Genomic DNA, 288,358 nt, shown 5'->3' on the forward strand with positions numbered 1-288,358 from the left:
GGAACCGAAAACTCAGAGTTTCCTATCTCAGAGTAGATCAACTCAGAGTTCGGGGTAAGACTCGGAGTTTGTTGAACCTGCTTCGTGAAACGGACCCCAGCTTGCTAACATAATCGGCCAACTTTTGGCCGATTACCAATTATTCTCTAATGGCTATAATCGGCCGATTAAATTGGCCGGCCGATAAATCGGTCGGGCCCTACTCTGTACCGTTTCTCCTACTAAGCTACAATACTCATTCATTGATAGCTATTATATATACATACTGTATGTATTACGGTTAGGATTAGATTAAAGTTAGGGTTAGGTTTAATGTTAGGAACAATACACTCAATATCTCATACCGACCCCATCTCAAATTTTGATAGTATGGGCGGCATGCAAGGTGAGTTTTTGAGAGAAAAGGCAATGGCCCACATCCGTGTCTTATCTGCCACGACCCTGAAGAGCAACCTGCCTCGACACCGGTAGAAGAGTAGAAGTAAAAGGTTAGGGTAAGGGTTAGGTATGTAGGTGTTATGGTGACATAAGTAAACGTGTGTATTAGTATAGAATTACCAGTGGTTTAATAATAATCATCTCTGTACCAGCCTATTTTTATACAATTGGGACAAGTGGTTTCCAATGTGTAGTCTGCGGATGTCCAGGGGGGCCCATGCAAAATGGGCAGTGGTTTAAATGTTTGTCAGCTGTAGAAGCAGAACATTATAAGGTGTTTAAACCAAAAATTCATATAGAGATTTTGATTATATGCTGTGAAAACTTAAGTACCCCTGTATGATTTGCAAAATGGTTTGATGACATGTAAAATGTGGGTAAATTACAGAAAGTGGGCCAAATATTAAAAATTACTGGCATGGTTCTTGAATCATGGTCTTTACAAATCTTGTGTGATAATCCCAGACGTGGCTTTCATCATCATTCAGTGAAAAACTTTAGCACTCTGGTGGCAGACAACCAAATACTGCACATCCCATATGCAGCTTTCAAACACTTCCAAAATACTTTCAGTTTTAAATTTTTACAGTAATGAAATGAGAAACACCAGCTATGAAGAAATAAGTTTGCATTTATTAGACAAACCAAACATGGGCAAACCCACAGTGTGAAGATGGAAAATGTCATGGGGTGAAAATAAATGAAGGGTTTTATTCCAAAATACAATACATCCATCTGAAAGAAACGTTACCTTAAGCTCATGATCAATATTTCCAAAGTGCATATTAGATACAGTCATAGTTAGTATTAGTAAAGTAGATTATTTATTTATCTGACCAGTAATTTCTTTAATTAATCTGTCATTTTTTTTTCCCACATGGAGTCATTTTGGAACAAAGCTCTTCACACACACACACACACACACACACACACACACACACACACACACACACACACACACACGTATATACACATGTATATACACATACATTCTTTTCTTAGTATACATGTAAGTCTCATGCTTGACTTTGAAACTGTGCTTTGAGCATTTATCCTTATCACATGACACAAGACAAAACAGGAGGTACAGTATTCAGGATTAATGCTGCATAGTTTCAACTTTGGAATAATAAATATAATTTCTTTGTAAATCAATAGAATGTAAATGTAAAGTAGATGGGAATACAAACTTGCCAAAACATAAATTTGGACATTTTGGAGATAAAATTTATTAAAAAGACACATTTTTGATCTCTTGCTGGGGTTGAATAGGTGCTTTGTGCATTTGAACACAGACTGATCTTGCTTGCTTTCATTAATAATGAAGAATTCACAAATTTAATAAATTTGAGTGATGCAACTTAAGGAAGCCTCTGCACAGTTTGGTAAATCTGTCTTTCTTGATTAGGCAATTCGATGTATCTGACAAAATAGCAAGTTCATATGAAGGTATTATCATTTATCATATTTGCATCACCAAATAAATTCCCTAAAAAAGCAGTATAGTTAAACAGTGGAGGATGAGTGAGTAGAAAACATCAAGAAATATGAACAGCCAAAGCCCACAAAAAGCTGCATGAAGGTTCTGCAGAAAACAATTCAGCTGTTTGTATGCACAATTTCATCAAAAATCACAGAAACATGAACCACACATTTTTGAGCATAAAGCAATAAATAATAAAGTAAAGAAATTCTTGGGAAAAGTTGCACTTGCAGAGAACACCTTAACATTATTAAATAATACTCTGTTCATAATGGTAGAGTGCTTTGATGTCAAATAAGAATCAAACAAAAACAAAAGACAAACAAAAACAAATGTAATGTTTCACTGCAACCTAATAATAGGCTTCGTGAACGATGTAGCCTGTGTTTGAAAAGAAATTCACCAATAAAATGCCACATCATCATTCTGGATCCATGTGAAACTGCTTTCTGCTTTATAGTAAGAACACTTAAAACTGCTTCATGAGGATAGCGGTGCATCATTCCCTTGTAATCACCTTGTTTAAGGCATCTTAAGAAAACATTATGATAATATGTAGCCTATGCTGTAAATCTGGGAGAAAAGCCAGGAGTCAATTGTCAGTTTTGTCCACAGGGCAGGAAAATAATAATAATGATATCATAAAGTCGTCAGCCTACTTGATTTTTCCAATAGCAGAATACAAATGATGAATACACCCAAATGATGACTACTGTTGTTCCCTGTCAAACGGGGGGTGAATGTTAAGATGGCAGCGTCAAGCAGAAGGAGATGAGCTGTATCAGAGATTTTGAAACTTCTTCATTTTCTGGAGTTTCAATATGCCATGGAACTCCATTTGAAGTGATTTTGCCTGAAAAAAAAAAATCAAGCTTTTTTTTAAGACAAGAAATCTGATGTCATCATTGAGCTGATGTTTACATAAATAATTTTAATTATGAATTACAATTTATATAATTATAAATGCAGGTTTGTTGTATTTTTTAAAGTATTTTTGCTAATTTTCCATTTTCTTTTTTTTTTCTTTTTTTCTTTCTTTTTTTTTTTATTTAGCAAGAAATTAGGAAAAAATTAGAAGAAATTATCCGGAAAATTAACATCAAAATGTTTTAAGAAATGACCAGATATCTACATTTGTAATTATTGAAATGATAATGAGCCTTCAGTGGGGCAGAGGGAGGATGGGAGCAGAGAGGGAGATGACAAAGCTGTATAGTGCAAGGCATTATGACTATTTGAGTGTTCACAAGTCTGTGATCCTAAGACCTTGAAGTACTACCAAAATCTTACAAACTGAATTTTTTTTTTTTTTTTTTCATTTTGTAATGTGTGTTTTGTTATATAGTTGAATCTCTGTTCTGTCAAAGTTCAAACAGCAGCAGCAGAGGTATAGGGGTTTATAGTCATTCAATATTAGTGGAAGCAAAGACTGGTACTAGTGCAAATTAGTGTCGTATTTATTCTTTATATGTTGCTTACTGCATCTCAGTAAAGTAAGATGATGTCTGCAGGCAAGGTTTTCTGGAAACAGAGGGAGTGCTGCTGGTGGAAAAGGGTCATCTATCTCTAGGGCTGACCATGTTTATCTCCTGAGACAGTAACATGGGAAGATGAAGAAGATTCAGGGTGGAAAGGTAAAAAGAGGGGTGCTCTTCCAAAAGGACAATGCTCCAGTCCACATGTCCACCGTGGCCAAAGCTCCAGTCCAGAGATGTGGATTAAAACTGGTTGCACACCTGTTATATTCTCCTAATTTGGTATGTTCTAATACTACAGTGTCTGTGGAGATTCTCAGTCATCCAGGCCTGGTTCTCTACATAGAGTTGGATGGAGGTCAGCTGGACTTGTCTGTAGATTCTTGAAGATGTTTCACTTCTCATTCAAGAAGATGCTGTTGTGACCACCATTTTGAGTGTCAGTGGAGTCACTCCAGTGACTCCAGGAGTGGAGGTACTTGGATGAGAAGTGAAACGTCTTTGAGAATCTACAAAAAGTCCAGTTGGCCTTGCTTCAATTCTATGTGGATATGGTGACTACTACCTCTTCCTGTAAATGAAAAAGGAGCTTGGTGGTCACCATTTTGCCTCAGATGTCACTAATGCTGCTGAGCATTTCCAGATAGGGGATTGTGCACAGATCCATGATCACAGGACTACGTATGTTAATGTACAAGGGGACTATGTTGAAAAATAAATGTTTGATTTTCTAAAACTGATTACCTCTAACATAGATGATGAACTTAACAATCACCCCTCGTAGGCCACAGAAAATATTGAGCAATATTTCCCACCTGGTGAAAAGACAGATCTGGGGCTGGGAAGAAATACTGATTTTCCATTTAATTGCAATCTTCATTTCAACAATCTGGAAACAATTTGTCAAATCAGCACCACTAAGCCCAAGGAAAGAGCTATTTATGCATTTTGAATTTAAAAACCATGATGGTAATGAAGAGCTGGACACAAGCAAAGCACTATGTACGCCGCAAAACTGGTACAGTATCTGAAATATCCCTAAGTGAGCTGAAATGGAACTGAATCGAGATCAGAACAGAATCAAAGAACCATATGAATCAGAATTGAATCAAATAAGAAAAACAGTGCCAGTACCTAGCCCATGTCAGATCCTTTCCTTGTAGTGAGCAAAATTCTTCAATCATCTCCCTCTGAATTCCAACATAGTGTTTGAAAGTACACATGCAAAACTAGAGCTGCACAAAATTCTGCCACAAACCATTTGTATCACAGAGTAGGAAATTAAAAGAAAGAAAATAAATATGAACACTTAAAGCTGACCATGAAGTCAGTTGTCACTTTGAGCATGCTCTCCGTCATTACAGCAAACACACAGACATTCACACACAATGGGAACCCTATATTTACATCAGCTGATTCTTAGAGGTCCACTTGAATAACTATATTATTTAAATGAAAACAAGTTTTAGTCTTAGTGTACAAAGGATCATTCCCTTGAGGCTCTGCTCCCTGTCAACCATCACATCACTACAGCAGATGTCAGTCAGATTTTGTTTTATTGGTCAGAATGAGAGTGACAGCAGTAGTAGCGCAGATGGGGAAATCAACCAATCAGAAGCAACAAACAGATTCAGAGTAGGTACTGTTTTACCTGGGTGTCGTCGGTAACCTTGCCTATGGCTTGCAGATGCTGCCTATGAACAAACAAGTTAAGGAACCCAGAGGTTTTAAAGCAACCATGTGGCTCACTGCTGTTCTGCGGCTTCACTTCCAAGTAAAAGTGTGTTTTTCAGAGTTCTTCATAATCTCCACCCTCTCTTTTGGATGATCCTGATCCTCCACCTAGAAAGTCCTCCAGCTCATCCACTTCTGATTTCTTGGACCGGGATTTTTTTTTCTTTTTTTCTTTGTCATCTCCTGCTCCCGTTTCATCTTTCTCCTTTTTCTTGTGTTTGTGTTTCTTCTTGCTCTTTTCATCCTCCTGAGGAGGAAAAGCATTATTAAACTGATATCACTGCTTTTACAAATTATAACTTTTGTCCCAACACATATCTTTTGTAGTAGAACTCCTCATACACTATAGAAATGCTTTTACTTCAAAAATATGACCAACTAAATTACCTCTTTGCTTTTCTTTTTCTTTTTCTTCTTCTCTTTCGAGGAGTGTTTGCTTTCTTTCTCTGAAACAGGATAAGACATGCTCTTTAACAGCTGCACTTGTGTTGCTGGAAAGGATTTATGACCAGACATGGTTGGACCAAAGGGTTTTTACAGCACAGTACAAGTATTTTTGGATTAAAACTGCCAGTAAAAGATAGCTGATGCCAATATTTATCATTGTTAAAAAAGACAACTTTCATGGAAAAAATAAGATAAAATAAATAAATTAATAATTAAATAAATAAAAATGACATGCATATTTTTCTTATCTTTTCTTTGCTCTTTTCTTGAAAGAGCATTTAAAAACATGGGACACTGAAACTCTTGATTGAAAATATTGTTATCAATCAATCCCAACAGAAACTTCTGCACTCCCTGAGAGAAACAAAATATTTTGCTATTTACCTAATTTACGTGTACTTGTTTAATTTCAGCTCTGTGTGAGAGTCTCTACTGCATGATAGGCATCATTTACGGCCTCGCTAGTTTCTCTCCAATCTTCTGAATAAACACAGTAGGCCCACAGCGCACTGGGACACTTGGGAGATGACAACAAGCACGCCACAACACTGACATGAAAGTGTTCATTATCAACCATGCTGGAGGGGTGCATGTCTTTTGAAGCTGAATATGGACACAGTTATGTTCTTCACCAGTTCAGAATTGTCTAGCCATACTGTGCACTGCACTGTGACTGCACTGTGTGCTCACAAGAACACAGAGCTAGCTATGAGAAAACTGAAACCATAACATGACTGAAAAAAATTAATGAACTGATTTTTGGAATTTGTGCATCCATTCAGAATCATAGTAGGTAAGAATCGTGATTCTTTCATAAATTAATTTTTCGCCACTGCTACTATAAGTTCTACATGCCTACACACAAATACTGACTCAGAGAGAAAGAGGTAGCAACAGAAGCAGTGTGACTTGCCTTCTTGTTCCTCACTGCTCTCCTTGCCGGCAGGAGTCTCCTCCTGGATGCCAAGGCCAAACAGGTCAGTGTCGTTCTTGTGTTTGAAGGAGATGACGGTGGGTTTCAGAGGCTCTGGTGCTTTGGCTAACTCGATATCATCATCAGAAAGGTCAGACAGGAGCTCATCCCTGACTGGAAATCCATCCTGGGTTGAAAAAAAAATGACAAGAAGTGATCACATGAGTAAAGGCTAGTCTTTCCAGAAAAAGGCTGATAAAATAATGCCTCAGGTTGAGGTTCAGTCATGCGTGTATGATCAAAATTTTTCATTCATCAAAGTAAAATCTTCAAGATTCTGTTGGTTAGTGTAATATGCCCAGTCTCTTTATCATCTCACTGATTCTTGGGAATTTGGATAAAACAGGTTTTAATTTTGAAAAAAAAAAAAAAAAAAAAAAGTGAGTTAAATTATAAAATCTAAAGGTATATCATTATAGGCCAAGGTCTTGGCTGTTCAACAATGTACCTGTGCAACCTCCTCATTTTGCATTTTTTTCATAAAATAGGCGTTTTCCCAGTTATTAGGCTACTTTGTTTTTGTCAACACCGTCACCGTAATGTTTTTTTTAATTTGAAAAACATATTTTTGTATTAAAAGACACTATTACTTCAATAATTCAACAGCACCAAAGAAACATATTGTAAGCATATTCATTTAAAACCAATATAACTGCCTCTGACGGTGGTGACACTAATCTGATGGTGGTGACAGTCGCCTCATTACAACATACAGTTCCAAAATTTATACCACTCAAGTCAATGGCTTCTTGCTTAACAACTTTATTTAACTATCTGGTACAAAAAAATAACAATCCTGAGCACTGTTATAAGCATTTTTCAGACTTCAGTCATCACCGTCAGACAGAAAACCTGACGGTGGTGACGTCTGACGGTGGTGACAGAAACCTACTTTTTCACATAATGAGCATGAGTTGTTCACATTAGCCAGCTTGTTTCCTCCCTGTTGCTACCTGCATCAGACCTCTTCTTAAAAAGTATACATTTATTCCATAATCTAATCTGATATTTTTTATACAGAAGTGACGGTGTTGACAATTTATGGTTGTGACAGTAGCAGTGTCCCAAAATATGAAGAGATTTAAGAGAAAATAGCAAACTTCCAGGAGCCTGAGTGGTCTTGAAGCATGCAGTAGAGCTGAAGGTTTGAAAAGGGCTCCTCAGAAATGTAATTGACCTTGTATTTGTAGAGTTTGGACAGTGGTGACGAATATGTGGGACACATATTCGTCCGCAAAATAATAGTAAAATAATATCCGCAAAATAATAGTAAATATTGTTCAGAACTCATCGTTTGTAGTTTTTAATACATATTATGATGTACTCTTTCATGTGGTAAATATATTATTCAATGAAATTATTACTTTTTGTTGTTTTAATCAAGTTGAAATGATTATCTCCTATCCGAGGACAACTGGTTTTGTAGGCCATGGGCCAACATATAATCATTAAATTAATAAAAATTAAAACTAAACCTATGAAAAAACCTTACAAATGTGAAAGGACCCCCTGATTATGCCCTTGATTCTTTTTATTCATTAAAATGTTATAAATCTCCAACAGAAATAGCATTTTTCTTAGTGGGACATGATTTATCCAAATTCCCTAGAATCAGTGATCTGTTAAGATTTTAAAAGTTGTGTAGTGTGACCTCAGCCTAACTCAGTGCCGACAGGCACAATATTAATTGTCTGAGCTGATTTCACTTCAGGCCTATGTGCAAAGTCTCTTCTGCTTTACCTTGGCTATTTTTGGTGTGTCTGACGCTTCAGAGTCAAAGTCAGGGTCGTCCATGACAAAAGAAAGCATCTGCTGGGCCACAGGGGCCTCTGGGTCTGTATCAGAGTCGTCAGCCCTGGGAGTGCTCCCCTTCTTCTTGCCTGGGTGTTGGGCTGGCTGCTCTGCTGCCAGGCCGGGGGTTAATGTCAGGGTAATGGGTCCTGAGCTCTGGAGATGCTCCGGACCTTTAATCTCTGGACCTTTAGATGCCACCTTTGGTTTGGTTATGATATTGGTCGGGGGCCTGAAATAGAGTGATAAAGCAAGTCCGTCGTCTTTCTGTTATATACCACATACATCTTGATGTTCGTATAATTTTACTTTACTTTAGAACTGTTTAGGCTTGTGCCAATATTTGTGGCGATATATGATCGTTTCTATGAAACTGACATCTGGTAATAGGAAAACTGTTATTTCTCTACTCTTTGTAGAAATAAATAAATAAGTGGATTATAAATGGATAAATATTTTTTTTTCTTCAAATGTTGGGGTGGATGAATTCTCTCTGTTCAAATGTTACAATATTGATGTGATAACTAACTTTTTTTTTTTTAAACTTTTTTATACATTTGTTTTTAGTTTTTCTTAGTGTGTTGATATTACAGTTTACATTATGTTTAATAATCCCTCCATTTGCTGTATTTTAATTTATATTCAATTTTTGCTGACATATTATGCTGCTTCAGTGGGATAATTTAAGTTTCACCTTATCTCATTTTGTGAAATCTCATCAGCTGTGTCAGTGATCACAAGGTAGTGCTAGGACACATTCACTGCCAGGTCTGTATAATTCCCAAATCAGACTATGCATCTGTGTTTTAATCCACTAAGCCAGGTCAACTTGAACTGTTTTGAGTGGATTAATGTGCTTATTTTAAGAATGCTACGGGGGTGGGGGGTGGGGGGCGGTCCACCCAAATGACACGAGGCTAATGGTTAACATTTGGAGCATCCAGCCAGTATCCAGCACTCTGGGTGAATAATGATAAGAGGAAGATAGCACCACCACTGTCCTACATAACAGCTAGTTAGCAAGTGAAATAATATCAAAATTTCCAAAACTATGCCTTGAGGGGTGTGGTGAACATTTTCAGAAATATGGTTTTATGAAATCAGATCTTAGAGATTAGTCCTTTTGAGTGTAGTAGAACACAGCTACATAAGATGTCATGTACAGCTAAACACTCAGTTGTTCTAAGATGAGACTCACTTCAGCTCAGGCTCACTGTCCAGGTCTTGGTCCCGTGTGATGGCAGGGGCAACTGGCTCTGCCTCCTCATCACTAGTCAGAGTAATATCTTTACTAAGAGGCAGGCTCTTAGGTTGGGGGAGTGGGGGCTCAGTGTCATCTGGGTCCAGCTCATCCTGGAATCCAGCCACCATGGGGTTTCCTCTGCCTTCACCATCACTGGGACAGATAGAGAACCAAGGTCATGGGAGAATCATGCTGCTTTAAATTCATATTTTCTACAGATTCCCATGATGTTCTACTGCTGGCCACTGAGCACCTTCAGTAGAACGGCTGAGGTGTGGGTTAAAGGGAAATACCACCAAAAGATGATATTGCACTGAACAGGGTTCCCACAAATGGGGCAATAAGGCTCTTAAACTATTTAGACCTATAGGTTTGGCTCATTGAGAGCTGTTATTTTTAGAGTTTAGAGTTGATGTTCAACAGTTGAGTTTAAACTGTTTTTGAAAACATTGTCACGTTTCCCAAAGCAGGTTTAGTGAAAACTCTAAGTCTGTTAAACCTGAAATGAGGGAAACTTTTAGTTTTCCGTTTCACAAAGGGAGGTAACTCAAAGCAGAGAAAGAGGGGTAACTCTAGCCTGTTTCCCAGAGGGAGGTAACTTAAGCTCTCGGTCAGTTACTGCAGTAACAGACTCCATGAAACTAACCTGGTCGGGACCAGGTTTTTCTCATGAAACCTCGAGTGTCTCTCTGTGTCCGCCCTCTTTCAGCCACACACGGTATTTAACTTCCTCATTCATTCAGTCAGCAGGCGAGATTTGGCGTGGCGTATTAGTTCTGCCGTCTCTTATTTTAAAAAAATAATAATTAAAAAACAGTCATTAGGCCTTTATTAGAAGTCCATTAGCTGTTAGGTGGCGACATTTTTCCACAAACATTGCATGTCCTTTCGACAACGATCCCGTGGATGAAGGTGCAGTGTTACTGCACAGAGAATTAAATATTCGTCGGGGGATAAGACCGTGCTTAGATGTTTATGCTGCGGTCTTACCTGTTTGAACAATGTTTTTATATTTCATCTTAAGCTGCTGCCAAGTGCGCTTCTCCCCCGCGGGATTGCACCTAAATGAAATAAATTAATAGGCTACCATTCAAGCAGTTTTCCCCTGTAATATTATTGTGATTGCAATGGACTACATTTAAACTTACGCACTGACCCGAGCAGCAATGTTCTCCCACGCCGTCTCCCTCTCCTTTGCCGCTGCAGCGGTGTTGCACTTTTTTTTTTTTTTTTTTTTTTTTTTTTAAAAAAACACATGTTCAAACTCGCTGTATGAATGCATTAAGATTTCCAATTCAACTGGGGTGAAAAACGCAGCCCGACGCTTCCCCATTGCCATGGTGACTCGTCAAATTGGGGCTCCATTGACGCTGTGTTTTTATAGCTGTGGTGCACGCGCTTAACTCCAGGTGAAACTACTCTGAGTTGATCAAACTAACTCAAATCAGCTGTTCTGGAACCAAAAACTCAGAGTTTCCTATCTCAGAGTAGATCAACTCAGAGTTTGGGGTAAGACTCGGAGTTTGTTGAACCTGCTTCGTGAAACGGACCCCAGATGGTTTGTTCTACCGCAATTTATACCTCAGCAGGACGCATGTTTTATTTTTGACAAATTTGTCATTGAGGAATGTGTAAGCCATGCTCAAATTGATAAAATAAAATAAATTAAACATTACCAGCACTTTCTGTGATGTAGCTTGCTTCTAGTATGCCTGTTTATCATAGGATATCTTTAAAATTGGTCTTTTCATTCAGTAGTAGCCTAGTAACAGGGTGTGGGAGAAGAATCACCTTTTTCCAGTTCCCGCATATTTCGCATCTTTTTGCATATTTCACAACTATTTGCATACTTCGCATCTTCCCGCAATTTCACTGCATAAAATGACATAAAAACCCTGCATATTTAATCGCATAATCAAGGATTTTAGCCCGCGGAATCAAGGATTTTAGTCTGCATAATCAAGGATTTTTGGCCGCGTTTTTCTGGAGGCTCCAATAAACCTTCACACAGATTTTTTGTACTATATTATTCAATCATTTTTAGATAACTTATTTCACTACCCCTGAATAGTAGTAACACGGTAACACAGTAGTAATGTATCACAGAAAAGATAATAGTGTCTACACAATATCTGCTAGGCTCTCACAAAAAGACACTGTTTTATGAATTAAAAGCTATTATTGTCACATACAGTTCCACATTTGTGAATGATTACACACATTCAGAGACATCTCACTGAGTGCTTGCAAAAATGTAAACTCTGATACAAGGAGGAAGGCAAAATACTGTAAGAATATAACTGGATCATTAGGACAACATCAGATTCAGGAAAAAAAAGAAAATTCTCCAGTTCTTTATGGATGAATCTCACCTGTCACTGTCCACAGCAGGAGAAGATGCTGGCTGACACAACTTAGACTTGGAGGGCAGGCTCTCCTCTAGGAAGCTTCTATCTAGTCTTTCATCTGGTACAAAATCATCCACACTCTGAACCTTTGCAGGACAGACAGGTGCAGGAGGTTCCTCTGGAAAAAAAAAAGAAGAAAAAAGAGCAACAAGGTCAAACAAATCATGATTAAATGGCAGAGATTGTAATGATTTGTCCTCTCAGAACTCTGAACTGTAGCAACACTGGCACATGCTGCATCAAACAATAGAGCTAGCTGCTTTCACCAGTAGGTGGCATGACAGAACACAGAAAGATGCAGAAAATTAACTCTTTATACACTTCTGTATTATAAAGCTCAGTTTTGTAACCTTTTCAGCCTTTTATTTATTTTTCAAGTTATTTTAACTTAAAGGCAGCACACTCCCCGCTTGATATAATAACATTATATCACTACAAACAATCTTAAAAAACAAAACAAAACAAAAAGACAAGGCAAACTTAAATCAGCATCCTCATATCAATACATAGGAGAGTCTTTAATTAAGTCTCTGAAAGAAGGACCACAATTTCTGAGATTGGCCTTAGAAACACTCTGGCAGCTCCGTCTTTTACTACCCGCACCTCTATCTTGCGGACTCTTTGGTCACTGCTCGGAAATGTCTTGACAATTAGTCCAAGCGGCCATTCATTCCTGTGGGCTTGGCCGTCTTTAAGCAAGACAACATCTCCTTCCTTGATGTTTGGCTTGTCGCATGTCCACTTTCTGCGACTTTGCAGCGTGGAGAGATATTCTCCTTTCCACCTCTTCCAAAAGGTGTCAGCAAGACATTGGACTTGCTTCCACTGCTTTCCATGCAACTGAGATGTAGAATACTCTCCAGAGGGCGCGGAGACTGCACTAGTCTTCTGAGTGAGTAACATTGATGGAGTGAGTACCGCAGGTGCATCAGGGTCTGTAGATACAGAGGCAAGAGGTCTGGCATTAATGATTGCCATTACCTCTACCATCAAAGTGCTCAGGACTTCGTGTGTGAGGCGTGTGGGTCCCGTTTGAAGCAACATTGCATCCAGAATGCGTCTGGCTACTCCAATAAGTCTCTCCCAGTTGCCTCCCATGTGCGAAGCATGAGGGGTGTTGAACACCCAGGAGCATCCTTTCTCCTGCAGATAGTCCTTCACTTTTGCGTCCTCTGTGTTTATTCCCAACTCCTTACATGCACCCACAAAATTAGTCCCTCTGTCAGACTGAAGAAGTTTTGCTGGTCCACGAATGGCAAAAAACCTCCTCAGAGCATTGATAAAACTGTCCGTTGACAAGGTTTCAATTAGTTCAATATGTGCTGCTCTGGTGGACATACAAGTGAAGAGCACAGCCCAGCGTTTGCTGTTTGCAGCTCCACCTCTTGTGCGACGTGTTGTAATTAGCCATAGCCCAAACACATCAAGGCCAACAGAGGTGAATGGAGGTTCGGGACTGAGTCTGTCAGCTGGCAGATCTGCCATTTTCTGATCCTCCAATCTCCTTCTCAGTTTGTGGCAGATAACACACTTGTTGATGACAGAAGAAACTTGACGCTTACTGCCAATTATCCAGTATCCAGCTGCTCGGATGGCCCCCTCCGTTATGTGTCTTCCTTGATGAGCTACTCGTTCATGAAAGTGTCTCACAAGTAGTATGCAAATATGATGACCATGTGGAATGATCAGTGGGTGCTGTTCTTCTTTTGACAAGTTAGCAGAAGACAGACGACCTTTTATACGAAGTAGACCATCTTCATCCACAACTGGATTGAGCTTTCTGAGTACACTTCGCCTTGGCCATGCCTGGTAGTTTTCAAGATGTTTCAGTTCATCCTGAAATACTTCCTGCTGAACAGAGCGGATGATCACAGCTTTGGCTTGTGAGAGCTTGGTTGTGTTGGGTGTTTCATTGAAACATTTCCATCCTTTCATTTCAACATTGCTGGATCCTCTTTTGAAGGATGATGCAACACAGATGAGCTTGGCTATAGTTCTACAGAGTGCACTCCAGCTTGAGCATTGGCTTCTGGATCAATCAGTGAGAAGAGGTTAGAGTCAGGTGTCTCCGTTGGGATGTCATGATACAAGAAGGCTGGACCCAAAAACCAATTGCTGCACCGGAGCTGGGCTGCTGGTATTAGCCTTGTGGCGTGGTCAGCAGGATTCCTGTGTGTTGGTACGTAGTACCACTGGTCAGGACGAGTGGTTCTTCTGATCCGAGTGACGCGGTTTGAAACATACATGTAAAACCTTCTTGTGGAGTTGTGGATATAACCCAGCACAATTTTGCTGTCAAATTTTTGCTGTGAAAAACTTCACAGGATCAATCTCAACGTCGATCTCATCTCTGATCAGCTCATACAGCTCAACAGCCAGTACAGCTGCACAAAGCTCCAGCCTTGGAATGGTGTGGGCAGGGCGAGGGGCCAACTTTGATTTTGCCATGACAAACCCAACATGGTACTGTCCCTCACTGTCTACGGCTTTCAAGTATGCGACAGCTCCTATCGCAACCATAGAAGCATCTGAGAAAATGCACAGTTCTTTTTGCTGTGTTGAAGACAGTGAGACTGGAGTGTAACATCTCTGTATATGCAGATCTTCCAGAGCCTTTAAAGAGTCCTTCCACAGGTTCCACTCTGCCTCCTTCTCAGGTAGGAGAGGCACATCCCACTCTCTCTGATCTGATGACAGCTCTCGAACTAGAGCTTTCCCTTGTATTGTGATGGGAGCCACAAAGCCCAAGGGGTCGAACAGACTGTTGACTGTAGACAGCACACCTCTCCGTGTGTAAGGCTTTTCTTCGTGAGACACGAGGAAAGTAAAACTGTCTGTTCCCAAGCTCCAGCATAGTCCAAGGCTTCGCTGTAGAGGGAGAGGGTCCACTCCAAGGTCCAGATCCTTCAGATCCTTGGCACGATCCTCTGCAGGAAACGACTCCATCACCTGGCTGCTGTTTGAAGCTACTTTGTGCAGACGAAGGTTTGATTCTGCTAACATCTCTTGGGTCCTTGTGAGGAGATCTATTGCTTCTTCAGGTGTGGCGACTGAGGTGAGACCATCATCCACATAAAACTGTCTCTCAACGAACTGTCTTGCATCTGATCCATGTTCACGCTCTCCTTTTTGAGCTGCACGTCTCATGCAGTAAATTGCTACTGCAGGTGAGGGGGAATTTCCAAATACATGGACCTTCATCCTATATTCAGTCACCTCTTTGTTGATGTCATTGTCCTTATACCAGAAATAGCGAAGATAATCCCTGTGGTCTTCGCGCACAACAAAGCAATAAAACATCTGCTGCACATCTGCTGTAATGGCTACAGGCTCTCTACGGAACCGAAGCAGAACTCCCAACAGGGGACATCATTGAGGGATGTTCCATCACATTCTGCGCTTGAATCAAACACAACCCGAATTTGACTGGGTTTCTGCAGGTGGTAAACACCAAATGTAGGCAGGTACCAGTGTTCATTAGTGTTGTCCAAAGGTGGAGCAGGCTCGGCTTGGTCATTGTCTATCATCTTCTGCATAAACTCAATGTACTGATTTTTCATTTCAGGTTTCTTTTCAAGAGTTTTTCTCAGTGAGAAGAGACATTTTAGAGCTTGGTCCCTGTTGCTCGGAAGGCAGCGTCTGGGAGAGCGAAATGGCAAAGGTGCCACCCAGCTGTTGCTCTTTGTCCTGATAGACCTCCTTATCCATGATATCCAGAAAAGTTCTATCATCTATGGATAGAGCTGGTTTGTCGTCGTCCTGGCTCCTATCAAACACTGAACATCCAAGGCTGTCTGCACTTACTGCAGGACTTGTGTTCTCCATACATCCAGGAAAAGTCACATCTTGATGCAGCGACATGTCATTGTAATTTTCTTTAATGTAAATACTGTTTGGACATTGTTTGAAAAAAGATGTGCGACCATTGTGCAGAATGTTTGTTTTATATATGTTGACCTCTGGCGGTTTGTGGACTGTTCCCAGGCACACTTCCCCAACAATGACCCAACCCAGGTCTAGCCGCTGTGCGTACGGTGCTTCATGGGGCCCGTTGATCTGCTCCCGTACTTTATGCACCCTAAGGATGTCTCTTCCCAAAAGCAGAAGAATAGGGGCATCTTGGTCAACAGGATGGATCTTGTTTGCAACTGGCTGTAGGTGAGGGTGATTGTTATGACCCTGGCCTAGGGGCACCAGGGTCACACACGATGGTTGCCCTGCTCTTCCCACTCCCAAGTACACCAGCCAACAATACACTATTTTGAAGGCAAAGTAGCAGTTTTATTAAACTTCAGAGAGAGCACAGCCAAAATAATAAATAAAACCGCTAACTCAAACTCCCTGCCTTACCTGTTAGAAAACAAATTAAACAAAAGACAATCAAACTTACCTACCTCCTAATCTAAAGTAAAACAGGAGAAAAAGAACTATAACAAAAAGGCTTCTCCCTCCTACAGAGGACTGCTACTTCTCTCACTAATATTTACAATATTTACAAAGGTGGTGACGGGGTCACCACAAAACACACAATGCTAAGGGCAGATAATTTTCCACTATTCAAAACCGATGTCTATCTAACACTCAAATCACAGACGCTGGAAATAGTTGGCTGCTGTCGGTTGGGAGTCAGAGAGTCAGAGACTGACGGCTGGGATCAGCTGGCATTTAAAGGGAATGATCAGCCAATCAGCGGCAGCAGCTCGGTCACGTGGTCAGCTGGGAGAGGCTCGCACACCTGCAGCTCATGAAAACAGACAGCTGATTTCTGATGCAGAGAGGGAGGGGAGAGAAAGAGCTGTCAGCACACAACAAAAAGTAAACACAACAGATACATGACCCCTGGTCATAACACCTCCCCACCCAAAGAAAATCAAACATGTTCCCCCTACAGAACATGTCTGATTTTTTTTTTTTACACTAACTAGGAGCGAGACAGTGCATCAGCCATAATATTGTCTAAACCCTTCTTATAACGAATTTCAACATCAAAATCCTGAAGTAAAAGAGACCAGCGCATAAGGCGTTGGTTGCTATTCTGCATCCGGAACAAAAAAACGAGTGGGTTGTGGTCGGAGAAAACGACAGTGGGCACTGGGCTGGAGCTAACATAAACAGAAAAATGCTGGAGAGCCAACAACAAAGACAGGGCCTCCTTCTCAATTGTGCTATAGTGCAACTGGTGTTTGTTGAACTTTTTGGAGAAATAGGCTACAGGATGGTCAATGCCACTGTCATCCTCCTGCAAGAGCACTGCGCCCGCTCCATGCGCACTGGCATCCACTTCCAACTTAAACGGACGCGCAAAGTTGGGAGCAGCGAGCACAGGGGCACTGCAGAGGAGAGCTTTAGCAGCCGGGTGAAGACGTCACAGAGAGTGTCCAAATGTTCAGACCAGGTGGATGAATACACAACAATGTCATCTAAATATACACCACAATTTTCAACGCCACACAACACTGTATTCATCAGCCGCTGGAAAGTGGCAGGTGCGTTCCGTAGACCAAACGGCATGACGGTGTATTGCAGGAAATGATCCGGGGTGACAAAGGCACTAATTTCAGAGGCACGGGGTGTAAGTGGAACTTGCCAATATCCTTTAAGGAGGTCCAATTTAGTGACAAATTTGGCCGAGCCCACGCGGTCGACCAAATCGTCCATGCGCGGGAGAGGAAATGAATCGGGTTTGGTGATGCTATTCAGCCTCCGATAGTCATTGCAAAAACGGGGGGTCTGATCGGATTTTGGCACCAACAACGATGGTGAACTCCAGGGACTACAACTGGGAACAGCAAAACCATTCTCCAAGAGATACTTTACCTCTTTTTGCATTACAGCACGTTTGGTTGGATGGACACGATATGCGTGCTGTTTTATGGGTTTGTGATTCCCTACGTCAATGTCGTGAGACAGTACGTGTGTTTGGGTGGGAGTACCACCGAAAAGTTTTGGGAAATTTTGGATGAGCTTACTAATGTCACCTCTGGCCGAATCACACAAGTGTGCCAAATGGGCATCTAAATTGGACAAAATCTCAGTGTTACACAGGCGAGCACATAAAACAGAAGCGCCAATGTCATCCAGCCCGTCATCTTTTGGGTCATAAGCGGGCCGGGAGACAGCGACGGAGGCTACCGGAGAGACTACCGGCGACGAGGCACTTGATGCGCGGTCAACATACTGTTTGAGCATGTTGATGTGGCACACACGAGTTTTCCTTTTACGATCGGGGGTTTGGATCACATAATCTGTGTCACTGATTTTGCGGTCAATTACATATGGGCCGGAGAATTTTGCCTGCATTACAGAGCCACCAACAGGTAACAAAACTAAAACACGGTCACCTGGCTGAAAAGAACGCACCACAGTTTTCTTATCAAAATTTTGCTTCATTTTGGACTGAGCAGAGGAGAGAGACTCACGGGCCATTTCACAAACGTGATGTAATCTCTCCCGAAATGAACTGACATAATCCAAAATGTTCTGGCCACTGGACTGGTGGGAGAGCCACCGCTCCCGCAACAGGCGCAGAGGACCGCGCACAGTGTGACCAAAAACTAACTCAGCGGGACTGAAACCCAAGGACTCCTGTTGAGTTTCCCGCACAGCAAACATCATCAAAGGCAACCCTTCATCCCATTCACGGTTCGACTCCGTGCAGAATTTGCGAAGCATACTTTTAAGCGTCTGGTGAAACCTTTCTAGGGCACCTTGACTCTCTGGATGATAGGCACTGGACGTTTGGTGTTTGACATTTAATTCAGACATTACCTGAGCGAAAATCTTAGACATGAAATTTGTGCCTTGGTCGCTTTGGATGCGTTTGGGAAGACCAAATGTGGAGAAGAACTTTACAAGTGCTTTGACAATGGCACGGGCCTTCAGTGTGCGCAGCGGGATAGCCTCAGGATAACGGGTGGCTGCACACATCACCGTGAGGATGTACTGGTGACCAGACTTGGTTTTTGGTAAAGGCCCAACGCAATCAACAATGACATGCTCAAATGGTTCACAAATTACTGGAATGGGATGCAGTGGAGCAGCAGGAATCTTTTGGTTCGGTTTACCAGAGACTTGGCAGGTGTGGCACGAACGACAAAACTTAACCACATCCGACTTTAAGCCGGGCCAGAAGAAATAACGCAAAATGCGTTTATAGGTTTTGCTGATACCTAAATGACCAGACAGACAATGATCATGGGACAGAGTCAAGACCTGCAAGCGGAGAATCTTTGGGACTACAATTTGTCGCACGGACTCATGTGTAACACTCGAAGACCAACAGCGCATCAGAACACCATCATCCAGAAGGTAAGTCACAGTCTTATCAGGGGATTGCTTATTTACCTGGGACAGACAGTATGTTAAAGTGGGGTCAGTTTGCTGTTCTCTAATGAGATGCTCCCTATCTACTGGCATTTTCAGACACTCATCGGGGCAAAGCTCAACAGACACGTTACATTTTACGTCACCATTTTTGTGGGCTGCGCTTGTCTGAACAGAATCACTTAAAGAGTCACCTAAATCCACACACTCAGAAGTTTCGGGGATTGTGCCCGTCTGAACAAAATCACACAGAAAAGAGTCACGTAATTCCACACAGTCAGCATTTTTACGTGCCTGCGCACGAGTGACGGCACACACAGGAAACAGAGGGGGCGAGTCTAGCGCAGCGGGCGAGACGCAAACCGTGAGGGTCGGGTCGTCAGTAACTACCGGGGACGGAAAAACTTTCCCCCCCGCCACATCATTTGCAAGAATTAAGTCAATGCCAGCTATCGGCAGCTGGGGCCTCACAGCAATTTTGAATTTGCCTGACACGACTGGAGAGGTTAGCTGGACAAAATGGAGAGGCGCACGCACCGCAGTCAACTCTACTCCCCACACCAGACTATCTGCGCCATAATATGAGTCAGCCGAAAAAGGCAGGACACCTTCACGAATGATTGTTTGTTTTGCACCGGTATCCCGGAGGATAGTAATTGGGACGCTATCTGCCTCACCCACTAAAGAAACAGAGCCCTTGGTCACAAACGGACGGAAATCTTCATCGATCTCCTCACACTCGACTGAGGGCTGAGGAGGAATAGATGTGGATTTGGTGTGAATCAGACCAACCGGTGAGGGTGTTTTGGCATTTTTGGACAGCTCTTTCTTTTTAAGAGTGGGGCAGTTGGCGATGAGGTGTCCTATCTCATGGCAATAGAAACATTCTCGCTGTTCCGACACAGCAGTGGGGTCACGGCGAACACTTCTGGGGGACCTAATTCTCCTGCTGGGAACTGGATCCCGCCGAATTGGAGGAGAAAAGGCACTTTTGTGCGTTAACGCAAATTCATCGGCCAATACGGCAGCAGCAGTAATAGATGAGACCTTCTGTTCATTTAAATAAACAACAACACGCTCTGGGAGACAGTTTTTAAATTCCTCCAGCAGGAGGAGCTCACGAAGGTCATCCATAGACTTAACCTTGCTGGCCTGACACCATTTGTCAAAAAGCGCGCCTTTCTCTCTCGCAAACTCTACATAAGTCTGGGTGGCAGTCTTTTCACATTTTCTAAATTTCTGCCTATAGGCTTCAGGCACTAATTCATAAGCACGAAGTACGGTGGCTTTCACAATATCATAGTTAAGACTATCCTCTATAGACAGAGATGTACATACTTCCTGAGCCTTACCTACCAGTTTACATTGGAGCAGGAGGGACCACATATTTTTTGGCCAGTTCAGAGTAGCTGCTATGCGCTCAAAAGCATTAAAATAGGAGTCAACCTCAGACTCTCTGAACGGTGGGACTAAGGCAATGTGCTTGCTCACATCAAAGCAGTCTCGAGCTCGGGGTTTAGGTAAGGGTGGTCGGGATGCTGGGATGGGACTGGAAGCTACAGAGGCTCCCCTCTCTAGCTCCAGAGCCCTTACCCTCAAGTGCATGGCTTCCACCTCCAACTCACGGTTTCGCAGCTCCACCTCCCTTATACGCAGTGTCAATGCGAGATCCTCAGTTTTCATTCCTCGCGAAGGGGGGTCCATGAGTGGGGTTGTAACACCAGCTTCACCCTCAGCTCCAACTTCAGAAGCTGATTCAAAGTAACCCCTGGCACAGAGCTCCTGAAAGACTAGCTCCTTGATTTCTTGTTTTTTTGCATTCAGAGGCACATGCACATCAAAAAAAGTTGCAATCAGACACAGATCATCCCTCGTACATCTATCCAATTTTGCCACTGTTGGATCAGTAGCGAAATCCTCCAATTTAAACTCCATACCGCCACCCCCACAAAAGAAAAGACTGCCAGCCAGACAAGCAGAGACAAAAAGACAAATACTCACCAAACGTACCCGAAACGACGAACGAATAAAATAATTGACGAGCCCCCAAATCATGTTATGACCCTGGCCTAGGGGCACCAGGGTCACACACGATGGTTGCCCTGCTCTTCCCACTCCCAAGTACACCAGCCAACAATACACTATTTTGAAGGCAAAGTAGCAGTTTTATTAAACTTCAGAGAGAGCACAGCCAAAATAATAAATAAAACCGCTAACTCAAACTCCCTGCCTTACCTGTTAGAAAACAAATTAAACAAAAGACAATCAAACTTACCTACCTCCTAATCTAAAGTAAAACAGGAGAAAAAGAACTATAACAAAAAGGCTTCTCCCTCCTACAGAGGACTGCTACTTCTCTCACTAATATTTACAATATTTACAAAGGTGGTGACGGGGTCACCACAAAACACACAATGCTAAGGGCAGATAATTTTCCACTATTCAAAACCGATGTCTATCTAACACTCAAATCACAGACGCTGGAAATAGTTGGCTGCTGTCGGTTGGGAGTCAGAGAGTCAGAGACTGACGGCTGGGATCAGCTGGCATTTAAAGGGAATGATCAGCCAATCAGCGGCAGCAGCTCGGTCACGTGGTCAGCTGGGAGAGGCTCGCACACCTGCAGCTCATGAAAACAGACAGCTGATTTCTGATGCAGAGAGGGAGGGGAGAGAAAGAGCTGTCAGCACACAACAAAAAGTAAACACAACAGATACATGACCCCTGGTCATAACAGTGATAGTGTACAATCTCTGGAGAGGGAATTTCTGTCCTGTCATCGGGCACCATATCACATTCTATTAAGGTGGGTAAGGGAAGCTGTAGTTTCGCATCCATAGACTCAAGGATGAAATTGGCAGCTCTCCTTCCTGAAGTTTCCAGTTTCCCAGAACAAGTTTTCAGGGTGTATGGGGCACAATCAACTTTAACTTCAAAAATGTTGAAGAACTGAGTCTTTGCAAGGGACTTGTTGCTTTGTTCATCCAGCACCGCATACATTTTAACTGCTTTCTCCTTTTTTCCCTCAGGATACACCTTCACCAAGCATATTTTGGAACATGAACGTGAGCCTCTTGTATTTCTACAGATCTCCGTACATTTGGAAGTGACTGAAGATAATAAGTGTTCATTTTTCTCCCCGCTGTCATTGTCTTGCTCCCTGCCGTCATTGTTATCACTCATGGCGTTCCGTGTATTCACAGGTGAAGGACCTGGGTGTAGAGTGGCAATGTGTTTATCACTGTTGCACTCAAGACATTTGACAGCCATCTTGCAGTCTTTTGCTATGTGTTTAGTGGACCCACAACATCTATAACATATGCGATTCTCTCTGAGGTACGCTTTGCGCTCTTCCAGTGATTTGTCTCTGAAGACTTTGCATTTTTTCAGTGGGTGGGGCTTTTTATGTATTGGACACTGACAATCTGGTTCAGCTGATTTCTTGGATTCAGAGCTAACCTCGGTACTTGACGGCCCTGTAAGGATGTCTGTTTCGTGTACAGTCACAGATAATTTGTTACTTTGCTTCACAGGTTTATCACTCCTGGAGGGGGCATGACTGCTTGGGATGGATATGGTGAAGCTGGGATCATTTCTCATTTTAGCCTGTTGCTGGACAAACTTAGAGAACACGAAAAAGGAGGAAAGGTCACTTTGTAGTCCTCCTTGTATTTGCTTCCAACTGTGATCCATTTTTCTTGGATGCTATAAGGGAGTTTTTCCACAATTTGTTTTATTTCCCGAGCCGTATCCAAATATGAGAGCCCTGGTAGAGCACCATCTTCTTTAGCACACTCCAGCTCAAGTAGAATGTCACTTAACTCTCTGAGCTTGACATTATCCTTATTGGTCAGCTTAGGAAATTGCTCAATCTTTTTTAACAGTGCATCTTCAATGACCTCAGGCGTCCCATAACTCTCTTCGAGACGTTGCCACACCATGTTGACCTCTGCAACAGGGTTGAGGACATGTACTGCACGGATTCTCTTTGCCTGTTCTGACGATTCGGCTCCAAGCCACTTTGTCATCAGGTCCAGTTCCTCCCTAGCTGAGAGATTCAAATCCTTGGTTGCACTCAGAAATGAGGCTTTCCATGACCAATAATTTTGTGGATTATCATCAAATTGCATGAGTCCAGAACTTCTCATTTCTCTACGAATGAGATATTTTGCAAAATCTTGTCCACCTTGAGGCTCAGGTAAGTGTTCTCTCACAGGATTGGCTGTGTGCTGCATACTGAGAGGGTAAGTGTCTGTTGGCTCATTTTTTATTTCCTTGTGAATTGGCTGTATGTTACTTTGGACATAAGGATGAGTAGCTGGTTTGATATCAGAAATTTCCAATTTGTCCAATTTTATCTTCTGTGACTCTGCTACAATTTGTTTTGAAGGCAGCTCATGAAACAACAACTCAGACTGCTGTTGAACGTACTCACTAGTACGCTGAACTGAAGTGAAGGACTCCTCAACAATCTGACTGAGCTCCCTGTCTTCAATGTCATCCTCATATGCTGTTGCTTCAGCTTCAGCTGCAGCTCTTTGGCACTGAAGTAAATGGAGTCTAGCATCATAGTCAGCTTTTTGCTTTAACATACTTGCTTCAAGCTCTGCTTTCTGTTTCATCATTTCTGCTTCTTTTTCAGCATAAACTAACTCAGCCCGTGCAGCTTGTGCCTTGGCATAGGCTTTCGCAGCTGAAGAAGTTGATGATCCTGATCGCTGTGAGTGCCTGGTGGATGCTTTTGATGAACATTTCCTTAAAGCAGACGCCTCTGTAGTTAGATTTACATCATCTGTGCGATATCCACTAGCTTCATTTTACTGTGTGGTGGTGTTTTGTTTCACATAATCCTTTCCTGAGCGTAGACTCATTTTTCCATAACACTGTTTTCTGATGCTTAAGCCCGCTGTGATAGTGTCTTTTTACTGTACTGCCCTTGCAGTGCATTCACTTATGCATAGCTAGACAGCCAGATAACACTGAGAAGTCCTCCAATAAAACACACGGCTCACTGAAGACTTTCTTCATTCACTTGAATGTGTATCTTTACTTTTCTTTGCTTTGTAAAACTGCAAGATTACAGAAATAAAAATATAAATTGGTATGGTACACAAGCACTCTATTGTATGACAAAACACCTTAGCTCCAGTAAAAGCTATTAGTTCAAAGCTAATCAAACAATCGAGCTAGCTGCTACTAGCTAGCAGTGCACCTGGTTCTCTAAACAGCTAAACAGCTAACATCATGACATTTGGTCACATTCACAAAAACACAATATTCTATACACACTACTTACAGACACATGGTCTCCAAGGCAGAAGCGTGTCAGAAATCATGTCCAAACAACACAGACATGGCTGTGAGCATGGTCACTGTCTGAGCTCAACTGAAATCTGAGCTTAACTGCAGACATAACTTTCACCAGTAGGTGGCATGACAGAACACAGAACGATGCAGAAAATTAACTCTTTATACACTTCTGTATTATAATTAATATTTTTCAAGTTATTTTATCTTAAAGGCAGCACATAGTGAGTATCTGAAAACTCTATTTGGTCTTTAAGTGTGACGTAACACCCTTTCAAATACTATTTCCGGGTCCAAACGCTCTGACAGATACTCAAAACAAACGACAATGGCTTAACCGGTGAACTTCTTTACAATCACTTCTTTCTTCAGTGAGGTACCTGCGAGAGTGAAAAAAGGCTAAAACTCCTTCAATTCCAACAAAAAAAGAGAGTTTACGAGGTTGAGGTGAGTTAGAAGTTAGCAGTAAGCTAGCTAGCTAGTTGACATCTTAAGATGATATGTCAAAAAAAACGTACAGGGGTCCGTTTCACAAAGCAGGTTTAGTGAAAACTCTGAGTCTGTTAACCCTTAAATGAGGGAAACTGAGAGAAAAAGGGGTAACTCTAGCCTGTTTCACAGAGGGAGGTAACTCAAAGCAGAGAAAGAGGGGTAACTCTAGCCTGTTTCCCAGAGGGAGGTAACTTAAGCTCTCGGTCAGTTACCGCAGTAACACACTCCATGAAACGAACCTGGTCGGGACCAGGTTTTTCTTGTGAAACCTCAAGTTTCTCTCTGTGTCCGCCCTCTTTCAGCCACACACGGTATTTAACTTCCTCATTCATTCAGTCAGCAGGCGAGTTTTGGCGTGGCATATTTGTTCTGCCGTCTATTATTTAAAAAAAAAATAATTAAAAAAACAGTCAGTAGGCCTTTATTAGAAGTCCATTAGTAGTTAGGTGGAGACTTTTTTTCACGAACATGGCATGTCCTTTCGACAGCAATCCCGTGGATGAAGGTGCAGTGTTACTGCGCAGAGAATTAAATATCTGTCGGGAGACCGCGCATGAGATTATGCCGGAGTCTTACCTGTTTGAACAATGTTTTCATATTTCATCTTAAACTGCCGCCAAGTGCGCTTCTCCCCCGCGGGATTGCACCTAAATGAAATAAATTAATAGGCTACCATTCAAGCAGTTTTCCCCTGTAATATTATTGTGATTGCAACGGACTACATGTAACCTACGCATTGACCGGAGCAGCAATGCTCTCCCACGCCGTCTCCTTTTCCTTTGCCGCTGCAGCGGTGTTGCACTTTTTTTGTTTTGAACATGTTCAAACTCGCTGTTTGAATGCATTAAGATTTCCAATTCAACTGGGGTGAAGATAGATAGATAGATAGATAGATACTTTATTCATCCCGCAGGAAATTCGCAGTTTTTCAGATTAAATAAAATAAAAAAACAGATAAAAAAATAAAGAATAAGATCTAAGTACAACAGAATAAGATCTGAGTACAACAGAATAAGATCTAAGTACAACCCAGTGTGCAAAAAGCAATGTGCAACAAAAAAAAACAGAAAAAAAACGTGTGCATGAGTGTATAAAATGTGCATAGAGGTAGGTCAATGTGCAAATTTAGAAGAAATATACAGTATACACATGATAAACAGCAGTAAGCAATATAAACACTATAAACAAGGATTATAAAAAGATAGAAATATGAACAATTTAAACAGAAGTATTAACAATTTAAACAGCAGTGGAAAATAACCTAACCTGAGGAACACACGCTCTGACCGAGGTTCAGAGTTAGTGTGAAACCATGAGACCAAGACCGTCGACAGAACCTGACGCCCGGTACTGGGAATGCAGGAACTGTCAGACTTGATCCAGCCTCATGGAATCACCCCTTCCCCTCCAGTCTTTACGTGTTATCTACCAGTAGTGCAGTATGTGTATAATGAGAGTTATTTCCTCCGGGTGGAGTTAAAAAGCAGCATGGTGTGGGGGAGGAATGATTTCCTCAGTCTGTCGGTGGAGCAGGACAGTGACAGCAGCCTGTCACTGAAGCTGTTCCTCTGCCTGGTGATGGTGCTGTGCAGTGGATGCAGTGGATTGTCCATGATTGACAGGACCCTGCTCAGCGCCTGTTGCTCTGCCACAGATGTCAGGCTCTCAAGTTGTGTGCCCACAACAGAGCCCGCTTTCCTCACCAGTTTGTCCAGTCGTGACGCATCCCTCTTCTTGATGCGGCCTCCCCAGCACACAACCGCATAGAAGAGGGCGCTCGCCACAACAGACTGGTAGAACATCAGCAGCAGTTTTTTGCAGATGTTGAAGGACGCCAGCCTCCTGAGGAAGTACAGTCGGCTCTGTCCTTTTCTGCACAGAGCCTCCGTGTTGGCCGTCCAGTCCAGTCTATCATCCAGCTGCACTCCCAGGTATTTGTAGGTCTGCACCATTTCCACACAGGCACCGTTGATGCTTATGGGCTCCGGGTGAGGCCTGGTCCTCCTGAAGTCCACCACCATTTCTTTTGTCTTGGAGGTGTTCAGGTGGAGGTGGTTGGAACCACACCATGCTACGAAGTCCTGGATGAGTTTCCTGTACTCCTCCTCCTGTCCACCGCTGATACATCCCACGATGGCCGTGTCGTCCGCGAACTTCTGCACGTGGCAGGACTCCGAGTTGTACTGGAAGTCCGACGTGTACAGGGTGAACAGGACTAGAGAGAGTACAGTCCCCTGCGGCGCTCCTGTGCTGCTGATCACAGTGTCTGACCTGCAGTCCCCCAGTCGCACATACTGAGGTCTGCCTGTCAGATAGTCCATGATCCATGCCATCAGGTGTGAGCCTACTCCCATGACAGTCAGTTTGTGACCGAGCAGCTGGGGCTGGATGGTATTGAAGGCGCTGGAGAAATCCAGAAATGTGATTCTCACAGCACCACTGCCCCTGTCCAGGTGAGAGAGGGATCGGTGTAGCATGTAGACAATGGCGTCTTCCACTCCCACCTTCTCCTGGTACGCAAACTGCAGAGGGTCGAGGGCATGGCTCACCTGTGGTCTCAGATGGTGTAGCAGCAGCCGCTCCATGGTCTTCATCACATGTGACGTCAGGGCGACCGGCCTGAAGTCATTCAGCTCTGCAGGACGTGGCTTCTTTGGGACTGGGACGATGCATGATGTTTTCCACCGCAGTGGGACCCTCCCTTGCTCCAGGTTCAGATTGAAGATGTGCTGCAGAGGGTCTCCCAGCTCTGACACGCAGGCCTTCAGCAGTCGTGGGGATACTCCATCTGGACCTGCAGCTTTGCCGGGGCGAAGCCTCCTCAGCTCTCCACACACCTGGGCTGCTGTGACTGTAGGCAGGGAGGGGATCTCCTCATCGCATCTGTCCACTTGTAGCGGGGGAAGGGGAGCAGATGAGAGTGTGGGGGGCAGGGTGATCAGAGGTGAGAGTGAGATGGGGTGGTCAAACCTGTTGAAAAAGTTGTTCAACTCGTTCGCCCTCCCCATCCCCCTCAATGGTGGCCCCCTGCCTGGATCTGCAGCCGGTGATGATCTTCATCCTGTCCCACACCTCCCTCATGCTGTTGTTCTGCATCTTCTGCTCCAACTTCCTTCTGTATTGCTCCTTTGCCTCCCTGAGCTGGACTCTGAGTTCCTGCTGCACGCGTTTTAGCTCCTGCTTATCACCGTCTTTGAAGGCCTTCTTCTTCTGGTTCAGGAGGCCTTTAATGTGACTCGTGATCTAGGGCTTGTTGTTCGCATAGCAGCGCACCGTTCCTACAGGAACAACAACGTCCATACAGAAGTTAATGTAGTCAGTGGTGCAGTCTACAACCCCTTCGATGTTCCCGCTGTGCGACCCCTGCAGTACATCCCAGTCAGTAGTGCCAAAGCAGTCTCTCAGAGCGTGCTCTGCCTCAGGAGACCACTTCCTGAATGACCGTGTGGTTGTGGGTAGCCTCCTCACCTTTGGTTTGTAGTGAGGCTGCAGCAGAACAAGATTATGGTCAGCTTTTCCCAATGCAGGCAGTGGGGTGGCCCTGTATGCATCCTTTACATTTGCATACAGCAGGTCAATAGTCTTATTTCCCCTGGTGTTACAGTCCACATACTGGAAAAAAGCAGGAAGTGTATTGTCTAGGGTCACATTATTGAAGTCCCCGGAGATCAACACAAGCGCCTCGGGATGCTGTGTTGAGAGTTTATCAACAGCGGAGTGGATGACGTCACACGCGACTTCCGCGTCGGCTCGGGGCGGAATGTAAATAATGACCACAATGGCGTGTCCAAACTCTCTGGGCAAGTAGTAGGGACGTAAACTTACAGCCAGAAGTTCCCTGCAGCAGATGCAGATCTTCACACTTACATGCCCAGGGTTACACCACCTTGTGTTCACGTACACCGCGAGCCCCCCTCCTTTCCGCTTCCCGCAGGCTTTGTTGTCTCGGTCCGACCTGACTGTGCTGAAGCCGGGTAGCTCCATGTTAGCGTCTGCACAACAAACTGCACTCTCTGTAGGTCTTGACATTTTTCACCAGCGCAGCCAGCTCGTCGATCTTGTTGGGCAGTGAGTTCACATTCCCCATGATTACCGCAGGTACCGTAGGTTTGTATCGCCACTTCTTCTCCAGCCGCTTAGCCTCCAGCTTAGCGCCGGCTCTACAGCCTCGGTAGGGTCTCCTCACCTCGTCAGGTAAATCTGGAACCACGCCGACACGGGACTTGGTCTTCAGAGAAACACACTTAACTCCAGGTGAAACTACTAAGTTGATAAAACTAACTCAAATCAGCTGTTCTGGAACCGAAAACTCAGAGTTTCCTATCTCAGAGTAGATCAACTCAGAGTTCAGGGTAAGACTCGGAGTTTGTTCTTCGTGCTTTGTGCTTCGTGAAACGGACCCCAGGACTGCTATAACTTTTGATGTAAATGAAGATGAAAAACTTAATATTTAAATATGTTCTCTTTCTGCGATGGACTGGCGACCTGTCCAGGGTGTTTCCTTGCCTTCACCTTATGAGCGCTGGGATTGGCTCCAGCACCCCCCCACGACCCAAGTGAGGATAAGCGGTTTAGAAGATGAATGAATGAATGAATATGTTCTCTTTTTCGTCGCTAGGAAAGCGGTAGAATGACAATAGTATCGTTTTTTAGACTCAGATCTGTTAGAACAACCAGGAACACAGCACTGCGGCATATTGAAATGACGAGGATTGGACCCGGAAATAGTATTTTGAAAAGGTGTTACGTCACGACTTCAAGACCAGATTGCTTTGTGGTCTGCAGTTAACTGACATAAGTCTGAGGGGAAGAGCAAGTTTTCATCTTTTCAATCTCTGGTGTTTGGTAGGTTCATTTTTCTTGTGAGTTAGATTTTCATCTATGTATTGTAGGGTTTGATATATTGATAATTGATTAAAGTAAAAATTGAATATGTCAGAGAATAATCTGACTGTCACCCCCTTAAGCTTAATTATACTCTCTCAAACCTCTACAATATGAAACACTGAAATCGCATGAAATTACAATACCAGGCAGGCAGTGCCTTGATCTTTTTAAAAGCCCTGCATTTCTCAACTACTAAGTCTTCAATCTTGGGATTACATGCATTATACTTGGTCCGTTGAATTAGTGCTGAATAGTAATGAATGGAAAAAAAACTGACTTCTCTAACATCTAAACCGCAAAAAGCTACATATTTCGCTCAATGGTAAGTCAGACAACTGTTCAAAAAGTATATCTATTGGTGAAGGAATAACATTTCATATTTAAGCTTTGGTGGGTAACTTTGTAGAATGTGTGGAGTTTTGTCATCCACCCGAGATTCAGTAGCTTGTCCAAGCCCCTACCACCCTCATGTACACTCATGCGCATTAGGGATGCGCATTTAGATTAATTTTATAACCGAGTAACCTAGCCTGGGCCTACTCGAGTACCCGAGTAATTAGGTTAAATGGGGACACATAAAATCATTCATATACAGCGCATCAATATACCCCTGTTTAATCGAGGAGAAAACTTTTTTCACAGTCATCGTTATCTTGGTGGTAGACTGCTTTCATGTTTTATCCATGTCCGAGTAGGCTAAATAAAATAAACATGTATAAATGCTCCCTGGTGTGCGTGGTTGAATCCATTTATTAAATAAATCGGTCTCAACCAGTGTTCACGAAGCTGACGGAATAAGCAGTCTTCGGTGTGGATGCGCATAGCTAAGTAGGTACCCTCTCTCTGAAAATTGAAAATGTATATCTATCTAGATGTTAGACTAAATTATTTATTTGCTAGCTCAATCATGTTGTTACTATAGAATATCCGCTGGAATTTTTTTTTCATGGACCGATAGTTATAGCCTACTTCTGCCGACTTCTCAGTCATTTTTAATCTAACAGGTGCCGTGACAGCGACACAGCTGATCTTTATCTACAACCAACTTATATTAACAGTTATATTTAAATACAGGCTACTGCTTTCCAGTGTCAGCACCACAACAAACATCTGTCTTTTCATAAACTCACCGGCCAATGTTTTATTTCAGCTGGGGCTGCGTTACTCCAATTTAACGTCAGCTCCGATTAATGTGGCTGAGCAGCAAAAGTAACAGTAAGCAGTCACAATAAGGCTGAACAGAGTTATATAATTTCAGCCCCACCTTTCGGAGGCTTTTGCTAATTACCTTTTCAGGCTGTTATCAATTTACCTCTGAAATAAAGACGACGGTTTTCTCTGATGTGTTGATTTATTAAATGTTCACGTCAGTGTACAGATGCAAACGAATTGACAAATTAAATAAATCAATGGTCTTGGCAACTCATAAAGACTAAACAAATTAATAACGATTAATAGGCTGATTAATAACTGATTACATTAGCACATTAATAACAAGAAAAAAGTTATAGCCGCACATCTCCGTGGAAAATCTTACAGGTAGCCTAGCCTACTGTCCGTGGTGCTGACTCCGCATTTCATTCTCTATTATAGCCTAGAAATTAAAGCCCCATAAAATTCACAGAGGATCTTGTTCAGCTCTTCTTTCCTTAGGTGAGAAATCGGCTGTCTGCCCGGTGTTTGTCAGGTAGTCTTGTAGACATTTGACGGCCCAAGACACTGACCGGGCCGTACCGGCTTCATTTCCTGACCTCTCCAGCTGATCCAGCTCTTCACTCGTCACTCTCGCGTATCTCTCCTTTTTCTCTTCTGTCTTGTCTTCCTCGCTCAGCCATTTATCCAAACTTAGGTCGCCAAACAAATCAAAATTGACAACCAAACGGTCCATTATGCAGGCGAACAAAGCTGACAGCGGCTTTTGATGCGGGTTTCAGTGAAACGTTTTGCGTTGCCATGGAAACCACACAGACTCAGGAAATAGCTAATATTGCGGGAGGAGTAATATGTTCAGTGATTAGGTTTTTTTTTTTTTCCATTTAAGCACGGCTAGCCGTACTCAATTGCTCATTTTAGCACATTCTAAACGTCTGATTGACCAATCAAATTGCTCGGTCGGATCTACCTGTTGTATAAATGTAGTTTGATCCTAAGCTGGACTGGGCATTTTTGTATGCCGCGGATAACCGAGCAGTAATTTGTAACCGAGTAGCAAATTCTCCCCTCGGATAGTCGGGTACCCGGTTAACCCCGCCCATCCCTAATGCGCATGGCTCCAAAGCCAATGCATTGGGAGCAGGAAGTGACCAGCTACTTAGCCCTCTCTGTCACTGTATGGCTACAGTAAGCTAAGCTTTTCAGGCAGGAAAGCAACCACGCATAGCCATAGTGCCATGTGCAAAAGTTGTGACTGCCCTTAGATAGCTGCATTTCCTTGAGGTGATTCTTGTTGTTGTTGTTGTTATTTCATTTGCGTCAGACAGATTTAACTTATGAGGTTACAGCCCCAGAAGCCAGAAAACAGATACTGAACTTGGTTGCACTTCTTATTACAGCTCAGTAATAACATGGTAATAGTTATGTATTACCATGTAACTGCCAAAGTAATACCAGGTAATACCTTGGTATTCACGATGGGTATATTCAGGCAACATTAGACTGAAATGTATGTAACAGGGACCAAAAACAATGTGTAATAATGGGGAAGCAGGTTTAAAAATACCAATGAGGCAAAACTATTTAGAAATAGTACAGTAGTGTTTATGTAATAGTGTGATAACCTGGTAACAATGGCTGTATCAGTGCAAAATTTGGATAAAAAAAAAAAAAAAAACTGAGTAATTACCTGATATTGAGGTAATATAGGCTGATGTTTTCACTTTATTCTCCGCTACTATCAGCATAATACCTTCAGAATCATAAAAATTCCTTGAAGTCAAAATTGATATTTATATTACCATATTACTATGCTGCATTTCATCCTCCTATATGTTCCAAATATTCCCTTTTGTTTAAAAGTAGCACTGCACAAAATACAGTATGTGTTAAATGCTGGCAGTGGTTACCTGAAAACACGTCATTGCACAATGCCTTGTTGTGTTGTGACGTCACTTCTGGTTATGCGTTGTGCATTGTTAATATTATTAAAAATGAGTGTCAAACTGAATTCAAAAACGTATATACAAACAAAACAAAAGTAAGAGGAAAAGAAAGGAAAGGAAATCAACCCTACTAAAATACAAGATTTTCACACTCAGGATACCATTAAAAATGAAGGGCTGTATATACAAAGTGAGCGATTTAAATAATTGCTGGTAATTATTTATATTTGAACATAAGTAGTTGGTAGGTGCTTTGCAGTTTAACAGACTTGTTTGTTAAACTGCAAATCAGTATTTTTTTTTAATATTAAAAAATAAAGAAAAAGAAAAAAGAGAAGTGTCATGTGATCATGTCACTTCCAGTTCGGTCACTTCCAGTTTAGTCATGTCTGTCTGGTGGCTTCTTGCTTGGCAGATGAACACATGTTCAGACTGAATTCAGTCAACTTCCATTCTCTGTGAGCATGTTAAACCTAACAAGCTAACAGTCATGCAAATGGCCAACCTCTACAGTGCAAGACAGCAATGTGTGTACATATTTACAAATATGTGTAATGTTAATTTTCTGCTTTCTACTGTTTCCAAGCAAAATTAAAATAAAAAAGATAAAGTTTTTTTTGTTGTTTTGCACTGATACAGACATTTTATTGTTAGCAGGTTACCATATTGTTTTACTAAACTAGTTGGCCTTGTTGCTGTCTGTGAATGCTATAAATGTTTGCCACTGCACTTTGTTTTTGGTCTCTTATTATTCTGTTACATAAATTTCAGTCTTATATTACCCAGATACACTATTGTTAATTTCAAAGTACTACCTGGTTATTACTTTGGTAATTACATTGTGATACTTAGTTTGGTAATAAAGAGGTAATAATTATTGCCTGATTATTATTATGTTATTACCGCACTGTAATATAAAGTTCCACCCAAAGCTTTTGTAAAATAGTACATATAGTGATAAAAAGTTTGTCCAGCAGATTCTGTTGTTCCCAGCGGTTTGTATCCTACCCTACCCTTTGTATTCCTACTCCAATTACTATAATTGTGCACAGAGTGAAACAAAATTTAATGGATTTGGTGGATGCCTTACATTTATATGGACCAACAAATACCACTATATGGGTAACCAAACTATCACTTTAACTATGCTGTAGGAGAAACTTGCCTGGAACAGCAGGGGGAGCCTCAGGGGTGGGGGATGAACCAAACCAGCGGGAAATGAAGCCACGTTTCTGGGCAAGCGGGGCTCCAGATGCTGTGGAAGACTGAGAGGCTCCAAGGTGCTCAGGTGTCTGGGTAGAAGGCTTTGACTCAGCTATAGGTGAGGCTGTCCCACTAACCACAGCTGGAACAGGAACAGGAGCAGGCGCAGAAGGAGTGGGGGAAGTAGACAAGGACTGTGACTGTGGCAGGATCTGGGATGGGGCGGGGGGCTGAGGGGTGCCTGGGCTGGAGCTGCTTGTGGATGCCCCACTGGGAGGGACGATGGGTGACTGGGAGCCTGAGGAGGGACTCTGGCCATTGGCTGGACCAGGGGAGCCATAGCCTTTACTGCGGGACTCCATGTTCTCGAGGAAACTGCAGGAGCCAGAAAAGTTGTGGATGATAAATAGTATTTTTCAACTCGTACTGTGGCACCAGACTAAAGCTAGGTACACACTACAGGAGTTTTGAGCCAATTACAGCCACAATTTGGACATCACAACTCATTTCTAAGACCTACACTACAGTTACTCATACACATGATGCTGATCAGGGCTATTATGATTATTTCAAACATGTCTTATTTTTGAACAGTGACATGCTGTTGCTCCTATAGTGAAGTTTTATGGTTGTATGGCTGTTAGGTGGTCCATTGAAATATTGCCATGTACAATTCTTTGTTTCTCTCTGATTACACCATAAATATGGCCCAAATTAGCTTACCCACATTTTTCTGAAAAATGAGCTTACTTTAATAACAAAAAACTAGGTATTACAATTAAATTAACTGAATTAAGTTCTGTTGATTCAGCAGCATCAATCTGATAAAAGAACTGATTTTAGCTTGAATCTATATGAAATGCTTTGAACCAAATCATGACCTAACATTCCTGTGATTCTTTGATTTTGTTGCCTGATTATACACGTTTCAGAGCAAAAAGAATGGCCTTAAATTCTTGTGTTTATTTACTAGATTTTAAATTTAGGCTAATGTAGGCTAATAAGAACTGCACCTGAACTGCATCATTCCAAAAATAAGAAAGTTTAAATCTAACCGTTAGCTATTGCGAATCATGAATAAAACTGAAGCTATATTAAGGCAAAAATTCATGTCCCTAAAAGAAATTTACAAATTCACGTAAAATGTTTGCATAAAACATTTGCTTGACAGTTGGATGGAATTATAGCTACAATCCGCAGTGTATTCCCAGCCTCAACATGACACTGGCAGAGAACAGAGAGCATACATCTCATAGTTTTGATCCTCAGTCTCCTGCTGCACACACAGCTCCTCAAGGGTGGCATCCATATCCAGTTGGTTAGTCTCCAGCTGCCTCAGGAGGGTCTCCCTCTGCACGCACACGCACACGCACACGCACACACACACGGCATGAATGATCAAAGCAGGGGCTAACAAATGGCACACATGTCCATGCTGTATGCATGCAAGATAAAATAGCGTATAACCCAAACTATCAAGCAGTTTCAATCTCCATTTCCCACATTGCTTGAATAAAGAGATAACAAGATTTTTGAGCAAGCTAACATAAAAAATCATAATAAAATAATGCTCTATAATAAATGTCAAAGAAAAAAAATTACCTGAAGTTGCAGGAAGGGGATGTTGAAAAACCTGTGCAGGTATTTCAGTCCAAACCCATTCTTCATGGAGGACTCAGCATAATGGATATAAGACGATCCCATTGGTCTGGAAGATATTACAATTATTGCTTCCAACTCAAGCTCAAGGTTCCTATACATTTTTGAAAACCAAAATCCATTACTTCCTCATGAACATTCCACAACATTTAGACCCATTTACCAATATTTGTGCATCTCTATGTACACAGTGTGTTTGTGCATTACATGAATGTTTCAGGTCTTGTTTTGCAAGCTATAACCATTACTTTGGGCTATGGTAAACAAAATTAAAATATTTTAATGAAACTTGTAATCCCACAATAGCATTACAATTTCCTTCAAAGTATGCATAATTTGAGTAATTTAAAATGAATATTCAATCATCTAAACTGCATTTTCACACATTAGAACAGGCACTCTTTGACCATATTAAAATGAAAATGAAACAGGTATTGACATTTCATTTTCAAGAATTTATCCCGCTGTGTAGGATAGGATTAATCCCAAATATATTTTTGGGATTACTGTTCTTTTTGGAACAGCAACATGTTCCTAAAACTTGACACTTGCTTGACATTTAACCTTACATTTTCTGTATTTTTTATTTTAAAGATTATATTGTAAAGAAATTTTTAATCATCAATGCGGTGGAATCACATTAACTCTGATGGCTTAGTATAATTACGATTACTAAAAGCGTTGCTTCTACAGTCAAAGGTCTTCTCTGTGGCTTTGTGAAAAAGACCAAAGGGCCGACCAAAAGCTTCTGAATATAACACCAACATTAAACCCTGGTTAACAGCAAAACTCAGGCAGCTCCGCCAGGCCAAGGAGGAGGCTTACAGAAGTGGGGATAGAGTCCTAATCGAGCCAGAAACACACTGACTAAAGAGATCAAGGTAGCCAAGAGGAGCTACACTGAAAAGCTGAAAAAAGAACAGTTTCAGCCAACAACCCTGCGTCAGTGTGGCGTCACTGAGGCTTGCACTGAGGCTTGCAGGACATCATCAGCTGCAGTAAGCCAACAACTATGCAATGAGCTGAATGAGATTTACTGCAGGTTTGACAAACCCACTTTCACACCCCTTCCCTGCTCAGACACCACACAGGCATCAGCACTCCCTGCTGACAGTGGACTTCAGGAGATGCCCTGCCAATCTGTCTTTTTCCATTAGTTGGTAGTTTTTTTGGTTAGTTTGTTTCCTTTTTGTTCTCTGTACCTAGCAGTGATATGTTTGTTTACTGCACTTGTATGTCTAACTCTGTGTAAGTAGTCAAATTCCTTGTACAGCACAGGCCAAAAGTTTGGACACACCTTCTCATTCAATGCGTTTTCTTTATTTTCATGACTATTTACATTGTAGATTCTAACTGAAGGAATCAAAACTATGAATGAACAAATGTGGAGTTATGTACTTAACAAAAAACGGTGACATAACTGAAAACATGTTTTATATTCTAGTTTCTTCAAAATAGCCACCCTTTGCTCTGATTACTGCTTTGCACACTCTTGGCATTCTCTCAATGAGCTTCAAGAGGTAGTCACCTGAAATGGTTTTCCAACAGTCTTGAAGGAGTTCCCAGAGGTGTTTAGCACTTGTTGGCCCGGTCCAGCTCACCCCAAACCATCTCGATTGGGTTCAGGTCCGGTGACTGTGGAGGCCAGGTCATCTGCCGCAGCACTCCATCACTCTCCTTCTTGGTCAAATAGCCCTTACACAGCCTGGAGGTGTGTTTGGGGTCATTGTCCTGTTGAAAAATAAATGATGGTCCAACTAAACGCAAACCGGATGGGATGGCATGTCGCTGCAGGATGCTGTGGTAGCCATGTTGGTTGAGTGTGCCTTCAATTTTGAATAAATCCCCAACAGTGTCACCAGCAAAACACCCCCACACCATCACACCTCCTCCTCCATGCTTCACAGTGGGAACCAGGCATGTGGAATCCATCCGTTCACCTTTTCTGCGTCTCACAAAGACACGGCAGTTGGAACCAAAGATGTCAAATTTGGACTCATCAGACCAAAGCACAGATCTCCACTGGTCTAATGTCCATTCCTTGTGTTTCTTGGCCCAAACAAATCTCTTCTGCTTGTTGCCTCTCCTTAGCAGTGGTTTCCTAGCAGCTATTTGACCATGAAGGCCTGATTGGCGCAGTCTCCTCTTAACAGTTGTTCTAGAGATGGGTCTGCTGCTAGAACTCTGTGTGGCATTTATCTGGTCTCTGATCTGAGCTGCTGTTAACTTGTGATTTCTGAGGCTGGTGACTCGGATGAACTTGTCCTCAGAAGCAGAGGTGACTCTTGGTCTTCCTTCCTGGGTCGGTCCTCATGTGTGCCAGTTTCGTTGTAGTGCTTGATGATTTTTGCGACTCCACTTGGGGACACATTTAAAGTTTTTGCAATTTTCCGGACTGACTGACCTTCATTTCTTAAAGTAATGACGGCCACTCGTTTTTCTTTAGTTAGCTGATTGGTTCTTGCCATAATATGAATTTTAACAGTTGTCCAATAGGGCTGTCGGCTGTGTAGTAACCTGACTTCTGCACAACACAACTGATGGTCCCAACCCCATTGATAAAGCAAGAAATTCCACTAATTAACCCTGATAAGGCACACCTGTGAAGTGAAAACCATTTCAGGTGACTACCTCTTGAAGCTCATGGAGTGAATGCCAAGAGTGTGCAAAGCAGTAATCAGAGCAAAGGGTGGCTATTTTGAAGAAACTAGAATATAAAACATGTTTTCAGTTATTTCACCTTTTTTTTGTTAAGTACATAACTCCACGTGTTCATTCATAGTTTTGATTCCTTCAGTGAGAATCTACAATGTAAATAGTCATGAAAATAAAGAAAACGCATTGAATGAGAAGGTGTGTCCAAACTTTTGGCCTGTACTGTATGTGCATACATATTTGACGAATAAAGCTGATTCTGATTCTATTTCTGATAAAGCGATCCAACAGATTTCCCATCAAAACCAACCAGTTAGCCATGATGCCAGGGAGCCAGTAGAAGCTGCCAGTGTTCTATGTAACACTATATTTATTACACTAAATTTATTTATGTTAGGGTGAGAGCTGCACACACCACGGTCTCATATTGTTACTAATAAGGCACAGTTATTAATAAAAATGATGTATACATTCATCAAGTTTTTAAGGGGTGCAAGGATTCACCAGTTCATATCGGTGCATTGGGCTTAATGTTTAAGATGCTGCTACATTAGTTCCAATAGCCTGCAATGGTAAAAGGCTATAAGAGAATCGTGGAAAACTCTGTCACTTTTTGTGTAGGCACATCTTGTTATGATACAAATGTTTTATTTTTGGCATCAGTCAACTGCTGTTGTTGTTACTTTCAAAATACATGTGTTGTGGCTCCTGCTTTCTCTTTCCCTATACCTTTCTTTTTCTCTCTGAGAGTCTGAGGGTCACATCAGGTCATATGACCCCACTCGCCTCACTCAAAGAGGCTGTTTCCACCTGGTATTAACAACTGTTCTGAGAAATCTGAATATAAGTGGCCAGCTGTCAGTCCGTCCATACACACCTGGCATTAACATGCGACTCCAAATGCATCTCACCTACCCACTTGTGTTTGGATCTCACTTTAGTGTTCTCTATGCAAATAAATACTTCAGAGAGAGGGAGGGAGAGAGAGGGAGACCGTAAAAAAAAATTCCCACTTTGCTAGTCCTTCTTCCACACAATAAATAAAAGTAAAATGGCATTTAACAGGCAGCAGGTATTTAACAAAAGGAGAAATCCTTGTGCACTCCAGCCTTATTTTAAATGCGCTCTCAGTCACTGAAATCACATTTCACATCTGTTACAGGCTTGGCCTGATCACATTCAGGCTCAGATTATTTAATTAATCTAGCGGGTGTAAGAGGGTTCTTGGTTAGGTGGATAAACTAACCTGTAATATTTATGTGGTATTCCTGTATTACTGCAACACCACATATGCATGGCCACTATAATATTTCTGTAGTATTCCCATAGTAACTATTGAGTCTAGGGTTAGAAAGAATGTGTTTCCAAATTGTGCCTTCCAATGTGGCTCCAAATTTTATATGGAAGAAAAAAACCCTGCCTGTTGTCAATACATATTTTAGAGACCCCAAATTTCTTGCACCATGCTTTTAGGTGAAAGCATGTCTTATTAAGGGGAGATTTATTTATTAAATAACTGCTTTATAGCCGACCTGCACTTCTGTTTGCATTTGATCCTTCAGCTGACAGTGCGGAAGAGTAAGGTTAGATATTTTCTCTATTGGAAAAGTGATGGTCTGGCCAGTGTTGGGGTGCTGGGCTGCACAAGACAGAGGACGTCAGGTTAGTAGGTGGTCCTTCAATCTGTCCTGAGACCCATGTCTGTTTACAGCTCTAATGCGATGTGGACACAAGCGGTCACAGACCACCTCTGAATGCGTCAGCTTGAATCCAGATTTCTCAGGATGGTTGTTAATACCAGGTGGGAACAGGCCCAAAGAACGCCCCTCCCCTTCCCTGTCTTCAACATACACTGTTTTTATTAAATATGCTGACTGGCAGTGATGAAATTTGTCCAGCACCACCAAACATTCATAAATTGTGTACGTTTTTTTCCCTCTAAGTAAGATAGAATACTTTACAAAAGTTTGGCAATATACAAAATGTGCCAAACAGCAGTGAAACACATAGATAGCACCACTAACCTACTGACCACCACTAATTAACCAACCATATGGAATCTCAATATATCTCAGACAGTGGGCTGTTGTAAAGTATTGTTTACAGCTGGATTATCTCCATGTTTTACTAGCAACAAATGTGATTCCTAATAAGATGTTAACACCACTGTAATGTCCCCTTCTCTCCCTCTCCAGTTACTGGATTCACAAAGTCTATCAGGATTTCTTTTTGCAACTAGCAACAAAACTATAGCATCAGTAGATTTCTACCTGTTATGGTATGATCCCATGTAGAATAAAATGCATCATTGTAATTTAGAAGATGGTGGCTTATAGATGTGGTGATCTCTGCCCAAACTTGCACTACAGAAGATTTGGCTTTATTTAAACTTGACATGATTCATTCCTATGAATGACTGCTGATGCATCTTTGTGATGACTATTCATGATATTTCACAATCAATTTTTCACCTTTGTGTCGGTTTCCCTTGCTGTTCCAAGCTTTGGAAACAAGGATTTTCACGTTTTATGACTTGCAAGTTTTACCCCTGCATGTTTTTGTTTCCATCTATGACATTTGAGTGTTTTTTTAGTGTACCTGTTGAGTCCAGCTATCAAGTCTCTGATATCATCAGGGAGGATAACACGATGCTCGCCCATATCCCTGTGGTTTCCCAGCACACACACCGGCACATGATTGGGTACTTTGGGAAGTTCCCTCAAGATGTAGTTGAATGTCCTGCAAATTAAAAAAAAATCACAACACAATGTCAATTTGTGGAATAAATTCTCCATGGGTAAAGTGCAGCAATGTTTCCATCTATGACATTTGAGTGTTTTTTTTAGTCCCCCCCCCCCCGCCAAACATCCCTTTTGTTTGCCCAGATACTAGGGCTGAGCGATATGGCCTTTTATTAGTATCTCGATATTTTTAGGCCATATCACAATACACAATATATATCTCGATATTTTGCCTTAGCCCTGAGATGACGCTTTGATGCATACAATCGAACCAGAATGGCAATACTCGATATATATTGATATTTTTTCTGTGACGTAATTGGGGTTTCCCCCAAAGCATTATAGCATAGCGTCCCTGTTAGTTTCTTTATTTTCCAGAGGTAAATCCTTAAAATAAAACAGTCAATTATAAGTTTAAGCCACGTGCCAAATGTCACACAGGCACCTTTATTAACAGAGGTCACTCTGCACAATATCAAAATGTATAAAACAAATTGAACAAAAAAACTGTGTATTTATGAAATAAAATGCTCCTTGAATAAAATAAAACAAATAATGTCCCTTTTCTGCAGTAATTAATTCAAAAACACACTGTGTTCCAATTTTAACAGTAACAGTAAACAGACTCTTCCACTGCTAATGAAGCTTACAGCAGGGTTTGTTTCGGTGCAGCAGGCTGGGGAAGCTTTGTGGTCTGGGTCGCAGCAAGTAGTCTGAAGGGGTGTGCTCCAGTACGGTACAGGCGTTCATGCACAAGCACATGCACGGTTACACAGGAAGCGCGTGAACGTGGATACGACATAAATTATGCGACCGTCCCTTCCCCGTTTCCTCCTGCTGTTGCAAAACTGTTTTGTGAGTGCAGCGCGATAACCGGCGAATCGCCGCGTTGCGCAATCAATAATCAACCATGTTGTCTGTGTCATTGTCTGCTAGATCAGGTGGGCCGGCCACGGCACCGCAAGGTGTGCGCGGCCACCCGGTCAGGTGTGCCAGATCTGACAGATGTGCCGCGCACACAGACTGCCATAGCAGCCAGCTGACATGCCGCTCCAGCTGTAAGTTGGACGCTTTCTGAAGAAGGAGGAAGTTACCTCTGAAACTGTCAAGGTAAATAAACATCCCTTAACCTATGTCTGATTAAAAGAAACAAAAACATCTTTTAGTTAAAAGGAAGACATGATGAATGTATTTGAACTATATTGATTTGTGATGACGTTGGACAATGCATGTTGTCGTATTTCAACGTCGTTGTCGCTGCAGTGATGAGTGTAGATGAGTGGAGGGGTGGGGGTTGTCAGGTCACAGAGCGAGGGAGGTGGGGCAGAAATGCTGTGTGTGTGAGACATGGACACAGGAAGAGGGAGAGGAGAAATAACAATGAACTAACACCTAACCCTAACCCAACCCAAGAAATGTATTGCTATTTTAACGCAAAATGAACTACATCGATAGAAACGATACTGTCCCGTGTTATATCGTGTTTAGAAATATATCGATATAAATTGAAATCTCGAGATATCGCCCAGCCCTACCAGATACACAGTCTAAATCATCTTATTAGTAGAATATCAAAATTATTGGGTATCAAAATTAGTTACCTTCATGGCACCTGAAACCCCCCACAGACTACTGGACAAAGGTCATTCAGTACCACATAGTTTCTTCATGTATGGTACAGAGAGAAAAGCAGAGTAAGCAGGTTAAAAAAGATTAAAAACACTAAGGTGGAGAGAGAACTAGAATTGAAATAAGAAATAGTAGGCTAGATGTAGGCTGATGTATTTTTTCAAATATTTTCAACAGACAGCCGACCTGCCGTACTTTGTCATTCTGTGGGAAACAATGTAGTTAGGTTTTTTTTCCCTTCTTCTATTCATCTTGAATATTATTACCACACATTACCCTGAAATATTGTGATATTATTTGAAGGCAAAGACTGGAAGACCACCTGGTTGCTTTGTGGAAGGAAATTGGAAGGAAATTACACCTGTAGTCCATTTGAGAAAGTGGTTTATTCTCAGCTTTTATTTTTCCTAAATGAGCACACACTTTTGAAAAAATTCAGTCTGGCTTTCGTAGTCATCACAGCACTGAAACTGCACTTTTGAAGGTCGTTAATGATATTAGGATGAACTCTGATGCTGGCTGTACTGTCCTGGTGTTGTTAGATCTCTCTGCTGCATTTGATACTGTTGATCATGAAATTCTAACTGCTCGTCTAGAAAATTGGGTTGGTGTGACTAGGACTGCTCTAGAGTGGTTTAAGTCATACTTAAGCAATAGAACCTTCTCTGTATCCACTGGCAACGTCCTCTCCAGGCATGCAAGCATTACCTGTGGCGTTCCTCAAGGGTCGATTCTGGGGACTTTACTGTTTTCTCTGTACATGTTACCTTTGGGTCAGGTTATTCACAATTTTAACATCTCTTTCCACTTTTATGCAGATGATTCTCAAATCTACCTGTCCATAAATCCTTCAGACCTCACCTCAGTTAACATACTCTCAGCCTGTCTGGCAGACATAAGGACCTGGACGTCTAGCAATTTCTTTAATGTTAAATAATAAGACAGGACTTCTGGTGGAGTGGCTGCATAAACTAACCCCCCTGATCGGTCGAGGTTAATTCCCCAATTTAAACTCAAGTATCCTGAAAGATTTGCCTCAATAATGATAGATGGGGAAAGGGGGAAGGGAAAACACTGCGAGAAATTAAAAGAATGAGAAATCAGCGACTGAATGGACTGCCGCTGAGCAACACCAAGGGCAAGATGGCGAGCAAAACAATGCTAATGAGGATACAAGGATACAAGGAAGTTTATTGGTCATTATACAACAGGTTGTATAATGAAATTAAAATGTGGTTCCTTCTTGATTGATTGATTGTATAGAAAATAAAATTATTAAACATGGAGGAGTGCAGATGGTGCATTAAGTAGTCTCACAGCCTGAGGGAAGAAGCTGCTCTGTGGTCTGGTGGTACGGGCAGCGGATACTTCTGTATCTTTTGCCTGATGGCAGCAGGGTGAACAGGCTGTGGCTGGGGTGGGTGTTGTCTATGAGCTAACGCTAGCAGCTACAGACATGGAAAGCAGCATCACTGTCATCCTTGCAGACATAAAGATGATGGCCAGTGAGATGCAGTCCGAATTGGGCAACTTCCAAGATAGCATCAGTGCAGATTTGAAGGAATTAGCTGACATAAGAAAAGAAATTCAACAGAAGCTAAGTGAAGTGGTAGCCGATGTTAAGGCTACGGCTAACCGTGTGGACGAGGCTGAGGCCCACATTGCCGACATGGGGGGTGGACCGTGGAGTTCAAAGACGCCCTGAGTCAGTCACTGCAAGTCCAGGGGAGTCTATAACCTTCGCATTTACGGCATCCCAGAGCAAGCTGAGGGAAATAACATCCAGCAGTTTATTGCTATCTTTATTAAAAAAGAGTTGAGCCCCCTCACTGATGTTGAGCTTGACATACAGCGATGCCACCGAGTGCTCAGTCCCAAGCCATCAAATGAAGCACAATCCAGGTCGGTGGTGGCATATTTCCAGGAGTTTAAAATGAAACAGCTGAAACTGAAAAAAGAGATCTACCACCGTGACAGGAGGATCTACTTAGACCATGATTACCCTGCAGAAACGCTGGCTAAAAGGAAAGTGTACGCACAGATCAGGAGGATTTTCCGGCAAAAAGGAATACAATTTCAAACACCGCCGCCTACAAAGCTACGAGTCTTCTTCGACAGCAAGCCGATAACGTATGGAAGTGCAGCAGAGGATCTGAAGAAGAAAGGCTTCCCTATCGACTTGGAGAAGCCTGCCGAGCCTGGGTCTATGGTGTAGGGTCTATGGAGATTGTCCCGGATGCGACAAACGGCAACAAGCTGCCAGACCCGCCAGGAGTGGATTAAGGAGGAGCTGCATGGTTTTCAGCGACCGAAATAGGCACAATGCAACAGGAATCGGAGGGAACAAACTGCCCACAGATCCCTCACAGAGCCAATAACCTGGTAAGCAAGAGAACTATCGCAAAACATTTAGTGAAGGACATGTATTATTGGCTTTTGAACTTTTGAAGAGATGGAGCAGCATGCTCTTATTGTGAAGGAGTGAAGACTATATCTGTCTTCACTCTCGCATCTAAGACTGGGATTGTTTTTGTTTTTTCAGTATGTTTGCCTGATTATTATTATCACAAAGTATGCATGTTTGACAGCTCTCAGTTTTATTTTGTGCTGAATGCTCAACTTGTGACCATGAAGGATCACCCTCAACCCAAATAGAGATTATTGCTGACCGACAGATATGGGTTGGTTGCATGGCTTAGACTAGAAAAGTGCACATACACTTGAAGTGTTGGGACTTTAAGCTGCACTGAAGGGAGGCACTGGTGTACAACTAGACTATTCCTCCCACCTTAAGAAGTGGTTTATTACTTCAAAATGGAGGTCTACCTGACTTTTTTGAGTTGTTGGTTTATTTTATTTTGCGTTTGGTGTTTATTCTAAAGTTCTATGGCAGTTCAGGTTTGGTCATCAATACACATCTTATCTGTGAGATCAAATGCAATGTCAGAATTTAGGGTGATTACCCTCATTGTAAATGGCTTACACAATCCGATCAAGAGGGGCAAGGTTCTTGCTAAGATGAACAGGGAGACGCTGCATGTAATAATTTGGCAGGAGATCTCAGTCTCACAGAACACGAAAAGCTGAAAAAACTAGGGTTTAAAAATGTATTTTACTCATTCTATAAGAAGTAGAGAAAGAGAGGTGTAGCAATACTCATCTCCAATAGAGTCAATTTTCAAGTGGTTTCTGAATTCTACGACAAAGAGGGTCAACATGTTCTTAAAGAATATCTTGACCAAAAAGAAGTCACACTAGTGACTAGTGTACATACCACCAAACCAAAAACAAGTTATCAGGGAAACTTATCAAGGGCACCTTAACTGCTTATTTATTATTTATATTATTTACATCGTAGTTTTAATATACATTCATTGTTTTAGCTATTGCAACCATCTGTATATTTCATATACCAGTGGTTCCCAAACCAGTCCTCAAGCCCCCCGTCCTGCAGGTTTTTGTTCCAGCTCTACTCTTGCATACCTGACCCAATTATGGTCCATGCACCTTCATGCATGCCCTCTTCAGGTAGATCTGTTTCAGCTAATCAGCATGCAGCCCTTAAATTGATCAGGTGTGAATGAGTAGAGCTGAAACAAAAACCTGCAGGACAAGGGGGCCTTGAGGACTGGTTTGGGAACCACTGTCATATACCATATTTCATATGTACCATCTGTATATTTCATATTGTTAGATGTTTATATTTATTACTGTATATAGTCTTTATTGTATATATTTTTGCATTTATTATTATCTATTTTTGACTTAATCACATCTGGGGTGTTAATTTGTGGGGGTGATGGGAATATCCAGCTGCAACCCAAACTTGACTCCTCTAATACATTTAAGAAACTAACTCCTAATGCCAAGATTACTAAAAAATTGCTGATGGAGATGGGAATGGCTGATACATGGAGGGACCTCCATCCAACAGAAAAACTATTCACATTTTACTCAGCAAATCAATGTGATTTTTTTTTTTTTTTTTTACCCACAATTCAGACAGGCACAGAATTAGAGATTGCAGGATAGGGACCAGGGATATGAGGCAAAAAAAAATGGCGCCGCTCTAGTGGCAGCTTGTTACAGCAGCTCCCATTCACTTGAACGTTTTTTTCCCTTTTTCTAGTTTAGTCTCCCCTTTTATTTCTATTTAATTATTTATTGGTTTCTTTAACTGATCAGTGCACTATAGAGACCAAAGTCGCCATGTTTGCTCTGGTCTTTCTTTTGTTTTTATCAATGTTTACGACCGTGTCTGGGGACCGCGTACGGGGCTCTATTGTTTACAGTAGGGATCAGCTGTTGACGCTCCATAGCACCACGGTGCTACCCCACGAGAGGCCCGACGTTCCCCGTGAGTTGAAGAAGAGGAGATGGGGGAGCCGTGCCAGAGCTGCTCGCCGCGCCAGGAGGAGGAGATATAGACCCGTCCTTCCGTCCATCATCATGGGAGGAGGGCTGGCAGTGTTTGTGAACGATAGATGGTGTAACTCTGGGCACATCACTATTAAAGAACAGCTCTGCTGCAGGGACATTGAACTGTTAGCCGTTAGTATGAGGCCATATTCAAGTCAAGTCCTGCGCAGATCAGCTGTGCGAGATTGTTGAGCACATGTTCAACCTGAGCCTGAAGCTGAGGAGAGTGCCACAGCTGTGGAAAACATCCTGCGGTGTACCTGTGCCCAAGACTCCGCACCCCAAGGATCTCAACAGCTACAGGCCGGTGGCACTAACATCCCACCTGATGAAGACCCTGGAGCGGCTGGTCCTTGTTCATCTCCGCCCCCTGGTGGGACCATCACTAGATCCACTTAAGTTTGCCTACCAGCCTGGCATTGGGGTGGATGACGCTGTGATCTTCCTCCAACACCGAGCTCTCTCTCACCTGGAGAAACCTGGGAGTACTGTGACAATCATGTTTTTTGACTTCTCCAGTGCTTTGAAAACCATACAGCCTGTACTTCTGAGAGACAAGCTGGAGCACACCGGGGTGGACCATCACCTCACACACTGGATTTTGGTCTATCTCACCAACCGTCCACAATATGTGAGGACCAGGGACTGTGTGTCCAACACCGTAGTCTGCAGCACAGGGGCCCCGCAGGGAACGGTCCTGGCTCCGTTTCTCTTCACCCTCTATACTGCAGACTTCTCATACAACACACCCACCTGTCACCTGCAGACGTTCTCTGATGACTCTGCAATCGTCGGCCTCATCACAGATGGGGATGACAAAGAGTACAGAGAACTAACACAGGGCTTTGTGGACTGGTGTCAGTGGAACTGCCTCCAGATCAATGCGGGGAAAACCAAAGAACTGGTAGTGGATTTCCGCAGACGAGCACTCTGCCCCCCGACACCGGTGAACATCAAGGGAACGGATATTGAGATGGTGACATCTTATAAGTACCTGGGAGTTCACCTAAACAATAAACTGGACTGGACCCACAACACAACTGCACTTTATAAGAAAGGCCAGAGCAGACTCTATCTGCTCAGGAGACTGAGGTCTTTTGGAGTGCAGGGGGCACTCCTGAAGACCTTTTATGACACCATGGTGGCATCAGCCATCTTTTATGGAGTGGTCTGCTGGGGGAGCAGCATCTCGACGGCTGACAGGAAGAGACTTAACAAACTGATCAGGAAGGCCAGCTCTGTCCTGGGATGCCCCCTCGACTCAGTGGAAGTGGTAGGTGAGAGGAGGATGATGGCTAAGCTGTCATCCATGATTGAGAACGACTCCCACCCCCTGCAGGACACTTTAACTACACTGGAGAGCTCTTTCAGCGACAGACTGCTTCACCCAAAGTGTGTGAAGGAATGTTATCGCAGGTCCTTCCTTCCTGCAGCCATCAGACTCTACAACAAGCAGTGCTCCCAGTAGACCACACACTCCACAAGACTGCACTGACTGCACTATAATGCACATTCTCCTCTTCTCAGCACCTTAACCCCCCCCTCACCACACCCCCCGCTGCCCCACCCACCCATACACACACACACACACACACACACACACACTGCACTACTGGTAGATAACACGTACAGACTGGAGGGGAAGGGGTGATTCCATAAGGCTGGATCAAGTCTGACAGTTCCTGAATCCCAGTACCAGGCGTCGGGTTCTGTCACTTGGTCTCATGGTTTCACACTAACCCTGAACCTCCGTCGGAGCGGGTTGTTCCCCAGGTTTAGGTTTTTTCTTCTGTTGTTTAAATTGTTCATATTTCTATTTTGTTTTTCTATATTCCTTTTTTATAATGTTTATATTGCTTTTTGCTATTTATTATCTGTTTATACTGTTTATAATGAAAATTATGCTTCATATCTTGCTATCCACTTTGCTGCTGTAATGCGTGAAATTTCCCCACCATGGGACTAATAAAGGATCTTATCTTATCTTATCTCTAATCTACTGCTCAATGTCAGCAAAACCAAAGTGCTGATAGTTGATTTTAGAAAAAAGGAGACAAAGACACACAACCCTGTCTACATCAATGGAGCTGAGGTGGAGCAAGTGAGCAGTTTTAAGTTCCTGGGAATCAACATAACAGAGAACCTGACATGGACTTCACATATCACTGCCCTGGTTAAAAAAGCTCAGAAACGGCTGTATTTCTTAAGGAAACTTAAGAAAGCAAAATTCCCACGCCAAGTTCTTGTCAACTTCTACAAAGGAGCGATTGAAAGCATCCTGACTGGAAACATCACAAACTGGCATGGGATGTGCACGGCCCAGGACAGGAAGACTCTGCAACAAGTGATTAAAACATCATTGGAAACCATCTACCAAGCCTCAGTGATACTGGGGAGGTGAGGTGCCTGCGCAGAGCCAAAAGGATCCTAAAAGACAACACCCACCCCAGCCACAGCCTGTTCACCCTGCTGCCGTCAGGCAAAAGATACAGAAGTATTCGCTGCCGTACCACCAGACTACAGAGCAGCTTCTTCCCTCAGGCTGTGAGACTACTAAATGCACCATCTGAACTCCTCCAGGCTTAATAATTCTATTTTCTACACAATCAATCAATTAATCAATCAAGAGGGAACCACATTTTAATTTCACTATACAACCTGTTGTATAATGACAAATAAACTTCCTTGTATCCTTGTATCCTTGTATCTATTATCTTATTTCTCACCACTCAGCTGTTTATTTAACCCTGCACCTAGATAATGAAAGGAAAAACAGTCTGGCGACTTAATACAAGTATCCTAAATGATAATTTATGTAAAAAATATGTGCAGAACGAATTCAAAGATTATATGGATAACAACAATAATGAGGAAGTGACACATAGAGCCCTATCTTGTATCAGAGTCCCTAAACCCGTTATTTGGGGATTTAGCATTGCGTAAGAGGCGTTCTCCTGCAAAAGTTCCTAACTGGGCGTTACGCCAGTTAAACCAATCAGTATGCCAGGTGCCATTGCCTTTAAGAGCAGGCTGCGCTATCCCAAACCCGCAAACCGAAACCTGTGATGGAGAGAGGAAGGTCGCGATTTAGTACTATCTCTGCCATTTTCTCAGGGGTTCAACTGAGGCTAAAGCAAGGTGGCTTTTTATAGGCGAGTTAATTGGGGAGGTGGAGTTGCATGTGCATGTCCACATGTGTCCAAGTGGACGCGCATTGAAGCCGCCTGGGCGCGCTCTTGTAAAAGCCCAAATGGGATAGCAGATGGTTCTGAGGACCCGCTATCCGCTTTCCCTAACAAGTGTTTTGTGGGTGTTTTGTGGAATGCTGTAATCAGTAAACAGAGGGAAACTCACAGCCTTCGCATCACACAGGAAAAAAGAAAGACATAAAAAGCTGTCTGATTTGCAGGAAAACCTGCAACCTTTGGAAAAGGAACATGTCGAAAAGAAGGAACCCCACATATTAAACCAGATAAGCAGGACAAAAAAGGAAATTAACAAATTATGTGAGGAAGAACTAGAGAAAAAAGCCAAATTTGTTAAGCAGAGATATTTTGAGAATGGATCAAGAGCCCTGAAGCTTCTATCACGAGGTTAAGGAAGCAACAGGCAGAAAGTACTATACATGAAATTAGAGACTCTAAAACTAAAAAAGTTCACCATAAACTAGAGGATATCCAACATATCTTTCAAGACTATTACAGAGAGCTGTCTAAGGAACCAAATACATCAAACCCACAGGAAATAAGTACATTGTTAGAGTCATTAGATTTTCCCTCCATAGGGGAGGGAAAATCTAATGACTCTAACAATGCACCAATCCATTGTAACTTGGAAGGAGATGAAGGAAAGAGGAGAAAATTTTCCACCTAATAGTGTGCAGGCAACAAAAATCACTGAGAGGATACTGAACTTCATTGTTATGGATGGATAACCGCTGTTGGTTGTTGGGGACGAGGGATTCCGGCTGCTAATTAACCACAGACTCACAGCCGAGAGAGCAGAAATGCTTGCTTTCCTAAGCAAGAACCTGCTAGTGATGTTTGAGCATGCGGTTGAGAAGCTTGAGAAATCTGCTGGAGCAGGTCACTGACACTGAGTGGTAGGCTATGTGTGTGAAAAAACATGACAAGTTGGGACTACCTCTGATTATTATTATTATTATTTATTTATTTATTTATTTATTTTTACCAAGCTTAGTTAAGCTATTGTTTTGTTCAGCTGCTTTTGTAATGGATGTTTAATTCCTATTTGCACCAATCCATTGTAAAGAGCTGATTGCTGTTTATTTCGAATGTCTACCAACCAAGCTAGTGAAGCTATATTTTTTACATGTTTGACCAAGCTTGTGAAGCTATTGGTTTATTTAAGATTGCTGTACTGGTGCATAGTTATTAAATAAATAAGTAATTCAGTACTTTTATATCTGTTTATTTGTTTAAAAAAAAAAGAGAAAAAAATGTTTAAGTCAGTCTGATGATGCCTTGCACAAAAGAATGATCCCAGTCTTTTCTACACATTGAGACATACCGTTTGTTAGGTAATTCAGTGTTGTTTTTCTGTATCGGTATCGGATCGGTATCGGCCGATACTAAACCTCAGATATCGGTATCGGTATCGGAAGCGAAAAAAGCGGATCAGTGCATCCCTAGAAATTAGCATCCCTAGACTGATGTCTTCACTAAAAGAATTTGGGACCTACTCCGGATATAAACTAAATGTACAAAAAAATGCAAATTTTAAGTTTCAACTGTACTCCTCAGAAAGACATGCTAAATAGATTTAATTTCAAGTGGAGACATTAAGTATCTGGGAATTAAAATACCTAAAGATATTACCAAATTATATGAGAGTAATTATGGACCCATAAGCAAAAACGTCAAGACAGATATTGATAGGTGGTCTCAATTGCCCTTACACATGCATAATAGAATAGAGACAATTAAAATTAATATACTTCCCCGAGTAATATACCTTTTCCAGTCCTTACCAGTCATAGTAACGCCAAAACAATTTAATGAATGGGATAAGTGGATCTCTAGATTCATAAGGCCAAGAATTAAGTTCAAAACACTGCAATTATCTAAAGAGAAAGGAGGGAGATCATTACCATGTCTAACAGATTACTATAAAGCTTCACAATTAAGATCTCTAGCATGCTGCTGTAATCCAGAATATATAGCAAGGTGGACAGACTTCAAGCCAGCAAGAGTTGACGGAAGGTTTAAGCAGTGGTACAGGAGAGGCATTACTTCTTACTGCTTGATTACTTCAAAAGGTGAATTGGATAGCTTTCAAAAAAAATGTCAGATACTTATGATCTAGAAAAAAAAGGATTTTTTTTTTTTAGGTATTTACAAACCAGGGAATACTTTAACAGTCTTTTTCTCCAGGGAGAAATCAGATGTGAATTTAATTGACATATTTATTGACATGTATCAAAACAAGGACAACAGGAAACTTCAATATTGCACCTCATTTGTTGACACAAGACATATTTACTGAAGATATTATTAGCAGGGCCACCCCTCCCTACACGCAGAACATGCAGCTGCATTGGGCCTCACGATCAATGGTGATGGCGCGCGCATCGCCAGCGGTGCGTGCGCCATGCCTGTGAGGCTAGAACACCAAGTCTGCCCAAGCCAGGAGAGAAAAAAAGAGACCTGTAATCTGACACCACACCGCACACATCGCTGCGATGATTGACAGCAATCTGCATCTGACCAATCAGTGGTAAGATGCACCGACACTGCTGCAGGTGAGGAGAGAGATGGCTTCTAATGCCCCTTTTCCACCAAAAAACACCTGGTGCTAGTTCGGAGCTGGTGCTAGAGCCAGTGCTTAACTGGTGCCAACAAAGAACCAGTTTGCTTTTCCACCGGCCAAGAGCCAAGCGGGGCCAAGTCGGAGCCACGTCATTACGTCATCGTAAAACGTGATCACGTGGGTCTGCGAGACGCTTGCTCGGAATCACAATAACAAACATGGACGAACCACCGTAGCGATGCAAATACTGCTTGTGTGTTTACAAGACTACATTGCGGTCCAGAGGCGAAAAACGCAATTATTGCCGGCTACCCGTCGTATTCGTGGTCGGAATGAACGGTGACTATGTTTAGCTATACGTTTATAGCATTCGCTGCTCCCGTTTGAGTCTGTAAGTCCGCCCACCAATGACGCGGTGGGTCGCGTCATCGGCTCTTTCTCTGGCTCCAGTTTGGCCCCTGCTCGCCGTTGGTGCTTGCTTGGAACCGGTTTGGAACCAGTTTGGCCGGTGCTTGGGCGGTGGAAAAATCAAAAAACTGGTGCTAAGTCAGGCACCGGCACCGAACCAGCCCTGGAACCGGTTTGGTGGAAAAGGGGTATAAGAGGCATTTTGAATCTGGAGCAACTAAGAGGAAAAAAAAAATCAAAACAAGAGGAAGCTCATGCTTCACTTGAAGGTGGGTATGTTGTTGAATTAAATGTAAAACTTGGTGGCACCGCATAAACATCTTAGCTGCTACTGATAATGAGATAGAAGAGAGACTACTGTAAGTCTCTGTCTAAAATGTGGCCTGGAGATGACATTTTCCAGCAGCCTTCTTACCATTTCTTGAATGTCTTGATAATGCATTTGTCTGCATATGCATTCACCTCTGTGAAAAAGGAGTGGTAAATTGACCAGTTGGTGGTCATATATTAGCTTAAGTTTATAGCCTATCAATCTATGCATCAATAAAGAAGATCAATTTAAGGCTATTTGAATTGAATTTACTTAATTCGTAACAGTCATGACTTCTGAGAAGACTTTACAGAGAAATACTGATATAAATGAGTGTAACTGATACATTTGTTGACAAAGGGAACTAAATTTGAATATATACATTTTGAAATTGTCTAATTGATCCTGAAGTGTTTTCTTAGGATTGCATTTGTACAGTTGTACATAATAATAACATTGCGAACGGGAAGCTGTTTCTCTTTTCATGCGCTTAATATTATACAAAATCTTGTACAAAAACAACAACAACAACAATAATAATAATAATTAAAGCTGCAAGCAGCGTTGGACGGGCCCTCGCACCCGTGCCCACTTTTGCCCAGTGGCTGTGGCAATAAGCACACACACACACACACACACACACACACACACACACACACACACACACACATACACACACACACATACGCACACACACACACACACACACACACACACACACACACACACACACACACAAACATACGCACATGCACGCACATACACACACAGACACACACACACACACATGCCCGCTCAGGCACACACACACGCACACACACACAGTTCTGGCCATGTTGCTAGCGGTGCTCCTCCAGCAGATGGCGCCCTTAGCATGTCCTGGTGTGTGCTTGACATGACCTGTCACTCCTTTTAAGGGGTATGTGCATTGGGGGATGTGCCAGCAGCCAGTGTGTGTCAGTAGGGCAGGCAGAGTGCAGAGCAGACCAGAGTCCCATCTGTTAAACAACTCTTCACAGTGGCCACACACTTTTTCCAGTCCACACCATGATATATAGTTTTGTAGGAATTTTGGTCCTCTTTCCATCGGCATAGGTTTGGAAGCTGTCAGACTTTTACTTTAGTCACCGGGGGCCTAATTAGCCCCTAGCATTCTGCGCTATTCCCACCAGGGTCCATGGGAAAAAGTGGAGGCGCTGGTTGTGGACACTCTGACTTTGCGGCCTTCTGAAATCTAAACGGTTCAAAATTTTACTAATTCCTTCTGAACTTTTGTTAAGCACTATGTCCTCTGTCATATATTTGCTGTTCAAGCCAATAAAATTAACGCCCTGGGAGTTTATAGAGTTTATGCAAAGCTCAAATTTGGGCGAAAACATGACATTCAAATGCAAATTGTGGACTTCCTGTTGGTTTTAGGTGGGGGGCACGGCACGAAAAATGTCGGGCTTGATGAGATCTACGTTTTGGCGCTGGTTTGGTCTTTCTATCACATTCCTGTGGGCCGCAGGGGCTGCCTTTGCGTCCCTAGGTGGCGCTACCGAGCCCATTTTTGCTCCGGGGGGTTCCGATTTTTGATTTTATCGAATTTTTCGCCAGACCTGGTGTGCGTGCCGAATTTGGTGAGTTTTTGAGCATGTTGAGGGGGTCAAATTAAGCGTCAAAGAGACGTAATAATAGGAAAAAGAAGAAGGAGAAAGAAACGGTACAAAACAATAGGGCTTCGCACTGGGACAGTGCTCGGGCCCTAATTAAAGCTGCAAGCAGCGTTGGACGGGCCCTCGCACCCGTGCCCTCGCACCCGTGCCACCTCGTGCCCACTTGTGCCCGGTGGCTGTGGCATTAAGCACACACACACACACACACACACACACACACACACACACTCAATCAGTCACACACACAAACACACAAAGTTCTGGACCAGCCACTAGCGGCGCTCCTCCAGCAGATGTCGCCCTAAGCTTGCGTTTGAGTTTGAGAGTTGTTTCTGCTTCTGGGGGGGAAGGGCAGAGCAGGCAGAGCAGAGGAAAAAAAAACAGACTCCAAACCTGTTAAACTAGTCTTCACCGCGGCCACAAACTTTTTCCAATCCACAGCAAGTCCTCCTATTTTTGTAGGAGAATTAGTCCTCTTTCCATCGGCATAGGTTTGGAAGCTGTCAGACTTTTACTTTGGACTGCTGGGGCCTAATTAGTGCCTATGCTCACGGCAAGTGCATGTTAATTCACAGCAGGCCCACCAGGGTCCATGGGAAAAAGTGGAGGCGCTGGTTGTGGACACTCTGACTTTGCGGCCTTCTGAAATCTAAACCGTTCAAAATGTTACTTAACCTTGAAGAACTTTTGTTCAGCACTGTGTCCTCTGTCATCTATTCAGATTTCAAGCCGATAAAATTAACGCCCTGAGAGTTTATAGAGTTTATGCAAAGCTCAAATTTGGGCGAAAACGTGACTTTCAAATGCAAATTGCGGACTTCCTGTTGGTTTTAGGTGGGGGGCACGAGCACGAAAAATGTCGGGCTTGATGAGATCTACGTTTCGGCGCTGGTTTGGTCTTTCTATGACATTCCTGTAGGCCGCAGCGGCTGCCTTTGTATCCCTAGGTGGCGCTACCGAGCCCATTTTTGCACCAGGGGGTTCCGATTTTCGATTTTATCGAATTTTTCGCCAGACCTGGTGTACGTGCCGAATTTGGTGAGTTTTTGAGCATGTTTAGGGGGTCAAATTAAGCCTCAAAGAGACGTAATAATAAGAAGGAGAAGAAATTAAAGCTGCAAGCAGCGTTGGACGGGCCCTCGCACCCATGCCACGTCGTGCCCACTTGTGCCCAGTGGCTGTGGCAATAAGCACACACACACACACACACACACACACACACACACACACACACACACAGACACACGCACACATGCACGCTCAGGCACACACACACACACACATACAAACATATGCACATGCACGCACATACGCACACAGACACACACACACGCATGCCCTCTCACACACACACACACACATGCACACACACACACACACACACACACACACGTGCATGCACACGCATACACACACACACACACACACCCACACACTCATTCACTCACTCACACAAACACACAAAGTTCTGGCCCAGCCACTAGCGGTGCTCCACCAGCAGATGTCACCCTAAGCTTGCGTTTGAGTTTGAGAGGTCTATCTGCTTCTGTGGGGGAGGGCAGAGCAGGCAGAGCAGAGAAAAAAAAACAGATTCCAAACCTGTTAAACAACTCTTCACCGCAGCCATAAACTTTTTCCAATCCACAGCAAGACCTCCTATTTTTGTAGGAGAATTAGTCCTCTTTCCATCGGCATAGGTTTTGAAGCTGTCAGACTTTTACTTTGGACTGCTGGGGCCTAATTAGTGCCTATGCTCACGGCAAGTGCATGTTAATTCACAGCAGGCACACCAGGGTCCATGGGAAAAAGTGGAGGCGCTGGTTGTGGACACTCTGACTTTGAGGGCTTCTGAAATCCAAACGGTTCGATGGAATGTAAATTCCTTCTGAACTTTTGTTAAGCACTATGTCCTCTGTCATGTATTTAAGTTTTCAAGTCACTAAAATTAACGCCCTGGGAGTTTATAGATTTTCTGCAAAGCGCAAATTTGGGCGAAAACGTGACGTTCAAACGCAAATTGTGGACTTCCTGTTGGTTTTAGGTGGGGGGCACGGCACGAAAAATGTCGGGCTTGATGAGATCTACGTTTCGGCGCTGGTTTGGTCTTTCTATCACATTCCTGTGGGCCGCAGGGGCTGCCTTTGCGTCCCTAGGTGGCGCTACCGAGCCCATTTTTGCTCCGGGGGGTTCCGATTTTTGATTTTATCGAATTTTTCGCCAGACCTGGTGTGCGTGCCGAATTTGGTGAGTTTTTGAGCATGTTTAGGGGGTCAAATTAAGCGTCAAAGTGGTGTAATAATAATAAGAAAAAAAAAAAAAAAAAGAAACCTTACAAATACAATAGGGCTTCGCACTGGGACAGTGCTCGGGCCCTAAAAAGAAACGAAGCAAAAACAATAGGGTCCTCTCCCAGAGAGGCGAGGACCCTAAAAAGAAACAAAGCAAAAACAATAGGGTCCTCTCCCAGAGAGGCGAGGACCCTAATGAAGCAAATAAAATAGGGCTTCGCACTGGGACAGTGCTCGGGCCCTAATAATGATTATAATAATTATGATGTTGATGATGACCATAATGTTCAATAGTAGTAGTTTATTCCTATAATACATCTGGGATTGTGTGGTCGGTGGGGTGGGCATTGTGACGGAAATCCAAACGATGGAGCGTATAACCTTTTTGCTGAATCAACAGACTGACAAATTCTTGAAATTTTGGGAAAAGTGGGTTGTGTATATGTCAGATTGCTGACCTACCCTTGTAATTGACATGTATTTCCATCAGTGTTTTGTCTATGAAATTACATAAGTGACCAACCTTTTGTTCTATGCTGTATGTATGTATCATGTTTCTTTATCTTGGAAAAAAAAAAAGGACCAAAAAAATAATAATAATGATAAGACAGAAGTAATGGTGTTTGGACCCAAAAGACACAGGGAGTCTGTAACCCAGACCTTAGTTTCGTTGGGTATACAGTGCACACATGACGCCAGGAATCTAGGAGTGGTCTTTGACTCAGATTTGAGTTTTTCTAGACATTTTAGCAATATCACTAAGACCGCCATCAGTCAAATTAGGAACATAGCCAAAATTAGATACTTTCTCTCACTAAGTGATGCTCAAACTCTAATTCATGCTTTTGTTTCCAGCCATCTTGATTACTGTAACACATTATTTTCCGGACTGCCACAGAAATCCATCAACCGTCTTCAACTTGTCCCGGAAATATGAGCACATCTCTCCTATTCTGGCATCATTGCACTGGTTACCTGTGGTGTTCAGAACTGATTTTAAAATTTTATTGCTTGTTTTTAAATCACTGAATGGCCTTGCCCCATCTTACATCACTGATCTCCTTACCCCTAACACTCTTATTCGAACTCTCAGATCTGCTGACCAGCTGTTACTCATGGCCCCCAGAACAAGGCTTGTGACAGAGGGTAACAGGGCATTTGTGGTAAGGGCTCCGCAATTGTGGAATGCACTGCCATCAGGAATTAGACAGGCTACCTTAGTGTCCTCTTTTAAAGCTCTTTTAAAATCTCATTTTTATAGGTTGGCTTTTAACTGAGTTCTTTTGACCCATGCTTTTATGTTTTTTCTTTACATTTGTCTTATATTTACATTGTCCCAATTTTTATAGGTTTGTTTTTACTGCGATGTGTAAACGAATTGAGTTTTTTTTTTTTTTTAATGACAGTGATATTGACTGTATGGCTCCCTGGACATATTTATTGCAATGGAAGGAAAGTTTTTTTTCGTTCGCCACTGGATGGGGCAATGGCAGCATAATTTCTTGCTCCACAGCCAGTTTTATTGACAGTATGCCTCCTACTTGCTATAAGTGCTGTATTTACAGAAGTCAGACATGCAAACTCCTCTGAGTAAAAAAGGTGACAGTGTCACGGGGGTCCGGGAACCCCTCTCCTATAACGGGAGTTGCTAGTTAGCTGGAAGACTAGGCCCTTACATAGCAAGCATATGCTTAGAGCTAAATGGCTAACGTTAGTTAGCAAGACAAGCAGACCATGCTGGAATTAACATTAGCACTAGCTAAAGTTAGCTGGCTAATTAGTTCACTATCTTGCTGATGGAAATTCCAGCATCATATGGCCCACTTGTCTTGCTAACTAACGTTAGCCATTTAGCTCGAAGCATAACGTTATTCAAGGTCTAATTTAACGTAAGGCGGTTCCTTCAAACTAACGTTAAAACTTTCAATCGGACTCGGAAGCCAGGCATCTCTTCCAAACTATGCGATTCACATGAATGACCCGATTGACTAAAAAAACAACGATTGCAGCCGACAAGTTTGCATGCCTGAGAAGTGCGACTCTAACTCTGTGCTGTCTGAGAATAACTCAAGAAAATACATATTATACTTTTAATTAAATTTATTGAACAACTGACAATCAAACCAAGTTTAAAAGTACAAAATATGACAAGCAAGTCCTGCTCGACTGAATCTAATTCGACTGCCTCAGCTGCAGCTGCAGCCGCAGCCGCTTCTACATTTGAACCGTCCTCCGTTTCCTCAGCGTCTCTTTCCCTTCTTGTTGCAGACTGGAGGGGGTGTAGTCACGTGACTACACACGCTGTACACATAGTACAGCGTCTTAAAGGGACATGAACATGCCTACCTACACAGCCAAAAAAGACAAAAACGACTTTTATTTTGTTTTTGTTTTTTTAAATACCGAACATACCGACATGAGCAAAGTGATGTCGGTTATTGTCATAAATTTCGGTATCGGTAAATTTTCAGTATATCGCCCAGCCCTAGTCATCACCCAATTGTGATAGGTGATTTCACACCTGCCTAACAAACTACACCACAGAGATAAAGGCACCAGAGTTTGATCTAATCACACTAAACAAGGCAGGTGTAGAGATGCCCTGTTTTTGGTGAGATGCAGGAATCTCAATCAATCAATCAATCAATCAATATTCATATAAAGTCAAATCACAACAGAAATTATCTCATGAAGCTTTACAGGTAGAGCAGTTAAAGACCACACAATAAAAAATTACAGAAGAAAAAAGAAACCCAACAGATTCCCTGCTGAGCATACTCTTAATCTTTGTGAGGGAATCAAAAAAATGGAGTGGCTGGACATAACTGCCTCATTATTTGAGCAAATATAGGGAGTAGGATGGGTGGGGGATATTGGGATGGTATTGATATAAATCTAAAAGTGAGGAGGAAGAGGAATTAAAGTAAGAAAACAAAGAAACATTTCTGATGGAACTGATGGATTTTGATGGATACACATTTGAGAATAAGTATAATTCCAGGTCTGAACTGGGCTCATATAAACCATCAATTTTAAAAAGACAATTTTACAGTACAAGTCATACCACTGACGTGTCGAAGTGTAGACAATTCGTCCATTTGTGCCAGTTTTAAGGGTATGTTTCGGTGCTTTTATTTTGAAAGAGTTTTGGGCTTTTATTTTGAAAGGCCCCGGAAGTCCTAGTGTGTGACCGACACGGGTACTGGCAGCTGCTGCATGATCACACCAAAATGCAGGCAGACAGAGAAATCCTCATTCAATCCAATGGAGAAATCCAGAAAACCCACCCGTTTGAGGTGTCACAGCACGGTCACCGTTTGAGTTACAGACTTGATTCAAAGCTTAAATGAGTCACGAGACTCGGATCTATAAATGTCCCATTTACATGATTTTGCTATCTTCTACCGTTTTTGAGTTATGGCAGTTTTAGTTTGAGAGTGTTTTCTGCTCCCTCTGAGCTCTTACAATGGGTGTGTATTGCGCATTCCTGAGGCAGCTAGAGTGAGTCACATGTCCAGGCAGAGTGCAGAGCAGAGCATACCAGAGTCAAAAATGTTTAAAAACTCTTCACAGCTCCCACAAACCACAAAATCCACATCAAAACTACATATTTTTGTAGGCATTTTTGTCCTCTTTCCATCAGCATAGTTTTCAAAGCCGTCAGACTTTTACTTAAGACTCCAGGGGCCTAATTAGTGCCAAGTGTCAGCCTCTTCACACCAAACTCCATGTAGTTGGGGGCCTTATGGCAAAGTTCGCGCAAATTCATCTACAAGCGCCAAATTTGGCACAGATGTAGCTGAAGGCATACTGAAATGATTTAGCCAGGGCACCCGAGCCACAGACCACTGAGGCCAAGATGGCGGCCAAATCCAATATGGCCGCCGCCTGAAAAGGGATTCGGCTATAACTTTTGAACCAGACGAAATACAAATACAATCTTGGTGTCTATTTTAACTTTTTTGAGCATGGGAATCCCATAGGAATACTAACATTTGCCAGGGCGCCCGAGCCAGAAACCCCTGAGGCCAAGATGACGGCCAAATCCAATATGGCCGCCACCTGAAAAGGGATTCGGCTATAACTTTTGAACCAGACGAAATACAAATACAATCTTGGTGTCTATTTTGACTTTTTTGAGCATGGGAAACCCATAGGAATACTTACATTTGCCAGGGCACCCAAGCCAGAGACCCCTGAGGCCAAGATGGTGGCCAAATCCAAGATGGCCGCCGCCTGAAAAGGGATTCGGCTATAACTTTTGAACCAGATGAGATACAAATACAATCTTGGTGTCTATTTTAACTTTTTTGAGCATGGGAAACCCATAGGAATACTAACATTTATGCCTGGGTATATCAGGACCCCAAATACCCAAAATCCAATATGGCTGCTGTCCAAAAAAAAGGTTTTCGCTACAGATTTTGAACCAAATGAGCTACAAAGGACTATATGGTGTCTATTTTGTGTTTACTGACCATGGTAAGTACATTGGTATTCTTATATTTATGCTTGTGTGAGTCTGGACCCTCTATTCTTTACAAGACTGTGGTTGAAAATCTTTTTTTTTTTTTTTTTTTAATATAACTTTGAAGGTTTTTCTCAATGTCGATTAATTTCCTTATAAAACTGAAGTGCTTTCAGTGTAACCCATGTGTATGCATTTAGAAGTGTAATCATAAGACACAATTATTTTTGCCAGGCAATATTTATATAAAGTAAAATTATTAAAAGAATAATAACATTCTCAAATTGTCCAAAACAGTTAAACAAAGGGTTGCTTAGCATAAAAACAAACAGCAACAACATGAATCATGCACAAATCACTCGTCTCCACCACTATTGTTAGTACAGGCACCCTCACATGCACATATAGAAGTGCAATGCACTCCAGCTTTTGAGCATTTGCAGTGCCCTCTACAAGCCCTCTTGCAGCCACAGTGGAGGAGAATGGTGCAAGCTTTACTGGCGTCTGCAAGATTGGTCCAGTACGGTTCCCAAGTCTTGCTCGTCGAGTCCCTATGCCATCCCCATCTACTGAACTCTGGGATAGCTTGCTGCACAGCGGTTGCTTGGTTCCAGAAGAAGCTGGCTTGCAGTAGTGCCCTTTTGGTGTGCTGTATCAGTACAGCTTGGGTGGGAGGCAGGTTTTCAAGGGACTTGGTACCAGTTGTGAAGAGGTAATGTCTCGCTTCATCAACACGGCTGGAACCACAGGTCTTGCTGTACATGATGACAACCATACGCTCCAGTCTTTGTACATGGACATCATTGTTGATCTGCTCCGGGTCTGAAGTGAGAGTAACCAGGGATTCAGTGAGATCTGGTGTTGCTTCCCAAGCTGCCCATGCACTCTTTTTCCCATGGCCCAGGAAGGCTGAGGTTGTATCGCATCCTGTTAAAGCATGGAAGAGTGGTAAGGCCAGTGACTTCCGGGGACCAAGATCCTTGCTGATCTCATGAGCAGGAATGTCCCTGTAGTTCTTTCCACCCGCAAAGCCAATCCAGAGCTCTGTGAGGCCTAGTGTGCTGAAGAAACGGATGGCAAGGATGACAACATCGCTGTCAACGGTCCGTACAAATGCCTTTTTATGGCCATTGGCCCCAGCATGTGCAAGATGCAGGATTATTCTTGTATCTGCTTCTGGATGATTACAGGGTTGAAGGGCAGACATGTCATACCCTGGTCTGTTGGAGAGCACAGTGTCTTTCTTGGTAGAAAGGAGCAGTTTACCTGACATGCCATGCTTTGTTATCTCATCACTGATATAGCCAAATAGTTCATCCTTGTTGTCTTCATTTTTCAAGAAGTCACTGTTCCAGTTACGTTTTGGAATTGGAGTTCTCCCATCTATTTTAGTTCTTGACCTGGTTCCTCTGCGTTGGTGAGTTTGTGCTTTGAGGTTCTCCTCTGGATATGTATCAAACACAATATCCAATCGCTTGACAGACTCATGGCTCATGTGTGACCTTACAAACCCAGCAATATTAGTGTTGACATACTCATGGAATGTTTTTGCAGTAGTTGGCCGGACCATTTGGACCATGACAGCACCATCAAGCACAACTACAGTTGCATCTCTAGCTGCTGCTACGCGGGTTTTTTTTCACCTTCATGCATTCAAGAATGTCTGCCTTTGTACCACTGCGTAAACGCCCCTGGTTCGAAATGCTGGGTGGCTCCCTCTGATTTTCAAACCCACTTTCTAACAATTTTAAATAGACATTAAGTTTTCAACTGCAGTTGATTTGGTTCAAAATCTGTAGCTAAAACCTTTTTTTTTTTCGACAGTGGCCATATTGGATTTAGGGTATTTGAGGTCCTGATATACCCAGGCATAAATGTTAGTATTCCTATGGGTTTCCCATGCTCAAAAAAGTTAAAATAGACACCAAGATTGTATTTGTATCTCGTCTGGTTCAAAAGTTATAGCCGAATCCCTTTTCAGGCGGCGGCCATCTTGGATTTGGCCGCCATCTTGGCCTCAGGGGTCTCTGGCTTGGGCGCCCTGGCAAATGTAAGTATTCCTATGGGTTTCCCATGCTCAAAAAAGTTAAAATAGACACCAAGATTGTATTTGTATTTCGTCTGGTTCAAAAGTTATAGCCAAATCCCTTTTCAGGCGGCGGCCATATTGGATTTGGCCGCCATCTTGGCCTCAGGGGTCTGTGGCTCGGGCGCCCTGGCTAAATCATTTCAGTATGCCTTCAGCTACATCTGTGCCAAATTTGGCGCTTGTAGATGAATTTGCGCGAAATGACCCATATTTTGCCATAAAGCCCCCAACTAATGGGAAAAAACGAGGTTTTGGTTTTGGCCACTCCGACTTTGAGGGCTTCTAAAATCCAAACGATTCGAAATAATAATAAATCCTTCAGAACTTTTGTAAGCACTGTTTCCTCTGTCATCTGTTAAATTTTCAAGCCACTACCATTTACGCCCTGGGAGGAGATAGATTTTGTTCAAAGCGGAATTTTGGGCGAGAACATGATTTTAAAACGCAAATTGCGGACTTCCTGTTGGTTTTAGGTTGGGGGTGTCAGCGCGTGATTTGTAGGGCTTGATGAGACCTACATTTTGGCGTTGGTTTGGTCTTTCTAGCACATTCCTGTGGGCTGCAGCGGCTGCCTTTGTGTGCCTAGGTGGCGCTACCGAGCCCATTTTTGCACTTAGGGGGTCCGTTTGTCCAGTTTATCAAATTCTTCGCAAGACCTGGCGAGCGTGCCGAATTTGGTGAGTTTTGAAGCATGTTTAGGGGGTCAAATTAAGGTTTATTTTGACGTAATAAGAAGAAGAAGAAGAAAGGAGAAGAAGCTGAAGAAAAAACACTACAACAACAATAGGGCTTCGTGCTGTTTCAGCGCTCGGGCCCTAATTATAGCTGCTGCGCAGCGATGGGTCGGGTCCGGGCATTTTTAGGCAATTCAAAGCAACAAGCAGAAGAATATGAACTTAAATACAAACTGAACTGACTAACACACCTGGTAAGAAAGGGGCAGGAAGGGAAAGAAGAGGAAAAGGGGGGAGAAGAACAGAAGAAGAATAAAGGACATTTTGTGTGTGTGGGTATGTGCACTTGAGGGGTGCCGTCCGCTTCCATCATAGAGGACATCCTCATGTGTGGTGGGGGTGGGCGGCGCTCCCTGATTACCGGTGTGGAGGCGTGACTGCTAGTTCAGTCTATGAATGGGGAAAGCTTTTCAGTCTGTTTACATTTGTGCCACGCTTGAACGGTCCTATGTTTTGCCTACTTGAACCACTGATATATGTTATGCTTTGAATTACACTTCTGTTTTGCATATTGAACATGTTGACGCCCTATATTGTTTATATTAGCAATCTATTCCCAACCTCTCTGGACGTAAAAGGAGGGGAGTATATATGTATGTGTACATCTGTCGGTATATATATTCACATATCATTGCTTTGTAAAACGGCTTTGTTGGACAAGTGGTTTGAATGAATCTAACTTTGTAGAAAATGAGGTTGCTCATTAAATTAGCAAACACTATTCGGTGTGGTCTTTTCTTACTGTTGGGATAACCTTATATTTCGTGTAAGTAGATGAGTATACAGTTATTTGTGTGTGTGTGTGTGTGTGTGTGTGTGTGTGTGTGTGGGGTGGGGTGGGGGGGGGGGGGTGAGGGGGGGGGGGGGAGCACACACACAGAGCCCACTAAGTTTCACCTAAAACCTCACCCATTAGTTAGATTCTTCTGCCTTCACAAATTCACTAACTACTATCTTTAGCAATATAGTCACTTAGGTACATGGCTATCTCTAGTTCTTTGCTCTACTGCTGAGAGCTCTCACACTGCTATGTTGGAAAATCCTATTAGGCTTGAGTAGGAAGAGAGTGGTCTTTAATGGGGTTAAGACCAACTCTAGGGCCCTGTCCGAGGGTCTTACCAGCCTATACCTCCTCTACATTTATCTGCATTATGTTGTTTGTCTTGTTTAGTGTATGTATAGTGTTTGTGTGTGCCCAAGGGCATTTTTTTTTACTTATCTATCTATTTATGTATTTTTTCATTACATATTTGTCACAGGAGTACAGAGAGGTTGCAGTGCATGAAAGGCAACAGCCTGACAGGTGGAGTTGCAGGTTGGCAGGGGTTTCAATGGCAAACACAAGTGACAGAATCATGACATGGCTTTGGGCAGAGGTAACATAGGTAGTGCCGACACGAATGTGGTTAGTTGGAATGTCCGTGGCCTAAATCAATTGGGAAAACGTGGTAAGATATTTGCGCATCTGAACAATTTAATGGTTGACATAGTTTTCTTGCAGGAGACGCACTTAGCAAATAAAGATCATACTAAACTTTATAGAGGTGGTTTTACACAAGTATTCCATTCTAACTTCAACAGCAAAAGCAGGGGAGTGGCTATTTTGATACATAAAAATGTTCAATTTGTTCGATCCCACATTATTAGCGATAGGAACGGAAGGTACTTGATCATACAGGGAAATCTCTTTAATATGCCTGTGGTGTTAGCCAATATATATGGTCCCAACTGGGATAATGCCCATTTTATAGCGACCTCTTCACACTCCTACCAAACCTAGATAAACACTGCTTGATATTGGGAGGGGACCTCAACACTGTGCTGTCTAAGCAGGACCGTTCTGGGGTTAAATTCACAAGCCTGAGCAAATCAGCTCATGTCATAAGTAGCTTTATGCAGGCATATAGAATGGTGGACCCTTGGAGATTTAAGTACCCCAACGACAGACAGTTCTCCTTTTTTTCACCAGTACACCAGACATATTCACGGATCGTGAATCGTGAAATCGTAAAATGATCAGTTTGAATCCTTCGATAAAGAAGTGTACTCATCTGAGGCCTGTAATCTGGATGAGGTAAAGGACTTCTTCAGTAGACTGGAAACCCCCACTTTTGATGAGACTGACAGGTTGAGTCTAGGGGAAAAGATCTCAGTGGAGGAAACTGACTATGCTATTAAAAAAATGAAGTCGGGGAAGGCCCCAGGCCCAGATGGATTCCCTATAGATTTTTTTTTAAGAAATTCTCTGCTAAGCTTTCACCCTTACTGTGTAAGGTTTTTGAGGAGTCACTTAAAACAGGTTCCCTGCCCTCAACAATGACACAGGCCACAATATCACTTATCCTAAAGAATGATAAAGATCCAATGAGATGTGAATCATATCGCCCAATCAGCCTGCTGTGCAGCAATTACAAGATCCTTACAAAAGTGTTATCAGCCAGACTTGAACCAATTATACATAAAGTAATCCATCCAGACCAGACAGGTTTCATTTCAGGTAGACAGCTATCTAGTAACCTTCGCCGTCTGTTTAATGTATTATACACATACCACAGTGATGTTAGCCCATAAGTTTTAATAGCAATAGATGCTCAGCGGGCATTTGATTCAATCCAATATGGCTATTTGTTCAGTGCATTAAAGAAATCGCCATCGAACCCCTCGCCATTATGTTGAGGAACGCCAGGGGTTTCACTGGAGTATATAGAGGGGGACAAACACACAATCTGTCTCTGTACGCGGATGACCTCCTCCTCTTTCTGCCCGACCCATGCTCTGCTATTCCTGCTGCCCTCAAAATTATCGAAGATTTTGGGAAAGTGTCTGGCTATAAAATTAACTGTACAAAAAGTATTGCAGAGCGCACTACAGGGGGCTAAGCAGGACTTGGAGAGGTGGTCGACTCTTCCCTTGTCAATGGCAGGGACGATAAACTCTGTGAAGATGACTGTTCTACCAAAGTTTTTGTTCCTATTCCAAACAGTACCCATTTTTATACCTAAATCTTTCTTTAAAGAACTAAATAAACACATATCGATATTTATATGGAATAAAAATCTATCCCGCATATGTAGGGAATTTTTAGAGAGACAGAAGGAGGAGGGTGGACTAGCACTACCTAATTTCATGCATTATTACTGGTCAGCCAATATACATAAATTGCTATTCTGGGTCTCAGATCTAGAGGGCGTAGATGTGCCGGCTTGGGTCCCTTTGGAGCAGTCTTCGTGTTACCCTACATCACTGCGCGCCCTTGTATGTGCACCGATCCCGCTAAGTAAACAGAGCCTAACTAGTAATCCAGTGGTTTGTGGCTCTCTTAGGATCTGGGCCCAGTTTAGGAACCATTTTAACAGCAAAACACCACTTCCTTCATCTCCTATTGTGGCCAACGCTCTCTGCCCACCATCTCTTGTCGACCCTGCTTTCCATGAATGGGATAGGGGCGGGGTGAAATGTGTTAAGAATTTGTTCAAGGATGGTTGCTTTGTCTCATTTGATCAGCTAAAGACAGATTTTAGCCTGCCCCACTCTCATTTTTTTAGGTACCTGCAAGTACATAGTTTTGTAAGAGCACATTTTTCTCCATCTCTGTCCCCCCGGCAAGGTGACTGGTTAGATGAATGCTTGAATATACATCCGTTAAGTAAAGGGGCAATGTCTGTTGTGTATAGTAATATTCAAAGATCTGCCTCACCCTCTCTTGAGCAGGTGAAGAAAAGGTGGGAGAAGGAGTTGGGTTCAGCTATAACAGATACAACCTGGCAGGTAGTAGTGAAATTGGTGCATTCATCCTCACTGTGTGTTAGACATGGTTTATTACAATTTAAAATACTGCATAGGCTTCATCTATCCAGAACCAAGCTGGCGAGGCAGGTTGGACCCAACCTGCCTCAGGTGTGGACATGACCAGGCTACTTTGTGCCATATGTTTTGGGAATGTCCTAAATTAATTGATTTCTGGTCCGGAATATTCCATACTTTTTCTTACATCTGTGGTAAGGATCTTGAGCCAAACCCCCTGACTGCCTTATTTGGTGTGGTCCCATGAGATACACTAATATCATCGGATCAATGTAAAGCTATTGCATTTTCTTCACTGTTAGCTAGGAGACCAATTCTGTCAACGACTAAGATTCACTATTCAAGGAGACAGGCAGAGGTTTGTTAGAGTCTGGCGACCTTTTCTGTCATATTTTGAGGCTGAGTTTCTCCAAAAGTGAAATGTATGGGTCTCTGACTCCTAAGGATATTCTGTCCCTTGTTTTTTTTTTTTACTGGATACTCCTGGGCATAGGGTACGTACTGTATGTGGGCATGGGTGGGTGCGTGGGAGGGTACATGTTGGATGTTTGTGATGTATTGTGACGTTTTGTATTTGATTGTGTTGTCTCGTATTTGAAGTTTCTATATGTAAAAAACCCAATAATAAATAAATAAATAAATAAATAAATAATAAAAAAAAGAAAGGGGCAGGACACAGGCCTGGAGGGGACAGATGATTGGCCGAAACACAACAAAGACATGCAACATGGGGGTGGGGCTAATGAGACAACGCAGGGCAGGTGTGAGGACAAATAAGCTGACAAGACTATGGAGGAATAATAGGGACAAAATGAACACAGCAGACTAAAATACAATAAACATCAACCATAGCTGCTGCACAGCAATGGTCGGGGCCAGGCAATTTTAGGCAATTCTGAGCAACAAGTAGAGAATAGGTAGATGAAAAGAAAGGTGGCATTCTTATGTGCATTTTGCATTAGCTGAGGCTTGAACTCACAGTTTCTGGCATGAAGGACAATGCTTTATCTCACTGAGCTAATTGGCAAGTGTCAGTTCATGTGAGGCTTCACAAATTGACTAAGCCAGTCACATGTAGAGTTCTCATATTCTGCCCGAACCCGACCCGACCCGACCCGACCCGACATCTTCGGGTCGGGTCGGGCCTAAAATTTACGTGAATTGGGCGGGTCGGGTCGGGCTTCGGGTTCTGTGGGGGATTTTTTTTTTTTTTAATAAAAAATAGAATTATGTGTTGTGTTATTGATTATGACGTTTCATTTTTATGTGACTGGTGGAGAGAGTGAGGGACTGGATTGGATTTGGAGGCTAAACTTTCAGTGACAGACAGACAACCAGCTGTGCGAGCGCAGCGCAAACAAGTGAGAGAGAGTTGCAGCAGTATCCCGCTGTGCTGGCATTCTACTTGGGGGCGCACGAGAAAAAAAAAAAAAATCTCCAGTTTTCTAGTCGGCATCAGGCGGGCCAGCCGCGGCACCGTCCGATACCGCGCCCACCCGTCAGGTCTGCTGGATCTGACAGGTGAGCTGCCTGATGCTGGCCAGTGCCGCGGCCGGCCCGCCTGATACCGACTGATGGTGCCCCGGTGCCGCGGCCGACCGGCTCTGCTAAATAATGGCGAATTTGGCGATTTTTTTTTTTCTTTTTTTTTTTTCGGGCTTTATCGGGCTGTCGGGCCTAAAGTTCGGCTAATTAGTCGGGTCGGGTCGGGTCGGGCCTCGGGCTGGCCCAGTCCGGCCCGGGTCGGGTCGGGTCTTAATTTTCAGGCCCGATGAGAACTCTAGTCACATGACAGCAGCCGTCTATGCATGGAAAGGCAGATTTTAAACAGCTGTCAAAAATTCAGTTATTAAGACAAAAATCTGAAAACACACATATTGCATCTAGACAGCATGGAGATATTGATCACTTGTTTTTAATAATGATTGACTGCTCCATAAGTGAAAAACTGATGTTTAAAATTGCCATTCTTGCATGACTCCAATTGTTCACATGAGAGCAAAATTCAAAATGCTGTCAAAAATTCAGTTTTTGACAATTCTGAAATTTGCCACACATCATCTACCATGACTCTAGAATTCTGACAATTTTTTTTCATGAACACTGAAGATTTATTTAGCAAGAATTTGCAAGTATATGTTTACAGTACCGTTTACAGTCAAACATTTTGATGCACTGTAGGCTCAATTTTTGATAAATCAAATCTGAGAAACAACGTTTGTGTAGGACAGTCTGAAGATGCTCTGTAGCAGGTTTGGTGTCAATTGAGCAAAAATTGTGGGAGGAGATAGGTTTAAGAAGTTTTATGGTTTTTGAAAAAAAAAACAGAGTGATGAACTTCATAATTTGCAATAGGTTTAAGTGTCCAAAAGTTTCTTCAATATTGAGGCTACAGTTTGATGAAAGTTGTGAAGTTGTAGCACATGTGGTTGATTTGTTATGAATTTTCAAAGTTTTGAACTTTAGAGGCTTGCTATAGCGCCACCATCAGAACTACTGGCTTGAGTTTGCAGCTGAGGTAATCTGGCATGGGACTGGACCTTTGTGCAAAGTTTGGTGAGTTTTCATGGGAAGAAAGAATTCCTGGAAATAGTGTCCTGGCAGCTTAGGCTGCCCAGACCCTAAAAATAAGCAAGATAATTAAAAAAAGAAAAAATATAATAAAAATGTACACTAGTACATTTTTTTTTGCTTTCAGTTTGGATAGCAACCTTGTTTGCTCAAGAAAAAATGTTTCTAAGAAACGGTTTAAGGTTATACCTTTTGTAGTGACAACTGTGTATCAGATATTTCTACCATTCTTTCCCTCAAGTTGGCTGCCCAAAATAGTAATGCTGAAACTGCTTCAAGTGATTTTACATTTGAAACAGTGTCAGCCACTCAGCCACTCAAAGCTTCACAGTCCCATGCAGGCAGGCTGCAACCTAATCCCTCCATGCATATTGTAGCACTGGACTTCATTGACTGAACCATGCAAGGACAACAAAATAGAGGTTGAAGACTCTTACCACTGCTTGGTGATATCAAACATCATGATGACCCCATTACAGTTCTTGTACACATCTAGGAACTCTGCATCCAAGGCCACCTCATCTGACTATAAACAAACATTAGAAACATGTAAGACACAAAATACTATGAGATAGATAACATCCAGTTATACTTTACAACCTATAAGACCTCTTGAAGCTGTCATAATAACTGACCCACATAAGAGCGCCATTGTTTTTTTTAAACACATGATAGTCATATGATAATCACCTCTTGTGGCTCATTCTCCAGTTTCAAATTCTCTCCGCGCTTTTTGCCTTTGCCTGCAGGAATGAGAGAGCAAGTGACAGTTAAGTGTAAGCGAACTGAGAAATGGTAGTAATCTGCAACTCAGTTTCTTGCTTTACGTTTGGTCCTCATGAGTAAAGCACACACAGAAGCATAGCCCTTTCCTTATGGAACAGCGTCTTGCAGCCTTAATTTGATGGACTTCATGGCTCACAAAGTGCAGTCACTCAATCTTTATCTATATCCAGCAGCGGATAAGCCAAACTTTGAAATTCAGCAACACTGCAAACCTGGCAACAGCCAAACCTTGAGAATATTTGCATTCAGATAAGAGAAGAACAGGGAAAGGCAAACCCAAAGTTACACAAAAGCCACACCATTTTCCACACACTGTATAGTGGCGCTCACCTACACCTTCGGGAAGAGGATATTTTTGGCCTGTGACGAGTGCAAGAAAGGTGCAAGAAAGACAACACCACAGCTGAGGACAATATATGGCTTGAAATAAAAACCAACCATGCACCTGATGTTATGAAACACAAGTGCATGTCTATGATATTAACTAGAGTAGACTGTGTCAACACTCACCTTTGTCTACCACGTCCCACACCTCCACTTTGACCACGTCATCTGTAGCTGTGACAGGAAGGTCACTATCATCATTAATGTTTCCTCACTACACAAAAGGACAATTCACATTTACAAGTTCTTAAGCCACCACAGTGTAAATGTACTAACTATACGATTGTTTGTACTAGTTAATACAGCAGTCACTTACTGTGAAAGAAGCTAAATTAGCAGCGATGTTTCAAAATAGGAAAGTAGTGGTGGGAAAATGCTTGCTAGGTATTAAACTACTTGGCTACTAACACCAAAACGGACCACCTACTCTAAAGGCAGGCTAGCTGAAGCTAATTCTACAGTCTTTTTTTTATTTTATTTTTTTGTTTTTTTGTTTTTACCTTGATATGGAGCCACTGAAATAAATAATCAGAGCACAAGCAGTGGATGTCAAAAAGCATGAAAAAAGAGCTTGCGATTTTCACATTGATATTTGAGGAAAGATGGGAATCTTACTTTTGTAATTCCAGTGGATGCTTGTAGCCTGGATTTCCTGAGTGGGAATGTACTCCTCCAAAAATTTTTTGCCCTGCAGTCGATGCCATAGGGTACTCTTGCCAGTATTTCTATCTCCCCGGATAACAATTTTCACTTTAAGGAGGGAAGGGGGCGGGGGAAATAAATTCAGCAGTGATTAACTTTATCATGAAACAGATTACCTAGTTGCCTATGAAGTAAAAATGCATACAACTAAGGGATACTCAATATCTTCCCATTTCAAAATTCCATTCTCTTTTGCGGGCCTCAATTTCTTCCCAGAACCTCAAGAGATAGGTCAGTGCCAGCTCTGTAACATCACTGTTAAGTAGGGAATTTCATTGTATAGCTGAGAATTATTCAAAAAGTGTAGTCATGTATATCAAAGAATGGTATTTTTTCCCACATTTCCAGGCCCTTTGTATAATTTAATAATATTTCAACCTTAAGACTACAGATTTCATTTTCTTTACTTTTCTGCACTTTCCTGACCAACATAGGGTCTTTGTTATTTGGATTTTTCATAAAACAAAATACAACCTTGCCCAGGAAGATATTTAATAATACTGAAAAGATAAGATCATTAATGACACAGATCAATACATACATAAAGCAACATGCAAAGTGCTAGAACAGTAACAATAAGGCTACTTAAAGCTCTATATTTTGTTCATGCTGTACTTTTTCTTCCCAGAACTCTCAGGAAGGCTCAGTGTTGTAAATCTCCATGACTTTCTTGACTCTAAATGGAAGTACCTGTTTAAAACTGCCTATGTAACAAAAAACAAAAAGTACCTGGAATACTTACTATTATACTGGACCCCCTTGGCAAAACGTCTCTGTAAACTTTGATTCATAGACTGCAGACCAGCGGGAATATTCTTGTCCTTGAGCTGCCCTGGTTCAGATCCCACCAGCTTCTTCAGAGCTGAAAACATCTTGGCGAGGCTTAAACTAACAAGTGAACACGCAATAATACAGTGAAACTCTACCAAAAGGTAGGTCACACAACTGATGGAGAATGTTACAGGACAGCAATACTGATGAGTTAAGAAGTTAAGGATCCATGCTCTCAAAGTGAGTAATAAAGAGCTAATAACTGCTACTGACTGACAGTCTTACAGCTCGTCCCTTATAACTGACTGGAGTTCTTGCTCGCTAATTAGTGGTGCTGTCTAGAACCATGATGTCTTCGGCATGATCTGTGGAATACAATCAATAATAGTCGGAAATTAACTATCATTCACGTTCAAAATGTAGGCACAACCACAAGACTGTAGCTCTTGAAGAACTTGCCAAAGGGATGAAAACAGATCTGGTCATCTCATTCGGTCACATAGCGTTAACTAGCTAGCGTTAGCTGCACAGGGCTGTTAAGTTATCGAGGTCAGTTCCGGACTGTGCACAATTTTTTAAAATAAACTCAACTTGAAATATAACGACTAAGTGCTATAAAGGATATGTCAAGGTCACCAGAGGCTTTAAAGAGAGATGAGACACCCCGGCTCGTTGCCAAGGCTGGCTAACAGGTAACGTTATCCGTGGTCTCTGTTTGCTAGCTAGCCACCATTAGCCTAGCTAGCTGTACCCATTCTACGTGTAATGCCATTAAACGGCAGCTAGCCCGGCTCCTTTCCACCAGGCGATACTAGGTACAGTTACTCACTGTTTGTTAATGTGATAAACACCTGCAGGGCTGACACATTTCTCTCAAAATATTTGACAGTCCACCATCCCGACAGAGATGGAGCAGCAACATTCCTTTGCAAAGAATACAGCTGCACCAAACTCGCGTCAAGTTACATATACAGTCATTAGTTTCCTGTTAGAATTTTCAGAATAAAGCATCGATTAATGGGTTACAATTTCTAGTAATGCTAATGCAAAATGAAGAAGTGGGGTATTCATTCAGAAATCTCAAGTCAGTGATGACATTTTTTGTTCTTTATTCAGGGGAGGACAACTGGGCATGTTTCCAGAATCACTATTATATGTCCCATTCAGTCGTACTGTAACTTGACAGTGGTTTCAGAGATAGGAGAGAACGTATCAAAGGTCAAATCCTAAACTTGAAGACTGTTAAGACCTTTAGATTTCAAAAAGATATGGACGGGGCACCTCAGTGGCTCAACTGCTAGAGATGAACCATTGAGGTAACTGTGCACCACTCGTTAAGACTGAGTCCTGGCTATGGCAGCCTGGTTTCAAGTATGAGCCAGGGCCATTTGCTGCATGCCCTCCTCTCTCTCTCCCCTGCTTTTCCTGTCCCTATCCGCTGTCATTATCAAATAAAAAAGAAAAATCTTAAAACATGGACAAAACACAAACCTGGACATTGGAGATTTTGTGTGTTCTGTTTTTCTTTTTCTCTCATCTCTCCATCCTTATATAATCTCTTAATTTCATTGCCCCATCCTTCACTTTTGGGTGCATGTGAAGGAGGTTAATGGATCTGTTGAGCTTTGAGTGCGTGTGTATGTTTGTATAGTTGACTCTCTGGTCAGGTCTTGGAGAAAGGGAGAGAGAGAGAGCTTCAGAGTCAAATTCCGTCACCCAAAAACTTGAATTTGCCAGTGCCTTTCTACTACTACAAAACACAGCCTGGAAAACAAGTAAGTTGTCAAGACTGCATTTGAAGGGCATCTTTCACATGCAGTTTCCTCACTGTAATTACTTCCCTGTCACTACTTTTTTGTTTGTTACATTTTTAATCCTAATAGTCAACATGGAGCATTGTTGTATTACAGCACAAAAAGAATTTGCTCTTAAGTGTGTCACAACTGCATCTTAATCTTCACAAATGTACAAAGCCTCTGCAAAACAAACCTTTTTTTCTGTTTGATGAAATTGAGATTTTCTGGAGTTTGCCATTAAAAAAGCATTCAGTTTGTAACAGGAAGACGTCCTCTCTGTGACTTGGAGAGAGAGAGAGAGAGAGAGAGAATGTAGCCTACATTTCTCACACACTTAGTGGCGGTCCTGTGACACTTGGTGCCCTAGGTGAGCGCACACACAGTTGCCCCCTTCAAATAAACAACAAGGAAAGGCACCTATATCAAACCACAGTGCGACAGGCACCCCTTTACTGCAACAAAAATTCCCCAAATTTCTAAGACTAAAATGGGAGGCAGATTCCTTCGGAATTGGAAGGATCTGATCTCAGTTTGGAGGGCAGATTCTCTCTCTACCTTTAAGAGTAGACTTAAGACCTTCCTTTTTGATGAAGCTTATAGTTAGGGTCGGCCCAGGTTGCCCTCGACCAGCCCTTAGTTATGCTGCTATAGGCCTAGACTGTTGGGGGACTCCATATCATTCTCTGAGCACTTTCCTCTTTCTAATCTTCCTCTTCCCTCTTCCTTTCTTCTTCCTCCTGTCCCCCTCTATACCCCCACCCCCACCCACCTCCTTTTTACTCAGTGCACGCTATTGTTCTAGAGTCCTCTGCCCCTTTGGTTTCGCTGTGCTTTTTGTGTCTTGTCTAGGTCAAACTGTCCTGCTCATCCTGGAAGGTCATCCAGCTGCAGATGAGAAGGCTGGATGCTGCGTGTCACTTCCATCTAGATTACCTGTTCAGGATACCTTGTGTTTCTGTTGTTGTCATTTGTCCCAGTTTGTCCTTATTTCCCTGTCTCTGTCTCTTTGTCTCTCTCTCTATCCCCTCCCCACCCAACTGGTAGAGGTAGATGACCACCCGCCCTGAGTCTGGATCTACCTGAGGGTTCTTCCCGTTAAAGGGGAGTTTTACCTTGGCACTGTTGCCAAGAGCATGCTCAGGAGGGAATCTGTTGGGTTTCTTTGTTTTCCTTTCTACTGTAATTCGTAGAGCGTGGTCTTTACCTGCTGTACCTGTAAAGCGTCATGAGATAACTTCTGTTGTGCTATATAAATAAAGATTGATTGATGAAACAAAAATACAATGTTGCCCACATATTGAGATGCTGTAGTTCCAAGATGCATGCAAATGAAATCAAATTAAACAAACCACAATAAACGCCTATCACAGAATAAAATACTGAAACATACTGTGCACTTTCTTAAACAAAATCCAAGTTGCATAATACATCTAAAACTTTGCACTCCTTGTCCTTCTTGACTCAAAACCATGAATTAGCTCAGCCTATAGATACTATTGGTGAAATCTTTCCAGCAACTACATGGTTTATACTAATGACAGCAAGACTGCTGAAGCTGTCCTGTTATACTGGTCCTAGGGTGCATCTGTAGTAAAGGGTCAGGCAGTGACAGTGGCAGATCTAGAAATGTTTACATGGCATGGCTAAGGAGTGGCATGGAGTTTTGGTGGTGCGGCTTTTGGGACTCATTTACACACAGTCTGGCAGAAACGCACTACCCCCATTTACTTGTAATGGTGGTAGTCTGACAAAGTGCCAGGATATGGGCTTATCCCGGTCTCTGAAATTAGGATATGCTGTTTACATGCACTACATGGGCAAACACAAAAATTGGGCACTTGAAAAACCTGATGATAACCAGGACATTCAAGTGCATGTAAACACAATCAGTGAGTGTTCATTATATTTTTAGCTGGGACATGAAAAATGCAGTGTTACACACTACTGTTTAATTTGTATTTGCTCCCACTTGGGTCCATCATTCAACAATACAACATATCATATCAGTTCTATGCTCTACAGTTCTATGGTCAAATGTCAAACTGGGCTCCTAGGGGAGCACAACATGGCATTAGCAAAAAAAAACACACCCCAGCACAATAAGCACATAATAAACAACATGACTCGAGACATTGCACATGTGGAAGGGGGGAGGGATTTGGGAAGGGGGAGATGTCCCAGCACAGACGAGGGCCGTATGCAGCCACTACGGCACTCCGCACCCACAAACTGCACTGGAAACGGGAGGGAGAGGGGGTGGGGGGCCAACGAGGCGTTGAATTTCAAGGAATGCGTGTATGTGTGTCCTTGTGTATGTGTGTGCGTAAGTCCAGGACCATCTTCCCCACACAGTCTACACATTGTCTCTGCCGTCTGATAAGATGACAACCCCGGCCGTTGCCCGAGAGACGGCCTCGTGAGACAGAACCTTGAGATCATCAAATAAAGGTCTCCTCACCATACCTAGAATAAATACTAAATCAGCTCATGGTGCCTTCAGCCGTCATGGTCCTGTTAGCTCCCGATTCTTTTGTTGAAAGCCCAAGGACAGACCGGAGTCAGTCTTCAATTTTCTGATGCAATATTTATTATGGTCACATATAAAGCAAAGCAGCGCTGGTCTCAGTGTGACAGAGCTCCCGCAGGATCTCAGTCAGAAAGCGCCCCGATATCAGGAAATGATACACATTTATGTTCTTGGGCTTGGGCCTGCCCCGTACATAGATTGGACTTAAACGCAACCGAGAATAATTGGCCAGTTACCCGGACATGGACAGGCCAACCACTGTCCATGCCTTGTTTCTGGAATGTGTGATGCTATGTGTGTGAATGTTGACTGGGCGTGTATCTAATGCAACAGACCTAAATAACAAGATAGAGAAAGTACATCTGGCTCCTGCTGTGTCTGTCCTCTGCTTAGCAGCCAAGCTGCCCTGAACTATGTAATACATTGGATAATGCAAGAAACATTGAACTATACGGCCAATTGTAACAGTCCTACTCTTTGGAATTCTTTACCACATGAACTTAGGTCTGTTACATCAGTGTCTTCCTTTAAAAGCAGACTAAAAAGATATCTATCTATCTATTTTTTTTTTTCTGCAAGCTTTTAGTTAGGTTAATGGGTAAAACCTTCTATTTAGAAACATTATTATTATTGTTATTTCTTTTAACAATGATAATAATAATACTTCTTACCCTACTCTTATTGCAATACCTTCTCACCCTCTAATTTTTTATGCTGTCTTATATGTTCTTATATGTTTTTATGTTTTTATGTATGTAACATCTTCTTATTTTATGTTTTATCTTATTTGTTTTATATATGTAATGTTATATATTTTTGTCATGTATGATCTTTACTTGCTTTTAAGCACATTGAGTTTACGCCTGCCGTATAAAATGTGCTATATAAATTTGACTTGACTTGACTTGAAAGCCATACAAATCACACTTGGCTCATTTTTATTTCATGTTGTTATTCCAAATCCCACATACTGAGAATACTGGAAATAGTTTTCTCTCTCTCTTTCTCTCTCTCTCTCTAATGTTCCAAACAAACCAAACCAAAAAAAAAAAAAAAAAAAAAAAAAACGAGACCCAAAAACCGAAAGACAAACTGAAAAGTGGGTTTACTGAACATTACACCCGTAATATATACCCTAGCACACACACACACACCCTATATATATATATATATATATATATATATATATAATATATATATATATATATATATATATATATATATATATATATATATATATATATAATATATAAATATATATACATATATATGTATATATACATACACACACACACACACATATATATATATATATATATATATACACACACACACACACACACTATATATCTATATCTATCTATCTATCCATTTATCTATCTATATATAGATACAATTACTGTGTACACCAAACGGGTTAGTTCCGGGATTGTACTGGCTAACTCTGATAACTTGACACTGCTCAGATCAAGCGCTTCCTGCTTCCTGATGCCTACCTCTCTGGTTTGCGTCCCCTTTGGTAGACTTGGTGATCTACAATAGACCACAGAGACAGTCACTTCAACTGCCAACTGTATGACATCAAAACATCGGCAGTGTTATGAAATATCTTATTTAAATGCATATTAAATATAGACATGTATATTTCGTTTAAACAGTCAAAAATAATGTCAGTTACGCAGATTACAGTCAAAGAGCAATGCACGATTACAGCCAAATCTTGCTAAAAGCACATCAGCTGTGTTTGCTGTCTTGAACACACCCCGCTGGGTACCACGGTACACTCGTTCACGGGAATAATGGCTGCACAGGAGCCTTCTCCACCATCTTCACTGGAGGGCAATAAACCGGGCTTCCCCAAGAAGATTCTGGCAAACAACCTCGAAGACAAACACTTGTGCAATTCATGCCAGAAAATACTGAGGAAGCCATTGCAAGCTCAATGCGGTCACCGCTTTTGTTCGTTCTGTTTCAACAAAATTTTAAGGTGAGTAGTGTCATGGTTGCTAGCTAGCTAAATTGGTAAGTTAGCAACTACCAGATTGCAACTTCGTGTAAATATCTGACAATTTAATGCTAACTTGCACATAGGTAATGGTGTATATCTCGTAAAACATCACTTTGGAGCATTTATAGACCAGAAGGTACCCCCTGCAAAATTAGCCATTCAAGTCAAATTCCAAGCAGCAATTTATTTCAATAAAATATTAACTTGCTTGATGGTCTCGCCTCTAATGCTTAAAGTAGGGATGGGCGATACCACACTTTTAGGATCCGATGCGATACCAATACTTTTTCTTGCATTTTCATCGATACCGATACCAATACTGATAATTTCTTATTGGCAATTCTTTTCATTCAAAATATTAGGCTATTACATTTAAGACAAATTACATGACAAATACAGACCATTTATACCATATTTATTATGGTCAATGCATAATAAAACTGAAAGTAAAATAAATAACATAAATATGAATTAAATAAATTAAATATGAACAAAAATTTGAACATTTTCACTGTTATTGTTTTTTTCTTGCACTTTTCTTGTCAAAAAAAGAAAAAAAAGACCGATCAGCCATTATTTTCTGTGTGTTCCTCCGGCTACCGCATTCGAGCCCCTCTTGCTGGCTGTGCTGTCGGGCCGTCACGTGACACGGGCCAGCTCAGTATGCCGCCAGGCTCAGGGGTGTCTCGGCATATAGTAAGTGAAATAAGCTATCTGAAACAGCTTAAAGTTATGCATGCACCCCCTATTCTTATTTGTTAGTATGGATATTTGTTTAAGGAAATTGATGCCAAATGAGTAGCATGTGAGTATCAATATATCGATACCACAGAATCTATACGCCCAACCCTAGCTTAAAGTCTTATCCCACTTCATATGTTGTGGCGGGCAGCAAGTCAACCAATATAAATGTTGAAAATTCAATGTAACGTGAACTAAGTGATGCTTGGAATGTTGTACGTATGTCAAATTAACCCAAGGACATCTTTGGTTGGTAAACTCTTTTAAAATATGTTTCACTTTATGTATGTTTGCCGAGGAGGAAGGCAGCAGTAAACCAACAAGTCTGTGACCTTCCATACAAGGGCTAACGGGACGTAGTCACGGCTTCGGGGAGGCGTTCTGGCTTTCACTTTCATTCCCTGGCGGACTGACCACAACATGGAGCTGCTCGATAATAACTATAAAGCTGCTTTTACCTTTCCGTTTGTTTCTGGTTGACACTGTGTCAGCTCTGTCAGTCATTAAACTTACAGTATTTTTAAATTTAGTTGTATTTGTATTTAACCTTTATTTAACCAGGTAAAAAAAATCCCTGATATTGAAAATCTCATTTCCAAATGTGACTTTGCCTTCAAAGCACCAAGTTACAAAACAACACATGACACAGTTCTACAGAATTAATAAATAAAACACAAAATGACAGAAAATGACAGATCATTTACATATAGTCAAATAGAGTCCAATCAATAAGTCAGTAAAAAAAAAAAAAAAGGACCAATGACATCTAAAGACATTATTAAGTCCTTTTAGTCCATTCTCAAGTCCTTGCAAGCAGTGGGAGCAGCAACCCTGAAAGCATTTTTTTTTTTTTTTTTTTTTTACCCAATTCAGTTCTTTCTTTCGGTAAATTAAACAGACATAGGTCTTTGGACCTTAAATCATACTGAGATTCTGAAGTCAGGATAAAAGACATGAAAGTATGCATTTCTAAGATAGCTTTGTAAACAAAATTCAGCCATTGAGTTAATTTTCACATGCACAGAGATAACCATCCAAGACCATACAGCATACAGTTAAGTCCATAAGTATTTGGACAGTGACACAATATTCATAATTTTGTGCTTGTACACCACCACAGTGCATTTGAAATGGAGTAATCAAGACACGAATGAAGTGCAGACTTTAAGCTTTAATTTAAGGGGTTGAATAAAAATATGGCATTAACCGTTTAGGAATTACAGCCAGTTTTCTACATTGTCACCCCATTTTCAGAGGCTCAAAAGTAATTGGACACTTGATTCAAAAGCAGTTTCATGGCCAGATGTAGCCTTTTCCCTCGTTATTCCATGACAGTTTAAGAAAATAAAAGGTTGGGAATTATTTCCAATTGTTTGCACTTGCATTTGGTAGCTGTGAAGCAGAACCCTCAACATACAATTCAAAGGTGTCCATGCAGGTGAAAGAAGCCATCATTATGCTCAAAAAGCAAAAAAATCTATCAGACAGATAGCAACACTTGTCTTTACTGATGATGTGACTGCTGATGGAAGTAGCAAGTAGCAGGATGAATTCTGATGTTTATAGGGCTATACTATCTACTCAGATTCAGCCAAATATCACAAAACTGATAGGACGACACTTCACAGTGCAGATAGATAATGACCCAAAACATACTGTGAAAGCTACCCGAGAGTTACTGAGAGCAAATACATGGAATATTCTTCAGTGGCCAAGGCAGTCCTCAGACCTCAACCCAGCTGAGCTGCTTTTCACCTGCTGAAGACCAAAGTGAAGGCCGAAAGACCCACAAACAAGCAGCAGCTGTAGGCAGCTGCAGGAAAGGCTTGGCAGAGTGTCTCAAGGGGGGAAACTCAGAATTTGGTGATGTTGTCCATGGGCTTCAAACTTCAGACAGTCATAGACTGCAAAGGATTTTCCTCCAAATATTGAATATAATCCTTATAATAAGAGTTATGTATATTATATATAGTTTGTCCAGTTACTTTTGAGCCTCTAAAAATGGGGTAACAGTGTATAAAACTGGATGTAATTCCTAAACAGTTAATGCCATATTTTTGTTCAACCCCTTAAATTAAAGCTGAAATTCTGCGCTTGAGTCACGTCTTGATTACCTCATTTCAAATCCGCTGTGGTGGTGTACAAGGGCAAAATTATGAATATTGTGTCACTGTCAAATACTTGACTCGAGCGATGACCCGAGCATCCGTGAGTCTTTTTTCTGGGGTCCTGTGGCGCGCCCATGCCTCGCCCTCGGCTCCGTGGCGGTGGTGGTGGCCTCCAGCACTCCCCCATGGCCCTGAACATGCCGCAGGACCCCGGAAAAAAGACTCACGGACGCTCGGGTCGTTTGGACTTTTAAGGCTTAAAATTCGCAATCTGAAAAATGTATTTACAAAACATTGTCACATCATCAAGCCATACTACAAATTAGGCTGATCAATTAATCAAAATATTATGAAAATAGCAATACAGCCAAATGCAGTATCGCAGGAGCTACAATTTTTTGATAAAGGTGAAATGTGTGACAAAACATTGTTGTAAATAAAGTATTCTGCTACAGAGTTGCCCTGTCCTACAAAATCTACTTTAATAGCTGAAAATTATGTTATGTTAAATTATAATGCAAAAGAAATCATTCCTTCTAAAATCATGAATTGTATTGCAATTGTGGTATCTTTAAATTTAATTGCAGCGTGATTTTTTTAAATTTTTTTTTAACACCACAACGCTCAGCCCTACTACAACATTCATATCAACAAAATAGTGTCTGTAGCACTACAGTGGCTCCAAAATTAACTAGAATACAGTGCATAAAGCCTTAGAATGAGAATACAAAATTGCTACAACCAACAACCACATACAGGTAAATTGTTGATGCTAAATTTGTTTTCTTGGTAAAATAGCACCAAAATCGTCCACCCAGTATCAAGTAAATCCAATGTGATAAGAGACGAATTGAGTCAATCAATCTTCTTCATTTTTTGGCGCTTAACTGGAACTGGGTCGCAGTGGCAGCAGGCTGAGGAGGTCAGCCCAGACAGTGGATGTGGCCCACTTTTCCTGGGGAAGAAGTGACACTCAGTCCAACGGGGACTGACATGCACGTTTACATGGGTTTTCCCTGCGGTCATTAGACTGTGTCGGGGAGGAAATCCAAAGTATGCTATCATTTAGAGAGGGGAAAGAACCCAAGGAGGTGAAATGCAAACTCTGCAGGCAAAGAGTTGTCTATCATTTGTCTACCTCAAACATGCCTCATCATCTGAAGCCTGTAAGTAGCTTAACGTTACCAATGTAGTATGGCCACACCAGATAGCTCAGGTAAATAAATGTGTTGTCATATGCACCATGAGGCTTATCCAAGTATTTGTGGGGACTGGAAAAGCTAAATTACTTTGCTTACTGATTTTCAGTCCTAACCCTAACCCTACAATTGCAGTGCTTGACCTGGTTAGCTTTTCAACAGAGAAATCACAGTTGAACTGAGGAACATCAGACCCGCATGAATCGCTCAAACTTTTTAAGTGAATGTGTGACTCACGAATCAGGCTAAAACATAATTGTACAACATGTGATTCTTGTATATGATTCCCCCCCCCCCTCTACCCTCCAAGTTCTGGACCACAGAAATGCAGTGCTTGCATCAAAGAGGACTTGTTTGAGGAGCCTACTTCCATTCTCAAGCAAGGTGGTGTAAGTATATTTTCAGCCTACAGTTCATTTTAGGAATTTAGTTGACACTCCATAGAATCATTTACTGTGAGTGAATCTAGCACACAACTTGTGGGAAGCAGGGCTGGATCATAGAGGTCCCAGGCACAAACTTCATGCCTCAGGCCATTGTCCCGGGCATCTTATATAAAATGACAAAGTGAAAACAGAATTGTAGAAATTTTTGCAAATTAAAAAGGTGTGATGACCCTCTCAACCTGACTGTTGTTTTTACCTTGCAGGGACAGAGTGAGCTGCAGGGTGGAACCTCTCATTAGCAGACTTGACACACATGGGCCCTGTGTGTCAAGACAGTATAAAAACCCTCTGGAGCTCAGTCTCTCCCTCTCTCCTGCCTGAGACAGCTGTTTGACTTGGTTTAGTTTGGTTTGTTTTGCTACTGGTCTCTGTAGTTGCACCATGCAACACTCCATTACCATGCCTTTCCATTCATGCACTCACCTACACACACTCCATATTTATTTTAGGTTGTTCATAAGTTTACTGATTTACTTTAATAAATTCCTTTGTTAGCCATCCTCTATGTGCGTCTCCCTTCTTGGTCATGGCTGTATGGCCCGGCTGTGATAAGTGGGGGCTTGTCTGGTTCAATTTGGTGTGTTATGGCCGTTGGTTATAGTTTAGGGTAAGGTTTGTGGCTGAAGTATGTTTGTGTCAGGCACGTCCATTGGTTGGGGGATGCATTTTGGATATTTGGTTGGTGGTTTAGGTTGGCTGTGATTTCAGGCAGGGGAAGCTTTGTCTTGTGCTTAGGTAGAGCTAACAGCAGTGGCTGCATGGTCCTTTAGTTAAGTGTGCATGCTTTTGGAGAGTTTCCCTGGATAGGTTTGAGCAATGTGGTCCATTTGGGCTCGTTGGTTTGCTTTTTTTTTTTTTTTGGTTTGTTGTTTTTTTGTGGTGTGCGGTTGGAGCAGTTGTCTTGGGGCCACAGCCGGAGTTTTCAGGTGAGTAGCCAGTTTGCTGGGGGCTTAACCGGGCTTTTGGGTTAACTGTTTAACGAACCCACTGCTAGTCCACATGAAGACTAGGGTTAGTGAGATAGGTTACTTTTAGCTAGGCAGGTTAGATAGTGGGGAACGTCTGCATTAGTTGTGGGCACTAGTGGACTTGTGACACTTGTTGTTTGGCATGTTCTGGTGGTGAGGCCTTCAGTCCTAGGATGGCAGGAATTGAGGATTTTGTTGCTGCTCCTAGTGAGGAGTTTTCGGATCAACTTTCTAAAATTGCAGAAGAGTATGAGCTTGATTTTAAGCAGTGTTGGTGGTAAGTGAAAGAAAGATGCTGTTAGGGCTGTGATTAGGCTGCAGCTGTCTAGGAGTGCTGGTTTCTAAGGAAGAGGAATCAAGTCAGCCCTTAACAGCACAGCCAAGTTCTGTTCCATCTTCATGCTTTACTTTTGAGCAGCAGAAAGGATTGCTGTTGCAGTTTTCTCATGAGGAAGAGAAGCAAAGGATTGAGACGGAAAAACATTTGGAGATTGAGAAACAAGTTGCACTTGAACATTTGCGGCGAGAGACAGAAGAGGCCAAGATAGTAGTGCTGGGCGGTATGACCAAAAATGTATATCACGGTATTTTTCAAAATTATATCGGTTTCCTGGTATATGACGGTATTTTCTTTTTTCATGCACGACTGGGTGTTAACCACATTTTCTAATGATTTAGAGAAGCTTTACTGCAGTAAGTTAACTTAAAATGACCTATTTTACTGTCATGAGAAATGAATACTGGACATTAATGTCTAGACAACTGGACATTAATCTCCAAGTTGTCCACCCTAGTATTAATACAGGTTTACATGGCAACACAAAATGATGCAGAGAGGTGGCACTCATGATTCTAATGAAGTGAAGGAATCAGAATGCATGACAGTTGCAGTCAAAATACAGAACCTTTTTATTATACAAATTTAAGGCCACTTGCATTAATATGCAGACCGATTTGACTGATTTAACAATATGTTAAAATATTATTATTTTAAAAATGTGAATTACTTATCAAATAGACCTAACAATTCAGCTACCAATGAATGAGCAGTAGTATGCATGTGATAACATAGATTGAAAAATAAGCCGAAGTGATACTGCTTCTCTGAATAGACAAGCTAAGCCAGTGTGCTGCTGTTAGCCAGTGAAAATAGAGCGGAGTGGCAACTCTTCGCTTTGTTACACAATCTATGTCAGTGCACCGCTGGAGCCTGGAAAGTTTCTTTGCCTTTGCCAGACGGATTTTTTGAAGCCGAAGAACTTCCAAACAGCCGACACAGCTCCTCTTTTTGGTAAAAGTTTTTCAGCTTCATTTTCTGAGTCCCCACTGCTTAGTGAGTGCAACTGCAAAAACAGTCCCCCCCCCCTCCAACGATGTCCCACGGTGCTACGTTCCGCATGCTGTTCCCAACGTTATGTGCGCTACACACACACACACACACACACACACCGGTATTGGGGTATCTGAAAAATTCATATCATAAAAAAAACTACCTAAATTTAATGAGAGAGATCCAGATATGTTTTTTTCTTTATTTGAGTGGATTTCAGAAGCTAGAAATTGGTCAGACTCAGAACAAATTCTGTTGCTTCAATGTGTATTGTCAGATAAAGCACAGGAGGCATATGCGTCTTTAGGTGGTGACAACTTAAATTATAAATCTGTTAAAGCTGCTGTACTGAAGGCGTATGAGTTAGTTCCAGAGGCATATCGCCAATGTTTTAGAACTTGGGGAAAAAAAGGCGTAATCAGTCACATTTGGAGTTTGCACGGGAGCTTAGTACCTTTTTCAGTTGTTGGTGTACAGCTTCTGAGGTTGATGATTTTCAGGGTTTGTGTAATTTGATAATCTTGGAACAGTTTAAGAATTCCTTGCCTAGTAAGGTTGCCACTTATCTTACTGAGCGTAAGATCACAACTGTAGCGGAGGCTGTGGGACTGGCAGATGCCGGTCCAGTAAACCTGCACATGAGTCTGTGGTTCAGAAGGACTCCATTAAGAAGTCACCTACTCGCTTTAGTGGATCTTCAGGTCAGGTGGGTCGGGGGGCTTCTGGGAGGGATGTGTGTAACTACACTATATTACCAAAAGTATTCGCTCACCTGCCTTTACTCATACTATGAACTGAAGTGCCATCCCATTCCTAACCCATAGAGTTCAATATGATGTCGGTCCACCTTTTGCAGCTATTACAGCTTCAACTCTTCTGGGAAGACTGTCCACAAGGTTGAGGAGAGTGTTTATAGGAATTTTTGACCATTCTTCCAAAAGCGCATTGGTGAGGTCACACACTGATGTTGGTCGAGAAGGCCTGGCTCTCAGTCTCCGCTCTAATTCATCCCAAAGGTGTTCTATCGGGTTCAGGTCAGGACTCTGTGCAGGCCAGTCAAGTTCATCCACACCAGACTCTGTCATCCATGTCTTTATGGACCTTGCTTTGTGCACTGGTGCACAGTCATGTTGGAAGAGGAAGGGGCCCGCTCCAAACTGTTCCCACAAGGTTGGGAGCATGGAATTGTCCAAAATGTTTTGGTATCCTGAAGCATTCAAAGTTCCTTTCACTGGAACTAAGGGGCCAAGCCCAGCTCCTGAAAAACAACCCCACACCATAATTCCTCCTCCACCAAATTTCACAGTCGGCCAGTATTGCCAATAGATGGCATTGACATGATTTTGGGGAACAACTTGGCTGGTAGTCGAGTTTGGGACTCAATGCCACCGGCGCCAGTCGTTGCTCTGTCTCCTGTTAGCACAGAAGAGCTTGATGAAAGTGCTGTGTGTTTTCCTGATGTTTTCCCTGTCTGTGCAGTTACACGATCAGACTCAGGCGGAGTCTAAGGGGGTAGATGGGGAATGTTAGACTGTTTTGCCATGTTTGCCTGAGTTTCCTTTGTCAGTATCTCGCAGTGAGTTACAGAGTGAACAGAGGGCTGACCCATTGTTGAAGGAGCTGTTTGGGTCTGTACGGTCAGCTGGTGAGGTCAAAAGTATGACTTCTGGTTACTTTGTTCAGGATGGGATTTTGATGAGAAAGTGGTTGGCCCATGGGGAGAATTTGTTGGCGATCCCATTTTTCAGTTTGTAATTCCATCCAAGCTTCGAAAGCATGTGCTAAAGCTGACTCATGAGGGGTCAGGTCACTTGGGTGTCCGGAAAACGTATGATAGGGTTTTGCGACACTTCTTTTGGCCACGATTAAAGAAGGATGTTTCTGAACACATTAAAAACTGTAGCACTTGCCAGCTAACAGGTAAGCCCGATCAGGTCATTAAACCAACCCCATTGCAGCCTATTCCAGCTATTAGTCAGCCATTTGAGTATCTTATTGATTGTGTAGGGCCACAGCTCCGTGCCAGGTCTGGCAGTCAGTATTTGTTGACGGTTATGTGCCAGAGTACTCGCTACCCAGCAGCTTATCCATTGAGGGCAATAACTGCAAGGTCTGTGGTTAAAGCTTTGTCATAATTTATATCTGTGTTTGGCATCCCCAGGATTATTCAGTTGGATCAGGCGTCCAATTTTTCCTCTCATTTGATGGCCCAAGTGTTAAAACTTCTGGGAATCAGAAATAACCAGTCCACAGCCTACCACAGAGTCAAGGCGCTTTAGAGCGTTTTCACCAAACATTAAAATCTCTTTTGTGTGCATACTGTACTGAGTTTGGTGGGGACTGGGAAGAGGGGCTACCTTGGTTACTTTTAGCAGTACAAGAGGTAGTGCAAGAAAGCACAGGGTTCAGCCCAAATGATTTAGTGTTTGGCCACACGGTTCGGGGTCCTCTGTCTCTGTTTAAAGATGGCTGGAAAGAGTCTGATCCACCCACTAATCTCATCGATGATGTGAATGGGTTTAGGCACCGGTTATATATACACTATATTGCCAAAAGTATTCGCTCATCTATCCAAATCATTGAATTCAGGTGTTCCAATCACTTCCATGACCACAGGTGTATAAAATCAAGCACCTAGGCATGCAGACTACTTCTACAAACATTTGTGAAAGAATGGGTCGCTCTCAGGAGCTCAGTGAATTCCAGCATGGTGCTGTAATAGTAATGTAATAGGATGCCACCTGTGCAGTAAGTCCAGTTGTGAAACTTCTTCGCTACTAAATATTCCACAATCAACTGTTAGTGGTACTATAACAAAGTAGAAGCGATTGGGTACGACAGCAACTCAGCCACGGAGTGGTAGGCCACATAAAATCACAGAGCGGGGTCAGCGGATGCTGAGACGCATAGTGCGCAGAGGACGCCAACTTTCTGCAGAGTCAATAGCTTGAGACCTTTAAACTTCATGTGATCTTCAGATTAGCTCAAGAGCAGTGCGTAGAGAGCTTCATGGAATGGGTTTCCATGGCCGAGCAGCTGCATCCAAGCCTTACATCACCAAGCACAATGCAAAGCATCGGATGCAGCGGTGTAAAGCACACCGCCACTGGCCTCTAGAGCAGTGGAGACGTGTTCTCTGCAGTGACGAGTCACGCTTCTCCGTCTGGCAATCTGATGGACGAGTCTGGGTTTGGTGGTTGCCAAGAGAACGGTACTTGTCTGACTGCATTGTGCCAAGTGTAAAGTTTGGTGGAGGGGGGATTATGGTGTTGGGTTGTTTTTCGGACGTTGGGCTCGGCCCCTTAGTTCCAGTGAAAGGAACTCTTAATGCTTCAGCATACCAAGACATTTTGGACAATTTCATGCTCCCAACTTTGTGGGAACAGTTTGGAGATGGCCCTTCCTGTTCCAACATGACTGCGCACCAGTGCACAAAGCAAGGTCCATAAAGACATGGATAAGCGAGTTTGGTGTTGAGGAACTTGACTGGCCTGCACAGAGTCCTGACCTCAACCCGAGAGAACACCTTTGGGATGAATTAGAGCGGAGACTGCGAGCCAGGCCGTCTTGTCCAACATCAGTGTTTGACCTCACAAATGCACTTCTGGAAGAATGGTCAAAAATTCCCATAAACACACTCCTAAACCTTGTGGAAAGCCTTCCTAGAAGAGTTGAAGCTGTTATAGCTGCAAAGGATGGGCCCACATCATATTAAATCCTATGGTTTAAGAATGGGATGTCACTCATGTTCATATGTGTGTGAAGGCAGCCGAGCGAATACTTTTGGCAATATAGTGTATCAGGGGAGTTAGCAAAACAGACATTGGCTTTGTCACAGGCTAAAATGAAAGCAAGGTATTATCGCCGCACTGAGTTGCGTGAGTTTAGTGTTGGCGATCAGGTTTTGGCTCTTTGCCCATCGCTGAGTTCACCCTTTCAGGCAAAGTTTTCTGGTCCTTATACAGTGGTAAAACGTGTGTCAGACCAGAATTATCTGATTTCCACTCCAGGGCGAAGAAAGCCTGTTTGTTCCATGTAAATCTGCTAAAACCCTTCTATGCTCACCCTTCCAGGACATCTTTGCTCAGCTGGAGTCCGCAACTGTCAGTCCTGCTGTGTCAATTGGTACAGTGGGGATGGTTTCAGGTGTGAATGAGGATGATGCTGTTCTCGAGTCTGATGAGGGGACATTATCTGGTCAGTTGAAAAATTCTGAGACCCTCAAGAATCTGCACAGCCTGTTTAAACATCTGTTAGCGACACAGGCAACCGAATTTGCAGAGCTCATTCTGAAGTATTCTGAGTTGTTCAGTGATGTGCCCTCCCATACTCATTGGGTGGAACATGATATTGATGTTGGTGATGCACAGCCGATTCAACAGCATTTTTATAGGGTTTCTCCAGTAAAGCGTAAATATTTAGACACTGAGGTACAGTACATGATTGAAAATGACATTGTTGTTCCTTCTTCATCTAGCTGGGCTTCCCCATGTTTGTTGGTGCCTAAAAGTGACAAAACGCCCAGGTTTTCCAAAGACCTCCGGAAGGTCAACAAGGTGACAAAACCAGACTCTTTGCCTCTGCCTCGTATGGAGGATTGTATAGACCAGGTTGGTGGTGCTAAGTATGCAAAAAAATTTGATCTGCTAAAGGGATACTGGCAGGTACTGTTATCCATAAGAGCACAGGAAATAGCAGCTTTTAAAAGGCGGGGCTGTTTTCCTATAAAGTAATGCCATTTGGGTTGAGGAATGCACCAGCCACTTTTCAACGTTTGATGAACCGTGTGGTCTCTGGGCTGGCTGTGCAGTGTGTCTATAGTTTGGTCTATAGTGATTCTTGGTTTTCTCATGTGTAGTGTGTTAGGGCACTGTTTGATCAGCAGGCAGAGGCGAAGCTCACAGTGAATCTTGCCAAGTGTGCGTTTGCTCGTGCAACTGTAACCTATCTGGGTCAAGTGGTTGGACAAGGGTGTGTGGCTCCTGTGTGTGCCAAGGTTTTGGTAGTTTCTACAGCCTGCCACCAAAAAGGAGCTTATGAGATTTCTGGGGATGGTGGGGTACTATCGTTGCTTTTGTAGGAATTTTTCAACAGTTGTTTCACCCCTAACCGATTTGCCGAAGGCAAGGGCTAAGTTTGTGTGGTCAAACAAGTGCCAGGAAGCTTTTGATTACCGTAATTTCCGCTACTAAAAGCCGCTACTTTTTTCACACGCTTTGAACCCTGCGGCTTAAACAACAATGCGGCTAATCTATAGATTTTTACGGGCTAACGGCCTCCAGGGGGCGCTCTAGCAGAAAGCGCAAGAGCAAGACAGACAGGTGGAAGAGATGATGCGCCGAGGAAGACGCTAGTTTGATTGTGTTTTGAACAGTCATTTTGCGCATCATGCACACTATAGATGCACACACCCTCATCATGGAAAACACACGAAGAAATGCATATGTTGCAGCTTTTAAGTTGCGTGATGAAGAGGACAGCACAAGCACAAATTCGCCTCGAGACGAAAGTGACATTGAGAGCGACAACGAAAGAGAGACTGAGAAAGTGTGTGACGAAGTCATTCTGAGGCTATTCAATTCCGACACTGAAGAAGACGACTTCAGTGGTTTTAGTGCGCAGGAGGAAGATGAAGATAGCGATCAATGACTTTTCTGGTAGGCAAAAGGCCTACGGATGGTAGGCTGGTTATTTTTTTAACCAGCCGTGTTACTGCCGTTTTACTGTCGCTGTACTGCCGTGTTACAGGCGCTGCTTGGAAAAAAGCATTTATTTAAGTAAAAAAAAAAAAAAAAAAAAAAAAAAATCTTTCTGTGTACCATCTTTCTGTGTAAATATCTCATGTTACAACGTGGACACCTGCGGCTTATAAAGAGGTGCGGCCTATATATGTACAAATTCTTTTTTCTTTTTAAATTTAGTTGGTGCGGCTTATATTCAGGTGCGCTCAATAGTCCGGAAATTACGGTATATCAAATCTCTTTTGTGTTCAGCACCTGTGCTAGTTGCACCCTGTTTTGACCGTCCTTTTGTTTTGAAGGTGGATGCAAGCCATGTGGGGGCAGGAGCAGTCCTGATGCAGGAAGACGAGCAAGGGGTTGGAAGGGAGGTCAGTTTCTTCTCTAAGAAGTTCAACTGACATTTGAATTACTCGGTGGTTGAGAAGGAAGCTCTTTCATTGATCTGGGCCCTGCAACACTTTGCTGTTTATGTTGAGAGTGGTGTAACTCCATTGGTGGTATATACAGACCACAATCCGCTGATGGACATCCGACACATTAGAGGTCATGAGAATGTGGTTGCAGATGCACTGTCATGTGCTCTGGTTATGGAATAGTGAATCAAAAGTTTGCCTGCTTATGTACGGGTTCTCCTATGTATTTAAATTTGATCCTGGTCAAGTTTTCTAATAAGAATGTTTTGGTAAGATTTATTATATGTTGCTAGGGTTAGAGGGTGGAACCTCATTAGCAGACTTGACACACCTGAGCCCTGTGTGTCAAGACAGTATAAAAACCCTCTGGAGCTCAGTCTCTCCCTCCCTCCTGCCTGAGACAGCTGCTTGGTTTGGTTTGTTTTTCCTATTAGTTTCTGTAGTTGCACCATGCAACACTCCATTACTATGCCTTTCCACTCATACACTCACCTACACTACTTATCCTACTGATTATTATTATTATTATTATTATTATTATTAACCTTTATTTAACCAGGTAAATCCCATTGAGATTAAAAATCTCTTTTTCAAGAGAGACCTGGCCAAGACGGTCAGCAGCAAAAACACAAAGTTACAGACAGAGACACGACAGATAGAGTTAAAATCACACGAGAAAATCACTACAAAACAAACAAACAAACAAAAAAACATTACAACAACACAACAGTATAATACAAGCAAGTCAAAAGATGAATAAGACAGAGCTTTCGGGGAGACTAATATCAACACTGATGTGCTAAAAACAACAACATTCAATGGACCTCAATTCACCATCTCTCATTACTGATTTAAAAACATTCATTGACACCAAGTCCTTTAGTTTCAGTTCACTTTGCAACAAATTCCACGTCGAGGGAGCAGAGTAACTGAAAGCCCTCTTCCCAATTTCAGTCCGGACATTTGGGACAGAGAGCAGAAAGAATTCCTGTGAACGCAGAGAGTACACTCCGGTGTTTTTCTGTGCAGTGAGATCACATAAATAGGGTGGAAGCAGCTCAAGAATAGTCTTATAAATAAAAATGCACCAGTGTGTGAACCTACGGGTCGCCAGAGCTGGCCAACCTATCCGAGCGTATAATTCACAGTGGTGAGTAAGAGCTTTACAATTTGTAATGAACCTTAAAGATGCATGGTACACTGTGTCAACCATATGAAGACACTGACCAGAGGCATACATATATAAAACATCACCATAATCCAACACAGGTAAGAAGGTGGCAGCAACAAGACGCTTTTTTGCATCAAAAGAGAAACACATCCTGTTACGAAAATAGAAACCTAATTTTAGCCTTAGCTTCCTGACCAGGTACTGAACGTGTGATTTAAAACTGAGAGAGTCATCAAGTAAGATACCCAGGTATTTGTAAGACTTGACAATCTCAATCTCTTTTCCATTAGCTGTAGTTACCACAGGTACATTGGCGCTTGACTTAGAGTTGGTAAACAACATGAGCTTGGTTTTATCAGCATTCAGAACAAGTTTCAGCTCGCACACACTCCATACTTATTTTAGGTTGTTCATAAGTTTATTGATTTACTTTAATAAATTCCTTTGTTAGCCATCCTCTGTGTGCATCTCCCTTCTTGTTCATGGCTATACGGCACGGCTGTGACAAAGGAAAAACTCAAAATTTAACTCGAAATTTAGCTCAGGTGCCTCCCATTTCTCTTGATGGTAACTGAGATGTTTCTACACCTTCATTGGAGTCCACCAGTGGTAAATTGATTGGACTTGATTTGGAAAGGCACACACCCCTCTATAGAAGGCCTCACAGCTGACAATGAATATCAGAGCAAAAACCAAGCCCTGACGTCAGAGGAACTGCCTGTACAGCTCAGAGACAGGATTGTTGCAAGGCACAAATCAGGTGAAGCCTACAAAAAAATAAAAAATAAATAAAAATTCTGCTGCACTGAAGATTCCCCAGAGCACAGTGGCCTCCATAATTCGCAAGTTTTGCACAACGAGGAGTCTTCCAAAAGTTGATCACCCGGCCAAACTGAGCAATGATGGGAGAAGGGCCTTAGTAAGAAAGGTTACCAAGAACCCCATGGTCACTCTGACTGATGGGAGAAAATTCCAGAAGGACAACCATCACTGCAGCCCTCCACCGATCTGGGCTTTATGGCAGAGTGGCTAGACAGAAGCCTCTCCTCAGTGCAAAACACATGAAAGCCCACTTGGAGTTTGCAAAAAAGCACCTGAAGGACTCTCAGACTGTGAGAAACAAGATTCTTTCGTCTGATGAAACCAAGATTGAACTGTTTGGCCTCAATTCCAAATCTTATGTCTGGAGGAAGCCAGGCACCGCTCATCATCTGCCCAATACCATCCCAGCAGTGAAGCATAATGCTCTGGGGCTGTTTTTCAGCAGCAGGGACTGGGAGACGGGTCAGGGTTTAGGGAAAGCTGAATGGAGCAAAGTACAGAGATCTCCTCAATGAAAACCTGTTCCACAGCGCTCAGGACCTCAGACTGGGCCGGAGGTTCACCTTCCAACAGACCGTGACTTTAAGCACACAGCCAAGACAACACAGGAGTGGCTAAGAGACAACTCTGTGAATGTTCTAGTCAAGGTCAAGTGGCCCAGGCAGAGCCGTGACTTGAACCCTATTAAACACCTCTGCAGAGACCTGAAAATGGCTGTGCACCGACGGGCCCCATCCAACCTGACCAAGCTTGAGAGGATTTGAAGAACAGGAATGGCTGAAAATCCCCCAATCCAGGTGTGCAAACTTGCTGCGTCACACCCAAAAAGACTCAAGGCTGTAATTGCCGCCAAAAGTGCCTCAACTAAGTACTGAGTAAAGAGTCTGAATACTTTGGTCAATGTGATGTTTCAGTTTTTTCTTTTTAATGAACTTAAAAAAGCTACCTCCACACTGCCATTACGGTGGTATCTGTCCTCCTCTTGTCCATGTTTTATTTTCTGCTTCTAACCTGCTTCTTTACTTTAATTATGCAATATTTTATAATCTGCCCCGCATATATGTGTGTATGCATATATTTGTCTATTTTTGTATATGTGTATATGGGTGTTTGTGTATATATGCCTGTGTATGTGTATATGTGTACGTGTATATGTATTTTACAATCTGCCCCTCATATATGTGTGTTTATATATATTTATCTATTTGTGTATATGTGTATATGGGTATTTGTGTATTTATGCCCGTGTATGTGTATATGCAGGTATATGTATGTACGTGTATACAGTATGTATGTGTGTATGTATATATATGTATGTATACATGTATGTGTATGTGTGTATGTATGTATATATGTATATACATGTGTATTTGTATGTATGTATATGTGTATATGTATGTACAGTACAGGCCAAAAGTTTGGACACACCTTCTCATTCAATGCGTTTTCTTTATTTTCATGACTATTTACATTGTAGATTCTAACTGAAGGAATCAAAACTATGAATGAACACATGTGGAGTTATGTACTTAACAGAAAAAGGTGAAATAACTGAAAACATGTTTTATATTCTAGTTTCTTCAAAATAGCCACCCTTTCCTCTGATTACTGCTTTGCACACTCTTGGCATTCTCTCGATGAGCTTCAAGAGGTAGTCACCTGAAATGGTTTTCCAACAGTCTTGAAGGAGTTCCCAGAGGTGTTTAGCACTTGTTGGCCCCTTTGCCTTCACTCTGTGGTCCAGCTCACCCCAAACCATCTGGATTGGGTTCAGGTCCGGTGACTGTGGAGGCCAGGTCATCTGCCACAGCACTCCATCACTCTCCTTCTTGGTCAAATAGCCCTTACACAGCCTGGAGGTGTGTTTGGGCTCATTGTCCTGTTGAAAAATAAATGATGGTCCAACTAAACGCAAACCGGATGGGATGGCATGTCGCTGCAGGATGCTGTGGTAGCCGTGCTGGTTCAGTGTGCCTTCAATTTTGAATAAATCCCCAACAGTGTCACAAGCAAAACACCCCCACACCATCACACCTCCTCCTCCATGCTTCACAGTGGGAACCAGGCATGTGGAATCCATCAGTTCACCTTTTCTGCGTCTAAGAAAGACACGGCGGTTGGAACCAAAGATGTCAAATTTGGACTCATCAGACCAAAGCACAGATTTCCACTGGTCTAATGTCCATTCCTTGTGTTTCTTGGCCCAAACAAATCTCTTCTGCTTGTTGCCTCTCCTTAGCAGTGGTTTCCTAGCAGCTATTTGACCAGGCCTGATTGGCGCAGTCTCCTCTTAACAGTTGTTCTAGAGATGGGTCTGCTGCTAGAACTCTGTGTGGCATTTATCTGCTCTCTGATCTGAGCTGCTGTTAACTTGCGATTTCTGAGGCTGGTGACTCGGATGAACTTGTCCTCAGAAGCAGAGGTGACTCTTGGTCTTCCTTTCCTGGGTCGGTCCTCATGTGTGCCAGTTTCGTTGTAGCGCTTGATGGTTTTTGCGACTCCACTTGGGGACACATTTAAAGTTTTTGCAATTTTCCGGACTGACTGACCTTCATTTCTTAAAGTAATGATGGCCACTCGTTTTTCTTTAGTTAGCTGATTGGTTCTTGCCATAACATGAATTTTAACAGTTGTCCAATAGGGCTTTCGGCTGTGTAGTAACCTGACTTCTGCACAACACAACTGATGGTCCCAACCCCATTGATAAAGCAAGAAATTCCACTAATTAACCCTGATAAGGCACACCTGTGAAGTGAAAACTATTTCAGGTGACTACCTCTTGAAGCTCATGGAGAGAATGCCAAGAGTGTGCAAAGCAGTAATCGGAGGAAAGGGTGGCTATTTTGAAGAAACTAGAATATAAACCATGTTTTCAGTTATTTGACCTTTTTTTGTTAAGTACATAATCTACATATGTTCATTCATAGTTTTGATGCTTTCAGTGAGAATCTACAATGTAAATAGTCATGAAAATAAAGAAAACGCATTGAATGAGAAGGTGTGTCCAAACTTTTGGCCTGTACTGTATATGTGTATCTTTGTGTGTATAGACGTGTGTATGTATGTATGTGTATGTATGTGCATGTGCATGTGCATATATATATACACTACTCACAAAAAGTTAGGGATATTCGGCTTTCGGGTGAAATTTCCAGATGAACCTAAAATGCATTATAACCTTTACAGGTGAACTTAATGTGACCTTCTGTAAACTTTTGAATGCACATGTTTAACTGTTCAGTGTTTCAGTACTTTTTGCACAAGTTGCTGTTCTCTAACAAGGAGCTTAACGGCAAAATTCATAACAGGTGTTTGATCCATGAATCAACCAATAAATTTTATTGTATTTGTATTGTATTTGTTTAAATTGTATTTAAACAGTCTGCCTCATCATGCTATCCACATTTTGACATCATTTTGACCAAGACGACACCTAACAATTGATCAACAGTACCTCACCATTGCGAGGCTTCAAACAGGATGTTCTCAGACGGAAGTGGCCACTGAGCTTAGAGTGTCACAGAGTGTCATCAGTAGGTTGCAACAGAGATACAAAGAGACTGGAAGAGTCACAGAAAGGCATAGAAGTGGACGTCCTTTGGCCACATCCCACACTGATGACCGCTTCATTGTGAACAGTGCCCTGCGGAACCGGATGATGAATGCCACTCAACTCCAGGCACGTTTAAGGGAGGTGCAGGCACCCAAGTGTCACATCAGACTATTCGAAACCGTTTACATCAGCATGGTCTGCGTGCTAGACGACCTGCAAGGGTACCTGACCACACCACCAGGCACGGGTGTCATCGTCTTGCATGGGCCAGGGGGCATTTACGCTGGACGAGGGACCAGTGGGCCTCAGTGCTGTTCTCTGATGAAAGCCGATTCATGTTGAGCAGAAATGATGGCCGCCAACGATGTTGGAGACGTCAAGGAGAGCGCTATGCATCAGCCACTGTTGTCACCAGATGAGGCTTTGGTGGTGGTGGTGTTACTGTGTGGGCAGGTGTGTCTAGTCAGTACAGAACTGCCCTACACTTTGTGAATGGTACAGTGACAAGCCCATACTACCTGAATAACATCATTAATTCAGTCATTCTGCCCCTGCATGAACAACACAGGCCTAATTTCATCTTCATGGACGACAATGCTCCAGCTCATCGAGGTCGCATCATTAGGGAACGGCTGCTGGAGACTGGGGTACCTCAAATGGAGTGGCCTGCACTTTCTCCAGACCTGAATCCCATAGAAAACCTATGGGATCAGCTGAGTTGCCATGTAGAGGGTCGGAGCTCTGTACCCCGGAACCTCAATGACCTGAGGGCCACCCCTTCAAGAAGAGTGGGATGCCATGCCTCAGCAGACAATAAGTCGACTTGTGAACAGCATGAGACGTCGTTGTCAAGCTGTAATTGATGCTCAAGGGCACATGACAAGTTATTGAGACATTGACATTTTTTGTTGTGGTATATCCATATTGTTGGCTTTTGTTTCAATAAATTGTTTGAGATAAGGAAATCACCAGTGTATGCTTCTACTTAAATGCCCTACTTTCATGATATAATATCGCTGTAGCGTGAACTTTTTACATTTTCCGTAAATTTCTCCCGAAAGCCAAATATCCCTAACTTTTTGTGAGTAGTGTATATATGTGTGTGTGTGTGTGTGTGTGTGTGTGTGTGTGTGTGTGTGTGTATATATGTATATATGTGTGTGTATGTGTATATATAGATATATGTGTATATTTTAAATTTTATTTTAATCCCCAAACCCTTCCCCAGGGGGCCACTACCCCCACCTAGGCCGTTATTGCAAATAAGAGTCTTCTCTTAATTAACCTGCCTAGTTAAATAAAGGTTGTAAGTAAAAAAAAAAATTCTGTTTTCACATTGTCATTATGGGGTACTGAGTATAGATTAAAAATGAATTTAAACAATTGTAGCATCAGGCTGCAACATAAGAAAAGTGAAAGACATGAAAGGGGTCTGAATACTTTCATAATGTACTGTATATATATGTGTATGAATATTTATATATGTATGTGTACGTGTGCATGTGGTTTTGAAATGGAGTAATTAAGACGTAAATGAAGTGCAGACTTTCAGCTTTAATTTAGGGGGTTGAACAAAAATATGGCATTAACCGTTTAGGAATTACAGCCAGTTTTCTACATTGTCACCCCATTTTCAGAGGCTCAAAAGTAATTGGACAAACTATATATAACATACATAACTCTAATTATAAGTATTATATTCAAGGAATATAGGAAGAAAATCCTTTACAGCCTATGACTACCTGAAGTCTGGAAACCTTGAACCCATGGACAACATCACGAAATTCTGAGTTTCCTCCCTTAAGATGCTCTGCAAAGCCTTTCCTGCAGCTGTCTTCAGTTGCTGCTGGTTTGTGGGTCTTTGGGCCTTCAGTTTGGTCTTCAGCAGGTGAAAAGCAGCTCAGTTGGGTTGAGGTCTGTGGACTGACTCGGCCACTAAAGAATATTGCACTTCTTTGCTGTCAGTAACTCTTAAGTTGCTTTCACAGTATGTTTTGGTGGCATTTGGATGAATCCGAGCCAGTTCCCCTGGCAGCCATGCCATAACACTGCCTCCACCATGCTGGACAGATGATGTGATATGCTTTGGGTCATGAGCTGTTCATTTCATTCTCCACACTTTTCACTTCCCATCATTCTGGTACAAGTTTATCTTTGTTTCATCTGTCTGGGCAGGCTTTTTTACATGTTTTTTGTTTGTTTGTTTGTTTTTTTTGCAAAGTCTAATCTGGCTTTCGTGTTCTTGAGTGACACCAGTGGTTTGCGTATTGTTGTATACCCTCTGTATTTCTTTCTTTCTTTCTTTCTTTCTTTCTTTCTTTCTTTCTTTCTTTTTATTTATTTCTTGCAAACATCTTGACTGTAGATAGTTTTGACTTCCCTAGATTTTGTGAATGGGTTTTTCTTCACCAGGGAAAGAATTCTTCGGTCATCCATTTTAGATGTCTTCCGTGGTCTTCCAGGCCTTTTGGTGTTGCTGAGCTTACTAGTGCATTCCTTCTTTTTAGTTGATTTGACTACTCCTAAAGTTGTTGCTAAAGTTGTCTGTCTGATAGATTTTTTTTTTTTTTTTGCTTTTGCCTAATGATGGCCTCCTTCACTTGCATGGCACCTTTTTATTTGGATTGAATGTGTCCAATTACTTTTGAGTGTCTGAAAATGTGGTGACAATGTATAAAACTGGCTGTAATTCCTAAACGGTGAATGCTATATTTTTGTTGTACTCCTTAAAGCTGAAAGTGTGCACTTCAGTTACATCTTGATTATTTCATTTCAAATCCAATATGGTGGTGTAGAAGGGCAAAATTATGAATATTGTGTCATTGTCCAAATACTTATGGACCTAACTGTATATATTTATTCTAAACTATCGCTTATCAAATGAAGTGAGTGCTGACTGCAACTGTCAACACAACCTCTCTCTCACTGCCTCTCTCTGTCTCTCTCTCTCACACACAAGCCAGCCCACTCAATCAGGCCAGCAGAGACAAAGAATGGCTTTTCACACTTCGTTGCGAGCATTTTACTTGCATATGCGAGTAAAAATTCATGTATGAATACATAAAAAAAACATAGGGCCACCTGTCAGACCGAATAAGGCTACTGTTACTCAGAAAGATATGACCATCACAGTGTTTCCTGTATTAAAATGTATAGCCTCAATATCATCACAGCTGCCAAAAAGTAATGGTACAATCGACACATAGTTTTGATCTAAACATATCTGTTGCTATTCTGACAATACTCTGCCAATGCTACAGTTCTCCAAATACACTGCCGTTCTGCTGTAGTGCATCAACCTCTTTTTTGAGAGGTGAAAAATTCTGAAAATGTTGGAATTTCAGCTAAAAATTGGCAGATGTCAGTTTCAGATGCCAAATATCATTCCTACAAAGTTTCAAGAGATTCTGAGGTGGTCAAGTAACTGACCTCCCCTAATCTCGCTGAGTTGACACAGAATGACCCTCTCCTAGATATACTGATAGAATGCCCTGAATTTTAAAGATACTGAAGAGATGATGAAACTGCCTGGGCCCCATAACATCACAGAGATTCATATGTGCTTGTATGTTGTCCAATGAGTCAACTCTTCAGTCAAGATTCAGTCATAAATACAAAATAATTGGACAATAATTTTGTATAGGTGTTTGGATTGGGTTGATGTTGTGAAGATATATTTTTAAGCTATCAGTAGACAGTGCTTTTGTTGTTTGAACATCTTTATGTTTGTCCATTTACTGTCCCATGAATTTTATTCTTGGCATACATCACTGTAGGAATAAGTTTTTTGGTTCTGAGTAAACTGATGCAGAATTTGAAACCCTCACTGTAACAGTAGCCTTCAGACTGTAACTAAAGATGCAAACCAGACTGCCAGTAACAGCAACTACATTACTCCAATATCTAAAACAACCTTTGTGTTCCTTCCAGGCATTTCCAGACAATGCAGCGCGAAGAGAAGTGGAGGCCTTGGCAGCTGTCTGCCCCAATGAAGGATGCACATGGACGGGAACAATCAAAGAATATGAGGTGCACTTTAATACTTAGTATGGTGGGAAATGAATGGATTCAGATTCTGGTTAAACTTTTGTCAAAAACTGAATCAAGCCATGTTGGCAAAGTTCTCTCTGGAAGTTCAGTTGACATTAAATTCAGTGGACACATCTAGCTTTTGCTCCATTTCGGAATTGCTTTCTAGGATCATCAAAATGGATTTCAACATTTTCCTTCAAGGCATTTCCATGTTTTGGTTTTTGCAGTCTGTCAGCAACCAACCTAAAACAGAACCCAAGGAGAGCAAGAGCCTCCACAAAGCTCTATAGTATGCTGCGTTTCATAGAGGACAATGTGATTTCTGTTGCCTTGATACAACAGTTAGTATTGTCTGAATGGTGAAATAGTGAGAGTGGCTTGCGAGTTCTTGGATCATCAGCCACTGTGGTCAGTTGATAGAAATACTACTAATGGTAAGTTTCCTGTCCTGCTTCAATGCATAAGCCTAATCTGTGGATACTGTTGAAAACTGTGAATTTCCTTTGGGATGAATAAAGTATCAATCTATCTATCTATCTCTATCTATAAGCCTGGAATACACAAACAAATTGGTCAGTAAAATAAAATATTTTTCTATTTCTGAGCAGCATGAAATGGGAAAATGTCTCATGAGTAACACACAAAAGAACTGTGGTCGCAGTACTTAGGTCACATGCATGTTTTATATACTGTGTGGATAATATTTTGCCATACTGTTATTACATATATTTTAGTTGCTATAGATATTTTCTATAGCAAGCTTCCCATTCTGTCACCCTTCACCTCATACAGTTAGGATGGATGGTTTTGTGCAGCTGAAACCGCCAAAACTTACATGTGAAAAATCTCCTCTTCTTATTTTGTGATTTGTACATTCTTGATTCTTTTCCTAATGTCTCTGCCTTGTGTCTTTGTCCATCCGATGTGAGATACAAGCAGAGGTGACAAGGATGAGATGCAAGTATGGAGAAATTATAGCAACAGCTATTTAAAGGTATGGTGGCCAGACTCGTGCCAGCCCACCCAGCTGTTGGACTGCCAGCCTGAACACCGACTCGGGTCTCCTGTACTCTGGGCTCCAGTCAGCTTGCCCTGTGTACAGGCTGTCCTGCTCTCAACGGTGATGTCTGCCAACATGGCTTGGTTGCCCAGCACCCCTTCTGTTTCATCCCCTCTGACACAGATCGAGCCAGATCCAGCCCTGGATCTGGCCCCAGCAATGGCCCACTCTCTTAGTCACATTCTGACTCCTCTGCTGTCAGCGGTTTGTCGATACCACTGCCCCAACACCCACCTGCTGTAGGTGGTTTGGGAATACTTTCGCCCGACACTCACTGTGGACCCTTTCAACCAGTGGCAGACTCAGGCTGTTTGAAGTGCAGGGGCGCAAAAATAAAAAGGGCACCTACTGCATGACAGGCAGTCCCACCAGAATGCAAAAAGCTATGATGCATCATGTATGATGAAATAGTCTGCGTCCATAACAATTAACAGTATTTGTATCATGAGATGGCGGCGCCCTGTCCGGCTGCGGCTGCTTCGGCTCCCGGTAACATAGCCACTTTATCGGTAATTTCGCCATCTAGTTCAGTGTTTTTAGCATCACAAATTCAGCGAAACAGTGCTAGAATAGTATATGACCGGCAGTTTATCATTAGTCTTAGAAAATTTAGCAACGTAGACCCCGTAAACCCTGTAAGCCCAGAGACGCGGACCGTTCTACACAACCTCGGTCTGCTATGCCGGTCAGATCCAGCGGATCACAGAACAGCGGAGTCTCCCCCCAGCACAGGCCGCCCGCGGAGACATCGGAGGCGGTGCGAGAGGAAGCAGAAGCGCGGTTGTCGCGGTGGACTTACAGCTAAGCTAAAAGCTAACCCGTTCCGACCACCGCTTCCATCAGTCCTGCTCGCCAACGTACGCTCCCTGGAAAACAAACTGGACTACCTGAAGCTGGACTTAATCACGAAACGGGAGACAAGAAACTGCTGCATTATCATTCTCACCGAGACGTGGCTCAACTCTTCTGTCCCGGACACCGCCATCAGCCTGGACGGGCTAACAACATTCAGGTCCGACAGGAGCCATGCTCTCACAGGTAAAACACGGGGAGGTGGTGTTTGCATTTACACTAACAACAGCTGGTGTAACAACGCTTCTCTGGTCTCCAGTCATTGCTGTGTGGACATAGAGTTTACGATTGTGAGATGCAGACCCTTCTGCCTGCCCCGGGAATTCACCAGCGTCACCATTGTTGCTGTTTACATTCCGCCCAGCGCTAACTGTAAACAAGCCCTGAGTGTTCTCTACCGTGCCATCAGCGACATGCAATCCACACACCCGGAGGGAGTTTTTATTGTTGCTGGGGACTTTCACCAGGCCAACATGAAGACTGTGCTTCCGAATTTTTACCAGCATGTGGATTTTGCTACTAGAGGGGAGAATACACTGGACTTGGTTTACACAAACATCAAGAAGGCATTCAGAGCAGCCCCCCGCCCCCACCTGGGCTCCTCAGACCACCTCTCTGTTATGCTAATTCCTGCATACCAGCCTTTGCTCACCAGGGAAAAGCCGGCTGTGAAGAAGGTGAGAGTGTGGCCTGAGGGAGCCATGTCTGCACTGCAGGACTGTTTTGAATGCACCGAATGGAGCATGTTCAGAGAGGCTGCAACAGACAGTCAACACACCAATGTGGGGGAGTATGCTGCATCTGTGTCAGGCTACATACAGTGGTGCATGGAGGAGGTTACAGTCACCAAGACTATCATCACACGGGCCAACCAGAAACCTTGGATGACTAAGGAGGTGCGCGACAGACTGAGGGAGCGCAATGCTGCATTCAAATCTGGTGATGCGACGGCACTCAAATCAGCGAGGGCAAATCTGAACCGTGCCATCAGAGTAGCAAAGCGCGCCCACAGTCAGAAGATCCAGGGCTTCTTCCAGGACCCCAACAACACCAGACAACTGTGGCAGGGCATCCAGACTGTCACTGACTACAAAGCCACACCCACACCCTGCCAGGATGACATCAGCTTCCTCAATGAGCTCAACAACTTCTTCGGAAGGTTTGAAGCTCTAAATAAAAATCCTGCGAGGAAAGCTACCCCCACCCCGATGAACAGCCACTCAGGCTTGAAATCACTGCAGTGCGGAGAGCCCTGAGGAAGGTCAATGCACGGAAAGCTGCAGGCCCTGACAACATTCCAGGATGGCTGATCAAGGAATGTGCAGACCAGCTGGCCCATGTGCTCACAGACATTTTCAACATGTCACTGAACCAGGCTGTTGTCCCCCCGTGTTTCAAGTCGGCCACAATAATTCCAGTGCCCAAGAAACCAGCCATCACATGCCTTAACGACTTTCGCCCCGTTGCACTTACATCCACCATCATGAAGTGCTTCGAGAGGGTGGTTAAGGACAACATCATCTCCATACTCCCCCCATCATTCGACCCGTTCCAGTTTGCATATCAGCCAAACCGCTCCACGGAGGATGCCATCTCCACTGCTCTCCACCTGAGCCTGGAGCACCTGGAAGGAAAGAACACCCACGTACGGATGCTGTTCCTGGACTTCAGCTCAGCATTCAATACGATCATCCCCCAGGACCTGATATGCAAACTGGAGCCCCTGGGCCTCAAAACCTCTCTGTGTAACTGGCTGCTGGACTTCCTCACCGACAGAACCCAGTCTGTCCGTGTGGGGAACAACACCTCCAGTGTCATCTCCCTGAACACCGGCTCCCCCCAGGGATGTGTTCCCTGGGGGGAGCCCCCTGTTGTTCACCCTGATGACCCACGACTGTCGCCCCAGGTACAGCAGCAACCACATCCTGAAGTACGCGGACGACACAACAGTTGTGGGCCTCATTCAGGACGACAACGAACTGGCTTACAGGGAGGAAGTGCAACACCTTGTGGACTGGTGTAAGGTGAACAACCTGGTCCTGAATGTCGATAAAACTAAGGAGATCATCATGGACTTCAGGAGATCCAGACCCAGCCACACACCCCTCCTCATCAACGACACAGCCGTGGAAGTCGTGAGCACTACCAAGTACCTGGGGGTGCACATCACCGACAACCTCGGCTGGTCACTCCACACCTCCTCCCTGGCGAAGAAGGCACAGAAGCGCCTGCACTTCCTACGGCGGATGAGAAGAGCCTCCCTCCCCCCTCCCATCCTAACCACCTTCTACAGAGGGACCATCGAGAGCCTGCTGACCAGCTGCATCTCCGTCTGGTCTGGGAGCTGTAGGGCCTCAGACTGGAAGTCTCTGCAGAGAGTGGTGAGGACGGCGGAGAAGATCATTGGGACCCCGCTCCCCCCCATCCAGGACGTAGCAGACAGCCGCTGCCTATCCAGAGCCCACCGGATCATTTCTGACCCCACCCACCCCCAGCATGGACTGTTCTCCCGACTGGCGTCTGGCAGACGGTTCCGCAGCATCCGCTGCAGAACAGCCAGACTCAGAAACAGTTACTTCCCCCTGGCCATCAGACTGCTCAATGCCAAATAACTTGTCATATGGACAATACATTTCTGTGCAATATCCCCCCCCCCGCCGCCCGCCCGCCCAGCAGCTACGTATGGACAATACATTTCTGTGCAATATCTCTTTATGGAGGTATGGTTTCTTCAGGCCCAGGGTGTGTAGCCCAGTCTGGGAAACACCCCTGGGATGAGGAGAATTAATTACCTCCTATTTGTGCAATAACCCCCCCCCCCCGCCCGCCCAGCAGCTACGTATGGACAATAAATTTCTGTGCAATCTTCCACTGTTAACACTGTTTAGTCAGTTTTTTTTCTGTTGTTTACATTCTGTTCTTATTGCACTCATTATTATTTACATTGGTTATTCAGTTGTTTACGCTGCTCAGTCCGTTGTTTACATTCTGTTTTTATCTAGTTATTCTCAATTGCACTCATTATTATTTATACTGGTTATTCAGTTGTTTACACTGTTTAGTCTGTTGTTGTACATTCTGTTTTATCTAGCTATTCTAAATTGCACTCATTACTATTTAGCTCCTGTTTTTTAGCACTAGTTATATAGACCATATCATACCAGTTATATAGACTATATTTATGTATAATATTTATATTTATATATACCTAAATGGTCCCACAATTCCATCTCTGCTGTAATCCGGAAGCCAAGCAACGACATTTCGTTGCCAAAATCTCACTGCTGTGTTTTTTTGTGCAATGACAATAAAAGAAGTCTAAGTCTAAGTCTAAGTCTATAATAATTTATTACAACGGGACTGTAGATAATGTTGTTGTTACTGTATTACAAAAAAAACATAGCACTACCAGAAGCCCTCTTGCCTTGAATGAAATTAACCCACCTCAACATCACGCAAACAAGATATACTGTTCTTCATTTTTTTTTAATTTATTCCAGTTATAAAACACAAATATAAAATGAGCGTTCTTGACTGTGTTACTGATACATGTACACCAGACTCCCAGTGATCATCTCAAGTAAGGTCCTGCAAGAAAAGCCAATACACAGAAGTGCTAGAAGTGAGAGGACTTACATACCTTTATCTCCAGCCTTACTTCTGGAGCTTTGGACCCATCTTGTCGAAGACGAACTGGCTCTGGCTGCATTTTTCCTTTTCCCTAAACGGTACTTAAGCAAATTAAAATTAAGCAACGGAGACAGTGCAGATTACATCAAAATACTTGTGAGATATTAGCCTAACATTATTATGTTCTCTCTCCGTTGTAAGGACACGTCATGGTATTTTCTCACTTGGAAGGACATTAAAGAGAGCACCTTATGAGTTTTCGTCATCAGAAAGGCACCTGGGAACCTCATGTTTATTCCATTGTAAGGGCACCTGTCCAATATCAGCATGTCACATTTTCTCCACTGGAGAAAAGAAACTTCCCACATTCTCACACATGGAGGAACACCCTTTACAGCACGTCATCACATTTTATCCACTGGAGAGGCACTTCCCCATTACAAGAGCAGCAAATTTATTATAATTAATTGTGATTATTTATTTTATTGCATGAAGGGGCACCCTACAGGGCATTTGATCCTTTTTTCCCCCATGTGATGGGCAGACAATGGGGCATTTCCTCTCATTTTTAGCACTCTAGAGGGCACTTTAGTGATGGTTTTCCCCTCCACTTATTCCTGAAGTTGGCCTTAGTACAGAAGAAAGTTCTCCAAACAAAATAAAAATGGTACCTAAAGGAATCACTTCAACACTGAGTTAACTCACTTTAAGAGCTAAGTGTGTAGCCATAGTAAAACATTGTGTAATGGGTAAGCGTGTGTTAGCTCTGCAAGAAATGACACACATGAGATTTAAAGTTCTGAAAAGAGCCAATCTGGCTCAGCACTTTGTTTTTTTTTGGAGAAATGTATTTATTTTATACATATATTTATTTAGGCTTGTAACTGAGTTTGTGTACCTCCCCTAGATGGTACTAAAACATCATAACATTATCTTCTTTTAATGCATGAGACATCATTGTTCACTCAAGCCTCATTTTAAAGCGGCATGAATTACTAATGATAATGTTGTACATCTGTAGCTGTTTCTTTTACTGGACAGTCTAGTGAGAAGAAATTGGCTGCAAGTGCTTTTTCTTTGTATATTTCTATCTTTGAAAAGTTATCTTGACATCACATTTTTACTTCTGAGGAAGATAAATTCAGGGGATTGGGGAAAAAATGCTAAGTTTGTTTCAGCCTTCAGTTTCAGTTCAGTTCCCTGGGTTAAGAAAGAAAGGCACTGTTATTCCTCACAGTGGAAGAACAGAGAAGAAGAAGATTTTTGTTATCAAAAGTAATTATCTGGAAAAATGTAGAATGTCAGAACACCTTAATCCTCTGCAAAAGAACTATCAAGCCTGGAATGACACAAATAAATGTAACTTGTAGGTAAGGAGAAACATCCACTATATTTACTTAAGACACTGACTGTATCTCTATACCACAATGCAACTTATGTTACCACATAAAATTAGAAATATACTGCATTAAGTATCAGGTAAAGCATAAGCCCTATGAAACAAGGCAAACATGCAGTTGAGGCCTTAGGTTGAGAGTTAAAGTTAGAGCAGTAGCAAAGTCTTGCTAATCGCTAAGTCTAATTTAGCTACAACAGCACATATTGCTTAGCTGAACAGCAATTGTAGATGCCGATCATTAGCTCCATGGTGTGTTTAGTTCACTATGATAACTTTATTTCATGCAACAGCTTGAAATGTGTGTGTTGGGGAGGGGAAGGGGTTTCCCAAAACAAAATAAAACAAAACAAAGGGGACAGTCTGGATTTGTGAGGTTCAAAGCTTGAAATCTCAGCAGCTATCATTGTAACAGTGGATTGAATGGTATCAGAAACAGTCATACACCCTGGTGCTGTGTAATGGTCATATGCACATTTGAACAAGCAAAATATTACATTTTGTAACTTTAATTGGTGATCCTGGCATGATACTGAATGCCAGATATAAAGTGGTTAGGGAATTTATACGTCATTTCTTAAAAAAAAAAAAAAAAAAAAAAAAAAAATTGGAAAGACATAATGGCATGGATTGTGCCAGAGACAGGGCAGATATGGCAGAAAGGAAACATTACCAAATCACACACAAACTATATGGTCGAATAGATTGCACTAGGTGAAAGTGGAAAAATATCTGTTTTTGTATTTTAGGTGAGTTGTTCCTTTTAAGACGCGTCCCCTACTTCTACCTGCCACATGATGCAAAGACTACAAAGAAAAAAGCCATGTGACTTCACTGACTTTGCTATCCTGATACACTTATTGATTTATGGCACTTTAATGGAGTGTCTGCAGATGTTGGACACATTAAATCTCCTTGATAATGTGGTGCTTGTGGTTGATTGCCTGCAGGTCAGTCATGAGGGAAACTGCGACTTTATGATCATCCTCTGTCCTTCCTGTAAAGAGCTGATGAGAGCCAACGAGCAGGAGCGCCACAATGAGCGAGAATGTCCAGAGAGGACACTTAACTGCAAATACTGCAAGGAACCTTTCCTTTTGAAAAACATCAAGGTGAAACATTGCTTGCTCACTTTAATCAGAAATGTTCGTCTAGCAACATTGTAAATGTACATGAATTTGGACTTGTGACGAAGGAACATATTAGCTCAGTGTAGAGCTTTTTCTTAACAGTCCTTTTGACCGGTGTTAGTAATGATATTAATTAAGGATCTGTGTTTCCTTCTAACAGAGTCAGGGCCTGGATTGTGCATGCTGGCTCATTGGAAAGGCTCATGTATACTTGAATGTCCAGTGTCTTGATTTTGATGGAATGTTTATTGCTCACTGTTATGAATCCATAGTTGCTGTTCATAAATATTCATAAAACCAAATACTTAAACAATACAACAATGAACTTAGTGTGGTGAGCAAAAAACTATAAGTGCTCCTCCATCCAGCAACACCTGTGACCCAAGTGAAAGTTCCTACCTACATTGTAAATTACCCACAGCACAAAGGTGACACCTACTGGACTAATTTGGAGCTGACATACGCCTAACTCTATATGTTGAAATGGGTCCTTCACCTGCTATGTCATGTCTACTAAGTCAACGGTTACTGTGAATAAACTCTATTGGCACTGATTGCCTTATGTGACTCAATTTATGAGGTCCCAGTTTGACTAAGCATATCTAGAATGAACTAGAGCACTCTGGTTGTCAGATTATTTATTCATAGAAAACAAGCTTAATACGTGTCAACATGCATCCTTTTTAAAAGCTTGTCTAAAGTGGGGCACCATTACTTTTATACTGATTAGTTGTATCAGCAAGTAGAGTGGAGTACTGCCCAAGATCACACTGGCTTTAGGGGTCAAGCGCTCCTTCATTCTTTGTAACATATAATTTGGTCAGCTGAGTTTCTCTGGGCTTGTAGTTCAGCAGATGACTTCTGCAGTACTGTAGGTGCTATAGATAACATTAGCAAAAATATTCACATCTCTAATGAAAAAAGAACTTCAAGAATTGATATTGGATCGCTCAAATGAAGACACGATTAATGGGAAAATCTGTATATTTACCTAGCGTGAGTTATCATTAAACACATCAATTATGTATTTCATGGAATACTGAACATAGTTTTAGCAGCGAGAAAGTTTAGGCCATATAAGTACAGAGTGTGAATACTTTTGTAAGCTAGAGCTTTAAAGTTTTATATTTTAACATACAGTAAATTTCCTGAATTTCAATCTCATGTGGAACTTCCTTGGGTGGGTTTCACAGAATAATAAATAAATGCCTATCCATCCATTTTCTGTCGTTTATCTGGGCCGGGTCAGAATGGTAGCAGATCGAGGAGGGCAGCCCAAGCATCCTTTTCCCTCAGCCATATCCACCAGCACTTCATGGGGACTTTCCCAGCCCAATATAGTTCCTCAGCAGCTCTGCCTCAGAGTCAGATATGCCTGGAACACTTCCACAGAGAGGCTCCCTGGAGGCACCCTAACTAAATGCCCAAACCACCTCAGTGGATCTACTCCAAGCTCTTACAGGATTTGTAAATGCTAAATGTATTTACTACTAATTGGTAGCTTGTGCTACAAGTAATTAATCAAGTGGAGACTTTATAGCGTCTGTGTTTTTTATACATTAAACATGGGATGAGATATTTCAGATTGACAATGATGAAATAATCTTTGTTTCTTTTTCATTTTTCTTTTTTTGTTAGGCTCATGATGAAATTTGTCCAAAGTACCCTATGATTTGTGAAGGTTGTGCAAAGAAAAAAATACCAAGAGAAAAGGTACACTCCACTCTCTATCTCAGACCAATTTTGTGTTTCAAATTTAAGTGATTTATGTGATATTTCGTAGTACATATAACTGTTTTTCCTTTCCCTAGCAGGGATCAAATGCTGCAAAATATTTTGCTTTAGATGATTACCTTTTTTCCTGTTTTTTTTTTATTCTAGTATGTGGACCATATTAAGTTCTGCAGTAAATTTAAGGCACCATGCAGATTTCATGTGGTTGGTTGCGACATGTCTGTAAGTCATTATTGTCATAACTTGATACATGTGTCAATATGTAATAAAATATACATCTAACAAAATAACAAATAAATGTAGAATAAACACTTAATGTAACATTGAGTGGGGTCTAATGGGAACCACGTGGACTAAACTATTAAATTATGTGCTTATGCCACATTTTGTCAGTCCAGTCTAAAAATCTTCACTTAAATCAGTGTTAGACTATTGGAATTCTGTGTGTTTGTTTATGTGATTGACTTTGTTTTTTTACATCTCAAGGTGGAAAAAGAGAAGATCCATGACCATGAGCGAGCATGTTCCTATGAGCACCTGAACCTGCTCTTGCACTTCATCATGGGCATTAAGGTTAGTCTGGAGAGCCTGCAGCCTCAGAGCTTGGAGGTGGCTAGCCACAAGCTGCAGGAGCTCCACCAGTCCCTCAGGGACCTGGAGCTGAAACTCAGTCAGTTGGGTGGGGGTGGTATCGCTCCCGTGCAGGGTGCCTGCGCCCCAACCCTCGCCACCTCCTTCACTCCATTGCCCAGTGCCATGGGCGCTGCCCTGGAGCTGCAGCTCCACAGTGAAAAGACCAAGGTGATTGAGTTGAGCCGGCGCTGCCAGGAGCTGGAGCTTAAAGTGGGCACCTTCGAGAACATTGTGTGTGTCCTCAACCGAGAGATGGAGCGCGCCTGCACCACCATGGAGGCCTACAATCGCCAGCACCGCCTGGACCAGGACAAGATTGAGATCCTCAACAACAAGGTGAGGAGGTTACATGTGTTACCTTGTCCACCTGGGATTGAAACTTTAAAGGAGTACTCCACTCAAAAACTATGTCTTGAAGTCTTGAATGCCTCATACAAAATGAAGGCCCCAAGTAGCCAATTCTGTTGGAATGGGATTGATTGGGACTTTGACAAACTCTAAAACTCACTCTAACTTACTCTAAAAATTGAAAATTACAAATCAAATCTGAAATTTTAATCGGGTGAACTCCCACAATGTATGCTGGTGGCTCGACTGACAAATTTCAATTCAGTCAAAGGTTTATGCAAAAGTGACTCAATGAGACAAGAACAAACCAGTGTACGGCAGATTGCAATGTGCACCGAGGCTGGTTGCAATCCGCCAAAAAAAAAACCCTCAGAAGAAGAAGCCGAAGCCTAGCCTACAGCCTGCTAAGCCACACAACCACATGGAACCAGGGAGCACAGGGAACATGCTGACTAACTACCATCTACTGGTCAGCATAACTTCCTTTTTACCTTGATGAAGACCTATCTGGTAAGAAACAAAGTTCATGTTCACTAACTAATGTTAGGATAACGTTAGCTTATGACAGCTGTTATCAACTTAGGGTTAGCTCTAACTTTGAACACAGCTAATAGCTAGCAAGTTAATGCTAGCTTAAATAGGATTTAATGCTTAAGCCTTATTTTCACTGGACTAATGTTTTCTGGGGAGGAGCCGAAAACTGCGGGCCCACCAGGACAACTAGGGCTAATCAGCGCTAAAAACTAAAATGAAGAGACAAGCAACTGTGGTCTAGGTGTGATTGCTGATGTGCGGTGGGTCCAAATTTATTGTTTATATTGCCTGATTTCACCATTTGTTGCTAGTCGCTAATGTTGAAAGCTAAGCACTAATAGTGATTAATTTGAATGTTTTTCAAGCATTAGAAGCGGCTAGCAAATAGATCAGATCCATAAAACTGTTACTTGTAAGCTTTTTTAATTTTTCTTTTTTCTTTTTTTTTTTCTAATGCTGACTGATTGACCAGTAAAACAGGTAGAGTGGCTCATTATTCATGATTGTTTATGACATTAGCCCTTGGGGCCGCACAACTATTTTTTTTTTTTTTTTTTGGTGGTCTGATTAGTCCATTATTCATGATTGACACTGGATTGGCCCAATCACAGCAGAGAGCTGAGGCTTCCTCCCCCTTGGGCTTCACCTGTCAATTGGTCAGTCAGTCACACCATGGACAGGTTGAACAAAAGTTAAAATGGAGAGGAAACCCAAGTGAACAGATGCAATTTGCAAAATTGTTTGTGATATGTTTTCTGGTGCAGCAGCTGGAGCTGGCCTACCCTCCTCAGCACCTTTGGTAGCACTGGCGGCCAATGATGATGGAGGTGCCCGAGAGGAGGATGAGGTGAGGCTCTGGAGAGATGACAGCGCCACTGGTGAGAGTGGAGGGAGGGAAGGCCCAATCCAAATTCACCCTTTGTCCCTACCTTTTGAGTGAGTATACAATCTGTACAATTCTCAGCTTTTACTCTTGATATTGTAACATATCTAATGTCTCCTCCCTCTCTCACACACACAGAAAACTGTTAAGTAACTTGGTGACTTAGCAGTTTTCAGCACTACTTTGTCTGGAAAACGCAATCATTTATCATGCCCCCCCTCCCATTGTGGTCCTGGGTAATCAGTCTCGCTTTCCCAGACCGTCACTTTCCCAGTAGAAAAAATATTCTGCCTGCCTCTGCCCAGTGCAGTTGTACTGTCATCTTATGGATCAGATGCAACCTGAAGTGCAGGTTGGCTATAAAGCAGCAGAAATATTATAGGCGGCTGTGCATTGCGCGTTGCAGTTACTACAGGAATACCACAGAAATATTACAGGATGATTTTATCTACCTAAAGTGGAGAAACCTCTTAAACCCCCTGGAATAAATAAATAATCTGAAGCTAAATGTGATGGGGTCGAGCCAGTGCTTTAAAGGCCCCATGGTGTACACTTTTTCAGGGTTTTATTTTAACTGTTGATATCCCCATGATGTATTTGTGGTTTTGAGGACCTGTGGTCTGATAAATATAGTTTTACAGGTCCTTTCTCTTGCCTTTATCTGGAGCTCTGGCAGCACGGTTCTTGTAGCCAATCAGAAGAGAGAATCAGCCCCTCTCCACTGATTGGCTGACATATGGTCGGGCCTAGAGTGCCTGTAGAGAGAGTGGCGCCACCAGAAGCTCAAAACGCTCGCCGATCACGTGGTCTATGTAGCCCCCAAAAGTTCCAGGAAGTGCTTGGCGGGCAGTAGAAAGTAATGGGAAAACTATGATAATCGGTAAAAAATGATCAATAAATGCTTTGCTGTGCAATATTTTTTATAGTTGTGTTAACTGATTTTAACTATGTTAAGTTTACTAAACCTGTATGGTCGTCTACAGCAATGTAAATCGTAATATTTTCTCATTTTATCTCTGATTTGACTGAGGCAGACTAACAGGTGACGAACAATGATTTGCCAACTGACAAATAAGTCTGGACTCACAACATAATGATAACTGCTCTTACAGGAAGTCCATGTCTAATAAATAAAATTTGGATTTCTATTCATAGCAAATAAATGGACTTCTATCATTTTGTTAACTACTCTTACTTATCAATATCTCCTTGTGTGAATTACTTTTAAGTCTGTTACATTCACTAAATCTGTACAGTCGTTGACAGTAATAAAATATAAATATTTTCAGTTTTATGTTTGTTTGTTTTTTTTGACTGAGGCAGATGATTTTCTAAGTAACTACACAAGTCTGGACTCACAATATAGAGTTCTTACAGGTAAGCCACTGCAAATAAATAAAATTTTGATTTCAATTCATGGCAAATATATGGATTTCTAACACTGTTAACTATCCTAAACTTACTCTCTACATATTATACAAAATAAATCACACACACTCTTTGTTTTTCCAAATGCACTTAATAACAAAATGAATTCCTTTACAACAGCATAGTGCTCTAATAGATCAGCATGTCTAGCCATGTGTTGTCTCTGCTGTCCTTGAATACAGTCTTCACCATGGTATGCTGTGCTGCATGGGGATGCTCCAATCATTCAGAGAAAGGCATGCGCATGTATGGCTTCCCCAAAGACAAGGACAGGAGGAAAATATGGATGGCTAAAGTCAGCAGGAGAAATATGACCACCTTCATTGATTGTGAAAACAAAAAAATATGTGAGGTAATCATATTCAAACAATGCATTGCACATTTTCAAAGACCACACCATAGGGAAGTTTAATATTTTTTAAATTAAAAACAGAGAACAAAGAGCAGAGAAAATAACACAAAAGCCAAGGGAAGTTGTTTGTATTAAAAGATGATTTATTATTATAGGTAGGGTGTTAGGGGCCAAAAGTAAAACATGTTATGTGAAGTGCATTTAGTGTACCATGTGAAAGGGCAACTTCTCTGGATCTCAGAACAATTTATTTTATGAGGATAGGACCTATCACTGCAGAGATATGACATTTTAAGTGACCGGACACAGGGTCAAAAAGGTCGCGCAGCGTTAAGCGCAAGTTAATGGAACCCTTAGATTCTAAAACAGCACCTGGTGAATCTGATTTTCTTTTAATTCTAACATTAGTCAGGCAGCTTAGTGTCAGATTTGGGACGGATGGGGATGCTCCGGACAAAAACACCCAATTTTTTTGCATCACCAAAGCTTTCAGTTTGGACGTGGAGCCACGTCATCAAGACGGCGGGTGGCGGCCATCTTGAAATCCAAGATGGCCGCCATGTAAAATCATTATTCTGTCAATATTTCGGCTTCCAAGCGACTTAGAAGGTCAATCTTGGTGTCAAAATATACATTTTCAGAGTCAAGGAATGTGTTAAAGCTAATAACAATGTCACTAGATGAGCGGCCATCTTGGATTTCAAGATGGCCGCCATGTAAATTCAATATTCTGCCAATATCTCGGCTTCCAAGCGACTTAGAAGGTCAATTTTGGTGTCAAAATATACATTTTGATGAGACCATAAACACTGCTTGTGTTATGAAAATATAAAATCAATTAATGTATTATATATATTTTATTTTCTCATTTGTGCACGCAACAATTTACTAAGTAGAATTTGAGCATTTTGTCACATAAATCTAAACTATTTAAATTAACAGAAATTCATGCGCATATATATCATTTGGTAACATGTTTTGGGAAAATATGAATACACAAGTCACTAAACTATTAATAAGTTCATAATGAATAAGTTCATTAAACAAAATAAATAAGTTCATTAAACAATAACAAACAATAATTGATGCAAACATATTTGGTGAAATATTACTCTAAACTCTATTCAAATTAACATACAAATTTACGTGCAAATCTCATTTGAAAAAACACCTGGTAAAAATTACAAATATTAAGTTCCAACAGATTTGGGGGAAATATGAATGCACACTTGCACAAGTCATTAAACTATATGTCCAAGTTCATTAAACAAAATCAGTTCAGTAAACAACAACAAACAATAACTGATTGATAACAACTGTGGATTTAGATCTAATCTAGAATCCTCAGATTGCCCACTTGCACGTCTTTCAGGAGAGGGAATTCCCACGTGTCCCCGACATCGTACTTGATTTTGAATATTGTATTCAAAGGGTTGGGTTTATGTTTGGTGATCTGTAGCACTGTGCCATTGTACCAAACAGGTGTTGGCTCCCCCTCCTCACAGCAGTTGTGCTCCACCCTCAGTCCCACCAACTTCTCTGGGTCCTCCAAATATTGCTGGAGAGTCACTTTCTGTTTGCACCTCTCTCTCTTCTGTCTTGCCGCATGTAGCTTTTCAGAAAGCTTCCTCTTCAGCTCTGCCAGTCTGTCATGAGTTTCTTCCTCACTTCGATAGGTGAGGGCAGGTTGCAGATCAGGCTCCACCTCTCTTTCCTCTCTTTCCTCTCTTTCTACCTGATTGATGCTCAAAACCTGAATGAGGTTCAATTTCATTTCTTCCAGGCTGTAGGCATGGCTCTTTCCATCTCTTTTCACAGACTGCTGGAAGAGTTCTTTATTTCCATTGGCTCCAAGGACCGTTTTGTGGAACTGCAGTTGTGTGACCAAGGCTTCCATTCTCTCCTTGTTTCCACTTAGGTGTGTGAGACCGTTTTCCATATCTGCCTTTGAACGCCACCCCCCCCCTAGTTTTGCTATTTTGTTTGTCAATGTAACCTTTTTGTTGTTGTCCCGCCTTTCCTTTTCTTTTTTTTGTTCCTGTTTCTTCAACAGATTTTCCTGTCTCTGTTTCTTGATGGCCTCTTTCCTGCCATTGTAACGGTTCAAGATGTCACCTGCTGAGTTTCTTGCCTGTGCCATCTTCTCAGTTTTCTCTTCAGGAGACATGCTTTCCAGCCACTTCACTGTCCCGTTGTGTAGCCACATCACCATTGCCTCATGAGACAGTGTTCTGGCAGATGGCTTCTGTCTCACCAGAAGGTCGAGGACAGCAAAGTCACGCTCCGAGACGATGTTCATGGTGGGCACGTTGGAAGCATGTGCCTGAACCTGATGAATGAATGAATGAATGAATGAATGAATGCATGATATTTCATTTGCTCCTTGACAGGAAATTTCATTGTCATCATCGCATAAAACATACAAAAATACACAGTAAGCAGTACAAGGACAGGACAACAATTTTTACCTGCTCAGAGGGCTCCCAGTACGTCCCCCCAGGGAGGTGGTCAGCAGCTTGTCGCTCTAGGAGGATCAGCATAGATGCCATGACTAGCTCTAATGCCTGCTGAGTCATCACCTGGAACTCTTCATCCGCACTGTCCCTGAAGAGCTCCTCATACAAGTCATCTTTGTGCTGTTCTGCGATCCCCTCTGGGAAGAGTGGCTCACCTTCCAGGAGGGAACTGGCATCCTTGCTCCATCTCTCTATTTGTATTCTCATTGTGAGAAGGTGTTGGTTCAGGGTAAGAATATTGAATCCTGCTGTGTTCAGCAACCTCCAGAAGGGCCCCGTCACTGTTTTGTCGATTATCCCAAGGGCCCTGACCCCAGCCAGGATGGCTCTCTCCTGTGCATCAACCACAATGGCTCTCAGAAGTTGGTTGGGGTTGGGGAGGGACTGAATAAGGTCAGTGATGTGGTGACGGTGGTAGTACACAGCCGCTGCATTGTGACAAAGGATGTTCACTCGATTTCCAATGAAAGTCACCATTTTATTTTTGAGGCCAAGGGGGGCAAGGTGAGCCTCCAACAGATGAGGAATTCCAGCCTCATCAGATCCACGGGCAGTGAAAGCCTTGCAGGCTGCTCTGACCAGCCGTGCAGCCCCAGCTTCATTGGTGGTAAAGCTGTGTTTGTTCTTGCCTTCTTCCACTACAACCTCTTCAAATGTTTTGAGTGTTTTTTTTTGCCTCCTGTTCAAAATTAATGATGAGATGCATCTTGCAATAAAAATTGGACATATCACTCAAGTCAGATTTTGTTTGAACACTAAGATTGTCCCAGTTCTTGATTGCCACAGGCAGAAGGTCCTCTCTGACTGCCTGCAACTGTCTGTTAAAAGCGGGGTTTATTGGACCATGGTCGCTCATTGTGGTTTTAAATGAAGCAATGAGCCTTGCAATATTTTCTTCTGTTCTTCCATCCTTGATGGACTCTGCAAGCTCCTTAATTCTGTAATTAAAAGACTCAAATGTTGTCTCCGTGTCTCCCCCCGCCTGCTCGACTAATCCAAGGGTCATGGTTTGTCCTGTCATCAAAGTCACTTCAAAGTCTTGATAGTTTTTGTGGAACTTTGAGGTCCCATCTCCATGCAGGCAGTGTCCCTTCTCGGTTTTGATATCGTCTTGCAGGAGGGCTTCTGCTAGCTGAATATCAGCTAGCCCTCTGGCCTCAACCAGGAGCTGAGATTTCAGCCAGTTGCTAGGCAGTTGTTCAACATCTTTTCCAGCCAACTTCTTTAAAACTGTTTTAACAACACTGTCGATCTTTCTCATGGACACATTCATTGACAGAAGATCCATTATTACTTCTCGTATTTCATTGGTGTATTTCCCATCTTGAAAGGTTGTTATAACATCTTCATCCATCAGCACTTTCCATTCAATTAGTTCTTGCTTCTCTTTTTCCAGTTTCTTCAATGTGTCTTTCATCTCTGTGAGTGTGTTTGTCATGTCTTCTTGACTGTCCATTTCCCTGTATTGCTTGTGAGTCATCCTTTTGATTTTCTTCCGGCAGCTGTCCTTTGTAGATTTGATCTTTCGTTTCAGGCCATCAATCTTCCTAACTTTTTCTTGCTCTCTTTTCTTAACAGTGTTCTTTGTCTCTTCCATTGCGGCTAGCTCCCTCTCTGCTATTTGTTTTGCTTCCTCTGCATTCTGTATTTTTTGGCGTAGGACCTTTATGGTTTCCTTGTGTGTTTTGATTTGCTCTTCCCTTGTTTTCAGCTTCTTATTTAAATTGCGCACCTTACTTGTTGAAGTTTTAGCCTGCTGTCTGCCCATTTCTTCTTTCTCATCCATTGTTTTTTGTAGACTGTCACATAGCTCCTTTACTTGTCCTATCTCCTCTGTGTTTTTGTCCTCCAGACACTGCAGCTGGATCTGCAACAGTTCTTTCTCCTCCTTAAATGTTCTGCTCTCCTTCTCTGCATTAGAAAGCCTTTTCTTCATAATTTTCATCTCCTGAACCATCTGACCATTTGGCTCCTTATTTTGCATTCCCTGCCTCTTACTTTTTGGAATCGAGTATGGACTGTTTGTGTATTCAGTCAACTCTGCATTACCTCTTTTTTGCAGCTTTCTGAAAGTCTTATGCATCCTGTCAACTGACATACGAATTGCATCGTCACAGGACACCCTCCATATCTTTTCTTTGTGACTCAGAAGTCACCTGGCGTAGTTCCTGAATCAATGCCTGTGTGTTCCCATGTTTTCTTCTGAGTTCGAGTACCATGCCATTGGTTAAGACACTGTTCTCCTCTCCTGATGCCATCTTGCCACAGAATCTGGAAAATGAATGAATGAATGAATGAAAAATACTTTATTAATCCCCGTGGGGAAATTCAAGGTAGAACCACCGCTCACATCTAGCACAAGATGTACCGAACAGTACACAGATAGACATAGAACAATACACAGTGAAATATGCATAAAGTAGTTAATGTGAATAAAGTGAATAAAAGTATGTGGGGTGTGGCTATAATACAAGTCCCTGGATAAATAGGTGGATAAAAGTCTGTGGATAAAAGATAAATATATACAATATATACATTATTATTTTACAGCCAAAAAAAAAAAAAAAAAAAAAAAAAAAACTGAGGAAAACATATTAACAGCAATACTATAGATAGTCATAGATAGCCTACACAGCCAGATATGCAGGCCTATCACTGTATCACCCACGTATAGGCTGGCTTTAGCAGGCTGTCAATAAAATTGAATAGCTCATGGATCATTATCACACACATACTCACTCACTCACACACACACACACACACACACACACACAGTAGGGCGGGCAGGCTATGCAGAGGAGGGGCTATGGCAGAGAGGAGATTTGCGAGATGCATGATACCGCTTTTCTAGCCTATCAGTGTGATTATCTATCAATACAAATCATTGTGGACATAGCCATACATTTTGGTTGTCAGATGGGGAATTGGAGTCACCACAATTTATTTACAAACATTGCTGAACAGCAATACATCGCTGTCTCATAGTCTACAAGTATATTCGCGGAGAAAGCGACCATTTGATTCCTGCCGCTTCGGAACTCAGAGCTCCTCTGCTTGGCTGAAGAGGCTGCTTGGCTCCGCCTGGCTGTATGCGCTAGCTAGCTAAAACAAAATCCTGGAGTGGCATCTGGATTCGACTCAAACCCCAACAACCTATACATCAAAATAAAGCTAAGAAGTTCTAGTTTTTAGCTATATGTGTTCACATTATGTCTTTTAAAAAAATCCTGTCACAAAGATGAAAAAAACGAGTTCTTATATTTCAGTCAATATCCGTCCGTGTAATGTTGAACTTTCTGTGTGGATCCACGAATGTCTCGGCAATATAAATCATAGAAATCCAGTCTGGGTTTTTAGTTTAACCACTGCCTCCAAGAGGAAATGTGGAGACAGTGATTTAACGTCTCTCTCTAAAAACCAGGAAGTCAGCACAGCTGAACATTCCGCTCGCGGCTCCCTATACCTTTCAGCTGAAAATTGATGGAATATCACAACAAACATGATAAAAACATTTTGATATGATTTTTAACACTTACTGGTCTATTTTTATGGTGAAAATAGACAAATTGATGACATATTGTTTCAATACAGTAACTCTTTATTACGAGGTGGATGACATTTTTCATAGAATTTTGACATAGCGACCAGGTCTGTCATGTGACCCTAACACCCTATTATAGGTGCATAGTGTTAAGTGTGTGCAACGCGGTGGTAGTAAGACACATTATGACCCACAGTCCAGAATCAATATCTCCATATCATGTGCTTTGTCCAGCATTCCGCAGCCTCAATAATAAATTAAAATTAAATAGAAGTTAAGTACAATAGCTCTCCCTACATATTAACCTCGCTATCAACAGCGTTGGATGAAGTTATATTTAAGGACAGAATTTGCATTTATCAGCCTGTGGCATGTGTTGCTATCATTATCCAGTGTGCTAGCCTAAACTTGTATCGGTTTATATTCTCTAAATCTACTAATCAAGGCGGTAACAAGCCGTCAACATACTTAATTACTCGTGTCAATTTGATTTTGATGCACAACTGATATGGAAATACGATTATTTAAACATTTTACCTTGAAAAAGTGTAGCTCCGACAATCTGCTCCGTTGAAATACATTGTGCGGCGGTTAGCTTATGCTAACTTCCGGGAACTTTCGAGGGTCTCCATATGCCGCCATTGCTGTGAAAAAACTGAACCACTGCAGTGAACGGAGTTGTCGCCACTCTCTCTCTACAGGCACTCTAGTCGGGCCAATCAACCGACGTCACTGCGCAATGCATTCTGGGATGTAAACAACAGAGCGAGAGAAAAACGGAGCTAACAAGATACAGTAACTATTTGAAAACTTGTCGAAAGCGAGTTATCATCTTATGTAAGATTGTCATGGCCGAGTGTGATGTTATACAACTGTACGTACTTGAGCCTGGCTCCGATCCTGAACCACAGATGAAGCCAGCATTGTATTGCTATGGTGATGGCGGCGCGCGTGGATGCAGCGGCCCCTCCAGGGATCAGCGAGAGTGAATGTTTGAAATGTTTTGCTTAACCCAGACACTCAGGTTGCATAACCTACAGCCGAGAGACTTTACTAAACATCAGGGTAAAGCATGCTCCAAGAAATGAGGCACTCTGCTTTGATGTGGACACACTACGCCAGCATGGGATTTTACCTTTGTCTACACCGGCAGTCACCAGGGAGAGGAGGAAGCGCAAGCGGTGTGAACGTAAACAAAGGAGGGGGAAGAGAGCCGGGATCCACGCTAGGCTGACTTTACCATCACTCGGGGATCCCAAGTGAGAAACACTATCTCATTTTGTGTGCACTACGGCTGTATGTGTAGCTTAATGACAATAAAGCTTGATTTGATTTGATTGTGTCGGGCTGATAAAACATCGGGTTGATGAAATGAGCTTGGTAGCTTGTTGGTCGGGGAGTTGAAGCTAACTGGCTAATTTTGCTAGCTTTGTAGCTTGTTGGTCGGGGTGTTGAAGCTAACTGGCTAAGTTCGCTAGCTTGGTAGCTTGTTGGTCGAGGAGTTGAAGCGCAAGGATGACTTCTTTTGTGAAATACCTGCTGTCTGTTACATTCCTTTTTATTTTTTTGCATTGTAGGAGGACTAGCAAGTATATAGTAGTAAGAATTTACTCTCTGTCTCTCAGTCTCTCTCTCTCAAATGATACATGTTTATTTGCATATAGAGTGGGAAAGTGAGATTAGATCACAAGTGGGCAGGTGAGACGCTTTTGGAGAGGCATGTTAATGCCAAGTGTGTATGGACAGACTGACAGTTGTTAAAATACCAGGTGGGAACAGAGCCTGTGACTTAGCTAGTATATACCGTATTTCACCAATTAATCGCCCGGGCGTTTAATATGCAAAATCGACTTGGACCCCGGGCGTTTAAAAGAACCAGGCGGCTATTCGCTGCAGGCCTTTATTTATTTTTGCACCAGGTCATTATCGTGATGACAGCTACTGTCCAACATATTTTCAGTCGGTCGATTTAATATTACGGTACACCCTTTTGTTCTAACGTTAGCTAGCGCTCTTATTTTGACAGAAAACGGAGGTGCCGCACTGTTATTGTGCGGCTAACTGTTTACTTCTGCAAAAATAAGGTGAATAGCCTTACTTTGGGTTACCTACATATAATGCAAATAATCACCCCGGCGGTTATTCGGGTGGGCGCTTAATACGCAAAATGCGTGCAGACCCCAGGCGTTTATAAGAACCAGGCGGCTATTTGCGGCCGGGCGATTAATTGGTGAAATACGGTAATCCATGAAATTCTCTTCTTTATTGTCATTGTGTACATACAGTGAAATTGCAGATGCCCTTCACAGTGCCATATACAAACAGACAGACATGGACAATCAGCCTATACAAATGAACAAACAACATGAAGATACAAAGGACGACATAAAAGAGACAATACTGAGTAAGAGGCAGAGGCAATAATGACGTAAGGGAGATAAAACAAATAATCTAAAAAGTATATATATATATATATATATACACATATATATATACACTACTCACAAAAAGTTAGGGATATTCGGCTTTCGGGTGAAATTTCAGGATGAACCTAAAATGCATTATAACCTTTACAGGTGACCTTAATGTGACCTTCTGTAAACTTTTGAATGCACATGTCCAACTGTTTCAGTACTTTTTGCACAAGTTGCTGTTTTCTAACAAGGAGTTTAACGGCAAAATTCACATCAGGTGTTTGATGCTCCAGCTCATCGAGGTCGTATCATTAGGGAACGGCTGCTGGAGACTGGGGTACCTCAGATGGAGTGGCCTGCACTTTCTCAGACCTGAATCCCATAGAAAACCTATGGGATCAGCTGAGTCACCGTGTAGAGGCTCGGAGCTCTGTACCCCAGAACCTCAATGTCCTGAGGGCCGCTCTTCAAGAAGAGTGGGATGCCATGCCTCAGCAGACAATAAGTCGACTTGTGAACAGCATGAGACGTCGTCGTCAAGCTGTAATTGATGCTCAAGGGCACATGACAAGTTATTGACACTGACATTTTTTGTTGTGGTATACCCACCACTGTTGTTGGCTTTTGTTTCAAGAAAATTGTTTGAGATGAGGAAATCACCAGTGTATGCTTCTACTTAAATGCCCGACTTTCATGATATAATATCACTGTAGTGTGAACTTTTTATATTTTACATAAATTTCACCCAAAAGCCAAATATCCCTAACTTTTTGTGAGTAGTGTATATATATATATATATATATATATATATATATACACACACACACACACACACACACACACACACACACACACACACACACACATATATATATATATATATATATATACATATACATATACATATACATATACATACACACACACACACACACACACACACATATATATATACATATATATATATATATATATATATATATATACAGTGGTGGCCATGAGTATTAGAACACCTGACAGATCTGAAAATAGTGACCTTTTTGTTGCTTCCAAAACATGATTTCATTTCATAATGTTCATGAAACATGCAGATCGTTGCTCTGAGCACAACAAATATCAGACAAAGTGAGTCCTACTGTTTTCATCCACTTTTAACTTTAATATTTGGTATGTCCACCTTTTGCAGCAATTACAGCAGCACATCTCTCTGGCATTGTGTGAATATATTTCCTGAGAACCTCAACACTAATGTTATCCCATGCCTTCTGCAACTCAAGCCATAGGCTTTCCTTTGAATGTACAACAGATCTGTCCAGTTTATTGTCCAACTCGCCCCAAATTTGCTCGATGGGGTTGAGGTCCGGACTTTGAGGGGGCCAGTCCATCATTTTCAATGTTCCAGCAGATTCCTTCTGTCGCAGGTAGTTCCGGCAGTAGTTAGAAGAATGTTTAGGGTCATTGTCCTCTTGGAAAATAAAGCCAGGCCCAATAAGACGACTCCCAGATGGTACTCCGGGCCTCACCAGAATGTTGTGGTACACTTTCTTATCCATGATGCCATTAATTTTCGCTAAGTCACCTGTTCCTGAGGCTGACATGGCACCCCACACCATAATACTGCCCCCTCCGTGTTTAACTGTTGGCAAGAGACACTCATGTTTATATCTTTCCCCCTCCCTCCGTCGAACATACACTCTTCGTTTGTTGCCAAACTGTTCAAACCTGGACTCATCAGTCCACAACACTTTATACCAATCCTCCTTTGTCCATTTCTTGTGTTCTTTTGCAAATTTCAGGCGTTTCACTCTATTTCTCTCTTTCAGTAATGGTTTCTTTGCTGCTATTCTGCCAACAAGTCCTTCTTCTCTCAGTTTCCGACGCACAGTTCTTGAAGACACTGTTGCACCATTAGTCATTGTGGTGTTGATCTCATCACGCAGTTCTCGTGAGGTCTTTCTCCGGTCCTTAAGACTCAGAATTTTGAGATGCTTCACTTGTCTGTCTGAAAGTTTCTTTTTTCCACCTCTCCCCTTTCGGTTCTGATGTGAATTGGTGGCATCAAAGCGGTCTAAAGTGTACTTTACAGTACTTGGACTGCATCTCAAGTCCTTGGCTATGCGGCGGAAACTCCAGCCAGCATCAAAAAGGGCCTTTATTCGAGCCCGTTGCTCTCTTGTTAGCTCCTTCTTCACCTTAGCCATGTTCAAAGAACAATATGTGCTTCAAGACTACTTCTAGAGGCTTTGGATTTATACCAATTGGTGTTGTGACCTCAGTGACAAAACCCTGGTGTTACCAATCACTTAATGAGCAGGACAGGCCTTGTACATTCAAAAGAGTCACACAGCTGTGTCCTAAGACTCTTGCATCACCATCAATTTAAACACAGTCACACCTGACAGTGATTACACAAGTAATTTGGCTTCCTCTGTGAAGGAACATGATTGTGTGACATTAACAGTGAAATAGGCCGAGCTTGTTCTTTCTGAGGAATATGACCTAAACCTCCTGATGATGGCTCTCTTCTATGGTTTATAGAGCATAATGATGACTTTGAAGATATTTCATTCATTTTATGGGTATTTTAATGGCCAATTAAATAAAAACAACTGAAACCTCTTAAATATACCAAGTGTTCTAATAATCATGGCCACCACTGTACATATATATATTTATATATATATGTGTGTGTGTGTGTGTGTGTATATACAGTACATACAGTATATACATCTCAAGAAACTTTAAAGAAAAACCTTTAGTAGTTCCCTTTGAACTTAAGTGCAGCATAGGTTTACCCTTAAGCATTTTATGTGGTGTTTGATGTTGCGTGCATCAAAAGCTTTGACAACATTTACAGTTCCAAAATATTGCTGCTTCGACCCAACAGCTGAAACAATTAGTTACCACCAACTTGTACTGTTTTCCTTATGCTGCTCTTTATCGTGTCCACATAGTCTTTGACTAGATGTTTAAATGGTTTCTCTGGGGCTGGAGTGTGCCCCGCAGGTATTTTTACACCATCAAAAGAAGGAAGAAGAGAGAAAATTAAAAAAATAATAATAATCAAATATAAAAAAGTGAAGAGGTCAAGTATGGTATGGATATTATCAAAGTCAAGTGCAAAGGTACAGCATATATCTTAACATGCTACTCAGTATCAAAGTCCATTAAATAACAGTCCCATTTCTTCCAGTATTATGAAGAGGTCCACTGTTGGGGGGTGTCTCTATAGCCAGCATTTGGTGATAGCTTTTTTAGAAGCAACCCAAAAATTTTTTAGGAGATAGGCATCTCCTTTACATAGATTTACAGGGGGAACTCCAAGAAACATAAAAGAAAATGACACATCAATATTAAATCCCAAGATCCTGGACATCAAGTGTCTAAAATGGCCGACGAGTGAACGCTGGTGCAATTTGCTGCCGCTGCTCGCCGGTAACTTTTTAACTTTTTTAACATTTTAACCTTCTAGACTCTCCTGATCCATCCCGTGGTTTTCTGATCTAATCGGACAGTGTAATTCCCTTCACTTGGAATAATTCCATGATCTTCCGGCATTACTGTTTGTTTGAGACTTCACTAACCTGTAGCTCACCTGGCATTTTTCACTGGCCATCGTTGCTTCCAAGTCCCCATCCACAATGTGGGCTGGTAGGATATACATCCTGCCTGTCTGTGCCTGGCTCTTTCTACTGCCTGTTCACCTGCCAGTGACGGGCTTGTTTCAGTACTCAGCCGCTGAGCTGCTCCGGCTGCGCTGCCACCTGCCTGGACCTGCGCCGGAGGCTCTCCACCTTCACCCGGACATCGCCTTCCAGCCCCGCCGGAGATACATCCACCGAGGGTCCCGCCGGAATTTCCACCATAACAGCTCAACAGCAATAAAGTCCATCTGGTCCAGCTCTCGTCGCCCTCCACACTCCACCAGCCGGGCTGTCGACCACAGTGTGTTAGCCCGCCTAGCTCGGTTGGCTAACGCCACTACCAGCTGTGACAACACCTCACTCAACTTCGCTCTGCTCAACATCCGCTCACTGACAAGCAAGGGACATCTCATCCAGGACCTCATCACCGACCGTAAGCTAGACTGTCTTTGTTTAACCGAGACATGGCAACAGCCCAACGACTTCTCTCAGCTGAATGAATCCACTCCCAGTGGGTTTGTTTACGTCAACCCCGTGGCTCCTGCCGGGGAGGAGGTCTCGCGATAATTCACCACGAGAACTGGAAAGTCTCGCCGGTGTCTGTGCCTGTGTCCAGCTCGTTTGAGTCTACTGTGTGCAAGCTGTCTGGTCCCACTCCAACCATCATTGCTACTGTCTACCGCCCCCCCCTAACCGAACAATTAATTTTTAAATGACTTTTCTGCTTTCCTCACCCATTTATCATCTCTCTCACCAAACATAACACTACTGGGTGATTTCAATATCCACATGGACAATATCAACCTGCCTCTGACCAAAGACTTCACCTCCTGTTTAGAGAGTTTTGGATGTCAGCAACATACCACTTTTCCCACACACTCCAAAGGACACATTCTGGACTTAATCTGCTGCTCTGGTGTCACTCCTTCCGACCTTACAGCTGATGAACTCCCCATAACTGACCACTTTCTCCTTTCATTTACAGTGAAACTCACTCTCTCCATCTCTAAAAAACCACGCCTCATTTCATTTCGGAATATAAAGAACATTAACCCCACCACCCTCACCTCAAGTATCCACTCCTCCTGCCTCCTTGACATCCACAATCTATTCACCCCTGATGATCAGGTCTCTCATTACAACACTGGACTCCATAGTATTCTTAATTCCCCTGCTCCGTTAAAAACCAGATCTGTTTCTTTCTCCGTCTGCACCACTTATTTCACCCCCGATCTCCATCTCATGAAAGCCAGACGTTGGCAACTGGAACGTCTCTATAGAAAAACTGGTCTCACTATTCCCAAGGAAATGTACAATAACCACATATTACATTATAAGGACTCCATTGCCAGCACCAAAACCCACTACTACTCAGGTATAATCACTGCCAATAAAGGAAACTCCAAGTCACTCTTCTCCCTACTCAACAATATCACCCAAACCCCGGGGCTCCCTCCCTTCTCACTTCTACACAACCTCCTTCTGCAACTCCATTATGTCATTTTTCACTGAAAAAATCAAGAACATCCACGAGCACCTCGGATCAATCCCTCACCTTAGCATCTCAGCTGACTTTCACCCGTCCACTCACCCATTCTCCTCCTTCCATCTCCCCACTCTGTCAGAAATCACAGAACTCATCCAGAAATCCAAGCCATCCACTTGCCAACTAGACCCCCTCCCCACACAACTTGTGAAAGTAATGCAACCCCCGGTCCCCCTCATCTCTGCCATCATCCACTCCTCTCTCACCACTGGAACTGTCCCTACATCCTTCAAAACTGCTGCCATTACTCCAATTTTGAAAAAACCTGGTGCCGACCCCTCCAACTTCAACAACTTCCGTCCTATATCCAATCTACCCTTCATCTCCAAAATCCTTGAAAAAACAGTTGCCTCCCAACTTCATTCTCACCTATCCCACAACAACCTCTATGACCAGTTCCAATTCGGTTTCCGCCCACTCCATAGCACTGAAACAGCACTTATCAAAATCACCAACGACCTCCTCATGGCAGCTGATTCTGGACTCCTCACCATCTTCATCCTCCTCGACCTGAGTGCAGCCTTCGATACCATCTGTCACACCACTCTCCTCAACAGGCTATCTTCCATCGGCATCACCCACACTCCATTGGACTGATTCACATCTTACCTCTCTGGCCGCACTCAGTTCATTCAGCTCAAGTCCCTTAAATCCATCCCCTCCTCCGTTACTTCTGGTGTGCCCGAGGGCTCTGTCCTGGGGCCCCTACTCTTCATCATCTACCTCCTTCCCCTCGGCAATATCTTCCGCAAATTCAACATTCATTTCCACTGCTATGCTGATGACACCCAGCTCTACCTCACCACCAAACCTTCGTCCTCTCTCCTGCCCACCTCCCTTACTTGCTGCATCTCTGAAATAAAAACCTGGTTCACCCAAAACTTCCTTAAATTAAACAGTAATAAAACCAAGGTTCTCCTCATTGGCACCAAATCCACTTTAGCCAGAACCGACAGCATTTCTCTCACTATTGACAACTCCACTGTTTCACCCTCCCCCCAAGTTAAGAGCCTGGGTGTCATCCTGGACAGCACACTACCCTTTCAATCCCACATCAATAACATTATCCGGTCCGCCTACTTCCTACTCTTTAAGAGCACAGAACTTAAATCAGTTACAGCAAGCAATTTTTTTTTTTTTTTTATCATGTTGTACATTTGTTAGGAGTGTGTGAAGGTTTGGCACCTCTGCAGGCCAATCTTGCACAACTTCATTACCTGCTCTTAAACCATAAGCCAGTTGATACTTAGACTTAGTTGTCCAATTGTGACTCTGGGCAGTCATCTGAGAAGTGGTCAGGCTTTCTGCATTCCCAGCATACTCCAGGAGGGCCAAGTCTATTAGGTGGTTCTTGTTGGCCTCCCCAGCAAGGCCTGGCAGGAAGTTGTCTCATTGAACCATAACATTGTGTATTTGGCTGTTGTGGGTAGACACTGATAACTGAGGGAGGTTAAACTTGGGGCGTAGGAGGATGTACACCAGGTGGCGGTGCACATGATGGCTGAGCAGTTTGTGCAACTTCAATTTGTGTACTGCTCACCATTGTAGCTTGAGTTTTTGTCTTATTTTTACTCTGCAGGTCACCAACACGGTGTGTGCACCACATAATCATGAAATTCTCTGTGAGGCATTGAACTCAGTCAGACAACATCTTCCAGCCTGCTCTGGACTGAGGTAGGGAGAGCCTCAACAACAGAATTCCCAAACATTCGTCAGCACTGGGCTTTATTCAGTTTCCTCCTTGGTCTCGTTTTCATCTTTTTAGTTTACTACAAATAAAAGCAGCTTGATTTTCAGTACCTGAGAGGGATTCACACTTCAATGATTTGGAATCTATTTTGGTGGGATATTCGCTTGTAGGACTTTCCACAGCACCACTCGATATGCATTAAACTCAGTCCCATTTGCCATGGGATTCACCATCCAACCATTTCTGCTGTGTCTCAAAATGTTTTCCATAGTGAGAGCTATGAAACTTTGTGCCTACACTGCTTTGATGTCCCCCAGGGCCAATAATTTGCCCACCATCTCCTCCTCAAATGCCTGTATCCACTTGCCGGCTCCCTCATGGATGTCAGGCAATCTAGAAATCAGCCCCACTGATTGTCTGCCACGGTATATAATGATCTTGAGTCCCGTTTAGTAGGATTGGAAATATGCCTGGATGAGTATACCTATCTGGTGGGTGTATGTTGGGTCTGTACTTGAGATTGAAGCTATCATTTCACCCACTCTGTTAAGTTGCTCCTGCAGTTTCTGCTTGAAATACCTCTGTTGTTGTGACTTGCTTTTCCTTTTCTTGCTCCTTTCCTGTCACATAAGCCTTTGTGACCAGGGTATCCGCGGGGTCTTGAAAAGTATTAAAAGGTGATAAATCAATTTTGGGAAAATTAAGACCCTTAAAAAGTATTGAAGTCTTATCACGACTTTATAAAGTCTTAAATTTTTAAAGTATTTTTTCTGAATTAGCTGTCCAAGAGTTTGAGTCCCAAAAACATCGTAAAAGTGTGTGAATTTATTCATATTTATTAAAAAACAAAGATGAACAGGTACTTAAAAAATTTGTGGTGTGTCTCAAATCGCGCACTTCCGCACTGTCTGTAAGTACACTTAGCTGACAGTACACTTACCGGCACAGTGCACGAATTTCGACAGTGAAGGGTGTCTCAATTGGCGCACTTACCGGAAATGACGATCGCCACAGTCAGCATCAGGCGAGCCGACCGCGGCTCCGGTTGGCATCAGGCGGGCTGGCCGCGGCACTGGCCGGTACCACGCCCACCCGGTCAGGTGTGCTGGATCTGACAGGTGAGCGGCCAGTGCCGCGGCCAGCCTGCCTGATGCCGACCAGAGCCGCGGCCGGCCCGCCTGATGCCGACCGGAGCTTGAAAGTTATCCGAAAACGTCGAAGCAATTTTCAAAACAGACGTTATTTGGAAACTGACCACATATTTGGAATCTACGTGGCTACTTTCTCGCCTGAAAAAAAAATTAAAACTTAATAAAGTGACATATTAACAGTCGTAAAACGAAAAGTAAACTCAGCTTTTTTAGGTAGCTACTTCCGGTCAGTGGTGCCGTTAGGGTGAGAAGTGTCCATCGTTCCACACTCAACTTTTTGACCGTTTTGAGTGTACATCCGGGTATTTGCAGTACACTGCATTTTGTTAGTATTTTCAGTGTGAACGCACTTATGCACTCAAAATACTAAGTGTAAGTGCAGAAGTGCGCGATTTGAGACACAACATAGGCTATTGTGGGTGCATTCGTAAATTGTCTCTGAGAGCGCCAGAGCGAGCGGGCAGGCGGGTGGAAATTCAGAAGCACAAAGTACGCTCTGGCGCTCCCAGTGCATATTATGAATGCACCGAAATGTTACATGAATCCATGCGTTCAACTTAACTAGGGCCAAATTGCAGACGGTATCGCGGAGTTAGCCAGATAAAAAGGAATCTATTTTTAACACAGAATTTGACATAATTTGAATGAAATGCTGTTTTTGTGTGGAATATGAACGTATGTCTGGGGAGAATTACATGGAGGGAAGCGAATCTGGGTGGCACAACCCCTCCAGTCGTTTCACCTGCACCTGTACCACCAAGAAAAAAAAATACTTAATAATTTCAAGACCGAGGTCTATTCCTGCATGATTAAGATCTATCCAATATGACTCTCCACCTGTCCTCTCTCTCATTGCTTTGCTGAACATAATGAGACAATCTAGTATTTGTGGTGCCTTTGATTCCCTCATTTTTTCCCTGGTGCTGCAAAATTTTGGAATCAGATTCTGTGTTTTGCCACTTCCAGAAGTGTTTTGGTCCAACTTGAGATTGTCACTCAGTTTAAGAGGACCTGTGGTAGGAATGGGCTAAGCATTGAGAGATGAAGATGGATGAACTGAGGGCGATGATGGCGATGAAGAGGATGAATGTGGTGTCGCTTTATCATTGAATTCAAAATCTCCATTTATATTAACAGTCCCCACCTGGGATGGATACAGTCCTGCGGTGCTCACTGAATTTTGCTGCAGGTTTGTCTTATCTGTCCTTGGCTGTTTATTTTTTAATTCAGCCAGGCTTTCTTTTACATACTTCCCATTGCACTGGCCTTCATCCTTGAATAAATTCAGGATCTAGCTCTAGTTCTCTTTTCTCCTGACATTTCTTGCTTTTGTCTTTTGGTTTGTTATCTGTTATTCCTAGGGCCATGACCTCACACACAGACAAATCAAATGTGCCTTCTTTTGGCAAGGCACAGTGCAACGCTTTGGTTTGTTTCTCCCATTTTTCTGACATTTTCTGAACCTGTTTAAAATGCTCTGAGTATTAAGCCCCCACAAGGGTTACTGGTGTCACACTCATTGTTCAATGTGTTTCTTTTGAGAGGTATCCCTTGCCTTTAAATCTGTTGCCTTGAATGATTTAATTCTTATCTTACAGATAGAAGATCTTTTAATAATCAATGTGTAAAACAATTAGCTAGGTTTTAGACATGACTAAAGCAGGAACAAAGAAATTTAAAAGACAGGATCTCTCTCAACACACATCTATTCTCACACGTACACCACACCCTAATTTCTGTAGCCTCAGAATGAGGCTACACAAGGCCTTAGTTTGGATTACTTTTCAACCCAAATTGTCACACTCCAGTCAAACAGCACAGCAATACAGTGTACCACTTACACATAGCACTTCAGTTTCAAAACGTCAGGCTTGGTGGAAAGAATCCCGAATCCCGAAGGAGATTTCTATCTTATTGCAGCCACACACAGAAGTAGCTCACACACTCTACACAGCCAGACAAGAACAGAACAGATAAAAAGCATGCAGAAATGCTGTATAAAACCGCTTTAGTCAGTCAATGGTCAAGAAGTTCAGTCTGGTATTTAATGATTAGACTAACAAAAAACTAAAACGTGTACAATTTTACTTCTTACGAGCAATTCAGTTTTATCAGGACATCAGGAAATGTTGTCGATTTCTCTCCACTCCTCTCCACCAGCCGAGGATCATAAATTTTACTTGGGGAAACTGAAGAGACAAGGATACAACACAGAGAAAAATAGAAGTACAAAATGTACCTAAAAGGGTACAAACCCTTGTCGCACCAGGCGTACCCTTTTGAGAGACAATTTTGTACCCATTTGTGTTGGTACAATTTTGTACCTTATCAAATTGTACCATTTTAAGTACAATTTTGTACCTATTATGACAAAAATGTACCTTCATATCATGGAACAAAAACATACCCATAAAAGGGTGCAATAGTGTACCTATATTAGTACCCCTCCCCCACCCCCACCCTTACATTAACAAACTTTGCATGAACACCTGACCAATGTGTCAAGACCAAGGAAACTGACTTCTTTAAGCAAAATTACAAGTCTGAAAGATCAAAAAAAACTTGTGTATCTCAAAGACACAGTCTGTCATGAACCAAATACATGTCAAGAGCTTGATGGTCTACCTCAATTCCAGGACTAAGCAGTCCAGTCCTTATCAACTGTGACATGGTAAGCATGGAAATGACTTTCATAAGAGGTAGGAATCAACAGTTTTCCACACAAGACCCACAATGTGTCCACATTCAGTATGTACTTTGTTTTAAAGAACAAAGGGATGTCTTCAGAGTGCACATGCCCGACGACAGAAACATCTCCAAGTGCATATTTGACAGTATTAACAGATACAGATGACTTACATTGTGTACTGTGACAATATTTCATACAAAGTCCCAATTATTTTGTTGCGGTATTTCTGTGTCTTTTGGACTGGTTCTTTGGCATCCAGGCGGCTCCGGACATCTCTTGGGAACTGTGGAATCGAAATGATTGCCAGCAGCCTGTGGCAAGAATGTTCCAAACTGAAAGACTGAAAGACAGAAAAACACACAGACACACAATTACAATCTATAACTGTGACCTTGTTGTTACTTTTGAATCAAGTTCAGACTCACAGGTCAGGCCTCATCATATGGACAGGAAATGCCTTGTAGCATGTTATATATGAAAATTTAAAACGATGTGAGTGATAACCAAGGAAACAGAATTAAAATATTCACCAAAGACTTGCCTTGATGTACATGTTGCTGAGGGGGTAGGCTGGGGGCATTCCTCTTCAGGCACAGAGCTCACTGTTATCAGACTGTTGAACTCTTTCAACTTGGACACAAGCTGTTGGAACTTTATCTGCTTCTTAAAAGAAGGAACAAGCATGCAACCATGTTTTCTGTGAGGCCAGCTTCAGTGGTTTCACTGTCAACTTCATGATAGAGAGAGAGAGAGAGAGAGAGAGAGAGAGAGAGAGAGAACATGAGTGAGGGTGTAACCAAGTCAAATTGTTGTTGACAATACAGTAGGTCAGACACAATAAATTAAAAATTTTCAACTTATATTATTGTTAGCATTTAACAACTCAACTGTACCCATCTGCTCCCAAATAGTCCCCAAATTGACCAAGAAGTCAATGCAGCAGGAGGAAGCTGACTGACAGGTGAGAGATTGTGAAACACTATAAAAGATTTTTTCCCCCTGTGAGAGACAGTGGCGGCCGCCATCTGGCTACGACATACAGTTGGACTCAAATTGATTGGTTGCGCTTTAGAGTTGGCGGCAAACAGAATTCAAATACTTTGAATGCAGAGCTCACTGGTCTGGTGTTGCCCTCCCCATTAACAAACAATAAGAAAACAAGCAAAATGCGGTTTTACTGTTGATAATGCATGGGTTTATTCACTCACTGGATACGTTTCTACCACATGGTAAATTTAATTGTAAAATGTATAAGTTAGGTGATTAGGTGGTTTTGGTAAGCCCACGCTGAAAAGAGGCCTGACACAAAGACCCTTAGCGGCGCGCTAACAGCGAGCTAGTGGGTATTAGCAGTGGCGGCTAGCAGGGCCTAGTCATAATGCACGGTTAACGTTAGTTCACCTCGGCGCCGACTCCCGCCCAAAAACGTAAACGGCCACAACAAAGAAATTAATCGCTGTGTTTTTATATTGTGCCAGAAAGCAATAAATAATGAATAAATAATAATGTTACAATCGGCCTTATATCTTCCACCTGATGTTTATTATATCTTAATCTAATTAAACAGCTTCATGACGAAGCTGAAAATTGTGTTAGCATTAAACAAACTCACAAACGTTAGGTCACTCTCGAGTGAGCTAATGCTAACTATGAAGCTAAAGTAAGCTGCCCATCAACGGCTGATATCAGAACTAAAAACCGCCAGTAATACCGTTTGGATTTAAACTTACCTCTGAATCTCTGCGCCTCGGCTTCAGTCACCTCTATACCGCCTGTGTCCGTGATATTTCGCAGTAGTTCCTCTGTGGAAACACTAGAAAGGCATACTGCGCCTTCCATGTCACCATCTCACCAACCGCTGCCAAGCAGAGTGCAGTTTGAAAAGAAAGAAAAAAACGATCGCCCCGCAATACGTTGGTATGGTGCGTTCAGGTACTGTGGGAAAACGACTTATGAACCGAAAAAGCAAATAAACGTGTTGTTTGTCACTCTGAGCACTAAGATAAATATAACGCATTCTTTGTAGCATCCAAGTTGTTTCCTCATTAACTGTCTGGAGTCGATGATCACACTGGCGTGATCTGTGTGTGACTGTGTGTGCATGTGCAAACATACAAACAAATTATGATAAAATTAATAATTAATACCTTAATTCAATTTTTTAAATCATTAGTCCTATGTTATATTGATAGTCCTATAGGCTTGCAGGCCTACATTTTTTCAAACAAACTGTTTCTATAATGTACCTTTAGAGGGTAAATATGTGCACTTTAGGAGTACATATTTGTACCTTTTGCTATTCTGGAACATTTATGTGCCTTTTTTTTCCCCAAAAAGGTACACATAGGTACTTAAGAGTACAATAATATGCCCTCTAGGTTACAGTAGGACATAACTATACCTTGAAGTACAGAAATGTCCCCCTCTGTACCCCTTTTTCTGAGTGTGAAGGATACAAGGAAGTTTATTGGTCATTATACAACAGGTTGTATAATGAAATTAAAATGTGGTTCCCTCTTGATTGATTAATTGATTGTATAAAAAATAAAAATTATTAAACATGGAGGAGTGGAGATGGTGCATTTAGTAGTCTCATAGCCTGAGGGAAGAAGCTGCTCTGTAGTCTGGTGGTACGGCAGCGGATACCTGTATCTTTTGCCTGACGGCAGCAGGGTGAGCAGGCTGTGGCTGGGGTGGGTGTTGTCTTTTAGGATCCTTTTGGCTCTGCGCAGGCACCTCACCTCCCCGATGTCACTGATGCTTGGTAGATGGGTGCCAATGATGTTTTGGGCAGTTTTAATCACTCGTTGCAGAGTCTTCCTGTCCTGGGCCGTGCACATCCCATGCCAGTTTGTGATGTTTCCAGTCAGGATGCTTTCAGTCGCTCCTTCGTAGAAGTTGACGAGAACTTGGCATGGGAATTTTGCTTTCTTAAGTTTCCTTAAGAAATACAGCCGTTTCTGAGCTTTTTTAACCAGGGCAGAGATATGTGAAGTCCATGACAGGTTCTCTGTTATGTTGATTCCCAGGAACTTGAAACTGCTCACTTGCTCCACCTCAGCTCCATTGATGTAGACAAGGTTGTGTGTCTTTGCCTCCTTCTTTCGAAAATCAACTATCAGATCTTTGGTTTTGCTGACGTTGAGCAGTAGGTTGTTTTCTGTGCACCATTCTGCAAGATGGTTGATTTCGTCCCGATATGAAAACTCATCATTGTTGGAAATCCGGCCGATGATGGTGGTGTCATCTGCGAACTTCACAATAGAGTTCTCTCCATGTCGGGGGTTGCAGTCGTGGGTGTACAGTGTGAACAGGAGGGGGCTGAGCACACAGCCCTGGGGCGCTCCGGTGTTGAGCACTAGAGTGGAGGAGGAGAGACTGCCAATCCGAACTGACTGGGGTCTGTTTCTGAGGAAGTCCAGTATCCAGTTGCAGAGAGTGGTACTGATGCCCAGAGTGTTCAGTTTTCCAATCAGCTTCATGGGGGAGATTGTGTTGAAAGCTGAGCTGAAATCAACAAACAGCATTCTGGTGTAGGTGTTGCTTTTCTCAAGGTGAGTGAAGACTGAATGGAGAGCAGTGGAGATGGCATCCTCTGTGGATCTGTTGGTTCTGAATGCAAACTGCTGAGGGTCCAGACTGGCAGGGATGTTGTTCTTTATGTGCTGGAGAACCAGTTTCTCAAAGCACTTCATCAGGATGGGGGTGAGTGCCACAGGGCGGTAGTCATTTAGATCAGACACTGCAGACTTTTTAGGCACAGGGATGATGGTGGCTGTCTTGAAGCAGGTGGGAACACTTTCCTGTGGCAGCGATATGTTGAAAATGTCAGTAATGACATCTACTAGCTGGTTGGCACATGTTTTTAGTACACGGCCAGGGATGTTATCAGGCCCAGCAGCTTTACTCATATTCACTTTCAGCAGGACTTTCCTCACATCCACTGTGGATACTGACAGTGGCCGGTCCTCTGGAGGCGGAGTAGACTTTACAGCTGACTCCCTGTTGAGGAGGTCAAAGCGAGCATAAAATGTGTTTAGCTCGTCTGGTAACATGGCCTCACACATGATGGGAGCGCTCCTGCTTTTGTAGCCTGTCACATTTTTGACCGCCTGCCACAAGTCTTTGCTGTTGTTGGTGTTGAGTTCTCTCTCCAGTCTCTGCTGATGCCTTCGCTTTGCCTCCTTGATGCCAGCTTTCAGTTTTGCTCTGGCAGTGTTGTAAGCTTCTTTGTCACCTGACTTAAAGGCAGCTTTTTTGGCTCTACATAGAGCTCTCACCTCTCCATTCATCCAGGCTTTCTCATTAGGGAATGATTTAACTGTCATTATTTTACCACATCATCAGCACATTTGCTGATGTATGATGTCACTGATGATGTGTATTCTTCAAGGTCGATGTGGTTCTCCTGGGTACCAGCATCTTTGAACATCTGCCAGTCCGTGCATTCAAAACAGTCCTGTAGAGCCGCTGCAGCTTCATCTGTACACACTTTAACTGTTTTTACAGTTGGTTTGACCCTTTTTGTCAGTTGGATGTAGGTAGGCAGAAGCAAGGAGATGTGGTCTGACTGGCCAAAATGAGGACAAGAGAGGGCTCTGTAGCTGCCAGGAACATTGGTGTAGACATGGTCCAGTGTGTTGTTTCCTCTGGTGGAGATGTGGACGTGCTGGTGGAATCTTGGCAGAACAGTTCTGAGGTCCGTTTGATTAAAATCCCCAGCAACAATAATAACAGCATCTGGCTGTTTTGTCATGTGACTGCTGATGACCTCATACAATTCCTGGAGTGCATTTTTTGAATTTGCATCTGGTGGAATGTAAACAGCAGCAACAAACACACTGGTGAATTCTTTAGGCAGGTAATATGGCCGACAGCAGTAAAAACTCAATGTCAGGTGAACATTTTCCATCCACTCTGACTGCACCTGAGCACCAAGCATCATTAATGTACACACAGAGTCCGCCCCCTCTCGTCTTACCGGAGTCTTGTGTTCTGTCAGCCCGGAACAGGGTCCGCCCGTCCAGTGCTAAAGCCTCATCCGGTAAGCTGTTTTGGAGCCACGTCTCTGTGAGGATGAGAGCACGGCAGTTTCTGGTTTCTCTTTGCTGGGTCAGCCTGAGCCTTATCTCATCCATTTTATTTTCCTGCAACCGGACTTTTGCCAGGAGTAGGCTGGGTAGTGGGACAGCCTTGGGTCCAAGCCTTCTTACCTACAAATACCTACAAAAACGACTATTCAATGCTACTATCTCAATCAGCACATAAATGTATCTCCATATCGACTGTCCCATCACATCTGATGTCAGATCAAAGGAGATTGGCACCGTTTGGCAGCGTAATGGAAACCCAACCTGATCACCTGTCAGTCAAACAATGTGTCCAGTACGGTGATGTCTTTTTTCCAGTCACGGTGTCTGGCGCTGCTCATGTTAACTACCCAGTTCTTCTTCCATACATATAAATATTCCACACAAATTGAAAATGTAAAAGGCATCAGTTCCTTGCCAGACACTGGGCATTTAGAACAGCGACTGTAAAAGCTTTCCTGAACCGGATTTTGTTTTAATCTCTAGTGTGTTGTTGCATCAGTAAGTGATGGAGTCGAAAGTTGCAAAACAAGCATGTATTTATATGAAGATGGCAAGGATTATCCTTTGAGGAATAAACATTCATTAAAAATGGGGGCTTGACAGTCTAATTTATATTTGCTCATAAAAATCAATAACTTTAACAGACGGTGACAGAGCTAGAAAAAAAAGAGATGCGAGGCAGGTAGGTAATGGAAAGACAGCGGAATGAGGAAGACGAATGTAAGGATAGATGCATGGATGGATGGATGGGTGAATGGATGGATGGCAGGTAGCTCTAGCAACATTCCAGCAGCCAAGACTGGCCTCATTGTCCTGAGTGTGTGTTGCTGCTGCTCTCTTCCTCCATGTCAATTGTGTAAACTTTCATTACGCCTTCGCGCAGCGCATTTTAAAAGCGAGGACGGGCTCATTTGATTGGTTTAAAGTGAATCGGCTGTGTCAAATCCACTCTACACCTTCTCTCCTCCCTTCTGCCGGTAGGAAGGACGGAGGAGTACTTGCACCAGCGTGCACAGTGTGCCAAACTTGCAAAATCCACCTGGCCACACCCAGGTGGCGAAGCACATGTGCGCTGCGTCCCCGCCTCACCCGGTCTGCAAAACTAGAGACCTAATGGTAACTTAATTTTTAAAGTGATGTGAAACGTATGTCACCATTTGGTGTGGAGACATTTCACCAGATGATAGCAGTTGGCCATGGAATTTTCCCATGGTGGCCCCTTTTGCACAAGGTTGGGTCCAATACCAATGTAACCTTGCATAAACTAATGTGATGTGTAAATCAGTTAAATACACTTAACATATTTAGTGCTGGCCCTCTCATTTGCCATGGTTAAACCACAGTTGTAAATCATTGGTTTGTTCTTCTGTCATCTCCATCAGGGTGAGTCAAGGTGAAGGGCTGGAGACTTCTTTGATGCTGTGCTGTCACTGCAAGTTCTTTCATCATGCTTGGACCTGATTGTTTGAGTAGTCAGCTCATGTTTGACATTTTACTCTCAACGGAGATATTGCCACATTTTATTTTATCTGTGCCAGTTTTAAAATGTAACGATAAAACATTTGTATTTATGAACCTATTGATACATGCTGGTTTAAAATGTGTTTTTATAGTTATGTGTTAGCAGCTGTTGTTTATTGTTGTAAAATGCACTGACTTGTATCTGTTTGATAAATACACTGGCTATGTAAAACAAAATTATTTTTTCTGTGTTATTATTTGAACTGACCAGTATTTCTTAATTTCTTATCTAATCAATCAATCAAACTTCAATCAATCAAACTTTATTTATATAGCGTCAAATCACAACAGAAGTTATCTCATGACGCTTTACAGGTAGAGCAGGTAAGGACCACGCTCTACAAATTATAATAGAGAAACAAGAAACCCAACAGATTCCCTCCTGAGCATGCTCTTGGCGACAGTGGCAAGGTAAAACTCCCCTTTAACGGGAAGAACCCTCAGGTAGAACCAGACTCAGGGTGGATGGTCATCTACCTCTACCGGTTGGGTGGGGGGGGGGGGGGGGAGAGAGACAAGGAGACAGAGACAGGGAGATAGGGACAAACTGGGACAGCAGACAACAGCAGAAACAGCAGGGTATCCTGAACAGGTAATCTAGATGGAAGTGACACGCAGCATCTAGCCATCTCATCTGCAGCTGGATGACCTTCCAGGATGAGCAGGACAGTTTGACCTAGACAAGACACAAAAAGCACAACGAAAGCAAAGGGGCAGTGGACTCTGGAACAAGCATGCACAAAAAAGGGGTATGGGGGGACAGGAAGAAGAAAGGATGAGGGGAGAGGAAGATTAGAAGAGAGGAAAGTGCTCAGCATGATATGAAGTCCCCCGACAGTCTAGGCCTATAGCAGCATAACTAAGGGCTGGTCCAGGGCAACCTGGGCCGACCCTAACTATAAGCTTTGTCAAAAAGGAAAGTTTTAAGTCTACTCTTAAAGATAGAGAGTGAATCTGCCCTCCGTACTGAGATAGGAAGATTGTTCCACAAACGGGGAGCCTGGAATTGGAAGGATCTGCCTCCCGATCTAGTTTTAGAGATTTTGGGAACCACCAATAAACCTGCATTTTGGGAGCGCAGTGCTCTGGCAGGGTGATAAGGAACTATGAGCTCTTTCAGATAAGATGGTGCCTGCCCATTAAGAGCTTTATAGGTGAGGAGAAGAATTTTAAATTCTATTCTAGATTCTACAGGTAGCCAATGTAAAGAAGCCAATATTGGAGTAATATGATCTCTTCTCCTAGTTCTAGTCAGCACACGTGCAGCAGCGTTTTGGACCAGCTGGAGAGTCTTTAACGACTTGCTGGTACAACCTGATAATAAGGAGTTACAGTAGTCTAACCTAGAGGTAACGAAGGCGTGAATTAATTTTTCTGCGTCACTCTGAGACAAGATATGTCGGACTTTTGAGATATTACGCAAGTGAAAAAAGGCGCTTTTAGAGACCTATTTAATATGGGAGGTAAAGGACAAATCCGCATCGAAAATGACTCCGAGGTTCCTTACTGTGGAGCCGGGGGCCAAAGTAATGCCATCCAGAGTAGCTATGTCATTAGAAACTGAGGGCCCTATCTTGTGCCACCCGCTATCCGCTGCCACGACCCGCTACCCGCAAATTGCGGATTTAGGAGCTTCCGCTATCCCTAAATGGTATCTTGCGCCACCCGCTACCCGCTATCCGTTATGCCGACTGCATCATTTGCGCCTGGAGGTGCGTCGTGGGCGTGTTTCATGCGCTATCCCTAAAGTTGCTATCTTGCGCACACACTAAGTTTGGGCTGTTAGGAGAGCGCGCCCAGGCGGCTTCAATGCACGCCCTGACGGAGCCTCGCCACACACACGGTCGGACTGATACCGGGACGCCGCCGGAATGGACTGAGTATATTACTCATATAGACTGTTTAGAGGAAAGACTGTTTTAATTGGACACTTACCCCAGCACGTTTTATTGTTTTATCATAAGCCAGCAGCTGTGCTATATTTTTATTATTATTTTAATATTGTATTTGCCCAATCTACCTTGTCAATAAATTAGTTTACACATAGTTCCCCCTCTGCCTCTTGTGTGTGGTGTGTGACCCGGGGATTTTACTCAATCAGTACAACCTTGTGACACGTCCACTTGGACACATGTGGCTCCATCTCCCGAATTAACTCGCCTATAATATAATATATAATATGTATATAAAGCCACCTTGCTTTAGCCTCAGCAGAAGCCCTGAGAAAATCTACCTCCCTCTCTCCATCGCGGGTTTAGGATTTAGGATTTAGGATAGCGCATCCTGCCCTTAAAGGCAATGGCACCTGGCACACTGATTGGTTTAACTGGCGTAACGCCCAAAACACGCCTATACATAATATAGCGGGTAGCGCAGGTGTTTTGCGGATAGCGGGAGGTGCACAAGATAGCAATTTTACGGGGGAACGCCTCTTCCTAAATCCTAAATCCGCAGATAGCGGGTTTAGGGAGTCTGGCGCAAGATAGGGCCCTGATTCCCTAAGGTATTTAGGGCCGAACATGATAACTTCTGTTTTCTCTGAGTTTAATAGTAGAAAATTGGTGGCCATCCAGGCCTTTATCTCCTTAAGGCAGGCTTCAAGTTTACTTAGCTGATGAGTTATATTTGGCTTTACGGATACGTACAACTGAGTATCGTCCGCATAACAATGGAAGTTCACAGAGTATTTCCGGATAATATTACCTAAGGGAAGCATATACGAGATGAATAAAATAGGGCCAAGCACAGAGCCCTGCGGAACACCATATTTTACCTTTCCACAGGACGAGGATTCGTTATTTACATGAACAAACTGATGTCGGTCTAATAAATAGGACTTAAACCAGTTTAAAGCTGTTCCTTTAATGCCAATTAGGTGCTCTAATCTCTGTAATAGAATGTGATGGTCGATGGTATCAAAAGCTGCACTAAGATCCAATAGCACAAGAACGGAGAGAAGTCCATTATCTGATGCGGTTAGGAGGTCGTTTGTAACTCTCACCAGAGCTGTCTCTGTGCTATGGTGTGCTCTAAATCCTGACTGAAAGTTTTCAAACAGTTCATTTTGCTCTAAGTAGCTACAGAGCTGATTAGCGACTACTTTCTCCAATATCTTTGAGAGAAAAGGAAGATTAGATATTGGTCTATAGTTGGCTAAGACATCTGAGTCAAGAGTAGGTTTTTTGAGGAGTGGTTTAATTACAGCTACTTTAAAGGACTGTGGCACGTAACCAGTCGATAAAGTCATATTGGTCATAGCAAGAAGAGATGTGCTAACTAAAGGTAATACTTTTTTAAGCAGCTTGGTTGGAATTGGGTCCAGGAGACATGTAGATGAATTTGAGGAGGAGATAATTGAAGGGAGAAGGTCTCTAGCTTATTATCTTTGATAGATGTCTCAAGAGGTGTTTGGTTAATGCCAATTGTGGGAAGGATGTTATCAATTTTATCTCTAATGGCTAGAATCTTATCATTAAAAAAGTTCATAAAGTCATTACTACTGAGAGTTGTAGGAATACAAGGATCAGTAGAGTTATGACTCTTTGTAAGTCTAGCTAAGGTGCTAAAAAGAAACCTGGGATTATTTTTTTTTTTGAGTAGTAGGCCGTTTTAGTGACGCGGAGGGCCTTTCTGTAAAATTTTAGACTATGTTGCCAGGATAAGCGAGATTCTTCCGTTTTGGAAGAGCGCCATAACCTTTCGAGTCTCTGTGAGGTTCGTTTCAGCTCACGAGTATGTGAGTTATACCATGGAGCTAACCTCTTTTGTTTTATAGTCTTCTTTTTAAGAGGAGCGACGGCGTCAAGTGTCGTTCGTAGTGACGGTGCAACACTATCGCAGAGATTATCAATTTGCGAGGGACTAAAGGAAGCATAAGAGTCATCAGTTAAATTTAGACTTGGTAGTAAACTCAGAGCTGATGGGAGTTCCTCCTTAAAATTAGCAACAGCAGTATCAGATAAGCATCTAGTAGAGACGCTTTTTTCAAGCGGACGGTAATCCTGAAGAAGGAATTCAAAGGTAATCAGATAATGGTCAGATAAGAGAGGATTCTGTGGAAACACTGTCAAATGTTCAATGTCAATTCCATAAGTAAGGACAAGGTCAAGGGTGTGATTATCTTTATGGGTAGGTTCATTTACTCTCTGAGAGAAGCCAATTGAGTCCAGTAACAAAATGAACGCCGTGTTAAGAGAGTTTTCCGTGTCAGTATGGATGTTAAAATCTCCAACTATAATCACTTTATCAGCGCTGAGAACTAAATCTGATAAGAAATCTGGGAATTCTAACAGAAATTCAGAATACGCTGAGTTAGGAGGACGGTATATAATGGCAAACAAGATTGGTTGAACTGCCTTCCAAGCTGGATAAAAAAGAGTAAGAATTAGGCTTTCAAATGAATTGTACTTAAATTTAGGTTTTGGTGTTATAGCCAATTTTGAGTTAAAAATAGCTGCAACTCCACCACCTCGACCATCCCGAGGAACATGAATATTAATATGGCTAGGAGGGGTTGACTCATTAATACGCACATAGTCATTTTCATTTAGCCAGGTCCTGGTCTCATCTCTGGGTTGTCAGGCTTTGGTTCTAATAAACTTGTCCATATTACTAGAAATGAGAGCTGCCCCATCCAAAGTGGGATGGAGGCCGTCTCTCCTAATCAGACCAGGTTTTCCCCAGAATGTATGCCAATTGTCAATAAAGCCCACATCATTTTCTGGACACCACCTAGACAGCCAGCGGCGAAAGGATGACATGCGGCTAAACATCTCATCCGAGGTCAGATTGGGCAGGGGTCCAGAGAAGACTACGGAGTCCGCCATTGTTTTGGCATAAGCACACGCCGATTCAACACTAATTTTAGTGACCTCCGACTGGCGTTGCCGAGAGTCATTTGTGCCGCAGTGGATAATAATCGTACCATATTTACGTTTAGCCTTAGCCAGCAGTTCTGCTCGCACCGGCTATGGGGGGTGACTGGCTAGCTATCTCTGGCTGGCTATCTTTGGTGCGAAGCAGGGCTTCTAACTCACTGAGCCTCGCCTCCAGCGCTTCTATTCTATCACAGTTCTTACATTTACCAGTAGCATGGTCACTAAAGGAGGCAGAGGAATAGCTAAACATACCACACGCCGAGCAGGAAAGGGAAGGGGAGAGGGAGGGAGAGGAGGAAGCCATCGCTAGCAGTTAAGCTATGTCAAGCGACGGGCAGAGAAAAGGCGCTAGGGAGGAGGAAAAGGTTGTATGCTTGGTAAAAACGAGATGACGTGTTAATGTACAGCAGCTAATGAGTTACAGGCCCAAAGTAAGGCAGATTGGGATTATTTAAACGTGGAAAATTACGCTAAAATCTGCTAACAACAAACTAGTCGAGCACAGCTCAAGAACAGGAAGGAAAACAATACGCTCACCGTCAGTACGTCGGTACGTCACTCCATCGGTAACTTGTTGCAGTACCTTTTTTTAGTTGGCATTCCCAATGAACAATTTGTAGTTGAATGACCATGAGACACATATTATGCAAACAACTTATTTTTAATTGGATGAATTATGAATCCAACTAAGATGTTTACATTCAACTGTTTGAATTAGAAAACCGGCCTAATAAAAGCAATCGCAACCGAAAATAATTAGTTGCCACAGCTTTACATTTATTACAGTGATCTGTTTCAAATTCTCAAACTCTTAATGCGGTATAATCTGATCCTTGACTCTCTATTCTTAGGTTCCCAACCAGTGTACTTTCACTAAAACATTGCTAAATATGCATGAGCATGACTGACCAGCACGTTCATAGAACTTAAGACTAAAGACTGGCCTCTGGCTTGTTCACATTGTGCCAGTGTAGCCTGTGAGTGAGTATTGAAGGAACTGTTCACACCAAGGTGAAAATTATGTTATTATCTACTTACCTGCTTGTCAGTTGACACTCCACTTAGCTTTTTGCACCTCCACTTCCTCTGTTGTTTGGAGCTACCAAAAGGGCACAATTGTCTCTTATTTCAAGTGAAAATTTGCTTGTTTCATTGGCAAAATTTGTTTCTTGTTTCTAGCTAATTTTCACTTATTTCAAGTGAATTTTCACTTTTTCCACTGGCAAATTTTGCCAATGAAACAAGCAAATTTTCACTTGTTTCAAGTGAATTTTGACTTGAAACAAGTGAAAATTGTCTAAAAACAATTTACTTCTGAGGTGATCATGTCTTATTGTAAGTGTAATGAGATATTTTGACTAGAAATAAGACATTTTTGACTTGAAATAAGACAAATAATCTTGGTAAGATTTTGCGTTTTTGCAGTGTACACTCTGTTTTACTCCTACAAAACTTCTTCATTGTGAATTTGCACATCTTTTGACTACCTTACCTCACTAACTATAAAGTATGTTATCCAGTGTTCTATTGTAGTATATTTTTGGTATAAATAAACAGCAATAAACAGCAAAATTTCAGAGAGTTATTCCCGGAGGGGACATGAAAAAATGTCTGTCTGGCACTACTGTACCACCCTCTTTCTCTCTTACACTCCTTTGAAACTTGCTGTACAGTGTTGAGCCCTCAGCATGTTCATATGTTTTAAATAATGCTATTAAAAGCAATAATCCTTTAACCAAATTTCTTTGCACACTGTTCTAATTTCCACTACAGTCCATCAAAGTAGCTTTACAAGAACTAGAAACTCAAAATAAGCTCTAAAACTAGGGGAAATACCTTGAATAATTCAATAATCCAGCTAATAGATATGTATCTAGAGACAAATTCAAAATATCAGTAAATTATGAACTATTTCTGACATTAATATCGTGACAGACTTTTTGAAAGAATAATAAAAAAAAAATGTATTTGCTCCTCCTGTGGTCTGTCCTCTCATCTCCTCTCCCTCTTTCCGTCACTGTCATGCCCTCGCTTGACTTTGTAAACAGTCATTAGCTATTAGCTTAAACAGTGAACTGAAAGAAGCAGGTTTTGGACCAAGCATGGGAAAAATATTGCTTTTCATATTACAACCTTGTGCCTTTGTGTATAACTGTCCTTATGAAATGTCCGGACAACCTGCTGCCGAAATACAAGAACTTCCCAATTTGTGGTGGATATAGTACATCTAGCTAGCTATCCATCCATCCTAAATAAACCCAGCTGCAGTCAAGTTCATGTGAACACACTGCCGCTCATACCTACATCTGGAGGCTGTCTGAAAAGTAACACAGTTTTCAGTACCAGAGACAGCAGCTTTGAAAATGATCATAAACATGTCTCTGTTTGCAAGGTAAGCTTTTGTCCTTGTTTAAGCATTTTATGCAGTAGAACCTGCAACAAGCAGCAGCTGTTGATGGTGCAGTGCAAATGTATGCTTTATCCACATATCGTAGGCTATTCTCAATGTGGAGGTCTTCTTAGCTCTTAAGACACTGTGGCTAAAGGGTGTAACACATATTAATTCAATTTTTCATTCATGAAAATAAAACTGAAAAAAGAAAATTGTCTTCAAGTTTCTAAAAAATTAAATTTTTTGACAGGTCAATTTAAAGTTAAGATGTTAACATTTAAAAAAAAAAAAAAAAAAAAAGATTGCCATCTGAACTGATCTCAGTGCAACCAGAATCCGCACACACCTGGAAGTTAATTTTAATTAAGGGTAATGTGAAGTCCTGTCTATGCAGAGAGATGCCTGTTAATAATAGATTTCTCTTGGCAACCGATCTTTTTGCAGGGAAGGGATTAAGTTACTTTGACATCTTAGAGTCCAGTCAAAACCTAATATCGATTTTTAACCCTCCTGCCACTGATTGCTTAACTCTACAACTGCGGCTGTTATCCTCAAGTAGGCTCAACAAATGGTCTCCACAGCAATGTAATAGGTGAAAACATTTGTTTGCATATTGTTGCAGTGCTAGTAAGACGCGTATGTATTTCAGTCCAAACAAACTGTATACTTGCAAAACAGATGACTGGTTTTACCAGTGTCGAGACATTGTTACCCAAGGGGAACACCCAGCCAGTCCCGCAAGAATGCAGTACAGTGGAAAACGCAGCACCTGAAAACTCTTACCTTATCTATCTTAAAACTTATTTTAAGATAGTAATTTTAAGGTACCCCCAAAACTTGCTGGATAATTAAAATAGTACACAAGCAATCCTAAATAAGAAAATCTCTGTTTACTATCCCTTACACCTTTATTACATCAGGTAAATCTCTTTAATTCTGAGGCAGGATGATCCACAGTCAAAGGTACCACAAAGACATGCTTTTCAAAGGAGTTGAAAAACAGCTGTAGTTTCCTTTGCTGCAGTGCCCACTAGTCATGATGAATCAGATTTAGCGTTTCATTTATAAGTTTCCATTCCCTTGCAGTCCAGTATTAGAATACTCTAAAATACATATTTTCTGCACGAGTTGTACTGTTTGTCTTGGGTTTATTTTACCTCACAATTATTTTGTGAGGTAAAATAAAGTTGTCAAAAAGTAGTTCAGCTATCAAATTCCTTATAGCCATAATTAGCGTTAATTCTTCACTCTATAATTTGCTCTATATTTATTTCTGAAACACTGCTTTACATCCAATACAAATAAATCAATAAAAAATATTATTTGTTTGACATTTCAATTTCTAGTGACTCTAGAGTTACCACACAACAAGTTTTCCAGGCAAAGAACACACCATCAGTTCCTTGACAGGCTACAAAGCCATAACCAGTTAATGATTCATGCTACTTTTTTTGTGGTGCATCTTTGTTGAAGATGATCAACTGCTCTTGGTTTTAAAAATGTGTCCATGTTGTCAGATAGCTAAGAAAGCTGCTACTGCTCTACAGCCATCATCACTTATGAGTGGCATCATGGTCAGCTTTCTTTTTCTTTTAGGGGGTTAATGGGTCTCTGCATCTCCTGAAAAAGTGGTAAAATGTATGGAACTGTGTGGATGTGCTGCAGGTGCGTCAGCTAGAGAGAACAGTAGGTTTGAGAGACCTGTCCATCGTGGAGATGGAGGGGAAGATGAGGGAGATGTCAGCAGCCACCTTTGATGGTATCTTTGTATGGAAGATCTCCGACTTCACCAAGAAGAGGCAGGATGCTGTTGCTGGCCGGGCCCCTGCCATGTTCTCACCCGGTAACACCTTTTTATCAATATCAACAGCTCAGAGTTCCGGTCTAGAGTCAGTGTTTACTGTCCTGTAGCATCCCTCCATGTAAAGCCTCCACTCTTGAATGGCAGTAAATTTATGCACATGATGCTGCTGCGTGGCTCTGTTGTGTTCTCCAGCCTTTTATACAAGTAAATATGGCTACAAGATGTGTTTGCGGATCTACCTGAATGGGGATGGGACGGGCCGCGGTACCCACTTGTCTCTGTTCTTTGTGGTGATGAGAGGGCACAGCGACGCACTGCTGAAGTGGCCATTTAATCAGAAGGTAAAACTTCATGATCACTGGTTACCACCAAGTTGAAAATAATGCTGTTGGACAGTGATGATTTTTTTTTTTTTCCTTCAAATTGTAGCAAGCCATAAAGAGTTTCCTAATAGAGAAACTTTACGATATGCTTGGGGCAATTTTTAATGAGACACTGCAAAGGTCCACAAAGTCCCATTTTTTGCTTTTTGCTGAATTTGGCCCATGGAGAACTTTTTGGGTAGCTTTACCCATTTAAATTGAATGGGTAGAACTAGCGGGGGCCTTTGTTTCATGGCAAATCAGAGTGTTTTTGGGTGGTTCATTTTGGCATGGCAACAGCTGTACATATACAAGTGATACCACTGTGTCAGCAGAGGAGTTTGTCTGAATAACTTCTGTCATAACAAAATAAGCATCTTGTCATTTGGTGGTTCTGTTTGTCTCTCTATGTCACGGTGTCACAGCTTGCAACAACATCAAAGGGATTGTTAACATACAAAAATAATTAAAATCATCTATGTGCTGGTAAAGTTATTTATTCAATAATGTTCTGGCAAAGCCAACAGGTAACGCTCAGTTTCTTCCAGAACAAACGTATTTATTTTTTCTAAATTTGGATCAAAATCAAGAGCCACAAAGTTATTTCCGCATTTTTCATTCATTTTCTTGGTAAAACATGTTTCTGTTAGCCGTGTGTCAGTTGTGTCACCGACATGAACAAACTCTTATGCTGGCACGATGACATCAGTTGAATGTTAACCGCTGTTGTCAATGGCACGATGAACCACCCAGAAATACTCATAGCTGTGATTTGCTGTAAACAAAAGGCCCACCCTGGTTCTACACATCCACTTTCTATGGCCTTATTGCAGGTGACTTTTGAATCCACAATTCATTACATTTTATTCATAATTAAATTTTTCATTTTATTTTGATTTGATTCCTTTGTTTTGATTCCTCTGATTTTCTATTTTTTATTTTGTGACTTATTTTATATCATTAGTCATCTTTATTTCATCTTTAATCAATTTATCTTCATATCATCATGTAATTACTCTTTGCTGTTTTATTAAGTTTAATTGATTGGAATTAGTCCTTTAATTTTTTTTAATATACACTACCAGTCAAAAGTTTGGACACATCTTCTCATTCAATATTTTTTCTTTATTTTTACTACTTTCTACATTGTAATTACATACTGAAGACATTAAATATATGAAGCAAGATACATTGAATTATGTAGCAAAGAAAAATAACTGTTAAATAACTCTAAATATGTTTTATATTTTAGCTTCCTCAAAGTAGCCACCCTTTGCTTTGTTGACAGCGCTGCAAACCCTTGGCCTTCTCTCAGTGAGCTTCAAGAGGTAGTCACCTGAAATAGTTTTCACTTCACAGGTGTGCCTTGTCAGGGTTCATTTGTGGAATTTCTTGCCTTCTTAATGGGGTTTGGACAATCAGTTGTGTTGTGCAGAAGTCAAGTTGGTACCCAGCTGACAGCCCTATTTGACAACTGTTAGAATTCATATTATGGCAAGAACCAATCAGCAAAGTAAAGAGAAATGACAGTCCATCATTACTTTAATAACTGAAGGTCAGTCAGTCCAGAAAATTGCAAAAACTTTAAATGTGTCCCCAAGTGGAGTCGCAAAAACCATCAAGCGCTACGACGAAACTGGCTCACATGAGGGCCGCCCCAGGAAAGGAAGACCAAGAGTCACCACTGCTGCTGAGGATAAGTTCATCTGAGTCACCAGCTTCAGAAATCACAAGTTAACTAAGGAAAAGCAACAAGCAGAAGACATTTGTTTGGGCCAAGAAACACAAGGAATGGACATTATTTGTGTTTCTTGGCCCAAACAAAGTGGAAATCTGTGCTTTGGTCTGATGAGTCCAAATTTGAGATCTTTGGTTCCACCCGTCGTGTCTTTGTGAGACGCAGAAAAGGTGAACGGATGGATTCCACATGCCTGGTTCCCACTGTGACGCATGGAGGAGGAAGTGTGATGGTGTGGGGGTGTTTTGCTGGTGATACTGTTGGGGATTCATTCAAAATTGAAGGCACACTGAACCAGCATGGCTACCACAGCATCCTGCAGCGACATGCCATCCCATCCGGTTTGCGTTTAGTTGGACCATCATTTATTTTTCAACATGACAGTGAGCCCAAACACACCTCCAGGCTGTGTAAGGGCTATTTGACCAAGGAGAGTGATGGAGTGCTGCGGCAGATGACCTGGCCTCCACAGTCACCGGACCTGAACCCAATTGAGATGGTTTGGGGTGAGCTGGACCACAGAGTGAAGGCAAAGGGGCCAACAAGTGCTCAGCATCTCTGGGAACTCCTTCAAGACTGTTGGAAAACCATTTCAGGTGACTACCTCTTGAAGCTCATCGAGAGAATGCCAAGAGTGTGCAACGCAGTAATCAGAGCAAAGGGTGGCTGTTTTGAAGAATCTAAAATATAAAACATGTTTTGAGTTATTTCACACTTTTTTGTTTACTACATAATTCCATATGTGTTCATTCATAGTTTTGATACCTTCAGTGAGAATCTACACTGTAAATAGTCATGAAAATAAAGAAAAAACATTAAATGAGAAGGTGTGTCCCAACTTTTGACCGATAGTGTATACACACACACACACACACACACACACATATATATATATATGTAGATAGATAGATAGATATACATATTGCACTAATTCTAAGTAGTCCAGCTCTTTGTCTGTCACCACATCACTTGGTCAGTCTTGCTGTAGTTGAAATACGAATAGCATGCAACAGCCTGCATTAATGGCTCAGCTGCAGTTTTGCCATGAAAACAGATGTAAGGCTTGATGTTCCGAACATGTGTGTCCAGGTCACCCTAATGCTGCTGGACCAGAACAACCGGGAGCATATAATTGATGCCTTCCGGCCCGACATCTCTTCTTCGTCCTTCCAGAGACCTGTCAGTGACATGAACATCGCCAGCGGTTGCCCGCTCTTCTGTCCACTGTCCAAGCTGGACTCTAAAAACTCCTACATACGTGATGACACCATCTTCATCAAGGCCATTGTGGACCTTACTGGTCTCTAAGCAGAGGATGGAAGGCATAAATCCAATCCCACCCGCTATTGCTACTACCCCATTTGAATTTGACAGACTTTTGTATCACCACTAACTGGCATTTCGTTTTTGGGTCTGTTCAGTTGTTTTGGTTTTGGTATGGATTGGTGATGGCTATACAACCAGGGCAGGAAACTAGTGGGTTTTGACTACCAGCCACATTGGGTGGTAAATTCCAAAATTCCCAGCCATTTAGGCTGTTTTACCAATCAAACTGTTGTTTTGTTTTGTTTTGTTTTGTTTTGTTTTGTAATCAAAAAAAACAACAACAAAAAAAAAAAAAACTTGCAAATGATGGTTGATTACCATCCAAAGTGGCAAGAAATGTGGACACTGAACTGTCCCAGCCAAAATAAAAACTGACATTTGGCTGGTGGCTGTGTTGATTTCCACCCCTGCATAGGAGCCTTACACAGAATTTTGAAATGATAGAAGCATTCTATCATTCATAACACCCAAAATATCTTTCAGATATTTAAAATAGCCAATATATATCATCTATCTGCTGTACCATGAACCACTTGCAACATAGCTATGTAGATTGAATCCTCCACCAACAGAGCGATAGATGAAGCTGGTTTAGGCTCAAGTGCTATTTGTTGCTGTGTAGTATTCAATATTTGGTCTTCAGTCTTCTTTTTTCTCTCTGTTTTGTTTTTCAGTTTTTGCATATACAGGCGTGGAGCTCCAATAAAAACAATGTGATGCCCATATAGCCTTCAAACTGTCACTCTGCTTTGCGCACAGTTTGTAGTGCACTAGGACTTTTTTAAGTCTGTAAATTGTACAGAAGTGTAATGCATTCACTTAAGAAAAAAAATTCAGCTATTTTTCTGAATTAATGAATTAATTAAATAACTAAATAATTATCTCATCGATTTAGGAAAACAGCTGATTTTCCCTCATGAAATAAGCTGTTTTTCTGAATTAATGAGATGAATTTCAGGGCACACTTTTTTTTTCATGAAAACTTTTCTCAGAATTACTATGTAATTATCTCATTAATTCAGAAAAATGGACCAGATTTCTTTTTTCATGAAAACCTTTCTCAGAATTCTGAGATAACTGTGATTCATTCAGAAAAACAAGCAAGATTTTTTTTTCGCCCCAAGTGAATGCAGTACACTTCCATAATTTCACAACATCTTTGCCTCCAAAACTCAAGTTCTGTGTTCATTGGTTATCATCTTTAGCGGTGGACATTGCTGAATTCCATGAATTCTGAGTGTATTATCTGAGTTGTGAATGTGCGTATGATCACATTTCTTTGGTTTTAACTGCACTGTTAGTTTGCATGTTGGATCCAAAATGGAAATGTGACATATTTTATTTTTAAAAAATATGTAATTGCATTTATGTTCTAATATATTCAATGAATATCTTTTAATATTAAATTTGGGCTATTTATCAATGTGTACATATTAAAATTATGTTTGTATGGTAATTTTAATAAATATATTCACATTCATTTTACCATTGTAATACAGCCAATAGCACATGTAAAATATTGAAAATGGCCAAAATTGAATATTAAAATTTATTTGTTAGGTATATTTGTACATTTTTAAACATGTGAAGTATATAACAAAACATGTCACAATACAGTGCCTTCAGAAAGTACTCAATCTCACACTGTGTTTTCTGTGTTTTGAGGTGTCACAACCTGAATAAATCAAAGTGTTTTTTGTCAACAACCTACACAAAGTAACCCGTAAGCACAAAAGTGGAATCACTGGTTTATACATTTTTAAAATGTATTAAGAATAAATACAGAAATCTCTCAATTTTAGACATTTTCAATTCCTTGAGTCAGTACATTACAGAAACAACTGTGCAGCAGGTTTCAGTCATCTTGGATACATTTGAATCAGTTTCACAAATCTGGATTTTTGGATAGGCTCCCTACTTCCTCAAGCTTGACCTAGTTGGGTGGGGGGCTAACTTAAAGGGCCATACCAGTGATTTCGCATTTTAGTGTAATATTTACAAAATGTATATATGTTTCTGCTAATCTTTTCCCAAAGCAAGCAGGCGAATTTTCAAACTCAGATATCATTTTTTCTGCTTATTATCCAAATATAAGTTTCCATGCATTCCACTACGATATGAAAATGAACTTTTAGAGACCTCAAACGTTTTTCACACCACTCCATCAATATAGTCAAGTCCTCCACAATAGTTTTCCTAAAAGCACTAGCACTGTTGTGTTTTGCTGACATTATATTGGGCAGGGTGAAATGGTCTCTGCTGGAAAATAGTCCCTGGGGAAGCATTTACTTTACACAGCCAATTATGAGTTCTGTGGTTTATGCATAACAACCATTTTGTGAGAAGAAGCAAACATTATAAGGTGGATGTTCTGACCCCCCCCCAAAAAAATCATTTTTGCAAAATGGTGTGTAGGAATGTAAAATATTGGTAAATTGTATTAAATGGGCTAAACATTCAAAATCACTGGTATGGCCATTTAAAGTCAGTTCATACACTGTCACTGATTCATACCATGGCTGTGTCAGTCAAGAACTTTCACATTCTTGTTTGAAACGTCTCCAGCATGTAGTTCTGTCCTTGACTTCTTTGTCACCTTTACCAATGTCCTTTTTGATCAAATGCTGGACAGACTATCAAGTAGGCCTAGGGCTCAGCTGATTCGGGTTTTTTAAGTGATGGATTGATTCCAATTCTGACTTTTTTAAATGATGCTGCCCATATTTTTTGTGCATATTCAATAATACAAACAATAAAGAAGAAAAACATTATCAGAGTAAATCTCTTTCAATCATATGTTTGAATACACAAAATGAACAAAGAGAATATTACAAATTCAAAATAAGAATAATTAAACAAATTAATGAAAGAGAACAACCTCTTTTTCATATCAGAAATTGAAAACATGGGCATGCTGATAACCAATAGTTAAAAAAAAATGGCACATTACCCAATATGTCAGTAAAATCACTAATTAAATACAGTACTGTCAACTAGAGTTAGGCTACTTCCACATTTTTTCCATTTCTTAATGACTGAGTCTGTGCTTTTGTGAAATCTTTAATGTGTGAACAAAAAAAAATTAATGATTGTATACTGTGGGTCGTTGCATGTGGATAACCTAATTTAATCCCTTTTGAGATCATGCTGTAACATCCCAAAGCATGGAAAACATCCAGGGCACTGGCAAGCCTGCTTTCCAGGCCCCATCAATCTCAACTGTAATTGAATGGGTTCTGGCCATGTCTATATCAGAGATGATTTATTTATTTAGCTTGTCCACTTATGGCCCAAGACCACTTGTCACTTTTAAACAACAACTTTTAGACTGGCTAATTATGTGTCTTTTAATGTAACAATTCCAGAACATTTTTCAAGAACAGAAGAATTTGCCAAATTTAGTTTTATTGTTGGTAATATCACAACTCTAAACCCCAGGAATCACCAACATAATTAAAAAATGTGGCCGTTGCAACTCATGGGGGTTGGATACAGGCTCAGTGTTGGCTAATTTTCTGAAGGCACTGGACTATAGGGGTGGAGCCCTTGGCCTGCATAGTCACACTGACATCAAAAAGTGTAGTCTGAGATTGAGACTGGAAGGCCTTTGGATGAAAGCCTTTTTGAGGTATTAAAAGGAGAAATGGTTGATGTTATTTTAATATTTATCTTTTTTGGGGTTTTGCTTACAGCTTTGAGCTGACCTACTTTTTACAGAAAAAGAAGTGCCTGTACCAGTTGTGTTTTGATCACGTCTCATTAGCCCACTGAATTGTTCATGTGCTTTCCAATGAATCTGATGGAGCCAGATGTGAAAATTCCAAATTTGTTGGGTGTTTCTTCAAATTGGTGTTGTTTATGGAGGCCCCTTTACCTGAATATTTGACATTATAAACCTGTGATCTGATTACTGTGTTTATATTGCCACTTTACATTGACACAGCCAATGAATGTTAAACAGTAGCTTACGTAAACATGGAACTGAGGTCAGCATATCAAGCAAGAACAATACATCCAGCTATTGGCACATTCAAACATAGCCAGCATGTTTTTAAACTTCTCTCAACAGTCATTGAAATGTCTCTGTGCATGAGATGTTTCAATAGGAAAAATACATATAGTAAGCACTGGTTTACATTATAGACCAGCATTTCATTTTTTATCATTTTATTATCAATATATACAGTATATGAATGTTGTGAATACGAGTGTGTAATATTGTTTTGGTATAAACTTACATAGCTTCGATGGTGTGCTCAAGTTTTGATGAGGTGTATTCTGTGCGACAGTTAAACATATCTAAATAATATATAGATTCTATATATTAAAAAAGCAAATGTTATACTCCATGTTGAGACAGTTCAAAAGCATGCTTGGTCAGTTTGGCAGATTATGACCATCAGCAATAAAGATAAGGGACTGATGCATCTGCAGTCTTTCCAGAGGAACCAGTGTGACCTTGATCGGCTACAGTTCATGTGTCTGGAGTTGGCTCTTTCTGTACATATTTTTTTTCCACAGAAAAACATTTCGAGTATTTTTTCTTCTCTTCAGAATATATTGCTGTTATTGTTGTACATTTTGCATGTATGACTGTGGCCTCAAATAAATTAGCTGCTACATTTGCTTGGACTGTGTGCTGATTGTTGCTCATAGATACAGCCTAGCAGCACTGTATGGATGGTTTTCTTTTGTCTTGTAAAAAGGAAAATAATTGTGTTAGCTGATGTAGGTTGGGATTTCTGTATCCTTCACGGATACACATCACAGAAATGCCATCTATTCAACATCACATGTACATATACCTGATAGATCTTGACCTTTTTTGGAAGATATGATAGGGCCTTCACAAGACTTAGGAAAAACACATTTCATGTGTCCACATTTAAGCTGGTATTGACAAGTAGGAAGTGTTGTTGCAATAGAATAACAACAGCGTATTTAAGCCAACAAAAATTTTTGATCCAAACAGGTCAGATTGATTGATATATTTATCACTTTAGAAATTATCTAAAGCCCATGTTGAGATTAAGATGAACTTTCATGTGATAAATGAAAACTGCAATCTTATACATTGTTCCCTCTGCTGCCTTGTGTGGATAGTTACTTGTGTGTATTAGTAAACTCTGTACTGGAGGATATTTGTTCCCTCTTTGTATAACTTTTGATTTATTAAAGGTTTTAAGATGTCCTTTGTGCAAATCAGTTGAATGTTTCTACCTCAGTTTTACCACCTTAGCCTTTCTGCATTTGTCTGAGAGTATGACCATAGTACACAGTGAAGTATATTGGGTCTTTGGTTAATTTGGTTTTGCCACACGGGGATACACAGTGCAAACATAAAACATACTGTACACTACTAAGATTTTCCCCAGCAAGTAGGGGGAAGTCAGCAAAGTTTGGTAATGTTTGCATCTCAGAGAAGAGGATACTGCTCATTTATGAAAGATTAGAAAACGTACTTACCATGACAATGTTTGGAAGGCAGGGATATTGTTGTAATCACCATATCATTTAGGAGATTTGATAAGCAGGGATGCCATTCCTTCCTCCTTTGCAGAGAGCACTGTGTCTTTTGTTTCCATTTCACATGCCCCTTCAATACCCAAAGATGTGATGTTTAGGGCAGGGGTTTTCAAACTTTTTCATAATCTGAACCGCCAAGTTGTCTTCAATAAGCCACTGCCCCCCATTTGAAGAGATTATGCCCTATAGGCACCCTTATGCCAAGAGGTATTTAGGATTGAGTTAAGTATTAAAAGCATGTCCTTTAATTGGAGACTGTAGGAGGCAAAGCAACAACACAGGATTACCACTGAGGATAACCTACAAAATATGAACACTCGGAAACTATGGAACTCTGTGAAAACTATGACCAACATGAAACCCACTAAGAAACCTATATATGCTAAGGACAAGCTATCCACAGCAAATGAACTGAACAGCTTTTATAAAAGATTTGACACTCAAAATTTCACTGCAGAATGTAACAGCATTTTGGAAAACATTCCCACCGACGGCGTAGATGGGCTCTTAATTGACTCCAAAGAAGTGGAAACTGTTTTTAAAAATGTTAATGCTAACAAGGCCACTGGACCAGATGGCATATCTGCCTGTGTGTTGAAAGCATGTGCAGAGGAATTAACACCTGCCTGGTGCCCCATCTTTCAGAGGTCCATGGATACCAGCACTGTACCAGCAATCTGGAAAAAAGCAGTTATCACACCTATGCCCAAAAAGCCCTGTCCTAAAAAATGTAATGATTTCAGACCAGTTGCATTAGGTTGAAAGCTTAGGTATCCACATATCTAGACCCATATCAATTTGCATACAAACAACAAAGAGGCACTGATGATGCAATCAATAGCTTAGTGCATATGGTCACTACACACCTAGAAAAACTAAAGGCCTATGCCAGACTATTGCTCGTTGATTTCAGCTCTGCATTTAATACCTTGCAGCCACACATACTACTCTGTATACCAAATCAGCTCAGTGTCAACCCATTCATCATCATCAGGTGGTACCATTCATTTCTCACTGACAGCACTCAGCAAGTCAGAGTGAACAAAACTCTGTCCCAACTCACAACCATCAGTACTGGAGCGCCTCAAGGGTGTGTTAGCTCACCATCAGTACTGGAGCGCCTCAAGGGTGTGTTAGCTCACCTGTGCTGTTCACTCTTCTGATTCATTCATTCTCTGATGACACTGCCATCTTAGGACTTATGCAAACCGACTCTGGAGTACAATTAGTATAAGTCTGCCATCCGTAACTTTGTGCAGTTGTGCGACAAGCACCATCTCATCCTCAACGCTAGAAAAACTGAGGAGATGGTGTTTGATCCAAAGTCCCTGGCTCTTGCTGATCACTCACCATTAATCATCCACAATCAGAGCATAGCGCAGGTGGACTCTTACAGATACCTGGGCATCCACATTGATAACAATCTGGGGTGGAGGACCTATGTGGAGGTTATCTGTACCAAAGTACAGCAGAGGCTGCACTTCCTGAGAAGGCTGAGAACATTTAGAGTGACTCAGGAAGTGCAACTCCTTTTTTATCATGCTGTGGTGGAAAGCATACTGCGCTATGGGATTTCAGCATGGTTTGGAAACCTGACAGTCCAGGCCAAGGCCAAAATTCACAGACTAATACAGACATGAAGATCATGGATGTCTGCCAACATCCCAGTCTTCAAGATTTTCCAACAAACCATAATTAAACAAGCACAGAAAATCATCTCAGATCCAACCATACCTGTCAAGTATCCCGTTTTGGCCGGGATTTTCCCATATTTTACCCTCCTTTCCCGGCCCCCTCCCGTATTAGTATTTTCCCGTAAATTTCCCGTATTTAACCTGAATTTATTAAAAATAATAATCATACCCCGGGGCGAGCCACCCATTCCCAGTCTGACCTCTGCCACCCGCTACAGTAACCTACTGCATGTACTGTAGGTGGCACTTGTCGCGAGGTTAGTGTGACATTGTCAGAGAAGAATGACAATTGACCTCCGAAACTGTCAAGGTAAATAAACATCCCATGTCTGATTAAAAGGACTAAAAACGGTTTTTAATTAAATGGAAGACATGATGAATGTATTTGAACTATTGATTTATAATGATATCGGGCCATGCCTGTGTATTTCAACGTGATGACGTGCATACCGGGGGCAATCCCCCCACCGCCGCCGCTGCCGCCGCCGACACAAAATTCTCCCGGATTTTACTACTCAAATGTTGACAGGTATGGATCCAACCCATGTTCACCACCCTGAATATCAGCTCCTCCCTTCAGGCAGACGATACAGAATTCCCCTAAGCAAGCACAACTGGTTCAAAAACTCCTTTGTCCCCCTATCTATTAAGACGCTTAACACAAATGTGGAGATGTGACTGTTGTACTTTTATTTTTATATTGTTTAAGTGTCGGTCCTCACTGTATTATTCTAATATGTGTGTTTCAGTGGCGGTTCTGCCTGTGTTGCCGCCCTAGGCGAAATTACTGGCTTGCGCCCTTTCATGTTACTACTCCAACCCCCCCGCCCCCGCGGCACCAGTTGGCCGCGGCACCGGGGCACTATCAGTTGGCATCAGGCGGCACCATCAGTCGGCATCAGGCGAGCCGGCCACGGCACCGGCTGGCATCAGGTAGCTCACCTGTCAGATCCGGCAGACCTGACCGGGTGGGCGCGGTACCGGATGGTGCTGCGGCCGGCCCGCCTGATGCCGACTGATGGTGCCGCGGCCGGCCCGCGTGATGCCGACTGATGGTGCCGCGGCATGTGCTGGTCAATACGGTAGTCTAGAATACTGGCGATTTTTTTTTTTTTTTTTCTCGTGCGCCCCCAAGTAGATTGCGCCCTGGGCAGTTGCCCACACTGCCCACAGCAAAAACCGTCCCTGTGTATGATGATGTAAATGGGCATGTGCAATGGAATGAAGGCAGCTGTTCTACTGCTGTATTTTATTATGTCTGGATGTATGTAACGACTGTTGTTGCCTTTTTTCATGCAGACACTGCAAAGTCCAAAACAAATTTCCCATTGGGACAATAAATGTTTACCTTATCTTATATTATCTTAATACCACTCAACACATCAGCGAGACAGCTGACCTCTCTACTATCTAATATTACTTTGATTCAGAACATCAAATACTAAGGAATGTCAGTCCTCCCTTCTGCTGAAAACATTGTGAAAAAAAAGAAACACTAAATGGCACTTATGTTTGAGGCTATCACTGTAGCAGAATTATTTGCAAATTTGTGTGGAGAGTTGTGTATTTGTATCTCAATCCGTTTTGTGTACACAATTGTTGATTCTTCTGCACACTCACAAATTTCAGCACATATTTCGAGATTATTTTATTCATTTACAAATCTGATTACACACACGCATATTGACATACAGTTGTAACACCCTCATTCAGGCTTTGACCACCAGTGGAAAGAAGGCAAAGACAGACTGTTAAAATCTCAGATTTATTTAATATTACTATCAATAAATATGTATAAAAAGAGGGAGGCCCAAGCTGAGGGAGTGGACAGTCTTAGCTGGACAAAAAGGTCAGTAGTGAGCAGCTTGGGCCCTGGCGAAGTCGAGTGGTCATCCGGGAGCACCGAGGTTGCTGGTTCTGCTTTGATTTGGGTTTTTTAAAGGCAGTGGTCTTAAACTTTTGATCAGCTGATGAACAGCCTATTTTAGACCCTCCAGAAAAACGCGGCCAAAAATCATTGATTATGCAGACTAAAATCCTTGATTCCGCGGGCTAAAATCCTTGATTATGCGATTAAATATGCGGGGTTTTTTTTTTCATTTTATGTGTTGAAATTGCGGGAAGTTGCGAAGTATGCGAATAGTTGTGAAATATGCGAAAAGATGCAAAATACACTACAGGCCAAAAGTTTGGACACACCTTCTCATTCAATGTGTTTTCTTTATTTTCATGACTATTTACATTGTAGATTCTCACTGAAGGAATCAAAACTATGAATGAACACATGTGGAGTTATGTACTTAACAAAAAAAGGTCAAATAACTGAAAACATGTTTTATATTCGAGTTTCTTCAAAATAGCCACCCATTCTCTCGATGAGCTTCAAGAGGTAGTCACCTGAAATGGTTTTCACTTCACAGGTGTGCCTTATCAGGGTTAATTAGTGGAATTTCTTGCTTTATCAATGGGGTTGGGACCATCAGTTGTGTTGTGCAGAAGTCAGGTTACTACACAGCCGACAGCTCTATTGGACAACTGTTAAAATTCATATTATGGCAAGAACCAATCAGCTAACTAAAGAAAAACGAGTGGCTATCATTACTTTAAGAAATGAAGGTCAGTCAGTCCGGAAAATTGCAAAAACTTTAAATGTGTCCCCAAGTGGAGTCGCAAAAACCATCAAGCGCTACAATGAAACTGGCACACATGAGGATCGACCCAGGAAAGGAAGACCAAGAGTCACCTCTGCTTCTGAGGACAAGTTCATCCGAGTCACCAGCCTCAGAAATCGCAAGTTAACAGCAGCTCAGATCAGAGACCAGATAATGCCACACAGAGTTCTAGCAGCAGACCCATCTCTAGAACAACTGTTAAGAGGAGACTGCGTGAATCAGGCCTTCATGGTCAAATAGCTGCTAGGAAACCACTGCTAAGGAGAGGCAACAAGCAGAAGAGATTTGTTTGGGCCAAGAAACACAAGGAATGGACATTAGACCAGTGGAAATCTGTGCTTTGGTCTGATGAGTCCAAATTTGAGATCTTTGGTTCCAACCGCCGTGTCTTTCTTAGACGCAGAAAAGGTGAACGGATGGATTCCACATGCCTGGTTCCCACTGTGAAGCATGGAGGAGGAGGTGTCATGGTGTGGGGGTGTTTTTCTGGTGACACTGTTGGGGATTTATTCAAAATTGAAGGCACACTGAACCATGGCTACCACAGCATCCTGCAGCGACATGCCATCCCATCCGGTTTGTGTTTAGTTGGACCATCATTTATTTTTCAACAGGACAATGACCCCAAACACACCCCCAGGCTGTGTAAGGGTTATTTGACCAAGAAGGAGAGTGATGGAGTGCTGCGGCAGATGACCTGGCCTCCACAGTCACCGGACCTGAACCCAATCCAGATGGTTTGGGGTGAGCTGGACCGCAGAGTGAAGGCAAAGGGGCCAACAAGTGCTAAACACCTCTGGGAACTTCTTCAAGACTGTTGGAAAACCATTTCAGGTGACTTGAAGCTCATCGAGAGAATGCCAAGAGTGTGCAAAGCAGTAATCAGAGCAAAGGGTGGCTATTTTGAAGAAACTCGAATATAAAACATGTTTTCAGTTATTTGACCTTTTTTTGTTAAGTACATAACTCCACATGTGTTCAGTCATAGTTTTGATTCCTTCAGTTAGAATCTACAATGTAAATAGTCATGAAAATAAAGAAAACGCATTGAATGAGAAGGTGTGTCCAAACTTTTGGCCTGTACTGTATGCGGGAACTGGAAAAAGGTGATTCTTCTCCCACACCCTGTTACTAGGCTACTACTGAATGAAAAAGCCCAATTTTAAAGATATCCTACTACTACTTTACTTTTATTGTCAGACACGAGTCTGAAATTTGTCTTGCACCTTGGTAGCTCCATTTACAAACATTTAACATGACACAAACATTTAACATGACATTTTACAATCAGCATTATACAAAAAAAGAAAAAGAAAAGAAAAACAAACACATAGTGACTGAAGAACAATAACCCTTCACCGTGCCTCAGATCGAGGATTAAGCTCTGTGTTCAGTTTTAGGATTGACTGATGCATATCTATCCTATGATAAACAGGCATACTAGAAGCAAGCTACATCACAGAAAGTGCTGGTAATGTTTAATTTATTTTATTTTATCAACTTAGGCATGGCTTAAACATTCCTCAATCACAAATTTGTCAAAAATAAAACATGCTTCCTGCTGAGGTATAAATTGCAGTAGAACAAACCATCTGGGGTCCGTTTCACGAAGCAGGTTCAACAAATTCTGAGTCTTACCCCGAACTCTGAGTTGATCTACTCTGAGATAGGAAACTCTGGCTCTGTCCCAATTCAAAGGTTGTACGCTACCTAGGTCGTATTTGTAGGCTGCTTACATCACGCAGCGCGACAAGTGCTGTCCCAATTCAATTTTACTGTGCGGGGTCCTGCAAATGCAGCCGACAGATCCAGCCTATTTTTGACTAATTTGCAGGATACACCTCCATGATGCTTCGCGGCCGACATCACAGTCTACTTCCCAGGGTACCTTTCGGTCCAGTTGAATTTCTGGATCAGCCACCATTGCTGGAATTATTAAGCATGTTTTAGACCGTCTTAATGTTTATATCATGACATTTGATAAGTTTTCGTGCCTATAATCACCACCATGGATTTGCCTGTAAATGCAAGTTTAGTTAGATGAGTTAGATAGGCATTTTGCATGATGTTTCCATAGCAACCATCAGCGCATCAGGTATGTTACAATGTAGCCATGTGTACAATTACTTTAATTGGGATAGTCTGTTGCAATTTGTGAGGTGTAACAATTATCTTAATTTTCTGCATCTTCACAAAGACAAAATAAAATAAAATACTTAAAACTACAGAATCAATGTTGTCCATCTTGAGAGAGTTTAAACTGCTTATCGTTTTGTTTAATGCACAGGTATTCACTGATACACCTTCAAAACCTACTTTGGCATTTTACGCTGCTTCACTCGAATGCGCTTCGGGAAGCCTTGATAATAATGACGTAGGAATCCACTGCAGGCTATACCATCCCAATTCACTAAACTTTGAGTTAATAAACTTTTAGTTCCGGTAAACAATAAACAATAAACTTAAACAATAAACTTTTAGTTCCAGTAAACTTGATATCGGCACCTACGTCGGACGCCTCCTACTTGGGCACCGTAGGCTGCGACCTAGTAGTCATCTAGCCCTTCGATTGAGACAGACCCTCTGAGTTTTCGGTTCCAGAACAGCTGATCTGAGTTAGTTTGATCAACTCATCTCATTCATCTGGAGTTAAGCGTGTGCACCACAGCTATAAAAAGACAGCGTCAATGGAGCCCCGATTTGACGAGTCACCATGGCAACGGGGAAGCGTTGGGCTGCGTTTTTCACCCCAGCTGAATTGGAAATCTTAATGGATTCATACAGCGAGTCTGAACATGTTTTTTACTGCAAGACGGAGACGGCGTGGGAGAACATTGCTGCTCAGGTCAATGCGTAAGTTTAAATGTAGTCCATTGCAATCACAATAATATTACAGGGGAAAACTGCTTGAATGTTAGCCTATTAATTTATTTCATTTAGGTGCAGTCCCGCGGGGGAGAAGCACACTTGGCAGCAGCTTAAGATGAAATATAAAAACATTGTTCAAACAGGTAAGACCTTGGCATAAACATCTATGTGCGGTCTTATCTCGCGACGAATATTTAATTCTCTGTGCAGTAACACTGCACCTTCATCCACGGGATCGTTGTTGAAAGGACATGCCATGTTCGTGAAAAAATGTCGCCACTTAACTACTAATGGACTTCTAATAAAGGCCTACTGACTGTTTTTTAATTATTATTTTTCAAACAACAGACAGCAGAACTAATACGCCACGCCAAATCTCGCCTGCTGACTGAATGAATGAGGAAGTTAAATACCATGTGTGGCTGAAAGAGGGCGGACACAGAGAGAAACTCGAGGTTTCATGAGAAAAACCTAGTCCCGACCAGGTTAGTTTCATGGACTCTGTTACTGCAGTAACTGACTGAGAGCTTAAGTTACCTCCCTCTGGGAAACGGAAAACTAAAAGTTTCCCTCATTTCAGGTTTAACAGACTAAACCTGCTTTGTGAAACGGATCCCTGCTACAATGTTTTCAAAAACAGTTTAAACTCAACTGTTGAACATCAACTCTAAACTCTAAAAATAACAGCTCTCAATGAGCCTAACCTATAGGTCTAAATAGTTTAAGAGCCTTACTGCACCATTTGTGGGAACCCTGTTCAGTGCAATATCATCTTTTCTCTCTCCTGTGGGCGCCGTTCTTCCATTAGCTCGTTGTGTTGTGTTGTGTTGTGTTGTGTTGTGTTGTGAATGCGCGAGCTGATGACGTCGGGCTGGGCGTCGCATATAATTTAACATCACAACTCCATTTATTTATTTTTGTTATAGTTTTCTCATTTTATGCGGAAATTGTGAAATCAAGTGAGACCCACATATTTCGCAAAATATGCGAAATATGCAGGAATTTTGCGCCCTTTTGGAAAATAATTGACCCCCGCATAATCAGCGACATTTTGGTGATTTATGCGGGAATCGCATAAATCGCATAATCGCGTTTTTCTGGAGGGTCTATCAATTGTTTGTGGTAGGGACGTGTTATCTCTAAGCCCGGTACAGTCTGTCTCTGGAGAAGCTAGATTCTTAACTGGCACCTGGTGTTTTGGCTGTGCAGAGGACAACATCTGAATAGAGAATTTAACTTTTCCCCCTCCCAAAAAAAAAAAAAAAAAAACCACTGGCAATTAGTCAGAAATGTTTCTGTCTTTTTTACTTCTTTTTCTGCCTTTCCTCTCTGCATTACTCCTGTCTCATGCAACTTCACTTTTGCCTAGTCCACACTACTTGTTGCCTGCTTCAAAAACAGGCTAAAATCCCGTTTGGGTGGAGCGCTTTCACCTCCCCCAGACATTCCTTTCTCTTGCATTTCCCTAGCCCAATCCACAATCGTATCCATACCTTTCTTTTCTTCCTCCTTTGGTACTTTCTTCTGCCACCTCATCACTGTTTCTAACAGCACTGACCCCAAGGAACCGGGTTTACATTCCATCCATTTGTCAACAACTTTTTGCGACATCATTAAATACATATACGTGTTAGTCAGAGAGGGTGAATGGCACAGCGCCCGAGTGGGGACCCTATTAAGAAGCTTCTACACGGAGTCTAGTACTCTGTGCGCTTAATCGCTGGGGGTTCTCCCAGTCTATCCACTCGTTTTAATTCTGTCACCTCTGCAACACACTGATTCTTGGGAATTTGGATACATCATGTCCCACTAAGAAAAATGCTATTTCTGTTGGAAATTTACAACATTTTAATGAATAAAAAGAATCAAGGGCATAATCAGGGGGTCCTTTGCACATTTGTAAGGTTCTTTTATAGGTTTATTTTTAATTTTTATTAATTAAATAATTATATGTTGGCCTATGGCCTACAAAACCAGTTCTCTATCATGTCAAGACTATCTCTCCACCCTACATATTCCACATGTATGGGGACTGACCCCACTGGGGCAGCTGTTGTGGATTACTCTTTAAGACACATCACCTGTGGTGGCCACACACTGATTGGCAACCTATGGCTATATAAGCCCCACCTCTGTGTGGCCACGCCAATTCCTTGATTTCCACTGCAAGCAGTTGTGTGTGTTCTCGTGGGTAGTGTGTGTGACAGATTGTGTGCAATATCCACTTACTTCGTGTTGGGAGAGCTGGTCTACGGGCCCCTCTCTGGGTAGCTGCAACTGTCTTTGCCCAGGCTGGTGAAAGCGTGGCAGCTTGTGACAACGGCTTGAGAAAGCCATTGTCTCCCGTGAAATCCGACCTCGTCGGAGGTAACGTGGAGCGTGCTTCCCAGCTGATCACAACACAGCATGTGTGCGTCGGCGGCAGCGCTGCTTGACACATACTGCCAATAACTGCTCGTAAATCCGACCTAGTTGGAGGACACGGGCGTATCTGGCCACGGGTAATTCCGACGGGGAAAAATAAATAAATAAATAAGCGGAGCACACACACCTCCGCCAGTTTACTTCCGTGTGTTGGTGTGTGATTGTATGAGGGGCGATTAGTGCCACTGGTGCATAGGATGGATAGTCTAGGGCATACCTGTTTGGGCTGTGGCATTAAGATGCCTATGGAGGATGGTCACGACCAGTGTGTGCATTGCTTGGGGCTGGACCATGCACGCATGGCCAGTCAAGATCCCGCCTTCTGCATGAATTGTTTCATACTGCCAGCTAGAGTGAGGGAGGCTAGGGCTCGGGTCTTCCCTGTCAAACACCCAGCCGTTATCACTGAGCAGCTGCATAAGTCCAAACAACCAAGAATGGTAGTTTTGGATGACCCAGTGGCACAATCACCTCATCCCTCTGTAATGTCTGTCAGGCTAAGGGCGATGTCCTCTCCGGTAGCTGCAGTTGCATCTCCACCCTTACCAAAAAGAAGTAAACTTCTAGTTTACCTTTCCAAGTATACTTAAGTGGAGTTTGAGTATACTTTATCAAGTATACTTTCATTACCAAGTATACTTGTATTTATGTACTAGTAGTGTACTTACATATGTACTAGTTAGTATACTTACTATAGTATACTTATACTAAAAGTACCCTGATTTGGCCCACTTTTGAGTATACTCAAGTAAACTTCAAGATTACTTTACTTATATATAAGTATACTTAAATTATACTATTACCTGTACTTGAATGGTACTATTCCTTTACTTAACATAAACCATTTATATACTCAAAGAACTTGAAGTACACTACTGAAGACTTCCTTAAGTATTAATGAAGTATATATAAGTATACTTAAATTATACTTTTTCATGTACTTGAGTTGTACTTAAAGTAAACCATTTATATACTCATTCGTGTACCTGAAGTACACTACTGAAGACTTCCTTAAGTATTAATGAAGTATATGTAAGTATACTTAAATTATACTATTTCATGTACTTGAGTTGTACTTAAAGTAAACCATTCATATACTCATTAGTGTACTTGAAGTACACTACTGAAGACTTCCTTAAGTATTAATGAAGTATATATAAGTATACTTAAATTATACTATTTCATGTACTTGAGTTGTACTTAAAGTAAACCATTCGTATACTCATTAGTGTACTTGAAGTACACTACTGAAGACTTCCTTAAGTATTAATGAAGTATATATAAGTATACTTAAATTATACTATTTCATGTACTTGAGTTGTACTTGAGTTGTACTTAAAGTAAACCATTTGTAAACTCATTAGTGTACTTGAAGTACACTATTGCTTTACTTACATTGCACTTTTATAAACTTATAAGTGCACTACTTTTACCTGCAATGTACTTGAAATATACTTTACTTATACTTGATGCATACTACAACCATACTTGAATTAAACTGTTGTCATACTTGAAGCATACCATTTATATACTCAAAATATACTATGCCCGCTTACTTACAATGCACTTGAATTGCGCTATTCTTATACTAGCAGTAAATACTGCTACAGTAATTATAGTACACTACTCCTTTACTTACAATTTACTTGAATGCAGAGTACTCATATACAGCAAATTAACATCTTAATACTAGTCCACAAGTCTGATTGTTTACCTTTTAAGATATTCAAATGCAGACATTGAACCTTCATACACAATTACCATTTAATTAATCTGTGTCAAAAATACAATAAATTTAGAACAACTTGAATTTTGAACAACTTTGACCTTGAACACTATAAAACAGAAAAATAGGGAGACCCGGGCACTCAGTTAAGAACGAGGAGGTTTTTATTTAACACAAAAAGTCAACATGTTTTGACCTACATGGTCTTCATCAGGACAGAGGGGGGTAAGACATCCCCGGGCATCAGATCAGGGGGCATAAAACTTAAAATAAATATCAAAAAATCAAAATAAAGTGCCCAGCCAGTGCAACATTTTTCGAAATGGATCTTTAGTTTTTCTTAGAGTTGTAGCTGATGTTGTTTATCTTCTTCCGAATTACCCTTCTGACCTCCTGGACGCTGGTGTTTGGGTATTTGGACCTAACATGCCCTGTTAAACACACACACACACACACACACACACACAAATTTGAGCCAGATTAACCAAAATCCTTTCAAGAGAGCAATTAACTAATTGATGTGAAGCAAGCTGGGCTATAAATCACAACTGAAGAGCTCACCATTTATAACCTCAAGCTTCTTTTCATCCAGTGGTCGCTTTGACGCCACATCTTTGTGGGCGCCAGACTGCTTCCCGGTCAAGCTCGACTCTGAAAGAGTTTCTTTTCCAAAAACGAGGATGGCAAGGTCCCCGATGTAGGTGGCAGGAGTGCTTGTCCTAAGGGCACTTAACTTGTACTTGGGAACTCGAACCCCGGAGCCCGGAACAAGATCGACCTGCAAAACAATGTAAAAAATGTATAAAATTTAGATACTCTACACACGTGCAGTATGTACATGTACTGTATGTCAAGTGGTGACGGAAAGGTTAGAGGTGGCGGAGGATTAGAGGTGGGGAAGGAGTGTGAAGTAACAGGTCTCCAATTTGTGCTTCTAGATCAGTACTGTACTTCTAAAAACATTAAAGGATAGGTGCGTACAGTTATGTGTGTTGAGCTGCAGTGTCTGTAATTATTAATTACATTTACAATTTTAAAGTTTAAAGTAAAATATTACAAACGTATTAGGTTGGCGTCGGCAGAATTATTCGTCACAAATTGCATGAACTTTTGTTTCACAAATAATGAAAATGCATAATTCTAGCTTTACATGTGCACTCTTTGTAGAATGTACTATGCTGATAGATATGCAATAGGTATCTCCTTACAGAACAGAGTCCATATTCTTGCAAACACAGTCGTCACAGACCTCTAAGAGTCAGCATCAGTGTCAGTGCAGTCATGACCTTAGACACCGGTAGGGAAGGGCAACTATTAATCGCTCCGCTTATACCGTCATAGGACCATCCCTTAATGACTTGATAAGCAGACCTGTTTAATGCAAGGATTCCCTACCAAGGGGAATCCTATACACACAACACTAAAGGCAATCCTTTCGGTCAGTGGAGGTAGCTGCACTTTCAGAGCCCCTTTTTAGGAACGGACATTCAGTCTGTAAGAAGGAAGAGCTCTGTCTACAAAAGGTATAACAATTACCCATCTTCTGCATGGTGCATTCTAAAAGAGTGCACATGTAAAGCTAAATTTTTATTTATTTTTTTTAAATATTATTTGTGAAACATAAAAGTTCATGCAATTTGAATAATTTGGCCAAACTCCAGCCTCATACGTTTTTAATATTTACCAATTTATTTTAATTGTAAACAGCTACACTCAATGCAACATTCAAAACCACTTTTCAAATTCATATTGCTCCCATGAAGACAATTTAAAATTGTTACCCTAATGAGGGGAATACTGTACATGTGATACTTACTGTCATCTCAGACTCTAGTCCTTCAGATGGTGGTCTTGGGGGAGTGTCCTGCAGTGCTGGTATGTCAGATGTGGGCCTTGAGGCGTACCGCATAGGAGTGCTGGAGAAATCAGAACACTTCATCAGTAACCCATTTCTCCAAATCAATTTGGGAGGATGGTGCAAACCGCGACATTGTGAGTCATCTCATTAGGAAATCTTAGCTTGGGGGTCCCTCTTCATAATCTTGGACAGTGCCCGGTTAGCATTTTCGGGGTTTATAGAGGACAGACAGCATGGGGTCGTTTTGATCCCTTAGGTGGTCTCTCTACCGGACACCCTTTAGGATTTTGAAGAAGGACCCCAAAGCTACAAGAAACAGCAGGAAAAAAAAACTCTGACTAAACAAGGTTCACCCCCTCGGCTGCCAGACTACCAGCCCAACCAGCCTGTTATTGTTTCTTAAATTTTTTTGTGGTTTGATAGTAACTTTTCCTGCCATCATTTCTCCCATCAATACAATCAGTAGAAGCATGCTGCCTCACAATCCATACCTTCGGTGATTTGTTGTGGAAGCAGTTCCGTGCAAAACCTTCTTTAGCTGCCGCGCAACCCCGGAGAGCTCTGTTCAGACAGTGAAAATTGTAAATTATAAGACAAGGGTGCAAAACCATGACTGTATGTATATTGATAGATTCTAGAGTAGGCCTACTCTAGAATCTATGAATATACAGGAGGGTAAAGTGATGAGGCTTCAGTTTCACCTGTACCAGAGAGTATCATAATGGGAGATGGTCCAGTACAATAGAGAGCAATGTAATGCTTTCAACTTCAGCAACACAGTGAACATTAAATTTACAAACTATTTTCCATAGAGCACAACAAACGTTTGTGGCTAACCTGAACGCACCCTTGTGGTTCACTGGCTATGGAAAAGCACGACTGCCATTAAACGGCTCAGACAGCGATATAGAAAATCCTTGCCAGAGCTCGAACATTTTACACTGGTGGCACAGTTGCCACCAACCTTTTCAGTCAGTGGCAGTGGCACAAAATAAAATCCATGTAAAAAAGAAAACCATAATAAGATGCATGACCTTCTATGTGCTTTTAGCCTGATACCTTTAGTTTGAAAACTGCTCACAATGCTTCCTTTACACATACAAATGGTCGCTTTTGATTGGATTATCCAATATGAAAAAATACAGAAGTATCAGATCGGGAGTCGGCAGATCGGTAGATACTCAAAATCTGACATGGGACACCCCTAGCTGATTGGGCTGACTTGCATAAAATTACTCTGCCTATACCAAGCCAGTCTACCATGCTGGGAAAGCTGGAAAATGTATAATCGAAATATTACGGGTCACTGCATCCAGTAGTTCCCCCTTCATGATCAAGTTCTCCTCCCGCAGCCTCTTGTTCTCCTCTTTAAGTTGTCTTATTTCGAGCATCGCTGTGCCCCAGGTCCGGAAGGTAGGGTGAGAGTCCAGGTCAGGCTCCAGGTCATCATCTGACATGGAGATGTCTTCCACGGGGAGGTCTTGCATCTCAGAATCCTCTTCCCTAATGGACTACACCATAACAACAATAACTAGAAAAAGGCCTACTGTGTCTGCAGATATTGAGCAAAACGTGTGGACCAATCAGAATTGAGGGTGGTTGTGGTTTCTGCTATGATGCATATTTGTTCCCCTGGAGGCAATGTACTATGCGTGCAAAAATATCATGACGGTAGGTCAAAAAGAGCCTGAAACATGTTTATTTAAAGTTCTCATTTGGGTGCTATAGTACCACCTGTGGCAGGGTTTCCTCTAGGATTTTTTGAAACTGTGGGGGGGGGACTTCAGCGTTGTTGAATATATATGATATATATGTATATATATCCTTTTAAAATTGTTTTAACATCTGGAAGAAAAAAAATCATTCCGAAGGTGTGGCGGCTTTTATTTTGCAGTGGCGGTGCGCCACAATGAATTACATGTAGCGGAAACCCTGTGTGGATGGATAGAGTCCAAATCAAATCCTGGCACAACCATCCCCACTAGTCAGCATCTGCAGAAAATTCACATTCCAGTGACTACACAAAATTCTGCATGAGCCATGACTGTCAATATTTAAATAATTTACCTTCTTCGTCATTATTTCCTTCTTGAGTGCTTCCACCATATCATCAGCAGCCTTCTTTTTCATTTGCTCCGTGGTCTGCTGCATGGGGTGTTTAAACACCTTCAGCTGCTACAGAAAGACATTTGGATTGGATTATTTTGAAAGTGCCTTATCAATCACATAATCCAATATTATAAACCGGGTAGATGAAGATAGTAGATGAAGGTAGATGAAGATGATAGACCAAAGGGTCACTGTTTCACTGTTGTGTGTGTGAATGTGAAAAAAGTCATTTTAACCTAAATAATACCGATAACCCAGAATTTGGGTTGTATTTTTCAACCCACTTTTTGGTAAGTTTAACCCATCAATATAGTCATTTCTACCCATTTTTTGGGTAGAAAACATAACCCAACATGCTCGGTCAGACCAATAACCCAACTGTGCTGTGTTATAACAACCCAGTGCTGGATCGGTCCCTTTTTGACCCAGCACTGGGTTTCCAAAATAACCCAAATTGAGTTGTTTTTAACCCAGCAGTTTTTACAGTGTATATCACCTTTTTTTCCGCTGGTCTGTCCTCCTGGTCAGCCAACTTGTTGGGGGGGGTTATTTTTCTTTTACGGGTTGCCCATATATCTGCGCCGCTTTGGCACCAGTCTTCCCTCTTTTTACAAAGGTCACTGTAGTCATCTGGATGGAAGAAAAGAGTTATTAAATCCAAATGCAGCATGCAGATCCGACTAACCAGTCATCAAGCGGACTCTTTCAATGATGTGGCCCAGTCTGAACAGAGCCAGATCCGATTTGGACACTTGCTAAAAACAGTGTGGACAGTCAGCCCTAAAAATCGGATTTGAGAAGGACTCTGATTTGAATCAGATTCGCCTGCAGTCTGAACGCGGCCCAAGAGACTCAGGAGGCATTCACTCTCAGTGTGGGCAGAGAGGGCAGTGGAGCTGATGGAGACGCTGGACGTGGAAAGTAACACCACAGAACTAAGACTTGCTTCAAAAAAGAAGAAGGACCCAATAGACGGATTTCTTGTGTCACGTTACAAACAATTGGACCTGCACGTGCGGCCAGGGGGCAAAAGGCTGCTTCGAAGTGAACTGAATGTGGCGCCACCTTGTTTGTAAGTTCTCCCTGACTCAATTGCAATAAATGTCATTTCACAGAATAATCACTTTGCATCACAAATTAAAAAAAAAAAAAAAATTACTGAAATGTCCATGAATTTCACTCAAATTATTAATTGAACCGTTTGGATTTTAGAAGGCCTCAAAGTCAGTGTCCACAACCGTTCCCGACGGGCACGAGGGGGACGCGGGGCACAGGTGTGAGGGCCCGTCCAACGCTGCTTGCAGCTTTAATTCGACGTTGCCCCACTCTCGAGAAGAGCAGGGAGAACACAATGTATTAAAAAAAAACAAAAACAACAACAACAAAAAAAAAAACACTTAGCTAGCTAAGTGTTAGCTTAGCTAGCTAAGCTTTTTAGCTAGCTAAAGCTTTTTCGTCACCCTAGTACGATAAGTTAAGTCAGATAATATTCGATATTCAGTTACTTACCACTGAACAGCAAGACCTTGGCAAGAAAATATTCTTCCTTCTTCTTCTTTTTCCCCTTGCTGGTCCACTTAACATTTATCCACCCTTCATCATCCGTCAGATCAGGGCATTCTTTTATAGTTTCTGATGTGTCAACTTTACTCATATCCTCATCCTTGATGGATTTTACTGGTCCGACCTCCACAGTCTTGTCGACTTTGAAATAAAACAGCGCATACTCCATGACTGCTCACGTTTGAACTAGCTAACGTTATTTGGCGCGTTTGCTAGAAGATAACCGTCTTCGTAGCAAAGGACTCTGGGATGCGTGGGGACGCGGCACGCCCTGTGCGCATGCGCAGTGCACAAGACCGGGCACGCAGCTCTCACCTAGCCACCATCTCGCCTAGCCGTAGATGTATCAGCCTAGCCTACTAGAGCAGTTTATTATGGCTCAAAAACGTGGAGGTTATCAGAAGTATTTGGAGAGCGAATCAGACGAGATTCCAAGGAGAACCAAGTACAGATGGAAAAGACAGGTAAGTTACGTAGATAATACTCAGGTGACATGACCGATAGATCAGAGTATGTGTTTTCTCTCTCTCTCTCTCTCTCTCTCTCTCTCTCTCTCTCTCTCTCACTCACTCACTCACTCACTCACTCACTCACTCACTCACTCACACACACACACACACACACACACACACACACACACACACACACACACACATCGTCCGAAAGCGCCGGCCCGGTCTTATGCCAAAGTGTGGTATCCTATAAAATCGGTGTCAACGATCAAACATTATTTTCATTACAAAACCCAGTCGTTTTTGTCTGTTATTGCTAGCCAGCTAGTGCCAGCGACCTGTGCCACATTTTGTGAGCTAAGTTTATTTTCCGGAGAAAACCAACATTGAAAAGGACGTAGCCTACTGTGGTTCTCAACCTGTGGGTCTGGACTCCCAGGGTGGTCCCCACAGAATTATGGGTGGGTCCCCAGATGACAGTGAACTGATAAATTAGGGACTTGTAAGACCCTCAAAGAAAAATACTGCTTCAAAAGTGATTAAGCAATCAACAAACTGCTAAAAACATTGGCCAAATTGTAGTAGTAGTAGTAATAATAACAATAATAATAATAATAATAATAATAATGATTTTAATAATATTATAATGATGGCAAAAATTGAAAATAGCTGATCTGCAGGCTCACAATGCCATGCAACACGAGGCGTTGTGAGCCTGTAGATCTGCTATTTTCACAATATTTATCTGTGGAAAATAGTAAAACAAATTGGGGGGATCCCAAGTTCAAATATGATTTTGGGGGTTCACGGCCTGAAAAGGTTGAGAATATGTCACTGTAGTAGACAAACAAACCGGGGATTCTTACTAATGTTACCTCAACACATCTCACATCAGTATCGGTAGCCTATAACATACAAACACCTAGCCAATCCAGACACACAAATGAATACACAATCAGCTGTATGTCATCTACTCATCAAATGGTGTGATTGCTGATGTAAATACAAGAATTTGTGCATTTCTCTAACTCCTGCAAAGAACACCATTTTATCAATTCATTTCATACTATGTGACTAAAATGGCTAGGACTTTGGCTGAAAAGGACATATTGGTCTCCATTGAATATGCAGGGGTGCAAATTTGTCACCTTTTGGTGAAAATAAACTTTTTAAATCCAAATTAATTTGATCTGTGTGTAAGGGCTCTTTGTCACCTTTTTCACAGGTGATGGGTTTGCATTTTTCCACCCATGGCCCTAATATATTTTATTCCAGAACTTTCTATTCGAAAGTAGTACCAATTGGCAAGTGTCTTGTCAATAAATGAAAATGATACATTTCCCAGCTAACTGAATTAAGTAAGGTAGCTTCAAGCTAGTATAGCAAGGTAGGATTCTGTATTTGCCATTCATATGCCCTTGTAATTAAGTGACCTTCTTTAACTCATTTTCTTTTCACTGGTAAACCTGTAGAGAAAGAGAGAGGAGGACTTGGCGCATTCCCAAGAAAACCTGGGCAAGGGTTCCAGGGTTGCAATGCCTGGATCTTCAAAGGTATGTTGTCAATTCAGACACCTTCACAGTGTATCTTGTTAGTGCTTACATACTTCAGTCATGCATCTCCGATTTGGAGGTGACCAGCTCCTCCAAAGAACATTTCATCTAAGGAATGAGTTTTAACCAGCTGTATGGTTAGACTAATTAGACTACGGCATAACTGTAGTCCAGCTCCAGTACTTCAAGGAGGAAGCTCACTTTGGTTACTATTGGATGAAGTGATTTATTTCAGGGTTTTGTACCACATCTGATTAATCACTTCATCCAATAGTATTTCACAGGAAACCAATGTGTACGCCTCGTCCAGGAAGTAGTGAACGGGACTGCAGTTATGCGCTTAGCCTATGTTCCTACAGCTGCCCAGCTGGTTGAACAGAGCTCATTAGTATCCAAATCACATCAGCTCTATGTCTTCTATGTCATATAGGGTTATATCTGGCTCTATTTCTTACACCTGCCTTATAATATTTTTGTTAAGAAAACATAACTGTGAGCTTAACCCACTATGCAATGTGGGGGATTAAAGCTAACCCACTGTGCAATGATTTTGGTAAATAGAATACAGTTTCCAAAAGGGTAGGTTAACTTTGTGTTCTCCACGTTGTTCCAAGATAAAAATAGATACCATGACAAAAACATATTGTCAGGTCAGCAAGTGGTGCAGTGAGCAGAGTAGCCGCCCCATGTAGAGGCTGCAGTCCTCACTGCAGGTCGCCCCGGTTCGAATCCCGCGTCGGACAGCCCTTTCCTGCATGTCATTCCCTCTCTCTCTGCCTCCCCCTTTCTTGTCCACTGTCTACTATCAAATAAAGGCAAAAAGCCAAAAAAAATACTTAAAAAAAACATATTGTCAACTACTACGCAAAAAGATAATCCTGCATAGACTAGAACAGCTGGTGTTGAAATGGAATATAAAATGTGATATTTTTGTATGTTTATCTGCAGGCAAAGGAAAATGCATCTGATCCTGAAGAGGGCATGAGCGGTGAAAACACAGGACCTAGTAGAGACTTGATGCAAGGAGATTCTGATGAAGACAGCATGCCTGGGCCTTCAATGGTATGTACTTAGATTTTGCTTCAGTAGTATAATAGTATTGTCAGCCACGTTCAAATTTCATTCATGATATTTGTATTACCTGTAATCATACACTTTTATTATCTGTTTGGATAATAAAAAGGACCCCAACTCCGTTCATACTTACTCGTTTTCATGCACTCTCAGTCATCGTAGGTACATAAATAAGGCACCTTTTCTATCATAAGTGAATCAATACTAGGTAGTATCTATTTGAATCTGTACTTTCGATACCATCCTTTCTATTAGGTGCCCATCCCTATTTATTACATGCATGATTTATCAGATTCTTTTGGATGGGCAGGTTCGACTCGGTTTATAACAATATCTCATGTAAAGTAAGCCGGTAACATAGAAAGATAACCTTATTGAGACTAACTCGGCTTAGAAATGAAATGGAACAAAACTACCGGTAAATCATATTGTTTTCTGTTTTAACCCTCAGAGTGAGGAAGATGCATCTCGTTTTGAGGAGAGCCAGGCTGATGAGGAGAATCTTGAGGGCACGGGTGATGAAAACGAAGGAGCGAGTAGAGACTTGACGCAGGGAGATTCAGATGAAGAAAGCATGACTGGGCCTTCAGTGGTATGTACTTATATTTGGCTTCAATAGCCTTGGTAGTGTGTAATAGTGTTAGTGTGTTAGTGTTAGTGTCATCATTGTTGCTTGTGAGACTGTCTTACTGTCTGTGAGACTGTCTGTGAGACCTAATATCTGTTGGAGAAAATTTCCTAGCCTGGCACAGCTACTCATGTTCTTGTGTTAGATTACGGGTTTTCCCAGAATTATGTCTGGATAAACGCTCAAATCAATGTAATGTACTAATTACTACGTAATGTAATAAAATGCATTTTTATCCGAAATGTGTCTGACAGCAGGAACGCAACCGCTAGGCGTGCAGTTTTCAGTTTCCCTCCCTATGCATAGAGAAATCAGACAGTGACAGACACAGTTCAGATGAAAATGCCTTTTAACAAAGCAGAATATAACACAATTTCTGAACAAACATACACTACTCACAAAAAGTTAGGGATATTCGGCTTTCAGGTGAAATTTCAGGATGAACCTAAAATGCATTATAACCTTTACAGGTGAACTTAATGTGACCTTCTGTAAACTTTTGAATGCACATGTCCAACTGTTCAATGTTTCAGTACTTTTTGCACAAGTTGCTGTTCTCTAACAAGGAGTTTAACGGCAAAATTCACAACAGGTGTTTGATCCATGAATCGACCAATAAATTTCCTGGTTCAATTAGAATTGGTATTTAAACAGTCCTCCTCATCATGCTGTTCACATTTTGACATCATGAGACCAAGACGACACCTAACAATTGATCAGCAGCACCTCGCCATTGCGAGGCTTCAAACAGGATGTCCTCAGACGGAAGTGGCCACTGAGCTTAGAGTGTCACAGAGTGTCATCAGCAGGTTGCAACAGAGATACAAAGAGACTGGAAGAGTCACAGAAAGGCATAGAAGTGGACGTCCTTTGGCCACATCCCACACTGATGACCGCTTCATTGTGAACAGTGCCCTGCGGAACCGGATGATGAATGCCACTCAACTCCAGGTACGTTTAAGGAAGGTGAGAGGCACCCAAGTGTCACGTCAGACCATTCGAAACCGTTAACATCAGCATGGTCTGCGTGGTAGACGACCTGCAAGGGTACCTGACCACACCACCAGGCACAGGTGTCATTGTCTTGCATGGGCCAGGGAGCATTTACGCTGGACGAGGGACCAGTGGGCCTCAGTGCTGTTCTCTGATGAAAGCCGATTCATGTTGAGCAGAAATGATGGCCGCCAACGATGTTGGAGACGTCAAGGAGAGCACTATGCATCAGCCACTGTTGTCACCAGACGAGCCTTTGGTGGTGGTGGTGTTACTGTGTGGGCAGGTGTGTCTAGTCAATACAGAACTGCCCTAATGGTACAGTGACAAGCCCATACTACCTGAATAACATCATTAATCCAGTCATTGTGCCCCTGCATGAACAACACAGGCCTAATTTCATCCTCATGGACGACAATGCTCCAGCTCATCGAGGTCGTATCATTAGGGAACGGTTGCTGGAGACTGGGTTACCTCAGATGGAGTGGCCTGCACTTTCTCCAGACCTGAATCCCATAGAAAACCTATGGGATCAGCTGAGTCGCCGTGTAGAGGCTCGGAGCTCTGTACCCCAGAACCTCAATGTCCTGAGGGCCACCCTTCAAGAAGAGTGGGATGCCATGCCTCAGCAGACAATAAGTCGACTTGTGAACAGCATGAGACGTCATTGTCAAGCTGTAATTGATGCTCAAGGGCACATGACAAGTTATTGAGACATTGACATTTTTTGTTGTGGTATATCCACCACTGTTGTTGGCTTTTGTTTCAAGAAATTGTTTGAGATGAGGAAATCACCAGTGCATGCTTCTACTTAAATGCCCTACTTTCATGATATAATATCACTGTAGCGTGAACTTTTTACATTTTCCGTAAATTTCCCCCGAAAGCCAAATATCCCTAACTTTTTGTGAGTAGTGTATATGGTATGGAGACATAGGAAAGCCATTAGAAGGCCACAGGATTAAAAATGTGGATTTCACAATCTTAATCACATCAGTTGGCTTACATTTCAACGCAGTCATTCAGTAGTAGAGCCAAAATGTTCTATTATGTAATCTTAAAAAGGTTGAAGTCCATCTGATGGTCACATCCCAAAGGACGCAAAATTTGTTCTCCGCGTTTGACCCATCCCCTGAGGGAGCGGTGGGCACCAGCGGTGCCGCGCCCGGGAATCATTTGGTGATCTAACCCCCCAATTCCAACCCCAAATACCGAGTGCCAAGCAGGGAGGCAATGGGTAGCATTTTTAGAGTCTTTGGTATGACCCGGCCAGGGATTAAACCCCCAACCTCCCAGTCTCAGGGCGGACACTCTACCACTAGGCCACTGAGTTAGCATAGCCTTACTTGAATCAAATAGCTGAGTGGAGAGGTATCTCATGTGAATAAACATCTCTTGGCTATACAGCCTTTTTCAGAAATAGAGTTATTAAATAAAGAATAAAACTAAATCTTTTTTTTTTTCTTTGTCAACATGCAGAATGAGGACGATCCATCAGATCCTGGAGAGAACCTGTCTGATGATGGTGTGATTGCTGGAAGTCAAGGAGCCGAGGAAGATTTGATTCAAGTTGAAGCTGATGCGGACAGCATGCCTGTGTCTTCAGAAGACAAACCAACAGATGATCTGTTGTTTCCTGGGGCAAGTTTTACAAAAAAAGAGACTGTATTGATGCTGATGTCTTATGTGTTACGGCATAATTTAACCAGCGAAGCAGTAAGTCACTTATTGGAAATGTTTAACATAATGTTTCCAGGTCTTATCCCGGCATCACATTACCTGTTCAACAAAGAATTTGGTAGTTCCTCTGATTTTGATGTTCACTTCTATTGTGAAAACTGTCTGACATACTTTGGCATTAGAGCAGACTGCCCTTCTCAGTGTAACTCATGCAACACAGTTTTTGACGCTGAAGCAAATTTAAAGAAGGGCATTTACTTAATTGTTTTGCCACTTTATGGACAGATAAAGCAACTGTTAGAAGTACATGATGTAACTCTTAATGAGAAAACTACAACCACTGGGGTTTTTTCTGACATAGAGTCTGGTCAAGAATATCAAAAACTATGTGACACTGGAGTTCTCGGAAAGGATGATTTGTCTCTTATTTGGAACTGTGATGGTGCACCAGTCTTCAAGAGTTCCAAATGTAGCATTTGGCCCATCCAGTGTCAGATAATAGAGCTAAAACCAGAAGTGAGGAAAAAACATGTTTTGGTGTCAGCGTTGTGGTTTGGGCCAGGTAAACCATCTGTATTTACATTACTAACACCCTTTGTTAAAGAGGCCTCACTGTTGGAGAAGAAAGGTGTTGAATGGCAAGATGTTCAGGGAAACAATCGCATCTCAAAAGTGTTTGTTCTAATCTCCAGCTGTGACTCGGTTGCTCGTCCGATGCTACGTAACACAAGGCAGTTCAATGGTCGCTATGGTTGTGACTTTTGTTACCATGAAGGCGGTAAAAACTATCCATACCAACAACCAGAACCTAAACTTAGAAATGAAAAAGATCATTACAGGCATGCAATGGTTGGTACAGAGAAAACTCCAGTGTATGGAGTCAAAGGGCCATCTCCTTTAATGAAGCTTGAGCATTTTCAGTTGATAAATGGTTTTGTCCCAGAGTACCAACACAGTGTGTGCTTAGGAGTCACTCGTCAGATAGCTTCATTGTGGTTTGAAACTGAAAACCACGAGAGGCCCTGGTATATCGGCAGACAAATAGAGGAAGTGAATCGACGACTGAAACAAATAAAACCTCCTGTTGAGGTAACAAGGACCCCAAGATCGCTTAATGAGAGGAAATTTTGGAAAGCTTCGGAGTGGCGAGCATTTCTCCTCTTTTATGCTCTGCCTGCTTTAAAAGGCATACTCCCTCCCTCGTTTTTAGCATGTATACACTACTACAAGATCAGGTCAAGTCTAGCTGTACATTCATGTCTGAACTGTCTCTAAAGAAATTTGTGATACAATTCCAGAGACTCTATGGCGAACACAACATGTCATTCAGCATACATTTGCTAACACATGTCCACCAGAGTGTAAGACATTGGGGTCCATTATGGGCTACGTCGACATTTGTATTTGAATCTAATATGGGCACTCTGCTAAAGTATTTTCACGGAACCCAATATGTCCCCTCCCAAATTTCTTCTAAGTTCCTCTTGTGGAGAGAGTTGCCAAAAAGGTTCAAACAGATAAGATGTCCAAAGGTTCAGTCCTTTGTCGAAAAAATGCACTTTAATGAACAAAGAACTGAAAAATGCGAGGTACTGAATGAAAGTGTTACAGGGTTTGGGCAGCCCCCTGTGAGAGCAAATGTGACAAATAGGCATGCTATACAAAACTTGTGTCGATCTTTGGGTAACCACTTTACTGTTGGTGACTGCTTTTGGTCATATAGATGTTTTTTGATTGATGGAGTGCTGTACCACAGTGAAAGGTATGAAAGGCAAAAAAAAGATCTAACAATGCAGCACGCTTGAATGATGGCACATTTTGCCTGCTTGGAGACCTTGTGGTTTTTAAAAGCAGCTGTGAACATCAAAGCCCTGCAACTTGTGAGTGTGAGAAAAATTGTTGTATTTTAGTTGAGATGCTGAAAACAAACAGAAGGCCAGTGTGTAAAGACCCGCAAGTTGGGGTAGTGAGTAGTTTCATCCATGTTGTTGAGAAGACTGGTAATATTTGTGCGATCTGGCCAAATATGGTTCAGAAGAAATGTGTTTTGGTTGAAGTTGATCATTTGTATGTAATCCCATTGCCGAATGTGCATGAATGTGACTAGACTGCCCTGCAACTTGTGCATGTGAGATGCTGAAAACAAACAGAAGGCCAGCATGAATCATTCATAGATACTGAATACTAACAATGGATTATTATATATATTATATATATATTATATAATAGCATATCTCTATCGTAACACTATAAAATGATAATTACATATCATATTCACATCTCTATATAATTTTATATTCTATTCTATTATATATTATACTCTATTCTCTTATATATTATATTATTCTATTATATTTTATACTATAGCCCTCTCTCTCTCTCTCTCTCTCTCTCTCTCTCTCTATATATATATATATATGGGTCATTTCACCAAATTTTCAGGACATCCCACGCACTTGGGTCTCAAAAAATTCTGAAAAATTCACCAGTTGTTCCTTATTTATCCAATAGGCACACTGTAAAATTTTAGTTTGCTCGGATGAATACTTTTTGAGATACGGCCAATTTAGTGAGGGGAGTATGTGTCAATTTTGGTGCGATTTTGGCGCATCGATTTTGAACTTTAAATTAAAACAAAGATCAGATTTTTTAAGACATTCCTACATGCAGTTATGGGCCAATGAAAATGTGACATGAAAATTTTTTTTGGGATTTGGAGAAGCTGCCATCCAGAAACCGATGCATATATCTTACTAGTCATTAATGCTTTGAACAGTCCATGTATGTATCTCAAAGCTCCGAAAAAATCAAGAAGCTGGGGCAAATACAAAGTTGTTTTCTGAAGGCCCAAAAATGGTCGACCACAAAACCTGTATAATTTTTTTTTCCATTTTTGAGGTGCTGGCATGCCTACCAGGTATGATGTATGACAGATGTTTTTGTATATTCTGAGAGAGTAGGTGTATTATCGTACCAAATTTCAGTTTCCTATGTGGTGTAGTTCCTGAGATACTGACACCTGAAAATGGAGGAAAAATAAGGACGTGCGAACATCACACCAAAATTGACACATACTCCCCTCACTAAATTGGCCGTATCTCAAAAAGTATCCATCCGAGCAAACTACAATTTTACAGTGTGCCTGTTGGATAAATAAGGAACAACTGGTGAATTTTTCAGAATTTTTTGAGACCCAAGTGCGTGGGCCATTTGGTGAAATGACATGGAATGACCCACATACATACTCAAATCATATCATAGTCATATAATATGACTCAAGTCATATTATATTTCTATCTGTATTATAATACTACATCTATATTATGTTACTATCATAACATTCAAAAAGAAAAATACATATACAGCCTTCATTATGGGTGTAGGGCCCCTTCAAGCCTGGGTCAAGAGGTCCAACAGAGAACCAACTAGATAAATATGAATGACCTGACAGAAAAACACTCTTTCACCCCACTGAGACCTTGGACCATTATCTAAACTGATCATCTTTTCAAAAGCATGTATAAATGTGGGAACACACACATCCAAGTCTTACAATGTACCAGCCAGTCCTACATCGACACTGATGCTCATTTCTGGGGTAGAGAGTAATTTCATTAATGTTAAGAAGACTGGTAATGTTTGTGCAATCTGGCCAAATATGGTCCCGAAAGATGTGTTTTGATGACATTTATCATTTGTATGTTGCTGAATGTATATGAATGTGACTACAATATGATGATTCATGTGCAGTGTGTATTTTCTTTCTTTCTTTTTTTTTTTTTAATTGTAAAGCACTTTGGCACAGTGTTGTTGTTTTTAAATGTGTTTTATAAAGAAAGATGGATGATACTTTAAGTATGAGTTGAATTGTGATTTGAGCATTGTGTACTTCCAAATCTTGTGTGTGGCAACTGGCAACCTTGAACCTATAAACAGTATATACATAAATATAGTAGTATTTAAGTGTAAATGTAGTCAAGTATAAGCAGTACACTACACTCACAGTGTATGTGTTATGGCAAAGCAGCCAATGTGTAAAATAGCTATACAACAAGCCAGCTAATACAGTAAAATAACACTCCATGTTGCAAGCAGGTACAACATTTTTATATACTTGTACTAAGTTTTAACTACTATTGGATAATATACTTAAAGTATATCAAGTATGTTATACTTGGATTATACTTAAACTTTGTCTGTGTACTCATCAGTATAAACTAAGTATACTTTTGTTAAGTATATTCCTGATAGTACATTCAAAGTAATCTGAAAAGTATACTTACCTAAGTATTAGTTCACAGAGAGTATACTTAGTTCATAAAAAGTATACTTATAAGTTACTTGAGTATACTACTTTTTGGTAAGGGCACCTACTGTCCAGGCTGCTTCCATGTGGCAAGGGCAGGAGGGACTGCATCTAGCATCCCCCATGTCAGATGCATCTAATGACGGTGACATTGATATCTTGACCGTAAATGCAGAGGATGGAGACCTCTTCCCGGTTCAAGGGGGTGTAGAGTGTAAGCAGATAGAAGGGGAGCAGGAGCAGGAAGTGACCTCTCCTCTCTATCACCAGCTTCTTACTCGGGCTGCTGAAGCATTAGGGATTGACATGCCGGTAGAGCAAGGTCAGAGGGCCTCCCGGTTTGATGATGTGGACGCAACCCAGTCACGGCCTTTTACTGTACCACTGCTTCCTGATGTGGAAGACCTGGTTTTAAAACAGTTTTAGAAGCCAGCGGAAGCCCATCGTCGGTCAGGTCTGTGCAGAAGGCTGGCAGGTGTTCATGGTCGAGAGAGGATTGGCTGCGGTCCTCCACCTCCCATGGATCAGGCTCTGGGGGCCTTGATGTCCCCCACTAAGTCCCCACTCACTCAGCACATTTTGCCAGCCCCGCAGGCAAAACCACCACAGTTGGGTTCTGCAGCTTCCAGTGACCTGAGGGTCCATTTGGAGGCCAGCCGGCGTGGTAGGGCTAGACGTCGTCAGCAAAGTGGCCAAGGCCGTGGCCAGGGGCCCCCACGCTATCTACTTCTTCCTGACAATTACCGAGTCCCTGTCCCCCCTTGCCTCCCAGGCCGGCACAAACTTCCATGGGAAACTCTTGGGGCAGACCCCTGGGTGGTATCCACCATGACACAGGGTTATCGATTGCAATTTCTACACCCACCCCCTCTGACGAAGTCGGCCACCTTCACGCTGGTGGCAGATCCCCAGCAGAGGGAGGTTCTGGCGACAGAGGTCGACACTCTCGTAGCAAAGAGAGCCGTCAGGGAGGTGATGCAGGGCAATCATCAGGCGGGGTTTTATTCACGGTACTTCCTCATTCCCAAGAAGGATGGGAGGCTGAGGCTGATCTTGGATTTGAGGGGGCTGAACAAGTTTTTGAGGCCCCTATGTTGCAAGATGTTGACTGTGCCGAGGGTTCGTCAAGCTGTCCTCCAAGGCGATTGGTTTACCACGATAGACCTGGAGGATGCATATTTTCAGATCCCAATATGGGAAAGGCACAGGCGTTATCTCCGGTTTGCCTTCAACAGCAGAACATTCGAGTTCTGTGTCCTCCCGTTTGGCATATCACTTGCCCCACGCACGTTTACAAGGTGCATGGATGCGGTACTGGGACCCTTGCGTCGGGAGGGTATTCGCATCCTCAATTACCTCGACGACTGGTTGGTGTGTGCTTGCTCCAAGGAACAGTGCAGCAGAGCTGTAACTCGAATCCTGTAGCACCTAGAGTACCTAGGCCTGCGTCTCAACAAGAGAAAGAGCAGGCTACGTCCCACACAATCCACCGAGTTCCTGGGCATGTGGTTGGATGCCAGAGCAGGGACTCTTTCCTTGACTCCTGCGAGACAGGACGCCCTCAGGGCTTGCTTATCCCAGTTTCAGCTTGGGGCCACGGTGACCTGGAGACTGTGTCTCCGCCTCTTGGGGTTGATGGCTGCCACAGTGCATGTCATAACCCTGGCTCTTCTGAACATGCGGCCAGTGCAGCATTGCCTCCTGGGTCTTGGGCTTTGCCCACAGAGAGACCTGCAAGCCCGGGTGTTGGTGACATGCAAACTGCGTGCATCTCTCCGTTGGTGGCAAGAGCCAACCAACTTGGCACAGGGGAAGGCTTTAGGGCCAGTGTTGCATCGCCAGGTAGTGTCATCAGACGCGTCCCTGGTAGGCTGGGGGGCTGTCCACGAAGGCGAGGGCATCAGCGGCCTTTGGCAGGGACCCTGGTTAGCGCAGCACATAAATGTGTTGGAGCTGAAGGCAGTCCATCTGGGTCTTCTGCACTTCCTGCCAGTGCCCGCCATGTGCTGGTGAGAACCGACAGTACAGCAGCAGCAGCGTACATCAACAGGCAAGGGGGCCTGGGTTCCCCTCGCCTTTGCAGACTGGCTTGGATAATTTTGGAATGGGCTCATCCCCGGTTCAAGTCCCTGAGGGCTACACATGTGCCGCGTCAGATGAACCTTGCGGCAGATCAGCTCTCAAGGGGAGGACCCCTCCCCGGAGAGTGGCGGCTGCATCCAGAGGTTGTCAGCCAAATATGGGATCGCTTCGGCACAGCCGTGGCCGACCTCTTTGCATCCAGGGAGACCACGCATTATCCCCTCTTTTTTCCATGGGGAGGGACAATCCTCCCCATGGAAAAAAACAGAGAGTCCAGGTGGAGGAAGTGAACCTTATCCTGGTTGCCCCCAACTGGCCCCAGATGGTTTGGTTTGCAGAGATTGCACCCCTTCTTCAGGGACAACCGTGGGAACTACCCATTCGAGGGGATCTCCTGTCCCAGGCCCAAGGGACTCTGTTTCATCCGTTTCCCCAGGGTCTCAGGCTTTGGGCAGAGGGCCGAGTTCCTAGCCATGGGGTTGCCCCAGTCGGTGGTTGGCACTTTGCAGGGAGCCCGGGCTCCATCAACCAGGGCTGCTTATTCCTACCGTTGGGGGGTTTTTCAATCATGGTGTTCCGCAAGACAGGTGGATCCCCTCTCCTGCATGGCTCCTGATATCCTTCGGTTCCTCCAGGAAATGTTGGATGTGGGGAAGTTTCCTTCAACTTTGAAGGGGATGGTGGCAGCCATAAAGGCTGCCCATGTCGGGCCTCGTAAACTGACAAGGGACTGCTGTGACCTTGTTACTCAGTTCCTTAGGGGTGCTCGTTGGGTTCCTCCCCCTTCCAGAAGGCCAAGTGTCCCCCCTTGGGATATGGAGTTGGTTTTGTCGGCTTTGCGGCACAGGCCATTTGAGCCACTGGCAACAGTGGAGCTGAAATGGCTTTCCCTCAAGACAGCATTCTTGTTGGCGATTGTGTCGGCAAAAAGGGTGGGTGAGCTCCATGCCTTTTCAGTGCATGAGGAATGCTGCCGGTTTTTGCCTGGGGATACTGGGGTGGTGCTGCGCCCAAATCCTGCGTTCCACCCTAAGGTCTGGTCTGAGCCCCATAGCAATCAGCCTCTGGAGCTGCGCCCTTTCCGCCCTCCTCAGGATGGTGGTGCTGGATCTAGTGGGAGGCCACTATTGTGCCCTGTTAGGGCCTTAACACTGTACATTCAGCGGACTCGTGCCAACAGGACTACAGACCAGCTCTTTGTCTGTTACAGGACTAACAGTCTGGGGAGACCAGTCTCCAAGTCCAGGCTGTCTCATTGGGTGGTAGAGACAATCCAACAGGCGTATAAGGAGGCAGGTCAGCCTGCCCTGGCAGGGGTGCGTGCACATTCCACACGGGGCCTGGCTACCTCCTGGGCCTTGTGGAAGGGTGCCACCCTGTCTGAGATTTGTACGGTGGCCTCTTTGTCGACCCCGTCCACCTTTATTAGGTTTTACTGCATGAATGTGGCAACCAACACCCCGTTCACTGAGCGGGTCCTGGGCGTGGTACAGTAGGACATGACTGAATATCCGCAGCCATGGCTCTTAGGAGCACATTGGCCCTGCGTGATCTTTTCTTTTTTTCTGGGCTAGCGTAGGGCTAGATGACCTTCCCTCCTTTGCAGCTGGCTTTCGTGTCTGGCAGGGCTAGCTGGGCCTCGGTAGCGTCTTGCGCCGAGGCTAGGGGGGTGTACATAATGCATATTTGTAAATAGTTCCTTGGTTTGAGCAGGGGGGTGGCTCTGGTGGCAGTGACATCTCATTCGAATTTGTCTGCTGCTTGTACTCCCGCGGGGGCAGCATGGTCTGCTTGGTTTCTTCGCGGTGTGTCTTACAGAGTCCCCATACATATGGAATAGTATAGGGGGCAGCATGGTGTGCTTGGTTTCTTCGCGGTGTGTCTTACAGAGTCCCCATACATATGGAATAGTATGTAGGGTGGAGAGATAGTCTTGACACGATAGAGAACAGATGGTTATGTGTAACCTAGGTTCTCTGAGTGGAGAGACTATCTCTCCAGCTATGAGCCACTCTGAAACACGTTCCAATCAATGTTAATCGGTGTGGCCACACAGAGGTGGGGCTTATATAGCCATAGGTTGCCAATCAGTGTGTGGCCACCACAGGTGATGTGTCTTAAAGAGTAATCCACAACAGCTGCCCCAGCGGGGTCAGTCCCCATACATATGGAATATGTAGGGTGGAGAGATAGTCTCTCCACTCAGAGAACCTAGGTTACACATAACCATCCGTTGTCCTCGGATAGGAGATAATCATTTCAACTTGATTAAAACAACAAAAAGTAATAATTTTATTGAATAATATATTTACCACATGAAAGAGTACATCATAATATGTATTAAAAACTAAAACGATGAGTTTTGAACAATATTTACTATTATTTTGTGGTTGCTCAAAATGTGTCCCACATATTGGTCACTACCGTCAGATATTTATTTAAAAAACAAAAAACTCTACAAATACAAGGTCAGTTACATTCCTGAGGACCCCTTTTCAAACCTTCAGCTCTACTGCATGCTTCAAGACCACTCAGGCTTGTTTTCAAGTTTTCTATTTTCTCTTAAATCTCTTCATATTTTCAGACACTGCTACTGTCACAACCATAACATGTCAACACCGTCACTTTTGTATAAAAAAATATTAGATTAGATTATGGAATAAATGTATACTTTTTAAGAAGAGGTCTGATGCAGGTAGCAACAGGGGGGAAACAAGCTGACTAATGTGAACAACTCATGCTTATCATGTGAAAGAGCAGGTTTTTGTCACCACCGTCAGACGTCACCACCGTCAGGTTTTCTGTCTGACAGTGATGACTGAAGTCTGAAAAATGCTTATAACAGTGCTCAGGATTGTTATTTTTTGTACCAAATAGTTAAATAAAGTTGTTAAGCAAGAAGCCATTGACTTGAGTGGTATAAATTTTGGAATTGTATGTTGTAATGAGGCAACTGCCACCACCGTCAGATTAGTGTCACCACCGTCAGAGGCAGTTATATTTGTTTTAAATGAATATACTTACAATATGTTTCTTTGGTGCTGTTGAGTTATTAAAGTAATAGTCTCTTTTAATACATAAATATGTTTTTCAAATTAAAAAAACATTACGGTGACGGTGTTGACAAAAACAAAGTAGCCTAATAACTGGGAAAACGCCTATTTTATGGTCGAGCAGGAATTCTTGACCAGTCTCCACTGTTCGATACACTGCCACATGCACAGTAAAAACATCAATCAAGTAGAAAACTACCTCACACTGGTATGAAAAATAACAAACTTTCCCTGTATTTTCTACAAAAATACAGGAAACTTCACTCCATGTGGCATCAGACCTAGTCTGGTATCGCTCCAAGCGGAACTCTAGCGTCCGATAAAACTTTTAGATTTAACCAATTTAAACTAAACTAGGACACTTATTCACTTTCCCTCACGTGAGTCTGTGTGTTTATACTTTACATGTGACCATTCAGCTGATAACACAAACAGTTATTTATTGTCCTATAATTTACCATAATTTTAGCGAATTTAGCGATCAGAGGGTAGCATTAATCAGACAGTTTAATTTAGTATGTCCAATGTGCAGAATTTTCAGATGGAAAAATGGTTTTCTGCTTTACTTTTGTTTTAGGGCCCTGGAATTGTCTGAGAAAATTTCTCCTCCGATCGACTCTGGCGGTCCTCAATTGGACGCGGTCTCAGAGTCAGTCAATCCGGGTCACGGCACCAATTTGTTAGCACCCGATTCTTTTGTTGAAAGCCCAAGAACAGACCGGAGTCAATCTTCAGCTCTCAGATGAAATATTTATTTGGTCACATATAAAGTAAGGCAGCGCTGGGCTCAGAGTGACAGAGCTGTCACAGGATCTCTGTCAGAATGAGCCCCGATATTAGGAAATGATACAAATTTATCTTCTTGGGCTGGGCCTGCCCCGTACAGAGGTTGGACTTACAGCAGTATAGGCAAATGCTAAGGGCGCCATCTGCTGGAGGGACGCCGCTAGCGGCCAGAGGGACACTGGCACCGGTTGTTCTACCGCATAGGCGGCGCCACTTTGAGCCAGGCCCACCCAATCAGAACAATATGTTTTCGGGATTAAAATGTTCATCCTATTGCCAGCCTTAGCAGAGCTCATGTGACGCTAGCTTCTCAGTCAATCAGCAGCTTTCATACGTGAGTGCCCGCCCCCAGGCTGCGTCATCAGCATGTGACCCAATCAAATGAATGAGTTAGTTTGCGCGCAAACGGTCCCTCTCAGACTCAGGAAGAAAGAAATGTGTACAGGTAAAGAGAAAAAAGAGAGACGGAGACGGAGTTTATTATGGCGAAACAGAGCAGCTTACTTGGCTTTTTCACCAAACGGCACCGTGTTGAGCAGGAGGAAACTCCTGCGGCCATTCCACCACTTGATTTAAATGTTACGAGTGCGAGTGCGAGTTTAGCGGTGAGCTCAGCCGTCCGGCCCCGCTCCCAAAGCAACGCCAGTCCTCCTCCTCCTCCTTCATCCATCCCCTCACAGTCATGTCAGCAAGCCAAGCCACAGTAACAAAAATAACTGGGACCATTTTTGCTGCACTTAATGACCTATGATAGATTTATTATTCTGAATAAACTATAACCAAAATAACTCGGGCCTTTTTATGCTGTGTGTGCGTTTTATCCGTTGTTTATAAAACGGGTGCTTCCCATCTTTAAATGTGATTGGCTGAGCCGCGTTCCATGCCGTTGTAAAATCAGTGTAACCCACTGGCAGACCGCAGCACAAAATATCCCTGCGCCAGTGTAGACGGACAGAGCGTTGCCTAGCAACCAACTACTCTGCGCTCAACTTCCTCGTTAGGTTACATTTGTGTCAAGACTTTTGTTAACAAAATGTCAGACTTTGTAGTGAATTTTGATTTGCTGGGTGGCCTGAGCCTGGATGAGTGGTTGGAGGAGGTGCTTGGTGTCTGTTAAAAGACGCTGAATTCACCACCAGCAACAATGTTTTCACCGGTGTGGTACAGAAACTCCGTCGAGAAGGACGTGATAGATCTTCCCACCACCAAGCCATAACCGAGGCAGACTGCCAGAAGATGAAGCACTTTCAGGCACGAAGTTCAAACACACCTTGGGGGCTTGTCTGTAAAGTCTGGTTTGACGTGCAGCTTCATATGGGACGCAGGGCGAACGAGGGCAACCGTAAAGCCTGACTCTTTCAGCATCCACCAAGATGAAAATGGCCTAAAATATGTCACGCTGAATGCACAAAAAATCACAAAGATGGTGCCGAAAAAAACACAGAAAGCCTGCGGGGATTCATATATGAGCAGCCGGGTAACCCACTGTGTCCGGTGGCCTCCCTGGATAAATAGCCTACCTCTCCCTGCTGCCTCCTGATCCACCTGCCTTTTATCTCCACCCAAAGCGGACACAGTGTGACAGATGTACCGATGACCGATGTATGGTAAGTTAACAGTATACTTTTATTATTATTGTTACAACCGACGTTAGGCATACGTCTGCGCAAAAACGCACCTGTTGCGAAACGCACGCCACCGTCCCTGCAAAGAGGAGTCCAAACATAATTGAACACTATTTTAACAATTGCACTATTAATGGAAATATCCAATTCAACATCAACGAGCCCAAATAGCCTGATGTGACATGATGATGGCGCTAGATGACAAAGCAATCATAGCGGTGGAGGGGCGCAAGAGAGTAATTTCGCCTAGGGCGCCAACATAGGCAGGGCCGGCACTGAGGCCGTTGCACAAATGTTGATTAAGGGTTTTGCAGAAATAAAACTTTTTCAGTTGAGATATCTGCACCAGTGTCACTGAGAGAAACTTCACTGCCAAGAGTCCAGGGTGTGTTGCCTAGTTAATTGAGAAAAGCTTTAAGTAGCAGACTTATAATATCTATGCCCAGGGCTGCAGTAATTTATTTATTTTATTTATTTTATTCAATTTATAAAGGACAGTGTGCACTTTCATTAGCTATTCAAAAGAATAAAAAGATGAGTGCACCAGATTTAGCAAGAAAGCTAATTTCCATCTGTAGTCCTTACAAATAACATTAAAACAAACATTAAAACGATTAACACAGTAAAACAAACATTAAAACAAACAGACCTGCACCTATCACATACCAATACACACAACAAATTGAGTCCAGACTCCACACCACTGACATTTAGAACTTGGTCTTGCACCTATTTTGACCGAGACTGGTTTTGATCTCGGCCACTACTGGATGTTGATTTCATTTTTTGGCTATCTTAACATTTTTCCAAATGGTCCACATCGTATTCACCAGCAACACAAACAAGTTTTTTTTTATGATGTTTGTGATGATTGTAATGACCTGACTGAGGTGGTGTCTTCCTACATATCTTTCTGCATAGATACTAATATCTCCTGTAAAAAGATTGCTATTTTCCCTAACAACAAACCTTGGGTTACTGAAGAATTAAGAAAGGTTCTTAATAAGAAGAAACGCATTTTCTTTACAGGTAACAGTCAGGACAAGAAAGAAGTATCCAGGGAAGTGAGGACTGAGATAAGGAAAGCAAAGAAAATATATATAGACAAAATAGAACTACAGTATAGTAGTGGTAACCTCCGAGATGCTTGGAAAGGCATTAAGTCCATGGCCACTATAAAACAGAATAAAGTCAGTACTGGGAAATATGTTAATCTGGAGGGGGTCAAGGACCAGGAACTGCCAAACGTTTTAAATGCTTTTTATTCTCGTTTTGAACAGCTTGTTTTTTCTGATAAGTGAACTTAAAAATTCACTTTCTCCAGCCAACGAAATTATAATATCAGAAGACGAGGTGGTTAAGTTATTGAACTTAGACTTAGACTTAGACTTCTTTTATTGTCATTGCACAAAAAACAAAGGCACTGATGTGAGAAAAGCCCCAGGTCCTTACGGTATATGTGGCCATACATTGCATCACTGCGCTGTGCAGCCTGGTGGTGTTCTTAAATGCATCTTTCAATTAACAGTTGATTCTTTTCAATATCCCAATATGTGGAAAATATCTCATATTGTGCCACTACCAAAGAATAGTAAGCCTAGACAGCCTAGTGACTTAAGGCCAATTGCCCTCACTTCATTGATAATGAAAATCCTGGAGAAAATAATCAAAAATGAGATTCTCACAGCGATCGAGGGTAAACTTGACCCTCTACAATTTGCTTACCAGGCTGGAAAAAGTGTTGAGGATGCCAAGATTTTCATCCTTAACACCTTGTACAAACACCTAGAGAAACGGAATGCCCATGCCAAACTGCTGTTTGGAGATTTCTCCTCTGCTTTTAATCACATGCAATCTTGTCTTTTAATTAAGAGACTGATTTCTGATTTTAAACTACCACATCAACTTGTTTTATTGATTTTAGACTTCTTGACCAACAGACAGCAGAGGGTCATTGTGAATGGTCATTTGTCTGACATTGTCATAACTAACACTGGATCGCCACAAGGGTGCGTATTGTCACCTCTTCTTTATATTAGTATACACTGACAGCTGCAGATCATCTTGTGACAGCAGCTTCCTTGTTAAGTTTTCGGATGATACTGTGTTGTTGTCTCTCCTTCAGGGTGCCCAAAACAATCATGGTGTGGCTTTCCCTGCATTTGCGGATTGGTGTAAGGACAACTTTTTAGAGTTAAATGCATCACAAACTAAAGAAATGATTATTGATTTTTGACGTAACAAGAAGGCTTTCATTGAGAGTGTCATAGATGGAGAGATAATTGAAATTGACAGCTCCTACAAATATCTAGGCACTATGTTTGACAACCAGCTAAATGTTATGTCACTGAAGCACTGGTCAAACGTGGACAGCAGAGGATTCATCTCCTTCAAATGTTAAATTCTTTTTCTGTCAGTCCAGTGATTCTTTGTCGCTTTTATCAGTCCTTCATTGAAAGCCTTTTAACTTATTCTTTCATCTGTTGGTTCAACAACCTGTCACTTAGGGACAAGAATAGCCAACAGAGTTGTGAAAATCTGTTCCAAGATCATTGGACTTAAGCAGAGAAACCTAGGTTCTCTATGGGAACAACAGGTTCTGTGGAAGTCACACAACATTTTTTTCATGCTTGCATTCCTCGATTCACACTCAATTATCAACCCAGGGCTAAGACTTGAGAAATCTTGAAAATAAAAGCTCATGGCTAATGTCTTCAGACTGTAGTAGTTTTGATTTGACAACAAACATTTTGTTGCTTTTAAAAAGTCTTCTATTGCTTTTGTTCAAACCTCAATTCACACTGTAGACCTTAACTCTGATTTTATGGGGATATCTCCAGAAAATCAGGGATAACCAGTCCTGGGGCACGGTTTTGTTAGCGCTGGACTAAGAATATGGGACATCCCCACTCTAAGTTGCAAGTGTTAGCCCAGTGTAGCCGTGGTCTTTTGCAAGAGCTACGTGTGGTGTGAAACTGGCTTTAGTGGTGCATACACTGTATGTAATGGTACTCAAACTTCTGAGCACTCATTAGTTGGATTTTGAATAATAGACTTCAGTAGAGAGCCTCTGCAGATAGATCTGAATCACTGTTCATCCTTTTATGACCCTTAAACTCCTTTATCATTATTTGTTACATTTGCACAAAACATTTATTTATTTATTTATTTATTTATTTTAATTTTTTTTTTGTTTTGTTTGTTTGACATGGTCTTGGAATTTTCTTTGACTCAACTAAAACAGTCTAGATGACAGCCCTGCCTGTGCCAGTAAGCACCACAGTTTAATACATGGTAACCATGCTATTGTCAGTATGGTCAGTGAGGATTGGAGCTTTAGTTGTCATTACCAGCTTAAAGCTACAGAATAAATATGATGAGGATCTTAATAATGCTCTCTGCAGTGAGTGAGCTAAGCTGGAAGATATGGTCTAATATGTGGATAAGCACAAGGAATATCCCAGAGCAGGGGCCTATTCCATCAAGCTGGCTAACGGGATAGCCTGGCTTATTTCGATGAGTCTCACTAATTTAAGTGGGAGTTCCGTTCCATCAAAGTGGCTTATATGAGTTGCAGCTCAATAACCATGGCAACTTAGTCAGCAGAACTAGCCTGCTCCGTGGCAGGCTTACAGTCAAGCTTAGCTCAGCTGCTGTCAGAGAATGTCCGACAGACGCAAACAGACCCCCAAATGACGGCTCCGTCACGTCTATATTGTTGCCCCGGCATCACATATTCAATTTAATTAAATTAAAATTTAATTATGTAGCACCATGTCCGTGTTCGGAAATATAAATTCAGACTTAGCCTATTTCCCACAATGTGACCAAGCATGAATGTACGTGTTTACTTAATAAAAATAAACGTAATGAAAATCATGTGTTATCACTGTCAGTCTCCGAAATCAACCGAATAAACAATCAATTACTCAATCAAATTTTATTCATATAGCACAAGTCATACATCAAATGCAACAACAAGCGTTGAACATAAAAGGGTTGAAAAGAACATGAGGTTAAATAAAAAAGACGTCTTATTTTATTTCCCACCCGCAATTTGCAATGACCCGCCTCTATTCTGCCCGAAGCCAATAGATTAGTTGACATAGGTGAGGGACGTAAGAACACATATTTCAGTTAATCCCAATTGGATTCATGGTCATCCCACTTTTTGAATGATCCCTTTATATTTGGATTTTTACATGTAGCCTACCTATAATTTCATATGTAATGTAAATTCCTAAGTTTTGAAATCATTTAGCCTATTAACCATTAAAAAAAAAAACAACAACAAAACAAACTCAATAATCATCATTTTGTTCAAGCTGTGAAGACAAAGAATGAAAGCATTAAATACAGTCCAAACCATGGCTTTCTGTTGTGTTTAAATTTATACTTACTTCCTTCTCCAGTTTTTTGATTTCCATATCCCGACGGTGTCGCGCCGGTCAACAATCCTGCTTTCGGCGCCCCTGTGGCCGCTAGCGGCGCCCCTCCAGCAGATGGCGCCCTAGGCAATTGCCTATACCGCCTATGCCAAAAACCGGCCCTGTTTGTGATGATTTCTCTATATTCTTCATATAGTTCCATCAGCAGTGTCTGCTCCGCCGCTGAAAATGTCGAGGCTCTCCTTTTCCCCTCCTTTTGAGATGTTTGTATCTTCGTTTCGACAATCGACTGTTCTGGGCTGCTCACGTGCCCCGTGAACGCGCGCACCTGAGGCTTGTTCAAACGTGGCTAGAATTAGCGCTGACTTGACGCGGCTGAATCGCGTTAGTGGAACGGGTTGAGGCTTTAGTGAAAGTTGACGCTAATTCAAGCCAGGCTATATCACGTAAGCGCAGCTTTCTTTAGCTGCTTTCATGGAATAGCCCCCAGGTGTGTCAAACTGGTGCCACGAGGGCCAAGAGGCTGCAGGTTTTCATTCCAACCGAAAACTCCACCAGGTGATTTTACTGATCACCCCACCTCCAAGCAGAGAGGAGGGACTAATCAGTGAAATCACCTGGTGGAGTTTTTGGTTGGGATGAAAACCTGCAGCCTCTCGGCCCTCCATGGCACCAGTTTGACACCCCTGTCCCAGAGGGAGGATTTCCTCCTTATACCTAGAAGCACTTTGTGACATAGTGAAAATGAAGTTGGATTTGCATGCACAGAGCAGACTTAACTCTAATCCTGAAACCAATCTTAGGAAATTGAAATTGTGTTATCAGTTCATTACTCATTGTGTAATTATTGCACAGGAGCAAGGAAAACCTTGGAGAACTCAAGTGAGTGCAAAAATATACCTATTAAGAAATGACAGCTGTGTGTACTTAATCACTGTGTTAAGCTAGAAGCACAGGAAAAACTGGACCCACAAGGCGGAGTGCGAAAAAGGTACACAGTTTAATGAGGGACTTGTGGGACAAAAACAAGAACGAGAAACACGGGAGATCCACCAGCGAGGCTGGACGTGGCAGGCAGGGCAAGGAGAAGCAGGCAGGGCACGGAGAGGCAGGCAGGGCACGGAGGAGAGGCAGGCAGGGCACGGAGAGGCAGGCAGGGTCTGAGGAAAACAGGGAAATCCAGGAATCACAAAATATGCAGAGAGAGATATAGCAAACGCTAACTAGAGAGCCGAGTAGTTACCACGCTTGGGTAAACGACGAACTGGCGATGAGTGGAGGTCTGGACCAGGAATATAAAGGCGGTAGATTGATGGGATGATGACAGGATGAGAACCAGGTGTGTGAGTGGAACAGGTGAGGGAGATGAGCCTGCCACGCCCAGCCTAAAAAGCAGAAGGACAACACAAAGGGGAGGGGAAAACAGAGGAAAAAACACACTTACAGGGACAGGAGGAGGCGGCACCTAACACACTGTCAGAAATAAATGATCAAATCAGCATCAAACTGCTTAAACTGTACATGTATTGGTGGTTAATTCACTAATACTTTGATCTACTTTTCATCGATCTCTACATGGAAAACTGAAATGCACTATCAATAGTTTTACTGTAGGTGATCATAATAATGAGAGGGATCTGGACATAGAAGTTGCTTTAATGGCACTAATGGCATTCCTGTGTTCATCAAATACAGAAGCATTAGAAAACTGAATAAGATATCTGAGAATAAATGTTCTCTAACTAATCAGTTGATAATAGTTTTATTACTCTTTTTTTAATTGGTGGGAAGGCATTTTTTCACCCTCTGTACTGTGTCCTATGAAAATTACTGTCATGTGCCTCAGTAGAGGGCAGGCTTGTTCCAGTTTTAACTGAAGCATCAATGGAAATTGAGTGTGCCAGATAGTTCTTATTTTTTTTATTGCATTAAACCAGAATGTCCTGCCTCTGTGACATATTGTCACAGAGGGTATTAGAGTATTAGTATTTATAACAAAAGGGGCAACAATATCTGCTTCAGTCCTCCGTGTCCCCTCGTCTCATGAGAAACATTTTGTCCAATTCATCCAGCTCTCCTGTCACCACGCCGGAGCAGTCAACATGCCTCCTATGGGCTAGGTCAGGCATTGTGGGTAGCAGCCTTGAGCCCATTTCCCCTCAATGATCTCAGTCTAACCACTTCCCCTGTCTTATGTTTCGGAGCCACACAGAGCCATTTCTCTCTCAAGCCAGCAGTGGTGAGGAGGCCTGCATGTTGGACAGCTGGGTTTCCTGAGTAGTGATCCACCAGCAGCTCCTCATCCTCTCAATGGTAAACAGAGGATGGCCCCTCTGGAGCCTCCTCCTGAGCTGCTTTTACACTTGAGAAAAATACTTTGAACAAAGAGAAAGGAAGCATTTTTCATTTTTAACTTTACAAGTTTGTCTCCTTAAGGTATTAATGAAGATTTTACTATCAGAGACATTTTCTAACTTTTATGATGTAACTTGACTTTAGTGAAACCTATTCATCATCTATTTATTCATCTTCATTCATCTATTTGTCTTGGATGTGATGTCACTCGTACCTAGGACAGCATATTAGTGCCACTGTAGGGAGAAAAAAAAAGTGGAGCCAGTGGAGAGGGCTAATATTCTGAGAAAAAGTTCTGAATTTATGAGAAATTTAAAAGAAAATTTAGTATTCGTAGTATGAATTTAAAAGAAAAAAGTAGTGTTTCTTCTACTTTTTTGGCCAAGGAATCACATCGCTTGACTTTGAAAGGTTGGATCAGCCTCACACTGCAGACAATGCTACTTGCCGTGTATCAGAGGCAGTCCTGAGGGTCATATTAGAGCAGGCATGTCAAACTGGTGCCATGGAGGGCCAAGAGGCTGCAGGTTTTCATTCCAACCAAAAACTCCACCAGAGGGCTATTCCATGAAAGCAGCTAAAGAAAGCTGCGCTTACGTGATATAGCCTGGCTTGAATTAGCGTCAACTTTCACTAAAGCCTCAACCTGTTCCACTAACGCGATTCAGCTGCGTCAAGTCAGCGCTAATTCTAGCCACGTTTGAACGAGCCTCAAGTGCGCGCGTTCACGGGGCACATAAGCAGCCCAGAACAGTCGATTGTCGAAACGAAGATACAACTGTCTCAAAAGGAGGGGAAAGGAGAGCCTCGACATTTTCAGCGGCGGAGCAGACACTGCTGATGGAACTATATGAAGAATATACACCGATTCGGCGAAATAACCGGAAGTAGAGCGGCCGCCATTACTGCGGTGTGCGCGAAGCGAACGAGGAGCATTTGTGGGAGCAGCGAGCAGCGACATAAAAAACTTAAAAAACGACCTGATGTCAAGACAGTCTGGGAGGACGTGTGCCGTCATCGGCTGTCACAACAACAGTAAAAGGCTACAGTTGTGGAAAAAGTCGGTATGTGAGACGCACATGCCGTTACTTAAAGAAGATTGTCCGTGTTGTACACCATATGGCCTACACCGCTTTCCTGGTCGTGTGGGGGACGAAGGTGTTCGGAAGGTGTGGATAAAAAATATCAACAGGAAGGACTTCATACCCAATAAAAACAGCACGGTGAGTATTTCTTAATCAAGGTAGTTAATCTATTCAAGCATTGTGAACCAGTGTTTAGCCCAGGCTAATGCAATGGTCCTTTGGCTACGTGTCTGAACATCCTGTCTAGCATAAATCCAGCGACTCAGATGATTATCTGAACGTTGATCTAAAAAAAATAATTTCTTACGGTAGTTCTGATAATCACTGATCTTGCCGCTAGCCACTCGGCTAACTTATGCTTATGAGCGTGTCTTATTTTTTAGCTCTAGTCTTGTTTTTGTCAGAGTAAAAAAGGTTGTTGACGAAAATGTTTCGTCGACGAAATTAACACTGGTCCATAGTAGCTGCTGCATGTTTTGTGACTTGTGCAGAGCCGTAAGATGTGCCAGAGTGCTGTGTTGAAGCAGGTTGAAGGAGGTGAAAGGAGCAGGAAGTAAAAACAAAATGCTTTGGATTTGCTTAGCACTGTCAGCAACCATTCAGGCGTGAGAAATAACAAATGAGCTTGTGGTTAATGTTAGTTTTCCTTACTAGCCTATGTTGACTACTGTATGTAAGCATGTATGTGGGCTAAATTCAAGTACCTGTGCAAACATGTACGTCATGACATACTCTTCTGTCACCCCCCCCCCCCACCCCCCCATCATCCCCAGGTCTGTGGAATACACTTCCCTGATGGCAGACCAACAAAGGAACACCCATACCCTGTGTTGAATATGGGATATGAACGTCATGTAAGTACTTTTTTTTTTTCTTTCTAGGAATAACTACCAGTTTTATTAATTTCCTTAACAATATGAAATTCAATACATTCAAATGAATGCACTCTGTAATATGGTGGCATGTAGTTAACTGTTTTCAAAGATGTTGGTGTTTTTTGCTTTTTTTCTCTCTCTCTTCATGTACTTCCCCAGGAAGCGCCATCATCTGGAAGACCCCCCCCCAAAGAGAAGATGTTTCCAGCCCTCAACAGACAACACATCACGTGATGAAACTCCACTAATGGATTCTGAAACTGAAGAAGATAGTATGCCTCCACAGAAATGTGATGTTGGCACCCAGTGTCCAGATCCTGTTGACCATAACTATTGTTCACACAAGTCAAAAAAAGATGCAGGTACACAAACTGATCATACACCGTCACTGTCAGCTTACGATTTAGATGACAAAGTGTCAAAGTTTTACACCGGCCTAGCTATTGACAGTTTTTGGAAACTTTTGTACACCATCATGGCTTTTCTCCCACTGCCCAAAATATCCAAATTAGCAGTCCATGACCAACTATTACTAGTTTTAATGAGGCTTCGTCTTGGTTTGATGTTCACAGACTTAAGTATACGATTTGGGATAAGCAGGACCACAGCCTGTGATATCTGGACAATGTGGAGACCAGTTCTTGCAAATTTCATGAGAGACAAAGTTATTGCTTGGCTGCCTCGAGATACTCTGAAAAGAATAAGACCCCAGAGTTTTATTGAACACTATCCTAACGCAACATGTGTAATAGACTGTACAGAAATATTTGTTCAAAGGCCAAAGAACTTAAAGAAACGAGCACAAACTTACAGCAACTACAAACATCACAACACCTACAGAGTTCTTTATTGCATAGCCCCCAATGGTTATGTAATGTTTGTGTCAAAACTATTTGGTGGCAGAGCTAGTGATACTTTTATCACAAAAAACTGTGGTGTTGTTGGCCATTTAATTCCTGGTGATCAGATTTTGGCAGACCGTGGCTTTACTATTAAAGATGCACTTCCTCCAGGAGTGTCATTGGCTATTCCAGCATTTACACGTGGCTGCAAACAGCTCTCAGAGCATGAAGTGACAAGAACACGCTGTCTGGCCAATGTCAGAATCCATGTTGAACGCGCAATTAGAAGGTTAAAATGTTTCAAAATTTTGAGTAACGTAATCCCTGGTAGTTTAAAACATGTTGATGATATTTTAAGTGTTTGTGCAGGTTTGTGTAACCTGCAACCTGCTTTGATTAAAGGAACGAGTGGGGACGACGAGGATGTTGAAATGGATGAGTTTAGAGAGATGCATAAGGAAGAGGGAGATGAATACTTATGGGACATTGGGGAAGACCAAGGTTAATTTCACACAAGTAATTGTACATCTCTCAATCACTGAGAGAACCGATGAGCACACTACAAAAAACACTGTTCACTTTAAATGTTGTAATGATATGAACTGATACCCTTTTTAATATTTATTTTTAATATTTTTATGTGAATGTCTAGATTGATGATTGTGTGCAAAGATGTAGAGTTTTTGATAGATTTCATATACAATGTGAATAATCTCTACATTCTTAATCAATGTTATGTATGTTTAATGTAATGTTGTAGAGCTGTACAGCTCTGTAGGCCTACTCAGTGTGACACTGTTGTCATTAAAGTCAGAGCAAAACTATTTGAGTCCACAAACTTTGATTACCCCATGTGTTATTCTTGTAGCTATTGCTGGTAGGACATGCTCAAAGTAAACCTTCCTCAGGTGGGAGATTTTTTCCTCTGTCCAGGCCCTGTTGTAAGGAACATCCAAAATGATGTGTTCAGTGGGACTCCACACCAAGAATTTGCATGTGGTTTTCTTTGCACAATGCATTGCCAGTTGTACTTGACAGTAGTAACCACCTTCTCTAAGAACATATGATCCATTGATGTATCTTACATCATATGTATTTGATTGAATCATCTGTATCAGGCTGTTGTTGTGTGCCTCAAGTTTTTTTGGTGTTGGACACTTAATTTCCAGGATTGTGTCAGAATCAATAAGTCCATCAAGGCTCGCACCAAGCCAATTCTCCTTCTCATCCACAATGAGACCTGTTGTCTCAACAGCTAACCCTGAACTCTCCTGGAACCAGTTTCTGGCCATTGGCTCAGATGTTTGGCCATACCTGGTTGCTTCGTTGCCAGTGAACTTGCCATTTAATTTCCTCTCAATCCAATTAACTGGGTCTTTTTTTGGGGGGACTTTTGCAGCTTCACTACTAGTGATTCTAATTTTCCTTTGATCAGTCCACAATTGATTACTTTGGCCCTTTGTTTTTTCACTAATTTGTTCCCTCATATAGTTGTCAATTTTAATGTACTTTTGGAACACTGAATGGCAGAGGTCACATTTTTGTTCGACACAATTAGTGTGCTCTTTAGGTAGTTCATTCTCTGCACTCTTCTGTGACTTGCCAGTCAACACATGGTTTAAAATTGTCCCAGGGATTCCGGCCAAGCCAGCCATCTCAGGAGAGGTAAGATGCTGAATCACTTCTGCGTCGTTAGAGAATGTTTTTGATGTTATTTTCATACTCTGACTAGGCCCTTCAGATGGATTCTGTAGGTTCTCCACTGAATCAGGTACGACGTTTTGCCAGGTTGACTTGTTCCATGTGCAGAGCTGGTCTGTGCAAGACATTCCAGTCAGACCCTGCCTGACAGCCTCCTTGACTTTGTACAGGAGTGCTGCAGCATGGCTGCAGCAGCATCCCCTGCCAGCCATGCAGTCACAGTTCACTGTTTCCACCTGCCCCCCATCTCTTACTGTAATTTCCACAGTGTGGTGGCTGTGGATGGCCTGAGAATGTCTCACTGGTCCTTTCAGAATTATTCTGTGGTCGTCCAAAAAGCAGTGTAGTATTTGGCCGACCCATCCAGAGCTCAGGTAATTCTGACCCTCAATCAGTGACCTGTAGTTCTTGTTTTGCTGGTCATCACTGGCCAGCCGATGAATAAAATACTCCTGAATGTCTAAAAATGGAACAGAAACGTGTTTTTTTTTTCTTAATCATGTCATAGCCTGGTCATATTGATTAAACACCACTGTTATGCACAGAAATTGCTTCTCGCCGAGATCCACCCCTGTTTATGCAAATGAATGTGAATTTCACACATGCAACTGTGTGTGGCTGAAAAGGCAGGGGATATAAATCTTGGCAGATCTTAGCTGTGCCGTATATCGCATCCATCTCCGACGTTTGCTGGTGAGTCTAAAAATATCTTTAAGCAAGTTTTAACTTAGTTCAAGCGGCGCCGTCCGCACATTTTATTCTATCAACTTTGACTTGGTTGAGCTCATATTACATCCATTCAGTTCTCAGTTATTGTGTTTAGATCTTGGCAGGCATGCATTTCTCGGCATAACACTGTTAGCCCACGAAACTAATATTTAATCTCTACATTATTTTTTAATCACGAAGGCTTGTACACAATGATTAAATGCCTGTTAGCTTGCGAAGATCAGTATAAACGTAGCCTAGCCAGTGTTTACAGTCACACATTTCCCTCTACTTCAGTATTCCACACTGAAATACTTCATAGTTTTCATCTTATTAATCCGCAAATTAATATCGGTATTAATTTAAGATACCTTCATCAGTAACTGGAGGCCACTGTCTGACATCGTCAAACCAGGTGACTTGACTCATGCTGTCAGTGATGCTCTCAGTCATTATTTATTGGCATACCGGTCTTTATTGATAGCATGACAGTTTTATGACATCGCACACCGCAGCAATGGTGCCGCCACAAGATGGCGGCGTACACAAACCGCTCACCCGAATCGGTGTACAGAGAAATTACCACAAACAGGGCCGGCTTTTGGTATAGGCGGTATAGGCAATTGCCTAGGGCGCCATCTGCTGGAGGGGCGCCGCTAACGGCCAGAGGGGCGCCGGAAGCGGGATTGTTGACCGGCGCGACACCGTCAGGATATGGAAATCAAAAAACTGGAGAAGGAAGTAGGCTAAGTAGCCTATAAATTTAAACACAACAGAAAGCCATGGTTTGGACTGTATTTACCGTATTTCACCAATTAATCGCCCGGGCGTTTAATATGCAAAATCGACTTGGACCCCGGGCGTTTAAAAGAACCAGGCGACTATTCGCTGCAGGCCTTTATTTATTTTTGCACCAGGTCATTATCGTGATGACAGCTACTGTCCAACATATTTTCAGTCGGTCGATTTAATATTACGGTACACCCTTTTGTTCTAACGTTATCTAGTGCTCTTATTTTGACAGAAAACGGAAGTGCCGCACTGTTATTGTGCGGCTAACTGTTTACTTCTGCAAAAATAAGGTGAATAGCTTTATTTTGGGTTACCTCAATATAATGCAAATAATCGCCCCGGCGGTTATTCGGGTGGGCGCTTAATACGCAAAATGCGTGCAGACCCCAGGCGTTTATAAGAACCCGGCGGCTATTTGCGGCCGGGCGATTAATTGGTGAAATACGGTAATTCTTTCATTCTTTGTCTTCACAGCTTGAACAAAATGATGATTATTGAGTTTGTTTTGTTGTTATTTTAATGGTTAATAGGCTAAATTATTTCAAAACTTAGGAATTTATATTATATATGAAATTATAGGTAAGCTACATGTAAAAATCCAAATATAAAGGGATCATTCAAAAAGTGGGATGACCATGAATCCAATTGGGATTAACTGAAATATGTGTTCTTGTAAACGTCCCTCACCTGTGTCAACTAACCTATTGGCTTCGGGCAGAATAGAGGCGGGTCATCGCAAATTGCGTGTGGGAAATAAAATAAGATGTCTTTTTTATTTAACCTCATGTTCTTTTCAACCCTTTTATGTTCAACGCTTGTTGTTGCATTTGATGTATGACTTGTGCTATATGAATAAAATTTGTTTGAGTAATTGATTGTTTATTCGGTTGATTTCGGAGACTGGCAGTGATAACACATGATTTTCATTACGTTTATTTTTATTAAGTAAACACGTACATTCATGCTTGGTCACATTGTGGGAAATAGGCTAAGTCTGAATTTATATTTCCGAACATGGACATGGTGCTACATAATTAAATTTTAATTTAATTAAATTGAATATGTGATGCCAGGGCAACAATATAGACGTGACGGAGCAGGCATTTGGGGGTCTGTTTGTGTCCGTCGGACATTCTCTGACACGCAGCTGAGCTAAGCTTGGCTGTAAGCCTGCCACGGAGCAGGCTAGTTCTGCTGACTAAGTTGCCATGGTTATTGAGCCGCAACTTATATAAGCCACTTTGATGGAACGGAACTCTCACTTAAATTAGCAAGGCTTATCGAAATAAGCCAGGATATCCCGTTAGCCAGCTTGATGGAATAGGCCCCAGGCAGTAGCGGTTTTAGGCACGGGCGAAGCGGGCAGCCGCCCGGGGCGGCATATTTTCATGTCACGTGGGGGGCGGCATGAGCGCAAAAAAAAAAAAAAAAAAAAAAAAATCATCCTCGCTGCAAAGCAGTTTTCTATTACCGTATTCATCTGAATATAAGACGATATTTTTTCCATTGAAAATGCCCTGAAAAAACGCCCTCGTCTAATATTGGGGTCTAAGCAAACACACATGTATTGTGCTTGCATATAAACCAGTAGGCTCACCTGATGCCGCAATTACCGGCGAATGGCCGCTTTGCGCAGTCAATAATCAACCATGTTGTCTGTGTCACTGTCCATTGTGCTGCTGCAGCCGCGTATGAACAAAAGTTGATTTATAATGAGAGGATGGCAGTATGTGTGCGCCCTCACCTGTCAGATCTGGCAGACCTGACCAGGTGGGCGCGGCACCTGTAGGCATCAAGCCGGTGCCGCGACCGGCGCGCCTGATGCTGACCGGTGGCTTTTTTTTATGCAAACAAGATTTTGTCCATATAAAAAGTATTTTTCCAAAAAAGGTATTTGTGCAGGTGTTGACGCCCCTGCACAAGGAGGGGCGCGTGTAGCCGCCAGAGGGGCACCGGTAGCGGCCGTTATCGCTTGGAAGTTCTCGCTGTGCGCGCGCGCGCACGCGCGCGCACACGGCTAGAACGGAAGGGCGCAAGGCAGTAATTTCGCCCAGGGCGGCAACATGGGCAGAACCGCCACTGGCCCCAGGTGATTTTACTGATCACCCCACCTCCAAGCAGAGAGGCGGGACTAATCAGTGAAATCACCTGGTGGAGTTTTTGGTTGGGATGAAAACCTGCAGCCTCTCGGCCCTCCATGGCACCAGTTTGACACCCCTGTATTAGAGGGTTGGGAAAAACAGCCTATGTGATGGTAAGGGTTGGAGGACGTGTTGAGTTGGATATTTCACTTCTCTTACCTACCCTGAAAAATACCTTCCCACAGAAGGAACAGATTTCAGGAAGAATGCTGTCACTCATCCACCCATCCACATCAACGGTGTGACAGTGGAGCGTGTGACCAGCTTCAAATTCCTGGGGATCCACATCTCACAGGACCTCTCCTGGACGACTAACTGCTCCAGCCTGGTCAAGAAGGCTCACCAGTGCCTCTTCTTCTTGAGGACTCTGAAGAAAAACCACCTCTCTTCAGACATCCTGGTGAACTTCTACCGTTGTACCATCGAGAGCATCCTTACCAACTGTATCACAGTCTGGTACGGGAACTGCTCTGTCTCTGACCGGAAGGCGTTGCAGAGGGTGGTGAAAACCGCCCAGCGCATCGCCGGAGCTTCACTTCCTGCCATTGACAGCATCTACAGGAAGCGTTGTCTCAGGAGAGCAGCTAACATCACTAAGGACTCCTACCACCCAGCACACAGTCTGTTTGCCCTCCTACCCTCTGGGAGGCGCTACAGGAGTCTCCGGACAAGAACCACCAGGTTCAGGAACAGCTTCTTCCCCACAGCTGTCTCCTTGCTGAACTCTGTCCCCCCAGGCCCCCGCCCCCTCTCGCTCCCACAAACCAACTCCCCCATCCCTCCACCCCTCCAGGAGGTGAGCTGAACTGGTCTAGTACCCACTACTTTGCACTACTGTACATACTGTAACTATCCCGGACTTATTATCCACTACTTCCTTGCACTACTGTACCTCTCTGCACTCATGTACATACTGCAATCATCAAGATCTGTGTAAATCATAATCTAATATGATAATAATATAAATCTCAACTGTATATTTTTCAACCTGTTTATTCTGTACATACCTGTAGCATTATATATTATTCATTTCATACCTGCACTTTACAGCAACAGTTATTTATTAATTTGCACTATGTATATATATATATATATATATATATATATATATATATATATATATATATTATGTTTATCATATAATGTGTATATACTGTACATTTGTATTTAATACACTGCTAAGCACTTCTGGTTGGATGCTAACTGCATTTCGTTGCTCTGTACTTGTGACATGTGCAATGACAATAAAGTTGAATCTAATCTAATCTAATCTAAAAAATCTTTAAGCTGACAGCACCAAGGAAAAGAAGAGATAGGGGCACTGCTGCAGGCATCTTTTTACCAGGACCAACAACAGTAGAAATAGTTGTAGAAATACTTAACAATAAATCTGATCTGTGGTGAGAGCTTCTCTTTGAAAAGTCCTCTTATGAGATTTTTGAGGCAGAGAAGCTCCCTTTTTAGCCTACATAGTAAGTTTTAGTATTTCATTTCCCCTGGCAGAGAGATACTAAATCATAAAGTACTTTCAGTTCTTATGTTTGTTTTTGTTTACTTTGTGCCAGGCGATCAGTTCATGTGATTGCTTTTCAGGGCCCTGGAGAAGACACACCATAATATGTGTTTTCTGGCCTATTTATTCTAGGATAAATGGCTGTTTTACTACTCAATGGAAATAGTGAAAGGCATCAGGAGATGTTGCTGTTTCTCAGGGTTTTTACCCACTGTGTTATTCATCATTTCTGTAAAGAGTTACCTACTAAGAGGCAGGGCTCCCTCTGAATTTCCCCCTTCGGCCCTTTCTTTGAACTGAGCCTTGATATGCCTATTAAGCAGCAGCTCACTTTTTCCAGCTAAAGTGGAAAACTTGTGAGTATTTGTCTCCTGTTTATTCTGACTCAGGGGCTTTAGGTTATATTCAACCCAGCTTGGGGCAACATACCAAGCTGGGTTGTGTATGCCAAAGTTTAATCGGCGTTGACATGTTAAGGAGGCCCAGTCTAGCAGGTAATTTTCAAACTACTGTGCCAGTCTTAAACTTCACCCTCACCTCAGGCTTGCCTGTTAAAGCACCATGCTAATGATTTTGCTTGTTTCGTGTAATATCTACAAAATGCCGCATTTTAGAATATATAATTTTTTCTACCTTTTATCCAGACATTGGAGTCCACACATTCCACTACGGTATGAAAATAAACTTCAAACTTTCTTCACACCAGTATTCCATCACCATAATAAAATCTCCCACATTAGTTTTCCTAAAAAACAGCAGCACCTTTGTATTTTGATGGCCTGAAACTGGGCGGAGTGAGATGGTCTTTCCCCAGGGAAACGATTGCTTTACACAGCAAATTTTATTTTTGAACGGTGATGACTTTGGTACCTGCAGACTGTTATATCCATGTGGACTGTTATGTCCATATGTAACATATGTTAACCTACATTACTACATTCATTAGTGAGTGTGTTCATTGTAAAGACTATGGAGGTATATATGGTAAAATGAGCAGTAGCTGAGTGGACGTTTTCGCACATCAGTAAGCAGCGCTACCATGATTAACACAGGGCCCTCAGATGGAAAACTGCAGTGGGGAAACTTGCGGGTCTCCTCAAAACCTGGAGGAGTGCCTTTTATGTGGTCCTGAACAGTATGGGACACATTCTGCTGGTCTGAGCTCACTTCCAGATCTCATCACATTTCTGGTTTCTGTGTTGACGTGGTGAATACAGTCTCCTAATGTCCTTCATTAGCCCTTACACATATACACCCTCCCTATCCCGCTGCTCCTCTGTCTCTCTCTCTTTCCCTCTCTCTCTCTCCCTCTCTCTCTCTCTCTCTCTCTCCCTCACTCACTCACTCACTCACTCACTCACTCACTCACTCACTCACTCACACACACACACACACACACACACACACACACACACACACACACACACAGACACCACCTTGAAAATGTTTCTGGTAAGTGTTCTGCTCCTGGCACCATGGCAAAACCATCAGCAGTGTGAGAAACCTTCCTAGTTTATCCTGTGAATGGCTTTTTCCATAAACACGATGTAGACAAGTGTTTCTCAAACATCTGGATGCAGGCTTTGAGATACAATTGCACTGTATTTATTTAGGTTTCCCATATACCACAACATGGAAACATTGTGAAAACTGTCATATCATCTTTTCTTTTGATGTGGTCTTGAATGGCTTTGTGACTCCACCAGTGCCAGAATAAGGAATCTGATTTCTGTTGGGGCCACCCGTGCTGAAAATGCATCCACTCATGGTACTGTAAGCCAATTTAGATAAAAGCATCCACCAAATGACAGATGTTGATGGCCTGCGTCATGCAATGTCAGCATGCGATCATCCCAATGTGGCGGGAAGTGGTAAGCCTGTGGAACCAGATGGCAGAAAGCTAGGCCAAGGTCAGTGTTAGGGTTCATCTCCCCGGACTGCAGGGTTGAGCTGAGACAGTGGAATGTCTCTGAGGAACCCTGGTAACACCCCATACAACACAGCTCTCAAATGGAAGCTTACGCCAAAAATTGTAGAAATGCATGAAATAGAAGCCAAGTGTTGTCAGTGACTGAGGACGGTTTCAACTGAATATGGGCGCTCCTGCTCTTGGGGTTTGGAATGATGTAGCTGTAATGTAGCTGTCTAAAGACACACTGGGTAGGGGCAATTTTTCATTTGTAACAAGGAACATTCTCCAGAGTCAGCATGCAGAATGCTTGACGCTTATTTTGTATGAAATTCAATAGATTATTCCTGCAATCTGCAAGGGATGTGCAGTCAACAAAGTAAGATTTCATTCAGACTGACTGTATTATTGGCAACAACAATGAGTTAGAGAAGTGTGAAAAATGTTTTCTTTATATCAGAAAATAAATGTGAATGAATGAAAATAATTGGAAGGGTGCTGTGATGTGTGGTCAGAGAGTTCTTTGTAGGGCTGAAATATTTGGCCACCAGTGCCTCTCCACTCATGTGAGGGGAGTGCTTTATGACCTCTTTATACTGCTTGGTACATGCTTGCTGCTTCGGCAGGAGCATGTACTCAGCAAACCCACCCTTGGTTTTTGAATCTAAATAAGTGTCCACTTCAGTTTTTACAGAACTCTGTGGATTTTATCTAAATCTGAAAAATGATGCAGCGGTGGCTGTCTTGTCACCACTGGACTGGTATTGATCAGAGTGTCTTGCATCTGAGTCAGCATAGTTCACAGTAAGAAGTTCTGCTTTCAACATTGCTTGGTACTGCAGGAGTTTCTCCTCATCTTTCACCCAGTAGAGTTAGAATGTTGGACACAGCATAGCTGCCAATGTATGTTCCTTCTTCTCAGTCCTGTACAAAATGCTGTGCTGTACGTTAGGTGGAAGAACTTTTTTGGTTCTTGGTTCTTGAGCTCTTGGTTCACAGTCTTACCCTTTGGTAATGATTTGCGATCACCATTCACTTGTAAATGCTTCCCAAGTCTGGTCAGATGCTAACATTCTGACTTGTTTTTTTTAGACCCAGCAGGCACAATATGCACAAAAATGACAGATTTTTTCTGTTCATTCAAATATTCAAATGGATGGACTTCAGCAGTGCCAGTAGTAGCTATGTTGTTGTCTGAACTTACATTAGCTATGCTGCATGCCAGTTGCAATAGATCCTTGGCCTCAGGTTCTGTAAAACAGTATATTAGTATTGTTTGCTAATAGAGAGAGTGTCGTTGGTGGTTACATTATCTATATTCAAGGATTCAAGGAACTTTATTGTCATACCAGCTCACATTTACATGTTAGTGGTATGAGATTAGGACTCAGGTCCCGGTATAAGCCTAAATAAATAAATAAAACAACAAGAAATAGTAAAACAACAAAGGTAAAAATATAAAATATATAAGTATAAACAGTATATAAATATAAACAGTATGTATAATAAACAGTATATATAACTATAAACAGTATCTATAAATATAAACAGTATATATAACTATAAACAGTATGTATAAATAATATATATAAATATAAACAGTATATATGAATAAATATAAACAGCATATTAAATGTTAACATAAACAGTGCTGAAATTAGCTTGTTGAATGCTAAACACGCATGTCAGTGAGATATTGCACTTATGGTGGGCAAAGTGTTTGTGCAAGAAAAGGGGAGAGAGAGAGAGAGAGATGAGATGGGAGAGGGTGGAAGGGGTGGGAGTCTACAGAGCATGGCTTGAGTTTATCAGTCTGACAGCTGCAGGGAAGAAGCTGTTTCTGAGCCTGGTGGTCTTGCTCCGAAAGCCGCCTGCCTGAGGGGAGGGGCTGAAATAGGCTGTGAGCCGGATGGGTGGAGTCCTTCATGATGCGGAGGGCCCTCCCCCTGCATCGTGAGGTGTAGAGGTCCGAGGTGGTGGGAAGGCTGCTCCCCACAGTCCTCTGTGCAGCCTTCACCACCCTCTGCAGAGCCTTCCTCTCAGCAGCAGTGCAGCTGCCGTGCCACACGGTGATGCAGGTGCAGAGGACGCTCTCCACTGCACAGTGGTAGAAGCGCCTCAGGACGGAGCTCCCCAGTCCAGCCTTCCGCAGCTTCCTGAGGAAGTAGAGATGCTGGTGGGCCTTCCTGACCAGACGGGAAGTGTTGGCGCTCCAGGTGAGGTCACTGGATATGTGCACACCCAGGTACCTGAAGCTGGAGACCACTTCCACAGCTGCTCCTCCGACGTGCAGGGGAGGGAGAGGGCGCTTGTCCCTTCTGAAATCCACCACCATCTCCTTAGTCTTTTTCACGTTGATGCAGAGGTTGTTTTCACTGCACCACTGCACCAAGTGTTCCACCTCCTCTCTGTATTTGGACTCATCACTGTTGATGATGCGTCCCACTACTGCTGTGTCGTCCGCGTACTTAACTATATGACAGCTGGGGTGTCTTGCCGAGCAGTCATACGTCAGCAGAGTGAACAGGATGGGGCTCAGCACACAGCCCTGTGGCGAGCCAGTGCTGAGGGTGATGGAGGAGGAGACGGTGTTGTGGATCCTGATGGTCTGAGGTCTATTGGTCAGGAAGTCCACGACCCAGTTCCCCACTGTGGGACTCAGTCCAAGGGAGGAGAGCTTCTGCACCAGGGTCTGTGGGATGATGGTGTGGAAGGCAGAGGAGAAATCCAGGAAGAGCAGACGGACGTAGGAGTCCCTGCTCTCCAGATTGGTGAGGTCTGTGTGGACCACTGATGAAATGGTGTCATCAGTGGAGCGGTTTTTCCTATATAGTCATTTAGCCCTGTCACTGTGGAGCACTTGGGGGGGTGTCAGGGTCCTCAAAGCGGGCATTGAAATGGTTGAGTGCATCTGGCAAGGAGGGGTCCGTTGGGCATTGTGCATCCCTGGTGTTGTAGTCCGTGATGCACTTGATGCCCTTCCACATGCGCCAGGGGTCGGTTGGTGATGAAGTGACCCTGGATTTTTTGGGCGTATGTGGCTTTGGCCCTCGCGATGCCTGCAGTCAGTCCTTTCCTCGCCTCTCTGAGTGCTGATGCCTCACCTGCCCTGAATGCAGCGTCCCTAGCTTTCAGCAGCGCTCTCACCTCAGCATTCAGCCAGGGTTTCTGGTTCAGATAGCAGGTTACTGTCATGGTGGTGGTGACATCATCGGCACACTTGGAGATGAAGCCGAGGACAGAGGAGGTGTATTCCTCCAGGTCCACCTCTCCCTCACACGTAGCTGCCTCTCTGAAGACCTGCCAATCTGAACACTGAAAACAGTCCTGGAGCACAGAGGCTGCCACCACCTTCATTCATGTACACACAGAGTCCTCCACCCCGTGTTTTCCCCAACCGGTGGTCACGGTCCGCTCGGAAAAGCTGCAGGCCGTCAATCTTGAAGGCTGAGTCCGGCATGTCGTTGTTGAGCCAGGTTTCCGTGAGGCAAAGAACAGCACAGTTCCTCATCTCTGTAGAAACACTCAGCCTCAGACGTAACGAGTACATTTTGTTATCCAGGGAGCGGACGTTGGCCAGAAAGAGAGTTGGAATTGGCGGCCTGCTAGCCTTTAGCTGGGCCAGTGCACCCGCCCGCTTTCCTCTCTTCTGTTTTCGGGCACACCGCTTCCTCTTGCCCGCTGCTCCCCATACTCTGCTGCGCCACTCCATTGTCCTCAGGAGCCGCTGTCTTCTGAGTGCGGATTTCAGCTTTGGTGAAATTGTAATAACTGAACTGTCTCTGATGACCATCAGTTCGGTTGAGCTGTACTTAACACGCAGATTTTAGCACTAAACTAGTGCTAAAAGCGGCCTCAAAGGTCAGTAAACAAGGCTTACTCCTGGGAGCTCGAGAAGCTGCTGCACCACTGTGCGCTGCCATCTTTATTTGTTCAAAAAGAACCGTTCTGTTCACTGTTCATCAGGAATATGAGCGTGTTCAATGAATGCTGCTCCTTTAACACATTCATGCACACTTCTGACTAGGGCTCTTAATGCTCCATTGGTGTGATTGAGACGTTTGCTGTTACTGTGGAGATTCAATTTTTTTAAAAACTTTTTTTCCCCACTTTGTTCTTTTACTCATTTTATTCACTTTGTTCTTTTACTCATTTTATCCACATTTTTTCACTTATTTTTAATCCAGGTTTTTATCCTGGTGACAATGTGCAATAATGGACACTGAGCTCTCCAGCACACTCTGCCCTTATGTGCACTCACCTCCGCTGCCTGTAACCTGTTGTCACTGTGCACTTTATCCCTGTCTGTTATAATTGTGTCTTGCACATATGTTGTGTTGTATTCTGTAGTTCCTCTGTGGTGACTGTGTTGTTTTTTGTTGTGCAGCTGTATTTGGCACTTTTAGCCCACAACAAATTTCCTTTGGGACAATAAAGTATATCTAATCTAATCTAATCTAATCTAATCTAATCTAAACTAAACTATGCAGAGAGATAAGATCACCTTTCTCAAGACCTTACAATCAATAATGTGTATCAGTTGAACCCTGGTCATCGGGAGATTTCACTTTGCACTGGTATATATTCTTTCACAGATATGTAGGTCTATTATCTGTGTGCTGATGATGGGTTTGCACTGTTGGCCTTTTTTTTTTTTTTTTTTTTTTTTTTTTTGCAGGTTTTAGAACCATAAGAACAATGTTCATCTCTTTCAGACTGCTTTGTGGTTGGCTTTGGAGAGGCCTTGGTCCATCTGACTCTTAGTGGCTGCGCTTGGAGGAGTCTCTGTTTTCATTGCTGGCAGCAGAGCTCCTGTTAAGCACTGGGGCCTCTTGCAGGGCCCATGTTTTCCTTGTCAGTGGCTACTGTTTTCTTTCAAAGCCTCATGCTTTCACTGAAGGAACTTAACAGTGCAAAAATTAAGAGTTTTACCCACAAGTGACATTTGTGACAAGTTCAGCAAGGTGAAAATCTCTCATTGAGGGAGAAAACCCCGGTATGGTTCTCATTAGCCTGGTATTGAATGTTCAATTAATGACCTATTCTTCTGGCTTATAGCTCTGAATGGACTGTTACACAGATGTTGGTGTTTTGTCAAATGATCAGCCGTTGCCTGTGATGTAGTGGGATGTAAATCATCTTCTATGGCTGAAGTCACTTTATTTAGATTGGGCCTTTCAGGCTTGGCCCACCATTGGCACACCCATGTGCTTAACATCTTGCAGATGTGTGTGTAGCCTATTTCAAAAATTAAGATGCATGTCCTCTTGAAAACAGGAAATGGGTCAATGAGGCAGTTAAACTTCTCTTACATACCCTCCTCCACCACCACCACCACCTTTCCTATTCATATTGAGGCTGTAGCTTCCATTTTCAGTGTTTTGAACTTCTTTACTACAGGGTGAGGCCATGGAAAATGGGGGGAGAGATTCTTGAAATTGGTGTGCTCCCCAGACAGATGCTTGGAGACAAGAAGCCCCAGGGTTCACATGGTTTAAAAAGGTGAATGATAAAGGCCTACAAAGTTGAAGTCCTATTTAGGCCTCTCCACTTTCAGCACCTTGATTCTAAGGCAATATCAACACTAAGGCAGATAGATCCAAAAATAGCATTTTACCCTTCCATCAACCATTTCAATCCATTTTCCTAAAGCCTGCCATCCACACTGAAATGCCCCCAACAAACACAAAATCACCTGTTGTGCATGCATTTTCCTACACAACTTCTGCTCCACAATGCAGAACTTGAAAGCATTTGGTAGATCACATGATGAGGGGAAAAAACTAAGAAATCTTAGAAAATTACAAACCAATACAGTTTTATTATGAAGGAAAGCACCTGTAGACAAAGAAAAACAAGCATCCGGAGGCCTCGACCAAGTGACACAGCCACAGCAGCACAGGAGGATAACAGGACCGTCTTGATGTTATCTCCTACAATAAAGATACCACAACAAACTGTAGCATTCCAGTGACCGTTTGTTGGGTAGCAATTAATTTGAGATGTCAACACTACTTAGCAAAAGTAACTTTTATTTTTTTTTTTATATAACACGCACTATTTTTAATGCAGATGACCAATATTCAGTTTAACTGTGGCTGCTCTACAGCAAGAGGGACAGTGTTGGTGTGTTTTAAGCCCCCTCCTTACGCTTTGATCGTTTAGTTTCAAAGAATGTTCCACTTTAAGCACCTGGATCTTCCTTGTAGTTTACAAGGTCCAAGTGTGTCGCAGAAATGATAATAATAGTTATTATTTCCATCTACTGCTGTTTGAAAGGTGGGTTTTAACATGGAATGGGGGCATCTGAACATGACCATAAAGTTATAACAGAGCCATGACAGAGGGAAGCAAATCCAGAAGAGGATAGGGAAAGGATGATGTGAAATGACTTTAAGCTGGTATCTACAGTTTGGTCCATAAGTATTTGGACAGTGACACAATATTCATAATTTTGCCCTTGTACACCACCACAATCAATTTGAAAGTAGGAGTAATCAAGATGTGATTGAAGTTCAGACTTTTAGCTTTAAGTTAAGGGGTTGAACAAAATACGGCTTAACCATTTAGGAATTACAGACAGTTTTATACATCGTCACCCCATTTTCAGAGGCTCAAAAGTAATTGGGCACACACCAAAAAGCAGTTTCATGGCCAGGTGTGGCCTTTTCCCCAGTTATTCCATGACAAATTAAGAAAATTTAAGGTCTGGAATTATTTCTAAGTGTTTGACTTTGTATTTAGTAGCTGTTTATCACAACCCTCAACATGCGATCCACAGAGGTGTCTATGCAGGTGAAGGAGGCCATCGGCCATCGGCCAGGCTAAAAAAGCAGAAAAAAAATCTATCAGACAACAACGTTAGCGGTAGCCAAATCAGAGGTTTGGTATATCCTGAAAAAGAAGGAACTGGTAAGCTGGTAAGCACTGGTAAGCTTAGCAACATCAAAAGGCCTGGAAGACCATAGAGGACATCTAAAGTGGATGACTGAAGAATTCTTTCCCTGGTGAAAAAAGCCCCCAAAACCAGGTGAAATTCACAACATCCAGGGGAAGTCAAAAACACTTTCGAGAAGGTATAGGTGTATCATTGTCCAAATCTACAGTCAAGACACATTTGTGAGAAAATAAATACAGAGGGTAAGGTGTAAACAACTGGTGTACCTCAACAGGAAGGCCAGATTAGATTTTGCAAAAATCATCTAAGAAAGCCTGCCCAATTCTGGAACAAGGTTCTTTGGACAGATGAAACAAAGATTAACTTGTGCCAGAACGATGGGAAAAGAAAAGTGTGGAGAATGAAAGGAACAGCTCATGATCCAAAGCAGAGCACATCATCTGTCCAGCATGGTGGAGGCAGTGTTATGGCATGGGCACGTATGGCTGCCAATGGAACCGGGTCACTAGTATTTATTAATGATGTGACTGCTGATGGCAGTAGCAGGATGAATTCTGATGTTTATAGGGCTATACTATCTGCTCAGATTCAGCCCCCAAACATACTGCGAAAGCAACCCAAGAGTTACTGAAAGCAAAGAAGTGGAATATTCTTCAATGGCCAGGTCAAGCCCCAGACCTCAACCCATTTGAGCATGCTTTTCACCTGCTGAAGACCAAACTGTGTTAAGCCTGAGCTTCAAAAGAACTGAACCAACATTGCAGATTCGGTGAAGATAAAGTTCTTTTAGTGAACCAAATGAGTCCAAAACAATAGGACAAGACGGAAAAATCCTGGAGTGGCTGGGCGCAGCAGGCAGGGCATGGAGGGGCAGGCAGGGCACGGAGAGGCAGGCAGGGTCTAAAAGCAGAGCAGGAAGCAAAAAGTCAAACAGTTTGACAATAAGCAGAGCAAAAATCACTAAATGGAGCCAGGACGTTACCACGCATGGTACAGGACGAACTGGCGACGAGTGGAGGTCTGAACCGGGGTTAAATAGGCAGTAGAGTGGTGGAGATGACAGGATGAAATCCAGGTGTGTGAGGGAAACAGGTGAGTGGGATGAACCAAATGAGCCTGCCATGCCCAGCCTACAGGGAAAGACTAACAGGGGAGGGGAAACAGAGGAAAAACACACAGAGAGAGACAGGACAGAGGCGGCTCCTAACAGTACTCCTAACAGTAGGCCACCAGAAATGGCGGCAGAGCAGGTCCAACGTTTGCCTGGCGCCCGGGTGGCAGGCAAAGGAGGAAGCATGAGCCCACTGCAGAACCTGAGAACAAACTGGGTCAGGGACAAATAAGCGGTTGGCCGGGCCGTTACCTGGGTCGGGGTGCAGTCGCTGAGCATCCCTCACTGCTTTCTCTATCCCCCACGAGAGCTGTGCGACCACTGTGCTGGAGGGGAGGATGGAATCCGGAGCTGTGTTGGGGTCCTCCAAGGAATACTGGCGTGACAGGGCATCAGGCTTGATATTGCGGGAGCCGGGGCGATATGTGAGGGTGAAATGAAAGCGACTGAAGAACAGTGCCCATCTGGCCTGGCGAGAGTTCAGCCTCTTGGCAGACTGAATGTAGGCCAGGTTCTTGTGATCGGTCGAAACCAGAAATGGTATCTCCGCCCCCTCCAGCCAGTGTCGCCATTCCTCCAAAGCCAACTTAATGGCTAGCAGCTCCCTGTTACTGATGTCATAATTACACTCTGTGGGGGACAGACGACGGGAGAAGAATGCACAGGGATGCAAGCGGTTATCAGGACCCGCACACTGTGACAATACAGCCCTGACCCCAGCGTCAGAAGCATCGACCTCCACGATGAACTGCTTGCTGGGGTCTGGCTGGATGAGCACAGGTGCGGTAGTGAACAGACCCTTGAGTTTGACAAGGGCCTTGTGTGCCTCCGGGGACCAACAAAACACCACATAAGGAGAGGTGAGTCTGGTGAGAGGAGAGGCAAGCTTACTGTGGTCCCAGATGAACCGCCGATAGAAGTTAGCAAACCCCAAAAAACGCTGCAGCTGCTTGCGGGTCTTAGGCACCAGCCACTCCTCCACTGCCCTGATCTTGTCCGGGTCCGCCTTGATACTCCCACTCTGAATGATGTACCCCAGGAAAGAGACAGACAGACTCAGTGTGAAATTCACATTTCTCCGCTTTGACATAAAGGCGGTCCTCCAGCAGCCTGGAAAGGACCTGAGTGACATGGGAGACATGTTCTTCTGGGGAGCTGGAGAAAATAAGAATGCCATCTAAGTACACAACCACAAAACGGTTCAGGAAATCATGGAGTACATCACTGATTAAAGCCTGGAAAACAGTGGGGGCGTTAGTCAGACCAAAAGGCATAACCAAATATTCAAACTGCCCCAGGCGAGTGTTGAATGCCGTCTTCCATTCATCACCCTCCTTGATCCTCACCAGGTGACAGGCATTCCTGAGATCCAATTTGGTGAAAATCTTAGCTCCAGAGAGCTAAGAGCAGAGTTGATCAGTGGGAGCGGGTACTTGTTCTTAACAGTAATATTATTAAGCCCACGATAATCAATACAGGAACGCAGGGTAGTATCTTTCTTTTCAACAGAAAAGAAGCCCGCACCGAGAGGGGAGGACGAGGGATGGATGATTCTGGCTGCCAGAGACTCAGATATATACTTCTCCATAGCCTCTCTTTCGGGCTTGGACAGATTATACAACCGACTGGATGGAAAAGTGGCGCCAGGCAAAAGCTCAATGGAGCAATCATATGGACGATGGGGTGGAACAGACAAAGCTCGATCTTTGTTAAATACCTCCTGGAGGTCATGATACTCGAGGGGGACTTTGGAGAGATCAGGGGGGCTATGCTCCTCCGGAGATGAAGTAAGAGTGCCAGCTGGTGAGGGCAAAGCAGACCGTAGACAAACAGAATGACAGAGGGTGCTCCAACCCCGAATCTTTCCTGGAGACCAGTCAATGTGGGGGTTATGTGTGTTCAGCCAAGGAAAACCCAAAACCAGAGGTGTCTGTGGTGCTGAAATCAGGTGGAAAGTCAGTTGTTCACGGTGGTTGCCATAGATAACTAAGGTAATAGGATATGTTTTATGGGTTAACTCAGTGAAAGCCTTTCCATCCAGGGCGATCGCTGGAATGGGTTTCTCTGAAGGCAGCGCTGTGCATCCTAGCTGCTTAGCCAGCTCCCGATCCAGTAGGTTGTCCTCAGCACCAGAATCCACTAAAGCCTGAAGAGGCAAAGACACATTTCCCAAACACAAGGTAGTAGGAACAAGCAGTTGAGCAGGTGAGGGAGAATTAACAGGTGAGGTTTGGCTCGTCAGTACCCCCACACCTACTGACGAGCCTTCCCTTTTGGCCGCAATGGACAAGTGACCAGAAAATGACCGGGCTTACCGCAGTACAGGCACTCACCAGCTCAAATCCTGCAGAAATGCTCTTCAGCTGTGAGTTTGGCTCGGCCCAACTGCATAGGCTCCTCCTCCGCAGGTCGAGCTGGTGGTTGTTCAAATGTGCCTGACTGGGTAGCAACACCGGTCGGGGGCTGGCGAGACGGTCTGGGCTGATGCGAGGTGCCGAGACCGGGGAGACGAGCGGCCCTCTCCTGACGTCGCTCCTGGAGCTGGTTATCCATTCTAATAGCAAGGGAAACAAGAGAGGTTAAGTCTTTGGGCTCATCACGAGCCACTAGCTTGTCCTTTAATTGTTTGTTTAGCCCTTTCAAGAAAACCGCCTGCAGAGCCGCGTTATCCCCCACTGCATCCACAGCCAGAGTCCAGAAATCCACAGAGTAGTCCACTACGGAGCGGCTTCCTCGTTGGAGGCTGAGGAAGCGACTAGAAGCGTTGCCACCATGGCTTGGGTGATTGAACACCGCTTCTCGGACTTCGAACTGGTGTTTGAAGTCCGAGAAGCCCAGGGAACTGAGGTCGGTGCTGGAGCTGCGACGAGGTTATTACTCTCACGGAGCTAATTATCAATTAGTTTTCTGCAGATTATTAATGTTTCACCTTTGTCTCTGTGTGAGTGTGTGTGAATGGCTGATGTGTGTTTGTCCGAGTGCGTGCTCTGTCTATTATAGATCCAGGTCTTCATGGTGTTGGTGGCTCTGTGGCTCGGGTCCCTGGCTGCTCTGGTGCATCCGGCTTCCCTTGGCGTCATCATCCCTCATCCGCCAACTGTGTTTTTTACCTTAGTGCCTTTGTATTATACATATATATCTTTTGTTGTTTGTTTTCTGTGTCTACAACATTTATTGCACGTCTGTCCGTCCTGGGGAGGGATCCCTCCTCTGTTGGTCCCCTGAGGTTTCTTCATATTTTTCTCCCTGTTAAAGAGTTTTTTTTTAGGGAGTTGTTCCTCATCCGACGTGAGGGTCTAAGGACAGAGGATGTTGTATTTCCTGTAAAACCCTTTGAGACAAATTTGTAATTTGTGATTCTGGGCTATATAAATAAATAAAATTGCCCACATAAGCTCTCTGCCCCTCAACAGTCCAATGACAATTAATCTTAGCTATGTCAGCGGCAAAAGACAGCGGCCGCTGATGGAAAATCAAGCTACATTGCTGTAAAAAAACACGGCATTTATCCAACTCCCCATGGAAAGGTTCCGGGTCACTCACATGATTGCCTTTGATTACTGGTGTAGCTGGAGCGTGGGGAGTAACTACTGCCTTCACGGAGGTGGCGAGTTCCGCTACCTGCTGAGTGAGCTGGTTGACGATGGCCATCAGCGCCTGGTTGCACTCCACCAATCCCCGAATAGCCTGTTCATGGGAACCCAGTAGAGCGGCCTGTCCCGTCAAAGCCTGGTGCACCGAATCCGCGGGGTTCATATTATTGCCAGTTCGTTCTGTTAAGCCTGAGCTTCAAAAGAACTGAACCAACAATGCAGATTTGGTGAAGATAACAAAGTTCTTTTAATGAACCAAATAAGTCCAAAACAACAATAGGACAAGACAGAGAAATCCTGGAGTGTCTGGGCGCAGGCAGGGCACAGAGAGGCAGGCAGGGTCTAAAAGCAGAGCAGGAAGCAAAAAGTCAAAAACAGTTTGACAATAAGCAGAGCAAAAATCACTAAATGGAGCCGGGACATTACCACGCATGGTACAGGACGAACCGGCGACGAGTGGAGGTCTGAACCGGGGTTAAATAGGCAGTAGAGTGGTGGAGATGATGACAGGATGAAATCCAGGTGCGTGAGGGAAACAGGTGAGTGGGATGAACCAAATGAGCCTGCCACACCCAGCCTACAGGGAAAGACTAACACAAACACAGGGGGAGGAGAAACAGAGGAAAAACAGAGAGAGAGAGAGAGGACAGAAGCAGCTCCTAACAAACTGAAGGCCAAAAGACTGAAAGACCCACAAACAAGCAGAAACTAAAGGCAGCTGCAGTAAAGGCTTGGCAGAGCATCTCAAGGGAGGAAACTCAGAATATGGTGATGTTGGCTATGGGTTCCAGACTTTAGACAGCCATAGACTGCAAGGGATTTTCCTCCAAATATTGAATATAATTTTTCTAATTAACCCCTTAAATTAAGGCTGAGAGTCTGCACTTCAATCACATCTTGATTATTCAGGGTCCTACTTGATTTTTTCAAATCCACTGTGGTGATATACAAATGCAAAATTTTAAATATTTTTTCACTGTCCAAATACTTATGGACCTAACTGTACATAGCATTTGCATAAAGAGAAGCCTGGAGTAAGTGTTTTTTCTTTTACATTTAAAGAGTGATATATGGTGAAAGAACAATAAGCGACATTTCAACAAGAGACCTAACTTGATGTTAGCATGCAAGTATCAAACCTGTTACCTGTGTTAACAGGACTGATTAGCTGCCTTAGAAAAGATTGCTACGTACAAATCTGACAGGGCAGAGTGCATTTTTTAATGTTTATGAATCCTGACAGAAATTAATTTAGGAGTTCAGTGATTGTTGTAACTAAGCTGATTAAACAAATTGCACCATCTCATCATGCAGTTAAAGTGTCAGTAGTGCTATCTTGGATATCCCTCCGGTTTTATCCTGTATTACATGGCAAACCTTTCTGACTTGGCAGAGCTTTCTCAGTGTGCATGTTTCAGAGACTTTGATCAATTTGAAGTTGTGTGAAATAAATTACTGGCAGAGATTCTGGGATAGGCACAGTTAAATCTCATTCATGAGATTCCTTTTGTCCTTTATGTAACTTTGCTTCATTTTAATTTTGTAAGTGTCTTCCTTAAGGATGTACAAGGACTTAGCTACTTGATGTTACCCTTTGCTGGTCTAGATAAATATAAATCAGAATCATGGTTAATCATAATGTAATATATATTATAAATTATCCCATCCAATGGTTTTATTTTTAAGATTAAATGAAGATGCAACTTTAATGATCTCTGTGTAGAAATTAGCTTTGGACACATTTTTGCCATACTAGCATTGGCTTACTGCCATATCATGCTGATTCTGGCCTTTCATTAAACCTGCACTAAGTGATTTCTGACCACTGTCCTACTTCCTGGTTCATGATAGGTCACATGTATAAAACTGAAACTTAAGGTGGAAAAAATTGTTTCTGAAATGGAAATGAGGGATACATTGCACTCTCAAAAGGCTCCTGTTGGATTACTTTGATTATTTTGTGTCTGCCCTTCAATTTGATAATGTGGTGAAACTGCAGACTTTCAGCTACAAGGTTGGCTACTTTGAGTGAATTTTGCTGTCTCTGCAGCGACAGGTGCACTCACAGGACTGATCGGAAATTTGGATTCTTTTATCTGTGGTTTCACAGAAGCTTTGAAAGAAGCTGCAGTGATGAGGGGGTGAAGAAGAGGACAGAGGTGGAGCTTATTGTCTCACTGATACAGCAATTTAGAAAGCTAAAACTGGGAGGTAACAATAGGCTGGTTGTAAATTGTATGGTGGATAGAAATTATGGCACAATGCAAGGGGCACTTTACTGCAAAAAAAATGCATGTGATATCCTTTAATGTAGCTTTAAATATCAGCAAATCAAACTACTGATAAGTTGGTAATTCTTTTTTTGACTGCAGATACATAAAACCTCACCCTGCTAAGCTACCTGAAAGAATTTCATCAGCCTGGATTCAGTGGAGACATCAATTTTGATCATTTTTGGCAGAAGAACTGAGAATCTTCAGATCTCCATAAACATACAGTAAGTGGCAGCATGGGCGAACCCGCCTCATGTCGGTGCAAGGTGATTTCCATTAATTTCTGTGCTACACCACCAAGCCAAGAGGTCTCCATGTGGCTTGAGTACAAAGGTTGTCTGCTCTCTGGGATCTGCTGCCCTGTCATGCAAGAAAGACCTCTTTACTGGTCCTGGATTCTGACTGCTCAGAAATGCTCTAGCTTAGCCCTTAGCATCTGCTGCACCTCATATATATATATATATATATATATATATATATATATATATATATATATATATATATAAAACATTTGCCACTCTGGCCTATAACTGTGAACTATAACATAACATTGAGTAATGCCCCAACCTGCTCTCCCCACTCTGGGACACATCGCTTTCCCATCACCAGGGGCAGACTGGGACAAAAAAATCGGCCTGGGCATTGTGGACCAGACCGGCCCACCACATTCGATAACGCACACCTTTCCGGTCTTTTTGCTCTCTTAAATGTGTATACCAACTGTGCAACTCTTTAAAACCATAATGCCATGCAATTAGTTAGCTGTCATCAGCAGTGTTGGGCAGGTTACTTTGAAAAAGTAATAATAAAAACTAACTGAGTTAGTAACTGAGTTACATCATTGTCAAAGTAATTAATTATCAGGAAAAGTAACTATTAAGTTACTTTTTAAAAAAATGTTCAAATAGGTCAAATCACTTGGCTGCCCCAGTCATACTGGCCTATAGTACTATAGTGGAACAATAAAATGCAATAGATGAATTGGAACTTTTTTATTCTATTGAACAGGCCACAACTGGCCAACGCCTTTTGGGCATCTCAAATATTTCAGATTGGTAAGTGCAGGTGCCTATCAGTGTGAATGGAGAATGAGCCCAAACTGCACACAGGAAGGTCATGGCGACAAACAAAGTATACCACACAAATCCTTGTTTAAATCTGAATCTGATTCAATTGGTATCTCTCCCTATAAAGTTAGAACAAGGCATTAAAAAAGGCAAAATAATAATAACAATAATAATAATGATGATAATAATAATTTAGCACCTGTGTTACAATACAAATTCACAAAAAATAGCACAGAAATGAAAATTACAGAAACCCTAAATGCCACTGTGTGTGTCATCTAGCCAATGACAGGCAGAATAATAAGAATCACTTCATTGTCATGGTTAAGTGAGGTAAAGTAAACTGAAACTGGAAGTAGTCGGTGGGTGCATGATTTACCACATCATTCGCCAGTGACCTTAAATCACTGACGATGGCTCTCAAAACACTTTCCATTGCGTTTTACACAGTAGCTAGTAGGGCATTAATGTAAACATCGACCCGTCGAAAGTCGAAGAAAAACACACACACTCACACACACACCCCCACACACACGGTCGGCGCTCCACTACTGCCTCCTCACCCCCCCCGGTCGCCCGGTCGGCGCTCCACTACAACCCCTCCCTCCCTCCGGTTGGAGCCCCGCTAGCCCCCCCAAAAATCTCCCGGTGTTGACGGGTCGACGTAACGTCGACGACATTGAAAAGTCGGCGTGAAAAAGTCTGGCGTTGTTAATGCCCTAGTAGCTAGCTAGTCCACTGCTATCCACTACTACTGCCAGTCCAGGCAGCAGCAGTGGATAGGATCACACCCACAAACCAATCGTGCTTAAGACTAATGTAAGAACCGCCCACCTTATTAACATACGACACAGAAATACAGAAATAAATAAATGTGGAAATGTAGAAACACAGAAATAAATGTAGGAATAAATAAATAAATGTAGAAATAAATAAATAAATGTAGAAATAAAAGAAAGAATAAATAAATGAATAAATGTAGAAATAAATAAAAGTATAAATAAATAAATGTAAAAATAAATATATAAATACACAAATGAATAAATAAATGTAGAAATAAATAAATAAATAAATGTAAAAATAAATAAATAAATGCATGCATAAATGTATAAATACACAAATAAATAAATAAATGCATGAATAAAAACAGAAAAAAATAAATAAATAAATGTAGAAATATTTATTAATTTAATTATTTATGCATTTATATATTTATATGCGTATTTATTTATTTATTCATTTATTTATTGTTTTGTCATTTTTCGTCCCTCATAGTTAGTAAACAAACTCTTGCAATGACTTTATTTGCTGAAATCATTATACAGGCGGGACCAATCTGATCTACTGGTTGTATGGGCTGGTTAGCTATTTAAATTAATTAAAAAAAAAAAAAAAAAGTGTCAGGGACTGTCGGCCCACATAGCACATCGGCCCACCGGGCAAATGCCCGGTGTGCCCGATGGCCAGTCCACCCATGCCCTCACAATGGATATTTTGAACTCCAGAGGGCAAAACTCAAGGGTCATTGGTAGAAATGAATTCTTTGTAGTAGTCATAATAATTAATTGGGCAAAGTGTGACAGACGTAGAGGCTCAGTTGGGAGGCATGAGCAAGCATCCTAGAGGTTAGAGGAGTGGCTTTGTCACTGGAGAGTCACTAGTTTAATTTCCATGATTTTCTAGGAAAATGTGGGTGTGTCATGCCATGAAAATTATGTTTTGTTTTGTTAGGTTTTGTTCTTGTGTCTTGTCTCGTGACTTCCTGTTTTATTTTGATAAAATCCCACTCTCCTCTTGTGTCAGGTCACTTGCCCTTCCCCTTGTGTGTTTCCCTCTAGTCTGATTGTCTGCCACGCCCTGATTGTTTCCACCTGTTCCCCATTACCTTGTGTGTGTATATATAGTCCGTGTTTCCCTTTGTCCTGTGCGAGTTCGTCCTGCTTCGTCTTGTTTCGTCCTGCTTTTCCTGCCACGTTCATGTTCCTTGTCACGTCACGTCAAGTCAGGTTTTGTATTTCCTTTGCTACTTTGTTTTGTCATAGTTTTGTTCTCTTGTTTCTTTGACACTTTTTTCTTGCCTTTGTTTGTATTCCTCGTTAAGAGTGATTTTGGTTGCTACTTTGTTATAGTGAATCTCAGTTGTTACTTTGTCTTGAGTTTTGTGTTGCTACTTTTTCTTATTAAATTTCTTTAGTTCAACTCTTGAGTCGTGCGTTTGGGTTCTCATTTTGTTCAGTCATAGTCATAGTTCTGACAGGGTGGGGTACGTGAATGATCAACACTCCTCAACAACCACTGTTGGGGAGCCTTTGAGCAAGGCACTTAATGCCCAACTGCTTCAGTTAGGGCTGCTCTATAGCCAGTAGCAGGAGCTTGTGCTTATACAGTAGCTTCCATTTCTGAATGTGGCTGATTGTATGAAGGATAAGGACAAACAAGGACAAAGGATAGTAATTTTGAGGAAAAGGCTGCAAATTATTACCTTCATTTACAGAGATGTAATGATTTCTTCATTGCCTTTAGGCGTTGATTATAAATTCAGCTGCATCAATTTGCTAAAATAAATAGAGTGAATCACTCTTACTTTCTGAACTCACATGAAATGCCTTGAATCAAATCATTCCTCTCTGAGCCATACCTCCTGATAACATTTCCAAGTGGCAGCATGTAAATGTTTAAAAGTATGGAACATAAAATTGATTATTTCATTTATTTATTTATTTTTTTAATTTCATTTATTTTTTTTATTCTCAATTACAATTATTTCTGGGTTTAGTTTAGCATTCATGGCTTATTTTGTCCATATATAACCTTCACAGGATTGGCTGTTAAGATAAAATTTTGACCTGGAAGCATGGTTTGCAAACTTATATCAATCTGAATAATTCCAAAAAAGAATCAAATCGCCAACTTTTGATTTGTGAATGAAACTGAAGCTCTGTTAAGCCAAAGATTTGCCTGTCATTCGTTCATCCCTATTCGCTCACATAATCTTGTTTTGACTTAGCAGGTATTAGAAGACTGAATTTTAGGATGGTTTTTGATATGTGAAAACATGGTATCAGTACCATATTGTATCTCATCAATGTAAATTATATTTGCTATTGGGCTGACATCACCATTTAACTTTACAGATGTTTCAGAGGAGATGTAGTGCCAGTTACCTCATCCATCAGGGACTGAGGTACAGTAGCTGCTGGCATACAGGTTTCTCCAACTGAGGTCATGTGTAATGACCTTTACTCCCCTCTCCCTGAGACTGTTTAGGGAAGAGGTGACATTCAGTTACAGGAGACACACAGACTGAGATGATTAAGCTGTGATGCACTGTTTACCTAACAATATTTTCCCACTACATCAAAAACCCTGGAGAGATTACTAATCCTCTTTAAAGATTAATATAACTTCTTTAAAGATCTTTTGCTTACTCTGTTCCTCTGCTTTTTGAATCAGACAACCAATGATTTATTGTCAGTGAAATTTCACTGAACATTGTATGACTCTGTTGTGTGCTCTCCTTCATATGCATGCTAATTAATTCTATTATAATCAGTAGCTATGTTTACATGCGCAAAATTTCTCCAATCCGATCTAAACCTTGGTTGATCGGAAATTCCAAATCCACTGTTTACATGTACACTAAATAAAATGATCCGATCATGACGTGCGTATACATGCACCAAGCGTTTGATCAGAATAAATCATTTGGGCATGCGCGGAGTCGTCTAATTGACTCTGTGCACAAGACGAGTGACGCACATCCGGTTTCGCCAGATAGTGGCACTTCAGTTTCCGGTCTGTGTAATGGCTAAGCCTAACGCTTACATGTTCTCCCGGTGCCTCACGGATTTGTCTAGACTAACAATAAACTATGTCCACCGAAACGTTGCTGCCACTTCCCCTGCCCCCAAAAGCAAACGAGAAAGGGTTTTAAGTTATACATGTCCAGCTATTTGCACAACATCGAAGGTATGTAATTTAGAGAACGTTAGCTAACGGTCGTTAGCTAGCTTTAGCTAACTAACGTAGATGGTTAGCACCAGGCGAATCACACCGTAACGTTTGTTGTGTAAAATGAATCTCGTTTTTGTATCCAGTGGCAAGTTAACTGACTATACCTGATGCCTGTATCACGAAGCGGGATTAAGGCGTTAGCGAGATAACTTCAGGCTCAACTCCAGATTTTCTGTATCACAAAGCTGGTTCACCTCTCCTCGGGATAGGATACCTATCCTAAACCTGTTCTGAAAGCTAGCCTGCTAGGGTTAGGGATAGGGCTGACCCTGCTATCAACTTGATGTACTGACATGATTGGAATTTGGTGTCCGCTTTATTTTATTATAGCCTGTAAAGCAGACACGCAACACGTCTGTGCAGTGCAGTGAGTTCATAGGTGTCAGCGTCAGATGTGGGCTACTTGAGCCACTGATGTGTAGTTTGTGCATTTACGCCGTGGCTGCCTTCTCTTCGCAGCAGCCACGGTGTTCGATTTAGTGTGTAAATTTTGTTTTTCCTCCTCATACTATTCCAGTCAGCTGCCTTGGAACCCTCCCTTATACATGCGCGTTCACGGCTCTTGATGAGACAAACCTGAATTGAGTGAGCGAGTTGATAACCGGCGTCGTGATACCGGTTATCCCCGATCACCATGATCTCGATTAGTGTAGCCGGATAGGTCTGAGAAATCCTGGGAAAACTGAGCTTGCTTCATGATACAGGCCTCAGGTATAGTCAGCTAACTTGCCACTGGATACAAAAACGAGATTCATTTTACACAACAAACGTTATGGTGTGATTCGCCTGGTGCTAACCATCTACGTTAGTTAGCTAAAGCTAGCTAACGACTGTTAGCTAACGCTCTCTAAATTACATACCTTCGATGTTGTGCAAATAGCTGAAGATGTATAACTTAAAACCCTTTTCTTGTTTGCTTTTGGGGGGAGGGGAAGAGGCAGCAACGTTTCGGTGGACATAGTTTATCGTTAGTCTAGACAAATCCGTGAGGCACCGGGAGAATATGTAAGCGTTAGGCTTAGCCATTACACAGACCGGAAACTGAAGTGCCGCTATCTGGCGAAACCGGATGTGGGTCACTCGTCTTGTGCACAGAGCCAATTTTCTGGAAACAGTAGTAGAAGAAGAAGCTGTACTTCCGCCTGTGTTGTAAACAAACGCCGCGTTGTCTGCACGTCCTCAGCTCGTTCACTCTTTGTGCCTCTTACATTTTATTTTCCTCCCCTCTGGCACAGTGTCTGTTTATGTAGGTTTTTTTTTTTTTTTAATATGGACCTTTTGGACCGTTTGCTGCTTGTCGAAAAACGACCAGCTGCTGCAAAGGCGGAAATGCATCACGCTGACGTAACACACATGCGCAGTGGAGATAATTTTACCCCAACCGGGAAGACAGGATCCGAATGGATGTGTACATGGATGCCGTTTGGAATAATGATCGGCATAAACCACCTCTCTCTTTCGGAATGAAATTTCTTTCCGAATGGACCGTATCGGATCACAATCTTCCGATTGACGTGTTTACATGAAGCATTTTTAACCTGATTTGGCCTTTATTCCAATTATTTGTGTCCATGACTACGTTTACATGCACACCATATTCCGGTTCGGGTCAATATTCCGTTTAAGGTGACTGCGCCGCGGCAACTGGAATATTCCGTTTACATGTTACTTGGCATGCCCCCGTGTTTCGGCGTATTCCACTCTCTGACGTAATGCGACACTCAGCCGCGGGGGGCAGCAGTACGCGTATAGGCGTCTGGTCTGCCGGAAAAACAGACGAAGAAGTCTTCTTCCTTGTCTTCTTCTTCTTTTTCTTCTTCTTGTGTCGCTATTTCTATGTTTTCTCCCATCGATATACTCCATGATATTTAAGTCTTTCATTAGCTGAAGGCGGACTGCAGTCTCCTGGCTCTTGCTGCTGTTCGCCCTGCCGTTTTCCCCGCTTGCAGGTAACCATAGCAACAAAGACGCCTTGTGAGTCGAGCATGCGCAATCGTGACTGAATATTCCGGTTCGGGGAGTTTTCCGACTAAGGTGGTTACATGCCCCAATATTCCGGTTGGAACAGGAATATTCCAGGGGTCTTATTCGGAATTCTCTCCAACCGGAATATGACCTTAATCGGGTTCGGTGCGTGTTTACATGACACGTGCGCAACCGGAATATTGCGAATATTCCGGTTAATACAGGAATAAGGTGTGCATGTAAACGTGCTCCATGTAAACATAGCTAGTGTCAGCTAATCAGTTCTCAGCCATAACTAAGTCAGCATACGCCAATCACTACAGATTTCTGTCTCCCATTAGAGGGGCTAATTGATGAGGTCTGATGACATGCTACATTGACCATTAGTGCAGAATAAGGTTTAACAGGAGGAAATCCCTGTTTTAGCCTTTGCAGTGATTTATGCTGTCAAATTAAGAGCATCAGGAACTGGGACCCACTCAAAGGCCCTCTCTGCACACTGAAGCAGTGATTATGGATTCATTACACATCCAGCCTTTTTCATCTGTTTAACTGCCACCATTAATCATGCCCCACCTCCCAAAATGTGTGAACAGTAATGTGGGGGTGATTTTGCTCATTTACCACTGCTCTAAACACCCACTGTGCTAACCTCCAGACTCGCCACACCTACTATGGCTGAGGCTTTACTTGTGCTTGGCTTACCCCATAATTATTCCCACTGAATATTGCAGAAGTTGTTCATGATCAAATAAATGCTTAAGTTCAATGTGATTGTGGTAAGGCCTGTAGAGGATGAAGTCATGTTGCTGCACAGTGCTCCAGAGGTCAAGCTGGAGGGGGTGGACAGTTGATTTTTTCCTGGGGTCTGCAATCCAATCTGCCTGCCCTTCTGTCTCCTCTGTGTCTGTGACTGAATTTTATAGTCTTGTGAAATAAATAGAGCTCTACAGCCTGCTGTTTGTGAGCAGGAAGTGGATTTTTTCTCCTATCTGCTGAGAACACAGCAGCTCTTGAAAAGTACTAATGCCGAGGCAGGCTGGAATAATTTGTCAGATGCAGGGCCAGTCTTATTTATATGATTTTTGGGCCAGTTCGCCAGTGCTGATTAATCCTATCTGACACATGTTCTTTTCTTATTATGTACAATATATAGATGTCTTCAGAACAGACCAGAGGTTGAGACCCACAGACTAATTAGGAAATGAGTGAATGTAACATCTCTCTACAAACAGAATTGTAAAACATTTCTGTACACTGGGCTTTAACTCTCTCGGACCTGCACAAATTCACTTGATATCTTTAAAAACTTTGGGAAAAAGGTGATTAGCAAATTTACACAAAATTATCAGTAAACTGATATTTATAATTATCAGAACCTTCAGGGGCCCTAGGAAGAATTTGATTTGGGGGCCTCTTGCCACCACCAATACTATTGACAATTTTAAAGTAGCAAACTCACAAGTGTGACCTATAATTGTAATACTCAAAGTTATACAGTAAGTGGCATACTGAATGTGGTGTATTGAAAAGAAATGAAACAAAAGAAATTTAATTTCTACTTGTTAACTTGTTTACTTGTTGCTTGTTTATTTTACCTTCATTTTATTAGTGGGCAAGCTGGCAGCTTGCACTCACGTTCTTCCTACTATTTCTTTCTTTCTTTCTTTCTTTCTTTCTTTCTTTCTTTCTTTCTTTCTTTCTTATTCCGTACGTTTTTCGGCCCGTTACTCTTCCCGCAGCTTTCGGTTTAGGTGGAGCGTACGTGTTGTGCGAAGCTTGCGGGGGTTGTGTGACCGCCGCAGAGCCTTGCCGCGCACCTCCGAAAAATTGTAACTACGCAGACCCCACGTAGCCCCCAACGCAGGCCCCCCACTGACAACAAGAGCTGTGATTGGTCCGCCGAACTACAGCATTTCACCCCTCCGGCGTCACGTCCAGTTGTTGTGCCGGCAGCGTCATTTTTAAAAGAACTGCTGTTGTGATCACATCTTGACTCGTCAGTTGATTTCAAATTGTTTGGAAAGTTTGGATCATGCTGGATCTGGATCTACTGCTGCTCCTTTTAAAAATAGTGGTGCCGGCACCACAACAGGTAGAGGAGCGACCATACATCACAGTAGGTCTGCTGAAAAAAAAAAACGCGCCCCATAGCGTTTTGGCGGAGAATAGCTTAGCGTGTTTCGCAGAGGTATGTTGGACACACGCCCTGCGTGGCAACTGCGTGCGCGTTGCGTCGAGTGTCCGCAGAACCATAATCCGGCCTTTTTATAAGGAATCCGAATTTGAATTTTCGCAGTTCCAATTTTACGGAAAATTTCGGCCAACTGAAATGAATGGCCAAAACTTCGGAATGCTCCAGGGCGTAGAACTTTTGACCTGCGTCCACGCACCAAATATGAAAAGCGTGCGTCTCGTGGAGAAGAAGCAATGTGTGAATTTTCAAGCTGCTCTGACTTTCCATTTCTCCGCAATTCCAGTTTGAAGCTGAAATCCGGCCGCAATACACACTAATGGTGGAATGTTCGGCGAGCCTGCCTGGGAGAAATATTTTGGCCTGTAACTCCTCCTACAGCTTTCGTTTTAGGCCCACACAATGAATTGGAAAAATGTGCGGCCCGATTGGGAGATGTTTGCTATTACTTTTATAAGCATTCCGAATCACGGTATTCTCGAAATTCCAATTTTACAGAAAATTTTCCATCCATCCATCCATCTTCTACCGCTTATCCGGGACCGGGTCGCGGGGGCAGCAGTCTAAGCAGGGACGCCCAGACTTCCCTCTCCCCAGACACTTCCGCCAGCTCCTCGGGGGGAACCCCAAGGCGTTCCCAGGCCAGCCGAGAGACATAGTCCCTCCAGCGTGTCCTGGGTCTTCCCCGGGGCCTCCTCCCGGTGGGGCATGCCCGGAACACCTCCCCAGGGAGGCGTCCAGGGGGCATCCGAAACAGATGCCCGAGCCACCTCAACTGGTTCCTCTCGATGCGGAGGAGCAGCGTCTCTACTCCGAGCTCCTCCCGAGTGACTGAGCTCCTCACCCTATCTCTAAGGGAGCGCCCGGCCACCCTGCGAAGGAAACTCATTTCAGCCGCTTGTATCCGCGATCTTGTCCTTTCGGTCATTACCCAAAGCTCATGACCATAGGTGAGGGTAGGAACGAAATCCTGAAATCCTGTGGCTCCCAAACAGGACTCCCTCCAGCCCCCGGCTGTGCCTAGAAATTCTGTCCATAAAGATTATGAACAGAACCGGTGATAAAGGACAGCCCTGCCGGAGTCCAACATGCACTGGGAACAGGTCCGACTTATCGCCGGCAATGCGAACCAAGCTCCTGCTCCGGTCGTACAGGGACCGAACAGCCCTTAGCAAAGGGCCTCGGACCCCATACTCCCGGAGCACCCCCCACAGGGCACCACGAGGGACACGGTCGAATGCCTTCTCCAGATCCACAAAACACATGTAGACTGGTTGGGCAAACTCCCACGAACCCTCGAGCACCCTCCGGAGGGTATAGAGCTAGTCCAGTGTTCCGCGGCCGGGACGAAAACCGCATTGTTCCTCCTGAATCCGAGGTTCGACTATCGGCCGAATCCTTCTCTCCAGCACCCTGGAGTAGACTTTCCCAGGTAGGCTGAGGAGTGTGATCCCCCTGTAGTTGGAACACACCCTCCGGTCCCCCTTCTTATAAAGAGGGACCACCACCCCGGTCTGCCACTCCAGAGGTACTGTCCCCAACCGCCACGCGATGTTGCAGAGGCGTGTCAGCCAAGACAGCCCCACAACATCCAGAGACTTGAGATACTCAGGGCGGATCTCATCCACCCCCGCCGCCCTGCCACTGAGGAGCTTACAAACCACCTCAGTGACCTCAGCTTGGGTGATGGACGAGTCTACCTCTGGGTCCTCAGCCTCTGCCTCCTTAACGGAGGACGTGACGATGGGATTGAGGAGGCCCTCGAAGTATTCCTTCCACCGCCCGACAATATCCCCAGTCGACGTCAGCAGGTCCCCACCTGCACTGTAAACAGTTTCGGCAGAGTACTGCTTCCCCCTCCTGAGGCGCCGGACGGTTTGCCAGAATTTCTTCGAGGCCGACCGATAATCCTCCTCCATGGCCTCCCCGAACTCCTCCCAGCTCCGAGTTTTTGCCTCTGCCACTGCCCGAGCTGCAGCACGCCTGGCCTGCCGGTACCCGTCAGCTGCCTCGGGAGTCCCACAGGCCAACATGGACCGGTAGGACCCCTTCTTCAGCTTGACGGCATCCCTTACTTCCGGTGTCCACCACCGGGTTCTGGGATTGCCGCCACGACAGGCACCAGAGACCTTGCGGCCACAGCTTCGAACAGCTGCATTGACAATGGAGGACGAGAACATGGTCCATTCGGACTCAATGTCCCCCGCCTCCCTCGGGAGCTGGGAGAAGCTCTCCCGGAGGTGGGAGTTGAAGACCCCTCTAACAGAGGGTTCAGCCAGGCGCTCCCAACAGACCCTCACAGTACGTTTGGGCCTGCCAGGTCTGTCCAGCTTCCCCCTCCGCCAGCGGATCCAACTCACCACCAGGTGGTGATCGGTTGACAGCTCAGCCCCTCTCTTCACCCGAGTGTCCAAGACATACGGCCGGAGATCAGATGAGACGACAACAAAGTCGATCATCGACCTCCAGCCTAGGGTGTCCTGGTGCCACGTGCACTTATGGACACCCCTATGCTCGAACATGGTGTTTGTTATGGACAAACTGTGACTAGCACAGAAGTCCAATAACAAAACACCACTCGGGTTCAGATCGGGCAGGCCGTTCCTCCCAATCACCCCACTCCAGGTATCACTGTCGTTGCCCACGTGAGCGTTGAAGTCCCCCAGTAGAACGATGGAGTCCCCAGTCGGAGCACTATCCAGTACCCCTCCCAGGGACTCCAAGAAGGCCGGGTACTCTGCACTGCCATTCGGCCCGTAGGCACAGACAACAGTGAGAGCCCTCTCTCCAACCCGAAGGCGCAGAGAGGCGACCCTCTCGTTCACCGGGGTGAACCCCAACACATGGCGGCTGAGCTGGGGGGCTATAAGCAAGCCCACACCTGCCCGCCGCCTCTCACCGCGGGCGACTCCAGCGTAGTGGAGGGTCCAGCCCCTCTCGAGGAGCTGGGTTCCAGAGCCCGAGCTGTGCGTGGAGGTGAGCCCGACTATTTCTAGCCGGTACCTCTCAACCTCCTGCACAAGCTCAGGCTCCTTCCCCCCCAGCGAGGTGACATTCTATGTCCCCATCGCCAGCCGTTGCATCCGGGGATCGGGTCGCCGAGGCCCTCGCCTTCGACTGCCACCCAGTCCACATGGCACCAGCCCCTTACGGCTACCCTTGTGGGTGGTGAGCCCGCAGAGGGTTGGACCCACGTCACCAGTTCGGGCTGGGCCCGGCCGGGCCCCGTGGGCAAAGGCCCGGCCACCAGGCGCTCGCTCACGAGCCCCAACCCCAGGCCTGGCTCCAGGGTGGGGCCCCGGCTCCGCCGTACCGGGCGACGTCACGGTCCTTGATTGTCTTCTCTTCATAAGGGTTTTTGAACTGCGCTTAGTCTGGCTCGTCACCTAGGACCTGTTTGCCATGGGAGACCCTAACAGGGGCAAAATGCCCCCGGCAACATAGCTCCCAGGATCATGCGGGCACACAAACCTCTCCACCACGATAAGGTGGCAGTTCAAGGAGGGGACAGAAAAAAAGAAAATTTTGGCCATCTGAAATGAATGGCCAAAATTTCCCAAGGCTCTGAGGTGCAGAGCTTTTGACCTGCATCCACGCACCAAATATAAAAACGTGTGTCTTGTGGAGAAGAAGCGGTGCGTCCAGTTTCAAGGCGCTCCGACTTTCCGTTTTTCTGCAATTCCAGTTTGAAGTTGGAATTTCGGACGCAATACACACTAATGGCGGCATGTTCGGAGTGCCAGAGTGAATGACGGCTAGAGAGCAGCAGCTCTGGAAAATCGTCTAAACATTTTGTCTTTTATTTGGTCCCACGGCCACAGTTTTCACTCCACATGCATAAATTCGGGTAAAGTAGTAGGAAAATTAGTTTTGCTTTGAAAAATGTAAATACAAAAGCAAAGTAGCTTCAACTTTTTAAACGCTGACACTTAACGAGGCAGGAGTGCCAGCTCTCTCCCCCATAGACTCCCATTATATCTGGAAGCCAAAATCTGGGGAGAGAGGGAGAAACACACACTTTTTCAACTCGCTCTAGGGCAGGCATTTTGGGGAGTTGAAAAATAATTTTGACACAGTTTGAAAGCCCAAAGCCTTACCTTTCTCATGATACATTTTATCTTCTGCTTGGAAACCGTGCACCACGGTCACTCTTCCAGCTTGCCCACGCAGTTTCCCCAGAAACTGCACTTTTCTAGTTCAAATTACTACTTAATTTTTACTTTACAAGGATACAAGGACACAAGGAAGTTTATCGGTCATTATACAACAGGCTGTATAATGAAATTAAAATGTGGTTCCCTCTTGATTGATTAATTGATTGTATAAAAAATAAAATTATTAAACATGGAGGAGTGCAGATGGTGCATTTAGTAGTCTCACAGCCTGAGGGAAGAAGCTGCTCTGTAGTCTGGTGGTACGGCAGCGAATACTTCTGCATCTGGTCATGGTGGCGCTCCACAGTGTGCAACCCAGCAGTCTGCCCAGTGTATGTGTTTTCTATGTTATTTGTATGCTCTGAGAGGCCATTTAACTTCTGGTGTTTGAGTGAACTGTCAGTGAACCAGCGATGCAAATGAGGACAATCCCAGGCCTTTTGATCCTTCTTTATAAGGCAACGCTACTACTTGTACTTGGCGTCCCTACCTGCCATGGAGGAGAACACGGTGCACCAGGGAGAGTTACACTGAGCCGGGAGTTTCTTTTTTCCCCGAGGACCTCGACAGCTGGAGAGATACCAGGTAGTATCCCGAGGGAGATATGCAAGCCGATCGTAAAGACCCGGAAAAGGGGAAGAAGAGGTGGTCTACGCCGGAGATTAAAGACTCTCAGGTTGAGCGATCGGCGCAAACTACCCCCACTTCCTACAACTCTGTTGGCAAATGTTCAGTCTGTCAGGAACAAGCTTGACGAGTTGGAAGTATGGGCCAAGCACAGGAGGGAAATCAGGGAAACCTGCCTCCTTGCTTTCACTGAAACTTGGCTCAGTGACCTGGACTGGGATGAGGATTTTTCACTCAGCGGATTCGGAAACCCGATTCGCCTGGACCGGTCTCCGGAGATTACCGGAAAAAGCTGAGGAGGAGGAGTGTGTTTTTATGTTAACGAGAGGTACTGTAATACAGTGAAGGTCAGAGAAAGAATATGCACAACTGATCTAGAATTGCTGACAATCTCACTTCGCCCCTTTTACCTGCCGCGTGAGTTCCAGCAACTGTTTTACACGTTGGTGTACATTCATCCGCGAGCCAACGTATCCGCCGCTGCACAGCTGATTGCTGAAGTAGCGAGCAGGTTGGATGTCATCTGCCCAGACGCACCAAAATTTATCCTAGGGGATTTTAATCGTTGCTCTCTAAACACGGTCTTAAAAACATATGACCAGTACGTGACCTGCTCCACTACACAGAAGAGCACTACAACTGATCTGTGCTATGGTTCAGTAAAGGGAGCATACACATCCCTGCCAATGCCTGCACTGGGTGCTTCTTATCACAACGGTGTGTACCTTATGCCCGTGTATAAACCCATCTTCAGACGTGTGGACAGGAAGGAGAGATCTATTAAGTGCTGGTCTGAGGACAGGATCACCTCTCTTCAAGCATGCTTTGAGTGCACGGATTGGCAGTGTTTCTGTGATGGTTGTGATGATATGAATGAACTACTGTATGTGACACTGTTTCATCATACATCAACTTCTGTGTAGACTCTACAATTCTGTCCAAACTTGTGGTCATGTACCCAAATAACAAACCCTGGGTGACTAAAGAACTCAAAGCTGTAATCATTGAGTACGTTTACATGCACACCATATTCCGGTTCGGCTCAATATTCCGGTTAAGGTAACTGCGCCGCGGCAACTGGAATATTCCGTTTACATGTTACTTGGCATGCCCCCGTGTTTCGGCGTATTCCACTCTCTGACGTAATGCGACACTCAGCCGCGGGGGGCAGCAGTACGCTTATAGGCGTCTGGTCTGCCGGAAAAACAGACGAAGAAGTCTTCTTCCTCGTCTTATTCTTCTTTTTCTTCTTCTTCTGTCGCTAGTTCTATGTTTTCTCCCATCGATATACTCCGTGATATTTAAGTCTTTCATTAGCTGAAGGTGGACTGCAGTCTCCTGGCTCTTGCTGCTGTTCGCCATGCCGTTTGCCGCTTGCAGGTAACCATAGCAACGAAGACGCCACAGAAGTCCTTGTGAGTCGAGCATGCGCAGTCGTGACTGAATATTCCGGTTCGGGGAGTTTTCCGACTAAGGTGGTTACATGCCCCAATATTCCGGTTGGAACAGGAATATTCCAGGGGGCTTATTCGGAATTCTCTCCAACCGGAATATGACCTTAATCGGGTTCGGTGCGTGTTTACATGACACGTGCGCAACCGGAATATTGCGAATATTCCGGTTAATACAGGAATAAGGTCTGCATGTAAACGTGCTCAATAAGAAGAAGAAGATTTTTTTACACTGGTAATCCTCTGGAGAAGAAAGCTGTCTCTAGAGAAGTGAGGAATGAAATAAGGAAAGCCAAAATTCAGTACAAGGACAAAATTGAGAAACAGTACTGTAGTGGTGACCTTAGAGCCACCTGGCAAGGGATAAAACAAATGGCATCCATAAATCAGTACTCTGGTGTAACCAGGCAGCTCACATCTATTAGTGGTGTAAATGAGGCTGACCTGCCTAATGCTTTTAATTCCTTTTTTTCCCGTTTTGAAAGGTCTGACTTTTTAGACAACATTTCTGCATTAAAGTTGTCTCTAAAACCTGAAAATGGAATTGTCATCTCAGAAGGGGAAGTTGCTTCTCTGTTTAAAAAGGTGAATATCAGGAAGGCAGCTGGTCCTGACAGCATCTGTGGACGCACCTTGCGTCACTGTGCAGACCAACTCAGTGATGTGTTCACAGTACTCTTTCAGATGTGTGCAGAGAGTGGTTACTTGCCCCAGTTATGGAAAACATCCACTATTATTCCTGTTCCAAAGTCAAACCATCCAAGGGATCTTAATGACTTTAGACCAGTTGCACCGACATCTCTTGTGATGAAAAACTTTGAAAAAATCTTAAAAGAAAAGGTGATCTCCTTAATTGATGGCAAACTAGATCCACTGCAGTTTGCTTATCAAGCTGGTAAAGGTGTTGAAGATGCAAAACTTTTTATCTTAGACAGAGCACTAAAGCACCTGGAAAAACCCAAATCCCATGTGAGACTTTTGTTTGCTGATTTTTCTTCTGCTTTTAATAAGATGCAGCCCCATATTTTAATTCAACGGCTAGCCTCTTATTTTATGCTCCCAGACCAGATCTTATTGTTGCTTTTAAACTTTTTAACTGACAGAGTACAGCGTGTCTTTGTTAATGACCATATGTCGTCCCCCATTATTTCTAGCACAGGTTCCCCTCAGGGCTGTGTTCTCTCGCCATTACTTTTTATCATGTACACAGACAGTTGTAGAGCTTCACAGGAGGGTAGTCACTTAGTTAAATTCTCAGATGACACCGCCCTGCTCTCTCTTCTTCAGGATCCGCAGTCGGACCATGGCTTGGCTTTGAATGATTTTATCAAATGGTGCGATGACAACTTCTTGGATCTTAATGTAGAAAAAACAAAGGAGCTGATCATTGATTTTAGGAATAATAGCGCAGAGCCAAAAAACAGCCAGATACATGGGGAACCGGTCCAAATCGTGGATACCTATAAATATTTAGGAACCACATTTGACTCCCATCTAAAGTTTGACAAAAATACAGAGTCACTTGTCAAACGGGGACAACAAAAAATCCACTTGATGCGGAAGCTCAATTCTTTTAATGTTTCTAAAACCATTTTATGTTCCTTTTACCATTCTTTTATAGAGAGTCTTTTAACTTTCTCTTTTATTTGTTGGTTTAACGGTCTGTCTGTGAAGGACAAGAACAGTCTTAATCAGATAGTCAGCGTCTGCTCCAGGATTATAGGAGTCCAGCTAACAGACCTGAGTGTGCTATGGAAAAAACGTGTGGTCCAGAAAGCAAAATGTATTATGAAGCAGGGAGATCATGTCATGTCCAGTGGATTTATTCTAATGCCCTCAGGGCGGCGCTATTATGCACCCCTGAGGAAGACAAATCGCTACTTCAACTCCTTTATCCCTTCAGTCATCAGGCTGATGAATGCTAATTTTAAGGAGTAGGTTGTGCTTGCTGTCTTTTTACTTATTATTTATTATTATTATTATTATTTTCTCTCTATTTATTCATTTCCTGGATTGAATACTTAATTTTGCATACGAGCCATGTACAAGAAGTTGCTGCTGGGAAACCATTAGCTCACCTGACTTACAATTGAGCATTAGAGTTGTATGGCCAGTGAATAATTGTTGTATTGTTGTGCTGTGCGTGAACTGGGAGCTGTAAACTGAATTGCCTGTTTGGGATAAATAAAGTTTTCTGAATCTGAATCTTTAGCCTGACGGCAGCAGGGTGAACAGGCTGTGGCTGGGGTGGGTGTTGTCTTTTAGGATCCTATTGGCTCTGCGCAGGCACCTCACCTCCCCGATGTCACTGAGGCTTGGTAGATGGGTGCCAATGATGTTTTGGGCAGTTTTAATCACTCGTTGCAGAGTCTTCCTGTCCTGGGCCGTGCACATCCCATGCCAGTTTGTGATGTTTCCAGTCAGGATGCTTTCAATCGCTCTTTTGTAGAAGCTGACAAGAACTTGGCATGGGAATTTTGCTTTCTTAAGTTTCCTTAAGAAATACAGCCGTTTCTGAGCTTTTTTAACCAGGGCAGAGATATGTGAAGTCCATGACAGGTTCTCTGTTATGTTGATTCCCAGGAACTTAAAACTGCTCACTTGCTCCACCTCAGCTCCATTGATGTAGACAGGGTTGTGTGTCTTTGCCTCCTTTTTTCTAAAATCAACTATCAGCTCTTTGGTTTTGCTGACGTTGAGCAGTAGGTTGTTTTCTGTGCACCATTCTGCAAGATGGTGATTTCCTCCCGCAGCGTTCTTTATGTGCTGGAGAACCAGTTTCTCAAAGCACTTCATCAGGATGGGGGTGAGTGCCACAGGGTGGTAGTCATTTAGATCAGACACTGCAGACTTTTTAGGCACAGGGATAATGGTGGCTGTCTTGAAGCAGGTGGGAACACTCTCTTGTGACAGTGATATGTTGAAAATGTCAGTAATGACATCTACTAGCTGGTTGGCACATGTTTTTAGTACACGGCCAGGGATGTTGTCAGGCCCAGCAGCTTTACTCATATTCACTTTCAGCAGGACTTTCCTCACATCCACTGTGATTACTGACAGTGGCCGGTCCTCTGGAGGCGGAGTAGACTTTACAGCTGACTCTCTGCTGAGGAGGTCAAAGCGAGCATAAAATGTGTTTAGCTCATCTGGTAGCGTGGCCTCACACATGATGGGAGCGCTCCTGCTTTTGTAGCCTGTCACACTTTTGACCGCCTGCCACAAGTCTTTGCTGTTGTTGGTGTTGAGGTCTCTCTCCAGTCTCAGCTGATGCCTTCGCTTTGCCTCCTTGATGCCAGCTTTCAGTTTTGCTCTGGCAGTGTTGTAGGCTTCTTTGTCACCTGACTTAAAGGCAGCTTTTTTGGCTCTACATAGAGCTCTCACCTCTCCATTCATCCAGGCTTTCTCATTAGGGAATGATTTAACTGTCCTTATTTTTACCACATCATCAGCACATTTGCTGATGTATGATGTCACTGATGATGTGTATTCTTCAAGGTCGATATGGTTCTCCTGGGTACCAGCATCTTTGAACATCTGCCAGTCCGTGCATTCAGAACAGTCCTGTAGAGCCGCTGCAGCTTCATCTGTCCACACTTTAACTGTTTTTACAGTTGGTTTGACCCTTTTTGTCAGCTGGATGTAGGTAGGCAGGAGAAGCAAGGAGATGTGGTCTGACTGGCCAAAATGAGGACGAGAGAGGGCTCTGTAGCTGCCAGGAACATTGGTGTAGACATGGTCCAGTGTGTTGTTTCCTCTGGTGGGGATGTGGACGTGCTGGTGGAATCTTGGCAGAACAGTTCTGAGGCCTGTTTGATTAAAATCCCCAGCAACAATAATAACAGCATCTGGCTGTTTTGTCATGTGACTGCTGATGACCTCATACAATTCCTGGAGTGCATTTTTTGAATTTGCATCCGGTGGAATGTAAACAGCAGCAACAAACACACTGGTGAATTCTCTAGGCAGGTAATATGGCCGACATCTCAGCAGTAAAAACTCAACGTCAGGTGAACATTTTCCATCCACTCTGACTGCACCTGTGCACCAAGCATCATTGATGTACACAGAGTCCACCCCCTCTCATCTTACCGGAGTCTTGTGTTCTGTCAGCCCGGAACAGGGTCCGCCCGTCCAGTGCTAAAGCCTCATCCGGTAAGCTGTTTTGGAGCCACGTCTCTGTGAGGATGAGAGCACGGCAGTTTCTGGTTTCTCTTTGCTGGGTCAGCTTGAGCCTTATCTCATCCATTTTATTTTCCTGCGACCGGACATTTGCCAGGAGTAGGCTGGGTAGTGGGACAGCCTTGGGTCCAAACCTTCTTAGCTTAAGTCTTACACTGGCTCGTTTCCCTCTCTTCCTGGGTCGACCGCACCGCTTGCGATGACGTCTGGTCCGAATGTTTTGGTAGTCGGATCTTGAGATGCCGAGAGCAGAGATCGTCTCAAGGTCCGCGGCATTCAATCCAATTATTGCACTTCCTCTTCTGATACTGACGAGTGTATTACTGTCATATGTAATACACCCACAAGTGACTTGATTCTCATCAGTAAAAACGAGAGAATCACTCCTCTTTATGCTAAAATTGAGGGAGCCACCAGCTGCTGCATATGCGCTGCCGTTGCCATGGCCACAAAATGACTTTACTTTAATTTTTACTTGTTCACACTGTGAACAAGTTAACCACTTTAATTTCTTTTGGTTTACAAAATTTGCAACATGCAACAGGCCAGAGCAACAATTAACTATTAAAATCAAATAACTTAAGAGACAGTTCCAAGCTTGAGAGGATTTGCAAAGAAGAATGGCAGAAAATCCCCCAATCCAGGTGTGCAAAGCTTGTGGTGTCATATCAAGACTTGAGGCTGTAATTGCTGCCAAAGGTGCTTCAACTAAGTACTGAGTAAAGGGTCTTTTGTCAGTGTAATATTTCAGTTTTTCCTTTTTAATACATTTGCAAATATTTCTAAAATTCTGTTTTCACTTTGTCATTATAGGGTACTGTGAGTGGATTAATGAAAGAAAAAAAATGAATTTAAATGATTGTGGCAACAGGCTGCAACACAAGAAAATTAAAACATCAAAGCACTAGTCGCCATATTGGTCCCTCTGCTGTTGCTGCGTTTAGCCAGCAGTTGCCTGGAGTTTTGGCTCCTCTCACTGTAGAGACAGGCTCTGTCGAAAACCTTACTAGTTCCCTCAATGTGGCCCTCTCCAGTCTCCTTGATACAGTTGCCCCGCTCTCTACCAGACCGAGGCGACTGAAGAGATCCACACCCTGGTTTAATGAAGAGATACGAGCTTTGAAGCAGGCCTGCAGGAGATTGGAACGACAATGGCGAAAATCGAAGTTAGTAGTTTTTTACCTATCCTGGCATGATAGTTTATTGAAATATAAGCGCGCCCTAGCTGTGGCTAAAGCAGCCTATTTCTCCCGCTTAATCGCCACTAATAAACATAATCCTAGATTTCTCTTTGAGACAGTAGCAAAGCTCACAAAAAAAACAGCCATCTGCTACTAGCTTATCACTTACAGCAGATGATTTTCTGGACTTTTTTGGCAACAAGGTTGAGGAAATCAGGCAAAAAATTTATTCTGAATCCGCTGCAGCTCCTGCGGACTCATTGGCAGTCGCTAGCTCACCAATAGTCCCTACTATCTCGGTTTTTGAGGCTGTCTCACTTGATACCTTATCTAAGCTTGTGATAGCCTCTAAACCGACAACCTGCTTTCTTGATCCGCTACCTGCCAAGCTTTATAAAGAATCCTGGCCTTTACTGGGCTCTACAATGCTAGATATTGTTAATTTATCTCTTAGTACTGGCATTGTGCCCAGCAGCTTTAAGACAGCTGTGGTCAGACCGCTTTTAAAGAAACCACATCTTGATTCTAGTTCTTTAAATAGCTATCGCCCAGTTTCCAATCTCCCGTTCATGTCTAAAGTGCTCGAGAGAGTTGTCTTTCAACAACTCTCCACCCATTTGGCAGTGAATCAGCTGTATGAGCCTTTCCAATCAGCTTTCAGGGCCTGTCACTCCACTGAGACAGCACTTACTAGAGTTGCCAACGATCTTCTGTTGGCTATTGATGTGGACTCTACCTCTGTGCTTTTATTACTGGACCTCAGTGCAGCCTTTGATACTGTTGATCACTCCATTTTATTAGAGAGACTAACTGAGAATTTTGGTGTCACAGGCCAGGCTCGTGCATGGCTTAACTCATACTTATCTGAAAGAACACAGTGTGTCATGTACAATAATACTAGATCCAAATTCTCCAATGTTAAATGCGGGGTACCTCAGGGCTCAGTCCTGGGTCCTCTTCTCTTTTCCCTGTACATTTCGCCACTTGGACAAATTATACGTAGCCATGGTATTAATTTCCATTGTTATGCTGATGATACTCAGCTATATTTGCCCATAAAGGCTGATGATCCCACAGAGATCAATAGATTAGAGGTCTGTCTGGCTGCGGTAAAGAATCGGATGTCACTAAATGTCCTGCTATTAAACTCAGATAAAACTGAGATGTTAGTAGTCGGCCCTCCCAGACATAGACACTGTTTTGAACAGTTAACAGTTCTACTTGACAACTGTGTGATTTCACAAAGTGTGGCAGCCAAAAATCTCGGTGTTACTTTTGATCCCTGCTTATCCTTTGACAGGCTCATTAAGGATATCACCAAGACTGCCTATTTTCATTTACGTAATATAGCACAAATTCGGTCTTCCCTGTCCATGGCTGATGCAGAGACCTTAATTCATGCATTTGTTTCAGCCAGACTTGATTACTGCAATGTTCTGTTTTCAGGTCTCCCACAGGCCAGCACCAAAAGTCTCCAGATGGTTCAAAATGCTGCAGCTAGGGTCTTAACTAGAACTAGAAAATTTGATCATATTACTCCAATTCTGGCCTCCCTTCATTGGCTTCCTGTGCATATTAGATCTGACTTTAAGGTGCTTCTGTTAACCTACAAAATCTTAAATGGGTTTGCCCCATCTTATCTTTCACATCTCCTTAAACCCTACATTCCATCGCGGGCTCTCAACTCTCAAAATGCGGGGCTGCTTTGCTTACCTAGGATTAAGAAGAAGTCAGCAGGTGGCCGGGCCTTTTCCTATCGTGCCCCGCTGCTATGGAATAACCTCCCTGCTGACGTCAGGCAATCTGAATCTGTTGATTCTTTGAAATCTAGATTAAAAACTCATCTCTTCGGCCTAACTTATGGCTGACAGTTAGTGGTACGGTGGGCTGGTTCTCTGTCTCAATGAAGTAACCCAAGCACTCACCTGCCGACGAGATTATGAGATTATTGCTCTCACGGAGCTAATTATCAATTAGTCTTCTCCAGATAATTAATGTGCCACCTTTGTCTCTGTGTGAGTGTGTGTGAATGGTTGATGTGTGTTTGTCCGAGTGCGTGCTGTCTATTTTAGATCCAGGTTGTCGTGGTGTAAGTGGCTGTGTGGCCCGGGTCCCTGGCTGCTCTGGTGCATCCAGCTTGCCTTGGCGTCATCATCCCTCATCCGCCACCTATCTATTCCCATACATTTTATTGTTTGTTATCTGTGTTTACAACATCTATTGCACGTCTGTCCGTCCTGGGGAGGGATCCCTCCTCTGTTGCTCCCCTGAGGTTTCTTCCTATTTTTCTCCCTGTTAAAGGGGTTTTTTAGGGAGTTGTTCCTCATCCGATGTGAGGGTCTAAGGACAGAGGATGTTGTATTTTTCTGTAAAGCCCTTTGAGACAAATTTGTATTTGTGATTCTGGGCTATACAAATAAATAAAATTGAATTGAATTGAATTGAAAATATAAGCAGATTGACTTGTGATTGCATGATAAATAACAATAAAAGTCTTGTAATGTTATATTCTTTCACTGCAGCCACGTCAGCCTTGTATGTGGCCTTCTGCAGGTCCCAGATGGAGCTGTAGTCCTTTGTCTCCTCCAGCTCTTGGACTTGTTATTGTCGTACCGTCTACACCTTAGAAAGGGCCAAGTCAGTGCGTTTATAGCAACAGCTATACAGAGCATGACATTCAGTGTACAACAGCAACGTGAAGGTCATACTGCAACCTGGAAAAATAACTGGAATCCCACCCACTAAAAACTGCTGGGTTAAAAAATAAACCAACTTTAACCCAACCCCCGGGTCAAAAAGGGTCCAACTACTTGCTGTGTTATTTTGACTCAAGAAATTGGGTTATGCATTTTGACCCATAATCTGGGTTAAATAAATAACCCAATTTTTCGTTTAAAATGACCCAGGATTGTAGTCAGTATAACCCAACTTATAGGTCATATTCATTTAGCCCACTCAACCCAAAAGTTGGGTTATATTGACTGAGGATTCACGGTCTCGGTCATTACTCGGTCACTTCTTACTACTTACTCTCTTTCAGTCTTCCTTGCTTCCTCCAACAATGTTTTGTTTGGGTTTCTTTGGCTCTGCTACAATTATTGTTCTGACTGATGACAGTTGCTGCTAATGACGTCATACTGTAAGGCGTTATGTCCTGTCCGTGACCTGCTCCCCCAAACTTCCACAGTGCAGGAGCAGGCTTTCAGGATGCAGAGTGGCCATGATAGAGATGCCACTCTACTCATTACATGTCAGTGTAGCATTAACATGATGTTGAAGCTGTTGTTTTAAGGCAAAATTGTTACATAGAATTGCTTTAACATTAAAACTGCATTTTTGTATGAGTACCGTTATAATATATCATATCATCAAAAATTTCAAATTTTTTGAGGGGCCCCTAGTGACCATGGGGCGCTAAACAGGTGCTTAGTTCACTTATTCCTTGGTCTGGCTCTGATAATTATTAAAACCTGAACCAGCCCGAGGCTGCTGTCAGACTCGACACTTTGAAACTTGAGCAAATTCACTTTATTTCTTTCATAAACATGGGGACAAGGTGATGGGCAAATTAGCAAGAAATGAACTAAAAACTGAAAAGAAACTAGAAATTACCAGAAAAGTTACCAGAAAGTGACATAAAAAAGTTAACAAAGAAAATGTAGCAGTAAACTTCATAATAATACTAGTGCTACTTCTACTACTACTACTACTACCAATAAAATAATAATAATAATAATAATAATAATGAATAGCAAAACATTACAAAAAGTTGCAATAAATTACTAAATAATAATTTGAGACTATTATTATTAGAACTTTTTAGAATAGATCTTCCTGAGAGTGGCTTTTTTTCTGATGTAGTAAATGGCTTACTGATTTGGATATCCATCTGGAAATTACAGGTATTCTATTCTTTACCTTATTTTTGATTTCTGCTTTGGCTAAATCAGTCTAATTAGTCTTGAGGGCATGGATACTGTGCAAAGACCAGGTTGTCCTGAAATGGATGATATCCAAGCACAACCATTTTTTCAGCAGCAGAGTTTTTTCTGGGGCCACGCTTGGAATGCAATGGAATGGAATGTCTTTATTGTCATTGCAACAAGCACAACGAAATTGAGAGGCGCAGTCCTCCTTAGTGCCATTTAAAAAATTATAAAAAGAAAAACACAAGAACATTATAAAAAGAAAACACACAAGAGCACACGAGAATAAACATATAAGGAATGCACTGTAACAGTGTAATACAGCAGGGAGAAAAAAAAGAAACTAAATAAATAAATAAAAAAAAAGTATTGTAAAAGTATTGCACATTATGTTATATTGCACTTTGTGTTCACAGTCAAATAGTATTTAGTGCGGTTATGGCTCTTGCATAAAAACTGTTTCTTAGTCTGTTTGTTCTTGCCTTTAAGGCCCTGAAGCGTCTGCCAGAGGGCCAGAGGGTCTGCCAGAGAAAACTTAAGATGTAAATCATCAGAACCAAACAATGGCTTCTTTGAAACCACTTAGTCATGTGGTATATGCCTCCCAACTTTTGTGAATGTTTGCATCGAACACATCTTTTGTGTTGACAGTACATACATTCAGTCAATATCAGTGACAAAACTATTGACTGAACATGAAGTTGGCGGAAATCCCAAGATGGATCATTAGAGTACCTGTCCAGTGTGCCTCTACCTCTTTGAAGTGAAGAGCACTCTAATATGAGCTTTATTGATTAAGCTTCACCTCTCCTGTCTGTGTAGTGAGCTAATTGAAGTCAAGCAGGCTAACTCCTCAACCACCCCTGTACTTAGCCCTCTCATACTGTATTTTGGAGAGAAGCGAATAGCTCTAGGCTCACTTTTTTACAGGCTCTTAAATCTGGAGTACACATCTCTCCAGCTGGCTCAGTTTATTGTAGTCATTTGGCCTTCCCAAAAATCCCAACCATTGCCTCACAAAATTGTGTCATACAAGCTGTTTCACCAATAAGGGTTTGGCCTTGTTCTAGGGGGAAGAAGAATGACCTCTCTTTCCAAACGTGTCTGTTGTTATAGAGAGAGAGAGACAGACTACTTGATATGTATGGAGTGACTGAAAATACAGACAGTGAGGAGTTACCCTGGCTGTGAGCTGACTTGTAAGAGGAAATGATGAAAAATGCACTTTGCTCTCGATGCAAGAAAAATTCTTGTTTTCTGTTAGCATGTTTCATTACTTTTTCACAACTCTTGCTGAGTTCATTCATAAAGGTGGAATGTAACTCTGTGTTCTTTCTGGATATATCATTAGTGAATACCATGAAGTGTGGGATTTACATTAAACCTTCATACAAGACTTTACCTACCCATAAATGTGTAATCCAGGGGTTGTCAAGTGACTGAGTGACCAACATCATGACTATGAAGCAACCTGGGGGCCGCTGTTATTGTTGTTGTAATTGTTGTTGGTATTATTGTACACTATAGCAGAGTACACTCCAAATTCAAGTTCACCCATCTGACAAAAACTCACTTTTACTTATTTTCGCTGAAAGTTGCAAAAGTCTATGAGCACTTTTACATGCACACCATATTCCTGTATTATTCGGAATATCCTCAATATTTGGGTTGCGCACGAGTCATGTAAACACACACCAAACCCAATTATGGTCATATTCCGGTTGGAGAAAATTCTGAATAAGACTCCAGGCATATGCCTGTTCTAATCAGAATATTGTGCCATGTAAACACCTTAATCAGAAAATTCCCCGTACTGGAATATTCAGTTACATCTGCGCATGCTCGATTTACAAGGAATCCTGGGTCGTCTTTGTTGTTATGGTTACTGCAAGCGGGGAGAACAGCATGGAGAACAGCAGAAAGAGCCAGCATTTTGTGAGGAGGAGACTGCAGTCTGCCTTCAGCTAATGAAAGACGTAAATATCATGTATATCGATGGGAGAAAACACAGAAATAGCGACTTCTTCTTCTTCTTCTTCTTCTTCTTCTTCTGTATTTCCGGCAGACCAGACACCTATAGGCGCATTCAGGGTCTAAAATTAGCTTTTTACCTCATCTGCCATTGGCTACTGACCTCCAAAAATTTACCGGCCAAAAATATTTTTCACCGGCCAAAAAAAAAAACAACAACAAAAAAACATGCCTTATTTGATTAAAAATAATTACCGTACGTTTTTATTTTGAAAATCCAACTTAAACATCACTTAAAGAATACAGTTATGTACAGATTAAGTTAGATTATTTTATTTATTTTAAATTAGGTTATTTCATTTCAAGGTGCTGCATCATGATCATGTATTAAATATATATTAAAAAAGTGCAACCTTTTACATTGAGTGAGCCAAATGTCTGTCTCACAGCTATGTATGTGGCAAATTTCATCATATAACATATATACAGTATTTGAAAATAACCCTATTAACTATCTTGTAACTATCTATTGCCACATTGCTCCAATTCTCTATCCAAGCCCAGCGCCATTTATTCTTAACCCTCTTAACCCTGCAGTTAAACTAGTGTCTGAGCTCCTAGATAAGCCAACCATGAAAATCATCCCTATGATTGAGCTTGTACCAGTCACTGAACCAGTCCCTGAACAAAATGGATTGTGTAGTGACACAAGCAGCCAGGTAGACACTGATATCCTGTCCACCTCTTTTCTGGATAGAAGTGTGCAGTGGCCAGAGGTATTTGAAATTCCAAAATTTTCTGCTGACGTTGAGTATCAACTCCGTCAAGGTGACCTGTTGTATCACAGGGACGCAACCTGTCTCAAAGTGACAAAAGAGTTGAAGCGTGCTATCTTGGAGAAGCTGGCCGAGACCATCTATGCATATGAAGCATATCCAGCAAAGAAAAACTTAGAGGCTGTTGCAAAAGCCTTAATAGAAATGCATCCATGTCTTAAAGAATCTGGGTCGCCCTCTGGCTGTGATGGATGGAAAAACAGTCTGAAATTCAAGATGGGTAATTACAGAACGAAAATGTCCAAGCTGGGTCGACTTGACGTCACTATCAACAGTGACAAACATGGAAGGTGCTGGTACAAATGGCGACCCTCCGAACAAACATATTAAGAAGCCAAGGAAAGGAGAAAGAAATTTCCTACCTCAGTATCCAGAGGGATTGGATGATGACAACCTGGAATCAGCTTGTCAGGTTCTGGTCAACGAAATGATGAAGACAAAGCCAAATGGGTCTCTTATTAAGAGAGAGATGGATGTGACCTTTGCTCTTCGGAGAAAAGAAGTTGTGAAAGACAAGCCTGCAATCACTCAGATTGTACAGCGATGGCCAGCTTTTTTCTCAGAAAGTCAGGTTTGTGTGCCTGTTTTGTGTATTTAAAAATGACTTTATGGCCTTAAGAGCTCTGAATGTAATATTGAATACATCTTTCATTAGAGCATTTGTTTTTTTTTTGTTTTTGCTTGTGACTGCCTTACTATCTGATTTTAAAAGATGACTTTGCACTATTCCTCTTTGTATCTTAATTGCTAATGATATCCTTTGCATGTGCATCAAGGTACACTGAAAAGATCACAGTCATCTTTTAAAATCAGATAGTAAAGCAGGAATACAATACTTCACCCTAGCTAATTATATTAAAAGAACAGTTAACCCAAAAAAGACAATTCTTGGTGTGCTGTGTTTTGTTTCAGGGTTGTTCACTCGAATGGTGGGGAAAAATCTCAAAGAGAACTTCTTTGAGGCACTTGACCGTTTCTCGCCAAACGTGATGAACCTCTTCAGGGAGAAGAGGCCTCACCGGACAGCTTTTGACTGACCTTTTACAACAGACAAAGGTGGGTTGACTTGTCTACACCAGTATACTCACTTTCTTGCCTCTCTCTATTCCTTCCATCCTTCCTTTCTTCTCATCTCCCCTTTTCTTTACTTTGCTCTGTATTTTCCTCTTAAGTCTCCTTTACTTATCTCCCCTTTCCATTTTCTCTTTTCTCTCGTCCTTTCTACTTTGCTCTTTTTCCCTGTGTTATCTCTCTTCTACTATCCTCCTCTCCTTTGCACATTTCAGTCCAGGAAATTTGAGATTTAGTAATTAATTTGTGGGAAATTTCTGGAATGGATTTGATAACTATGTATGAGTGTACTTAGTAATGTCCACTTTCTTCCAGACCACTGAGCCCACAGACATCAGGTGCCTTTGTCTCCGGGGACTGTCAGTCGTCTTGGGGGATGATCCCTCTGCTTTCTTCAAAACCTGCCCTGTACGTAACTGAATTTGTTGTAAATAATATATATATATTTTTTTAGTGATTTAATATTTTTTAGTGACTTATTGTGGCCCAAATTGTGGTTTGCAAGTTTTCTACCTTGCTCGCTTTATTTTGACAAGTTCATTCTCCTCTTAGTTTGAAGGCACTGTACAGAGCTCTACAGTGTGAGTATTTCAATCACATTGGCCCTAAAGTAGAAATGTGCAAACTGTTTTTTTTTTTTTTTTTTTTTTTTTTGTGAAACATTGTCTTTTTCCTCAAAATCATGACTTTTTTAAATTAAATATTCCTTTAACTTATATAACTTTTTTCTTGAAGTTTTATAACTTTCTCTAAAAATTCGCCCAATTTTTTTACACTTTGTAAAATATTGCATTTTTTTCTTGAAGTTTTACAAGAAAGAGAAAATTCTGAATAAGACCCCAGGCATATGCCTGTTCTAATCACAATATTGTGCCATGTAACCACCTTAGTCGGAAAACTCCCCGAACCGGAATATTCAGTCACGACTGCGCATGCTCGACTCACAAGGAATTCTGTGGCGTCTTTGTTGCTATGGTTACCTGCAAGCGGGGAAAACGGCAGGGTGAACAGCAGCAAGAGCCAGGAGACTGCAGTCTGCCTTCAGCTAATGAAAGACTTAAATATCATGGAGGATATCGATGGGAGAAAACATAGAAATAGCGACAGAAGAAGAAGAAAAAGAAGAAGACGAGGAAGAAGACTTCTTCGTCTGTTTTTCCGGCAGACCAGACGCCTATACGCGTACTGCTGCCCCCCGTGGCTGAGTGTCGCATTACGTCAGAGAGTGGAATACGCCGAAACACGGGGGCATGCCAAGTAACATGTAAACGAAATATTCCAGTTGCCGCGGTGCAGTTACCTTAACCGGAATATTGAGCCGAACCGGAATATGGTGTGCATGTAAACGTACTCACAGATGCACCTCCATGATAGTTCAGCAGATGAAAGAGTGATTGTAATTTGTGGTGACAATGACTGCAATAATGTTCACATGCAATAAGCACTAATATTGTTTAAAAATGTTCAAAGATTCTGAGGCAAGATTTTCATGCTTCAAGTTTGAATAAAACATGGAAAAAAAATGTACTTCTTTGGTTTGTTTTTTATTGTCTTAATTTGAAATTTCTAGGTTAAAAATGTAGATGAAAAAGTTTTTTTTTTTTTTTTTTACTCTTAAGATAAGTGGAATAATTGGACAAAGCAATTGATATTACTAAAGATTTTGAGTTATATTAAGTTGGTGGTTAGTACACCTGGCTTGAAGTCTTAAGTGGAATAATTGGGCAAAGCAATTGATATTACTAATGATTTTGAGTTAAATAAACTTGAACTTAGAATAACAATGTCAGCCACTCATGTTTTTAAGTGCGTTTAACTCAAGTTTTTGTAACACATTACTTAATTTTTTTAAGGCAACCGGTTTCCTAACATTTTTTAAGTAAACTCAACCGGGTTTACAGTGTGCCAAGCAGCAAAGAAATATGGTTTCACCGAGTGTAATGTACGGAGATGACAAGCCCACAAATGTAAACAGTCAAAGAAAAGCTTACTGTGGTCCCCAAACTGTCCACTTCCGTGAAATTGAGGGTTTGTGAATATGTGAATGAAAAACGAAATGAGGGGCTACCCATCACTTGCCCATCACAAGCTCAGTCTCGGCTGGTGCAGACAAATGATGCGGTGTAACGGACTAGTCTTGCACAGCACTTGCCCTCAGACTTCAGAGAGAAGCTGCTGGATTTTCAGCGGTATGTGATTAACTTAAGGAAAAAATACTCATATCCCTTGGATCAGATGGGTAATGCTGACCAAACGCCTGTGTTTTTTGACATGCCAACTTCGGTCACTATACATAAAAAAGGTGACAAATCTGTCATTGTGAAATCTACTGGAAAATTATATTTTAAAAGTTATTTTAAAGTTAAAAAGTTTGATTTAAAGGTTAAACAACAGATATCCTTGCTGTTTACAATGTGGTTTATTATTTTCAAATAAAATTATTTTCTTTATTAAAACAAGATTTGGTCATTATACACTTTTTCATCCTATAATTAGGGTCATGTTATATTCAGGTCAATACGGTAAATAGAGTTATGCAATGTCACCACAATATTTCAGTCACTCGATTGTGTTTCATAATATCTCCTCCAAAATGAAAGCAAATGGGAAAAATGAAAAATAAATAAAAATTTGGTCACAAAAAAAGGTATTGCAACTCTCCTTGCAATACCTCCTAAGTCTACCTAGGGGGCCACAGACCATCTGCTGAAAACCATGGATGCAATCCATTCATTATTTTCTCTAAGGGAGGCTTCATGCACAAAATCTTGCTGACTTGAGTGGAAATAGTCTGCTAGCTACTTTTACTGAGCTACTGTTATTTTTACTTGTGATGTCAAAAATGAACAGTGATGTAAGTGAAGAAGCAGTTCTTACTTGGGTAAATCACTTCAGCAGTCTTTGGACTTCTAACACTGCTGTACGTTTCATGTGGAAGACTTTGTCTCTTGTAAGGAAATGTGTTCCTTTAGGCTGTCGGGTGTTTGCAGAATGACATTCTCCTTTGGAATGACTTTTTGTCATTTTTTTCTTTTTGCAATATCCTGTTTGGCCTGAAGGTTTAGCACAAAATTATTGAGGCCGTGGAACCACAGCACTCATTCATAGTTTATAAACAGAAGGCATCCTTTTTGCAGGATCCTTTGTATGTCCTATCAGCTGGGCAGTGATGTCAGAAGACTGGGGGAAGCCCGGGGTCTGCAATCTAAGCTAGTGGAACAAAGCCATGTCAGTCGGATGGGGAGGGGTGTTGGTGGAAACCCAGCTGTCTGCCTGACAGAGCCACTATTGTCCCCATGCCACTGCACCGAGACCTGGATTCAACTCCCTTCATCTACCATGAACAGGATTACTGCAATTGGTCTGGCTTGGACCTTCCGGCCAGGAATGCACAATATTTTAATTAAAAGAATTTGAAAAATGTATTTGAAGTATTTTTGAGTATTTTGTAATTTGTATTTGATCAGTCTGAAGAAAAACGTTATGTGTAAAATGTTACTTCTCGGAGTGGTATTTTATAATTAAACTAAACTTGAGGTCAAAGGGTGGTGGTTATTTTAATATTATGCCTTTAAGCACTGATGATACACTATGGCAAGTTCAAGTAGCTATCATTGTTGTAATTAGCTGATGATCATATATTGTAATTACTTGATCTGTACGTTCTACCCAATTCATACTGTTAATAACAGTGTTTAACTCAGTTTTCATTCAAAATCTTCTGAATCAACCTGATGATGTATATTGTTTAAAAGCCAGGTATACTCAGATTATCATTACTAATAAAACTGTTTTTTATATCTGTGTGTGAAAAGCGTGTGAAGTAAAGTTATGTGCTGCATTCAGTCATCACTCTTTTCAGTATTCCTTCTTCCAGCCGCAGTCCTCTTCAACCCCTTACTAGAAGGCAACTGGTCAGTCTTGTGCTTGGATTCTTTTATGTAATTTCAGCCTTCCTCCAAGACCAGTCAGCATGGAATTAAAGGTATATTATTACATGTAGGGATTAGCACCAAAACGCGGAGCTTTGGGATTATGAGATTATAGATCATCTTGATACTGTGTTAAATATTATGTGAAATACTACGGAGAGGAAGCAGATAAAAAAAATCTGTTTTTTATCTGCTTAAAAGGAACTACCAGAATTTCCAAACAAAATCTCCACCTCCCCACACAGTCCGTTCAAAGGTACTATATTTTATCTTGCCAACTGTGAGTGCATTCATTGTAATATTAGCATTTTGTAAGGTAGTTTCTTTGAAACTTTTTGTAGTTAGCTGGAGGTGATGGCCACAATCAACTTTGTGTCTGATACCCAAAAGCATAGTTCAGTCATCACAAAAGAAAACTCCACTGGGAGAATTAGAAGGTGTATGAAGCCAGGCTTAGCTGGGGGTTTCCATAGTTAGCATGTAGCTGCTAGCCTGCCATCCTAACAATGACACTGACCCCTTAAGGCTTTACGAGGGTTAAAAAGAAAAACGAAATCAGCCAAAAATTGGAATCGGCAAGTCAGACTTGGAAAAAATCAGATATCGGAATCAGCCAAAAAAAATTACAATTGGTGCATCACATTGTAGTATAGCAGCACAGTCAAATGTGCTGGTATTGCAGTCAAATTAGAAAGTTCTATTCATTCTAAACATGAATGTGGCATCCAGGCTGGCCAGTGTTTCTTCTACTTTGAACACTGGTCTAACTCTGTCTGGGTTTTCCTAATGGCCAGTCCAGGTCTGGGCATGCAGTCTTCCCAGACTGTATGTTTCTAGGTCCTGAAACTTGAAATTTCCTGTTAACTCTCACTGCCAGTGATGGCTGCCAATGTGCAAAACTGCTTTGTGCAGCTTTAAACCTAATATCAGCATCCTAAAGTAGCCCTGTGTTATTACTCATTTCTTGGTCAGTCTGATAATAGCATGATTCTCTACATCATTATCAATGAATGGCCAATGTATGTCCACTATACAAGTACACAGGCTCCACTAGTCTGGCTTTAATCCAGGCCTAGTGGGGAGTTCCTGGCTCGTGTCCTGTCAGAAGTCTGGACCAGTTATTATCACAGCACAGGGAACAGAGAGCTGTTCAATGTGAAGCTGTTCAACAAAATACTGTGCACAGGGGATATCCCCAAAAACTGGGTCATTGTACTTATTGTACCAATCTACAAGGGGAAAGGGGAAACAGATGACTGTAATAATTATAGAGGCATCACTCTGGTCAGCTGTTTTGGTAAACTATTTACCAACCTACTGAACACTAGACTGTTAACAAGTTCTGTGAAGATAATAGATAGATAGATAGATAGATAGATTTTTATTGTCATTGCACAATCATATACGTATAATAATGCAACGAAATTAGGGCTCAGTCCTTTTCGGTGCAGGGGAGAATAGAAAGCATCGTGCATCTTGCTAGTTGAATAGCCAAGTCCAGTAATAGATGGCTGCAGCCATGTCTCTGATATCAGACAAAATTCAACAGTCACGGAAACACTTGTTGGGTGTGCAAGCACAGTTCGTCATCCCGTGTTCGCCATGGACCTGGCGCTGGAAAAAGCTGGGAGGCGGCGGCCCAAAGGGCTGTCCTTTCAGCCGTGTCAACGCACCGGCTCTGCAGCCTCGGCGTCCTCCGGAATGTCCTGGCAGCGATGAAAGTCCGTTGAAATTGGCATTCCGCAGCGCAATCCCAAGCTCAAAAGGTCCTGATAACTGTTGTTTCCTTTACTTGTTTACGTTTCCTCCTGGACTTGTCACTGGGAAGAACTATCCACGGAGACCCCGGTGTTCTAACGGTGTCCTCCGGAATGTCCTGGTAGCGATGAAAGTCCGGCGAAATTGGTACCTCGCAGCACAATCCCAAGCTCAAAAGGTGCTGACGACTGTACGCGTACATTGCCCAAGATAAGGTGGTGTTTTAAGCTAAAAACACAACCGTTCACACCTACAAAAACATAGAATACGGCACCGAGAGTGGAGAGCTGTAGCCGCTGCGTCTATGCGCAATAGTATACTGCATGAAAACCAGGCTGGGTTCCGGAATGGGTATTCTACCACTGATCAGATTTTTGTACTAAAACATTTTATAGACCTGTTTATTCTGAAGAAAAAGAAATTGTATTGTAGTTTCATAGACTATAGCAAAGCCTTTGATCTGGTATGGAGAGACGCACTTTGGTTCAAACTTCAGAATGCAGGCATTACTGGGAGAACATACAATCATCGTGAATATGTTTAACCATATCAAGTTATGTGTCTTTATTGATGGAGCTAAATCTGATTTCTTTGTGAGTCTAACAGGAGTAAAACAAGGAGAAAATCTCTCCCCAATATTATTTGCACTTTTTTATAAACGACCTAGAAGAGTACCTGATTCAAAACAAATGCGAGCCTGCTAGCTGTGGTGATAATTGATAACTACATCAAACTATTGGTCCTTCTGTACGCAGACGACTCCATAGCTATGGCCACCTCAAAAGAAGGTCTACAAAAAGCTATAGAATAGAATAGAATAGAATAGAATGTCTTTATTGTCACTGTACAATGTACAACGAAATTAAAAGTGCGATCCCTAATGGTAAACATTCATTCAACATTAAAACAGAAAAAAAAAATTGTAAAAAAGGACAAACAAACAAAACACATAATAAATAGAATTTAAAAACAGTAAACAGTAAAAACGCACAGGCACAAATTCACAAATTAATTGCACTGTCCCTTAGCAGCATTGAGTGCATTTACTGCATCAAATGTGCTGCTTCTGTAAAAAATGGAAATTGAAAATAAATAGTAGTAAAACAAAAGTCACAGTATTTTTCCGTCATAAAACTGAATCATATAAGAATTATCATTTTTTCTGTGACGGGGAGGAATTAGAAGCTGTCCACAGCTTTAAATACCTAGCTGTTGTTTTCAATTTCAACGGCTCCTTCAAAATAGCTATTGAAGACCTCTATAAAAGGGCCTCTAGAGCCATGTTCACTTTATTGTGTAAATGTAGAAAATTCAACTTGCATGTTTACATTAGACTAGAACTCTTCGACAGACTTGTCTCACCCGTTATGCTGTATGCCTGTGAAGTTTGGGGGTTTGAAAAAGCAGAAATCTTGGAGAAATTACATCTGAAGTTCCTCAAGTATACTCTGGGTGGTCAGAATGTCAACTTGTTCAGACATGGTCTATGGCGAATTGGGACGTTACCCACTGCACATCGATATCAAGAAAAGAATGATCGGTTATTGGGGGAATCTGCTAAATGGTAAGAAACAAAACTTAGTAAAGTGATGTGTAATTGCTTGTTCAACTTAGCTATGTCGGGTATCTATACCGCACCCTAGATTAAGTCTGTGCGACACATTTTAGATGAATGTGGCCTATCCTATATCTGGATGGAGCAAAGGTGTGACAACATCAAATGGCTCAAAATGTCTGTTGAACAAAAGCTAAAAGACCGGTTTCTTCAAGGTTGGCATTGTGGGCTACAGGGTATGAGTTCATGTGATTTTTACTGTGAATTCAAGCAGGACCTAAAGCTTGAAAAATATTTACTCATTGAGAATGTGAAGCTCCGGCAAGCTATTTGTAACCTCAGACTCTCAAACAACAGAATACCAAAGGTAATTGGGAGGTATAAAGGTATAGAGAGAAACAGGCGGTTCTGCAATTTGTGTACAGGGGACCTTCTAGGAGATTAATTCCATTTACTTTCCCTCTTACAGAAAAATATTCCTGCCTAAGTATTATGTTAAACACCCTTCTATAGTCAAATGCACAGACCTTTTACAAACAAACAGACAAAAACTGTTGTATAAACTTGGCTCTTTTCTCTGTAATGCATTTCCATTGTTCAAATGAAAATGCCCATTGCTGATTAACCCTTTTTTTGTCTTTACCATTAGTACTGTGGTGTGGAGTACCATTTGTACTCCACACCACAACTGTGGCCTTTGAGTAATAAATCTGAATCTGAATCTGAATCTGTAAATACTTTCTCCTGACTTACTTTGAGATACCAGTGTCTTGAGCTGTCTTTCCTGCTACTGTGCATATAGTCCTCCATGCTGTGGAGGAAGCAGAAGCAAGGGGGAGCAGGCATGTTATGTAAGACTCAATCTCGGTACACTGACTTTAAGGCAATTGTGAAACCATGTGGAATGGGAGTTTATGCACCCTATAACTGCAGATTTAGAGTACACTTGGCAAGATGGTGCTCTGAACAGAATGCAGAGTATGTGCAATGATGCAATTAGACATGAAATTTCAGAGATTTAATTATCCAGCTGTGTAGTCTATGTTTGCATGAGCTACAAGGAGAGATTTTGCTTTTGGAGGAAATTGGACAAAGAAATGTCATGATGTTTTAAAAGTTATGTTTTTGACTACTTGTCTATTACACAGTTCCATGTTTTGGAACAGGTAAAGGCAGTGAAGTAGATAAGATCATAGGATCAATAAGATCAACAACATTTACATTCTGCAATATTCACATTAAGACTATACTTGGAATAAGTAATGTCCATGTGGGGGTCTAGAGTAAGGTAAGTAAGACTAAATGAGAACACCTGGATTAAGCCTCATTATCTTAAGTAAGAGCACATGCTGTTGGTCTCATGGTGCTCATAAAAATCCAGAATGTAACAGAAAGCATGATTACTGGTGTGAATCTTGAGAACAAAAAATGACAAGGCAAAAAGATGTTGTTAAAAAACCTTTAGTGAGCATGAAAAATGCTTCTAAAACAAATTGTGTCAGACCATCCAGTAATTGAAAGTAAAAACCATACTGTTGCTACTGAGCAAAAGAAAATGAGTGGTTGGCCTCCAATTTGTACTGAGTTCACCCCAAGTGACCACAGGGACAGTAACAACAACTTCAGGTGAGATATCCTCATGATTATCAAGTCTTATATTCATATATTTAAGTTGCTTGTATTGAGTGATAATTCCTTTTATAGACTCTGGTGGAAGAACCTTAAACTGGCTATTAAAAAAGAGAATGCAGACATGAGAAAGGATTGACTTACAACTGGTGGTGGGCCTCTGTAAAGGAGCAAAACTGCCCTCCCATGATGCACTGGGCTCTCTCTCCTCTCTCCTTTCTCACATATCCATATTCCATTAATGCATGTTACTAACTGGCCATCTTCTCTGTCCTGTAGTTTTTTGCTCTCTCCTCTCCCTTCTCTCTTCCTCTGTTGCTTTTCAGCAGATATTTCTGCCTCTGGAGCTGTAGAGTCTGCATCCGTGATGGCAAAGCACCCACAGCCCCCCCATGATCCTGATCAACACCCACTTCTACATTATGCATTTTAGTTGTCATTAGTCATATTATTACTACTCCAATTATTAGTATTACTCAGTCCCACAATCATCACACCTATGACTATCATTCCTACTATTCTTGCCATCATTGTTCCAACTACTGCTATTACTAATATCAGAAGTTTTATTATTACTGCCATTAGTGCTATTACGATTCTGCTGTTGTTGCTACACTTATTATTGTCATTACATCACCACTGTATTTCTATACGGCTCTATGCTGAACCTGTATTGTTCTATGTCCTGCAATCTGCCCGAATATCTGGCAAATATCTGTTGGGTTTCTGAAAAGTGCCTTTAAATAACTTTTGTTATGATTTGATGCTATACAAATAAAATTGAAATGAACTGAACACATTGGAAGAGGCGGTGCGCAATAAGTGCGCACCCTCCACATCTGCTGTGTCATCCATGAGTAAAGATGCTGCCATCACCTTTCAGCAGAGAACAAAAATGATGACTATCCATGAAAAATTAGCCAGAGAACTTCATGAGCAGAAAATGAAACATCTGAAGGAAGAACATGAAATGGAAATGAAAATTCTACAAGTTGAATTGGAAATGAAGTTGGAGGAGAGATATGATGCAGAAAAGATACAGTAATGAGACAATTGTGAATACAATGAGCTACATGATTTGTAAAAAAAAAAAAAAGAAAAAAAAAAAGTGTTTTATTATTTGGATATTCATGTGTGTGTGTATTTACATCAACTCAAACCAGTCTTGTGGTTTAGTCACTCATTTAATTTTGATGCCTACTACTTTAATATTGTACAGCATAAACAATATCAAAGCAAAAATAAGCAATTATGAATACCTTTCAATTCAAGTGGTTGTGGGCCTTCCTCTCTGAGAAAGAGTTATTTCATTAAAGTACCGTATTTCACAAATTAAACGCCCACCCGAATAACCGCCGGGGCGATTATTTGCATTATATTGAGGTAACCCAAAATAAGGCTATTCACCTTATTTTTGCAGAAGTAAACAGTTAGCCGCACAATAACTGTGCGGCACTTCCGTTTTCTATCAAAATAAGAAAGCTAGCTAACGTTAGAAAAAAGGGTGTACCGTAATCTTAAAGTGACTGACTGTAAATATGTTGGACAGTAACTGTCATCACAATAATGGCCTGGTGCAGGTCTGTGTAAAAATAAATAAAGGCCTGCAGCGAATAGCCGCCTGGTTCTTTTAAACGCCCAGGGTCCAAGTTCATTTTGCATATTAAACGCCCGGGCGATTAATTGGTGAAATACGGTAATTGAATGGATTTGTCCTATCAACAAGGACTCATCTGGCTGGCCTCTGTTGCATGTTGGTCTTGATTTAGATAATCCAAATAGTCCATGTTCTCTCACAAACATTGTTAAGCAGAAGTTATACCTGCCTCCTTGGAGGATTAATTTAGGCTTCAGTTTAGTCCTAGACAAGCTCTTATCCTCCCTTTTCTAATTGGCTTAGTTTAATCTAAAACAGGCTAAGTCTACAACTGTTTTAAGATATCTATGAACCTAAGTCTAATATCTAAGTCCCTCTGAGTTAAGCAAGCTTAAATGAGCATTTTAGTCTGACTTTAAGCTTAAACCCTGTATTTGAAACCAGCTGGTAGAGTATTCCAGTTTTACTCAGGTGACTGAGGGGTATTTTACTCCTTAATCATAATATGACATCCTATTTGAGCTTTTGCATCAGATTGCATACATACAGTGATTCAACTGCTTAATGTTTTGTGCTTTTTTAGTGACATTTACAGAGAATCTGTTAACTCACATTTTGCAAAAGATGCCCAACAACAAAAACAAAAAATATTAAGCGTGTTCCGATCGCCAAGTAGTTCCCTGCAAAGTGGACTGCAAAGGGTATTCAGCCATGCTCAGTGCCATTCCAAACTACAGGGAACAAAAATGCTCAGGAAAAAGGGAACTGAACTGTGTAGGGAAGAACTGAACAGAAATTCATCAGTGTGCCGGAAGCTGACAAGAAATATTGCCCATTAATCACTGGGCCTTGCTGGAGCATCATAAACAATTGATGGAACTTATAAAATAAAACTTAACTGTCAAGTATTATTATATATTGAATGAATGAATGAATGAAATCTTTAATGCGGACTCGTGGTCCATAGAAACACAGACATGGACACATATAAACATATCACATTAAAAACAGCGTCACAAAAATAAATACAAAGGAAAATTAAACCAGGTTCTGATACAGGCTTTTGTTCCAATGGCTCTTGAGACTTGATCTGTATGGCTTCTCACAGGATTGGTCAGAGCCACAACGACGCTGTTTTCTGACACCTCAAGTCTACACATGAATCTGTACATCAGGTTCTGCAGTACTGCCAGAAAAGTATTAACTCTTCCAGTGACAAACGTTTCACTCGCACTGCACCATCTAGGTCTTCTAAGTAGGATTCTCACAGCGTCATTATATGCCCCTTGTATTTTCTCTAGGCTTGCTTTTTTATATCTTGACCACAACTGGGCAGTATATAAAGGAGTACAATAGGCTCTAAATAAAGTCACCTTTACATTGTCTGAGCACATATTGAATTTGTGTGCTAGGGTGTTTGCCTGTGCATATATTTGGCGGCATTTTCTATAAATATCATCATCATCAGTCATCTCATCTGTGATAATATGCCCAAGGTACTTGACTTTGCTATTAACACACAGATCATCATTGGATAACTTGAAATCAGTGAATCTCTGATGTTTGTCCTCTTTGGTTCTGCTGATTAAGATTACACTTTTCTTTGCATTGTATTTGATGTCATTTTCTATTCCATACACTGAGCATATTTTAAGGAGCTGCTGAAGCCCAGCACTACTTGGGCTTAGAACTACCAGGTACAACTACATTAGATGATTCACCAATGTCTCTCCTATCACGCAACCAGTCTTGCAGGCATTCAATCTTATGGACAAATCATCAACATAAAGATTAAACAGGACAGGAGACAGAATTCCTCCCTGCCTCACTCCATTGCTTACCCTAAATGGGCCAGATATACAATCTCCCCATTTTACTTGCATGGTCTGGTTGGTGTACCAATAAGCTAGAATTTTCACCAAGTACCCAGGTACACCTCGATCTCTCAACTTTGTTGAGTTTATAGTGGTTAACTCGATTAAAGGCTTTTGAAGCGTCAATGAAGTACATAAATACAGATGAGTTCAGCCCTCTATATTTGTTAACAACCTCCTTCAGTGCATATATGCACAAATCAGTGCCATGTTTGGCTTTGAAACCAAACTGATTATCTGAGGAATGGATGCACTCATTGATCCTGTCCAATATAATCATTTCAAGGACTTTTGATTGGATGCTGGCAAGAGCTATGGGCCTGTAGTTACACTATATTACCAAAAGTATTTGCTCACCCATTCAAATGATCAGAATCAGGTGTCCTAATCACTTGGCCTGGCCACAGGTGTATAAAATCAAGCACTCAGGCATGCAGACTGTGAAACAAGACATTTGTGAAAGAATGGGCCGCTCTCAGGAGCTCAGTGAATTCCAGCGTGGAACTGTCATAGGATGCCACCTGTGCAACAAATCCAGTCGTGAAATTTCCTCGCTCCTAAAAATACCATGGCAACGGCGGCGCACATGGATGCAGCAGCTGATGGCTCCCTTAATTTCAACAAAAATAGGAGCGATTCTTCTGTTTTTACTGCTGAGAATCGTACCACCTGCGTGTGTATTACTTATGACAGTAATACACTCCTCAGGAAAGGAAGTGCAAAAATTGAACTGAGTGCCGCGGACCTTGGGATTATATCTGCACTCGGCATCTTAAGATCCGACGACCAGGACGTTCGGATCGGACGTCATCGCGGGCAGTGTAGTCGACGCAGGAGGAGGGGGAGGCGAGCCGGGGTGCGACTGAGGCTGAGGAGGCTTGGACCCAAGGCTGTGCCGTTACCCAGCCTACTCCTGGCTAACGTCCGATCTCAGGAGAACAAAATGGACGAGATACGGCTCAGGCTGACCCAGCAGGGAGAGATCAGACACTGCGGCGTTCTCATCCTGACAGAGACGTGGCTACATGAAAACATACCGGATGAGGCTTTAACACTGGACGGGCGGAGCCTGTTCCGGGCCGACAGAACACAAGACTCCGGTAAGACGAGAGGGGGCGGGCTCTGTGTATACATCAATGATGCTTGGTGCACAGGTGCAGTCAGAGTGGATGGAAAATGTTCACCTGACATTGAGTTTTTACTGCTCAGATGTCGGCCATATTACCTGCCTAGAGAATTCACCAGTGTGTTTGTTGCTGCTGTTTACATTCCACCGGATGCAAATTCAAAAAATGCACTCCAGGAATTGTATGAGGTCATCAGCAGCCAGATGGCAAAACAGCCAGATGCTGTTATTATTGTTGCTGGGGATTTTAATCAAACAGACCTCAGAACTGTTCTGCCAAGATTCCACCAGCACGTCCACATCCCCACCAGAGGAAACAACACACTGGACCATGCCTACACCAATGTTCCTGGCAGCTACAGAGCCCTCCCTCGTCCTCATTTTGGCCAGTCAGACCACATCTCCCTGCTTCTCCTGCCTACCTACATCCAGCTGACAAAAAGGGTCAAACCAACTGTAAAAACAGTTAAAGTGTGGACAGATGAAGCTACAGCAGCTCTACAGGACTGTTTTGAATGCACGGACTGGCAGATGTTCAGGGATGCTGCTACCCAGGAGAACCATATTGACCTTGAAGAATACGCATCATCAGTGACATCATACATCAGCAAATGTGCTGATGATGTGGTAAAAACAAGGACAGTTAAATCATTCCCTAATGAGAAAGCCTGGATGAATGGAGAGGTGAGAGCTCTATGTAGAGCCAAAAAAGCTGCCTTCAAGTCAGGTGACAAAGAAGCCTACAACACCGCCAGAGCAAAACTGAAAGCTGGCATCAAGGAGGCAAAGCGAAGGTGTCACAGGGTGTGTGTGTGTGTGTGTGTGTGCGCGTGTGTCTGTGGGCGGGCCGATGGACACCATGTTTCCAAGCGGCGCGCCCAACCCCCTCTCCCCAGGTAATTAAGGCGATGCAGGCCAGGTGCGTGATGGACGTACGGAGGAAGACAAAAGGGGCTGCACTGTGGCGGTGGGAGAGGAGAGACGGCAGGCGGGTGCATCAGTCGAGACAGCAGCACAAGCAGACGGCCGCACAACCGGGCTACCAGGAGACGCCGGCCTACGGTCGGGAGAGCAACCCGGAGCAGCAGGGCCAGGGAAGACGCTGAGAGTATTCGTGGCGCGGGGTGCGCGGAGACGGAGCTTCGACAAGGAGACGCCGCTCCCGTTGGTCGCCACAGAGCGAGAGAGACACGCAACGTGGGAATACGGAGGGGTGAACGCTCGCGTCACCTCTCCCCCCAGATAAGTCTCTCCATTATATCGTTCCCAAATTTCTGCCAGTTTGAAGCCAGGTCCATATGGTGGCTGTAGACTTTGCAATTCTACTCCAGGGGAGGGCCATTGTTTTCTGTGGTTTTTTTTGCATGTGTTTGGTCTGCCTTTGTTGGTTAGGTAGACTTTAGTTTGAAGATCTTTTTGTTTTCCTGGTTTGACCGTTATATTTCAGTATAGTTTGCTTTGGTTGCATGTTTTGTTTTTTTTTGTTTAGTTATAATTTGGCCCATTGAGTAGATTTGGGGGACGGAGGGCCTGCTGATTTGGGTCTCTCGTACTTTCGTTTTGTCAGCCACCACACGCCACGAGGAGAGCCAGCCGCCACACGCCACGAGGAGAGCCAGCCGCCACACGCCACGAGGAGAGCCAGCCGCCGCAAGCCACAAGGAGAGCCAGCCACCACAGCGTAACGGCGAGGCCATTTGCCGGACTGCATGCGTACCATTACAACGCGGGACTACACTCCCTATCGACTCTGAGGCCCTGGTGGACTGTTCCCCACCCATCATTGACTTTGTTGCCTTGTGGTGAAATTTTTTTTCTGGGTTTTAACTTGTCTATTGTCAATTGCCATTTTTTTAACAAAAACAAAAATACAACTATTTCCCCCTCTTAAATTGCGTGCTGTCCTTCGTCAGAAACTCCCCAGTAGAGGTTGGTCTTTGATTCTTTAATAGATACACTTTCAGCCGCCCTCTAGGGCGTGACAAAGGCATCAGCAGAGACTGGAGAGAGACCTCAACACCAACAACAGCAAAGACTTGTGGCAGGCGGTCAAAAATGTGACAGGCTACAAAACCAGGAGCGCTCCCATCATGTGTGAGGCCACGTTACCAGACGAGCTAAACACATTCTATGCTCGCTTTGACCTCCTCAACAAGGAATCAGCTGTAAAGTCTACTCCGCCTCCAGAGGACCGGCCACTGTCAGTATCCACAGTGGATGTGAGGAAAGTCCTGCTGAAAGTGAATATGAGTAAAGCTGCTGGGCCTGACAACATCCCTGGCCGTTTACTAAAAACATGTGCCAACCAGCTAGTAGATGTCATTACTGACATCTTCAACATATTACTGTCACAGGAGAGTGTTCCCACCTGCTTCAAGACAGCCACCATCATCCCTGTGCCTAAAAAGTCTGCAGTGTCTAATCTAAATGACTACCGCCCTGTGGCACTCACCCCCATCCTGATGAAGTGCTTTGAGAAACTGGTTCTCCAGCACATAAAGAACAACATCCCTGCCAGTCTGGACCCTCAGCAGTTTGCATTCAGAACCAACAGATCCACAGAGGATGCCATATCCACTGCTCTCCATTCAGTCTTCACTCACCTGGAGAAAAGCAGCACCTACATCAGAATGCTGTTTGTTGACTTCAGCTCAGCTTTCAACACAATCTCCCCCATGAAGCTGATTGGAAAACTGAACACTCTGGGCATCAGTACCACTCTCTGCAACTGGATACTGGACTTCCTCACAAACAGACCCCAGTCAGTTCGGATTGGCAGTCTCTCCTCCTCCACTCTAGTGCTCAACACCGGAGCCCCCCAGGGCTGTGTGCTCAGCCCCCTCCTGTTCACGCTGTACACCCACGACTGCAACCCCCGACATGGAGAGAACTCTATTGTGAAGTTCGCGGATGACACCACCATCATCGGCCGGATTTCCAACAATGATGAGTTCTCATATCGGGAGGAAATCAACCATCTTGCAGAATGGTGCACAGACAACAACCTTCTGCTCAACGTCAGCAAAACCAAAGAGCTGATAGTTGATTTTCGAAAAAAAGAGGCAAAGACACACAACCCTGTCTACATTAATGGAGCTGAGGTGGAGCAAGTGAGCAGTTTTAAGTTCCTGGGAATCAACATAACAGAGAACCTAACATGGACTTCACATATCTCTGCCCTGGTTAAAAAAGCCCAGAAACGGCTGTATTTCTTAAGGAAACTTAAGAAAGCAAAATTCCCACGCCAAGTTCTTGTCAGCTTCTACAAAGGAGCGATTGAAAGCATCCTGACTGGAAACATCACAAACTGGCATGGGATGTGCACGGCCCAGGACAGGAAGACTCTGCAACGAGTGATTAAAACTGCCCAAAACATCATTGGCACCCATCTACCAAGCATCAGTGATATCGGGGAGGTGAGGTGCCTGCGCAGAGCCAAAAGGATCCTAAAAGACAACACCCACCCCAGCCACAGCCTGTTCACCCTGCTGCCATCAGGCAAAAGATACAGAAGTATTCGCTGCCGTACAACCAGACTACAGAGCAGCTTCTTCCCTCAGGCTGTGAGACTACTAAATGCACCATCTGCACTCCTCCATGTTTAATAATTTTATTTTCTATACAATCATTTAATCAATCAAGAGGGAACCACACTTTAATTTCATTATTCAACCTGTTGTATAATGACAAATAAACGTCATTGTATCCTTGTATCCTTGTATTCCACAGTCAACTGTCAGCTCTATTATAACAAAATGGAAGCGTTTGGGAACAACAGCAACTCAGCCACGAAGTGGTAGGCCACGTAAAGTGACGGAGAGGGGTCAGCGGATGCTGAAGCGCATAGTGCAAAGAGGTCGCTGACTTTCTGCACAGTCAATTGCTACAGAGCTACAAACTTCATGTGACCTTCAGATTAGCCCAAGTACAGTACGCAGAGAGCTTCATGGAATGGGTTTCCATGGCCGAGCAGCTGCAGCCAAGCCACACATCACCAAGTGCAATGCAAAGCGTCGGATGCAATGGTGTAAAGCACGCCGCCACTGGCCTCTAGAGCAGTGGAGACGCGTTCTCTGGAGTGATGAATCACGCTTTTCCATCTGATGGACGAGTCTGGGTTTGGAGGTTGCCAGGAGAACGGTAAATTTCAGACTGCATTGTGCCGACTGTGAAATTTGGTGGAGGAGGAATTATGGTGTGGGGTTGTTTTTCAGGAGCTGGGCTTGGCCCCTTAGTTCCAGTGAAAGGAACTTTGAATGCTTCAGGATACCAAAACATTTTGGACAATTCCATACTCCCAACCTTGTGGGAACAGTTTGGAGCGGGCCCCTTCCTCTTCCAACATGACTGTGCACCAGTGCACAAAGCAAGGTCCATAAAGACATGGATGACAGAGTCTGGTGTGGATGAACTTGACTGGCCTGCACAGAGTCCTGACCTGAACCCGATAGAACACCTTTGGGATGAATTAGAGCGGAGACTGAGAGCCAGGCCTTCTCGACCAACATCAGTGTGTGACCTCACCAATGCGCTTTTGGAAGAATGGTCAAAAATTCCTATAAACACTCTCCTCAACCTTGTGGACAGTCTTCCCAGAAGAGTTGAAGCTGTAATAGCTGCAAAAGGTGGACCGACATCATATTGAACTCTATGGGTTAGGAATGGGATGGCACTTCAGTTCATAGTATGAGTAAAGGCAGGTGAGCGAATACTTTTGGTAATATAGTGTATCTATGCTACTTATTTTTCCACTTTTGTCCTTATCAAAGGTAGTAATAAGACAGAGAGCATTAAGTCAGGCAGCAGGCCATGGACCATGAAACCAATACATAGGGAGAGAAGAGGAGCTGTTCTCAGACTGGCATATTTGAGGTGTTCAGCTGAAATGTGATCAAGACCACTAGCTTTGTTATCAGACAGCTTGTTCATAGCTTGATGTACTTCATGAGACATAATAGCAGACACATCATCAGACACAGTATCTATCTTATACAGGTCACTTTTAAGACAGTTAAATAAGTTACTATAATGCTGTCTCCATACCTCTGCAATATTATGTGTTCCAGATGTACTCTGCAATATTATGTGTTCCAAAAAAATCCACAGTACAGGGTAAAGGTGCTTTACTGCTGTTAAGAACTCTGACCTTTTTCCAAAATTCAACAGCTCTGTTACCTAACAATTTCTTGGCCATGAAGTCAGCCCGCATGGCTTGTTCATTTTTAGTAATGTGTCGGATAGCATATTTAAACCTTGCATTGGTGATCAGCTTATGCTCAAGCACAGGACCTTGTCTTGGTCTGCTAGCAATATCCCATGATCTAGGCTTCTCTGGCTTCTGCTTGATACCCGGCTACAAACTCACTCCAGCCAGGTCTGGCCTTAAACTTCTTATTTTTATTCTTGTAGAAAGGTTTGCTGCCTTCATGTAAAGCATCCACTATGCTATTGTACATGGAACATGGAGCTCTCCCATGCTCCTCATCCTGACAGTTAACATCTCTGCATAATGCATAACTGCATCTCTACATACATATATATTACTTAGCAAGTCATCGGTACATACATAATACTTTAAAACATCATCCTTTGTAAGTGATGTCCAGTCTCTTTTCTCTGTATTGAGACTACTGTCCCTCACTATCGCAGGAAGGAGATCAATGTCAAGTGTCATTGCAACTGGTATGTGATCTGTTGTTGACGTGCCATACAGAATGTCCATACTCCTCAGTGATGCATGTGCATCTCCTGTACTGATACAGTGGTCGAGCCATGACATATAGTGCCACGCCTCACTAATGTATATGTAACTGTTTGTAGGCAGATGCACTTTACTTGACAATATAAGCTTATTATCCTTACAGAACTGTGATATGTGATTAGAAAATAGTGATTTGCTGTCCAATGTATCAGCATTCATGCCCCCAATTATATATATATATTGGGGCAGGAATTATCCTGAATAAAGGAGTTGATGAATGCAAGCCTATGCAAATACTCATCCTCATTCTCACGGCACTCATAGGGCGTTATGGCCCCGTCTAGGGGAAACCAGGGACACAACATGAATGTGCAACTTCCTCTGCTCCCAAGCCGAATAACCCTTAATCAACACAATGCTGACAAGTGAAAATGCATTTATTTACAAAATGTGAACTCTATTTACAGTGCAAGACTACTAACTGAGGCTTCGGGGTGGACTCCGGCCAAAATAACAAACAAAACAACCCTAACTAATAGTCAGGAGATAACCTAACAAATAAAGAGAAAATAACATACAAAAGACTAACCTCCCTAACCTACCAAAAAACAGGAGAAAATGACATCCACAAAGAAAAATAGCAGCCCACCCCTATTTTTACTTAATCGCTATTTTCTTCACAGAACACAGTCTAACTCTAATTCCCTGTCACAATACGACCATAGGTTGTAACAGGGTGTATACACGTTAAGGATAACACATTCCTGTTTAAACAGTTTAAATTGTCCAAATCCTGCCGAGCTAAAAAAGTCTCTTGCAGGCACAAAATGTCACAAATGTCTAAAAGATTGTCCACAACCAAACGTCGAGCTTTATCCCCTGCGCATTGCCCCATACGGAGGCCACGACAGTTGTATGAGACAATACGCATCGTTAATCTGATGGGTGAGTGCCCTGAACACCATCAGATAGCTTACTCCCCAGCGCAATGGGTAACTAACGTTATCATTACTGAAGTGATTATTTAAGTGGTTAAGCTACCTAAAAACAATAATGCTCAAATAATCTATAAATCAAATACCGTAGCTAGCATGGCTAGCATTGCCATGTAACTTAAATATTACAACAAATGTTAACTTTTTTCTTAAGTTCTGATGTTAGCGGTAGTTAGAGGTAGTGTTGCAAAGGGGTGGAAAGTTTCCGGTAAATTTGCCAGAAAGTTTCCGAAGATTCCCATGGGAATTTTCACTCTAGAATATTGGACATTTTCAGAAGATTTTTGCTGTCACTTTTTTTTCAATTTTACCGAAAATTCCCGGGAAAATTCGGCTCGGGAATTTTGGGAATTTTCGTTTTTCTTGTCATCGATTTGAATGAGGTTTTTAAAAAGTTGCCATGGAAATTTAAACTTGGGAATTTTGGAAATTTTCGTTTTTGTTTTTGTTAACTTATGGTGAATGGAGCAAAAATAAACAATAATCAATAAAATGAATGTCAACATCAATATCACCATTTTGGAAATGGAAACCCTAATGTCCTGAACTCAGGACTCACCTCTAACCCAAAGGCCACAATGCCAGCATACTGTAACATCATCATCCCCATACCCAAGTGTGTGAAATAAAACTTAAATATAAACAGTCAACTTTGCATTTTGGTGGAAACAAATACGTTAAATGATTCAATGCAAATTCACCTGTGCACCATGATTCACATATGCAAATAATTTCGAGCACATTTGATCATCATCAATCAGTAGTCTATACTCCACTAGGCTACAGCACTTCCACTGAGACAGACGATCATCACATCAGCATCACGATTCAATTTCCTGCATTTCTATGCATTTTAATGGGTAGTTTGAACCACTTCATATGCACACCTTAACAATAGTACTGCACACAGTCCTATGCCTGAATTAACACAGTTTGACTCAGCTAGGGAAAATTCCTGAAAATTCCCTGGAAATTCATTAAAATGTAACATGTTTGCATGCATATCTGCTTATAACAAGCCAAAATGTTTATTATGTATACATGTATATGATCGGGTGAATGCAGTGAATATAAATTCCCGAAAATTCCCACAAAATTCCTGTTTATTCCCGTTAATTCACGTTAATTTCCAAAAATTCCCATGGAAATTTTCCAACTTTGAAAATTTCAGGAATTTTGCAACACTAGTTAGAGGTATTTACGTTAACAGGGTGAAGCACAGAAGAAGTGATGTCTGTGGTGTTTCAAATGGAGAAATTTCATTCATTCATTCATCTTCTAAACTGCTTATCCTCACTAGGGTCGCGGGGGGTTGCAGGAGCCTATCCCAGCGCTCATAAGGCGAAGGCAGCGAAACACCCTGGACAGGTCGCCAGTCCATCGCAGGGCAGACAGACAAACACCAACATTCACACACACACACTCACACTCACACCTAGGGGCAATTTAGCTTCTCCAATTCACCTGACCTGCATGTCTTTGGATGGTGGGAGGAAACCCACACAGACACGGGGAGAACATGCAAACTCCACACAGAAAGGACCCTAGGTGGGAATCGAACCCAGGACCTTCTTATTGTGAGGCGACAGTGCTAACCACTGCACCACCGTGCCGCCATGGAGAAATTTTGTTATGGGATTTCCTTTGAGTGACATTCTATAGGCAGGGAGTGGGGAGTTCTGTGTATGTGTACACTGTGGAATGGCACGTGTACACTGTATGTACACTGCGGAACATGATGTGCTCCAACAGACTGTTTTATTATTATGCTTTAGCTTTCTTTGTTTTTTTCCCCTGGACTGTCCTTCCTTTTTCTTCAGGACTGGTTATTTTCTAATGAGGCTACACACATTGGTACATCATGGAGTAAGGAGGAGTGATCTATATGATGTGGGCTACATTTGTTGTTGTTTTAGCATTTATTGCTTGGTTGTGATGCTTAGTTCTTCCTGATCAGTAATGAATGCTGATTGTCTCTGTGTGATCAGTGCAATTAGAGTTTGTGATTCTATTCTCTCTCAGGTTAAGTGAATCCAGCAGAAACATCCTTAGATATTTTCAGTGCATTAGCAGTGCAGCAGAGGGCAGCAAGATCTGTAGTACAGTGGAGTCAACAGCTTATGATACTGGATCGCAGCAATAATCTGACCCCTCTCATTGTAAGTCACAGACCCGTAGCTAATGGGATTTCAGCTATCAAAGGATTATGATGATCTAGCTCTCTTTGTATATTTGCTCTGCCATTTTACATACATCCTTTATCAATTTGACACACACTTTGTCAGCAGCAGTCGATAATTGTTCCACCCCAACCCCAACGCCCTCCCTGAAAATCTTAACATCATAAGGAATGTAATAAATAGTGAGAAAAATAAGGGGATTTGAGATGTCAGAGTTTTTCTTCTCTTTGAAGATAGTCTCATCACTGAGGATATTACTTTGTGGCATGCTTCACAGGATTGCCATCCATTACAGTTTCCCAGTGATGACAGGAATGACAGGCCAAATGGCAGGCTGTAGGAGAAGCAGAGGGTTGCTTGAAGTATGGCCAATGTGTTTCTTGATTAGCCATCATGTCTTTAGTGGAAAAATGCTGAAAAAATATTTGCAATGTGTATTTGCAAGAAAACAATAACAACAATAACAATTATTATTTTATCTGTTATTGTCATTTTATGTACATACATACAGATATATATGGATTCAAATTTATACACACACACACACACACACACACACACACACACACATATGTATATCTATATATCTATCTATATATAAATATATAATATATTATTATATAATACATATTATTAAATATTATATATATCTATATCTATCTATCCATCTATCTATATCTATATCTATATCTATATCTATATAGATATAGATATAGATAGATAGATAGATAGATAGATAGATAGATAGATAGATGTATAGATATATTTTACCTGGTGAATCCCATTGTGATTAAAACTTTTCCAAGACATTGGAAATAAAAAAAAAAAAAAAAAATAGATTTAATTGATTGTCCATCCCTTTGCATCTGCCCAAGCTAAGCTTTTGTGAATTGTTGAATGCAGTGATGAGGAAAGGGAAGGAGGAGGCAGTAGTCTGAGATGGAAACTCAGTGCCACACTAGGAACCTCAGTGGGAATTAGGTCATTGCCTGGGGCCAGTTCAATAAATGATTAGAAAGAAACGCCACAATCTGGCCCGCCCCTGTTCTGCTGATGCCACCGCTGTGAACCCACAGAAGCCTCACACCCCTAATGAAAATTCTCCAGAGTGGCCCTGCTGGGGCCACACCAGACACAATACCTCTCATGCTACCTTGTCCAATTACTCTTGCTATCTTTACTTTACATGCTCTTCTTGCCACATTCTTCCCAGCAATTTTCCCTGGGAGAATCTTTCTTACTTGGTCAACTGTCTAACTGGTCAGATCCCAGAGGAAATTAAAGACATTTTGTGCTCATCACATCACAGCTAGTTCCCTTTTTCATTCTACCTTCACATCACTTTCAGTCTGAACTCCTTCAACTCACTGAGAGTCAAGGAAAAAAAAAAAACATCCTCATGCTTGTTTCCATAGCAACAATGTCTCTCACTCAGTCATTTCAGGAAGTTGATTTTGTCAGTTTCCTATAAGCTGTTAGAGAATATCGACCATTGCCTTTTTCCGCTTAAGATAAACAGTGCAGAGCAGTGAGAACCATATTGCCATTGCCCTAAAGACATGCTTTCTTGATAAATGAGACTCTGACCTCATCACTGTGGCCCCCTTTAATTGAACAAAAGAGAGACAATGCCAATTGATTCTACACATGGCCTCTTTGTTACACAACATCTGTTCTATGTATCTCTTGACTCTAGACTTGGTTTTGTTAGGAAATGGCAGTTTTAAGTAGCATAGCATACCCAGCACTTCCTCCCTCCCTGTCTCATCATCATAACGATTGCCTCTCCTCACACACTGACCTTGTACTCTGATAGATTTTCCATGGAAACCTCATTAAAAAAAAAAAAAAAAAAAAAAAATCAGCATGGCAAGCACATTCCACCAGTACAAAAAGCCACAAAGCACACTTCAGATTTCTTTGAATATCTTTGAATACACAGTGTATGTTGCATGTACCACGGACTCAAGTGTCATTCTGCTGGTTCCCGATACAACACAATACCTAAGGCAATTACACTGTTTAAATCTGGATCGCCTGCGTTTGTGTCTGCAAAGTGATAATGCTGCAAGCTAAGAGAACATGATAACAACTAATATCTTTGCAATTGCATATTAATAAGATCATCAATTCAGTTGAGCAATGTTTTGATGAGAATATAATCACAGAAGAGAGGTCCAACCTTTACTTTGGTGTTAATGAAATCCTCAAGGGAATGAAAGGCATACTAATTAGAAACTTTGTCTTGTGTACATTAAAAAAGAGAACCTCTCTCACTGATGCAGGACGAGTCAGTAATCGGGTTATGCTAATCCATCCCTTCAACTGTGTATCAGAATGTTAAGTGAAAGCTTAGTTCAACGAAAAAGCTTTGAAATTCACAAATCTGACGGATTAGGGGTTTCAAGAATCCGCAGCAAAAAGACGTTTTGAGTACAGGGATGCAATATCTATGATGTGGATATCATCTTGGTCTCACAAGGAATGTTATATAAAAACACTGAAACTGGGGAAAATGCAAAACTTAAAGGGGACTGACTTTGTCCACACAGAAATGCATTGAGAGCTGGAGAGTCCATATAATGGTTTCCAGATGGAGTGAGGAAAGACATTTGTGTTGAAGTTTGCCTCTAAATGAAAAGTCTTGTTGCTCTCCCATGGGATCTCCAATGTTTACATGTTCCTAAAAAGCAGCTTTTGGAACAGTCAACCCCTGTTTTAAGCTCAGTTATCACAATTCACTCCACAACATAGTTTCTTCTTTCTTCCTCAGTCAGTCAGTCTGATTACAGATTAGTTGATAAAATCCTGGAGAACTAAAAATAAACCCTACATTTTCCCCCATATTCATCCAACTGCAAGACACTTTTTGTTGCTGTAGAGATCATATACAAAACCTTAGGAGGTTAGGATATGTATGTCAAGAGTTTCATTTTCAGTACTCTCCACAAAATTCCATCCTCAGTTATTTGCTCTAATATCATTTATTAATGTATTTATCTATTTATTTATTTTATCTCTTATTGGGTGCCATAATTTGACTTGCTGCACTTATTTGCAATGCAAATCAACGTTCAGGAATTTTCCCAAATCCAGTGTCATTTGTTCACATAGTGTAGTGAATCTCCTTATTTTGCCAGAATTTAGACACTAGCTCTAATGAGTAAAGTCATGAGTCAAGTCGTGAGTCACTCATGAGTCAAATTTAATTCTAATCCCACTGGCAGCAGTTTTCACAACTTTGGTGAAAAGATTCTAAAACTGAGTACAAGACTAAATGACTCTCAGTCTTTACTACTGTGTATTTTTTATCCTACAAACTCAACCCCCCTCTTTTTGCCTCCATCTGTCATATATCTACAGTAGACTGTGGATATGTAAAATGCAGTTAGCTCAAACAGATGTTACAGTATTGTGGATGAAGAAATTGCAGGATATTATCACACAGTATTTGAAAGTCAGTTAGGGACAATTTTCTGTGACTGACAACTTAGCTGCCTCTGTCTTAGCTGTGATACAGGAGTACAATGAAAACAATGAAAACAATGAATACAATGAATACAATGAATAAGATACAAGAATAATTTGTGGCTACTGGTTGACCTACAAGTCTCCCTCGGTTTCCTGTCCTGCTGCCAGATGTTTAACAGAACTCTTGCCATTGTCACACAATGGAGATATTCAAAGTTCTCAAGGACTCCTCTACATCCTCTTTCAATTTGGAAAGTCAAGACACAAAATTGGTTACAGTCACACATAAATAATGGCGGCAGGTAAGACACAAGCTGTAAAATCTCATGTCTCAAGAGACGGGGGCTCAGGATTACTGGCTCACACTTTCTTCTGTGTATAAATGGAAACCTTTACATTTTCTCTAGATATCCTTCAGGAAACATGCAGTAATCTACTCAAAATGGCTGAGATAGAAAAAAAGAAGAAGAAGAAAAAAAAAAAACACATAGCAAGCAGTGGATAAACATTTTTTTGGTGTACCAAGAGCAACTATGGCTTACAAAAGATAGAAGAGGTATATTGTATCTTTTTCATCTTGTATCTATTTGCCCATTGAAAAGACATCCAGTAACAAAAAATAAAAAATTAAAAACAAAAGACTATTAGTCCACCTCTCTTCCAGTTCAATTCAACTCAAAAAAGCTTTACTGACATGAGAAAAAATAACCAATGCTGCCAAAATTGTCAAAATATCAAATGACAAGACATTAACAAATGACTTATGTTCAAGTTTTTATTTGTCACGTGCATGATGTACAAGTACAGTAGCAGTGAAATGCAGTGGTGACAACTCCACCACTGTGCAAGTAAAATGGATAAAAATAGAAATAAAAATAGAAAGAATATATATACACTCCTATATACAATCCTATATACAATAATCAATATACAATTACAATTATGAACATTAAGTGTGCATAAGTAATAAATAGAAGTAAGAGAGGAAATAGAAAATTAATGGATGGATGGGAACGTGAAGGTACTGACCCACATCCATTTGAGCTGCCAATACACTGAAGAGCAACTCGCTCTGACGGAGGTTCAGGGTCAGCATGACACCATGAACCAAGTGGCAGAACCTGACGCCCGGTACTGGGATTCAGGAGCTGTCCGACTAGATCCGGCCCTTCCCCTCCAGTCTTTGCGTGTTGCTATCTATCAGTAGTGTAGTGTGTAGTGTAACAGTTGCAGTCTGTTGCAGTTGCAGTCCGTTTGGGGGTGGGGGGTGAGAGTGTCAGACAGCAGGGGGTAGTAAGGTGCTGAGCTGTCTGATACTGTAGGCAGGTGATATGTGTTGATGTGATCAGTTATAAAGTGTTTTGTTATAAAGAGTTCAGGATCCGTGTGGCCTGGGGGAAGAAGCTCCTTCTCAGCCTCTCAGTCCTGGCTTTGATGGAGCGAAGCCGCTTGCCTGAGGGCAGCCACTCGAACAGCCTATGGTTGGGATGGTGAGTGTCTTTAATAATCCAATTTGCCCTGGACCTGCGCCGCCGGGTGTAGATGTCCTGGAGGCCGGGCAGTGCTGTGCGGGTGATGCGTTCAGTACATCGGATCACTCTGTGCAGGGCCTTCCTGTCCTGGGACCTGCAGCTGCCATACCAGGCAGTGATGCTCCCAGAAAGCACAGACCCCACTGTGGCGGCGTAGAAGGTTTTCAGCAGCGTGGTGGAGATCTTAAATTTCTTCAGCCGCCTGAGGTGGTACAGACGCTGCCTAGCCTTCTTCACCAGGGTGGTGGGTGTGTGTGGTCCAAGTCAGGTCCTCAGAGATGTGAACCCCAAGGTACCTGTAATTGCTCCCTCTCTCCACCAGGGTCCCGTAGATCCTGAGCGGTGCGTATTGGATCCTCTGCTTTTCTCTCCTCTCTCGCCTGGTTTTGGTGAAGTTCAGGTCCAGGTTGTTGTCCTTACACCATGAAGACAGCAGCTCCACCTCCTCCAGATAGGCCGTCTCGTTGTTGTTGGAGATCAGGCCTACCACCACTGTGTCATCCGCAATTTTCACAATGATGTTGGATTGGTGTGTCGCTGTGCAGTCATGAGTGTAAAGGGAGTATAGCAGAGGGCTCAGTACGCAGCCTTGGGGGGCACCAGTGTTGAGGGTTACGTTAGATCACACTTTCAAAACAATTAATTAAGGATTACATTATGAAAAATAGACACTGTAAATTTGAGTTTTAAGAAATTCGGTAGAAAAAAGTTATTTCTGGTCTTATCGCACTACTACACATTTCCATCAAGGGCAGCTACATAGAACAAGTCATTAAGGTTAATCTTCTTCACCATTGATGGGCACTGATCATGGCAGAACCACATGCTCCTCTTTCCTTACACCAAATACTATTTTGCTGGCCATAGAGGCGTTGGTATTGTCACATCTAGACTACTGCTCAGAAATTTGGTCAAGTGCAGCAAATAAACAGCTGCAAAAGCTTCAGCTGGTGCAAAATAGGGAAGCATGTCTTGCACGTAAATGTTCAGTGAGTGAAAGTATAAACAGAATGCACTTTTATCTTGCCTGCTTAAAAGTGAAAGACATTGTAGATTAAAACGCAGTCTTCTAATTTTACTCAGAAATATTTGTGTCAAAACAATCCGACTGTCTATATTCAAGAATAACATTTTCTCAGAACAGACATAATCATGAAACAAGGCAGATTACAGAGGGTCATAATACAATGCCTCAACCTAAAATCAAAACGGTTTGGTATAGCACCATCTCTCAGTAGAATAACCTGCCATATTTTATCAAGCAACAAGCAAAGAAAGTTTTAAAAGACAATTAAAGAGACTATTATTGTGTAGAGGCCAGTAAATGGTTTAATTTATTCATTTTTAATTTTTTTTTAAGAAACTTAAGCATTTATGGTTATAGATGCAACTGTTAGTACAGATATACTTATGTATGTGCAAATAGTGTGTCTATATTGGCATGGGGTTGTGCAAAATGTGTATTTTATATGTATAGGATTGCAAGGACTGCTTGAAATGTTACATGGTTATTGAAATGGTGTTGGTTTTGCAATGTGTAATGTAATTAATGTTTTAATTAGGGTTGGGATGGGGGGAGGGTTTTGCCATCTTTGTTTCTTTACTTTGTTTTTTAACCAGATGCACATTTTTATTCCTTTTTGAGCATATCAGGAGACATTTAGTGGCAACAATGCTGCTGTATTTAGGGTCTAAAAGCTTTCCCCTAGTTGAACCTGAAGCTTGTCATTTCCTGTCATTTTTTCTGTATCTTTCATGCTCTGTAGCTCTCTCTTGTCCTGTCTCTGTCTCTGGCTTTAATCAGCCTCAAAACTCAGAGTTATGTTCACCCTGGAAACCTGAGGATGATGGCCTCCCGAGGGCCTCGGTACATCTTCTTTGGCCTTTCCGTTCTTGTTTGATGTGTGAAGTCTTTTTGTGCTCTCTAGCAGGTGGGCAGTTAATGAGAAAGCCATCTGACAGAGAGAGCGATTAGGAGGGCAATGAAACTCTGACAAGGACTGAAACAAAGAGGGGAACACAGGGGTCACAAGGCTTCTCTGGTAAATAAAGAAAAATTGGAAAGTTTTCTTCCCAAAGTGCAATGTTCAGCATTTGCAAAAAAGAAAAAAAAAAAACTGATGGCTACTTGTAGAAGTTATTTACTGGTATAGGTTTATGCCTAAACCTAACATTTCCCTAACCATAACCAAGTACTTTTGGTGACTAAAGTAATGATATTGGCTAAAATACAGCCTGACATGATATACAAGATATGTTGATAAGAAATGTATTTGGATATGTTAGAAACACAGTCCTTGACAAAATACATTTTCTTGTATTTTCCCACATTCCCACAATTAAGAATGCAGTTTAGTTGTATGGGAACATAATTTTTAAGAGACAGAGATGCCAAAACTACAAGTGTAGTCAGCACATGTAAACATTAGAATTAAAGTAGGTATGTTTAAATTGCAATCTTTCTCCTTTGTTTTCCCTTCTCTCATTCATTCAAGATACATTTCTGTAAGTGTGTTTGCTGGTAAAATAAATGAACAACTGACCACGTCCATGGGAGAGGTTTCAGTGTGCAAGGCCTGTGTTGGAATAAGGATGGATGGTTTTTAGGCATGAGATGTGGTTGGTGTTGGGACATCACTGCTGAGTGTGACTCCGTCTATGTGGTCATCTGAAATACAGCAGAGCTGTTGAGGGGAGTTTATCTTGTAACTTTGCTAGAGCAGACAGGGAACTCTGGCATCATGTTACCTGTTGAAAAACTGAAGAGAGGAAAAGAAACCCAGATGGATTTTTCATTTCAAAGTTGACCTAATTCTCTCCTTGACAGTGCCACTTCTGTCTTTCTCTGTTTTCATGGACTGAGCTGGGGGATTTATAGTGGTGCCTTTTACTTTGTAAGTCACGTGATTGTGTCATCATGAGTAACCCAAATACACATTAATTGTCACAAATATGGTGCAAGGGGACCCAAATGCAGAGACTGGAGGCTGAATGCAGGTTTAAATGCTCTAATGGATGAACCGAGCCGAGACCAGGCAAACTGGATGCCTCCAGAAGGGGGTGGGGGTGTCTAGCAGAGGTCAGGTGGATGTCAAGGCAATGATCATGGGGACAAGAAAACAGAAAACTCCAACAGACCACCAGACCATTGACTGGGTGGCTAGAGCACAGAGACAAATGGGACATAAGCAAATGGAATGTACCCATGCTCTGAGGTTTGAGAGGAGACCTGTGTTCCTCTGATCTTTAATCTTTGCCACATATAGCACTGTGTCAGTTGCTCTTGTGTAAGCTAAATACAACACTAATTAAATACATTTAAAGTGTATCATGCTTGAATCATTTTTATGCCAGGAGTTTCTGACAAATTGTTTAATCAGAAGAACCATGAATTAGGTTCCAACACCAGATTACTGTGATCAGTGAGATCAGGGCAGTTTGGAGAAGGTAACAAGATGAATTTGCACTGCAGCTTCACCTCAAGTTCAACTTGAACTCTAATGGGCGAATTTGTGCCTATGACCAATAGCACCTCTGAAGAATCAAGCATGGAAGAGCCTATCATTTAAGCAATGTGTGCCATTACCCAGTATTCTATTATCCTCCCTGTGCAGATGATAAACTCCAAACCACAGTTTTCTTTTCTGAATCCTCAATCGCTAGCCACACTGGAAACAACAAACAGGCATTAAGGAGGTCACTCTTTAATAGTTTTTTTCTGCCTAGACCGCTGACTTAGACAGAACATTATTATTAAGAAACCCAACAAATTTTGGTTCGATCCATGAACCAGAATTTCCCCCATGAGTAAACACTGGGCAACAGTGGTGAGGAACAAACCCTCTGAACAGGGGAAAAATCTTGAGTAGAACACGGCTCTGGGTGGGTGGCCATCTGTCTCGACCAGTTGGGGAGAGAGAGAGAGAGAAAGAGAGAGAGAGAGAGAAAGAGAGAGAGAGAGAGAGAGAAAGAGAGAGAGAGAGAGAGAGAACACAAGCCAAGCACAGTAAGATGAAAGCATGGCTGTGGATACTCCATCTTAAAAGACATCTTTATAGAGAGTGTTAAAGAAATGTATAACATACCCTCTGCCAGTCATATTAGAAGTTCAGCTGCTGGCAACAGTGTCTGTGGACAGCTAATTTTGTTTGTAATTTGAAACTTTTCAAGATGTGGTTACTTGCTGTGCAGACAGTGGCTGGGAGCTGACCATCTCACAATCAATATAGC

General features: G+C 42.4%; 4 protein-coding genes across 5 annotated transcripts; 2 read left to right on the forward strand and 2 right to left on the reverse strand.

Moving 5' to 3' along the window:
* Positions 1-1,049: 1,049 nt before the first annotated feature.
* Positions 1,050-75,114, reverse strand: rabl6b (RAB, member RAS oncogene family-like 6b). The gene is made up of 18 exons (XM_030059678.1): positions 74,773-75,114; positions 74,119-74,357; positions 73,290-73,424; positions 73,175-73,189; positions 72,801-72,848; positions 72,621-72,650; positions 72,195-72,247; positions 71,942-72,030; positions 41,215-41,355; positions 35,905-36,010; positions 35,550-35,653; positions 34,265-34,677; positions 11,957-12,110; positions 9,540-9,737; positions 8,291-8,573; positions 6,491-6,677; positions 5,518-5,576; positions 1,050-5,377 (listed from the first exon to the last, which is right to left on the reverse strand). The coding sequence occupies exons 2-18, from the start codon at positions 74,246-74,248 to the stop codon at positions 5,186-5,188; spliced, it is 2,337 nt and encodes a 778-aa protein (XP_029915538.1). The 5' UTR covers positions 74,249-74,357; positions 74,773-75,114; the 3' UTR covers positions 1,050-5,185.
* A 4,894-nt stretch (positions 75,115-80,008) lies between these two features.
* traf2a (Tnf receptor-associated factor 2a) lies at positions 80,009-155,590 on the forward strand. 2 transcript variants are annotated; one of them, XM_030059990.1, is made up of 10 exons: positions 80,009-80,457; positions 84,837-84,915; positions 102,901-102,999; positions 110,891-111,052; positions 112,709-112,783; positions 112,952-113,026; positions 113,291-113,773; positions 151,722-151,899; positions 152,053-152,201; positions 155,050-155,590. In XM_030059990.1, exons 1-10 carry the CDS (start codon positions 80,270-80,272, stop codon positions 155,266-155,268), a joined length of 1,707 nt encoding a protein of 568 aa, XP_029915850.1. In that variant the 5' UTR covers positions 80,009-80,269; the 3' UTR covers positions 155,269-155,590. The 2 variants fall into 2 exon arrangements, with proteins under 2 accessions (XP_029915850.1, XP_029915851.1); XM_030059991.1 differs by lacking the exon at positions 84,837-84,915 and having other exon boundaries at positions 80,333-80,457.
* An 18,942-nt stretch (positions 155,591-174,532) lies between these two features.
* LOC115365862 (uncharacterized) lies at positions 174,533-177,926 on the reverse strand. Its single transcript, XM_030061059.1, has 5 exons — positions 177,673-177,926; positions 176,660-176,793; positions 176,122-176,229; positions 175,359-175,565; positions 174,533-174,619 (listed from the first exon to the last, which is right to left on the reverse strand). Exons 1-5 carry the CDS (start codon positions 177,893-177,895, stop codon positions 174,533-174,535), a joined length of 759 nt encoding a protein of 252 aa, XP_029916919.1. The 5' UTR covers positions 177,896-177,926.
* Positions 177,927-203,623: 25,697 nt separating this feature from the next.
* LOC115365569 (uncharacterized) lies at positions 203,624-206,347 on the forward strand. Its single transcript, XM_030060646.1, has 3 exons — positions 203,624-203,924; positions 204,560-204,640; positions 204,821-206,347. Exons 2-3 carry the CDS (start codon positions 204,630-204,632, stop codon positions 206,007-206,009), a joined length of 1,200 nt encoding a protein of 399 aa, XP_029916506.1. The 5' UTR covers positions 203,624-203,924; positions 204,560-204,629; the 3' UTR covers positions 206,010-206,347.
* The last annotated feature ends 82,011 nt before the right edge of the window (positions 206,348-288,358 follow it).

This window comes from Myripristis murdjan, chromosome 9 (genome assembly GCF_902150065.1).
Source record: "Myripristis murdjan chromosome 9, fMyrMur1.1, whole genome shotgun sequence".
Taxonomy (NCBI): Eukaryota; Metazoa; Chordata; class Actinopteri; order Holocentriformes; family Holocentridae; genus Myripristis; species Myripristis murdjan.

Coding starts and splice junctions, on each gene's coding strand:
- LOC115365862 (XM_030061059.1), bottom strand. CDS start 177,895: ATGGAGTATGCGCTGTTTTATTTCAAAGTCGACAAGACTGTGGAGGTC. Junction 176,230..176,659: donor ACAGACCAGCGGAAAAAAAG/GTGATATACACT, acceptor GTCTTTCTGTAG/CAGCTGAAGGTGTTTAAACA. Junction 175,566..176,121: donor AGGAAATAATGACGAAGAAG/GTAAATTATTTA, acceptor GTTATGGTGTAG/TCCATTAGGGAAGAGGATTC.
- traf2a (XM_030059990.1), top strand. CDS start 80,270: ATGGCTGCACAGGAGCCTTCTCCACCATCTTCACTGGAGGGCAATAAA. Junction 84,916..102,900: donor CCATTCTCAAGCAAGGTGGT/GTAAGTATATTT, acceptor TGTTCCTTCCAG/GCATTTCCAGACAATGCAGC. Junction 103,000..110,890: donor GAACAATCAAAGAATATGAG/GTGCACTTTAAT, acceptor GATTGCCTGCAG/GTCAGTCATGAGGGAAACTG.
- rabl6b (XM_030059678.1), bottom strand. CDS start 74,248: ATGTTTTCAGCTCTGAAGAAGCTGGTGGGATCTGAACCAGGGCAGCTC. Junction 35,654..35,904: donor TCCCCTTCCTGCAACTTCAG/GTAATTTTTTTT, acceptor GTGTGCGTGCAG/AGGGAGACCCTCCTGAGGCA. Junction 34,678..35,549: donor GAGGATCAAAACTATGAGAT/GTATGCTCTCTG, acceptor TGGCTCCTGCAG/TTTCCTCGAGAACATGGAGT.